General features: G+C 46.3%; 1 long non-coding RNA gene across 1 annotated transcript; it reads left to right on the top strand.

Annotated features, from left to right (window-relative positions):
* Nucleotides 1-151,955: 151,955 nt before the first annotated feature.
* On the top strand, nucleotides 151,956-153,821 carry LOC311246809. Its single transcript, XR_014620818.1, has 3 exons — nucleotides 151,956-152,179; nucleotides 153,163-153,300; nucleotides 153,395-153,821. It is a non-coding gene; the product is annotated as an uncharacterized lncRNA (long non-coding RNA).
* The last annotated feature ends 134,537 nt before the right edge of the window (nucleotides 153,822-288,358 follow it).

Raw genomic sequence — 288,358 nt, 5'->3', positions numbered from 1 at the left:
GGCCTAATTGTAACTGCGCATGATTTATACTCCAATGATATGATGTGATATGACGCAGTGACATCTCCTCCATTTTCCTTCCTCGAGTTCAAATCCCATCCGTGCCTATGTGCCACGTCATAGGCTAATTTGATAGCCAAAGAGTTTAGCCGCATGGCACTTGTACTTCTTACCGTGTATGCTGAAAACAGCTGCCTTCGTGTAGTGGCTCTGTGGCGCAATGGATAGCGCGTTGGACTTCTAGGCAATGAGAAGAAGCTATTCAAAGGTTGTGGGTTCGAGTCCCACCAGAGTCGACACCAAATCTAGCTGTTGCCTCCCGTTTCTTAACAATCAAAACAAGTTAGAGCTATCTTGTTTTTCAAAATCTGCTGACACATTCAACAGACAAAGACACCGAATGCAATGTTTACTACGAGAAGCCCTATCCCTGATGGTCTAGTGGTTAGGATTCGGCGCTCTCACCGCCGCGGCCCGGGTTCGATTCCCGGTCAGGGAAAGCTTTAGTTAAAAGCACAATCCACGCCTTCATGACGACGGCTTCTGATGCTCAAAATCCACTCATTTGTGTAAAAACACAGACAACTGCAAAAGCAACGAAAGCATTCTACTCCCAATTGTCAGTGTTTTTGAAGACGAAAGACAAGGCTTGCTTTGAACAATTGGGATGCAGCACAACCTAGGTTGCCGAATAATGCGTGCATGGTGATTGCACGGTGCTGTTTTTGGGGCCCCAATCGAATGGAGATGCGGCCTAATTGTAACTGCGCATGATTTATACTCCAATGATATGATGTGATATGACGCAGTGACATCTCCTCCATTTTCCTTCCTCGAGTTCAAATCCCATCCGTGCCTATGTGCCACGTCATAGGCTAATTTGATAGCCAAAGAGTTTAGCCGCATGGCACTTGTACTTCTTACCGTGTATGCTGAAAACAGCTGCCTTCGTGTAGTGGCTCTGTGGCGCAATGGATAGCGCGTTGGACTTCTAGGCAATGAGAAGAAGCTATTCAAAGGTTGTGAGTTCGAGTCCCACCAGAGTCGACACCAAATCTAGCTGTTGCCTCCCGTTTCTTAACAATCAAAACAAGTTAGAGCTATCTTGTTTTTCAAAATCTGCTGACACATTCAACAGACAAAGACACCGAATGCAATGTTTACTACGAGAAGCCCTATCCCTGATGGTCTAGTGGTTAGGATTCGGCGCTCTCACCGCCGCGGCCCGGGTTCGATTCCCGGTCAGGGAAAGCTTTAGTTAAAAGCACAATCCACGCCTTCATGACGACGGCTTCTGATGCTCAAAATCCACTCATTTGTGTAAAAACACAGACAACTGCAAAAGCAACGAAAGCATTCTACTCCCAATTGTCAGTGTTTTTGAAGACGAAAGACGAGGCTTGCTTTGAACAATTGGGATGCAGCACAACCTAGGTTGCCGAATAATGCGTGCATGGTGATTGCACGGTGCTGTTTTTGGGGCCCCAATCGAATGGAGATGCGGCCTAATTGTAACTGCGCATGATTTATACTCCAATGATATGATGTGATATGACGCAGTGACATCTCCTCCATTTTCCTTCCTCGAGTTCAAATCCCATCCGTGCCTATGTGCCACGTCATAGGCTAATTTGATAGCCAAAGAGTTTAGCCGCATGGCACTTGTACTTCTTACCGTGTATGCTGAAAACAGCTGCCTTCGTGTAGTGGCTCTGTGGCGCAATGGATAGCGCGTTGGACTTCTAGGCAATGAGAAGAAGCTATTCAAAGGTTGTGGGTTCGAGTCCCACCAGAGTCGACACCAAATCTAGCTGTTGCCTCCCGTTTCTTAACAATCAAAACAAGTTAGAGCTATCTTGTTTTTCAAAATCTGCTGACACATTCAACAGACAAAGACACCGAATGCAATGTTTACTACGAGAAGCCCTATCCCTGATGGTCTAGTGGTTAGGATTCGGCGCTCTCACCGCCGCGGCCCGGGTTCGATTCCCGGTCAGGGAAAGCTTTAGTTAAAAGCACAATCCACGCCTTCATGACGACGGCTTCTGATGCTCAAAATCCACTCATTTGTGTAAAAACACAGACAACTGCAAAAGCAACGAAAGCATTCTACTCCCAATTGTCAGTGTTTTTGAAGACGAAAGACGAGGCTTGCTTTGAACAATTGGGATGCAGCACAACCTAGGTTGCCGAATAATGCGTGCATGGTGATTGCACGGTGCTGTTTTTGGGGCCCCAATCGAATGGAGATGCGGCCTAATTGTAACTGCGCATGATTTATACTCCAATGATATGATGTGATATGACGCAGTGACATCTCCTCCATTTTCCTTCCTCGAGTTCAAATCCCATCCGTGCCTATGTGCCACGTCATAGGCTAATTTGATAGCCAAAGAGTTTAGCCGCATGGCACTTGTACTTCTTACCGTGTATGCTGAAAACAGCTGCCTTCGTGTAGTGGCTCTGTGGCGCAATGGATAGCGCGTTGGACTTCTAGGCAATGAGAAGAAGCTATTCAAAGGTTGTGGGTTCGAGTCCCACCAGAGTCGACACCAAATCTAGCTGTTGCCTCCCGTTTCTTAACAATCAAAACAAGTTAGAGCTATCTTGTTTTTCAAAATCTGCTGACACATTCAACAGACAAAGACACCGAATGCAATGTTTACTACGAGAAGCCCTATCCCTGATGGTCTAGTGGTTAGGATTCGGCGCTCTCACCGCCGCGGCCCGGGTTCGATTCCCGGTCAGGGAAAGCTTTAGTTAAAAGCACAATCCACGCCTTCATGACGACGGCTTCTGATGCTCAAAATCCACTCATTTGTGTAAAAACACAGACAACTGCAAAAGCAACGAAAGCATTCTACTCCCAATTGTCAGTGTTTTTGAAGACGAAAGACGAGGCTTGCTTTGAACAATTGGGATGCAGCACAACCTAGGTTGCCGAATAATGCGTGCATGGTGATTGCACGGTGCTGTTTTTGGGGCCCCAATCGAATGGAGATGCGGCCTAATTGTAACTGCGCATGATTTATACTCCAATGATATGATGTGATATGACGCAGTGACATCTCCTCCATTTTCCTTCCTCGAGTTCAAATCCCATCCGTGCCTATGTGCCACGTCATAGGCTAATTTGATAGCCAAAGAGTTTAGCCGCATGGCACTTGTACTTCTTACCGTGTATGCTGAAAACAGCTGCCTTCGTGTAGTGGCTCTGTGGCGCAATGGATAGCGCGTTGGACTTCTAGGCAATGAGAAGAAGCTATTCAAAGGTTGTGGGTTCGAGTCCCACCAGAGTCGACACCAAATCTAGCTGTTGCCTCCCGTTTCTTAACAATCAAAACAAGTTAGAGCTATCTTGTTTTTCAAAATCTGCTGACACATTCAACAGACAAAGACACCGAATGCAATGTTTACTACGAGAAGCCCTATCCCTGATGGTCTAGTGGTTAGGATTCGGCGCTCTCACCGCCGCGGCCCGGGTTCGATTCCCGGTCAGGGAAAGCTTTAGTTAAAAGCACAATCCACGCCTTCATGACGACGGCTTCTGATGCTCAAAATCCACTCATTTGTGTAAAAACACAGACAACTGCAAAAGCAACGAAAGCATTCTACTCCCAATTGTCAGTGTTTTTGAAGACGAAAGACGAGGCTTGCTTTGAACAATTGGGATGCAGCACAACCTAGGTTGCCGAATAATGCGTGCATGGTGATTGCACGGTGCTGTTTTTGGGGCCCCAATCGAATGGAGATGCGGCCTAATTGTAACTGCGCATGATTTATACTCCAATGATATGATGTGATATGACGCAGTGACATCTCCTCCATTTTCCTTCCTCGAGTTCAAATCCCATCCGTGCCTATGTGCCACGTCATAGGCTAATTTGATAGCCAAAGAGTTTAGCCGCATGGCACTTGTACTTCTTACCGTGTATGCTGAAAACAGCTGCCTTCGTGTAGTGGCTCTGTGGCGCAATGGATAGCGCGTTGGACTTCTAGGCAATGAGAAGAAGCTATTCAAAGGTTGTGGGTTCGAGTCCCACCAGAGTCGACACCAAATCTAGCTGTTGCCTCCCGTTTCTTAACAATCAAAACAAGTTAGAGCTATCTTGTTTTTCAAAATCTGCTGACACATTCAACAGACAAAGACACCGAATGCAATGTTTACTACGAGAAGCCCTATCCCTGATGGTCTAGTGGTTAGGATTCGGCGCTCTCACCGCCGCGGCCCGGGTTCGATTCCCGGTCAGGGAAAGCTTTAGTTAAAAGCACAATCCACGCCTTCATGACGACGGCTTCTGATGCTCAAAATCCACTCATTTGTGTAAAAACACAGACAACTGCAAAAGCAACGAAAGCATTCTACTCCCAATTGTCAGTGTTTTTGAAGACGAAAGACAAGGCTTGCTTTGAACAATTGGGATGCAGCACAACCTAGGTTGCCGAATAATGCGTGCATGGTGATTGCACGGTGCTGTTTTTGGGGCCCCAATCGAATGGAGATGCGGCCTAATTGTAACTGCGCATGATTTATACTCCAATGATATGATGTGATATGACGCAGTGACATCTCCTCCATTTTCCTTCCTCGAGTTCAAATCCCATCCGTGCCTATGTGCCACGTCATAGGCTAATTTGATAGCCAAAGAGTTTAGCCGCATGGCACTTGTACTTCTTACCGTGTATGCTGAAAACAGCTGCCTTCGTGTAGTGGCTCTGTGGCGCAATGGATAGCGCGTTGGACTTCTAGGCAATGAGAAGAAGCTATTCAAAGGTTGTGGGTTCGAGTCCCACCAGAGTCGAAACCAAATCTAGCTGTTGCCTCCCGTTTCTTAACAATCAAAACAAGTTAGAGCTATCTTGTTTTTCAAAATCTGCTGACACATTCAACAGACAAAGACACCGAATGCAATGTTTACTACGAGAAGCCCTATCCCTGATGGTCTAGTGGTTAGGATTCGGCGCTCTCACCGCCGCGGCCCGGGTTCGATTCCCGGTCAGGGAAAGCTTTAGTTAAAAGCACAATCCACGCCTTCATGACGACGGCTTCTGATGCTCAAAATCCACTCATTTGTGTAAAAACACAGACAACTGCAAAAGCAACGAAAGCATTCTACTCCCAATTGTCAGTGTTTTTGAAGACGAAAGACAAGGCTTGCTTTGAACAATTGGGATGCAGCACAACCTAGGTTGCCGAATAATGCGTGCATGGTGATTGCACGGTGCTGTTTTTGGGGCCCCAATCGAATGGAGATGCGGCCTAATTGTAACTGCGCATGATTTATACTCCAATGATATGATGTGATATGACGCAGTGACATCTCCTCCATTTTCCTTCCTCGAGTTCAAATCCCATCCGTGCCTATGTGCCACGTCATAGGCTAATTTGATAGCCAAAGAGTTTAGCCGCATGGCACTTGTACTTCTTACCGTGTATGCTGAAAACAGCTGCCTTCGTGTAGTGGCTCTGTGGCGCAATGGATAGCGCGTTGGACTTCTAGGCAATGAGAAGAAGCTATTCAAAGGTTGTGGGTTCGAGTCCCACCAGAGTCGACACCAAATCTAGCTGTTGCCTCCCGTTTCTTAACAATCAAAACAAGTTAGAGCTATCTTGTTTTTCAAAATCTGCTGACACATTCAACAGACAAAGACACCGAATGCAATGTTTACTACGAGAAGCCCTATCCCTGATGGTCTAGTGGTTAGGATTCGGCGCTCTCACCGCCGCGGCCCGGGTTCGATTCCCGGTCAGGGAAAGCTTTAGTTAAAAGCACAATCCACGCCTTCATGACGACGGCTTCTGATGCTCAAAATCCACTCATTTGTGTAAAAACACAGACAACTGCAAAAGCAACGAAAGCATTCTACTCCCAATTGTCAGTGTTTTTGAAGACGAAAGACGAGGCTTGCTTTGAACAATTGGGATGCAGCACAACCTAGGTTGCCGAATAATGCGTGCATGGTGATTGCACGGTGCTGTTTTTGGGGCCCCAATCGAATGGAGATGCGGCCTAATTGTAACTGCGCATGATTTATACTCCAATGATATGATGTGATATGACGCAGTGACATCTCCTCCATTTTCCTTCCTCGAGTTCAAATCCCATCCGTGCCTATGTGCCACGTCATAGGCTAATTTGATAGCCAAAGAGTTTAGCCGCATGGCACTTGTACTTCTTACCGTGTATGCTGAAAACAGCTGCCTTCGTGTAGTGGCTCTGTGGCGCAATGGATAGCGCGTTGGACTTCTAGGCAATGAGAAGAAGCTATTCAAAGGTTGTGGGTTCGAGTCCCACCAGAGTCGACACCAAATCTAGCTGTTGCCTCCCGTTTCTTAACAATCAAAACAAGTTAGAGCTATCTTGTTTTTCAAAATCTGCTGACACATTCAACAGACAAAGACACCGAATGCAATGTTTACTACGAGAAGCCCTATCCCTGATGGTCTAGTGGTTAGGATTCGGCGCTCTCACCGCCGCGGCCCGGGTTCGATTCCCGGTCAGGGAAAGCTTTAGTTAAAAGCACAATCCACGCCTTCATGACGACGGCTTCTGATGCTCAAAATCCACTCATTTGTGTAAAAACACAGACAACTGCAAAAGCAACGAAAGCATTCTACTCCCAATTGTCAGTGTTTTTGAAGACGAAAGACGAGGCTTGCTTTGAACAATTGGGATGCAGCACAACCTAGGTTGCCGAATAATGCGTGCATGGTGATTGCACGGTGCTGTTTTTGGGGCCCCAATCGAATGGAGATGCGGCCTAATTGTAACTGCGCATGATTTATACTCCAATGATATGATGTGATATGACGCAGTGACATCTCCTCCATTTTCCTTCCTCGAGTTCAAATCCCATCCGTGCCTATGTGCCACGTCATAGGCTAATTTGATAGCCAAAGAGTTTAGCCGCATGGCACTTGTACTTCTTACCGTGTATGCTGAAAACAGCTGCCTTCGTGTAGTGGCTCTGTGGCGCAATGGATAGCGCGTTGGACTTCTAGGCAATGAGAAGAAGCTATTCAAAGGTTGTGGGTTCGAGTCCCACCAGAGTCGACACCAAATCTAGCTGTTGCCTCCCGTTTCTTAACAATCAAAACAAGTTAGAGCTATCTTGTTTTTCAAAATCTGCTGACACATTCAACAGACAAAGACACCGAATGCAATGTTTACTACGAGAAGCCCTATCCCTGATGGTCTAGTGGTTAGGATTCGGCGCTCTCACCGCCGCGGCCCGGGTTCGATTCCCGGTCAGGGAAAGCTTTAGTTAAAAGCACAATCCACGCCTTCATGACGACGGCTTCTGATGCTCAAAATCCACTCATTTGTGTAAAAACACAGACAACTGCAAAAGCAACGAAAGCATTCTACTCCCAATTGTCAGTGTTTTTGAAGACGAAAGACAAGGCTTGCTTTGAACAATTGGGATGCAGCACAACCTAGGTTGCCGAATAATGCGTGCATGGTGATTGCACGGTGCTGTTTTTGGGGCCCCAATCGAATGGAGATGCGGCCTAATTGTAACTGCGCATGATTTATACTCCAATGATATGATGTGATATGACGCAGTGACATCTCCTCCATTTTCCTTCCTCGAGTTCAAATCCCATCCGTGCCTATGTGCCACGTCATAGGCTAATTTGATAGCCAAAGAGTTTAGCCGCATGGCACTTGTACTTCTTACCGTGTATGCTGAAAACAGCTGCCTTCGTGTAGTGGCTCTGTGGCGCAATGGATAGCGCGTTGGACTTCTAGGCAATGAGAAGAAGCTATTCAAAGGTTGTGGGTTCGAGTCCCACCAGAGTCGACACCAAATCTAGCTGTTGCCTCCCGTTTCTTAACAATCAAAACAAGTTAGAGCTATCTTGTTTTTCAAAATCTGCTGACACATTCAACAGACAAAGACACCGAATGCAATGTTTACTACGAGAAGCCCTATCCCTGATGGTCTAGTGGTTAGGATTCGGCGCTCTCACCGCCGCGGCCCGGGTTCGATTCCCGGTCAGGGAAAGCTTTAGTTAAAAGCACAATCCACGCCTTCATGACGACGGCTTCTGATGCTCAAAATCCACTCATTTGTGTAAAAACACAGACAACTGCAAAAGCAACGAAAGCATTCTACTCCCAATTGTCAGTGTTCTTGAAGACGAAAGACAAGGCTTGCTTTGAACAATTGGGATGCAGCACAACCTAGGTTGCCGAATAATGCGTGCATGGTGATTGCACGGTGCTGTTTTTGGGGCCCCAATCGAATGGAGATGCGGCCTAATTGTAACTGCGCATGATTTATACTCCAATGATATGATGTGATATGACGCAGTGACATCTCCTCCATTTTCCTTCCTCGAGTTCAAATCCCATCCGTGCCTATGTGCCACGTCATAGGCTAATTTGATAGCCAAAGAGTTTAGCCGCATGGCACTTGTACTTCTTACCGTGTATGCTGAAAACAGCTGCCTTCGTGTAGTGGCTCTGTGGCGCAATGGATAGCGCGTTGGACTTCTAGGCAATGAGAAGAAGCTATTCAAAGGTTGTGGGTTCGAGTCCCACCAGAGTCGACACCAAATCTAGCTGTTGCCTCCCGTTTCTTAACAATCAAAACAAGTTAGAGCTATCTTGTTTTTCAAAATCTGCTGACACATTCAACAGACAAAGACACCGAATGCAATGTTTACTACGAGAAGCCCTATCCCTGATGGTCTAGTGGTTAGGATTCGGCGCTCTCACCGCCGCGGCCCGGGTTCGATTCCCGGTCAGGGAAAGCTTTAGTTAAAAGCACAATCCACGCCTTCATGACGACGGCTTCTGATGCTCAAAATCCACTCATTTGTGTAAAAACACAGACAACTGCAAAAGCAACGAAAGCATTCTACTCCCAATTGTCAGTGTTTTTGAAGACGAAAGACGACGCTTGCTTTGAACAATTGGGATGCAGCACAACCTAGGTTGCCGAATAATGCGTGCATGGTGATTGCACGGTGCTGTTTTTGGGGCCCCAATCGAATGGAGATGCGGCCTAATTGTAACTGCGCATGATTTATACTCCAATGATATGATGTGATATGACGCAGTGACATCTCCTCCATTTTCCTTCCTCGAGTTCAAATCCCATCCGTGCCTATGTGCCACGTCATAGGCTAATTTGATAGCCAAAGAGTTTAGCCGCATGGCACTTGTACTTCTTACCGTGTATGCTGAAAACAGCTGCCTTCGTGTAGTGGCTCTGTGGCGCAATGGATAGCGCGTTGGACTTCTAGGCAATGAGAAGAAGCTATTCAAAGGTTGTGAGTTCGAGTCCCACCAGAGTCGACACCAAATCTAGCTGTTGCCTCCCGTTTCTTAACAATCAAAACAAGTTAGAGCTATCTTGTTTTTCAAAATCTGCTGACACATTCAACAGACAAAGACACCGAATGCAATGTTTACTACGAGAAGCCCTATCCCTGATGGTCTAGTGGTTAGGATTCGGCGCTCTCACCGCCGCGGCCCGGGTTCGATTCCCGGTCAGGGAAAGCTTTAGTTAAAAGCACAATCCACGCCTTCATGACGACGGCTTCTGATGCTCAAAATCCACTCATTTGTGTAAAAACACAGACAACTGCAAAAGCAACGAAAGCATTCTACTCCCAATTGTCAGTGTTTTTGAAGACGAAAGACGAGGCTTGCTTTGAACAATTGGGATGCAGCACAACCTAGGTTGCCGAATAATGCGTGCATGGTGATTGCACGGTGCTGTTTTTGGGGCCCCAATCGAATGGAGATGCGGCCTAATTGTAACTGCGCATGATTTATACTCCAATGATATGATGTGATATGACGCAGTGACATCTCCTCCATTTTCCTTCCTCGAGTTCAAATCCCATCCGTGCCTATGTGCCACGTCATAGGCTAATTTGATAGCCAAAGAGTTTAGCCGCATGGCACTTGTACTTCTTACCGTGTATGCTGAAAACAGCTGCCTTCGTGTAGTGGCTCTGTGGCGCAATGGATAGCGCGTTGGACTTCTAGGCAATGAGAAGAAGCTATTCAAAGGTAGTGGGTTCGAGTCCCACCAGAGTAGACACCAAATCTAGCTGTTGCCTCCCGTTTCTTAACAATCAAAACAAGTTAGAGCTATCTTGTTTTTCAAAATCTGCTGACACATTCAACAGACAAAGACACCGAATGCAATGTTTACTACGAGAAGCCCTATCCCTGATGGTCTAGTGGTTAGGATTCGGCGCTCTCACCGCCGCGGCCCGGGTTCGATTCCCGGTCAGGGAAAGCTTTAGTTAAAAGCACAATCCACGCCTTCATGACGACGGCTTCTGATGCTCAAAATCCACTCATTTGTGTAAAAACACAGACAACTGCAAAAGCAACGAAAGCATTCTACTCCCAATTGTCAGTGTTTTTGAAGACGAAAGACAAGGCTTGCTTTGAACAATTGGGATGCAGCACAACCTAGGTTGCCGAATAATGCGTGCATGGTGATTGCACGGTGCTGTTTTTGGGGCCCCAATCGAATGGAGATGCGGCCTAATTGTAACTGCGCATGATTTATACTCCAATGATATGATGTGATATGACGCAGTGACATCTCCTCCATTTTCCTTCCTCGAGTTCAAATCCCATCCGTGCCTATGTGCCACGTCATAGGCTAATTTGATAGCCAAAGAGTTTAGCCGCATGGCACTTGTACTTCTTACCGTGTATGCTGAAAACAGCTGCCTTCGTGTAGTGGCTCTGTGGCGCAATGGATAGCGCGTTGGACTTCTAGGCAATGAGAAGAAGCTATTCAAAGGTAGTGGGTTCGAGTCCCACCAGAGTAGACACCAAATCTAGCTGTTGCCTCCCGTTTCTTAACAATCAAAACAAGTTAGAGCTATCTTGTTTTTCAAAATCTGCTGACACATTCAACAGACAAAGACACCGAATGCAATGTTTACTACGAGAAGCCCTATCCCTGATGGTCTAGTGGTTAGGATTCGGCGCTCTCACCGCCGCGGCCCGGGTTCGATTCCCGGTCAGGGAAAGCTTTAGTTAAAAGCACAATCCACGCCTTCATGACGACGGCTTCTGATGCTCAAAATCCACTCATTTGTGTAAAAACACAGACAACTGCAAAAGCAACGAAAGCATTCTACTCCCAATTGTCAGTGTTTTTGAAGACGAAAGACGAGGCTTGCTTTGAACAATTGGGATGCAGCACAACCTAGGTTGCCGAATAATGCGTGCATGGTGATTGCACGGTGCTGTTTTTGGGGCCCCAATCGAATGGAGATGCGGCCTAATTGTAACTGCGCATGATTTATACTCCAATGATATGATGTGATATGACGCAGTGACATCTCCTCCATTTTCCTTCCTCGAGTTCAAATCCCATCCGTGCCTATGTGCCACGTCATAGGCTAATTTGATAGCCAAAGAGTTTAGCCGCATGGCACTTGTACTTCTTACCGTGTATGCTGAAAACAGCTGCCTTCGTGTAGTGGCTCTGTGGCGCAATGGATAGCGCGTTGGACTTCTAGGCAATGAGAAGAAGCTATTCAAAGGTTGTGAGTTCGAGTCCCACCAGAGTCGACACCAAATCTAGCTGTTGCCTCCCGTTTCTTAACAATCAAAACAAGTTAGAGCTATCTTGTTTTTCAAAATCTGCTGACACATTCAACAGACAAAGACACCGAATGCAATGTTTACTACGAGAAGCCCTATCCCTGATGGTCTAGTGGTTAGGATTCGGCGCTCTCACCGCCGCGGCCCGGGTTCGATTCCCGGTCAGGGAAAGCTTTAGTTAAAAGCACAATCCACGCCTTCATGACGACGGCTTCTGATGCTCAAAATCCACTCATTTGTGTAAAAACACAGACAACTGCAAAAGCAACGAAAGCATTCTACTCCCAATTGTCAGTGTTTTTGAAGACGAAAGACGAGGCTTGCTTTGAACAATTGGGATGCAGCACAACCTAGGTTGCCGAATAATGCGTGCATGGTGATTGCACGGTGCTGTTTTTGGGGCCCCAATCGAATGGAGATGCGGCCTAATTGTAACTGCGCATGATTTATACTCCAATGATATGATGTGATATGACGCAGTGACATCTCCTCCATTTTCCTTCCTCGAGTTCAAATCCCATCCGTGCCTATGTGCCACGTCATAGGCTAATTTGATAGCCAAAGAGTTTAGCCGCATGGCACTTGTACTTCTTACCGTGTATGCTGAAAACAGCTGCCTTCGTGTAGTGGCTCTGTGGCGCAATGGATAGCGCGTTGGACTTCTAGGCAATGAGAAGAAGCTATTCAAAGGTAGTGGGTTCGAGTCCCACCAGAGTAGACACCAAATCTAGCTGTTGCCTCCCGTTTCTTAACAATCAAAACAAGTTAGAGCTATCTTGTTTTTCAAAATCTGCTGACACATTCAACAGACAAAGACACCGAATGCAATGTTTACTACGAGAAGCCCTATCCCTGATGGTCTAGTGGTTAGGATTCGGCGCTCTCACCGCCGCGGCCCGGGTTCGATTCCCGGTCAGGGAAAGCTTTAGTTAAAAGCACAATCCACGCCTTCATGACGACGGCTTCTGATGCTCAAAATCCACTCATTTGTGTAAAAACACAGACAACTGCAAAAGCAACGAAAGCATTCTACTCCCAATTGTCAGTGTTTTTGAAGACGAAAGACAAGGCTTGCTTTGAACAATTGGGATGCAGCACAACCTAGGTTGCCGAATAATGCGTGCATGGTGATTGCACGGTGCTGTTTTTGGGGCCCCAATCGAATGGAGATGCGGCCTAATTGTAACTGCGCATGATTTATACTCCAATGATATGATGTGATATGACGCAGTGACATCTCCTCCATTTTCCTTCCTCGAGTTCAAATCCCATCCGTGCCTATGTGCCACGTCATAGGCTAATTTGATAGCCAAAGAGTTTAGCCGCATGGCACTTGTACTTCTTACCGTGTATGCTGAAAACAGCTGCCTTCGTGTAGTGGCTCTGTGGCGCAATGGATAGCGCGTTGGACTTCTAGGCAATGAGAAGAAGCTATTCAAAGGTAGTGGGTTCGAGTCCCACCAGAGTAGACACCAAATCTAGCTGTTGCCTCCCGTTTCTTAACAATCAAAACAAGTTAGAGCTATCTTGTTTTTCAAAATCTGCTGACACATTCAACAGACAAAGACACCGAATGCAATGTTTACTACGAGAAGCCCTATCCCTGATGGTCTAGTGGTTAGGATTCGGCGCTCTCACCGCCGCGGCCCGGGTTCGATTCCCGGTCAGGGAAAGCTTTAGTTAAAAGCACAATCCACGCCTTCATGACGACGGCTTCTGATGCTCAAAATCCACTCATTTGTGTAAAAACACAGACAACTGCAAAAGCAACGAAAGCATTCTACTCCCAATTGTCAGTGTTTTTGAAGACGAAAGACAAGGCTTGCTTTGAACAATTGGGATGCAGCACAACCTAGGTTGCCGAATAATGCGTGCATGGTGATTGCACGGTGCTGTTTTTGGGGCCCCAATCGAATGGAGATGCGGCCTAATTGTAACTGCGCATGATTTATACTCCAATGATATGATGTGATATGACGCAGTGACATCTCCTCCATTTTCCTTCCTCGAGTTCAAATCCCATCCGTGCCTATGTGCCACGTCATAGGCTAATTTGATAGCCAAAGAGTTTAGCCGCATGGCACTTGTACTTCTTACCGTGTATGCTGAAAACAGCTGCCTTCGTGTAGTGGCTCTGTGGCGCAATGGATAGCGCGTTGGACTTCTAGGCAATGAGAAGAAGCTATTCAAAGGTTGTGGGTTCGAGTCCCACCAGAGTCGACACCAAATCTAGCTGTTGCCTCCCGTTTCTTAACAATCAAAACAAGTTAGAGCTATCTTGTTTTTCAAAATCTGCTGACACATTCAACAGACAAAGACACCGAATGCAATGTTTACTACGAGAAGCCCTATCCCTGATGGTCTAGTGGTTAGGATTCGGCGCTCTCACCGCCGCGGCCCGGGTTCGATTCCCGGTCAGGGAAAGCTTTAGTTAAAAGCACAATCCACGCCTTCATGACGACGGCTTCTGATGCTCAAAATCCACTCATTTGTGTAAAAACACAGACAACTGCAAAAGCAACGAAAGCATTCTACTCCCAATTGTCAGTGTTTTTGAAGACGAAAGACAAGGCTTGCTTTGAACAATTGGGATGCAGCACAACCTAGGTTGCCGAATAATGCGTGCATGGTGATTGCACGGTGCTGTTTTTGGGGCCCCAATCGAATGGAGATGCGGCCTAATTGTAACTGCGCATGATTTATACTCCAATGATATGATGTGATATGACGCAGTGACATCTCCTCCATTTTCCTTCCTCGAGTTCAAATCCCATCCGTGCCTATGTGCCACGTCATAGGCTAATTTGATAGCCAAAGAGTTTAGCCGCATGGCACTTGTACTTCTTACCGTGTATGCTGAAAACAGCTGCCTTCGTGTAGTGGCTCTGTGGCGCAATGGATAGCGCGTTGGACTTCTAGGCAATGAGAAGAAGCTATTCAAAGGTTGTGGGTTCGAGTCCCACCAGAGTCGACACCAAATCTAGCTGTTGCCTCCCGTTTCTTAACAATCAAAACAAGTTAGAGCTATCTTGTTTTTCAAAATCTGCTGACACATTCAACAGACAAAGACACCGAATGCAATGTTTACTACGAGAAGCCCTATCCCTGATGGTCTAGTGGTTAGGATTCGGCGCTCTCACCGCCGCGGCCCGGGTTCGATTCCCGGTCAGGGAAAGCTTTAGTTAAAAGCACAATCCACGCCTTCATGACGACGGCTTCTGATGCTCAAAATCCACTCATTTGTGTAAAAACACAGACAACTGCAAAAGCAACGAAAGCATTCTACTCCCAATTGTCAGTGTTTTTGAAGACGAAAGACGAGGCTTGCTTTGAACAATTGGGATGCAGCACAACCTAGGTTGCCGAATAATGCGTGCATGGTGATTGCACGGTGCTGTTTTTGGGGCCCCAATCGAATGGAGATGCGGCCTAATTGTAACTGCGCATGATTTATACTCCAATGATATGATGTGATATGACGCAGTGACATCTCCTCCATTTTCCTTCCTCGAGTTCAAATCCCATCCGTGCCTATGTGCCACGTCATAGGCTAATTTGATAGCCAAAGAGTTTAGCCGCATGGCACTTGTACTTCTTACCGTGTATGCTGAAAACAGCTGCCTTCGTGTAGTGGCTCTGTGGCGCAATGGATAGCGCGTTGGACTTCTAGGCAATGAGAAGAAGCTATTCAAAGGTTGTGGGTTCGAGTCCCACCAGAGTCGACACCAAATCTAGCTGTTGCCTCCCGTTTCTTAACAATCAAAACAAGTTAGAGCTATCTTGTTTTTCAAAATCTGCTGACACATTCAACAGACAAAGACACCGAATGCAATGTTTACTACGAGAAGCCCTATCCCTGATGGTCTAGTGGTTAGGATTCGGCGCTCTCACCGCCGCGGCCCGGGTTCGATTCCCGGTCAGGGAAAGCTTTAGTTAAAAGCACAATCCACGCCTTCATGACGACGGCTTCTGATGCTCAAAATCCACTCATTTGTGTAAAAACACAGACAACTGCAAAAGCAACGAAAGCATTCTACTCCCAATTGTCAGTGTTTTTGAAGACGAAAGACGAGGCTTGCTTTGAACAATTGGGATGCAGCACAACCTAGGTTGCCGAATAATGCGTGCATGGTGATTGCACGGTGCTGTTTTTGGGGCCCCAATCGAATGGAGATGCGGCCTAATTGTAACTGCGCATGATTTATACTCCAATGATATGATGTGATATGACGCAGTGACATCTCCTCCATTTTCCTTCCTCGAGTTCAAATCCCATCCGTGCCTATGTGCCACGTCATAGGCTAATTTGATAGCCAAAGAGTTTAGCCGCATGGCACTTGTACTTCTTACCGTGTATGCTGAAAACAGCTGCCTTCGTGTAGTGGCTCTGTGGCGCAATGGATAGCGCGTTGGACTTCTAGGCAATGAGAAGAAGCTATTCAAAGGTTGTGGGTTCGAGTCCCACCAGAGTCGACACCAAATCTAGCTGTTGCCTCCCGTTTCTTAACAATCAAAACAAGTTAGAGCTATCTTGTTTTTCAAAATCTGCTGACACATTCAACAGACAAAGACACCGAATGCAATGTTTACTACGAGAAGCCCTATCCCTGATGGTCTAGTGGTTAGGATTCGGCGCTCTCACCGCCGCGGCCCGGGTTCGATTCCCGGTCAGGGAAAGCTTTAGTTAAAAGCACAATCCACGCCTTCATGACGACGGCTTCTGATGCTCAAAATCCACTCATTTGTGTAAAAACACAGACAACTGCAAAAGCAACGAAAGCATTCTACTCCCAATTGTCAGTGTTTTTGAAGACGAAAGACGAGGCTTGCTTTGAACAATTGGGATGCAGCACAACCTAGGTTGCCGAATAATGCGTGCATGGTGATTGCACGGTGCTGTTTTTGGGGCCCCAATCGAATGGAGATGCGGCCTAATTGTAACTGCGCATGATTTATACTCCAATGATATGATGTGATATGACGCAGTGACATCTCCTCCATTTTCCTTCCTCGAGTTCAAATCCCATCCGTGCCTATGTGCCACGTCATAGGCTAATTTGATAGCCAAAGAGTTTAGCCGCATGGCACTTGTACTTCTTACCGTGTATGCTGAAAACAGCTGCCTTCGTGTAGTGGCTCTGTGGCGCAATGGATAGCGCGTTGGACTTCTAGGCAATGAGAAGAAGCTATTCAAAGGTTGTGGGTTCGAGTCCCACCAGAGTCGACACCAAATCTAGCTGTTGCCTCCCGTTTCTTAACAATCAAAACAAGTTAGAGCTATCTTGTTTTTCAAAATCTGCTGACACATTCAACAGACAAAGACACCGAATGCAATGTTTACTACGAGAAGCCCTATCCCTGATGGTCTAGTGGTTAGGATTCGGCGCTCTCACCGCCGCGGCCCGGGTTCGATTCCCGGTCAGGGAAAGCTTTAGTTAAAAGCACAATCCACGCCTTCATGACGACGGCTTCTGATGCTCAAAATCCACTCATTTGTGTAAAAACACAGACAACTGCAAAAGCAACGAAAGCATTCTACTCCCAATTGTCAGTGTTTTTGAAGACGAAAGACAAGGCTTGCTTTGAACAATTGGGATGCAGCACAACCTAGGTTGCCGAATAATGCGTGCATGGTGATTGCACGGTGCTGTTTTTGGGGCCCCAATCGAATGGAGATGCGGCCTAATTGTAACTGCGCATGATTTATACTCCAATGATATGATGTGATATGACGCAGTGACATCTCCTCCATTTTCCTTCCTCGAGTTCAAATCCCATCCGTGCCTATGTGCCACGTCATAGGCTAATTTGATAGCCAAAGAGTTTAGCCGCATGGCACTTGTACTTCTTACCGTGTATGCTGAAAACAGCTGCCTTCGTGTAGTGGCTCTGTGGCGCAATGGATAGCGCGTTGGACTTCTAGGCAATGAGAAGAAGCTATTCAAAGGTTGTGGGTTCGAGTCCCACCAGAGTCGACACCAAATCTAGCTGTTGCCTCCCGTTTCTTAACAATCAAAACAAGTTAGAGCTATCTTGTTTTTCAAAATCTGCTGACACATTCAACAGACAAAGACACCGAATGCAATGTTTACTACGAGAAGCCCTATCCCTGATGGTCTAGTGGTTAGGATTCGGCGCTCTCACCGCCGCGGCCCGGGTTCGATTGCCGGTCAGGGAAAGCTTTAGTTAAAAGCACAATCCACGCCTTCATGACGACGGCTTCTGATGCTCAAAATCCACTCATTTGTGTAAAAACACAGACAACTGCAAAAGCAACGAAAGCATTCTACTCCCAATTGTCAGTGTTTTTGAAGACGAAAGACGAGGCTTGCTTTGAACAATTGGGATGCAGCACAACCTAGGTTGCCGAATAATGCGTGCATGGTGATTGCACGGTGCTGTTTTTGGGGCCCCAATCGAATGGAGATGCGGCCTAATTGTAACTGCGCATGATTTATACTCCAATGATATGATGTGATATGACGCAGTGACATCTCCTCCATTTTCCTTCCTCGAGTTCAAATCCCATCCGTGCCTATGTGCCACGTCATAGGCTAATTTGATAGCCAAAGAGTTTAGCCGCATGGCACTTGTACTTCTTACCGTGTATGCTGAAAACAGCTGCCTTCGTGTAGTGGCTCTGTGGCGCAATGGATAGCGCGTTGGACTTCTAGGCAATGAGAAGAAGCTATTCAAAGGTTGTGGGTTCGAGTCCCACCAGAGTCGACACCAAATCTAGCTGTTGCCTCCCGTTTCTTAACAATCAAAACAAGTTAGAGCTATCTTGTTTTTCAAAATCTGCTGACACATTCAACAGACAAAGACACCGAATGCAATGTTTACTACGAGAAGCCCTATCCCTGATGGTCTAGTGGTTAGGATTCGGCGCTCTCACCGCCGCGGCCCGGGTTCGATTCCCGGTCAGGGAAAGCTTTAGTTAAAAGCACAATCCACGCCTTCATGACGACGGCTTCTGATGCTCAAAATCCACTCATTTGTGTAAAAACACAGACAACTGCAAAAGCAACGAAAGCATTCTACTCCCAATTGTCAGTGTTTTTGAAGACGAAAGACAAGGCTTGCTTTGAACAATTGGGATGCAGCACAACCTAGGTTGCCGAATAATGCGTGCATGGTGATTGCACGGTGCTGTTTTTGGGGCCCCAATCGAATGGAGATGCGGCCTAATTGTAACTGCGCATGATTTATACTCCAATGATATGATGTGATATGACGCAGTGACATCTCCTCCATTTTCCTTCCTCGAGTTCAAATCCCATCCGTGCCTATGTGCCACGTCATAGGCTAATTTGATAGCCAAAGAGTTTAGCCGCATGGCACTTGTACTTCTTACCGTGTATGCTGAAAACAGCTGCCTTCGTGTAGTGGCTCTGTGGCGCAATGGATAGCGCGTTGGACTTCTAGGCAATGAGAAGAAGCTATTCAAAGGTTGTGGGTTCGAGTCCCACCAGAGTCGACACCAAATCTAGCTGTTGCCTCCCGTTTCTTAACAATCAAAACAAGTTAGAGCTATCTTGTTTTTCAAAATCTGCTGACACATTCAACAGACAAAGACACCGAATGCAATGTTTACTACGAGAAGCCCTATCCCTGATGGTCTAGTGGTTAGGATTCGGCGCTCTCACCGCCGCGGCCCGGGTTCGATTCCCGGTCAGGGAAAGCTTTAGTTAAAAGCACAATCCACGCCTTCATGACGACGGCTTCTGATGCTCAAAATCCACTCATTTGTGTAAAAACACAGACAACTGCAAAAGCAACGAAAGCATTCTACTCCCAATTGTCAGTGTTTTTGAAGACGAAAGACAAGGCTTGCTTTGAACAATTGGGATGCAGCACAACCTAGGTTGCCGAATAATGCGTGCATGGTGATTGCACGGTGCTGTTTTTGGGGCCCCAATCGAATGGAGATGCGGCCTAATTGTAACTGCGCATGATTTATACTCCAATGATATGATGTGATATGACGCAGTGACATCTCCTCCATTTTCCTTCCTCGAGTTCAAATCCCATCCGTGCCTATGTGCCACGTCATAGGCTAATTTGATAGCCAAAGAGTTTAGCCGCATGGCACTTGTACTTCTTACCGTGTATGCTGAAAACAGCTGCCTTCGTGTAGTGGCTCTGTGGCGCAATGGATAGCGCGTTGGACTTCTAGGCAATGAGAAGAAGCTATTCAAAGGTTGTGGGTTCGAGTCCCACCAGAGTCGACACCAAATCTAGCTGTTGCCTCCCGTTTCTTAACAATCAAAACAAGTTAGAGCTATCTTGTTTTTCAAAATCTGCTGACACATTCAACAGACAAAGACACCGAATGCAATGTTTACTACGAGAAGCCCTATCCCTGATGGTCTAGTGGTTAGGATTCGGCGCTCTCACCGCCGCGGCCCGGGTTCGATTCCCGGTCAGGGAAAGCTTTAGTTAAAAGCACAATCCACGCCTTCATGACGACGGCTTCTGATGCTCAAAATCCACTCATTTGTGTAAAAACACAGACAACTGCAAAAGCAACGAAAGCATTCTACTCCCAATTGTCAGTGTTTTTGAAGACGAAAGACAAGGCTTGCTTTGAACAATTGGGATGCAGCACAACCTAGGTTGCCGAATAATGCGTGCATGGTGATTGCACGGTGCTGTTTTTGGGGCCCCAATCGAATGGAGATGCGGCCTAATTGTAACTGCGCATGATTTATACTCCAATGATATGATGTGATATGACGCAGTGACATCTCCTCCATTTTCCTTCCTCGAGTTCAAATCCCATCCGTGCCTATGTGCCACGTCATAGGCTAATTTGATAGCCAAAGAGTTTAGCCGCATGGCACTTGTACTTCTTACCGTGTATGCTGAAAACAGCTGCCTTCGTGTAGTGGCTCTGTGGCGCAATGGATAGCGCGTTGGACTTCTAGGCAATGAGAAGAAGCTATTCAAAGGTTGTGGGTTCGAGTCCCACCAGAGTCGACACCAAATCTAGCTGTTGCCTCCCGTTTCTTAACAATCAAAACAAGTTAGAGCTATCTTGTTTTTCAAAATCTGCTGACACATTCAACAGACAAAGACACCGAATGCAATGTTTACTACGAGAAGCCCTATCCCTGATGGTCTAGTGGTTAGGATTCGGCGCTCTCACCGCCGCGGCCCGGGTTCGATTCCCGGTCAGGGAAAGCTTTAGTTAAAAGCACAATCCACGCCTTCATGACGACGGCTTCTGATGCTCAAAATCCACTCATTTGTGTAAAAACACAGACAACTGCAAAAGCAACGAAAGCATTCTACTCCCAATTGTCAGTGTTTTTGAAGACGAAAGACGAGGCTTGCTTTGAACAATTGGGATGCAGCACAACCTAGGTTGCCGAATAATGCGTGCATGGTGATTGCACGGTGCTGTTTTTGGGGCCCCAATCGAATGGAGATGCGGCCTAATTGTAACTGCGCATGATTTATACTCCAATGATATGATGTGATATGACGCAGTGACATCTCCTCCATTTTCCTTCCTCGAGTTCAAATCCCATCCGTGCCTATGTGCCACGTCATAGGCTAATTTGATAGCCAAAGAGTTTAGCCGCATGGCACTTGTACTTCTTACCGTGTATGCTGAAAACAGCTGCCTTCGTGTAGTGGCTCTGTGGCGCAATGGATAGCGCGTTGGACTTCTAGGCAATGAGAAGAAGCTATTCAAAGGTTGTGGGTTCGAGTCCCACCAGAGTCGACACCAAATCTAGCTGTTGCCTCCCGTTTCTTAACAATCAAAACAAGTTAGAGCTATCTTGTTTTTCAAAATCTGCTGACACATTCAACAGACAAAGACACCGAATGCAATGTTTACTACGAGAAGCCCTATCCCTGATGGTCTAGTGGTTAGGATTCGGCGCTCTCACCGCCGCGGCCCGGGTTCGATTCCCGGTCAGGGAAAGCTTTAGTTAAAAGCACAATCCACGCCTTCATGACGACGGCTTCTGATGCTCAAAATCCACTCATTTGTGTAAAAACACAGACAACTGCAAAAGCAACGAAAGCATTCTACTCCCAATTGTCAGTGTTTTTGAAGACGAAAGACGAGGCTTGCTTTGAACAATTGGGATGCAGCACAACCTAGGTTGCCGAATAATGCGTGCATGGTGATTGCACGGTGCTGTTTTTGGGGCCCCAATCGAATGGAGATGCGGCCTAATTGTAACTGCGCATGATTTATACTCCAATGATATGATGTGATATGACGCAGTGACATCTCCTCCATTTTCCTTCCTCGAGTTCAAATCCCATCCGTGCCTATGTGCCACGTCATAGGCTAATTTGATAGCCAAAGAGTTTAGCCGCATGGCACTTGTACTTCTTACCGTGTATGCTGAAAACAGCTGCCTTCGTGTAGTGGCTCTGTGGCGCAATGGATAGCGCGTTGGACTTCTAGGCAATGAGAAGAAGCTATTCAAAGGTTGTGGGTTCGAGTCCCACCAGAGTCGACACCAAATCTAGCTGTTGCCTCCCGTTTCTTAACAATCAAAACAAGTTAGAGCTATCTTGTTTTTCAAAATCTGCTGACACATTCAACAGACAAAGACACCGAATGCAATGTTTACTACGAGAAGCCCTATCCCTGATGGTCTAGTGGTTAGGATTCGGCGCTCTCACCGCCGCGGCCCGGGTTCGATTCCCGGTCAGGGAAAGCTTTAGTTAAAAGCACAATCCACGCCTTCATGACGACGGCTTCTGATGCTCAAAATCCACTCATTTGTGTAAAAACACAGACAACTGCAAAAGCAACGAAAGCATTCTACTCCCAATTGTCAGTGTTTTTGAAGACGAAAGACGAGGCTTGCTTTGAACAATTGGGATGCAGCACAACCTAGGTTGCCGAATAATGCGTGCATGGTGATTGCACGGTGCTGTTTTTGGGGCCCCAATCGAATGGAGATGCGGCCTAATTGTAACTGCGCATGATTTATACTCCAATGATATGATGTGATATGACGCAGTGACATCTCCTCCATTTTCCTTCCTCGAGTTCAAATCCCATCCGTGCCTATGTGCCACGTCATAGGCTAATTTGATAGCCAAAGAGTTTAGCCGCATGGCACTTGTACTTCTTACCGTGTATGCTGAAAACAGCTGCCTTCGTGTAGTGGCTCTGTGGCGCAATGGATAGCGCGTTGGACTTCTAGGCAATGAGAAGAAGCTATTCAAAGGTTGTGGGTTCGAGTCCCACCAGAGTCGACACCAAATCTAGCTGTTGCCTCCCGTTTCTTAACAATCAAAACAAGTTAGAGCTATCTTGTTTTTCAAAATCTGCTGACACATTCAACAGACAAAGACACCGAATGCAATGTTTACTACGAGAAGCCCTATCCCTGATGGTCTAGTGGTTAGGATTCGGCGCTCTCACCGCCGCGGCCCGGGTTCGATTCCCGGTCAGGGAAAGCTTTAGTTAAAAGCACAATCCACGCCTTCATGACGACGGCTTCTGATGCTCAAAATCCACTCATTTGTGTAAAAACACAGACAACTGCAAAAGCAACGAAAGCATTCTACTCCCAATTGTCAGTGTTTTTGAAGACGAAAGACAAGGCTTGCTTTGAACAATTGGGATGCAGCACAACCTAGGTTGCCGAATAATGCGTGCATGGTGATTGCACGGTGCTGTTTTTGGGGCCCCAATCGAATGGAGATGCGGCCTAATTGTAACTGCGCATGATTTATACTCCAATGATATGATGTGATATGACGCAGTGACATCTCCTCCATTTTCCTTCCTCGAGTTCAAATCCCATCCGTGCCTATGTGCCACGTCATAGGCTAATTTGATAGCCAAAGAGTTTAGCCGCATGGCACTTGTACTTCTTACCGTGTATGCTGAAAACAGCTGCCTTCGTGTAGTGGCTCTGTGGCGCAATGGATAGCGCGTTGGACTTCTAGGCAATGAGAAGAAGCTATTCAAAGGTTGTGGGTTCGAGTCCCACCAGAGTCGACACCAAATCTAGCTGTTGCCTCCCGTTTCTTAACAATCAAAACAAGTTAGAGCTATCTTGTTTTTCAAAATCTGCTGACACATTCAACAGACAAAGACACCGAATGCAATGTTTACTACGAGAAGCCCTATCCCTGATGGTCTAGTGGTTAGGATTCGGCGCTCTCACCGCCGCGGCCCGGGTTCGATTCCCGGTCAGGGAAAGCTTTAGTTAAAAGCACAATCCACGCCTTCATGACGACGGCTTCTGATGCTCAAAATCCACTCATTTGTGTAAAAACACAGACAACTGCAAAAGCAACGAAAGCATTCTACTCCCAATTGTCAGTGTTTTTGAAGACGAAAGACGAGGCTTGCTTTGAACAATTGGGATGCAGCACAACCTAGGTTGCCGAATAATGCGTGCATGGTGATTGCACGGTGCTGTTTTTGGGGCCCCAATCGAATGGAGATGCGGCCTAATTGTAACTGCGCATGATTTATACTCCAATGATATGATGTGATATGACGCAGTGACATCTCCTCCATTTTCCTTCCTCGAGTTCAAATCCCATCCGTGCCTATGTGCCACGTCATAGGCTAATTTGATAGCCAAAGAGTTTAGCCGCATGGCACTTGTACTTCTTACCGTGTATGCTGAAAACAGCTGCCTTCGTGTAGTGGCTCTGTGGCGCAATGGATAGCGCGTTGGACTTCTAGGCAATGAGAAGAAGCTATTCAAAGGTTGTGGGTTCGAGTCCCACCAGAGTCGACACCAAATCTAGCTGTTGCCTCCCGTTTCTTAACAATCAAAACAAGTTAGAGCTATCTTGTTTTTCAAAATCTGCTGACACATTCAACAGACAAAGACACCGAATGCAATGTTTACTACGAGAAGCCCTATCCCTGATGGTCTAGTGGTTAGGATTCGGCGCTCTCACCGCCGCGGCCCGGGTTCGATTCCCGGTCAGGGAAAGCTTTAGTTAAAAGCACAATCCACGCCTTCATGACGACGGCTTCTGATGCTCAAAATCCACTCATTTGTGTAAAAACACAGACAACTGCAAAAGCAACGAAAGCATTCTACTCCCAATTGTCAGTGTTTTTGAAGACGAAAGACAAGGCTTGCTTTGAACAATTGGGATGCAGCACAACCTAGGTTGCCGAATAATGCGTGCATGGTGATTGCACGGTGCTGTTTTTGGGGCCCCAATCGAATGGAGATGCGGCCTAATTGTAACTGCGCATGATTTATACTCCAATGATATGATGTGATATGACGCAGTGACATCTCCTCCATTTTCCTTCCTCGAGTTCAAATCCCATCCGTGCCTATGTGCCACGTCATAGGCTAATTTGATAGCCAAAGAGTTTAGCCGCATGGCACTTGTACTTCTTACCGTGTATGCTGAAAACAGCTGCCTTCGTGTAGTGGCTCTGTGGCGCAATGGATAGCGCGTTGGACTTCTAGGCAATGAGAAGAAGCTATTCAAAGGTTGTGGGTTCGAGTCCCACCAGAGTCGACACCAAATCTAGCTGTTGCCTCCCGTTTCTTAACAATCAAAACAAGTTAGAGCTATCTTGTTTTTCAAAATCTGCTGACACATTCAACAGACAAAGACACCGAATGCAATGTTTACTACGAGAAGCCCTATCCCTGATGGTCTAGTGGTTAGGATTCGGCGCTCTCACCGCCGCGGCCCGGGTTCGATTCCCGGTCAGGGAAAGCTTTAGTTAAAAGCACAATCCACGCCTTCATGACGACGGCTTCTGATGCTCAAAATCCACTCATTTGTGTAAAAACACAGACAACTGCAAAAGCAACGAAAGCATTCTACTCCCAATTGTCAGTGTTTTTGAAGACGAAAGACGAGGCTTGCTTTGAACAATTGGGATGCAGCACAACCTAGGTTGCCGAATAATGCGTGCATGGTGATTGCACGGTGCTGTTTTTGGGGCCCCAATCGAATGGAGATGCGGCCTAATTGTAACTGCGCATGATTTATACTCCAATGATATGATGTGATATGACGCAGTGACATCTCCTCCATTTTCCTTCCTCGAGTTCAAATCCCATCCGTGCCTATGTGCCACGTCATAGGCTAATTTGATAGCCAAAGAGTTTAGCCGCATGGCACTTGTACTTCTTACCGTGTATGCTGAAAACAGCTGCCTTCGTGTAGTGGCTCTGTGGCGCAATGGATAGCGCGTTGGACTTCTAGGCAATGAGAAGAAGCTATTCAAAGGTTGTGGGTTCGAGTCCCACCAGAGTCGACACCAAATCTAGCTGTTGCCTCCCGTTTCTTAACAATCAAAACAAGTTAGAGCTATCTTGTTTTTCAAAATCTGCTGACACATTCAACAGACAAAGACACCGAATGCAATGTTTACTACGAGAAGCCCTATCCCTGATGGTCTAGTGGTTAGGATTCGGCGCTCTCACCGCCGCGGCCCGGGTTCGATTCCCGGTCAGGGAAAGCTTTAGTTAAAAGCACAATCCACGCCTTCATGACGACGGCTTCTGATGCTCAAAATCCACTCATTTGTGTAAAAACACAGACAACTGCAAAAGCAACGAAAGCATTCTACTCCCAATTGTCAGTGTTTTTGAAGACGAAAGACGAGGCTTGCTTTGAACAATTGGGATGCAGCACAACCTAGGTTGCCGAATAATGCGTGCATGGTGATTGCACGGTGCTGTTTTTGGGGCCCCAATCGAATGGAGATGCGGCCTAATTGTAACTGCGCATGATTTATACTCCAATGATATGATGTGATATGACGCAGTGACATCTCCTCCATTTTCCTTCCTCGAGTTCAAATCCCATCCGTGCCTATGTGCCACGTCATAGGCTAATTTGATAGCCAAAGAGTTTAGCCGCATGGCACTTGTACTTCTTACCGTGTATGCTGAAAACAGCTGCCTTCGTGTAGTGGCTCTGTGGCGCAATGGATAGCGCGTTGGACTTCTAGGCAATGAGAAGAAGCTATTCAAAGGTTGTGGGTTCGAGTCCCACCAGAGTCGACACCAAATCTAGCTGTTGCCTCCCGTTTCTTAACAATCAAAACAAGTTAGAGCTATCTTGTTTTTCAAAATCTGCGGACACATTCAACAGACAAAGACACCGAATGCAATGTTTACTACGAGAAGCCCTATCCCTGATGGTCTAGTGGTTAGGATTCGGCGCTCTCACCGCCGCGGCCCGGGTTCGATTCCCGGTCAGGGAAAGCTTTAGTTAAAAGCACAATCCACGCCTTCATGACGACGGCTTCTGATGCTCAAAATCCACTCATTTGTGTAAAAACACAGACAACTGCAAAAGCAACGAAAGCATTCTACTCCCAATTGTCAGTGTTTTTGAAGACGAAAGACGAGGCTTGCTTTGAACAATTGGGATGCAGCACAACCTAGGTTGCCGAATAATGCGTGCATGGTGATTGCACGGTGCTGTTTTTGGGGCCCCAATCGAATGGAGATGCGGCCTAATTGTAACTGCGCATGATTTATACTCCAATGATATGATGTGATATGACGCAGTGACATCTCCTCCATTTTCCTTCCTCGAGTTCAAATCCCATCCGTGCCTATGTGCCACGTCATAGGCTAATTTGATAGCCAAAGAGTTTAGCCGCATGGCACTTGTACTTCTTACCGTGTATGCTGAAAACAGCTGCCTTCGTGTAGTGGCTCTGTGGCGCAATGGATAGCGCGTTGGACTTCTAGGCAATGAGAAGAAGCTATTCAAAGGTTGTGGGTTCGAGTCCCACCAGAGTCGACACCAAATCTAGCTGTTGCCTCCCGTTTCTTAACAATCAAAACAAGTTAGAGCTATCTTGTTTTTCAAAATCTGCTGACACATTCAACAGACAAAGACACCGAATGCAATGTTTACTACGAGAAGCCCTATCCCTGATGGTCTAGTGGTTAGGATTCGGCGCTCTCACCGCCGCGGCCCGGGTTCGATTCCCGGTCAGGGAAAGCTTTAGTTAAAAGCACAATCCACGCCTTCATGACGACGGCTTCTGATGCTCAAAATCCACTCATTTGTGTAAAAACACAGACAACTGCAAAAGCAACGAAAGCATTCTACTCCCAATTGTCAGTGTTTTTGAAGACGAAAGACGAGGCTTGCTTTGAACAATTGGGATGCAGCACAACCTAGGTTGCCGAATAATGCGTGCATGGTGATTGCACGGTGCTGTTTTTGGGGCCCCAATCGAATGGAGATGCGGCCTAATTGTAACTGCGCATGATTTATACTCCAATGATATGATGTGATATGACGCAGTGACATCTCCTCCATTTTCCTTCCTCGAGTTCAAATCCCATCCGTGCCTATGTGCCACGTCATAGGCTAATTTGATAGCCAAAGAGTTTAGCCGCATGGCACTTGTACTTCTTACGTGTATGCTGAAAACAGCTGCCTTCGTGTAGTGGCTCTGTGGCGCAATGGATAGCGCGTTGGACTTCTAGGCAATGAGAAGAAGCTATTCAAAGGTTGTGGGTTCGAGTCCCACCAGAGTCGACACCAAATCTAGCTGTTGCCTCCCGTTTCTTAACAATCAAAACAAGTTAGAGCTATCTTGTTTTTCAAAATCTGCTGACACATTCAACAGACAAAGACACCGAATGCAATGTTTACTACGAGAAGCCCTATCCCTGATGGTCTAGTGGTTAGGATTCGGCGCTCTCACCGCCGCGGCCCGGGTTCGATTCCCGGTCAGGGAAAGCTTTAGTTAAAAGCACAATCCACGCCTTCATGACGACGGCTTCTGATGCTCAAAATCCACTCATTTGTGTAAAAACACAGACAACTGCAAAAGCAACGAAAGCATTCTACTCCCAATTGTCAGTGTTTTTGAAGACGAAAGACGAGGCTTGCTTTGAACAATTGGGATGCAGCACAACCTAGGTTGCCGAATAATGCGTGCATGGTGATTGCACGGTGCTGTTTTTGGGGCCCCAATCGAATGGAGATGCGGCCTAATTGTAACTGCGCATGATTTATACTCCAATGATATGATGTGATATGACGCAGTGACATCTCCTCCATTTTCCTTCCTCGAGTTCAAATCCCATCCGTGCCTATGTGCCACGTCATAGGCTAATTTGATAGCCAAAGAGTTTAGCCGCATGGCACTTGTACTTCTTACCGTGTATGCTGAAAACAGCTGCCTTCGTGTAGTGGCTCTGTGGCGCAATGGATAGCGCGTTGGACTTCTAGGCAATGAGAAGAAGCTATTCAAAGGTTGTGGGTTCGAGTCCCACCAGAGTCGACACCAAATCTAGCTGTTGCCTCCCGTTTCTTAACAATCAAAACAAGTTAGAGCTATCTTGTTTTTCAAAATCTGCGGACACATTCAACAGACAAAGACACCGAATGCAATGTTTACTACGAGAAGCCCTATCCCTGATGGTCTAGTGGTTAGGATTCGGCGCTCTCACCGCCGCGGCCCGGGTTCGATTCCCGGTCAGGGAAAGCTTTAGTTAAAAGCACAATCCACGCCTTCATGACGACGGCTTCTGATGCTCAAAATCCACTCATTTGTGTAAAAACACAGACAACTGCAAAAGCAACGAAAGCATTCTACTCCCAATTGTCAGTGTTTTTGAAGACGAAAGACAAGGCTTGCTTTGAACAATTGGGATGCAGCACAACCTAGGTTGCCGAATAATGCGTGCATGGTGATTGCACGGTGCTGTTTTTGGGGCCCCAATCGAATGGAGATGCGGCCTAATTGTAACTGCGCATGATTTATACTCCAATGATATGATGTGATATGACGCAGTGACATCTCCTCCATTTTCCTTCCTCGAGTTCAAATCCCATCCGTGCCTATGTGCCACGTCATAGGCTAATTTGATAGCCAAAGAGTTTAGCCGCATGGCACTTGTACTTCTTACCGTGTATGCTGAAAACAGCTGCCTTCGTGTAGTGGCTCTGTGGCGCAATGGATAGCGCGTTGGACTTCTAGGCAATGAGAAGAAGCTATTCAAAGGTTGTGGGTTCGAGTCCCACCAGAGTCGACACCAAATCTAGCTGTTGCCTCCCGTTTCTTAACAATCAAAACAAGTTAGAGCTATCTTGTTTTTCAAAATCTGCTGACACATTCAACAGACAAAGACACCGAATGCAATGTTTACTACGAGAAGCCCTATCCCTGATGGTCTAGTGGTTAGGATTCGGCGCTCTCACCGCCGCGGCCCGGGTTCGATTCCCGGTCAGGGAAAGCTTTAGTTAAAAGCACAATCCACGCCTTCATGACGACGGCTTCTGATGCTCAAAATCCACTCATTTGTGTAAAAACACAGACAACTGCAAAAGCAACGAAAGCATTCTACTCCCAATTGTCAGTGTTTTTGAAGACGAAAGACAAGGCTTGCTTTGAACAATTGGGATGCAGCACAACCTAGGTTGCCGAATAATGCGTGCATGGTGATTGCACGGTGCTGTTTTTGGGGCCCCAATCGAATGGAGATGCGGCCTAATTGTAACTGCGCATGATTTATACTCCAATGATATGATGTGATATGACGCAGTGACATCTCCTCCATTTTCCTTCCTCGAGTTCAAATCCCATCCGTGCCTATGTGCCACGTCATAGGCTAATTTGATAGCCAAAGAGTTTAGCCGCATGGCACTTGTACTTCTTACCGTGTATGCTGAAAACAGCTGCCTTCGTGTAGTGGCTCTGTGGCGCAATGGATAGCGCGTTGGACTTCTAGGCAATGAGAAGAAGCTATTCAAAGGTTGTGGGTTCGAGTCCCACCAGAGTCGACACCAAATCTAGCTGTTGCCTCCCGTTTCTTAACAATCAAAACAAGTTAGAGCTATCTTGTTTTTCAAAATCTGCTGACACATTCAACAGACAAAGACACCGAATGCAATGTTTACTACGAGAAGCCCTATCCCTGATGGTCTAGTGGTTAGGATTCGGCGCTCTCACCGCCGCGGCCCGGGTTCGATTCCCGGTCAGGGAAAGCTTTAGTTAAAAGCACAATCCACGCCTTCATGACGACGGCTTCTGATGCTCAAAATCCACTCATTTGTGTAAAAACACAGACAACTGCAAAAGCAACGAAAGCATTCTACTCCCAATTGTCAGTGTTTTTGAAGACGAAAGACGAGGCTTGCTTTGAACAATTGGGATGCAGCACAACCTAGGTTGCCGAATAATGCGTGCATGGTGATTGCACGGTGCTGTTTTTGGGGCCCCAATCGAATGGAGATGCGGCCTAATTGTAACTGCGCATGATTTATACTCCAATGATATGATGTGATATGACGCAGTGACATCTCCTCCATTTTCCTTCCTCGAGTTCAAATCCCATCCGTGCCTATGTGCCACGTCATAGGCTAATTTGATAGCCAAAGAGTTTAGCCGCATGGCACTTGTACTTCTTACCGTGTATGCTGAAAACAGCTGCCTTCGTGTAGTGGCTCTGTGGCGCAATGGATAGCGCGTTGGACTTCTAGGCAATGAGAAGAAGCTATTCAAAGGTTGTGGGTTCGAGTCCCACCAGAGTCGACACCAAATCTAGCTGTTGCCTCCCGTTTCTTAACAATCAAAACAAGTTAGAGCTATCTTGTTTTTCAAAATCTGCGGACACATTCAACAGACAAAGACACCGAATGCAATGTTTACTACGAGAAGCCCTATCCCTGATGGTCTAGTGGTTAGGATTCGGCGCTCTCACCGCCGCGGCCCGGGTTCGATTCCCGGTCAGGGAAAGCTTTAGTTAAAAGCACAATCCACGCCTTCATGACGACGGCTTCTGATGCTCAAAATCCACTCATTTGTGTAAAAACACAGACAACTGCAAAAGCAACGAAAGCATTCTACTCCCAATTGTCAGTGTTTTTGAAGACGAAAGACGAGGCTTGCTTTGAACAATTGGGATGCAGCACAACCTAGGTTGCCGAATAATGCGTGCATGGTGATTGCACGGTGCTGTTTTTGGGGCCCCAATCGAATGGAGATGCGGCCTAATTGTAACTGCGCATGATTTATACTCCAATGATATGATGTGATATGACGCAGTGACATCTCCTCCATTTTCCTTCCTCGAGTTCAAATCCCATCCGTGCCTATGTGCCACGTCATAGGCTAATTTGATAGCCAAAGAGTTTAGCCGCATGGCACTTGTACTTCTTACCGTGTATGCTGAAAACAGCTGCCTTCGTGTAGTGGCTCTGTGGCGCAATGGATAGCGCGTTGGACTTCTAGGCAATGAGAAGAAGCTATTCAAAGGTTGTGGGTTCGAGTCCCACCAGAGTCGACACCAAATCTAGCTGTTGCCTCCCGTTTCTTAACAATCAAAACAAGTTAGAGCTATCTTGTTTTTCAAAATCTGCTGACACATTCAACAGACAAAGACACCGAATGCAATGTTTACTACGAGAAGCCCTATCCCTGATGGTCTAGTGGTTAGGATTCGGCGCTCTCACCGCCGCGGCCCGGGTTCGATTCCCGGTCAGGGAAAGCTTTAGTTAAAAGCACAATCCACGCCTTCATGACGACGGCTTCTGATGCTCAAAATCCACTAATTTGTGTAAAAACACAGACAACTGCAAAAGCAACGAAAGCATTCTACTCCCAATTGTCAGTGTTTTTGAAGACGAAAGACGAGGCTTGCTTTGAACAATTGGGATGCAGCACAACCTAGGTTGCCGAATAATGCGTGCATGGTGATTGCACGGTGCTGTTTTTGGGGCCCCAATCGAATGGAGATGCGGCCTAATTGTAACTGCGCATGATTTATACTCCAATGATATGATGTGATATGACGCAGTGACATCTCCTCCATTTTCCTTCCTCGAGTTCAAATCCCATCCGTGCCTATGTGCCACGTCATAGGCTAATTTGATAGCCAAAGAGTTTAGCCGCATGGCACTTGTACTTCTTACCGTGTATGCTGAAAACAGCTGCCTTCGTGTAGTGGCTCTGTGGCGCAATGGATAGCGCGTTGGACTTCTAGGCAATGAGAAGAAGCTATTCAAAGGTTGTGGGTTCGAGTCCCACCAGAGTCGACACCAAATCTAGCTGTTGCCTCCCGTTTCTTAACAATCAAAACAAGTTAGAGCTATCTTGTTTTTCAAAATCTGCTGACACATTCAACAGACAAAGACACCGAATGCAATGTTTACTACGAGAAGCCCTATCCCTGATGGTCTAGTGGTTAGGATTCGGCGCTCTCACCGCCGCGGCCCGGGTTCGATTCCCGGTCAGGGAAAGCTTTAGTTAAAAGCACAATCCACGCCTTCATGACGACGGCTTCTGATGCTCAAAATCCACTCATTTGTGTAAAAACACAGACAACTGCAAAAGCAACGAAAGCATTCTACTCCCAATTGTCAGTGTTTTTGAAGACGAAAGACGAGGCTTGCTTTGAACAATTGGGATGCAGCACAACCTAGGTTGCCGAATAATGCGTGCATGGTGATTGCACGGTGCTGTTTTTGGGGCCCCAATCGAATGGAGATGCGGCCTAATTGTAACTGCGCGTGATTTATACTCCAATGATATGATGTGATATGACGCAGTGACATCTCCTCCATTTTCCTTCCTCGAGTTCAAATCCCATCCGTGCCTATGTGCCACGTCATAGGCTAATTTGATAGCCAAAGAGTTTAGCCGCATGGCACTTGTACTTCTTACCGTGTATGCTGAAAACAGCTGCCTTCGTGTAGTGGCTCTGTGGCGCAATGGATAGCGCGTTGGACTTCTAGGCAATGAGAAGAAGCTATTCAAAGGTTGTGGGTTCGAGTCCCACCAGAGTCGACACCAAATCTAGCTGTTGCCTCCCGTTTCTTAACAATCAAAACAAGTTAGAGCTATCTTGTTTTTCAAAATCTGCTGACACATTCAACAGACAAAGACACCGAATGCAATGTTTACTACGAGAAGCCCTATCCCTGATGGTCTAGTGGTTAGGATTCGGCGCTCTCACCGCCGCGGCCCGGGTTCGATTCCCGGTCAGGGAAAGCTTTAGTTAAAAGCACAATCCACGCCTTCATGACGACGGCTTCTGATGCTCAAAATCCACTCATTTGTGTAAAAACACAGACAACTGCAAAAGCAACGAAAGCATTCTACTCCCAATTGTCAGTGTTTTTGAAGACGAAAGACGAGGCTTGCTTTGAACAATTGGGATGCAGCACAACCTAGGTTGCCGAATAATGCGTGCATGGTGATTGCACGGTGCTGTTTTTGGGGCCCCAATCGAATGGAGATGCGGCCTAATTGTAACTGCGCATGATTTATACTCCAATGATATGATGTGATATGACGCAGTGACATCTCCTCCATTTTCCTTCCTCGAGTTCAAATCCCATCCGTGCCTATGTGCCACGTCATAGGCTAATTTGATAGCCAAAGAGTTTAGCCGCATGGCACTTGTACTTCTTACCGTGTATGCTGAAAACAGCTGCCTTCGTGTAGTGGCTCTGTGGCGCAATGGATAGCGCGTTGGACTTCTAGGCAATGAGAAGAAGCTATTCAAAGGTTGTGGGTTCGAGTCCCACCAGAGTCGACACCAAATCTAGCTGTTGCCTCCCGTTTCTTAACAATCAAAACAAGTTAGAGCTATCTTGTTTTTCAAAATCTGCTGACACATTCAACAGACAAAGACACCGAATGCAATGTTTACTACGAGAAGCCCTATCCCTGATGGTCTAGTGGTTAGGATTCGGCGCTCTCACCGCCGCGGCCCGGGTTCGATTCCCGGTCAGGGAAAGCTTTAGTTAAAAGCACAATCCACGCCTTCATGACGACGGCTTCTGATGCTCAAAATCCACTCATTTGTGTAAAAACACAGACAACTGCAAAAGCAACGAAAGCATTCTACTCCCAATTGTCAGTGTTTTTGAAGACGAAAGACGAGGCTTGCTTTGAACAATTGGGATGCAGCACAACCTAGGTTGCCGAATAATGCGTGCATGGTGATTGCACGGTGCTGTTTTTGGGGCCCCAATCGAATGGAGATGCGGCCTAATTGTAACTGCGCATGATTTATACTCCAATGATATGATGTGATATGACGCAGTGACATCTCCTCCATTTTCCTTCCTCGAGTTCAAATCCCATCCGTGCCTATGTGCCACGTCATAGGCTAATTTGATAGCCAAAGAGTTTAGCCGCATGGCACTTGTACTTCTTACCGTGTATGCTGAAAACAGCTGCCTTCGTGTAGTGGCTCTGTGGCGCAATGGATAGCGCGTTGGACTTCTAGGCAATGAGAAGAAGCTATTCAAAGGTTGTGGGTTCGAGTCCCACCAGAGTCGACACCAAATCTAGCTGTTGCCTCCCGTTTCTTAACAATCAAAACAAGTTAGAGCTATCTTGTTTTTCAAAATCTGCGGACACATTCAACAGACAAAGACACCGAATGCAATGTTTACTACGAGAAGCCCTATCCCTGATGGTCTAGTGGTTAGGATTCGGCGCTCTCACCGCCGCGGCCCGGGTTCGATTCCCGGTCAGGGAAAGCTTTAGTTAAAAGCACAATCCACGCCTTCATGACGACGGCTTCTGATGCTCAAAATCCACTCATTTGTGTAAAAACACAGACAACTGCAAAAGCAACGAAAGCATTCTACTCCCAATTGTCAGTGTTTTTGAAGACGAAAGACAAGGCTTGCTTTGAACAATTGGGATGCAGCACAACCTAGGTTGCCGAATAATGCGTGCATGGTGATTGCACGGTGCTGTTTTTGGGGCCCCAATCGAATGGAGATGCGGCCTAATTGTAACTGCGCATGATTTATACTCCAATGATATGATGTGATATGACGCAGTGACATCTCCTCCATTTTCCTTCCTCGAGTTCAAATCCCATCCGTGCCTATGTGCCACGTCATAGGCTAATTTGATAGCCAAAGAGTTTAGCCGCATGGCACTTGTACTTCTTACCGTGTATGCTGAAAACAGCTGCCTTCGTGTAGTGGCTCTGTGGCGCAATGGATAGCGCGTTGGACTTCTAGGCAATGAGAAGAAGCTATTCAAAGGTTGTGGGTTCGAGTCCCACCAGAGTCGACACCAAATCTAGCTGTTGCCTCCCGTTTCTTAACAATCAAAACAAGTTAGAGCTATCTTGTTTTTCAAAATCTGCTGACACATTCAACAGACAAAGACACCGAATGCAATGTTTACTACGAGAAGCCCTATCCCTGATGGTCTAGTGGTTAGGATTCGGCGCTCTCACCGCCGCGGCCCGGGTTCGATTCCCGGTCAGGGAAAGCTTTAGTTAAAAGCACAATCCACGCCTTCATGACGACGGCTTCTGATGCTCAAAATCCACTCATTTGTGTAAAAACACAGACAACTGCAAAAGCAACGAAAGCATTCTACTCCCAATTGTCAGTGTTTTTGAAGACGAAAGACGAGGCTTGCTTTGAACAATTGGGATGCAGCACAACCTAGGTTGCCGAATAATGCGTGCATGGTGATTGCACGGTGCTGTTTTTGGGGCCCCAATCGAATGGAGATGCGGCCTAATTGTAACTGCGCATGATTTATACTCCAATGATATGATGTGATATGACGCAGTGACATCTCCTCCATTTTCCTTCCTCGAGTTCAAATCCCATCCGTGCCTATGTGCCACGTCATAGGCTAATTTGATAGCCAAAGAGTTTAGCCGCATGGCACTTGTACTTCTTACCGTGTATGCTGAAAACAGCTGCCTTCGTGTAGTGGCTCTGTGGCGCAATGGATAGCGCGTTGGACTTCTAGGCAATGAGAAGAAGCTATTCAAAGGTTGTGGGTTCGAGTCCCACCAGAGTCGACACCAAATCTAGCTGTTGCCTCCCGTTTCTTAACAATCAAAACAAGTTAGAGCTATCTTGTTTTTCAAAATCTGCGGACACATTCAACAGACAAAGACACCGAATGCAATGTTTACTACGAGAAGCCCTATCCCTGATGGTCTAGTGGTTAGGATTCGGCGCTCTCACCGCCGCGGCCCGGGTTCGATTCCCGGTCAGGGAAAGCTTTAGTTAAAAGCACAATCCACGCCTTCATGACGACGGCTTCTGATGCTCAAAATCCACTCATTTGTGTAAAAACACAGACAACTGCAAAAGCAACGAAAGCATTCTACTCCCAATTGTCAGTGTTTTTGAAGACGAAAGACGAGGCTTGCTTTGAACAATTGGGATGCAGCACAACCTAGGTTGCCGAATAATGCGTGCATGGTGATTGCACGGTGCTGTTTTTGGGGCCCCAATCGAATGGAGATGCGGCCTAATTGTAACTGCGCATGATTTATACTCCAATGATATGATGTGATATGACGCAGTGACATCTCCTCCATTTTCCTTCCTCGAGTTCAAATCCCATCCGTGCCTATGTGCCACGTCATAGGCTAATTTGATAGCCAAAGAGTTTAGCCGCATGGCACTTGTACTTCTTACCGTGTATGCTGAAAACAGCTGCCTTCGTGTAGTGGCTCTGTGGCGCAATGGATAGCGCGTTGGACTTCTAGGCAATGAGAAGAAGCTATTCAAAGGTTGTGGGTTCGAGTCCCACCAGAGTCGACACCAAATCTAGCTGTTGCCTCCCGTTTCTTAACAATCAAAACAAGTTAGAGCTATCTTGTTTTTCAAAATCTGCTGACACATTCAACAGACAAAGACACCGAATGCAATGTTTACTACGAGAAGCCCTATCCCTGATGGTCTAGTGGTTAGGATTCGGCGCTCTCACCGCCGCGGCCCGGGTTCGATTCCCGGTCAGGGAAAGCTTTAGTTAAAAGCACAATCCACGCCTTCATGACGACGGCTTCTGATGCTCAAAATCCACTAATTTGTGTAAAAACACAGACAACTGCAAAAGCAACGAAAGCATTCTACTCCCAATTGTCAGTGTTTTTGAAGACGAAAGACGAGGCTTGCTTTGAACAATTGGGATGCAGCACAACCTAGGTTGCCGAATAATGCGTGCATGGTGATTGCACGGTGCTGTTTTTGGGGCCCCAATCGAATGGAGATGCGGCCTAATTGTAACTGCGCATGATTTATACTCCAATGATATGATGTGATATGACGCAGTGACATCTCCTCCATTTTCCTTCCTCGAGTTCAAATCCCATCCGTGCCTATGTGCCACGTCATAGGCTAATTTGATAGCCAAAGAGTTTAGCCGCATGGCACTTGTACTTCTTACCGTGTATGCTGAAAACAGCTGCCTTCGTGTAGTGGCTCTGTGGCGCAATGGATAGCGCGTTGGACTTCTAGGCAATGAGAAGAAGCTATTCAAAGGTAGTGGGTTCGAGTCCCACCAGAGTCGACACCAAATCTAGCTGTTGCCTCCCGTTTCTTAACAATCAAAACAAGTTAGAGCTATCTTGTTTTTCAAAATCTGCTGACACATTCAACAGACAAAGACACCGAATGCAATGTTTACTACGAGAAGCCCTATCCCTGATGGACTAGTGGTTAGGATTCGGCGCTCTCACCGCCGCGGCCCGGGTTCGATTCCCGGTCAGGGAAAGCTTTAGTTAAAAGCACAATCCACGCCTTCATGACGACGGCTTCTGATGCTCAAAATCCACTCATTTGTGTAAAAACACAGACAACTGCAAAAGCAACGAAAGCATTCTACTCCCAATTGTCAGTGTTTTTGAAGACGAAAGACAAGGCTTGCTTTGAACAATTGGGATGCAGCACAACCTAGGTTGCCGAATAATGCGTGCATGGTGATTGCACGGTGCTGTTTTTGGGGCCCCAATCGAATGGAGATGCGGCCTAATTGTAACTGCGCATGATTTATACTCCAATGATATGATGTGATATGACGCAGTGACATCTCCTCCATTTTCCTTCCTCGAGTTCAAATCCCATCCGTGCCTATGTGCCACGTCATAGGCTAATTTGATAGCCAAAGAGTTTAGCCGCATGGCACTTGTACTTCTTACCGTGTATGCTGAAAACAGCTGCCTTCGTGTAGTGGCTCTGTGGCGCAATGGATAGCGCGTTGGACTTCTAGGCAATGAGAAGAAGCTATTCAAAGGTTGTGGGTTCGAGTCCCACCAGAGTCGACACCAAATCTAGCTGTTGCCTCCCGTTTCTTAACAATCAAAACAAGTTAGAGCTATCTTGTTTTTCAAAATCTGCTGACACATTCAACAGACAAAGACACCGAATGCAATGTTTACTACGAGAAGCCCTATCCCTGATGGTCTAGTGGTTAGGATTCGGCGCTCTCACCGCCGCGGCCCGGGTTCGATTCCCGGTCAGGGAAAGCTTTAGTTAAAAGCACAATCCACGCCTTCATGACGACGGCTTCTGATGCTCAAAATCCACTCATTTGTGTAAAAACACAGACAACTGCAAAAGCAACCAAAGCATTCTACTCCCAATTGTCAGTGTTTTTGAAGACGAAAGACAAGGCTTGCTTTGAACAATTGGGATGCAGCACAACCTAGGTTGCCGAATAATGCGTGCATGGTGATTGCACGGTGCTGTTTTTGGGGCCCCAATCGAATGGAGATGCGGCCTAATTGTAACTGCGCATGATTTATACTCCAATGATATGATGTGATATGACGCAGTGACATCTCCTCCATTTTCCTTCCTCGAGTTCAAATCCCATCCGTGCCTATGTGCCACGTCATAGGCTAATTTGATAGCCAAAGAGTTTAGCCGCATGGCACTTGTACTTCTTACCGTGTATGCTGAAAACAGCTGCCTTCGTGTAGTGGCTCTGTGGCGCAATGGATAGCGCGTTGGACTTCTAGGCAATGAGAAGAAGCTATTCAAAGGTAGTGGGTTCGAGTCCCACCAGAGTAGACACCAAATCTAGCTGTTGCCTCCCGTTTCTTAACAATCAAAACAAGTTAGAGCTATCTTGTTTTTCAAAATCTGCTGACACATTCAACAGACAAAGACACCGAATGCAATGTTTACTACGAGAAGCCCTATCCCTGATGGTCTAGTGGTTAGGATTCGGCGCTCTCACCGCCGCGGCCCGGGTTCGATTCCCGGTCAGGGAAAGCTTTAGTTAAAAGCACAATCCACGCCTTCATGACGACGGCTTCTGATGCTCAAAATCCACTCATTTGTGTAAAAACACAGACAACTGCAAAAGCAACGAAAGCATTCTACTCCCAATTGTCAGTGTTTTTGAAGACGAAAGACGAGGCTTGCTTTGAACAATTGGGATGCAGCACAACCTAGGTTGCCGAATAATGCGTGCATGGTGATTGCACGGTGCTGTTTTTGGGGCCCCAATCGAATGGAGATGCGGCCTAATTGTAACTGCGCATGATTTATACTCCAATGATATGATGTGATATGACGCAGTGACATCTCCTCCATTTTCCTTCCTCGAGTTCAAATCCCATCCGTGCCTATGTGCCACGTCATAGGCTAATTTGATAGCCAAAGAGTTTAGCCGCATGGCACTTGTACTTCTTACCGTGTATGCTGAAAACAGCTGCCTTCGTGTAGTGGCTCTGTGGCGCAATGGATAGCGCGTTGGACTTCTAGGCAATGAGAAGAAGCTATTCAAAGGTTGTGGGTTCGAGTCCCACCAGAGTCGACACCAAATCTAGCTGTTGCCTCCCGTTTCTTAACAATCAAAACAAGTTAGAGCTATCTTGTTTTTCAAAATCTGCGGACACATTCAACAGACAAAGACACCGAATGCAATGTTTACTACGAGAAGCCCTATCCCTGATGGTCTAGTGGTTAGGATTCGGCGCTCTCACCGCCGCGGCCCGGGTTCGATTCCCGGTCAGGGAAAGCTTTAGTTAAAAGCACAATCCACGCCTTCATGACGACGGCTTCTGATGCTCAAAATCCACTCATTTGTGTAAAAACACAGACAACTGCAAAAGCAACGAAAGCATTCTACTCCCAATTGTCAGTGTTTTTGAAGACGAAAGACAAGGCTTGCTTTGAACAATTGGGATGCAGCACAACCTAGGTTGCCGAATAATGCGTGCATGGTGATTGCACGGTGCTGTTTTTGGGGCCCCAATCGAATGGAGATGCGGCCTAATTGTAACTGCGCATGATTTATACTCCAATGATATGATGTGATATGACGCAGTGACATCTCCTCCATTTTCCTTCCTCGAGTTCAAATCCCATCCGTGCCTATGTGCCACGTCATAGGCTAATTTGATAGCCAAAGAGTTTAGCCGCATGGCACTTGTACTTCTTACCGTGAATGCTGAAAACAGCTGCCTTCGTGTAGTGGCTCTGTGGCGCAATGGATAGCGCGTTGGACTTCTAGGCAATGAGAAGAAGCTATTCAAAGGTTGTGGGTTCGAGTCCCACCAGAGTCGACACCAAATCTAGCTGTTGCCTCCCGTTTCTTAACAATCAAAACAAGTTAGAGCTATCTTGTTTTTCAAAATCTGCTGACACATTCAACAGACAAAGACACCGAATGCAATGTTTACTACAAGAAGCCCTATCCCTGATGGTCTAGTGGTTAGGATTCGGCGCTCTCACCGCCGCGGCCCGGGTTCGATTCCCGGTCAGGGAAAGCTTTAGTTAAAAGCACAATCCACGCCTTCATGACGACGGCTTCTGATGCTCAAAATCCACTCATTTGTGTAAAAACACAGACAACTGCAAAAGCAACGAAAGCATTCTACTCCCAATTGTCAGTGTTTTTGAAGACGAAAGACAAGGCTTGCTTTGAACAATTGGGATGCAGCACAACCTAGGTTGCCGAATAATGCGTGCATGGTGATTGCACGGTGCTGTTTTTGGGGCCCCAATCGAATGGAGATGCGGCCTAATTGTAACTGCGCATGATTTATACTCCAATGATATGATGTGATATGACGCAGTGACATCTCCTCCATTTTCCTTCCTCGAGTTCAAATCCCATCCGTGCCTATGTGCCACGTCATAGGCTAATTTGATAGCCAAAGAGTTTAGCCGCATGGCACTTGTACTTCTTACCGTGTATGCTGAAAACAGCTGCCTTCGTGTAGTGGCTCTGTGGCGCAATGGATAGCGCGTTGGACTTCTAGGCAATGAGAAGAAGCTATTCAAAGGTTGTGGGTTCGAGTCCCACCAGAGTCGACACCAAATCTAGCTGTTGCCTCCCGTTTCTTAACAATCAAAACAAGTTAGAGCTATCTTGTTTTTCAAAATCTGCTGACACATTCAACAGACAAAGACACCGAATGCAATGTTTACTACGAGAAGCCCTATCCCTGATGGTCTAGTGGTTAGGATTCGGCGCTCTCACCGCCGCGGCCCGGGGTCGATTCCCGGTCAGGGAAAGCTTTAGTTAAAAGCACAATCCACGCCTTCATGACGACGGCTTCTGATGCTCAAAATCCACTCATTTGTGTAAAAACACAGACAACTGCAAAAGCAACGAAAGCATTCTACTCCCAATTGTCAGTGTTTTTGAAGACGAAAGACGAGGCTTGCTTTGAACAATTGGGATGCAGCACAACCTAGGTTGCTGAATAATGCGTGCATGGTGATTGCACGGTGCTGTTTTTGGGGCCCCAATCGAATGGAGATGCGGCCTAATTGTAACTGCGCATGATTTATACTCCAATGATATGATGTGATATGACGCAGTGACATCTCCTCCATTTTCCTTCCTCGAGTTCAAATCCCATCCGTGCCTATGTGCCACGTCATAGGCTAATTTGATAGCCAAAGAGTTTAGCCGCATGGCACTTGTACTTCTTACCGTGTATGCTGAAAACAGCTGCCTTCGTGTAGTGGCTCTGTGGCGCAATGGATAGCGCGTTGGACTTCTAGGCAATGAGAAGAAGCTATTCAAAGGTTGTGGGTTCGAGTCCCACCAGAGTCGACACCAAATCTAGCTGTTGCCTCCCGTTTCTTAACAATCAAAACAAGTTAGAGCTATCTTGTTTTTCAAAATCTGCTGACACATTCAACAGACAAAGACACCGAATGCAATGTTTACTACGAGAAGCCCTATCCCTGATGGTCTAGTGGTTAGGATTCGGCGCTCTCACCGCCGCGGCCCGGGTTCGATTCCCGGTCAGGGAAAGCTTTAGTTAAAAGCACAATCCACGCCTTCATGACGACGGCTTCTGATGCTCAAAATCCACTCATTTGTGTAAAAACACAGACAACTGCAAAAGCAACGAAAGCATTCTACTCCCAATTGTCAGTGTTTTTGAAGACGAAAGACGAGGCTTGCTTTGAACAATTGGGATGCAGCACAACCTAGGTTGCCGAATAATGCGTGCATGGTGATTGCACGGTGCTGTTTTTGGGGCCCCAATCGAATGGAGATGCGGCCTAATTGTAACTGCGCATGATTTATACTCCAATGATATGATGTGATATGACGCAGTGACATCTCCTCCATTTTCCTTCCTCGAGTTCAAATCCCATCCGTGCCTATGTGCCACGTCATAGGCTAATTTGATAGCCAAAGAGTTTAGCCGCATGGCACTTGTACTTCTTACCGTGTATGCTGAAAACAGCTGCCTTCGTGTAGTGGCTCTGTGGCGCAATGGATAGCGCGTTGGACTTCTAGGCAATGAGAAGAAGCTATTCAAAGGTTGTGAGTTCGAGTCCCACCAGAGTCGACACCAAATCTAGCTGTTGCCTCCCGTTTCTTAACAATCAAAACAAGTTAGAGCTATCTTGTTTTTCAAAATCTGCTGACACATTCAACAGACAAAGACACCGAATGCAATGTTTACTACGAGAAGCCCTATCCCTGATGGTCTAGTGGTTAGGATTCGGCGCTCTCACCGCCGCGGCCCGGGTTCGATTCCCGGTCAGGGAAAGCTTTAGTTAAAAGCACAATCCACGCCTTCATGACGACGGCTTCTGATGCTCAAAATCCACTCATTTGTGTAAAAACACAGACAACTGCAAAAGCAACGAAAGCATTCTACTCCCAATTGTCAGTGTTTTTGAAGACGAAAGACGAGGCTTGCTTTGAACAATTGGGATGCAGCACAACCTAGGTTGCCGAATAATGCGTGCATGGTGATTGCACGGTGCTGTTTTTGGGGCCCCAATCGAATGGAGATGCGGCCTAATTGTAACTGCGCATGATTTATACTCCAATGATATGATGTGATATGACGCAGTGACATCTCCTCCATTTTCCTTCCTCGAGTTCAAATCCCATCCGTGCCTATGTGCCACGTCATAGGCTAATTTGATAGCCAAAGAGTTTAGCCGCATGGCACTTGTACTTCTTACCGTGTATGCTGAAAACAGCTGCCTTCGTGTAGTGGCTCTGTGGCGCAATGGATAGCGCGTTGGACTTCTAGGCAATGAGAAGAAGCTATTCAAAGGTAGTGGGTTCGAGTCCCACCAGAGTAGACACCAAATCTAGCTGTTGCCTCCCGTTTCTTAACAATCAAAACAAGTTAGAGCTATCTTGTTTTTCAAAATCTGCTGACACATTCAACAGACAAAGACACCGAATGCAATGTTTACTACGAGAAGCCCTATCCCTGATGGACTAGTGGTTAGGATTCGGCGCTCTCACCGCCGCGGCCCGGGTTCGATTCCCGGTCAGGGAAAGCTTTAGTTAAAAGCACAATCCACGCCTTCATGACGACGGCTTCTGATGCTCAAAATCCACTCATTTGTGTAAAAACACAGACAACTGCAAAAGCAACGAAAGCATTCTACTCCCAATTGTCAGTGTTTTTGAAGACGAAAGACAAGGCTTGCTTTGAACAATTGGGATGCAGCACAACCTAGGTTGCCGAATAATGCGTGCATGGTGATTGCACGGTGCTGTTTTTGGGGCCCCAATCGAATGGAGATGCGGCCTAATTGTAACTGCGCATGATTTATACTCCAATGATATGATGTGATATGACGCAGTGACATCTCCTCCATTTTCCTTCCTCGAGTTCAAATCCCATCCGTGCCTATGTGCCACGTCATAGGCTAATTTGATAGCCAAAGAGTTTAGCCGCATGGCACTTGTACTTCTTACCGTGTATGCTGAAAACAGCTGCCTTCGTGTAGTGGCTCTGTGGCGCAATGGATAGCGCGTTGGACTTCTAGGCAATGAGAAGAAGCTATTCAAAGGTTGTGGGTTCGAGTCCCACCAGAGTCGACACCAAATCTAGCTGTTGCCTCCCGTTTCTTAACAATCAAAACAAGTTAGAGCTATCTTGTTTTTCAAAATCTGCTGACACATTCAACAGACAAAGACACCGAATGCAATGTTTACTACGAGAAGCCCTATCCCTGATGGTCTAGTGGTTAGGATTCGGCGCTCTCACCGCCGCGGCCCGGGTTCGATTCCCGGTCAGGGAAAGCTTTAGTTAAAAGCACAATCCACGCCTTCATGACGACGGCTTCTGATGCTCAAAATCCACTCATTTGTGTAAAAACACAGACAACTGCAAAAGCAACCAAAGCATTCTACTCCCAATTGTCAGTGTTTTTGAAGACGAAAGACAAGGCTTGCTTTGAACAATTGGGATGCAGCACAACCTAGGTTGCCGAATAATGCGTGCATGGTGATTGCACGGTGCTGTTTTTGGGGCCCCAATCGAATGGAGATGCGGCCTAATTGTAACTGCGCATGATTTATACTCCAATGATATGATGTGATATGACGCAGTGACATCTCCTCCATTTTCCTTCCTCGAGTTCAAATCCCATCCGTGCCTATGTGCCACGTCATAGGCTAATTTGATAGCCAAAGAGTTTAGCCGCATGGCACTTGTACTTCTTACCGTGTATGCTGAAAACAGCTGCCTTCGTGTAGTGGCTCTGTGGCGCAATGGATAGCGCGTTGGACTTCTAGGCAATGAGAAGAAGCTATTCAAAGGTAGTGGGTTCGAGTCCCACCAGAGTAGACACCAAATCTAGCTGTTGCCTCCCGTTTCTTAACAATCAAAACAAGTTAGAGCTATCTTGTTTTTCAAAATCTGCTGACACATTCAACAGACAAAGACACCGAATGCAATGTTTACTACGAGAAGCCCTATCCCTGATGGTCTAGTGGTTAGGATTCGGCGCTCTCACCGCCGCGGCCCGGGTTCGATTCCCGGTCAGGGAAAGCTTTAGTTAAAAGCACAATCCACGCCTTCATGACGACGGCTTCTGATGCTCAAAATCCACTCATTTGTGTAAAAACACAGACAACTGCAAAAGCAACGAAAGCATTCTACTCCCAATTGTCAGTGTTTTTGAAGACGAAAGACAAGGCTTGCTTTGAACAATTGGGATGCAGCACAACCTAGGTTGCCGAATAATGCGTGCATGGTGATTGCACGGTGCTGTTTTTGGGGCCCCAATCGAATGGAGATGCGGCCTAATTGTAACTGCGCATGATTTATACTCCAATGATATGATGTGATATGACGCAGTGACATCTCCTCCATTTTCCTTCCTCGAGTTCAAATCCCATCCGTGCCTATGTGCCACGTCATAGGCTAATTTGATAGCCAAAGAGTTTAGCCGCATGGCACTTGTACTTCTTACCGTGTATGCTGAAAACAGCTGCCTTCGTGTAGTGGCTCTGTGGCGCAATGGATAGCGCGTTGGACTTCTAGGCAATGAGAAGAAGCTATTCAAAGGTTGTGGGTTCGAGTCCCACCAGAGTCGACACCAAATCTAGCTGTTGCCTCCCGTTTCTTAACAATCAAAACAAGTTAGAGCTATCTTGTTTTTCAAAATCTGCTGACACATTCAACAGACAAAGACACCGAATGCAATGTTTACTACGAGAAGCCCTATCCCTGATGGTCTAGTGGTTAGGATTCGGCGCTCTCACCGCCGCGGCCCGGGTTCGATTCCCGGTCAGGGAAAGCTTTAGTTAAAAGCACAATCCACGCCTTCATGACGACGGCTTCTGATGCTCAAAATCCACTCATTTGTGTAAAAACACAGACAACTGCAAAAGCAACCAAAGCATTCTACTCCCAATTGTCAGTGTTTTTGAAGACGAAAGACAAGGCTTGCTTTGAACAATTGGGATGCAGCACAACCTAGGTTGCCGAATAATGCGTGCATGGTGATTGCACGGTGCTGTTTTTGGGGCCCCAATCGAATGGAGATGCGGCCTAATTGTAACTGCGCATGATTTATACTCCAATGATATGATGTGATATGACGCAGTGACATCTCCTCCATTTTCCTTCCTCGAGTTCAAATCCCATCCGTGCCTATGTGCCACGTCATAGGCTAATTTGATAGCCAAAGAGTTTAGCCGCATGGCACTTGTACTTCTTACCGTGTATGCTGAAAACAGCTGCCTTCGTGTAGTGGCTCTGTGGCGCAATGGATAGCGCGTTGGACTTCTAGGCAATGAGAAGAAGCTATTCAAAGGTTGTGGGTTCGAGTCCCACCAGAGTCGACACCAAATCTAGCTGTTGCCTCCCGTTTCTTAACAATCAAAACAAGTTAGAGCTATCTTGTTTTTCAAAATCTGCTGACACATTCAACAGACAAAGACACCGAATGCAATGTTTACTACGAGAAGCCCTATCCCTGATGGTCTAGTGGTTAGGATTCGGCGCTCTCACCGCCGCGGCCCGGGTTCGATTCCCGGTCAGGGAAAGCTTTAGTTAAAAGCACAATCCACGCCTTCATGACGACGGCTTCTGATGCTCAAAATCCACTCATTTGTGTAAAAACACAGACAACTGCAAAAGCAACGAAAGCATTCTACTCCCAATTGTCAGTGTTTTTGAAGACGAAAGACGAGGCTTGCTTTGAACAATTGGGATGCAGCACAACCTAGGTTGCCGAATAATGCGTGCATGGTGATTGCACGGTGCTGTTTTTGGGGCCCCAATCGAATGGAGATGCGGCCTAATTGTAACTGCGCATGATTTATACTCCAATGATATGATGTGATATGACGCAGTGACATCTCCTCCATTTTCCTTCCTCGAGTTCAAATCCCATCCGTGCCTATGTGCCACGTCATAGGCTAATTTGATAGCCAAAGAGTTTAGCCGCATGGCACTTGTACTTCTTACCGTGTATGCTGAAAACAGCTGCCTTCGTGTAGTGGCTCTGTGGCGCAATGGATAGCGCGTTGGACTTCTAGGCAATGAGAAGAAGCTATTCAAAGGTTGTGGGTTCGAGTCCCACCAGAGTCGACACCAAATCTAGCTGTTGCCTCCCGTTTCTTAACAATCAAAACAAGTTAGAGCTATCTTGTTTTTCAAAATCTGCTGACACATTCAACAGACAAAGACACCGAATGCAATGTTTACTACGAGAAGCCCTATCCCTGATGGTCTAGTGGTTAGGATTCGGCGCTCTCACCGCCGCGGCCCGGGTTCGATTCCCGGTCAGGGAAAGCTTTAGTTAAAAGCACAATCCACGCCTTCATGACGACGGCTTCTGATGCTCAAAATCCACTCATTTGTGTAAAAACACAGACAACTGCAAAAGCAACGAAAGCATTCTACTCCCAATTGTCAGTGTTTTTGAAGACGAAAGACGAGGCTTGCTTTGAACAATTGGGATGCAGCACAACCTAGGTTGCCGAATAATGCGTGCATGGTGATTGCACGGTGCTGTTTTTGGGGCCCCAATCGAATGGAGATGCGGCCTAATTGTAACTGCGCATGATTTATACTCCAATGATATGATGTGATATGACGCAGTGACATCTCCTCCATTTTCCTTCCTCGAGTTCAAATCCCATCCGTGCCTATGTGCCACGTCATAGGCTAATTTGATAGCCAAAGAGTTTAGCCGCATGGCACTTGTACTTCTTACCGTGTATGCTGAAAACAGCTGCCTTCGTGTAGTGGCTCTGTGGCGCAATGGATAGCGCGTTGGACTTCTAGGCAATGAGAAGAAGCTATTCAAAGGTTGTGGGTTCGAGTCCCACCAGAGTCGACACCAAATCTAGCTGTTGCCTCCCGTTTCTTAACAATCAAAACAAGTTAGAGCTATCTTGTTTTTCAAAATCTGCTGACACATTCAACAGACAAAGACACCGAATGCAATGTTTACTACGAGAAGCCCTATCCCTGATGGTCTAGTGGTTAGGATTCGGCGCTCTCACCGCCGCGGCCCGGGTTCGATTCCCGGTCAGGGAAAGCTTTAGTTAAAAGCACAATCCACGCCTTCATGACGACGGCTTCTGATGCTCAAAATCCACTCATTTGTGTAAAAACACAGACAACTGCAAAAGCAACGAAAGCATTCTACTCCCAATTGTCAGTGTTTTTGAAGACGAAAGACGAGGCTTGCTTTGAACAATTGGGATGCAGCACAACCTAGGTTGCCGAATAATGCGTGCATGGTGATTGCACGGTGCTGTTTTTGGGGCCCCAATCGAATGGAGATGCGGCCTAATTGTAACTGCGCATGATTTATACTCCAATGATATGATGTGATATGACGCAGTGACATCTCCTCCATTTTCCTTCCTCGAGTTCAAATCCCATCCGTGCCTATGTGCCACGTCATAGGCTAATTTGATAGCCAAAGAGTTTAGCCGCATGGCACTTGTACTTCTTACCGTGTATGCTGAAAACAGCTGCCTTCGTGTAGTGGCTCTGTGGCGCAATGGATAGCGCGTTGGACTTCTAGGCAATGAGAAGAAGCTATTCAAAGGTAGTGGGTTCGAGTCCCACCAGAGTCGACACCAAATCTAGCTGTTGCCTCCCGTTTCTTAACAATCAAAACAAGTTAGAGCTATCTTGTTTTTCAAAATCTGCTGACACATTCAACAGACAAAGACACCGAATGCAATGTTTACTACGAGAAGCCCTATCCCTGATGGTCTAGTGGTTAGGATTCGGCGCTCTCACCGCCGCGGCCCGGGGTCGATTCCCGGTCAGGGAAAGCTTTAGTTAAAAGCACAATCCACGCCTTCATGACGACGGCTTCTGATGCTCAAAATCCACTCATTTGTGTAAAAACACAGACAACTGCAAAAGCAACGAAAGCATTCTACTCCCAATTGTCAGTGTTTTTGAAGACGAAAGACGAGGCTTGCTTTGAACAATTGGGATGCAGCACAACCTAGGTTGCTGAATAATGCGTGCATGGTGATTGCACGGTGCTGTTTTTGGGGCCCCAATCGAATGGAGATGCGGCCTAATTGTAACTGCGCATGATTTATACTCCAATGATATGATGTGATATGACGCAGTGACATCTCCTCCATTTTCCTTCCTTGAGTTCAAATCCCATCCGTGCCTATGTGCCACGTCATAGGCTAATTTGATAGCCAAAGAGTTTAGCCGCATGGCACTTGTACTTCTTACCGTGTATGCTGAAAACAGCTGCCTTCGTGTAGTGGCTCTGTGGTGCAATGGATAGCGCGTTGGACTTCTAGGCAATGAGAAGAAGCTATTCAAAGGTAGTGGGTTCGAGTCCCACCAGAGTCGACACCAAATCTAGCTGTTGCCTCCCGTTTCTTAACAATCAAAACAAGTTAGAGCTATCTTGTTTTTCAAAATCTGCTGACACATTCAACAGACAAAGACACCGAATGCAATGTTTACTACGAGAAGCCCTATCCCTGATGGTCTAGTGGTTAGGATTCGGCGCTCTCACCGCCGCGGCCCGGGGTCGATTCCCGGTCAGGGAAAGCTTTAGTTAAAAGCACAATCCACGCCTTCATGACGACGGCTTCTGATGCTCAAAATCCACTCATTTGTGTAAAAACACAGACAACTGCAAAAGCAACGAAAGCATTCTACTCCCAATTGTCAGTGTTTTTGAAGACGAAAGACGAGGCTTGCTTTGAACAATTGGGATGCAGCACAACCTAGGTTGCTGAATAATGCGTGCATGGTGATTGCACGGTGCTGTTTTTGGGGCCCCAATCGAATGGAGATGCGGCCTAATTGTAACTGCGCATGATTTATACTCCAATGATATGATGTGATATGACGCAGTGACATCTCCTCCATTTTCCTTCCTTGAGTTCAAATCCCATCCGTGCCTATGTGCCACGTCATAGGCTAATTTGATAGCCAAAGAGTTTAGCCGCATGGCACTTGTACTTCTTACCGTGTATGCTGAAAACAGCTGCCTTCGTGTAGTGGCTCTGTGGCGCAATGGATAGCGCGTTGGACTTCTAGGCAATGAGAAGAAGCTATTCAAAGGTTGTGGGTTCGAGTCCCACCAGAGTCGACACCAAATCTAGCTGTTGCCTCCCGTTTCTTAACAATCAAAACAAGTTAGAGCTATCTTGTTTTTCAAAATCTGCTGACACATTCAACAGACAAAGACACCGAATGCAATGTTTACTACGAGAAGCCCTATCCCTGATGGTCTAGTGGTTAGGATTCGGCGCTCTCACCGCCGCGGCCCGGGTTCGATTCCCGGTCAGGGAAAGCTTTAGTTAAAAGCACAATCCACGCCTTCATGACGACGGCTTCTGATGCTCAAAATCCACTCATTTGTGTAAAAACACAGACAACTGCAAAAGCAACGAAAGCATTCTACTCCCAATTGTCAGTGTTTTTGAAGACGAAAGACGAGGCTTGCTTTGAACAATTGGGATGCAGCACAACCTAGGTTGCCGAATAATGCGTGCATGGTGATTGCACGGTGCTGTTTTTGGGGCCCCAATCGAATGGAGATGCGGCCTAATTGTAACTGCGCATGATTTATACTCCAATGATATGATGTGATATGACGCAGTGACATCTCCTCCATTTTCCTTCCTCGAGTTCAAATCCCATCCGTGCCTATGTGCCACGTCATAGGCTAATTTGATAGCCAAAGAGTTTAGCCCCATGGCACTTGTACTTCTTACCGTGTATGCTGAAAACAGCTGCCTTCGTGTAGTGGCTCTGTGGCGCAATGGATAGCGCGTTGGACTTCTAGGCAATGAGAAGAAGCTATTCAAAGGTTGTGGGTTCGAGTCCCACCAGAGTCGACACCAAATCTAGCTGTTGCCTCCCGTTTCTTAACAATCAAAACAAGTTAGAGCTATCTTGTTTTTCAAAATCTGCTGACACATTCAACAGACAAAGACACCGAATGCAATGTTTACTACGAGAAGCCCTATCCCTGATGGTCTAGTGGTTAGGATTCGGCGCTCTCACCGCCGCGGCCCGGGTTCGATTCCCGGTCAGGGAAAGCTTTAGTTAAAAGCACAATCCACGCCTTCATGACGACGGCTTCTGATGCTCAAAATCCACTCATTTGTGTAAAAACACAGACAACTGCAAAAGCAACGAAAGCATTCTACTCCCAATTGTCAGTGTTTTTGAAGACGAAAGACGAGGCTTGCTTTGAACAATTGGGATGCAGCACAACCTAGGTTGCCGAATAATGCGTGCATGGTGATTGCACGGTGCTGTTTTTGGGGCCCCAATCGAATGGAGATGCGGCCTAATTGTAACTGCGCATGATTTATACTCCAATGATATGATGTGATATGACGCAGTGACATCTCCTCCATTTTCCTTCCTCGAGTTCAAATCCCATCCGTGCCTATGTGCCACGTCATAGGCTAATTTGATAGCCAAAGAGTTTAGCCGCATGGCACTTGTACTTCTTACCGTGTATGCTGAAAACAGCTGCCTTCGTGTAGTGGCTCTGTGGCGCAATGGATAGCGCGTTGGACTTCTAGGCAATGAGAAGAAGCTATTCAAAGGTAGTGGGTTCGAGTCCCACCAGAGTCGACACCAAATCTAGCTGTTGCCTCCCGTTTCTTAACAATCAAAACAAGTTAGAGCTATCTTGTTTTTCAAAATCTGCTGACACATTCAACAGACAAAGACACCGAATGCAATGTTTACTACGAGAAGCCCTATCCCTGATGGTCTAGTGGTTAGGATTCGGCGCTCTCACCGCCGCGGCCCGGGGTCGATTCCCGGTCAGGGAAAGCTTTAGTTAAAAGCACAATCCACGCCTTCATGACGACGGCTTCTGATGCTCAAAATCCACTCATTTGTGTAAAAACACAGACAACTGCAAAAGCAACGAAAGCATTCTACTCCCAATTGTCAGTGTTTTTGAAGACGAAAGACGAGGCTTGCTTTGAACAATTGGGATGCAGCACAACCTAGGTTGCCGAATAATGCGTGCATGGTGATTGCACGGTGCTGTTTTTGGGGCCCCAATCGAATGGAGATGCGGCCTAATTGTAACTGCGCATGATTTATACTCCAATGATATGATGTGATATGACGCAGTGACATCTCCTCCATTTTCCTTCCTCGAGTTCAAATCCCATCCGTGCCTATGTGCCACGTCATAGGCTAATTTGATAGCCAAAGAGTTTAGCCGCATGGCACTTGTACTTCTTACCGTGTATGCTGAAAACAGCTGCCTTCGTGTAGTGGCTCTGTGGCGCAATGGATAGCGCGTTGGACTTCTAGGCAATGAGAAGAAGCTATTCAAAGGTAGTGGGTTCGAGTCCCACCAGAGTCGACACCAAATCTAGCTGTTGCCTCCCGTTTCTTAACAATCAAAACAAGTTAGAGCTATCTTGTTTTTCAAAATCTGCTGACACATTCAACAGACAAAGACACCGAATGCAATGTTTACTACGAGAAGCCCTATCCCTGATGGTCTAGTGGTTAGGATTCGGCGCTCTCACCGCCGCGGCCCGGGGTCGATTCCCGGTCAGGGAAAGCTTTAGTTAAAAGCACAATCCACGCCTTCATGACGACGGCTTCTGATGCTCAAAATCCACTCATTTGTGTAAAAACACAGACAACTGCAAAAGCAACGAAAGCATTCTACTCCCAATTGTCAGTGTTTTTGAAGACGAAAGACGAGGCTTGCTTTGAACAATTGGGATGCAGCACAACCTAGGTTGCTGAATAATGCGTGCATGGTGATTGCACGGTGCTGTTTTTGGGGCCCCAATCGAATGGAGATGCGGCCTAATTGTAACTGCGCATGATTTATACTCCAATGATATGATGTGATATGACGCAGTGACATCTCCTCCATTTTCCTTCCTCGAGTTCAAATCCCATCCGTGCCTATGTGCCACGTCATAGGCTAATTTGATAGCCAAAGAGTTTAGCCGCATGGCACTTGTACTTCTTACCGTGTATGCTGAAAACAGCTGCCTTCGTGTAGTGGCTCTGTGGCGCAATGGATAGCGCGTTGGACTTCTAGGCAATGAGAAGAAGCTATTCAAAGGTTGTGGGTTCGAGTCCCACCAGAGTCGACACCAAATCTAGCTGTTGCCTCCCGTTTCTTAACAATCAAAACAAGTTAGAGCTATCTTGTTTTTCAAAATCTGCTGACACATTCAACAGACAAAGACACCGAATGCAATGTTTACTACGAGAAGCCCTATCCCTGATGGTCTAGTGGTTAGGATTCGGCGCTCTCACCGCCGCGGCCCGGGTTCGATTCCCGGTCAGGGAAAGCTTTAGTTAAAAGCACAATCCACGCCTTCATGACGACGGCTTCTGATGCTCAAAATCCACTCATTTGTGTAAAAACACAGACAACTGCAAAAGCAACGAAAGCATTCTACTCCCAATTGTCAGTGTTTTTGAAGACGAAAGACGAGGCTTGCTTTGAACAATTGGGATGCAGCACAACCTAGGTTGCCGAATAATGCGTGCATGGTGATTGCACGGTGCTGTTTTTGGGGCCCCAATCGAATGGAGATGCGGCCTAATTGTAACTGCGCATGATTTATACTCCAATGATATGATGTGATATGACGCAGTGACATCTCCTCCATTTTCCTTCCTCGAGTTCAAATCCCATCCGTGCCTATGTGCCACGTCATAGGCTAATTTGATAGCCAAAGAGTTTAGCCCCATGGCACTTGTACTTCTTACCGTGTATGCTGAAAACAGCTGCCTTCGTGTAGTGGCTCTGTGGCGCAATGGATAGCGCGTTGGACTTCTAGGCAATGAGAAGAAGCTATTCAAAGGTTGTGGGTTTCGCGTCCCACCAGAGTCGACACCAAATCTAGCTGTTGCCTCCCGTTTCTTAACAATCAAAACAAGTTAGAGCTATCTTGTTTTTCAAAATCTGCTGACACATTCAACAGACAAAGACACCGAATGCAATGTTTACTATGAGAAGCCCTATCCCTGATGGTCTAGTGGTTAGGATTCGGCGCTCTCACCGCCGCGGCCCGGGTTCGATTCCCGGTCAGGGAAAGCTTTAGTTAAAAGCACAATCCACGCCTTCATGACGACGGCTTCTGATGCTCAAAATCCACTCATTTGTGTAAAAACACAGACAACTGCAAAAGCAACGAAAGCATTCTACTCCCAATTGTCAGTGTTTTTGAAGACGAAAGACGAGGCTTGCTTTGAACAATTGGGATGCAGCACAACCTAGGTTACCGAATAATGCGTGCATGGTGATTGCACGGTGCTGTTTTTGGGGCCCCAATCGAATGGAGATGCGGCCTAATTGTAACTGCGCATGATTTATACTCCAATGATATGATGTGATATGACGCAGTGACATCTCCTCCATTTTCCTTCCTCGAGTTCAAATCCCATCCGTGCCTATGTGCCACGTCATAGGCTAATTTGATAGCCAAAGAGTTTAGCCGCATGGCACTTGTACTTCTTACCGTGTATGCTGAAAACAGCTGCCTTCGTGTAGTGGCTCTGTGGCGCAATGGATAGCGCGTTGGACTTCTAGGCAATGAGAAGAAGCTATTCAAAGGTTGTGGGTTCGAGTCCCACCAGAGTCGACACCAAATCTAGCTGTTGCCTCCCGTTTCTTAACAATCAAAACAAGTTAGAGCTATCTTGTTTTTCAAAATCTGCTGACACATTCAACAGACAAAGACACCGAATGCAATGTTTACTACGAGAAGCCCTATCCCTGATGGTCTAGTGGTTAGGATTCGGCGCTCTCACCGCCGCGGCCCGGGTTCGATTCCCGGTCAGGGAAAGCTTTAGTTAAAAGCACAATCCACGCCTTCATGACGACGGCTTCTGATGCTCAAAATCCACTCATTTGTGTAAAAACACAGACAACTGCAAAAGCAACGAAAGCATTCTACTCCCAATTGTCAGTGTTTTTGAAGACGAAAGACGAGGCTTGCTTTGAACAATTGGGATGCAGCACAACCTAGGTTGCCGAATAATGCGTGCATGGTGATTGCACGGTGCTGTTTTTGGGGCCCCAATCGAATGGAGATGCGGCCTAATTGTAACTGCGCATGATTTATACTCCAATGATATGATGTGATATGACGCAGTGACATCTCCTCCATTTTCCTTCCTCGAGTTCAAATCCCATCCGTGCCTATGTGCCACGTCATAGGCTAATTTGATAGCCAAAGAGTTTAGCCGCATGGCACTTGTACTTCTTACCGTGTATGCTGAAAACAGCTGCCTTCGTGTAGTGGCTCTGTGGCGCAATGGATAGCGCGTTGGACTTCTAGGCAATGAGAAGAAGCTATTCAAAGGTTGTGGGTTCGAGTCCCACCAGAGTCGACACCAAATCTAGCTGTTGCCTCCCGTTTCTTAACAATCAAAACAAGTTAGAGCTATCTTGTTTTTCAAAATCTGCTGACACATTCAACAGACAAAGACACCGAATGCAATGTTTACTACGAGAAGCCCTATCCCTGATGGTCTAGTGGTTAGGATTCGGCGCTCTCACCGCCGCGGCCCGGGTTCGATTCCCGGTCAGGGAAAGCTTTAGTTAAAAGCACAATCCACGCCTTCATGACGACGGCTTCTGATGCTCAAAATCCACTCATTTGTGTAAAAACACAGACAACTGCAAAAGCAACGAAAGCATTCTACTCCCAATTGTCAGTGTTTTTGAAGACGAAAGACGAGGCTTGCTTTGAACAATTGGGATGCAGCACAACCTAGGTTGCCGAATAATGCGTGCATGGTGATTGCACGGTGCTGTTTTTGGGGCCCCAATCGAATGGAGATGCGGCCTAATTGTAACTGCGCATGATTTATACTCCAATGATATGATGTGATATGACGCAGTGACATCTCCTCCATTTTCCTTCCTCGAGTTCAAATCCCATCCGTGCCTATGTGCCACGTCATAGGCTAATTTGATAGCCAAAGAGTTTAGCCGCATGGCACTTGTACTTCTTACCGTGTATGCTGAAAACAGCTGCCTTCGTGTAGTGGCTCTGTGGCGCAATGGATAGCGCGTTGGACTTCTAGGCAATGAGAAGAAGCTATTCAAAGGTTGTGGGTTCGAGTCCCACCAGAGTCGACACCAAATCTAGCTGTTGCCTCCCGTTTCTTAACAATCAAAACAAGTTAGAGCTATCTTGTTTTTCAAAATCTGCTGACACATTCAACAGACAAAGACACCGAATGCAATGTTTACTACGAGAAGCCCTATCCCTGATGGTCTAGTGGTTAGGATTCGGCGCTCTCACCGCCGCGGCCCGGGTTCGATTCCCGGTCAGGGAAAGCTTTAGTTAAAAGCACAATCCACGCCTTCATGACGACGGCTTCTGATGCTCAAAATCCACTCATTTGTGTAAAAACACAGACAACTGCAAAAGCAACGAAAGCATTCTACTCCCAATTGTCAGTGTTTTTGAAGACGAAAGACGAGGCTTGCTTTGAACAATTGGGATGCAGCACAACCTAGGTTGCCGAATAATGCGTGCATGGTGATTGCACGGTGCTGTTTTTGGGGCCCCAATCGAATGGAGATGCGGCCTAATTGTAACTGCGCATGATTTATACTCCAATGATATGATGTGATATGACGCAGTGACATCTCCTCCATTTTCCTTCCTCGAGTTCAAATCCCATCCGTGCCTATGTGCCACGTCATAGGCTAATTTGATAGCCAAAGAGTTTAGCCGCATGGCACTTGTACTTCTTACCGTGTATGCTGAAAACAGCTGCCTTCGTGTAGTGGCTCTGTGGCGCAATGGATAGCGCGTTGGACTTCTAGGCAATGAGAAGAAGCTATTCAAAGGTAGTGGGTTCGAGTCCCACCAGAGTCGACACCAAATCTAGCTGTTGCCTCCCGTTTCTTAACAATCAAAACAAGTTAGAGCTATCTTGTTTTTCAAAATCTGCTGACACATTCAACAGACAAAGACACCGAATGCAATGTTTACTACGAGAAGCCCTATCCCTGATGGTCTAGTGGTTAGGATTCGGCGCTCTCACCGCCGCGGCCCGGGGTCGATTCCCGGTCAGGGAAAGCTTTAGTTAAAAGCACAATCCACGCCTTCATGACGACGGCTTCTGATGCTCAAAATCCACTCATTTGTGTAAAAACACAGACAACTGCAAAAGCAACGAAAGCATTCTACTCCCAATTGTCAGTGTTTTTGAAGACGAAAGACGAGGCTTGCTTTGAACAATTGGGATGCAGCACAACCTAGGTTGCTGAATAATGCGTGCATGGTGATTGCACGGTGCTGTTTTTGGGGCCCCAATCGAATGGAGATGCGGCCTAATTGTAACTGCGCATGATTTATACTCCAATGATATGATGTGATATGACGCAGTGACATCTCCTCCATTTTCCTTCCTTGAGTTCAAATCCCATCCGTGCCTATGTGCCACGTCATAGGCTAATTTGATAGCCAAAGAGTTTAGCCGCATGGCACTTGTACTTCTTACCGTGTATGCTGAAAACAGCTGCCTTCGTGTAGTGGCTCTGTGGCGCAATGGATAGCGCGTTGGACTTCTAGGCAATGAGAAGAAGCTATTCAAAGGTTGTGGGTTCGAGTCCCACCAGAGTCGACACCAAATCTAGCTGTTGCCTCCCGTTTCTTAACAATCAAAACAAGTTAGAGCTATCTTGTTTTTCAAAATCTGCTGACACATTCAACAGACAAAGACACCGAATGCAATGTTTACTACGAGAAGCCCTATCCCTGATGGTCTAGTGGTTAGGATTCGGCGCTCTCACCGCCGCGGCCCGGGTTCGATTCCCGGTCAGGGAAAGCTTTAGTTAAAAGCACAATCCACGCCTTCATGACGACGGCTTCTGATGCTCAAAATCCACTCATTTGTGTAAAAACACAGACAACTGCAAAAGCAACGAAAGCATTCTACTCCCAATTGTCAGTGTTTTTGAAGACGAAAGACGAGGCTTGCTTTGAACAATTGGGATGCAGCACAACCTAGGTTGCCGAATAATGCGTGCATGGTGATTGCACGGTGCTGTTTTTGGGGCCCCAATCGAATGGAGATGCGGCCTAATTGTAACTGCGCATGATTTATACTCCAATGATATGATGTGATATGACGCAGTGACATCTCCTCCATTTTCCTTCCTCGAGTTCAAATCCCATCCGTGCCTATGTGCCACGTCATAGGCTAATTTGATAGCCAAAGAGTTTAGCCCCATGGCACTTGTACTTCTTACCGTGTATGCTGAAAACAGCTGCCTTCGTGTAGTGGCTCTGTGGCGCAATGGATAGCGCGTTGGACTTCTAGGCAATGAGAAGAAGCTATTCAAAGGTTGTGGGTTCGAGTCCCACCAGAGTCGACACCAAATCTAGCTGTTGCCTCCCGTTTCTTAACAATCAAAACAAGTTAGAGCTATCTTGTTTTTCAAAATCTGCTGACACATTCAACAGACAAAGACACCGAATGCAATGTTTACTACGAGAAGCCCTATCCCTGATGGTCTAGTGGTTAGGATTCGGCGCTCTCACCGCCGCGGCCCGGGTTCGATTCCCGGTCAGGGAAAGCTTTAGTTAAAAGCACAATCCACGCCTTCATGACGACGGCTTCTGATGCTCAAAATCCACTCATTTGTGTAAAAACACAGACAACTGCAAAAGCAACGAAAGCATTCTACTCCCAATTGTCAGTGTTTTTGAAGACGAAAGACGAGGCTTGCTTTGAACAATTGGGATGCAGCACAACCTAGGTTGCCGAATAATGCGTGCATGGTGATTGCACGGTGCTGTTTTTGGGGCCCCAATCGAATGGAGATGCGGCCTAATTGTAACTGCGCATGATTTATACTCCAATGATATGATGTGATATGACGCAGTGACATCTCCTCCATTTTCCTTCCTCGAGTTCAAATCCCATCCGTGCCTATGTGCCACGTCATAGGCTAATTTGATAGCCAAAGAGTTTAGCCGCATGGCACTTGTACTTCTTACCGTGTATGCTGAAAACAGCTGCCTTCGTGTAGTGGCTCTGTGGCGCAATGGATAGCGCGTTGGACTTCTAGGCAATGAGAAGAAGCTATTCAAAGGTAGTGGGTTCGAGTCCCACCAGAGTCGACACCAAATCTAGCTGTTGCCTCCCGTTTCTTAACAATCAAAACAAGTTAGAGCTATCTTGTTTTTCAAAATCTGCTGACACATTCAACAGACAAAGACACCGAATGCAATGTTTACTACGAGAAGCCCTATCCCTGATGGTCTAGTGGTTAGGATTCGGCGCTCTCACCGCCGCGGCCCGGGGTCGATTCCCGGTCAGGGAAAGCTTTAGTTAAAAGCACAATCCACGCCTTCATGACGACGGCTTCTGATGCTCAAAATCCACTCATTTGTGTAAAAACACAGACAACTGCAAAAGCAACGAAAGCATTCTACTCCCAATTGTCAGTGTTTTTGAAGACGAAAGACGAGGCTTGCTTTGAACAATTGGGATGCAGCACAACCTAGGTTGCCGAATAATGCGTGCATGGTGATTGCACGGTGCTGTTTTTGGGGCCCCAATCGAATGGAGATGCGGCCTAATTGTAACTGCGCATGATTTATACTCCAATGATATGATGTGATATGACGCAGTGACATCTCCTCCATTTTCCTTCCTCGAGTTCAAATCCCATCCGTGCCTATGTGCCACGTCATAGGCTAATTTGATAGCCAAAGAGTTTAGCCGCATGGCACTTGTACTTCTTACCGTGTATGCTGAAAACAGCTGCCTTCGTGTAGTGGCTCTGTGGCGCAATGGATAGCGCGTTGGACTTCTAGGCAATGAGAAGAAGCTATTCAAAGGTAGTGGGTTCGAGTCCCACCAGAGTCGACACCAAATCTAGCTGTTGCCTCCCGTTTCTTAACAATCAAAACAAGTTAGAGCTATCTTGTTTTTCAAAATCTGCTGACACATTCAACAGACAAAGACACCGAATGCAATGTTTACTACGAGAAGCCCTATCCCTGATGGTCTAGTGGTTAGGATTCGGCGCTCTCACCGCCGCGGCCCGGGGTCGATTCCCGGTCAGGGAAAGCTTTAGTTAAAAGCACAATCCACGCCTTCATGACGACGGCTTCTGATGCTCAAAATCCACTCATTTGTGTAAAAACACAGACAACTGCAAAAGCAACGAAAGCATTCTACTCCCAATTGTCAGTGTTTTTGAAGACGAAAGACGAGGCTTGCTTTGAACAATTGGGATGCAGCACAACCTAGGTTGCTGAATAATGCGTGCATGGTGATTGCACGGTGCTGTTTTTGGGGCCCCAATCGAATGGAGATGCGGCCTAATTGTAACTGCGCATGATTTATACTCCAATGATATGATGTGATATGACGCAGTGACATCTCCTCCATTTTCCTTCCTCGAGTTCAAATCCCATCCGTGCCTATGTGCCACGTCATAGGCTAATTTGATAGCCAAAGAGTTTAGCCGCATGGCACTTGTACTTCTTACCGTGTATGCTGAAAACAGCTGCCTTCGTGTAGTGGCTCTGTGGCGCAATGGATAGCGCGTTGGACTTCTAGGCAATGAGAAGAAGCTATTCAAAGGTTGTGGGTTCGAGTCCCACCAGAGTCGACACCAAATCTAGCTGTTGCCTCCCGTTTCTTAACAATCAAAACAAGTTAGAGCTATCTTGTTTTTCAAAATCTGCTGACACATTCAACAGACAAAGACACCGAATGCAATGTTTACTACGAGAAGCCCTATCCCTGATGGTCTAGTGGTTAGGATTCGGCGCTCTCACCGCCGCGGCCCGGGTTCGATTCCCGGTCAGGGAAAGCTTTAGTTAAAAGCACAATCCACGCCTTCATGACGACGGCTTCTGATGCTCAAAATCCACTCATTTGTGTAAAAACACAGACAACTGCAAAAGCAACGAAAGCATTCTACTCCCAATTGTCAGTGTTTTTGAAGACGAAAGACGAGGCTTGCTTTGAACAATTGGGATGCAGCACAACCTAGGTTGCCGAATAATGCGTGCATGGTGATTGCACGGTGCTGTTTTTGGGGCCCCAATCGAATGGAGATGCGGCCTAATTGTAACTGCGCATGATTTATACTCCAATGATATGATGTGATATGACGCAGTGACATCTCCTCCATTTTCCTTCCTCGAGTTCAAATCCCATCCGTGCCTATGTGCCACGTCATAGGCTAATTTGATAGCCAAAGAGTTTAGCCCCATGGCACTTGTACTTCTTACCGTGTATGCTGAAAACAGCTGCCTTCGTGTAGTGGCTCTGTGGCGCAATGGATAGCGCGTTGGACTTCTAGGCAATGAGAAGAAGCTATTCAAAGGTTGTGGGTTTCGCGTCCCACCAGAGTCGACACCAAATCTAGCTGTTGCCTCCCGTTTCTTAACAATCAAAACAAGTTAGAGCTATCTTGTTTTTCAAAATCTGCTGACACATTCAACAGACAAAGACACCGAATGCAATGTTTACTACGAGAAGCCCTATCCCTGATGGTCTAGTGGTTAGGATTCGGCGCTCTCACCGCCGCGGCCCGGGTTCGATTCCCGGTCAGGGAAAGCTTTAGTTAAAAGCACAATCCACGCCTTCATGACGACGGCTTCTGATGCTCAAAATCCACTCATTTGTGTAAAAACACAGACAACTGCAAAAGCAACGAAAGCATTCTACTCCCAATTGTCAGTGTTTTTGAAGACGAAAGACGAGGCTTGCTTTGAACAATTGGGATGCAGCACAACCTAGGTTACCGAATAATGCGTGCATGGTGATTGCACGGTGCTGTTTTTGGGGCCCCAATCGAATGGAGATGCGGCCTAATTGTAACTGCGCATGATTTATACTCCAATGATATGATGTGATATGACGCAGTGACATCTCCTCCATTTTCCTTCCTCGAGTTCAAATCCCATCCGTGCCTATGTGCCACGTCATAGGCTAATTTGATAGCCAAAGAGTTTAGCCGCATGGCACTTGTACTTCTTACCGTGTATGCTGAAAACAGCTGCCTTCGTGTAGTGGCTCTGTGGCGCAATGGATAGCGCGTTGGACTTCTAGGCAATGAGAAGAAGCTATTCAAAGGTTGTGGGTTCGAGTCCCACCAGAGTCGACACCAAATCTAGCTGTTGCCTCCCGTTTCTTAACAATCAAAACAAGTTAGAGCTATCTTGTTTTTCAAAATCTGCTGACACATTCAACAGACAAAGACACCGAATGCAATGTTTACTACGAGAAGCCCTATCCCTGATGGTCTAGTGGTTAGGATTCGGCGCTCTCACCGCCGCGGCCCGGGTTCGATTCCCGGTCAGGGAAAGCTTTAGTTAAAAGCACAATCCACGCCTTCATGACGACGGCTTCTGATGCTCAAAATCCACTCATTTGTGTAAAAACACAGACAACTGCAAAAGCAACGAAAGCATTCTACTCCCAATTGTCAGTGTTTTTGAAGACGAAAGACGAGGCTTGCTTTGAACAATTGGGATGCAGCACAACCTAGGTTGCCGAATAATGCGTGCATGGTGATTGCACGGTGCTGTTTTTGGGGCCCCAATCGAATGGAGATGCGGCCTAATTGTAACTGCGCATGATTTATACTCCAATGATATGATGTGATATGACGCAGTGACATCTCCTCCATTTTCCTTCCTCGAGTTCAAATCCCATCCGTGCCTATGTGCCACGTCATAGGCTAATTTGATAGCCAAAGAGTTTAGCCGCATGGCACTTGTACTTCTTACCGTGTATGCTGAAAACAGCTGCCTTCGTGTAGTGGCTCTGTGGCGCAATGGATAGCGCGTTGGACTTCTAGGCAATGAGAAGAAGCTATTCAAAGGTTGTGGGTTCGAGTCCCACCAGAGTCGACACCAAATCTAGCTGTTGCCTCCCGTTTCTTAACAATCAAAACAAGTTAGAGCTATCTTGTTTTTCAAAATCTGCTGACACATTCAACAGACAAAGACACCGAATGCAATGTTTACTACGAGAAGCCCTATCCCTGATGGTCTAGTGGTTAGGATTCGGCGCTCTCACCGCCGCGGCCCGGGTTCGATTCCCGGTCAGGGAAAGCTTTAGTTAAAAGCACAATCCACGCCTTCATGACGACGGCTTCTGATGCTCAAAATCCACTCATTTGTGTAAAAACACAGACAACTGCAAAAGCAACGAAAGCATTCTACTCCCAATTGTCAGTGTTTTTGAAGACGAAAGACGAGGCTTGCTTTGAACAATTGGGATGCAGCACAACCTAGGTTGCCGAATAATGCGTGCATGGTGATTGCACGGTGCTGTTTTTGGGGCCCCAATCGAATGGAGATGCGGCCTAATTGTAACTGCGCATGATTTATACTCCAATGATATGATGTGATATGACGCAGTGACATCTCCTCCATTTTCCTTCCTCGAGTTCAAATCCCATCCGTGCCTATGTGCCACGTCATAGGCTAATTTGATAGCCAAAGAGTTTAGCCGCATGGCACTTGTACTTCTTACCGTGTATGCTGAAAACAGCTGCCTTCGTGTAGTGGCTCTGTGGCGCAATGGATAGCGCGTTGGACTTCTAGGCAATGAGAAGAAGCTATTCAAAGGTTGTGGGTTCGAGTCCCACCAGAGTCGACACCAAATCTAGCTGTTGCCTCCCGTTTCTTAACAATCAAAACAAGTTAGAGCTATCTTGTTTTTCAAAATCTGCTGACACATTCAACAGACAAAGACACCGAATGCAATGTTTACTACGAGAAGCCCTATCCCTGATGGTCTAGTGGTTAGGATTCGGCGCTCTCACCGCCGCGGCCCGGGTTCGATTCCCGGTCAGGGAAAGCTTTAGTTAAAAGCACAATCCACGCCTTCATGACGACGGCTTCTGATGCTCAAAATCCACTCATTTGTGTAAAAACACAGACAACTGCAAAAGCAACGAAAGCATTCTACTCCCAATTGTCAGTGTTTTTGAAGACGAAAGACAAGGCTTGCTTTGAACAATTGGGATGCAGCACAACCTAGGTTGCCGAATAATGCGTGCATGGTGATTGCACGGTGCTGTTTTTGGGGCCCCAATCGAATGGAGATGCGGCCTAATTGTAACTGCGCATGATTTATACTCCAATGATATGATGTGATATGACGCAGTGACATCTCCTCCATTTTCCTTCCTCGAGTTCAAATCCCATCCGTGCCTATGTGCCACGTCATAGGCTAATTTGATAGCCAAAGAGTTTAGCCGCATGGCACTTGTACTTCTTACCGTGTATGCTGAAAACAGCTGCCTTCGTGTAGTGGCTCTGTGGCGCAATGGATAGCGCGTTGGACTTCTAGGCAATGAGAAGAAGCTATTCAAAGGTTGTGGGTTCGAGTCCCACCAGAGTCGACACCAAATCTAGCTGTTGCCTCCCGTTTCTTAACAATCAAAACAAGTTAGAGCTATCTTGTTTTTCAAAATCTGCTGACACATTCAACAGACAAAGACACCGAATGCAATGTTTACTACGAGAAGCCCTATCCCTGATGGTCTAGTGGTTAGGATTCGGCGCTCTCACCGCCGCGGCCCGGGTTCGATTCCCGGTCAGGGAAAGCTTTAGTTAAAAGCACAATCCACGCCTTCATGACGACGGCTTCTGATGCTCAAAATCCACTCATTTGTGTAAAAACACAGACAACTGCAAAAGCAACGAAAGCATTCTACTCCCAATTGTCAGTGTTTTTGAAGACGAAAGACAAGGCTTGCTTTGAACAATTGGGATGCAGCACAACCTAGGTTGCCGAATAATGCGTGCATGGTGATTGCACGGTGCTGTTTTTGGGGCCCCAATCGAATGGAGATGCGGCCTAATTGTAACTGTGCATGATTTATACTCCAATGATATGATGTGATATGACGCAGTGACATCTCCTCCATTTTCCTTCCTCGAGTTCAAATCCCATCCGTGCCTATGTGCCACGTCATAGGCTAATTTGATAGCCAAAGAGTTTAGCCGCATGGCACTTGTACTTCTTACCGTGTATGCTGAAAACAGCTGCCTTCGTGTAGTGGCTCTGTGGCGCAATGGATAGCGCGTTGGACTTCTAGGCAATGAGAAGAAGCTATTCAAAGGTTGTGGGTTCGAGTCCCACCAGAGTCGACACCAAATCTAGCTGTTGCCTCCCGTTTCTTAACAATCAAAACAAGTTAGAGCTATCTTGTTTTTCAAAATCTGCTGACACATTCAACAGACAAAGACACCGAATGCAATGTTTACTACGAGAAGCCCTATCCCTGATGGTCTAGTGGTTAGGATTCGGCGCTCTCACCGCCGCGGCCCGGGTTCGATTCCCGGTCAGGGAAAGCTTTAGTTAAAAGCACAATCCACGCCTTCATGACGACGGCTTCTGATGCTCAAAATCCACTCATTTGTGTAAAAACACAGACAACTGCAAAAGCAACGAAAGCATTCTACTCCCAATTGTCAGTGTTTTTGAAGACGAAAGACGAGGCTTGCTTTGAACAATTGGGATGCAGCACAACCTAGGTTGCCGAATAATGCGTGCATGGTGATTGCACGGTGCTGTTTTTGGGGCCCCAATCGAATGGAGATGCGGCCTAATTGTAACTGCGCATGATTTATACTCCAATGATATGATGTGATATGACGCAGTGACATCTCCTCCATTTTCCTTCCTCGAGTTCAAATCCCATCCGTGCCTATGTGCCACGTCATAGGCTAATTTGATAGCCAAAGAGTTTAGCCGCATGGCACTTGTACTTCTTACCGTGTATGCTGAAAACAGCTGCCTTCGTGTAGTGGCTCTGTGGCGCAATGGATAGCGCGTTGGACTTCTAGGCAATGAGAAGAAGCTATTCAAAGGTTGTGGGTTCGAGTCCCACCAGAGTCGACACCAAATCTAGCTGTTGCCTCCCGTTTCTTAACAATCAAAACAAGTTAGAGCTATCTTGTTTTTCAAAATCTGCTGACACATTCAACAGACAAAGACACCGAATGCAATGTTTACTACGAGAAGCCCTATCCCTGATGGTCTAGTGGTTAGGATTCGGCGCTCTCACCGCCGCGGCCCGGGTTCGATTCCCGGTCAGGGAAAGCTTTAGTTAAAAGCACAATCCACGCCTTCATGACGACGGCTTCTGATGCTCAAAATCCACTCATTTGTGTAAAAACACAGACAACTGCAAAAGCAACGAAAGCATTCTACTCCCAATTGTCAGTGTTTTTGAAGACGAAAGACGAGGCTTGCTTTGAACAATTGGGATGCAGCACAACCTAGGTTGCCGAATAATGCGTGCATGGTGATTGCACGGTGCTGTTTTTGGGGCCCCAATCGAATGGAGATGCGGCCTAATTGTAACTGCGCATGATTTATACTCCAATGATATGATGTGATATGACGCAGTGACATCTCCTCCATTTTCCTTCCTCGAGTTCAAATCCCATCCGTGCCTATGTGCCACGTCATAGGCTAATTTGATAGCCAAAGAGTTTAGCCGCATGGCACTTGTACTTCTTACCGTGTATGCTGAAAACAGCTGCCTTCGTGTAGTGGCTCTGTGGCGCAATGGATAGCGCGTTGGACTTCTAGGCAATGAGAAGAAGCTATTCAAAGGTTGTGGGTTCGAGTCCCACCAGAGTCGACACCAAATCTAGCTGTTGCCTCCCGTTTCTTAACAATCAAAACAAGTTAGAGCTATCTTGTTTTTCAAAATCTGCTGACACATTCAACAGACAAAGACACCGAATGCAATGTTTACTACGAGAAGCCCTATCCCTGATGGTCTAGTGGTTAGGATTCGGCGCTCTCACCGCCGCGGCCCGGGTTCGATTCCCGGTCAGGGAAAGCTTTAGTTAAAAGCACAATCCACGCCTTCATGACGACGGCTTCTGATGCTCAAAATCCACTCATTTGTGTAAAAACACAGACAACTGCAAAAGCAACGAAAGCATTCTACTCCCAATTGTCAGTGTTTTTGAAGACGAAAGACAAGGCTTGCTTTGAACAATTGGGATGCAGCACAACCTAGGTTGCCGAATAATGCGTGCATGGTGATTGCACGGTGCTGTTTTTGGGGCCCCAATCGAATGGAGATGCGGCCTAATTGTAACTGCGCATGATTTATACTCCAATGATATGATGTGATATGACGCAGTGACATCTCCTCCATTTTCCTTCCTCGAGTTCAAATCCCATCCGTGCCTATGTGCCACGTCATAGGCTAATTTGATAGCCAAAGAGTTTAGCCGCATGGCACTTGTACTTCTTACCGTGTATGCTGAAAACAGCTGCCTTCGTGTAGTGGCTCTGTGGCGCAATGGATAGCGCGTTGGACTTCTAGGCAATGAGAAGAAGCTATTCAAAGGTTGTGGGTTCGAGTCCCACCAGAGTCGACACCAAATCTAGCTGTTGCCTCCCGTTTCTTAACAATCAAAACAAGTTAGAGCTATCTTGTTTTTCAAAATCTGCTGACACATTCAACAGACAAAGACACCGAATGCAATGTTTACTACGAGAAGCCCTATCCCTGATGGTCTAGTGGTTAGGATTCGGCGCTCTCACCGCCGCGGCCCGGGTTCGATTCCCGGTCAGGGAAAGCTTTAGTTAAAAGCACAATCCACGCCTTCATGACGACGGCTTCTGATGCTCAAAATCCACTAATTTGTGTAAAAACACAGACAACTGCAAAAGCAACGAAAGCATTCTACTCCCAATTGTCAGTGTTTTTGAAGACGAAAGACAAGGCTTGCTTTGAACAATTGGGATGCAGCACAACCTAGGTTGCCGAATAATGCGTGCATGGTGATTGCACGGTGCTGTTTTTGGGGCCCCAATCGAATGGAGATGCGGCCTAATTGTAACTGCGCATGATTTATACTCCAATGATATGATGTGATATGACGCAGTGACATCTCCTCCATTTTCCTTCCTCGAGTTCAAATCCCATCCGTGCCTATGTGCCACGTCATAGGCTAATTTGATAGCCAAAGAGTTTAGCCGCATGGCACTTGTACTTCTTACCGTGTATGCTGAAAACAGCTGCCTTCGTGTAGTGGCTCTGTGGCGCAATGGATAGCGCGTTGGACTTCTAGGCAATGAGAAGAAGCTATTCAAAGGTTGTGGGTTCGAGTCCCACCAGAGTCGACACCAAATCTAGCTGTTGCCTCCCGTTTCTTAACAATCAAAACAAGTTAGAGCTATCTTGTTTTTCAAAATCTGCTGACACATTCAACAGACAAAGACACCGAATGCAATGTTTACTACGAGAAGCCCTATCCCTGATGGTCTAGTGGTTAGGATTCGGCGCTCTCACCGCCGCGGCCCGGGTTCGATTCCCGGTCAGGGAAAGCTTTAGTTAAAAGCACAATCCACGCCTTCATGACGACGGCTTCTGATGCTCAAAATCCACTCATTTGTGTAAAAACACAGACAACTGCAAAAGCAACGAAAGCATTCTACTCCCAATTGTCAGTGTTTTTGAAGACGAAAGACAAGGCTTGCTTTGAACAATTGGGATGCAGCACAACCTAGGTTGCCGAATAATGCGTGCATGGTGATTGCACGGTGCTGTTTTTGGGGCCCCAATCGAATGGAGATGCGGCCTAATTGTAACTGCGCATGATTTATACTCCAATGATATGATGTGATATGACGCAGTGACATCTCCTCCATTTTCCTTCCTCGAGTTCAAATCCCATCCGTGCCTATGTGCCACGTCATAGGCTAATTTGATAGCCAAAGAGTTTAGCCGCATGGCACTTGTACTTCTTACCGTGTATGCTGAAAACAGCTGCCTTCGTGTAGTGGCTCTGTGGCGCAATGGATAGCGCGTTGGACTTCTAGGCAATGAGAAGAAGCTATTCAAAGGTTGTGGGTTCGAGTCCCACCAGAGTCGACACCAAATCTAGCTGTTGCCTCCCGTTTCTTAACAATCAAAACAAGTTAGAGCTATCTTGTTTTTCAAAATCTGCTGACACATTCAACAGACAAAGACACCGAATGCAATGTTTACTACGAGAAGCCCTATCCCTGATGGTCTAGTGGTTAGGATTCGGCGCTCTCACCGCCGCGGCCCGGGTTCGATTCCCGGTCAGGGAAAGCTTTAGTTAAAAGCACAATCCACGCCTTCATGACGACGGCTTCTGATGCTCAAAATCCACTCATTTGTGTAAAAACACAGACAACTGCAAAAGCAACGAAAGCATTCTACTCCCAATTGTCAGTGTTTTTGAAGACGAAAGACGAGGCTTGCTTTGAACAATTGGGATGCAGCACAACCTAGGTTGCCGAATAATGCGTGCATGGTGATTGCACGGTGCTGTTTTTGGGGCCCCAATCGAATGGAGATGCGGCCTAATTGTAACTGCGCATGATTTATACTCCAATGATATGATGTGATATGACGCAGTGACATCTCCTCCATTTTCCTTCCTCGAGTTCAAATCCCATCCGTGCCTATGTGCCACGTCATAGGCTAATTTGATAGCCAAAGAGTTTAGCCGCATGGCACTTGTACTTCTTACCGTGTATGCTGAAAACAGCTGCCTTCGTGTAGTGGCTCTGTGGCGCAATGGATAGCGCGTTGGACTTCTAGGCAATGAGAAGAAGCTATTCAAAGGTTGTGGGTTCGAGTCCCACCAGAGTCGACACCAAATCTAGCTGTTGCCTCCCGTTTCTTAACAATCAAAACAAGTTAGAGCTATCTTGTTTTTCAAAATCTGCTGACACATTCAACAGACAAAGACACCGAATGCAATGTTTACTACGAGAAGCCCTATCCCTGATGGTCTAGTGGTTAGGATTCGGCGCTCTCACCGCCGCGGCCCGGGTTCGATTCCCGGTCAGGGAAAGCTTTAGTTAAAAGCACAATCCACGCCTTCATGACGACGGCTTCTGATGCTCAAAATCCACTCATTTGTGTAAAAACACAGACAACTGCAAAAGCAACGAAAGCATTCTACTCCCAATTGTCAGTGTTTTTGAAGACGAAAGACGAGGCTTGCTTTGAACAATTGGGATGCAGCACAACCTAGGTTGCCGAATAATGCGTGCATGGTGATTGCACGGTGCTGTTTTTGGGGCCCCAATCGAATGGAGATGCGGCCTAATTGTAACTGCGCATGATTTATACTCCAATGATATGATGTGATATGACGCAGTGACATCTCCTCCATTTTCCTTCCTCGAGTTCAAATCCCATCCGTGCCTATGTGCCACGTCATAGGCTAATTTGATAGCCAAAGAGTTTAGCCGCATGGCACTTGTACTTCTTACCGTGTATGCTGAAAACAGCTGCCTTCGTGTAGTGGCTCTGTGGCGCAATGGATAGCGCGTTGGACTTCTAGGCAATGAGAAGAAGCTATTCAAAGGTTGTGGGTTCGAGTCCCACCAGAGTCGACACCAAATCTAGCTGTTGCCTCCCGTTTCTTAACAATCAAAACAAGTTAGAGCTATCTTGTTTTTCAAAATCTGCTGACACATTCAACAGACAAAGACACCGAATGCAATGTTTACTACGAGAAGCCCTATCCCTGATGGTCTAGTGGTTAGGATTCGGCGCTCTCACCGCCGCGGCCCGGGTTCGATTCCCGGTCAGGGAAAGCTTTAGTTAAAAGCACAATCCACGCCTTCATGACGACGGCTTCTGATGCTCAAAATCCACTCATTTGTGTAAAAACACAGACAACTGCAAAAGCAACGAAAGCATTCTACTCCCAATTGTCAGTGTTTTTGAAGACGAAAGACGAGGCTTGCTTTGAACAATTGGGATGCAGCACAACCTAGGTTGCCGAATAATGCGTGCATGGTGATTGCACGGTGCTGTTTTTGGGGCCCCAATCGAATGGAGATGCGGCCTAATTGTAACTGCGCATGATTTATACTCCAATGATATGATGTGATATGACGCAGTGACATCTCCTCCATTTTCCTTCCTCGAGTTCAAATCCCATCCGTGCCTATGTGCCACGTCATAGGCTAATTTGATAGCCAAAGAGTTTAGCCGCATGGCACTTGTACTTCTTACCGTGTATGCTGAAAACAGCTGCCTTCGTGTAGTGGCTCTGTGGCGCAATGGATAGCGCGTTGGACTTCTAGGCAATGAGAAGAAGCTATTCAAAGGTTGTGGGTTCGAGTCCCACCAGAGTCGACACCAAATCTAGCTGTTGCCTCCCGTTTCTTAACAATCAAAACAAGTTAGAGCTATCTTGTTTTTCAAAATCTGCTGACACATTCAACAGACAAAGACACCGAATGCAATGTTTACTACGAGAAGCCCTATCCCTGATGGTCTAGTGGTTAGGATTCGGCGCTCTCACCGCCGCGGCCCGGGTTCGATTCCCGGTCACGGAAAGCTTTAGTTAAAAGCACAATCCACGCCTTCATGACGACGGCTTCTGATGCTCAAAATCCACTCATTTGTGTAAAAACACAGACAACTGCAAAAGCAACGAAAGCATTCTACTCCCAATTGTCAGTGTTTTTGAAGACGAAAGACGAGGCTTGCTTTGAACAATTGGGATGCAGCACAACCTAGGTTGCCGAATAATGCGTGCATGGTGATTGCACGGTGCTGTTTTTGGGGCCCCAATCGAATGGAGATGCGGCCTAATTGTAACTGCGCATGATTTATACTCCAATGATATGATGTGATATGACGCAGTGACATCTCCTCCATTTTCCTTCCTCGAGTTCAAATCCCATCCGTGCCTATGTGCCACGTCATAGGCTAATTTGATAGCCAAAGAGTTTAGCCGCATGGCACTTGTACTTCTTACCGTGTATGCTGAAAACAGCTGCCTTCGTGTAGTGGCTCTGTGGCGCAATGGATAGCGCGTTGGACTTCTAGGCAATGAGAAGAAGCTATTCAAAGGTTGTGGGTTCGAGTCCCACCAGAGTCGACACCAAATCTAGCTGTTGCCTCCCGTTTCTTAACAATCAAAACAAGTTAGAGCTATCTTGTTTTTCAAAATCTGCTGACACATTCAACAGACAAAGACACCGAATGCAATGTTTACTACGAGAAGCCCTATCCCTGATGGTCTAGTGGTTAGGATTCGGCGCTCTCACCGCCGCGGCCCGGGTTCGATTCCCGGTCACGGAAAGCTTTAGTTAAAAGCACAATCCACGCCTTCATGACGACGGCTTCTGATGCTCAAAATCCACTCATTTGTGTAAAAACACAGACAACTGCAAAAGCAACGAAAGCATTCTACTCCCAATTGTCAGTGTTTTTGAAGACGAAAGACGAGGCTTGCTTTGAACAATTGGGATGCAGCACAACCTAGGTTGCCGAATAATGCGTGCATGGTGATTGCACGGTGCTGTTTTTGGGGCCCCAATCGAATGGAGATGCGGCCTAATTGTAACTGCGCATGATTTATACTCCAATGATATGATGTGATATGACGCAGTGACATCTCCTCCATTTTCCTTCCTCGAGTTCAAATCCCATCCGTGCCTATGTGCCACGTCATAGGCTAATTTGATAGCCAAAGAGTTTAGCCGCATGGCACTTGTACTTCTTACCGTGTATGCTGAAAACAGCTGCCTTCGTGTAGTGGCTCTGTGGCGCAATGGATAGCGCGTTGGACTTCTAGGCAATGAGAAGAAGCTATTCAAAGGTTGTGGGTTCGAGTCCCACCAGAGTCGACACCAAATCTAGCTGTTGCCTCCCGTTTCTTAACAATCAAAACAAGTTAGAGCTATCTTGTTTTTCAAAATCTGCTGACACATTCAACAGACAAAGACACCGAATGCAATGTTTACTACGAGAAGCCCTATCCCTGATGGTCTAGTGGTTAGGATTCGGCGCTCTCACCGCCGCGGCCCGGGTTCGATTCCCGGTCAGGGAAAGCTTTAGTTAAAAGCACAATCCACGCCTTCATGACGACGGCTTCTGATGCTCAAAATCCACTCATTTGTGTAAAAACACAGACAACTGCAAAAGCAACGAAAGCATTCTACTCCCAATTGTCAGTGTTTTTGAAGACGAAAGACGAGGCTTGCTTTGAACAATTGGGATGCAGCACAACCTAGGTTGCCGAATAATGCGTGCATGGTGATTGCACGGTGCTGTTTTTGGGGCCCCAATCGAATGGAGATGCGGCCTAATTGTAACTGCGCATGATTTATACTCCAATGATATGATGTGATATGACGCAGTGACATCTCCTCCATTTTCCTTCCTCGAGTTCAAATCCCATCCGTGCCTATGTGCCACGTCATAGGCTAATTTGATAGCCAAAGAGTTTAGCCGCATGGCACTTGTACTTCTTACCGTGTATGCTGAAAACAGCTGCCTTCGTGTAGTGGCTCTGTGGCGCAATGGATAGCGCGTTGGACTTCTAGGCAATGAGAAGAAGCTATTCAAAGGTTGTGGGTTCGAGTCCCACCAGAGTCGACACCAAATCTAGCTGTTGCCTCCCGTTTCTTAACAATCAAAACAAGTTAGAGCTATCTTGTTTTTCAAAATCTGCTGACACATTCAACAGACAAAGACACCGAATGCAATGTTTACTACGAGAAGCCCTATCCCTGATGGTCTAGTGGTTAGGATTCGGCGCTCTCACCGCCGCGGCCCGGGTTCGATTCCCGGTCAGGGAAAGCTTTAGTTAAAAGCACAATCCACGCCTTCATGACGACGGCTTCTGATGCTCAAAATCCACTCATTTGTGTAAAAACACAGACAACTGCAAAAGCAACGAAAGCATTCTACTCCCAATTGTCAGTGTTTTTGAAGACGAAAGACGAGGCTTGCTTTGAACAATTGGGATGCAGCACAACCTAGGTTGCCGAATAATGCGTGCATGGTGATTGCACGGTGCTGTTTTTGGGGCCCCAATCGAATGGAGATGCGGCCTAATTGTAACTGCGCATGATTTATACTCCAATGATATGATGTGATATGACGCAGTGACATCTCCTCCATTTTCCTTCCTCGAGTTCAAATCCCATCCGTGCCTATGTGCCACGTCATAGGCTAATTTGATAGCCAAAGAGTTTAGCCGCATGGCACTTGTACTTCTTACCGTGTATGCTGAAAACAGCTGCCTTCGTGTAGTGGCTCTGTGGCGCAATGGATAGCGCGTTGGACTTCTAGGCAATGAGAAGAAGCTATTCAAAGGTTGTGGGTTCGAGTCCCACCAGAGTCGACACCAAATCTAGCTGTTGCCTCCCGTTTCTTAACAATCAAAACAAGTTAGAGCTATCTTGTTTTTCAAAATCTGCTGACACATTCAACAGACAAAGACACCGAATGCAATGTTTACTACGAGAAGCCCTATCCCTGATGGTCTAGTGGTTAGGATTCGGCGCTCTCACCGCCGCGGCCCGGGTTCGATTCCCGGTCACGGAAAGCTTTAGTTAAAAGCACAATCCACGCCTTCATGACGACGGCTTCTGATGCTCAAAATCCACTCATTTGTGTAAAAACACAGACAACTGCAAAAGCAACGAAAGCATTCTACTCCCAATTGTCAGTGTTTTTGAAGACGAAAGACGAGGCTTGCTTTGAACAATTGGGATGCAGCACAACCTAGGTTGCCGAATAATGCGTGCATGGTGATTGCACGGTGCTGTTTTTGGGGCCCCAATCGAATGGAGATGCGGCCTAATTGTAACTGCGCATGATTTATACTCCAATGATATGATGTGATATGACGCAGTGACATCTCCTCCATTTTCCTTCCTCGAGTTCAAATCCCATCCGTGCCTATGTGCCACGTCATAGGCTAATTTGATAGCCAAAGAGTTTAGCCGCATGGCACTTGTACTTCTTACCGTGTATGCTGAAAACAGCTGCCTTCGTGTAGTGGCTCTGTGGCGCAATGGATAGCGCGTTGGACTTCTAGGCAATGAGAAGAAGCTATTCAAAGGTTGTGGGTTCGAGTCCCACCAGAGTCGACACCAAATCTAGCTGTTGCCTCCCGTTTCTTAACAATCAAAACAAGTTAGAGCTATCTTGTTTTTCAAAATCTGCTGACACATTCAACAGACAAAGACACCGAATGCAATGTTTACTACGAGAAGCCCTATCCCTGATGGTCTAGTGGTTAGGATTCGGCGCTCTCACCGCCGCGGCCCGGGTTCGATTCCCGGTCACGGAAAGCTTTAGTTAAAAGCACAATCCACGCCTTCATGACGACGGCTTCTGATGCTCAAAATCCACTCATTTGTGTAAAAACACAGACAACTGCAAAAGCAACGAAAGCATTCTACTCCCAATTGTCAGTGTTTTTGAAGACGAAAGACGAGGCTTGCTTTGAACAATTGGGATGCAGCACAACCTAGGTTGCCGAATAATGCGTGCATGGTGATTGCACGGTGCTGTTTTTGGGGCCCCAATCGAATGGAGATGCGGCCTAATTGTAACTGCGCATGATTTATACTCCAATGATATGATGTGATATGACGCAGTGACATCTCCTCCATTTTCCTTCCTCGAGTTCAAATCCCATCCGTGCCTATGTGCCACGTCATAGGCTAATTTGATAGCCAAAGAGTTTAGCCGCATGGCACTTGTACTTCTTACCGTGTATGCTGAAAACAGCTGCCTTCGTGTAGTGGCTCTGTGGCGCAATGGATAGCGCGTTGGACTTCTAGGCAATGAGAAGAAGCTATTCAAAGGTTGTGGGTTCGAGTCCCACCAGAGTCGACACCAAATCTAGCTGTTGCCTCCCGTTTCTTAACAATCAAAACAAGTTAGAGCTATCTTGTTTTTCAAAATCTGCTGACACATTCAACAGACAAAGACACCGAATGCAATGTTTACTACGAGAAGCCCTATCCCTGATGGTCTAGTGGTTAGGATTCGGCGCTCTCACCGCCGCGGCCCGGGTTCGATTCCCGGTCAGGGAAAGCTTTAGTTAAAAGCACAATCCACGCCTTCATGACGACGGCTTCTGATGCTCAAAATCCACTCATTTGTGTAAAAACACAGACAACTGCAAAAGCAACGAAAGCATTCTACTCCCAATTGTCAGTGTTTTTGAAGACGAAAGACGAGGCTTGCTTTGAACAATTGGGATGCAGCACAACCTAGGTTGCCGAATAATGCGTGCATGGTGATTGCACGGTGCTGTTTTTGGGGCCCCAATCGAATGGAGATGCGGCCTAATTGTAACTGCGCATGATTTATACTCCAATGATATGATGTGATATGACGCAGTGACATCTCCTCCATTTTCCTTCCTCGAGTTCAAATCCCATCCGTGCCTATGTGCCACGTCATAGGCTAATTTGATAGCCAAAGAGTTTAGCCGCATGGCACTTGTACTTCTTACCGTGTATGCTGAAAACAGCTGCCTTCGTGTAGTGGCTCTGTGGCGCAATGGATAGCGCGTTGGACTTCTAGGCAATGAGAAGAAGCTATTCAAAGGTTGTGGGTTCGAGTCCCACCAGAGTCGACACCAAATCTAGCTGTTGCCTCCCGTTTCTTAACAATCAAAACAAGTTAGAGCTATCTTGTTTTTCAAAATCTGCTGACACATTCAACAGACAAAGACACCGAATGCAATGTTTACTACGAGAAGCCCTATCCCTGATGGTCTAGTGGTTAGGATTCGGCGCTCTCACCGCCGCGGCCCGGGTTCGATTCCCGGTCAGGGAAAGCTTTAGTTAAAAGCACAATCCACGCCTTCATGACGACGGCTTCTGATGCTCAAAATCCACTCATTTGTGTAAAAACACAGACAACTGCAAAAGCAACGAAAGCATTCTACTCCCAATTGTCAGTGTTTTTGAAGACGAAAGACGAGGCTTGCTTTGAACAATTGGGATGCAGCACAACCTAGGTTGCCGAATAATGCGTGCATGGTGATTGCACGGTGCTGTTTTTGGGGCCCCAATCGAATGGAGATGCGGCCTAATTGTAACTGCGCATGATTTATACTCCAATGATATGATGTGATATGACGCAGTGACATCTCCTCCATTTTCCTTCCTCGAGTTCAAATCCCATCCGTGCCTATGTGCCACGTCATAGGCTAATTTGATAGCCAAAGAGTTTAGCCGCATGGCACTTGTACTTCTTACCGTGTATGCTGAAAACAGCTGCCTTCGTGTAGTGGCTCTGTGGCGCAATGGATAGCGCGTTGGACTTCTAGGCAATGAGAAGAAGCTATTCAAAGGTTGTGGGTTCGAGTCCCACCAGAGTCGACACCAAATCTAGCTGTTGCCTCCCGTTTCTTAACAATCAAAACAAGTTAGAGCTATCTTGTTTTTCAAAATCTGCTGACACATTCAACAGACAAAGACACCGAATGCAATGTTTACTACGAGAAGCTGACACATTCAACAGACAAAGACACCGAATGCAATGTTTACTACGAGAAGCCCTATCCCTGATGGTCTAGTGGTTAGGATTCGGTGCTCTCACCGCCGCGGCCCGGGTTCGATTCCCGGTCAGGGAAAGCTTTAGTTAAAAGCACAATCCACGCCTTCATGACGACGGCTTCTGATGCTCAAAATCCACTCATTTGTGTAAAAACACAGACAACTGCAAAAGCAACGAAAGCATTCTACTCCCAATTGTCAGTGTTTTTGAAGACGAAAGACGAGGCTTGCTTTGAACAATTGGGATGCAGCACAACCTAGGTTGCCGAATAATGCGTGCATGGTGATTGCACGGTGCTGTTTTTGGGGCCCCAATCGAATGGAGATGCGGCCTAATTGTAACTGCGCATGATTTATACTCCAATGATATGATGTGATATGACGCAGTGACATCTCCTCCATTTTCCTTCCTCGAGTTCAAATCCCATCCGTGCCTATGTGCCACGTCATAGGCTAATTTGATAGCCAAAGAGTTTAGCCGCATGGCACTTGTACTTCTTACCGTGTATGCTGAAAACAGCTGCCTTCGTGTAGTGGCTCTGTGGCGCAATGGATAGCGAGTTGGACTTCTAGGCAATGAGAAGAAGCTATTCAAAGGTTGTGGGTTCGAGTCCCACCAGAGTCGACACCAAATCTAGCTGTTGCCTCCCGTTTCTTAACAATCAAAACAAGTTAGAGCTATCTTGTTTTTCAAAATCTGCTGACACATTCAACAGACAAAGACACCGAATGCAATGTTTACTACGAGAAGCCCTATCCCTGATGGTCTAGTGGTTAGGATTCGGCGCTCTCACCGCCGCGGCCCGGGTTCGATTCCCGGTCAAGGGAAAGCTTTAGTTAAAAGCACAATCCACGCCTTCATGACGACGGCTTCTGATGCTCAAAATCCACTCATTTGTGTAAAAACACAGACAACTGCAAAAGCAACGAAAGCATTCTACTCCCAATTGTCAGTGTTTTTGAAGACGAAAGACAAGGCTTGCTTTGAACAATTGGGATGCAGCACAACCTAGGTTGCCGAATAATGCGTGCATGGTGATTGCACGGTGCTGTTTTTGGGGCCCCAATCGAATGGAGATGCGGCCTAATTGTAACTGCGCATGATTTATACTCCAATGATATGATGTGATATGACGCAGTGACATCTCCTCCATTTTCCTTCCTCGAGTTCAAATCCCATCCGTGCCTATGTGCCACGTCATAGGCTAATTTGATAGCCAAAGAGTTTAGCCGCATGGCACTTGTACTTCTTACCGTGTATGCTGAAAACAGCTGCCTTCGTGTAGTGGCTCTGTGGCGCAATGGATAGCGCGTTGGACTTCTAGGCAATGAGAAGAAGCTATTCAAAGGTTGTGGGTTCGAGTCCCACCAGAGTCGACACCAAATCTAGCTGTTGCCTCCCGTTTCTTAACAATCAAAACAAGTTAGAGCTATCTTGTTTTTCAAAATCTGCTGACACATTCAACAGACAAAGACACCGAATGCAATGTTTACTACGAGAAGCCCTATCCCTGATGGTCTAGTGGTTAGGATTCGGCGCTCTCACCGCCGCGGCCCGGGTTCGATTCCCGGTCAGGGAAAGCTTTAGTTAAAAGCACAATCCACGCCTTCATGACGACGGCTTCTGATGCTCAAAATCCACTCATTTGTGTAAAAACACAGACAACTGCAAAAGCAACGAAAGCATTCTACTCCCAATTGTCAGTGTTTTTGAAGACGAAAGACGAGGCTTGCTTTGAACAATTGGGATGCAGCACAACCTAGGTTGCCGAATAATGCGTGCATGGTGATTGCACGGTGCTGTTTTTGGGGCCCCAATCGAATGGAGATGCGGCCTAATTGTAACTGCGCATGATTTATACTCCAATGATATGATGTGATATGACGCAGTGACATCTCCTCCATTTTCCTTCCTCGAGTTCAAATCCCATCCGTGCCTATGTGCCACGTCATAGGCTAATTTGATAGCCAAAGAGTTTAGCCGCATGGCACTTGTACTTCTTACCGTGTATGCTGAAAACAGCTGCCTTCGTGTAGTGGCTCTGTGGCGCAATGGATAGCGCGTTGGACTTCTAGGCAATGAGAAGAAGCTATTCAAAGGTTGTGGGTTCGAGTCCCACCAGAGTCGACACCAAATCTAGCTGTTGCCTCCCGTTTCTTAACAATCAAAACAAGTTAGAGCTATCTTGTTTTTCAAAATCTGCTGACACATTCAACTGACAAAGACACCGAATGCAATGTTTACTACGAGAAGCCCTATCCCTGATGGTCTAGTGGTTAGGATTCGGCGCTCTCACCGCCGCGGCCCGGGTTTGATTCCCGGTCAGGGAAAGCTTTAGTTAAAAGCACAATCCACGCCTTCATGACGACGGCTTCTGATGCTCAAAATCCACTCATTTGTGTAAAAACACAGACAACTGCAAAAGCAACGAAAGCATTCTACTCCCAATTGTCAGTGTTTTTGAAGACGAAAGACGAGGCTTGCTTTGAACAATTGGGATGCAGCACAACCTAGGTTGCCGAATAATGCGTGCATGGTGATTGCACGGTGCTGTTTTTGGGGCCCCAATCGAATGGAGATGCGGCCTAATTGTAACTGCGCATGATTTATACTCCAATGATATGATGTGATATGACGCAGTGACATCTCCTCCATTTTCCTTCCTCGAGTTCAAATCCCATCCGTGCCTATGTGCCACGTCATAGGCTAATTTGATAGCCAAAGAGTTTAGCCGCATGGCACTTGTACTTCTTACCGTGTATGCTGAAAACAGCTGCCTTCGTGTAGTGGCTCTGTGGCGCAATGGATAGCGCGTTGGACTTCTAGGCAATGAGAAGAAGCTATTCAAAGGTTGTGGGTTCGAGTCCCACCAGAGTCGACACCAAATCTAGCTGTTGCCTCCCGTTTCTTAACAATCAAAACAAGTTAGAGCTATCTTGTTTTTCAAAATCTGCTGACACATTCAACAGACAAAGACACCGAATGCAATGTTTACTACGAGAAGCCCTATCCCTGATGGTCTAGTGGTTAGGATTCGGCGCTCTCACCGCCGCGGCCCGGGTTCGATTCCCGGTCAGGGAAAGCTTTAGTTAAAAGCACAATCCACGCCTTCATGACGACGGCTTCTGATGCTCAAAATCCACTCATTTGTGTAAAAACACAGACAACTGCAAAAGCAACGAAAGCATTCTACTCCCAATTGTCAGTGTTTTTGAAGACGAAAGACGAGGCTTGCTTTGAACAATTGGGATGCAGCACAACCTAGGTTGCCGAATAATGCGTGCATGGTGATTGCACGGTGCTGTTTTTGGGGCCCCAATCGAATGGAGATGCGGCCTAATTGTAACTGCGCATGATTTATACTCCAATGATATGATGTGATATGACGCAGTGACATCTCCTCCATTTTCCTTCCTCGAGTTCAAATCCCATCCGTGCCTATGTGCCACGTCATAGGCTAATTTGATAGCCAAAGAGTTTAGCCGCATGGCACTTGTACTTCTTACCGTGTATGCTGAAAACAGCTGCCTTCGTGTAGTGGCTCTGTGGCGCAATGGATAGCGAGTTGGACTTCTAGGCAATGAGAAGAAGCTATTCAAAGGTTGTGGGTTCGAGTCCCACCAGAGTCGACACCAAATCTAGCTGTTGCCTCCCGTTTCTTAACAATCAAAACAAGTTAGAGCTATCTTGTTTTTCAAAATCTGCTGACACATTCAACAGACAAAGACACCGAATGCAATGTTTACTACGAGAAGCTGACACATTCAACAGACAAAGACACCGAATGCAATGTTTACTACGAGAAGCCCTATCCCTGATGGTCTAGTGGTTAGGATTCGGTGCTCTCACCGCCGCGGCCCGGGTTCGATTCCCGGTCAGGGAAAGCTTTAGTTAAAAGCACAATCCACGCCTTCATGACGACGGCTTCTGATGCTCAAAATCCACTCATTTGTGTAAAAACACAGACAACTGCAAAAGCAACGAAAGCATTCTACTCCCAATTGTCAGTGTTTTTGAAGACGAAAGACGAGGCTTGCTTTGAACAATTGGGATGCAGCACAACCTAGGTTGCCGAATAATGCGTGCATGGTGATTGCACGGTGCTGTTTTTGGGGCCCCAATCGAATGGAGATGCGGCCTAATTGTAACTGCGCATGATTTATACTCCAATGATATGATGTGATATGACGCAGTGACATCTCCTCCATTTTCCTTCCTCGAGTTCAAATCCCATCCGTGCCTATGTGCCACGTCATAGGCTAATTTGATAGCCAAAGAGTTTAGCCGCATGGCACTTGTACTTCTTACCGTGTATGCTGAAAACAGCTGCCTTCGTGTAGTGGCTCTGTGGCGCAATGGATAGCGAGTTGGACTTCTAGGCAATGAGAAGAAGCTATTCAAAGGTTGTGGGTTCGAGTCCCACCAGAGTCGACACCAAATCTAGCTGTTGCCTCCCGTTTCTTAACAATCAAAACAAGTTAGAGCTATCTTGTTTTTCAAAATCTGCTGACACATTCAACAGACAAAGACACCGAATGCAATGTTTACTACGAGAAGCCCTATCCCTGATGGTCTAGTGGTTAGGATTCGGCGCTCTCACCGCCGCGGCCCGGGTTCGATTCCCGGTCAAGGGAAAGCTTTAGTTAAAAGCACAATCCACGCCTTCATGACGACGGCTTCTGATGCTCAAAATCCACTCATTTGTGTAAAAACACAGACAACTGCAAAAGCAACGAAAGCATTCTACTCCCAATTGTCAGTGTTTTTGAAGACGAAAGACAAGGCTTGCTTTGAACAATTGGGATGCAGCACAACCTAGGTTGCCGAATAATGCGTGCATGGTGATTGCACGGTGCTGTTTTTGGGGCCCCAATCGAATGGAGATGCGGCCTAATTGTAACTGCGCATGATTTATACTCCAATGATATGATGTGATATGACGCAGTGACATCTCCTCCATTTTCCTTCCTCGAGTTCAAATCCCATCCGTGCCTATGTGCCACGTCATAGGCTAATTTGATAGCCAAAGAGTTTAGCCGCATGGCACTTGTACTTCTTACCGTGTATGCTGAAAACAGCTGCCTTCGTGTAGTGGCTCTGTGGCGCAATGGATAGCGCGTTGGACTTCTAGGCAATGAGAAGAAGCTATTCAAAGGTTGTGGGTTCGAGTCCCACCAGAGTCGACACCAAATCTAGCTGTTGCCTCCCGTTTCTTAACAATCAAAACAAGTTAGAGCTATCTTGTTTTTCAAAATCTGCTGACACATTCAACAGACAAAGACACCGAATGCAATGTTTACTACGAGAAGCCCTATCCCTGATGGTCTAGTGGTTAGGATTCGGCGCTCTCACCGCCGCGGCCCGGGTTCGATTCCCGGTCAGGGAAAGCTTTAGTTAAAAGCACAATCCACGCCTTCATGACGACGGCTTCTGATGCTCAAAATCCACTCATTTGTGTAAAAACACAGACAACTGCAAAAGCAACGAAAGCATTCTACTCCCAATTGTCAGTGTTTTTGAAGACGAAAGACGAGGCTTGCTTTGAACAATTGGGATGCAGCACAACCTAGGTTGCCGAATAATGCGTGCATGGTGATTGCACGGTGCTGTTTTTGGGGCCCCAATCGAATGGAGATGCGGCCTAATTGTAACTGCGCATGATTTATACTCCAATGATATGATGTGATATGACGCAGTGACATCTCCTCCATTTTCCTTCCTCGAGTTCAAATCCCATCCGTGCCTATGTGCCACGTCATAGGCTAATTTGATAGCCAAAGAGTTTAGCCGCATGGCACTTGTACTTCTTACCGTGTATGCTGAAAACAGCTGCCTTCGTGTAGTGGCTCTGTGGCGCAATGGATAGCGCGTTGGACTTCTAGGCAATGAGAAGAAGCTATTCAAAGGTTGTGGGTTCGAGTCCCACCAGAGTCGACACCAAATCTAGCTGTTGCCTCCCGTTTCTTAACAATCAAAACAAGTTAGAGCTATCTTGTTTTTCAAAATCTGCTGACACATTCAACTGACAAAGACACCGAATGCAATGTTTACTACGAGAAGCCCTATCCCTGATGGTCTAGTGGTTAGGATTCGGCGCTCTCACCGCCGCGGCCCGGGTTTGATTCCCGGTCAGGGAAAGCTTTAGTTAAAAGCACAATCCACGCCTTCATGACGACGGCTTCTGATGCTCAAAATCCACTCATTTGTGTAAAAACACAGACAACTGCAAAAGCAACGAAAGCATTCTACTCCCAATTGTCAGTGTTTTTGAAGACGAAAGACGAGGCTTGCTTTGAACAATTGGGATGCAGCACAACCTAGGTTGCCGAATAATGCGTGCATGGTGATTGCACGGTGCTGTTTTTGGGGCCCCAATCGAATGGAGATGCGGCCTAATTGTAACTGCGCATGATTTATACTCCAATGATATGATGTGATATGACGCAGTGACATCTCCTCCATTTTCCTTCCTCGAGTTCAAATCCCATCCGTGCCTATGTGCCACGTCATAGGCTAATTTGATAGCCAAAGAGTTTAGCCGCATGGCACTTGTACTTCTTACCGTGTATGCTGAAAACAGCTGCCTTCGTGTAGTGGCTCTGTGGCGCAATGGATAGCGCGTTGGACTTCTAGGCAATGAGAAGAAGCTATTCAAAGGTTGTGGGTTCGAGTCCCACCAGAGTCGACACCAAATCTAGCTGTTGCCTCCCGTTTCTTAACAATCAAAACAAGTTAGAGCTATCTTGTTTTTCAAAATCTGCTGACACATTCAACAGACAAAGACACCGAATGCAATGTTTACTACGAGAAGCCCTATCCCTGATGGTCTAGTGGTTAGGATTCGGCGCTCTCACCGCCGCGGCCCGGGTTCGATTCCCGGTCAGGGAAAGCTTTAGTTAAAAGCACAATCCACGCCTTCATGACGACGGCTTCTGATGCTCAAAATCCACTCATTTGTGTAAAAACACAGACAACTGCAAAAGCAACGAAAGCATTCTACTCCCAATTGTCAGTGTTTTTGAAGACGAAAGACGAGGCTTGCTTTGAACAATTGGGATGCAGCACAACCTAGGTTGCCGAATAATGCGTGCATGGTGATTGCACGGTGCTGTTTTTGGGGCCCCAATCGAATGGAGATGCGGCCTAATTGTAACTGCGCATGATTTATACTCCAATGATATGATGTGATATGACGCAGTGACATCTCCTCCATTTTCCTTCCTCGAGTTCAAATCCCATCCGTGCCTATGTGCCACGTCATAGGCTAATTTGATAGCCAAAGAGTTTAGCCGCATGGCACTTGTACTTCTTACCGTGTATGCTGAAAACAGCTGCCTTCGTGTAGTGGCTCTGTGGCGCAATGGATAGCGAGTTGGACTTCTAGGCAATGAGAAGAAGCTATTCAAAGGTTGTGGGTTCGAGTCCCACCAGAGTCGACACCAAATCTAGCTGTTGCCTCCCGTTTCTTAACAATCAAAACAAGTTAGAGCTATCTTGTTTTTCAAAATCTGCTGACACATTCAACAGACAAAGACACCGAATGCAATGTTTACTACGAGAAGCTGACACATTCAACAGACAAAGACACCGAATGCAATGTTTACTACGAGAAGCCCTATCCCTGATGGTCTAGTGGTTAGGATTCGGTGCTCTCACCGCCGCGGCCCGGGTTCGATTCCCGGTCAGGGAAAGCTTTAGTTAAAAGCACAATCCACGCCTTCATGACGACGGCTTCTGATGCTCAAAATCCACTCATTTGTGTAAAAACACAGACAACTGCAAAAGCAACGAAAGCATTCTACTCCCAATTGTCAGTGTTTTTGAAGACGAAAGACGAGGCTTGCTTTGAACAATTGGGATGCAGCACAACCTAGGTTGCCGAATAATGCGTGCATGGTGATTGCACGGTGCTGTTTTTGGGGCCCCAATCGAATGGAGATGCGGCCTAATTGTAACTGCGCATGATTTATACTCCAATGATATGATGTGATATGACGCAGTGACATCTCCTCCATTTTCCTTCCTCGAGTTCAAATCCCATCCGTGCCTATGTGCCACGTCATAGGCTAATTTGATAGCCAAAGAGTTTAGCCGCATGGCACTTGTACTTCTTACCGTGTATGCTGAAAACAGCTGCCTTCGTGTAGTGGCTCTGTGGCGCAATGGATAGCGAGTTGGACTTCTAGGCAATGAGAAGAAGCTATTCAAAGGTTGTGGGTTCGAGTCCCACCAGAGTCGACACCAAATCTAGCTGTTGCCTCCCGTTTCTTAACAATCAAAACAAGTTAGAGCTATCTTGTTTTTCAAAATCTGCTGACACATTCAACAGACAAAGACACCGAATGCAATGTTTACTACGAGAAGCCCTATCCCTGATGGTCTAGTGGTTAGGATTCGGCGCTCTCACCGCCGCGGCCCGGGTTCGATTCCCGGTCAAGGGAAAGCTTTAGTTAAAAGCACAATCCACGCCTTCATGACGACGGCTTCTGATGCTCAAAATCCACTCATTTGTGTAAAAACACAGACAACTGCAAAAGCAACGAAAGCATTCTACTCCCAATTGTCAGTGTTTTTGAAGACGAAAGACAAGGCTTGCTTTGAACAATTGGGATGCAGCACAACCTAGGTTGCCGAATAATGCGTGCATGGTGATTGCACGGTGCTGTTTTTGGGGCCCCAATCGAATGGAGATGCGGCCTAATTGTAACTGCGCATGATTTATACTCCAATGATATGATGTGATATGACGCAGTGACATCTCCTCCATTTTCCTTCCTCGAGTTCAAATCCCATCCGTGCCTATGTGCCACGTCATAGGCTAATTTGATAGCCAAAGAGTTTAGCCGCATGGCACTTGTACTTCTTACCGTGTATGCTGAAAACAGCTGCCTTCGTGTAGTGGCTCTGTGGCGCAATGGATAGCGCGTTGGACTTCTAGGCAATGAGAAGAAGCTATTCAAAGGTTGTGGGTTCGAGTCCCACCAGAGTCGACACCAAATCTAGCTGTTGCCTCCCGTTTCTTAACAATCAAAACAAGTTAGAGCTATCTTGTTTTTCAAAATCTGCTGACACATTCAACAGACAAAGACACCGAATGCAATGTTTACTACGAGAAGCCCTATCCCTGATGGTCTAGTGGTTAGGATTCGGCGCTCTCACCGCCGCGGCCCGGGTTCGATTCCCGGTCAGGGAAAGCTTTAGTTAAAAGCACAATCCACGCCTTCATGACGACGGCTTCTGATGCTCAAAATCCACTCATTTGTGTAAAAACACAGACAACTGCAAAAGCAACGAAAGCATTCTACTCCCAATTGTCAGTGTTTTTGAAGACGAAAGACGAGGCTTGCTTTGAACAATTGGGATGCAGCACAACCTAGGTTGCCGAATAATGCGTGCATGGTGATTGCACGGTGCTGTTTTTGGGGCCCCAATCGAATGGAGATGCGGCCTAATTGTAACTGCGCATGATTTATACTCCAATGATATGATGTGATATGACGCAGTGACATCTCCTCCATTTTCCTTCCTCGAGTTCAAATCCCATCCGTGCCTATGTGCCACGTCATAGGCTAATTTGATAGCCAAAGAGTTTAGCCGCATGGCACTTGTACTTCTTACCGTGTATGCTGAAAACAGCTGCCTTCGTGTAGTGGCTCTGTGGCGCAATGGATAGCGCGTTGGACTTCTAGGCAATGAGAAGAAGCTATTCAAAGGTTGTGGGTTCGAGTCCCACCAGAGTCGACACCAAATCTAGCTGTTGCCTCCCGTTTCTTAACAATCAAAACAAGTTAGAGCTATCTTGTTTTTCAAAATCTGCTGACACATTCAACTGACAAAGACACCGAATGCAATGTTTACTACGAGAAGCCCTATCCCTGATGGTCTAGTGGTTAGGATTCGGCGCTCTCACCGCCGCGGCCCGGGTTTGATTCCCGGTCAGGGAAAGCTTTAGTTAAAAGCACAATCCACGCCTTCATGACGACGGCTTCTGATGCTCAAAATCCACTCATTTGTGTAAAAACACAGACAACTGCAAAAGCAACGAAAGCATTCTACTCCCAATTGTCAGTGTTTTTGAAGACGAAAGACGAGGCTTGCTTTGAACAATTGGGATGCAGCACAACCTAGGTTGCCGAATAATGCGTGCATGGTGATTGCACGGTGCTGTTTTTGGGGCCCCAATCGAATGGAGATGCGGCCTAATTGTAACTGCGCATGATTTATACTCCAATGATATGATGTGATATGACGCAGTGACATCTCCTCCATTTTCCTTCCTCGAGTTCAAATCCCATCCGTGCCTATGTGCCACGTCATAGGCTAATTTGATAGCCAAAGAGTTTAGCCGCATGGCACTTGTACTTCTTACCGTGTATGCTGAAAACAGCTGCCTTCGTGTAGTGGCTCTGTGGCGCAATGGATAGCGCGTTGGACTTCTAGGCAATGAGAAGAAGCTATTCAAAGGTTGTGGGTTCGAGTCCCACCAGAGTCGACACCAAATCTAGCTGTTGCCTCCCGTTTCTTAACAATCAAAACAAGTTAGAGCTATCTTGTTTTTCAAAATCTGCTGACACATTCAACAGACAAAGACACCGAATGCAATGTTTACTACGAGAAGCCCTATCCCTGATGGTCTAGTGGTTAGGATTCGGCGCTCTCACCGCCGCGGCCCGGGTTCGATTCCCGGTCAGGGAAAGCTTTAGTTAAAAGCACAATCCACGCCTTCATGACGACGGCTTCTGATGCTCAAAATCCACTCATTTGTGTAAAAACACAGACAACTGCAAAAGCAACGAAAGCATTCTACTCCCAATTGTCAGTGTTTTTGAAGACGAAAGACGAGGCTTGCTTTGAACAATTGGGATGCAGCACAACCTAGGTTGCCGAATAATGCGTGCATGGTGATTGCACGGTGCTGTTTTTGGGGCCCCAATCGAATGGAGATGCGGCCTAATTGTAACTGCGCATGATTTATACTCCAATGATATGATGTGATATGACGCAGTGACATCTCCTCCATTTTCCTTCCTCGAGTTCAAATCCCATCCGTGCCTATGTGCCACGTCATAGGCTAATTTGATAGCCAAAGAGTTTAGCCGCATGGCACTTGTACTTCTTACCGTGTATGCTGAAAACAGCTGCCTTCGTGTAGTGGCTCTGTGGCGCAATGGATAGCGAGTTGGACTTCTAGGCAATGAGAAGAAGCTATTCAAAGGTTGTGGGTTCGAGTCCCACCAGAGTCGACACCAAATCTAGCTGTTGCCTCCCGTTTCTTAACAATCAAAACAAGTTAGAGCTATCTTGTTTTTCAAAATCTGCTGACACATTCAACAGACAAAGACACCGAATGCAATGTTTACTACGAGAAGCCCTATCCCTGATGGTCTAGTGGTTAGGATTCGGCGCTCTCACCGCCGCGGCCCGGGTTCGATTCCCGGTCAGGGAAAGCTTTAGTTAAAAGCACAATCCACGCCTTCATGACGACGGCTTCTGATGCTCAAAATCCACTCATTTGTGTAAAAACACAGACAACTGCAAAAGCAACGAAAGCATTCTACTCCCAATTGTCAGTGTTTTTGAAGACGAAAGACAAGGCTTGCTTTGAACAATTGGGATGCAGCACAACCTAGGTTGCCGAATAATGCGTGCATGGTGATTGCACGGTGCTGTTTTTGGGGCCCCAATCGAATGGAGATGCGGCCTAATTGTAACTGCGCATGATTTATACTCCAATGATATGATGTGATATGACGCAGTGACATCTCCTCCATTTTCCTTCCTCGAGTTCAAATCCCATCCGTGCCTATGTGCCACGTCATAGGCTAATTTGATAGCCAAAGAGTTTAGCCGCATGGCACTTGTACTTCTTACCGTGTATGCTGAAAACAGCTGCCTTCGTGTAGTGGCTCTGTGGCGCAATGGATAGCGAGTTGGACTTCTAGGCAATGAGAAGAAGCTATTCAAAGGTTGTGGGTTCGAGTCCCACCAGAGTCGACACCAAATCTAGCTGTTGCCTCCCGTTTCTTAACAATCAAAACAAGTTAGAGCTATCTTGTTTTTCAAAATCTGCTGACACATTCAACAGACAAAGACACCGAATGCAATGTTTACTACGAGAAGCCCTATCCCTGATGGTCTAGTGGTTAGGATTCGGCGCTCTCACCGCCGCGGCCCGGGTTCGATTCCCGGTCAGGGAAAGCTTTAGTTAAAAGCACAATCCACGCCTTCATGACGACGGCTTCTGATGCTCAAAATCCACTCATTTGTGTAAAAACACAGACAACTGCAAAAGCAACGAAAGCATTCTACTCCCAATTGTCAGTGTTTTTGAAGACGAAAGACAAGGCTTGCTTTGAACAATTGGGATGCAGCACAACCTAGGTTGCCGAATAATGCGTGCATGGTGATTGCACGGTGCTGTTTTTGGGGCCCCAATCGAATGGAGATGCGGCCTAATTGTAACTGCGCATGATTTATACTCCAATGATATGATGTGATATGACGCAGTGACATCTCCTCCATTTTCCTTCCTCGAGTTCAAATCCCATCCGTGCCTATGTGCCACGTCATAGGCTAATTTGATAGCCAAAGAGTTTAGCCGCATGGCACTTGTACTTCTTACCGTGTATGCTGAAAACAGCTGCCTTCGTGTAGTGGCTCTGTGGCGCAATGGATAGCGCGTTGGACTTCTAGGCAATGAGAAGAAGCTATTCAAAGGTTGTGGGTTCGAGTCCCACCAGAGTCGACACCAAATCTAGCTGTTGCCTCCCGTTTCTTAACAATCAAAACAAGTTAGAGCTATCTTGTTTTTCAAAATCTGCTGACACATTCAACAGACAAAGACACCGAATGCAATGTTTACTACGAGAAGCCCTATCCCTGATGGTCTAGTGGTTAGGATTCGGCGCTCTCACCGCCGCGGCCCGGGTTCGATTCCCGGTCAGGGAAAGCTTTAGTTAAAAGCACAATCCACGCCTTCATGACGACGGCTTCTGATGCTCAAAATCCACTCATTTGTGTAAAAACACAGACAACTGCAAAAGCAACGAAAGCATTCTACTCCCAATTGTCAGTGTTTTTGAAGACGAAAGACGAGGCTTGCTTTGAACAATTGGGATGCAGCACAACCTAGGTTGCCGAATAATGCGTGCATGGTGATTGCACGGTGCTGTTTTTGGGGCCCCAATCGAATGGAGATGCGGCCTAATTGTAACTGCGCATGATTTATACTCCAATGATATGATGTGATATGACGCAGTGACATCTCCTCCATTTTCCTTCCTCGAGTTCAAATCCCATCCGTGCCTATGTGCCACGTCATAGGCTAATTTGATAGCCAAAGAGTTTAGCCGCATGGCACTTGTACTTCTTACCGTGTATGCTGAAAACAGCTGCCTTCGTGTAGTGGCTCTGTGGCGCAATGGATAGCGAGTTGGACTTCTAGGCAATGAGAAGAAGCTATTCAAAGGTTGTGGGTTCGAGTCCCACCAGAGTCGACACCAAATCTAGCTGTTGCCTCCCGTTTCTTAACAATCAAAACAAGTTAGAGCTATCTTGTTTTTCAAAATCTGCTGACACATTCAACAGACAAAGACACCGAATGCAATGTTTACTACGAGAAGCCCTATCCCTGATGGTCTAGTGGTTAGGATTCGGCGCTCTCACCGCCGCGGCCCGGGTTCGATTCCCGGTCAGGGAAAGCTTTAGTTAAAAGCACAATCCACGCCTTCATGACGACGGCTTCTGATGCTCAAAATCCACTCATTTGTGTAAAAACACAGACAACTGCAAAAGCAACGAAAGCATTCTACTCCCAATTGTCAGTGTTTTTGAAGACGAAAGACAAGGCTTGCTTTGAACAATTGGGATGCAGCACAACCTAGGTTGCCGAATAATGCGTGCATGGTGATTGCACGGTGCTGTTTTTGGGGCCCCAATCGAATGGAGATGCGGCCTAATTGTAACTGCGCATGATTTATACTCCAATGATATGATGTGATATGACGCAGTGACATCTCCTCCATTTTCCTTCCTCGAGTTCAAATCCCATCCGTGCCTATGTGCCACGTCATAGGCTAATTTGATAGCCAAAGAGTTTAGCCGCATGGCACTTGTACTTCTTACCGTGTATGCTGAAAACAGCTGCCTTCGTGTAGTGGCTCTGTGGCGCAATGGATAGCGAGTTGGACTTCTAGGCAATGAGAAGAAGCTATTCAAAGGTTGTGGGTTCGAGTCCCACCAGAGTCGACACCAAATCTAGCTGTTGCCTCCCGTTTCTTAACAATCAAAACAAGTTAGAGCTATCTTGTTTTTCAAAATCTGCTGACACATTCAACAGACAAAGACACCGAATGCAATGTTTACTACGAGAAGCCCTATCCCTGATGGTCTAGTGGTTAGGATTCGGCGCTCTCACCGCCGCGGCCCGGGTTCGATTCCCGGTCAGGGAAAGCTTTAGTTAAAAGCACAATCCACGCCTTCATGACGACGGCTTCTGATGCTCAAAATCCACTCATTTGTGTAAAAACACAGACAACTGCAAAAGCAACGAAAGCATTCTACTCCCAATTGTCAGTGTTTTTGAAGACGAAAGACAAGGCTTGCTTTGAACAATTGGGATGCAGCACAACCTAGGTTGCCGAATAATGCGTGCATGGTGATTGCACGGTGCTGTTTTTGGGGCCCCAATCGAATGGAGATGCGGCCTAATTGTAACTGCGCATGATTTATACTCCAATGATATGATGTGATATGACGCAGTGACATCTCCTCCATTTTCCTTCCTCGAGTTCAAATCCCATCCGTGCCTATGTGCCACGTCATAGGCTAATTTGATAGCCAAAGAGTTTAGCCGCATGGCACTTGTACTTCTTACCGTGTATGCTGAAAACAGCTGCCTTCGTGTAGTGGCTCTGTGGCGCAATGGATAGCGCGTTGGACTTCTAGGCAATGAGAAGAAGCTATTCAAAGGTTGTGGGTTCGAGTCCCACCAGAGTCGACACCAAATCTAGCTGTTGCCTCCCGTTTCTTAACAATCAAAACAAGTTAGAGCTATCTTGTTTTTCAAAATCTGCTGACACATTCAACAGACAAAGACACCGAATGCAATGTTTACTACGAGAAGCCCTATCCCTGATGGTCTAGTGGTTAGGATTCGGCGCTCTCACCGCCGCGGCCCGGGTTCGATTCCCGGTCAGGGAAAGCTTTAGTTAAAAGCACAATCCACGCCTTCATGACGACGGCTTCTGATGCTCAAAATCCACTCATTTGTGTAAAAACACAGACAACTGCAAAAGCAACGAAAGCATTCTACTCCCAATTGTCAGTGTTTTTGAAGACGAAAGACAAGGCTTGCTTTGAACAATTGGGATGCAGCACAACCTAGGTTGCCGAATAATGCGTGCATGGTGATTGCACGGTGCTGTTTTTGGGGCCCCAATCGAATGGAGATGCGGCCTAATTGTAACTGCGCATGATTTATACTCCAATGATATGATGTGATATGACGCAGTGACATCTCCTCCATTTTCCTTCCTCGAGTTCAAATCCCATCCGTGCCTATGTGCCACGTCATAGGCTAATTTGATAGCCAAAGAGTTTAGCCGCATGGCACTTGTACTTCTTACCGTGTATGCTGAAAACAGCTGCCTTCGTGTAGTGGCTCTGTGGCGCAATGGATAGCGCGTTGGACTTCTAGGCAATGAGAAGAAGCTATTCAAAGGTTGTGGGTTCGAGTCCCACCAGAGTCGACACCAAATCTAGCTGTTGCCTCCCGTTTCTTAACAATCAAAACAAGTTAGAGCTATCTTGTTTTTCAAAATCTGCTGACACATTCAACAGACAAAGACACCGAATGCAATGTTTACTACGAGAAGCCCTATCCCTGATGGTCTAGTGGTTAGGATTCGGCGCTCTCACCGCCGCGGCCCGGGTTCGATTCCCGGTCAGGGAAAGCTTTAGTTAAAAGCACAATCCACGCCTTCATGACGACGGCTTCTGATGCTCAAAATCCACTCATTTGTGTAAAAACACAGACAACTGCAAAAGCAACGAAAGCATTCTACTCCCAATTGTCAGTGTTTTTGAAGACGAAAGACAAGGCTTGCTTTGAACAATTGGGATGCAGCACAACCTAGGTTGCCGAATAATGCGTGCATGGTGATTGCACGGTGCTGTTTTTGGGGCCCCAATCGAATGGAGATGCGGCCTAATTGTAACTGCGCATGATTTATACTCCAATGATATGATGTGATATGACGCAGTGACATCTCCTCCATTTTCCTTCCTCGAGTTCAAATCCCATCCGTGCCTATGTGCCACGTCATAGGCTAATTTGATAGCCAAAGAGTTTAGCCGCATGGCACTTGTACTTCTTACCGTGTATGCTGAAAACAGCTGCCTTCGTGTAGTGGCTCTGTGGCGCAATGGATAGCGCGTTGGACTTCTAGGCAATGAGAAGAAGCTATTCAAAGGTTGTGGGTTCGAGTCCCACCAGAGTCGACACCAAATCTAGCTGTTGCCTCCCGTTTCTTAACAATCAAAACAAGTTAGAGCTATCTTGTTTTTCAAAATCTGCTGACACATTCAACAGACAAAGACACCGAATGCAATGTTTACTACGAGAAGCCCTATCCCTGATGGTCTAGTGGTTAGGATTCGGCGCTCTCACCGCCGCGGCCCGGGTTCGATTCCCGGTCAGGGAAAGCTTTAGTTAAAAGCACAATCCACGCCTTCATGACGACGGCTTCTGATGCTCAAAATCCACTCATTTGTGTAAAAACACAGACAACTGCAAAAGCAACGAAAGCATTCTACTCCCAATTGTCAGTGTTTTTGAAGACGAAAGACAAGGCTTGCTTTGAACAATTGGGATGCAGCACAACCTAGGTTGCCGAATAATGCGTGCATGGTGATTGCACGGTGCTGTTTTTGGGGCCCCAATCGAATGGAGATGCGGCCTAATTGTAACTGCGCATGATTTATACTCCAATGATATGATGTGATATGACGCAGTGACATCTCCTCCATTTTCCTTCCTCGAGTTCGAATCCCATCCGTGCCTATGTGCCACGTCATAGGCTAATTTGATAGCCAAAGAGTTTAGCCGCATGGCACTTGTACTTCTTACCGTGTATGCTGAAAACAGCTGCCTTCGTGTAGTGGCTCTGTGGCGCAATGGATAGCGCGTTGGACTTCTAGGCAATGAGAAGAAGCTATTCAAAGGTTGTGGGTTCGAGTCCCACCAGAGTCGACACCAAATCTAGCTGTTGCCTCCCGTTTCTTAACAATCAAAACAAGTTAGAGCTATCTTGTTTTTCAAAATCTGCTGACACATTCAACAGACAAAGACACCGAATGCAATGTTTACTACGAGAAGCCCTATCCCTGATGGTCTAGTGGTTAGGATTCGGCGCTCTCACCGCCGCGGCCCGGGTTCGATTCCCGGTCAGGGAAAGCTTTAGTTAAAAGCACAATCCACGCCTTCATGACGACGGCTTCTGATGCTCAAAATCCACTCATTTGTGTAAAAACACAGACAACTGCAAAAGCAACGAAAGCATTCTACTCCCAATTGTCAGTGTTTTTGAAGACGAAAGACAAGGCTTGCTTTGAACAATTGGGATGCAGCACAACCTAGGTTGCCGAATAATGCGTGCATGGTGATTGCACGGTGCTGTTTTTGGGGCCCCAATCGAATGGAGATGCGGCCTAATTGTAACTGCGCATGATTTATACTCCAATGATATGATGTGATATGACGCAGTGACATCTCCTCCATTTTCCTTCCTCGAGTTCAAATCCCATCCGTGCCTATGTGCCACGTCATAGGCTAATTTGATAGCCAAAGAGTTTAGCCGCATGGCACTTGTACTTCTTACCGTGTATGCTGAAAACAGCTGCCTTCGTGTAGTGGCTCTGTGGCGCAATGGATAGCGCGTTGGACTTCTAGGCAATGAGAAGAAGCTATTCAAAGGTTGTGGGTTCGAGTCCCCCCAGAGTCGACACCAAAACTAGCTGTTGCCTCCCGTTTCTTAACAATCAAAACAAGTTAGAGCTATCTTGTTTTTCAAAATCTGCTGACACATTCAACAGACAAAGACACCGAATGCAATGTTTACTACGAGAAGCCCTATCCCTGATGGTCTAGTGGTTAGGATTCGGCGCTCTCACCGCCGCGGCCCGGGTTCGATTCCCGGTCAGGGAAAGCTTTAGTTAAAAGCACAATCCACGCCTTCATGACGACGGCTTCTGATGCTCAAAATCCACTCATTTGTGTAAAAACACAGACAACTGCAAAAGCAACGAAAGCATTCTACTCCCAATTGTCAGTGTTTTTGAAGACGAAAGACAAGGCTTGCTTTGAACAATTGGGATGCAGCACAACCTAGGTTGCCGAATAATGCGTGCATGGTGATTGCACGGTGCTGTTTTTGGGGCCCCAATCGAATGGAGATGCGGCCTAATTGTAACTGCGCATGATTTATACTCCAATGATATGATGTGATATGACGCAGTGACATCTCCTCCATTTTCCTTCCTCGAGTTCAAATCCCATCCGTGCCTATGTGCCACGTCATAGGCTAATTTGATAGCCAAAGAGTTTAGCCGCATGGCACTTGTACTTCTTACCGTGTATGCTGAAAACAGCTGCCTTCGTGTAGTGGCTCTGTGGCGCAATGGATAGCGCGTTGGACTTCTAGGCAATGAGAAGAAGCTATTCAAAGGTTGTGGGTTCGAGTCCCACCAGAGTCGACACCAAATCCAGCTGTTGCCTCCCGTTTCTTAACAATCAAAACAAGTTAGAGCTATCTTGTTTTTCAAAATCTGCTGACACATTCAACAGACAAAGACACCGAATGCAATGTTTACTACGAGAAGCCCTATCCCTGATGGTCTAGTGGTTAGGATTCGGCGCTCTCACCGCCGCGGCCCGGGTTCGATTCCCGGTCAGGGAAAGCTTTAGTTAAAAGCACAATCCACGCCTTCATGACGACGGCTTCTGATGCTCAAAATCCACTCATTTGTGTAAAAACACAGACAACTGCAAAAGCAACGAAAGCATTCTACTCCCAATTGTCATGGTGTTTGCACGGTGCTGTTTTTGGGGCCCCAATCGAATGGAGATGCGGCCTAATTGTAACTGCGCATGATTTATACTCCAATGATATGATGTGATATGACGCAGTGACATCTCCTCCATTTTCCTTCCTCGAGTTCAAATCCCATCCGTGCCTATGTGCCACGTCATAGGCTAATTTGATAGCCAAAGAGTTTAGCCGCATGGCACTTGTACTTCTTACCGTGTATGCTGAAAACAGCTGCCTTCGTGTAGTGGCTCTGTGGCGCAATGGATAGCGCGTTGGACTTCTAGGCAATGAGAAGAAGCTATTCAAAGGTTGTGGGTTCGAGTCCCACCAGAGTCGACACCAAATCTAGCTGTTGCCTCCCGTTTCTTAACAATCAAAACAAGTTAGAGCTATCTTGTTTTTCAAAATCTGCTGACACATTCAACAGACAAAGACACCGAATGCAATGTTTACTACGAGAAGCCCTATCCCTGATGGTCTAGTGGTTAGGATTCGGCGCTCTCACCGCCGCGGCCCGGGTTCGATTCCCGGTCAGGGAAAGCTTTAGTTAAAAGCACAATCCACGCCTTCATGACGACGGCTTCTGATGCTCAAAATCCACTCATTTGTGTAAAAACACAGACAACTGCAAAAGCAACGAAAGCATTCTACTCCCAATTGTCAGTGTTTTTGAAGACGAAAGACAAGGCTTGCTTTGAACAATTGGGATGCAGCACAACCTAGGTTGCCGAATAATGCGTGCATGGTGATTGCACGGTGCTGTTTTTGGGGCCCCAATCGAATGGAGATGCGGCCTAATTGTAACTGCGCATGATTTATACTCCAATGATATGATGTGATATGACGCAGTGACATCTCCTCCATTTTCCTTCCTCGAGTTCAAATCCCATCCGTGCCTATGTGCCACGTCATAGGCTAATTTGATAGCCAAAGAGTTTAGCCGCATGGCACTTGTACTTCTTACCGTGTATGCTGAAAACAGCTGCCTTCGTGTAGTGGCTCTGTGGCGCAATGGATAGCGCGTTGGACTTCTAGGCAATGAGAAGAAGCTATTCAAAGGTTGTGGGTTCGAGTCCCACCAGAGTCGACACCAAATCCAGCTGTTGCCTCCCGTTTCTTAACAATCAAAACAAGTTAGAGCTATCTTGTTTTTCAAAATCTGCTGACACATTCAACAGACAAAGACACCGAATGCAATGTTTACTACGAGAAGCCCTATCCCTGATGGTCTAGTGGTTAGGATTCGGCGCTCTCACCGCCGCGGCCCGGGTTCGATTCCCGGTCAGGGAAAGCTTTAGTTAAAAGCACAATCCACGCCTTCATGACGACGGCTTCTGATGCTCAAAATCCACTCATTTGTGTAAAAACACAGACAACTGCAAAAGCAACGAAAGCATTCTACTCCCAATTGTCATGGTGTTTGCACGGTGCTGTTTTTGGGGCCCCAATCGAATGGAGATGCGGCCTAATTGTAACTGCGCATGATTTATACTCCAATGATATGATGTGATATGACGCAGTGACATCTCCTCCATTTTCCTTCCTCGAGTTCAAATCCCATCCGTGCCTATGTGCCACGTCATAGGCTAATTTGATAGCCAAAGAGTTTAGCCGCATGGCACTTGTACTTCTTACCGTGTATGCTGAAAACAGCTGCCTTCGTGTAGTGGCTCTGTGGCGCAATGGATAGCGCGTTGGACTTCTAGGCAATGAGAAGAAGCTATTCAAAGGTTGTGGGTTCGAGTCCCACCAGAGTCGACACCAAATCTAGCTGTTGCCTCCCGTTTCTTAACAATCAAAACAAGTTAGAGCTATCTTGTTTTTCAAAATCTGCTGACACATTCAACAGACAAAGACACCGAATGCAATGTTTACTACGAGAAGCCCTATCCCTGATGGTCTAGTGGTTAGGATTCGGCGCTCTCACCGCCGCGGCCCGGGTTCGATTCCCGGTCAGGGAAAGCTTTAGTTAAAAGCACAATCCACGCCTTCATGACGACGGCTTCTGATGCTCAAAATCCACTCATTTGTGTAAAAACACAGACAACTGCAAAAGCAACGAAAGCATTCTACTCCCAATTGTCAGTGTTTTTGAAGACGAAAGACAAGGCTTGCTTTGAACAATTGGGATGCAGCACAACCTAGGTTGCCGAATAATGCGTGCATGGTGATTGCACGGTGCTGTTTTTGGGGCCCCAATCGAATGGAGATGCGGCCTAATTGTAACTGCGCATGATTTATACTCCAATGATATGATGTGATATGACGCAGTGACATCTCCTCCATTTTCCTTCCTCGAGTTCAAATCCCATCCGTGCCTATGTGCCACGTCATAGGCTAATTTGATAGCCAAAGAGTTTAGCCGCATGGCACTTGTACTTCTTACCGTGTATGCTGAAAACAGCTGCCTTCGTGTAGTGGCTCTGTGGCGCAATGGATAGCGCGTTGGACTTCTAGGCAATGAGAAGAAGCTATTCAAAGGTTGTGGGTTCGAGTCCCCCCAGAGTCGACACCAAAACTAGCTGTTGCCTCCCGTTTCTTAACAATCAAAACAAGTTAGAGCTATCTTGTTTTTCAAAATCTGCTGACACATTCAACAGACAAAGACACCGAATGCAATGTTTACTACGAGAAGCCCTATCCCTGATGGTCTAGTGGTTAGGATTCGGCGCTCTCACCGCCGCGGCCCGGGTTCGATTCCCGGTCAGGGAAAGCTTTAGTTAAAAGCACAATCCACGCCTTCATGACGACGGCTTCTGATGCTCAAAATCCACTCATTTGTGTAAAAACACAGACAACTGCAAAAGCAACGAAAGCATTCTACTCCCAATTGTCAGTGTTTTTGAAGACGAAAGACAAGGCTTGCTTTGAACAATTGGGATGCAGCACAACCTAGGTTGCCGAATAATGCGTGCATGGTGATTGCACGGTGCTGTTTTTGGGGCCCCAATCGAATGGAGATGCGGCCTAATTGTAACTGCGCATGATTTATACTCCAATGATATGATGTGATATGACGCAGTGACATCTCCTCCATTTTCCTTCCTCGAGTTCAAATCCCATCCGTGCCTATGTGCCACGTCATAGGCTAATTTGATAGCCAAAGAGTTTAGCCGCATGGCACTTGTACTTCTTACCGTGTATGCTGAAAACAGCTGCCTTCGTGTAGTGGCTCTGTGGCGCAATGGATAGCGCGTTGGACTTCTAGGCAATGAGAAGAAGCTATTCAAAGGTTGTGGGTTCGAGTCCCACCAGAGTCGACACCAAATCTAGCTGTTGCCTCCCGTTTCTTAACAATCAAAACAAGTTAGAGCTATCTTGTTTTTCAAAATCTGCTGACACATTCAACAGACAAAGACACCGAATGCAATGTTTACTACGAGAAGCCCTATCCCTGATGGTCTAGTGGTTAGGATTCGGCGCTCTCACCGCCGCGGCCCGGGTTCGATTCCCGGTCAGGGAAAGCTTTAGTTAAAAGCACAATCCACGCCTTCATGACGACGGCTTCTGATGCTCAAAATCCACTCATTTGTGTAAAAACACAGACAACTGCAAAAGCAACGAAAGCATTCTACTCCCAATTGTCAGTGTTTTTGAAGACGAAAGACAAGGCTTGCTTTGAACAATTGGGATGCAGCACAACCTAGGTTGCCGAATAATGCGTGCATGGTGATTGCACGGTGCTGTTTTTGGGGCCCCAATCGAATGGAGATGCGGCCTAATTGTAACTGCGCATGATTTATACTCCAATGATATGATGTGATATGACGCAGTGACATCTCCTCCATTTTCCTTCCTCGAGTTCAAATCCCATCCGTGCCTATGTGCCACGTCATAGGCTAATTTGATAGCCAAAGAGTTTAGCCGCATGGCACTTGTACTTCTTACCGTGTATGCTGAAAACAGCTGCCTTCGTGTAGTGGCTCTGTGGCGCAATGGATAGCGCGTTGGACTTCTAGGCAATGAGAAGAAGCTATTCAAAGGTTGTGGGTTCGAGTCCCCCCAGAGTCGACACCAAAACTAGCTGTTGCCTCCCGTTTCTTAACAATCAAAACAAGTTAGAGCTATCTTGTTTTTCAAAATCTGCTGACACATTCAACAGACAAAGACACCGAATGCAATGTTTACTACGAGAAGCCCTATCCCTGATGGTCTAGTGGTTAGGATTCGGCGCTCTCACCGCCGCGGCCCGGGTTCGATTCCCGGTCAGGGAAAGCTTTAGTTAAAAGCACAATCCACGCCTTCATGACGACGGCTTCTGATGCTCAAAATCCACTCATTTGTGTAAAAACACAGACAACTGCAAAAGCAACGAAAGCATTCTACTCCCAATTGTCAGTGTTTTTGAAGACGAAAGACAAGGCTTGCTTTGAACAATTGGGATGCAGCACAACCTAGGTTGCCGAATAATGCGTGCATGGTGATTGCACGGTGCTGTTTTTGGGGCCCCAATCGAATGGAGATGCGGCCTAATTGTAACTGCGCATGATTTATACTCCAATGATATGATGTGATATGACGCAGTGACATCTCCTCCATTTTCCTTCCTCGAGTTCAAATCCCATCCGTGCCTATGTGCCACGTCATAGGCTAATTTGATAGCCAAAGAGTTTAGCCGCATGGCACTTGTACTTCTTACCGTGTATGCTGAAAACAGCTGCCTTCGTGTAGTGGCTCTGTGGCGCAATGGATAGCGCGTTGGACTTCTAGGCAATGAGAAGAAGCTATTCAAAGGTTGTGGGTTCGAGTCCCACCAGAGTCGACACCAAATCTAGCTGTTGCCTCCCGTTTCTTAACAATCAAAACAAGTTAGAGCTATCTTGTTTTTCAAAATCTGCTGACACATTCAACAGACAAAGACACCGAATGCAATGTTTACTACGAGAAGCCCTATCCCTGATGGTCTAGTGGTTAGGATTCGGCGCTCTCACCGCCGCGGCCCGGGTTCGATTCCCGGTCAGGGAAAGCTTTAGTTAAAAGCACAATCCACGCCTTCATGACGACGGCTTCTGATGCTCAAAATCCACTCATTTGTGTAAAAACACAGACAACTGCAAAAGCAACGAAAGCATTCTACTCCCAATTGTCAGTGTTTTTGAAGACGAAAGACAAGGCTTGCTTTGAACAATTGGGATGCAGCACAACCTAGGTTGCCGAATAATGCGTGCATGGTGATTGCACGGTGCTGTTTTTGGGGCCCCAATCGAATGGAGATGCGGCCTAATTGTAACTGCGCATGATTTATACTCCAATGATATGATGTGATATGACGCAGTGACATCTCCTCCATTTTCCTTCCTCGAGTTCAAATCCCATCCGTGCCTATGTGCCACGTCATAGGCTAATTTGATAGCCAAAGAGTTTAGCCGCATGGCACTTGTACTTCTTACCGTGTATGCTGAAAACAGCTGCCTTCGTGTAGTGGCTCTGTGGCGCAATGGATAGCGCGTTGGACTTCTAGGCAATGAGAAGAAGCTATTCAAAGGTTGTGGGTTCGAGTCCCACCAGAGTCGACACCAAATCTAGCTGTTGCCTCCCGTTTCTTAACAATCAAAACAAGTTAGAGCTATCTTGTTTTTCAAAATCTGCTGACACATTCAACAGACAAAGACACCGAATGCAATGTTTACTACGAGAAGCCCTATCCCTGATGGTCTAGTGGTTAGGATTCGGCGCTCTCACCGCCGCGGCCCGGGTTCGATTCCCGGTCAGGGAAAGCTTTAGTTAAAAGCACAATCCACGCCTTCATGACGACGGCTTCTGATGCTCAAAATCCACTCATTTGTGTAAAAACACAGACAACTGCAAAAGCAACGAAAGCATTCTACTCCCAATTGTCAGTGTTTTTGAAGACGAAAGACAAGGCTTGCTTTGAACAATTGGGATGCAGCACAACCTAGGTTGCCGAATAATGCGTGCATGGTGATTGCACGGTGCTGTTTTTGGGGCCCCAATCGAATGGAGATGCGGCCTAATTGTAACTGCGCATGATTTATACTCCAATGATATGATGTGATATGACGCAGTGACATCTCCTCCATTTTCCTTCCTCGAGTTCAAATCCCATCCGTGCCTATGTGCCACGTCATAGGCTAATTTGATAGCCAAAGAGTTTAGCCGCATGGCACTTGTACTTCTTACCGTGTATGCTGAAAACAGCTGCCTTCGTGTAGTGGCTCTGTGGCGCAATGGATAGCGCGTTGGACTTCTAGGCAATGAGAAGAAGCTATTCAAAGGTTGTGGGTTCGAGTCCCCCCAGAGTCGACACCAAAACTAGCTGTTGCCTCCCGTTTCTTAACAATCAAAACAAGTTAGAGCTATCTTGTTTTTCAAAATCTGCTGACACATTCAACAGACAAAGACACCGAATGCAATGTTTACTACGAGAAGCCCTATCCCTGATGGTCTAGTGGTTAGGATTCGGCGCTCTCACCGCCGCGGCCCGGGTTCGATTCCCGGTCAGGGAAAGCTTTAGTTAAAAGCACAATCCACGCCTTCATGACGACGGCTTCTGATGCTCAAAATCCACTCATTTGTGTAAAAACACAGACAACTGCAAAAGCAACGAAAGCATTCTACTCCCAATTGTCAGTGTTTTTGAAGACGAAAGACAAGGCTTGCTTTGAACAATTGGGATGCAGCACAACCTAGGTTGCCGAATAATGCGTGCATGGTGATTGCACGGTGCTGTTTTTGGGGCCCCAATCGAATGGAGATGCGGCCTAATTGTAACTGCGCATGATTTATACTCCAATGATATGATGTGATATGACGCAGTGACATCTCCTCCATTTTCCTTCCTCGAGTTCAAATCCCATCCGTGCCTATGTGCCACGTCATAGGCTAATTTGATAGCCAAAGAGTTTAGCCGCATGGCACTTGTACTTCTTACCGTGTATGCTGAAAACAGCTGCCTTCGTGTAGTGGCTCTGTGGCGCAATGGATAGCGCGTTGGACTTCTAGGCAATGAGAAGAAGCTATTCAAAGGTTGTGGGTTCGAGTCCCACCAGAGTCGACACCAAATCCAGCTGTTGCCTCCCGTTTCTTAACAATCAAAACAAGTTAGAGCTATCTTGTTTTTCAAAATCTGCTGACACATTCAACAGACAAAGACACCGAATGCAATGTTTACTACGAGAAGCCCTATCCCTGATGGTCTAGTGGTTAGGATTCGGCGCTCTCACCGCCGCGGCCCGGGTTCGATTCCCGGTCAGGGAAAGCTTTAGTTAAAAGCACAATCCACGCCTTCATGACGACGGCTTCTGATGCTCAAAATCCACTCATTTGTGTAAAAACACAGACAACTGCAAAAGCAACGAAAGCATTCTACTCCCAATTGTCAGTGTTTTTGAAGACGAAAGACAAGGCTTGCTTTGAACAATTGGGATGCAGCACAACCTAGGTTGCCGAATAATGCGTGCATGGTGATTGCACGGTGCTGTTTTTGGGGCCCCAATCGAATGGAGATGCGGCCTAATTGTAACTGCGCATGATTTATACTCCAATGATATGATGTGATATGACGCAGTGACATCTCCTCCATTTTCCTTCCTCGAGTTCAAATCCCATCCGTGCCTATGTGCCACGTCATAGGCTAATTTGATAGCCAAAGAGTTTAGCCGCATGGCACTTGTACTTCTTACCGTGTATGCTGAAAACAGCTGCCTTCGTGTAGTGGCTCTGTGGCGCAATGGATAGCGCGTTGGACTTCTAGGCAATGAGAAGAAGCTATTCAAAGGTTGTGGGTTCGAGTCCCACCAGAGTCGACACCAAATCTAGCTGTTGCCTCCCGTTTCTTAACAATCAAAACAAGTTAGAGCTATCTTGTTTTTCAAAATCTGCTGACACATTCAACAGACAAAGACACCGAATGCAATGTTTACTACGAGAAGCCCTATCCCTGATGGTCTAGTGGTTAGGATTCGGCGCTCTCACCGCCGCGGCCCGGGTTCGATTCCCGGTCAGGGAAAGCTTTAGTTAAAAGCACAATCCACGCCTTCATGACGACGGCTTCTGATGCTCAAAATCCACTCATTTGTGTAAAAACACAGACAACTGCAAAAGCAACGAAAGCATTCTACTCCCAATTGTCAGTGTTTTTGAAGACGAAAGACAAGGCTTGCTTTGAACAATTGGGATGCAGCACAACCTAGGTTGCCGAATAATGCGTGCATGGTGATTGCACGGTGCTGTTTTTGGGGCCCCAATCGAATGGAGATGCGGCCTAATTGTAACTGCGCATGATTTATACTCCAATGATATGATGTGATATGACGCAGTGACATCTCCTCCATTTTCCTTCCTCGAGTTCAAATCCCATCCGTGCCTATGTGCCACGTCATAGGCTAATTTGATAGCCAAAGAGTTTAGCCGCATGGCACTTGTACTTCTTACCGTGTATGCTGAAAACAGCTGCCTTCGTGTAGTGGCTCTGTGGCGCAATGGATAGCGCGTTGGACTTCTAGGCAATGAGAAGAAGCTATTCAAAGGTTGTGGGTTCGAGTCCCCCCAGAGTCGACACCAAAACTAGCTGTTGCCTCCCGTTTCTTAACAATCAAAACAAGTTAGAGCTATCTTGTTTTTCAAAATCTGCTGACACATTCAACAGACAAAGACACCGAATGCAATGTTTACTACGAGAAGCCCTATCCCTGATGGTCTAGTGGTTAGGATTCGGCGCTCTCACCGCCGCGGCCCGGGTTCGATTCCCGGTCAGGGAAAGCTTTAGTTAAAAGCACAATCCACGCCTTCATGACGACGGCTTCTGATGCTCAAAATCCACTCATTTGTGTAAAAACACAGACAACTGCAAAAGCAACGAAAGCATTCTACTCCCAATTGTCAGTGTTTTTGAAGACGAAAGACAAGGCTTGCTTTGAACAATTGGGATGCAGCACAACCTAGGTTGCCGAATAATGCGTGCATGGTGATTGCACGGTGCTGTTTTTGGGGCCCCAATCGAATGGAGATGCGGCCTAATTGTAACTGCGCATGATTTATACTCCAATGATATGATGTGATATGACGCAGTGACATCTCCTCCATTTTCCTTCCTCGAGTTCAAATCCCATCCGTGCCTATGTGCCACGTCATAGGCTAATTTGATAGCCAAAGAGTTTAGCCGCATGGCACTTGTACTTCTTACCGTGTATGCTGAAAACAGCTGCCTTCGTGTAGTGGCTCTGTGGCGCAATGGATAGCGCGTTGGACTTCTAGGCAATGAGAAGAAGCTATTCAAAGGTTGTGGGTTCGAGTCCCCCCAGAGTCGACACCAAAACTAGCTGTTGCCTCCCGTTTCTTAACAATCAAAACAAGTTAGAGCTATCTTGTTTTTCAAAATCTGCTGACACATTCAACAGACAAAGACACCGAATGCAATGTTTACTACGAGAAGCCCTATCCCTGATGGTCTAGTGGTTAGGATTCGGCGCTCTCACCGCCGCGGCCCGGGTTCGATTCCCGGTCAGGGAAAGCTTTAGTTAAAAGCACAATCCACGCCTTCATGACGACGGCTTCTGATGCTCAAAATCCACTCATTTGTGTAAAAACACAGACAACTGCAAAAGCAACGAAAGCATTCTACTCCCAATTGTCAGTGTTTTTGAAGACGAAAGACAAGGCTTGCTTTGAACAATTGGGATGCAGCACAACCTAGGTTGCCGAATAATGCGTGCATGGTGATTGCACGGTGCTGTTTTTGGGGCCCCAATCGAATGGAGATGCGGCCTAATTGTAACTGCGCATGATTTATACTCCAATGATATGATGTGATATGACGCAGTGACATCTCCTCCATTTTCCTTCCTCGAGTTCAAATCCCATCCGTGCCTATGTGCCACGTCATAGGCTAATTTGATAGCCAAAGAGTTTAGCCGCATGGCACTTGTACTTCTTACCGTGTATGCTGAAAACAGCTGCCTTCGTGTAGTGGCTCTGTGGCGCAATGGATAGCGCGTTGGACTTCTAGGCAATGAGAAGAAGCTATTCAAAGGTTGTGGGTTCGAGTCCCACCAGAGTCGACACCAAATCTAGCTGTTGCCTCCCGTTTCTTAACAATCAAAACAAGTTAGAGCTATCTTGTTTTTCAAAATCTGCTGACACATTCAACAGACAAAGACACCGAATGCAATGTTTACTACGAGAAGCCCTATCCCTGATGGTCTAGTGGTTAGGATTCGGCGCTCTCACCGCCGCGGCCCGGGTTCGATTCCCGGTCAGGGAAAGCTTTAGTTAAAAGCACAATCCACGCCTTCATGACGACGGCTTCTGATGCTCAAAATCCACTCATTTGTGTAAAAACACAGACAACTGCAAAAGCAACGAAAGCATTCTACTCCCAATTGTCAGTGTTTTTGAAGACGAAAGACAAGGCTTGCTTTGAACAATTGGGATGCAGCACAACCTAGGTTGCCGAATAATGCGTGCATGGTGATTGCACGGTGCTGTTTTTGGGGCCCCAATCGAATGGAGATGCGGCCTAATTGTAACTGCGCATGATTTATACTCCAATGATATGATGTGATATGACGCAGTGACATCTCCTCCATTTTCCTTCCTCGAGTTCAAATCCCATCCGTGCCTATGTGCCACGTCATAGGCTAATTTGATAGCCAAAGAGTTTAGCCGCATGGCACTTGTACTTCTTACCGTGTATGCTGAAAACAGCTGCCTTCGTGTAGTGGCTCTGTGGCGCAATGGATAGCGCGTTGGACTTCTAGGCAATGAGAAGAAGCTATTCAAAGGTTGTGGGTTCGAGTCCCACCAGAGTCGACACCAAATCCAGCTGTTGCCTCCCGTTTCTTAACAATCAAAACAAGTTAGAGCTATCTTGTTTTTCAAAATCTGCTGACACATTCAACAGACAAAGACACCGAATGCAATGTTTACTACGAGAAGCCCTATCCCTGATGGTCTAGTGGTTAGGATTCGGCGCTCTCACCGCCGCGGCCCGGGTTCGATTCCCGGTCAGGGAAAGCTTTAGTTAAAAGCACAATCCACGCCTTCATGACGACGGCTTCTGATGCTCAAAATCCACTCATTTGTGTAAAAACACAGACAACTGCAAAAGCAACGAAAGCATTCTACTCCCAATTGTCAGTGTTTTTGAAGACGAAAGACAAGGCTTGCTTTGAACAATTGGGATGCAGCACAACCTAGGTTGCCGAATAATGCGTGCATGGTGATTGCACGGTGCTGTTTTTGGGGCCCCAATCGAATGGAGATGCGGCCTAATTGTAACTGCGCATGATTTATACTCCAATGATATGATGTGATATGACGCAGTGACATCTCCTCCATTTTCCTTCCTCGAGTTCAAATCCCATCCGTGCCTATGTGCCACGTCATAGGCTAATTTGATAGCCAAAGAGTTTAGCCGCATGGCACTTGTACTTCTTACCGTGTATGCTGAAAACAGCTGCCTTCGTGTAGTGGCTCTGTGGCGCAATGGATAGCGCGTTGGACTTCTAGGCAATGAGAAGAAGCTATTCAAAGGTTGTGGGTTCGAGTCCCACCAGAGTCGACACCAAATCTAGCTGTTGCCTCCCGTTTCTTAACAATCAAAACAAGTTAGAGCTATCTTGTTTTTCAAAATCTGCTGACACATTCAACAGACAAAGACACCGAATGCAATGTTTACTACGAGAAGCCCTATCCCTGATGGTCTAGTGGTTAGGATTCGGCGCTCTCACCGCCGCGGCCCGGGTTCGATTCCCGGTCAGGGAAAGCTTTAGTTAAAAGCACAATCCACGCCTTCATGACGACGGCTTCTGATGCTCAAAATCCACTCATTTGTGTAAAAACACAGACAACTGCAAAAGCAACGAAAGCATTCTACTCCCAATTGTCAGTGTTTTTGAAGACGAAAGACAAGGCTTGCTTTGAACAATTGGGATGCAGCACAACCTAGGTTGCCGAATAATGCGTGCATGGTGATTGCACGGTGCTGTTTTTGGGGCCCCAATCGAATGGAGATGCGGCCTAATTGTAACTGCGCATGATTTATACTCCAATGATATGATGTGATATGACGCAGTGACATCTCCTCCATTTTCCTTCCTCGAGTTCAAATCCCATCCGTGCCTATGTGCCACGTCATAGGCTAATTTGATAGCCAAAGAGTTTAGCCGCATGGCACTTGTACTTCTTACCGTGTATGCTGAAAACAGCTGCCTTCGTGTAGTGGCTCTGTGGCGCAATGGATAGCGCGTTGGACTTCTAGGCAATGAGAAGAAGCTATTCAAAGGTTGTGGGTTCGAGTCCCCCCAGAGTCGACACCAAAACTAGCTGTTGCCTCCCGTTTCTTAACAATCAAAACAAGTTAGAGCTATCTTGTTTTTCAAAATCTGCTGACACATTCAACAGACAAAGACACCGAATGCAATGTTTACTACGAGAAGCCCTATCCCTGATGGTCTAGTGGTTAGGATTCGGCGCTCTCACCGCCGCGGCCCGGGTTCGATTCCCGGTCAGGGAAAGCTTTAGTTAAAAGCACAATCCACGCCTTCATGACGACGGCTTCTGATGCTCAAAATCCACTCATTTGTGTAAAAACACAGACAACTGCAAAAGCAACGAAAGCATTCTACTCCCAATTGTCAGTGTTTTTGAAGACGAAAGACAAGGCTTGCTTTGAACAATTGGGATGCAGCACAACCTAGGTTGCCGAATAATGCGTGCATGGTGATTGCACGGTGCTGTTTTTGGGGCCCCAATCGAATGGAGATGCGGCCTAATTGTAACTGCGCATGATTTATACTCCAATGATATGATGTGATATGACGCAGTGACATCTCCTCCATTTTCCTTCCTCGAGTTCAAATCCCATCCGTGCCTATGTGCCACGTCATAGGCTAATTTGATAGCCAAAGAGTTTAGCCGCATGGCACTTGTACTTCTTACCGTGTATGCTGAAAACAGCTGCCTTCGTGTAGTGGCTCTGTGGCGCAATGGATAGCGCGTTGGACTTCTAGGCAATGAGAAGAAGCTATTCAAAGGTTGTGGGTTCGAGTCCCCCCAGAGTCGACACCAAAACTAGCTGTTGCCTCCCGTTTCTTAACAATCAAAACAAGTTAGAGCTATCTTGTTTTTCAAAATCTGCTGACACATTCAACAGACAAAGACACCGAATGCAATGTTTACTACGAGAAGCCCTATCCCTGATGGTCTAGTGGTTAGGATTCGGCGCTCTCACCGCCGCGGCCCGGGTTCGATTCCCGGTCAGGGAAAGCTTTAGTTAAAAGCACAATCCACGCCTTCATGACGACGGCTTCTGATGCTCAAAATCCACTCATTTGTGTAAAAACACAGACAACTGCAAAAGCAACGAAAGCATTCTACTCCCAATTGTCAGTGTTTTTGAAGACGAAAGACAAGGCTTGCTTTGAACAATTGGGATGCAGCACAACCTAGGTTGCCGAATAATGCGTGCATGGTGATTGCACGGTGCTGTTTTTGGGGCCCCAATCGAATGGAGATGCGGCCTAATTGTAACTGCGCATGATTTATACTCCAATGATATGATGTGATATGACGCAGTGACATCTCCTCCATTTTCCTTCCTCGAGTTCAAATCCCATCCGTGCCTATGTGCCACGTCATAGGCTAATTTGATAGCCAAAGAGTTTAGCCGCATGGCACTTGTACTTCTTACCGTGTATGCTGAAAACAGCTGCCTTCGTGTAGTGGCTCTGTGGCGCAATGGATAGCGCGTTGGACTTCTAGGCAATGAGAAGAAGCTATTCAAAGGTTGTGGGTTCGAGTCCCCCCAGAGTCGACACCAAAACTAGCTGTTGCCTCCCGTTTCTTAACAATCAAAACAAGTTAGAGCTATCTTGTTTTTCAAAATCTGCTGACACATTCAACAGACAAAGACACCGAATGCAATGTTTACTACGAGAAGCCCTATCCCTGATGGTCTAGTGGTTAGGATTCGGCGCTCTCACCGCCGCGGCCCGGGTTCGATTCCCGGTCAGGGAAAGCTTTAGTTAAAAGCACAATCCACGCCTTCATGACGACGGCTTCTGATGCTCAAAATCCACTCATTTGTGTAAAAAACACAGACAACTGCAAAAGCAACGAAAGCATTCTACTCCCAATTGTCAGTGTTTTTGAAGACGAAAGACAAGGCTTGCTTTGAACAATTGGGATGCAGCACAACCTAGGTTGCCGAATAATGCGTGCATGGTGATTGCACGGTGCTGTTTTTGGGGCCCCAATCGAATGGAGATGCGGCCTAATTGTAACTGCGCATGATTTATACTCCAATGATATGATGTGATATGACGCAGTGACATCTCCTCCATTTTCCTTCCTCGAGTTCAAATCCCATCCGTGCCTATGTGCCACGTCATAGGCTAATTTGATAGCCAAAGAGTTTAGCCGCATGGCACTTGTACTTCTTACCGTGTATGCTGAAAACAGCTGCCTTCGTGTAGTGGCTCTGTGGCGCAATGGATAGCGCGTTGGACTTCTAGGCAATGAGAAGAAGCTATTCAAAGGTTGTGGGTTCGAGTCCCCCCAGAGTCGACACCAAAACTAGCTGTTGCCTCCCGTTTCTTAACAATCAAAACAAGTTAGAGCTATCTTGTTTTTCAAAATCTGCTGACACATTCAACAGACAAAGACACCGAATGCAATGTTTACTACGAGAAGCCCTATCCCTGATGGTCTAGTGGTTAGGATTCGGCGCTCTCACCGCCGCGGCCCGGGTTCGATTCCCGGTCAGGGAAAGCTTTAGTTAAAAGCACAATCCACGCCTTCATGACGACGGCTTCTGATGCTCAAAATCCACTCATTTGTGTAAAAACACAGACAACTGCAAAAGCAACGAAAGCATTCTACTCCCAATTGTCAGTGTTTTTGAAGACGAAAGACAAGGCTTGCTTTGAACAATTGGGATGCAGCACAACCTAGGTTGCCGAATAATGCGTGCATGGTGATTGCACGGTGCTGTTTTTGGGGCCCCAATCGAATGGAGATGCGGCCTAATTGTAACTGCGCATGATTTATACTCCAATGATATGATGTGATATGACGCAGTGACATCTCCTCCATTTTCCTTCCTCGAGTTCAAATCCCATCCGTGCCTATGTGCCACGTCATAGGCTAATTTGATAGCCAAAGAGTTTAGCCGCATGGCACTTGTACTTCTTACCGTGTATGCTGAAAACAGCTGCCTTCGTGTAGTGGCTCTGTGGCGCAATGGATAGCGCGTTGGACTTCTAGGCAATGAGAAGAAGCTATTCAAAGGTTGTGGGTTCGAGTCCCCCCAGAGTCGACACCAAAACTAGCTGTTGCCTCCCGTTTCTTAACAATCAAAACAAGTTAGAGCTATCTTGTTTTTCAAAATCTGCTGACACATTCAACAGACAAAGACACCGAATGCAATGTTTACTACGAGAAGCCCTATCCCTGATGGTCTAGTGGTTAGGATTCGGCGCTCTCACCGCCGCGGCCCGGGTTCGATTCCCGGTCAGGGAAAGCTTTAGTTAAAAGCACAATCCACGCCTTCATGACGACGGCTTCTGATGCTCAAAATCCACTCATTTGTGTAAAAACACAGACAACTGCAAAAGCAACGAAAGCATTCTACTCCCAATTGTCAGTGTTTTTGAAGACGAAAGACAAGGCTTGCTTTGAACAATTGGGATGCAGCACAACCTAGGTTGCCGAATAATGCGTGCATGGTGATTGCACGGTGCTGTTTTTGGGGCCCCAATCGAATGGAGATGCGGCCTAATTGTAACTGCGCATGATTTATACTCCAATGATATGATGTGATATGACGCAGTGACATCTCCTCCATTTTCCTTCCTCGAGTTCAAATCCCATCCGTGCCTATGTGCCACGTCATAGGCTAATTTGATAGCCAAAGAGTTTAGCCGCATGGCACTTGTACTTCTTACCGTGTATGCTGAAAACAGCTGCCTTCGTGTAGTGGCTCTGTGGCGCAATGGATAGCGCGTTGGACTTCTAGGCAATGAGAAGAAGCTATTCAAAGGTTGTGGGTTCGAGTCCCCCCAGAGTCGACACCAAAACTAGCTGTTGCCTCCCGTTTCTTAACAATCAAAACAAGTTAGAGCTATCTTGTTTTTCAAAATCTGCTGACACATTCAACAGACAAAGACACCGAATGCAATGTTTACTACGAGAAGCCCTATCGCTGATGGTCTAGTGGTTAGGATTCGGCGCTCTCACCGCCGCGGCCCGGGTTCGATTCCCGGTCAGGGAAAGCTTTAGTTAAAAGCACAATCCACGCCTTCATGACGACGGCTTCTGATGCTCAAAATCCACTCATTTGTGTAAAAAACACAGACAACTGCAAAAGCAACGAAAGCATTCTACTCCCAATTGTCAGTGTTTTTGAAGACGAAAGTCAAGGCTTGCTTTGAACAATTGGGATGCAGCACAACCTAGGTTGCCGAATAATGCGTGCATGGTGATTGCACGGTGCTGTTTTTGGGGCCCCAATCGAATGGAGATGCGGCCTAATTGTAACTGCGCATGATTTATACTCCAATGATATGATGTGATATGACGCAGTGACATCTCCTCCATTTTCCTTCCTCGAGTTCAAATCCCATCCGTGCCTATGTGCCACGTCATAGGCTAATTTGATAGCCAAAGAGTTTAGCCGCATGGCACTTGTACTTCTTACCGTGTATGCTGAAAACAGCTGCCTTCGTGTAGTGGCTCTGTGGCGCAATGGATAGCGCGTTGGACTTCTAGGCAATGAGAAGAAGCTATTCAAAGGTTGTGGGTTCGAGTCCCCCCAGAGTCGACACCAAAACTAGCTGTTGCCTCCCGTTTCTTAACAATCAAAACAAGTTAGAGCTATCTTGTTTTTCAAAATCTGCTGACACATTCAACAGACAAAGACACCGAATGCAATGTTTACTACGAGAAGCCCTATCCCTGATGGTCTAGTGGTTAGGATTCGGCGCTCTCACCGCCGCGGCCCGGGTTCGATTCCCGGTCAGGGAAAGCTTTAGTTAAAAGCACAATCCACGCCTTCATGACGACGGCTTCTGATGCTCAAAATCCACTCATTTGTGTAAAAACACAGACAACTGCAAAAGCAACGAAAGCATTCTACTCCCAATTGTCAGTGTTTTTGAAGACGAAAGACAAGGCTTGCTTTGAACAATTGGGATGCAGCACAACCTAGGTTGCCGAATAATGCGTGCATGGTGATTGCACGGTGCTGTTTTTGGGGCCCCAATCGAATGGAGATGCGGCCTAATTGTAACTGCGCATGATTTATACTCCAATGATATGATGTGATATGACGCAGTGACATCTCCTCCATTTTCCTTCCTCGAGTTCAAATCCCATCCGTGCCTATGTGCCACGTCATAGGCTAATTTGATAGCCAAAGAGTTTAGCCGCATGGCACTTGTACTTCTTACCGTGTATGCTGAAAACAGCTGCCTTCGTGTAGTGGCTCTGTGGCGCAATGGATAGCGCGTTGGACTTCTAGGCAATGAGAAGAAGCTATTCAAAGGTTGTGGGTTCGAGTCCCCCCAGAGTCGACACCAAAACTAGCTGTTGCCTCCCGTTTCTTAACAATCAAAACAAGTTAGAGCTATCTTGTTTTTCAAAATCTGCTGACACATTCAACAGACAAAGACACCGAATGCAATGTTTACTACGAGAAGCCCTATCCCTGATGGTCTAGTGGTTAGGATTCGGCGCTCTCACCGCCGCGGCCCGGGTTCGATTCCCGGTCAGGGAAAGCTTTAGTTAAAAGCACAATCCACGCCTTCATGACGACGGCTTCTGATGCTCAAAATCCACTCATTTGTGTAAAAACACAGACAACTGCAAAAGCAACGAAAGCATTCTACTCCCAATTGTCAGTGTTTTTGAAGACGAAAGACAAGGCTTGCTTTGAACAATTGGGATGCAGCACAACCTAGGTTGCCGAATAATGCGTGCATGGTGATTGCACGGTGCTGTTTTTGGGGCCCCAATCGAATGGAGATGCGGCCTAATTGTAACTGCGCATGATTTATACTCCAATGATATGATGTGATATGACGCAGTGACATCTCCTCCATTTTCCTTCCTCGAGTTCAAATCCCATCCGTGCCTATGTGCCACGTCATAGGCTAATTTGATAGCCAAAGAGTTTAGCCGCATGGCACTTGTACTTCTTACCGTGTATGCTGAAAACAGCTGCCTTCGTGTAGTGGCTCTGTGGCGCAATGGATAGCGCGTTGGACTTCTAGGCAATGAGAAGAAGCTATTCAAAGGTTGTGGGTTCGAGTCCCCCCAGAGTCGACACCAAAACTAGCTGTTGCCTCCCGTTTCTTAACAATCAAAACAAGTTATAGCTATCTTGTTTTTCAAAATCTGCTGACACATTCAACAGACAAAGACACCGAATGCAATGTTTACTACGAGAAGCCCTATCCCTGATGGTCTAGTGGTTAGGATTCGGCGCTCTCACCGCCGCGGCCCGGGTTCGATTCCCGGTCAGGGAAAGCTTTAGTTAAAAGCACAATCCACGCCTTCATGACGACGGCTTCTGATGCTCAAAATCCACTCATTTGTGTAAAAACACAGACAACTGCAAAAGCAACGAAAGCATTCTACTCCCAATTGTCAGTGTTTTTGAAGACGAAAGACAAGGCTTGCTTTGAACAATTGGGATGCAGCACAACCTAGGTTGCCGAATAATGCGTGCATGGTGATTGCACGGTGCTGTTTTTGGGGCCCCAATCGAATGGAGATGCGGCCTAATTGTAACTGCGCATGATTTATACTCCAATGATATGATGTGATATGACGCAGTGACATCTCCTCCATTTTCCTTCCTCGAGTTCAAATCCCATCCGTGCCTATGTGCCACGTCATAGGCTAATTTGATAGCCAAAGAGTTTAGCCGCATGGCACTTGTACTTCTTACCGTGTATGCTGAAAACAGCTGCCTTCGTGTAGTGGCTCTGTGGCGCGATGGATAGCGCGTTGGACTTCTAGGCAATGAGAAGAAGCTATTCAAAGGTTGTGGGTTCGAGTCCCCCCAGAGTCGACACCAAATCTAGCTGTTGCCTCCCGTTTCTTAACAATCAAAACAAGTTAGAGCTATCTTGTTTTTCAAAATCTGCTGACACATTCAACAGACAAAGACACCGAATGCAATGTTTACTACGAGAAGCCCTATCCCTGATGGTCTAGTGGTTAGGATTCGGCGCTCTCACCGCCGCGGCCCGGGTTCGATTCCCGGTCAGGGAAAGCTTTAGTTAAAAGCACAATCCACGCCTTCATGACGACGGCTTCTGATGCTCAAAATCCACTCATTTGTGTAAAAACACAGACAACTGCAAAAGCAACGAAAGCATTCTACTCCCAATTGTCAGTGTTTTTGAAGACGAAAGACAAGGCTTGCTTTGAACAATTGGGATGCAGCACAACCTAGGTTGCCGAATAATGCGTGCATGGTGATTGCACGGTGCTGTTTTTGGGGCCCCAATCGAATGGAGATGCGGCCTAATTGTAACTGCGCATGATTTATACTCCAATGATATGATGTGATATGACGCAGTGACATCTCCTCCATTTTCCTTCCTCGAGTTCAAATCCCATCCGTGCCTATGTGCCACGTCATAGGCTAATTTGATAGCCAAAGAGTTTAGCCGCATGGCACTTGTACTTCTTACCGTGTATGCTGAAAACAGCTGCCTTCGTGTAGTGGCTCTGTGGCGCAATGGATAGCGCGTTGGACTTCTAGGCAATGAGAAGAAGCTATTCAAAGGTTGTGGGTTCGAGTCCCCCCAGAGTCGACACCAAAACTAGCTGTTGCCTCCCGTTTCTTAACAATCAAAACAAGTTAGAGCTATCTTGTTTTTCAAAATCTGCTGACACATTCAACAGACAAAGACACCGAATGCAATGTTTACTACGAGAAGCCCTATCCCTGATGGTCTAGTGGTTAGGATTCGGCGCTCTCACCGCCGCGGCCCGGGTTCGATTCCCGGTCAGGGAAAGCTTTAGTTAAAAGCACAATCCACGCCTTCATGACGACGGCTTCTGATGCTCAAAATCCACTCATTTGTGTAAAAACACAGACAACTGCAAAAGCAACGAAAGCATTCTACTCCCAATTGTCAGTGTTTTTGAAGACGAAAGACAAGGCTTGCTTTGAACAATTGGGATGCAGCACAACCTAGGTTGCCGAATAATGCGTGCATGGTGATTGCACGGTGCTGTTTTTGGGGCCCCAATCGAATGGAGATGCGGCCTAATTGTAACTGCGCATGATTTATACTCCAATGATATGATGTGATATGACGCAGTGACATCTCCTCCATTTTCCTTCCTCGAGTTCAAATCCCATCCGTGCCTATGTGCCACGTCATAGGCTAATTTGATAGCCAAAGAGTTTAGCCGCATGGCACTTGTACTTCTTACCGTGTATGCTGAAAACAGCTGCCTTCGTGTAGTGGCTCTGTGGCGCAATGGATAGCGCGTTGGACTTCTAGGCAATGAGAAGAAGCTATTCAAAGGTTGTGGGTTCGAGTCCCACCAGAGTCGACACCAAATCCAGCTGTTGCCTCCCGTTTCTTAACAATCAAAACAAGTTAGAGCTATCTTGTTTTTCAAAATCTGCTGACACATTCAACAGACAAAGACACCGAATGCAATGTTTACTACGAGAAGCCCTATCCCTGATGGTCTAGTGGTTAGGATTCGGCGCTCTCACCGCCGCGGCCCGGGTTCGATTCCCGGTCAGGGAAAGCTTTAGTTAAAAGCACAATCCACGCCTTCATGACGACGGCTTCTGATGCTCAAAATCCACTCATTTGTGTAAAAACACAGACAACTGCAAAAGCAACGAAAGCATTCTACTCCCAATTGTCAGTGTTTTTGAAGACGAAAGACAAGGCTTGCTTTGAACAATTGGGATGCAGCACAACCTAGGTTGCCGAATAATGCGTGCATGGTGATTGCACGGTGCTGTTTTTGGGGCCCCAATCGAATGGAGATGCGGCCTAATTGTAACTGCGCATGATTTATACTCCAATGATATGATGTGATATGACGCAGTGACATCTCCTCCATTTTCCTTCCTCGAGTTCAAATCCCATCCGTGCCTATGTGCCACGTCATAGGCTAATTTGATAGCCAAAGAGTTTAGCCGCATGGCACTTGTACTTCTTACCGTGTATGCTGAAAACAGCTGCCTTCGTGTAGTGGCTCTGTGGCGCAATGGATAGCGCGTTGGACTTCTAGGCAATGAGAAGAAGCTATTCAAAGGTTGTGGGTTCGAGTCCCACCAGAGTCGACACCAAATCTAGCTGTTGCCTCCCGTTTCTTAACAATCAAAACAAGTTAGAGCTATCTTGTTTTTCAAAATCTGCTGACACATTCAACAGACAAAGACACCGAATGCAATGTTTACTACGAGAAGCCCTATCCCTGATGGTCTAGTGGTTAGGATTCGGCGCTCTCACCGCCGCGGCCCGGGTTCGATTCCCGGTCAGGGAAAGCTTTAGTTAAAAGCACAATCCACGCCTTCATGACGACGGCTTCTGATGCTCAAAATCCACTCATTTGTGTAAAAACACAGACAACTGCAAAAGCAACGAAAGCATTCTACTCCCAATTGTCAGTGTTTTTGAAGACGAAAGACAAGGCTTGCTTTGAACAATTGGGATGCAGCACAACCTAGGTTGCCGAATAATGCGTGCATGGTGATTGCACGGTGCTGTTTTTGGGGCCCCAATCGAATGGAGATGCGGCCTAATTGTAACTGCGCATGATTTATACTCCAATGATATGATGTGATATGACGCAGTGACATCTCCTCCATTTTCCTTCCTCGAGTTCAAATCCCATCCGTGCCTATGTGCCACGTCATAGGCTAATTTGATAGCCAAAGAGTTTAGCCGCATGGCACTTGTACTTCTTACCGTGTATGCTGAAAACAGCTGCCTTCGTGTAGTGGCTCTGTGGCGCAATGGATAGCGCGTTGGACTTCTAGGCAATGAGAAGAAGCTATTCAAAGGTTGTGGGTTCGAGTCCCACCAGAGTCGACACCAAATCTAGCTGTTGCCTCCCGTTTCTTAACAATCAAAACAAGTTAGAGCTATCTTGTTTTTCAAAATCTGCTGACACATTCAACAGACAAAGACACCGAATGCAATGTTTACTACGAGAAGCCCTATCCCTGATGGTCTAGTGGTTAGGATTCGGCGCTCTCACCGCCGCGGCCCGGGTTCGATTCCCGGTCAGGGAAAGCTTTAGTTAAAAGCACAATCCACGCCTTCATGACGACGGCTTCTGATGCTCAAAATCCACTCATTTGTGTAAAAACACAGACAACTGCAAAAGCAACGAAAGCATTCTACTCCCAATTGTCAGTGTTTTTGAAGACGAAAGACAAGGCTTGCTTTGAACAATTGGGATGCAGCACAACCTAGGTTGCCGAATAATGCGTGCATGGTGATTGCACGGTGCTGTTTTTGGGGCCCCAATCGAATGGAGATGCGGCCTAATTGTAACTGCGCATGATTTATACTCCAATGATATGATGTGATATGACGCAGTGACATCTCCTCCATTTTCCTTCCTCGAGTTCAAATCCCATCCGTGCCTATGTGCCACGTCATAGGCTAATTTGATAGCCAAAGAGTTTAGCCGCATGGCACTTGTACTTCTTACCGTGTATGCTGAAAACAGCTGCCTTCGTGTAGTGGCTCTGTGGCGCAATGGATAGCGCGTTGGACTTCTAGGCAATGAGAAGAAGCTATTCAAAGGTTGTGGGTTCGAGTCCCACCAGAGTCGACACCAAATCTAGCTGTTGCCTCCCGTTTCTTAACAATCAAAACAAGTTAGAGCTATCTTGTTTTTCAAAATCTGCTGACACATTCAACAGACAAAGACACCGAATGCAATGTTTACTACGAGAAGCCCTATCCCTGATGGTCTAGTGGTTAGGATTCGGAGCTCTCACCGCCGCGGCCCGGGTTCGATTCCCGGTCAGGGAAAGCTTTAGTTAAAAGCACAATCCACGCCTTCATGACGACGGCTTCTGATGCTCAAAATCCACTCATTTGTGTAAAAACACAGACAACTGCAAAAGCAACGAAAGCATTCTACTCCCAATTGTCAGTGTTTTTGAAGACGAAAGACAAGGCTTGCTTTGAACAATTGGGATGCAGCACAACCTAGGTTGCAGAATAATGCGTGCATGGTGATTGCACGGTGCTGTTTTTGGGGCCCCAATCGAATGGAGATGCGGCCTAATTGTAACTGCGCATGATTTATACTCCAATGATATGATGTGATATGACGCAGTGACATCTCCTCCATTTTCCTTCCTCGAGTTCAAATCCCATCCGTGCCTATGTGCCACGTCATAGGCTAATTTGATAGCCAAAGAGTTTAGCCGCATGGCACTTGTACTTCTTACCGTGTATGCTGAAAACAGCTGCCTTCCTGTAGTGCAGGGGTCTCAAACTCAATTTACCTGGGGGCCGCTGGAGGTAGAGTCTGGGTGAGGCTGGGCCGCATCAAATATTCCACAAAAAAAGGGTTTCAAGTATTCAAAAAAAAGTACAACTGATCCAATCTTCTCAATCTTTAGCAATAACATTTCAGAACAGTTCTTCAGAACATGAACGGTTCTTCAGGCGTCTCAGTGGTCAGTGGACTCATCCACAGCTATGGAAATGCACTGTGCATTTTTTTTATTCTATCACAAAGCTGTGAGAACACTATTATTATCTTTTTATTAATATGGTTTTATTATTATCCTAAAGTAAGTTAATGTAGATGACACAAAAGTATAATTGCCTGTATTATAAAAAAATAGGTAAAAACCATATTATGCGTTTTCATCAATAAATAAATGCCCCAAATTTTTTTATAGATTGGGGGCCCACAAATTGATTCTTTCATGGGGCCCAGAATCTCCAGCTACGCCCCTGGCGGGACGCAAGGCTGCCTAGGCTGAATGCATATTTTCCCCTTTGAATTGCAGTCGACTTTCCTTTTACTGACCATCTTTGAAAATGCCATATTTTTCTGCTGGCTGCCTGCTGGCGAAAATAGGCTAATAGCTACATTTATCTCACAGAGATAAAACTGGGAGCGAGTTTACTGTCGACAATCAATCAATCAATCAATCAATCAATCAATGCGCTTTCAACTCTGCTCCGATTTGAACTGAAAGAGAGAGACGACGTCCAGTCCGTGAAGACCCGCCCTACTCCCCTACTCTGCCTCTGATTCGCAGACTGTGGGTGAGGGGGAAAAACGCTGACGGGACGCGTATGTGATTGGACCAGACCCGTACACACAGACAGACAGACATGCAGAGCATGAGGAGTGCTCGCAGAGGAGAGAGATAGCGAGGATGCATTTGCTTCCACTTTACTTGGTATCACTCCGGAATCACGTTTCAACCAAGTCACTAACATAACGTTGCTGACATGAGCCTGCGCTATGATAGCCTACAAGTGATAAAATAAATAAAACGTCCAACTCTCGCGCAACGACTCGGCAAACAGTTGCGCGCGGGCCGCATTAACACTAAACGTTGATGTCCAGTAGGGGGCCGCAAAATATCATCCCGCGGGCCGCAATTGGCCCGCGGGCCGCGAGTTTGAGACCCCTGGTGTAGTGGCTCTGTGGCGCAATGGATAGCGCGTTGGACTTCTAGGCAATGAGAAGAAGCTATTCAAAGGTTGTGGGTTCGAGTCCCACCAGAGTCGACACCAAATCTAGCTGTTGCCTCCCGTTTCTTAACAATCAAAACAAGTTAGAGCTATCTTGTTTTTCAAAATCTGCTGACACATTCAACAGACAAAGACACCGAATGCAATGTTTACTACGAGAAGCCCTATCCCTGATGGTCTAGTGGTTAGGATTCGGCGCTCTCACCGCCGCGGCCCGGGTTCGATTCCCGGTCAGGGAAAGCTTTAGTTAAAAGCACAATCCACGCCTTCATGACGACGGCTTCTGATGCTCAAAATCCACTCATTTGTGTAAAAACTCAGACAACTGCAAAAGCAACGAAAGCATTCTACTCCCAATTGTCAGTGTTTTTGAAGACGAAAGACAAGGCTTGCTTTGAACAATTGGGATGCAGCACAACCTAGGTTGCCGAATAATGCGTGCATGGTGATTGCACGGTGCTGTTTTTGGGGCCCCAATCGAATGGAGATGCGGCCTAATTGTAACTGCGCATGATTTATACTCCAATGATATGATGTGATATGACGCAGTGACATCTCCTCCATTTTCCTTCCTCGAGTTCAAATCCCATCCGTGCCTATGTGCCACGTCATAGGCTAATTTGATAGCCAAAGAGTTTAGCCGCATGGCACTTGTACTTCTTACCGTGTATGCTGAAAACAGCTGCCTTCGTGTAGTGGCTCTGTGGCGCAATGGATAGCGCGTTGGACTTCTAGGCAATGAGAAGAAGCTATTCAAAGGTTGTGGGTTCGAGTCCCACCAGAGTCGACACCAAATCTAGCTGTTGCCTCCCGTTTCTTAACAATCAAAACAAGTTAGAGCTATCTTGTTTTTCAAAATCTGCTGACACATTCAACAGACAAAGACACCGAATGCAATGTTTACTACGAGAAGCCCTATCCCTGATGGTCTAGTGGTTAGGATTCGGCGCTCTCACCGCCGCGGCCCGGGTTCGATTCCCGGTCAGGGAAAGCTTTAGTTAAAAGCACAATCCACGCCTTCATGACGACGGCTTCTGATGCTCAAAATCCACTCATTTGTGTAAAAACACAGACAACTGCAAAAGCAACGAAAGCATTCTACTCCCAATTGTCAGTGTTTTTGAAGACGAAAGACAAGGCTTGCTTTGAACAATTGGGATGCAGCACAACCTAGGTTGCCGAATAATGCGTGCATGGTGATTGCACGGTGCTGTTTTTGGGGCCCCAATCGAATGGAGATGCGGCCTAATTGTAACTGCGCATGATTTATACTCCAATGATATGATGTGATATGACGCAGTGACATCTCCTCCATTTTCCTTCCTCGAGTTCAAATCCCATCCGTGCCTATGTGCCACGTCATAGGCTAATTTGATAGCCAAAGAGTTTAGCCGCATGGCACTTGTACTTCTTACCGTGTATGCTGAAAACAGCTGCCTTCGTGTAGTGGCTCTGTGGCGCAATGGATAGCGCGTTGGACTTCTAGGCAATGAGAAGAAGCTATTCAAAGGTTGTGGGTTCGAGTCCCACCAGAGTCGACACCAAATCTAGCTGTTGCCTCCCGTTTCTTAACAATCAAAACAAGTTAGAGCTATCTTGTTTTTCAAAATCTGCTGACACATTCAACAGACAAAGACACCGAATGCAATGTTTACTACGAGAAGCCCTATCCCTGATGGTCTAGTGGTTAGGATTCGGCGCTCTCACCGCCGCGGCCCGGGTTCGATTCCCGGTCAGGGAAAGCTTTAGTTAAAAGCACAATCCACGCCTTCATGACGACGGCTTCTGATGCTCAAAATCCACTCATTTGTGTAAAAACACAGACAACTGCAAAAGCAACGAAAGCATTCTACTCCCAATTGTCAGTGTTTTTGAAGACGAAAGACAAGGCTTGCTTTGAACAATTGGGATGCAGCACAACCTAGGTTGCCGAATAATGCGTGCATGGTGATTGCACGGTGCTGTTTTTGGGGCCCCAATCGAATGGAGATGCGGCCTAATTGTAACTGCGCATGATTTATACTCCAATGATATGATGTGATATGACGCAGTGACATCTCCTCCATTTTCCTTCCTCGAGTTCAAATCCCATCCGTGCCTATGTGCCACGTCATAGGCTAATTTGATAGCCAAAGAGTTTAGCCGCATGGCACTTGTACTTCTTACCGTGTATGCTGAAAACAGCTGCCTTCGTGTAGTGGCTCTGTGGCGCAATGGATAGCGCGTTGGACTTCTAGGCAATGAGAAGAAGCTATTCAAAGGTTGTGGGTTCGAGTCCCACCAGAGTCGACACCAAATCTAGCTGTTGCCTCCCGTTTCTTAACAATCAAAACAAGTTAGAGCTATCTTGTTTTTCAAAATCTGCTGACACATTCAACAGACAAAGACACCGAATGCAATGTTTACTACGAGAAGCCCTATCCCTGATGGTCTAGTGGTTAGGATTCGGCGCTCTCACCGCCGCGGCCCGGGTTCGATTCCCGGTCAGGGAAAGCTTTAGTTAAAAGCACAATCCACGCCTTCATGACGACGGCTTCTGATGCTCAAAATCCACTCATTTGTGTAAAAACACAGACAACTGCAAAAGCAACGAAAGCATTCTACTCCCAATTGTCAGTGTTTTTGAAGACGAAAGACAAGGCTTGCTTTGAACAATTGGGATGCAGCACAACCTAGGTTGCCGAATAATGCGTGCATGGTGATTGCACGGTGCTGTTTTTGGGGCCCCAATCGAATGGAGATGCGGCCTAATTGTAACTGCGCATGATTTATACTCCAATGATATGATGTGATATGACGCAGTGACATCTCCTCCATTTTCCTTCCTCGAGTTCAAATCCCATCCGTGCCTATGTGCCACGTCATAGGCTAATTTGATAGCCAAAGAGTTTAGCCGCATGGCACTTGTACTTCTTACCGTGTATGCTGAAAACAGCTGCCTTCGTGTAGTGGCTCTGTGGCGCAATGGATAGCGCGTTGGACTTCTAGGCAATGAGAAGAAGCTATTCAAAGGTTGTGGGTTCGAGTCCCACCAGAGTCGACACCAAATCTAGCTGTTGCCTCCCGTTTCTTAACAATCAAAACAAGTTAGAGCTATCTTGTTTTTCAAAATCTGCTGACACATTCAACAGACAAAGACACCGAATGCAATGTTTACTACGAGAAGCCCTATCCCTGATGGTCTAGTGGTTAGGATTCGGAGCTCTCACCGCCGCGGCCCGGGTTCGATTCCCGGTCAGGGAAAGCTTTAGTTAAAAGCACAATCCACGCCTTCATGACGACGGCTTCTGATGCTCAAAATCCACTCATTTGTGTAAAAACACAGACAACTGCAAAAGCAACGAAAGCATTCTACTCCCAATTGTCAGTGTTTTTGAAGACGAAAGACAAGGCTTGCTTTGAACAATTGGGATGCAGCACAACCTAGGTTGCAGAATAATGCGTGCATGGTGATTGCACGGTGCTGTTTTTGGGGCCCCAATCGAATGGAGATGCGGCCTAATTGTAACTGCGCATGATTTATACTCCAATGATATGATGTGATATGACGCAGTGACATCTCCTCCATTTTCCTTCCTCGAGTTCAAATCCCATCCGTGCCTATGTGCCACGTCATAGGCTAATTTGATAGCCAAAGAGTTTAGCCGCATGGCACTTGTACTTCTTACCGTGTATGCTGAAAACAGCTGCCTTCCTGTAGTGCAGGGGTCTCAAACTCAATTTACCTGGGGGCCGCTGGAGGTAGAGTCTGGGTGAGGCTGGGCCGCATCAAATATTCCACAAAAAAAGGGTTTCAAGTATTCAAAAAAAAGTACAACTGATCCAATCTTCTCAATCTTTAGCAATAACATTTCAGAACAGTTCTTCAGAACATGAACGGTTCTTCAGGCGTCTCAGTGGTCAGTGGACTCATCCACAGCTATGGAAATGCACTGTGCATTTTTTTTATTCTATCACAAAGCTGTGAGAACACTATTATTATCTTTTTATTAATATGGTTTTATTATTATCCTAAAGTAAGTTAATGTAGATGACACAAAAGTATAATTGCCTGTATTATAAAAAAATAGGTAAAAACCATATTATGCGTTTTCATCAATAAATAAATGCCCCAAATTTTTTTATAGATTGGGGGCCCACAAATTGATTCTTTCATGGGGCCCAGAATCTCCAGCTACGCCCCTGGCGGGACGCAAGGCTGCCTAGGCTGAATGCATATTTTCCCCTTTGAATTGCAGTCGACTTTCCTTTTACTGACCATCTTTGAAAATGCCATATTTTTCTGCTGGCTGCCTGCTGGCGAAAATAGGCTAATAGCTACATTTATCTCACAGAGATAAAACTGGGAGCGAGTTTACTGTCGACAATCAATCAATCAATCAATCAATCAATCAATGCGCTTTCAACTCTGCTCCGATTTGAACTGAAAGAGAGAGACGACGTCCAGTCCGTGAAGACCCGCCCTACTCCCCTACTCTGCCTCTGATTCGCAGACTGTGGGTGAGGGGGAAAAACGCTGACGGGACGCGTATGTGATTGGACCAGACCCGTACACACAGACAGACAGACATGCAGAGCATGAGGAGTGCTCGCAGAGGAGAGAGATAGCGAGGATGCATTTGCTTCCACTTTACTTGGTATCACTCCGGAATCACGTTTCAACCAAGTCACTAACATAACGTTGCTGACATGAGCCTGCGCTATGATAGCCTACAAGTGATAAAATAAATAAAACGTCCAACTCTCGCGCAACGACTCGGCAAACAGTTGCGCGCGGGCCGCATTAACACTAAACGTTGATGTCCAGTAGGGGGCCGCAAAATATCATCCCGCGGGCCGCAATTGGCCCGCGGGCCGCGAGTTTGAGACCCCTGGTGTAGTGGCTCTGTGGCGCAATGGATAGCGCGTTGGACTTCTAGGCAATGAGAAGAAGCTATTCAAAGGTTGTGGGTTCGAGTCCCACCAGAGTCGACACCAAATCTAGCTGTTGCCTCCCGTTTCTTAACAATCAAAACAAGTTAGAGCTATCTTGTTTTTCAAAATCTGCTGACACATTCAACAGACAAAGACACCGAATGCAATGTTTACTACGAGAAGCCCTATCCCTGATGGTCTAGTGGTTAGGATTCGGCGCTCTCACCGCCGCGGCCCGGGTTCGATTCCCGGTCAGGGAAAGCTTTAGTTAAAAGCACAATCCACGCCTTCATGACGACGGCTTCTGATGCTCAAAATCCACTCATTTGTGTAAAAACTCAGACAACTGCAAAAGCAACGAAAGCATTCTACTCCCAATTGTCAGTGTTTTTGAAGACGAAAGACAAGGCTTGCTTTGAACAATTGGGATGCAGCACAACCTAGGTTGCCGAATAATGCGTGCATGGTGATTGCACGGTGCTGTTTTTGGGGCCCCAATCGAATGGAGATGCGGCCTAATTGTAACTGCGCATGATTTATACTCCAATGATATGATGTGATATGACGCAGTGACATCTCCTCCATTTTCCTTCCTCGAGTTCAAATCCCATCCGTGCCTATGTGCCACGTCATAGGCTAATTTGATAGCCAAAGAGTTTAGCCGCATGGCACTTGTACTTCTTACCGTGTATGCTGAAAACAGCTGCCTTCGTGTAGTGGCTCTGTGGCGCAATGGATAGCGCGTTGGACTTCTAGGCAATGAGAAGAAGCTATTCAAAGGTTGTGGGTTCGAGTCCCACCAGAGTCGACACCAAATCTAGCTGTTGCCTCCCGTTTCTTAACAATCAAAACAAGTTAGAGCTATCTTGTTTTTCAAAATCTGCTGACACATTCAACAGACAAAGACACCGAATGCAATGTTTACTACGAGAAGCCCTATCCCTGATGGTCTAGTGGTTAGGATTCGGCGCTCTCACCGCCGCGGCCCGGGTTCGATTCCCGGTCAGGGAAAGCTTTAGTTAAAAGCACAATCCACGCCTTCATGACGACGGCTTCTGATGCTCAAAATCCACTCATTTGTGTAAAAACACAGACAACTGCAAAAGCAACGAAAGCATTCTACTCCCAATTGTCAGTGTTTTTGAAGACGAAAGACAAGGCTTGCTTTGAACAATTGGGATGCAGCACAACCTAGGTTGCCGAATAATGCGTGCATGGTGATTGCACGGTGCTGTTTTTGGGGCCCCAATCGAATGGAGATGCGGCCTAATTGTAACTGCGCATGATTTATACTCCAATGATATGATGTGATATGACGCAGTGACATCTCCTCCATTTTCCTTCCTCGAGTTCAAATCCCATCCGTGCCTATGTGCCACGTCATAGGCTAATTTGATAGCCAAAGAGTTTAGCCGCATGGCACTTGTACTTCTTACCGTGTATGCTGAAAACAGCTGCCTTCGTGTAGTGGCTCTGTGGCGCAATGGATAGCGCGTTGGACTTCTAGGCAATGAGAAGAAGCTATTCAAAGGTTGTGGGTTCGAGTCCCACCAGAGTCGACACCAAATCTAGCTGTTGCCTCCCGTTTCTTAACAATCAAAACAAGTTAGAGCTATCTTGTTTTTCAAAATCTGCTGACACATTCAACAGACAAAGACACCGAATGCAATGTTTACTACGAGAAGCCCTATCCCTGATGGTCTAGTGGTTAGGATTCGGAGCTCTCACCGCCGCGGCCCGGGTTCGATTCCCGGTCAGGGAAAGCTTTAGTTAAAAGCACAATCCACGCCTTCATGACGACGGCTTCTGATGCTCAAAATCCACTCATTTGTGTAAAAACACAGACAACTGCAAAAGCAACGAAAGCATTCTACTCCCAATTGTCAGTGTTTTTGAAGACGAAAGACAAGGCTTGCTTTGAACAATTGGGATGCAGCACAACCTAGGTTGCAGAATAATGCGTGCATGGTGATTGCACGGTGCTGTTTTTGGGGCCCCAATCGAATGGAGATGCGGCCTAATTGTAACTGCGCATGATTTATACTCCAATGATATGATGTGATATGACGCAGTGACATCTCCTCCATTTTCCTTCCTCGAGTTCAAATCCCATCCGTGCCTATGTGCCACGTCATAGGCTAATTTGATAGCCAAAGAGTTTAGCCGCATGGCACTTGTACTTCTTACCGTGTATGCTGAAAACAGCTGCCTTCGTGTAGTGGCTCTGTGGCGCAATGGATAGCGCGTTGGACTTCTAGGCAATGAGAAGAAGCTATTCAAAGGTTGTGGGTTCGAGTCCCACCAGAGTCGACACCAAATCTAGCTGTTGCCTCCCGTTTCTTAACAATCAAAACAAGTTGGAGCTATCTTGTTTTTCAAAATCTGCTGACACATTCAACAGACAAAGACACCGAATGCAATGTTTACTACGAGAAGCCCTATCCCTGATGGTCTAGTGGTTAGGATTCGGCGCTCTCACCGCCGCGGCCCGGGTTCGATTCCCGGTCAGGGAAAGCTTTAGTTAAAAGCACAATCCACGCCTTCATGACGACGGCTTCTGATGCTCAAAATCCACTCATTTGTGTAAAAACACAGACAACTGCAAAAGCAACGAAAGCATTCTACTCCCAATTGTCAGTGTTTTTGAAGACGAAAGACGAGGCTTGCTTTGAACAATTGGGATGCAGCACAACCTAGGTTGCCGAATAATGCGTGCATGGTGATTGCACGGTGCTGTTTTTGGGGCCCCAATCGAATGGAGATGCGGCCTAATTGTAACTGCGCATGATTTATACTCCAATGATATGATGTGATATGACGCAGTGACATCTCCTCCATTTTCCTTCCTCGAGTTCAAATCCCATCCGTGCCTATGTGCCACGTCATAGGCTAATTTGATAGCCAAAGAGTTTAGCCGCATGGCACTTGTACTTCTTACCGTGTATGCTGAAAACAGCTGCCTTCGTGTAGTGGCTCTGTGGCGCAATGGATAGCGCGTTGGACTTCTAGGCAATGAGAAGAAGCTATTCAAAGGTTGTGGGTTCGAGTCCCACCAGAGTCGACACCAAATCTAGCTGTTGCCTCCCGTTTCTTAACAATCAAAACAAGTTGGAGCTATCTTGTTTTTCAAAATCTGCTGACACATTCAACAGACAAAGACACCGAATGCAATGTTTACTACGAGAAGCCCTATCCCTGATGGTCTAGTGGTTAGGATTCGGCGCTCTCACCGCCGCGGCCCGGGTTCGATTCCCGGTCAGGGAAAGCTTTAGTTAAAAGCACAATCCACGCCTTCATGACGACGGCTTCTGATGCTCAAAATCCACTCATTTGTGTAAAAACACAGACAACTGCAAAAGCAACGAAAGCATTCTACTCCCAATTGTCAGTGTTTTTGAAGACGAAAGACGAGGCTTGCTTTGAACAATTGGGATGCAGCACAACCTAGGTTGCCGAATAATGCGTGCATGGTGATTGCACGGTGCTGTTTTTGGGGCCCCAATCGAATGGAGATGCGGCCTAATTGTAACTGCGCATGATTTATACTCCAATGATATGATGTGATATGACGCAGTGACATCTCCTCCATTTTCCTTCCTCGAGTTCAAATCCCATCCGTGCCTATGTGCCACGTCATAGGCTAATTTGATAGCCAAAGAGTTTAGCCGCATGGCACTTGTACTTCTTACCGTGTATGCTGAAAACAGCTGCCTTCGTGTAGTGGCTCTGTGGCGCAATGGATAGCGCGTTGGACTTCTAGGCAATGAGAAGAAGCTATTCAAAGGTTGTGGGTTCGAGTCCCACCAGAGTCGACACCAAATCTAGCTGTTGCCTCCCGTTTCTTAACAATCAAAACAAGTTGGAGCTATCTTGTTTTTCAAAATCTGCTGACACATTCAACAGACAAAGACACCGAATGCAATGTTTACTACGAGAAGCCCTATCCCTGATGGTCTAGTGGTTAGGATTCGGCGCTCTCACCGCCGCGGCCCGGGTTCGATTCCCGGTCAGGGAAAGCTTTAGTTAAAAGCACAATCCACGCCTTCATGACGACGGCTTCTGATGCTCAAAATCCACTCATTTGTGTAAAAACACAGACAACTGCAAAAGCAACGAAAGCATTCTACTCCCAATTGTCAGTGTTTTTGAAGACGAAAGACAAGGCTTGCTTTGAACAATTGGGATGCAGCACAACCTAGGTTGCCGAATAATGCGTGCATGGTGATTGCACGGTGCTGTTTTTGGGGCCCCAATCGAATGGAGATGCGGCCTAATTGTAACTGCGCATGATTTATACTCCAATGATATGATGTGATATGACGCAGTGACATCTCCTCCATTTTCCTTCCTCGAGTTCAAATCCCATCCGTGCCTATGTGCCACGTCATAGGCTAATTTGATAGCCAAAGAGTTTAGCCGCATGGCACTTGTACTTCTTACCGTGTATGCTGAAAACAGCTGCCTTCGTGTAGTGGCTCTGTGGCGCAATGGATAGCGCGTTGGACTTCTAGGCAATGAGAAGAAGCTATTCAAAGGTTGTGGGTTCGAGTCCCACCAGAGTCAACACCAAATCAAGCTGTTGCCTCCCGTTTCTTAACAATCAAAACAAGTTAGAGCTATCTTCTTTTTCAAAATCTGCTGACACATTCAACAGACAAAGACACCGAATGCAATGTTTACTACGAGAAGCCCTATCCCTGATGGTCTAGTGGTTAGGATTCGGCGCTCTCACCGCCGCGGCCCGGGTTCGATTCCCGGTCAGGGAAAGCTTTAGTTAAAAGCACAATCCACGCCTTCATGACGACGGCTTCTGATGCTCAAAATCCACTCATTTGTGTAAAAACACAGACAACTGCAAAAGCAACGAAAGCATTCTACTCCCAATTGTCAGTGTTTTTGAAGACGAAAGACGAGGCTTGCTTTGAACAATTGGGATGCAGCACAACCTAGGTTGCCGAATAATGCGTGCATGGTGATTGCACGGTGCTGTTTTTGGGGCCCCAATCGAATGGAGATGCGGCCTAATTGTAACTGCGCATGATTTATACTCCAATGATATGATGTGATATGACGCAGTGACATCTCCTCCATTTTCCTTCCTCGAGTTCAAATCCCATCCGTGCCTATGTGCCACGTCATAGGCTAATTTGATAGCCAAAGAGTTTAGCCGCATGGCACTTGTACTTCTTACCGTGTATGCTGAAAACAGCTGCCTTCGTGTAGTGGCTCTGTGGCGCAATGGATAGCGCGTTGGACTTCTAGGCAATGAGAAGAAGCTATTCAAAGGTTGTGGGTTCGAGTCCCACCAGAGTCGACACCAAATCTAGCTGTTGCCTCCCGTTTCTTAACAATCAAAACAAGTTGGAGCTATCTTGTTTTTCAAAATCTGCTGACACATTCAACAGACAAAGACACCGAATGCAATGTTTACTACGAGAAGCCCTATCCCTGATGGTCTAGTGGTTAGGATTCGGCGCTCTCACCGCCGCGGCCCGGGTTCGATTCCCGGTCAGGGAAAGCTTTAGTTAAAAGCACAATCCACGCCTTCATGACGACGGCTTCTGATGCTCAAAATCCACTCATTTGTGTAAAAACACAGACAACTGCAAAAGCAACGAAAGCATTCTACTCCCAATTGTCAGTGTTTTTGAAGACGAAAGACAAGGCTTGCTTTGAACAATTGGGATGCAGCACAACCTAGGTTGCCGAATAATGCGTGCATGGTGATTGCACGGTGCTGTTTTTGGGGCCCCAATCGAATGGAGATGCGGCCTAATTGTAACTGCGCATGATTTATACTCCAATGATATGATGTGATATGACGCAGTGACATCTCCTCCATTTTCCTTCCTCGAGTTCAAATCCCATCCGTGCCTATGTGCCACGTCATAGGCTAATTTGATAGCCAAAGAGTTTAGCCGCATGGCACTTGTACTTCTTACCGTGTATGCTGAAAACAGCTGCCTTCGTGTAGTGGCTCTGTGGCGCAAAGGATAGCGTGTTGGACTTCTAGGCAATGAGAAGAAGCTATTCAAAGGTTGTGGGTTCGAGTCCCACCAGAGTCGACACCAAATCTAGCTGTTGCCTCCCGTTTCTTAACAATCAAAACAAGTTAGAGCTATCTTGTTTTTCAAAATCTGCTGACACATTCAACAGACAAAGACACCGAATGCAATGTTTACTACGAGAAGCCCTATCCCTGATGGTCTAGTGGTTAGGATTCGGCGCTCTCACCGCCGCGGCCCGGGTTCGATTCCCGATCAGGGAAAGCTTTAGTTAAAAGCACAATCCACGCCTTCATGACGACGGCTTCTGATGCTCAAAATCCACTCATTTGTGTAAAAACACAGACAACTGCAAAAGCAACGAAAGCATTCTACTCCCAATTGTCAGTGTTTTTGAAGACGAAAGACGAGGCTTGCTTTGAACAATTGGGATGCAGCACAACCTAGGTTGCCGAATAATGCGTGCATGGTGATTGCACGGTGCTGTTTTTGGGGCCCCAATCGAATGGAGATGCGGCCTAATTGTAACTGCGCATGATTTATACTCCAATGATATGATGTGATATGACGCAGTGACATCTCCTCCATTTTCCTTCCTCGAGTTCAAATCCCATCCGTGCCTATGTGCCACGTCATAGGCTAATTTGATAGCCAAAGAGTTTAGCCGCATGGCACTTGTACTTCTTACCGTGTATGCTGAAAACAGCTGCCTTCGTGTAGTGGCTCTGTGGCGCAATGGATAGCGCGTTGGACTTCTAGGCAATGAGAAGAAGCTATTCAAAGGTTGTGGGTTCGAGTCCCACCAGAGTCGACACCAAATCTAGCTGTTGCCTCCCGTTTCTTAACAATCAAAACAAGTTGGAGCTATCTTGTTTTTCAAAATCTGCTGACACATTCAACAGACAAAGACACCGAATGCAATGTTTACTACGAGAAGCCCTATCCCTGATGGTCTAGTGGTTAGGATTCGGCGCTCTCACCGCCGCGGCCCGGGTTCGATTCCCGGTCAGGGAAAGCTTTAGTTAAAAGCACAATCCACGCCTTCATGACGACGGCTTCTGATGCTCAAAATCCACTCATTTGTGTAAAAACACAGACAACTGCAAAAGCAACGAAAGCATTCTACTCCCAATTGTCAGTGTTTTTGAAGACGAAAGACGAGGCTTGCTTTGAACAATTGGGATGCAGCACAACCTAGGTTGCCGAATAATGCGTGCATGGTGATTGCACGGTGCTGTTTTTGGGGCCCCAATCGAATGGAGATGCGGCCTAATTGTAACTGCGCATGATTTATACTCCAATGATATGATGTGATATGACGCAGTGACATCTCCTCCATTTTCCTTCCTCGAGTTCAAATCCCATCCGTGCCTATGTGCCACGTCATAGGCTAATTTGATAGCCAAAGAGTTTAGCCGCATGGCACTTGTACTTCTTACCGTGTATGCTGAAAACAGCTGCCTTCGTGTAGTGGCTCTGTGGCGCAATGGATAGCGCGTTGGACTTCTAGGCAATGAGAAGAAGCTATTCAAAGGTTGTGGGTTCGAGTCCCACCAGAGTCGACACCAAATCTAGCTGTTGCCTCCCGTTTCTTAACAATCAAAACAAGTTGGAGCTATCTTGTTTTTCAAAATCTGCTGACACATTCAACAGACAAAGACACCGAATGCAATGTTTACTACGAGAAGCCCTATCCCTGATGGTCTAGTGGTTAGGATTCGGCGCTCTCACCGCCGCGGCCCGGGTTCGATTCCCGGTCAGGGAAAGCTTTAGTTAAAAGCACAATCCACGCCTTCATGACGACGGCTTCTGATGCTCAAAATCCACTCATTTGTGTAAAAACACAGACAACTGCAAAAGCAACGAAAGCATTCTACTCCCAATTGTCAGTGTTTTTGAAGACGAAAGACAAGGCTTGCTTTGAACAATTGGGATGCAGCACAACCTAGGTTGCCGAATAATGCGTGCATGGTGATTGCACGGTGCTGTTTTTGGGGCCCCAATCGAATGGAGATGCGGCCTAATTGTAACTGCGCATGATTTATACTCCAATGATATGATGTGATATGACGCAGTGACATCTCCTCCATTTTCCTTCCTCGAGTTCAAATCCCATCCGTGCCTATGTGCCACGTCATAGGCTAATTTGATAGCCAAAGAGTTTAGCCGCATGGCACTTGTACTTCTTACCGTGTATGCTGAAAACAGCTGCCTTCGTGTAGTGGCTCTGTGGCGCAATGGATAGCGCGTTGGACTTCTAGGCAATGAGAAGAAGCTATTCAAAGGTTGTGGGTTCGAGTCCCACCAGAGTCAACACCAAATCAAGCTGTTGCCTCCCGTTTCTTAACAATCAAAACAAGTTAGAGCTATCTTCTTTTTCAAAATCTGCTGACACATTCAACAGACAAAGACACCGAATGCAATGTTTACTACGAGAAGCCCTATCCCTGATGGTCTAGTGGTTAGGATTCGGCGCTCTCACCGCCGCGGCCCGGGTTCGATTCCCGGTCAGGGAAAGCTTTAGTTAAAAGCACAATCCACGCCTTCATGACGACGGCTTCTGATGCTCAAAATCCACTCATTTGTGTAAAAACACAGACAACTGCAAAAGCAACGAAAGCATTCTACTCCCAATTGTCAGTGTTTTTGAAGACGAAAGACGAGGCTTGCTTTGAACAATTGGGATGCAGCACAACCTAGGTTGCCGAATAATGCGTGCATGGTGATTGCACGGTGCTGTTTTTGGGGCCCCAATCGAATGGAGATGCGGCCTAATTGTAACTGCGCATGATTTATACTCCAATGATATGATGTGATATGACGCAGTGACATCTCCTCCATTTTCCTTCCTCGAGTTCAAATCCCATCCGTGCCTATGTGCCACGTCATAGGCTAATTTGATAGCCAAAGAGTTTAGCCGCATGGCACTTGTACTTCTTACCGTGTATGCTGAAAACAGCTGCCTTCGTGTAGTGGCTCTGTGGCGCAATGGATAGCGCGTTGGACTTCTAGGCAATGAGAAGAAGCTATTCAAAGGTTGTGGGTTCGAGTCCCACCAGAGTCGACACCAAATCTAGCTGTTGCCTCCCGTTTCTTAACAATCAAAACAAGTTGGAGCTATCTTGTTTTTCAAAATCTGCTGACACATTCAACAGACAAAGACACCGAATGCAATGTTTACTACGAGAAGCCCTATCCCTGATGGTCTAGTGGTTAGGATTCGGCGCTCTCACCGCCGCGGCCCGGGTTCGATTCCCGGTCAGGGAAAGCTTTAGTTAAAAGCACAATCCACGCCTTCATGACGACGGCTTCTGATGCTCAAAATCCACTCATTTGTGTAAAAACACAGACAACTGCAAAAGCAACGAAAGCATTCTACTCCCAATTGTCAGTGTTTTTGAAGACGAAAGACAAGGCTTGCTTTGAACAATTGGGATGCAGCACAACCTAGGTTGCCGAATAATGCGTGCATGGTGATTGCACGGTGCTGTTTTTGGGGCCCCAATCGAATGGAGATGCGGCCTAATTGTAACTGCGCATGATTTATACTCCAATGATATGATGTGATATGACGCAGTGACATCTCCTCCATTTTCCTTCCTCGAGTTCAAATCCCATCCGTGCCTATGTGCCACGTCATAGGCTAATTTGATAGCCAAAGAGTTTAGCCGCATGGCACTTGTACTTCTTACCGTGTATGCTGAAAACAGCTGCCTTCGTGTAGTGGCTCTGTGGCGCAAAGGATAGCGTGTTGGACTTCTAGGCAATGAGAAGAAGCTATTCAAAGGTTGTGGGTTCGAGTCCCACCAGAGTCGACACCAAATCTAGCTGTTGCCTCCCGTTTCTTAACAATCAAAACAAGTTAGAGCTATCTTGTTTTTCAAAATCTGCTGACACATTCAACAGACAAAGACACCGAATGCAATGTTTACTACGAGAAGCCCTATCCCTGATGGTCTAGTGGTTAGGATTCGGCGCTCTCACCGCCGCGGCCCGGGTTCGATTCCCGATCAGGGAAAGCTTTAGTTAAAAGCACAATCCACGCCTTCATGACGACGGCTTCTGATGCTCAAAATCCACTCATTTGTGTAAAAACACAGACAACTGCAAAAGCAACGAAAGCATTCTACTCCCAATTGTCAGTGTTTTTGAAGACGAAAGACGAGGCTTGCTTTGAACAATTGGGATGCAGCACAACCTAGGTTGCCGAATAATGCGTGCATGGTGATTGCACGGTGCTGTTTTTGGGGCCCCAATCGAATGGAGATGCGGCCTAATTGTAACTGCGCATGATTTATACTCCAATGATATGATGTGATATGACGCAGTGACATCTCCTCCATTTTCCTTCCTCGAGTTCAAATCCCATCCGTGCCTATGTGCCACGTCATAGGCTAATTTGATAGCCAAAGAGTTTAGCCGCATGGCACTTGTACTTCTTACCGTGTATGCTGAAAACAGCTGCCTTCGTGTAGTGGCTCTGTGGCGCAATGGATAGCGCGTTGGACTTCTAGGCAATGAGAAGAAGCTATTCAAAGGTTGTGGGTTCGAGTCCCACCAGAGTCGACACCAAATCTAGCTGTTGCCTCCCGTTTCTTAACAATCAAAACAAGTTGGAGCTATCTTGTTTTTCAAAATCTGCTGACACATTCAACAGACAAAGACACCGAATGCAATGTTTACTACGAGAAGCCCTATCCCTGATGGTCTAGTGGTTAGGATTCGGCGCTCTCACCGCCGCGGCCCGGGTTCGATTCCCGGTCAGGGAAAGCTTTAGTTAAAAGCACAATCCACGCCTTCATGACGACGGCTTCTGATGCTCAAAATCCACTCATTTGTGTAAAAACACAGACAACTGCAAAAGCAACGAAAGCATTCTACTCCCAATTGTCAGTGTTTTTGAAGACGAAAGACGAGGCTTGCTTTGAACAATTGGGATGCAGCACAACCTAGGTTGCCGAATAATGCGTGCATGGTGATTGCACGGTGCTGTTTTTGGGGCCCCAATCGAATGGAGATGCGGCCTAATTGTAACTGCGCATGATTTATACTCCAATGATATGATGTGATATGACGCAGTGACATCTCCTCCATTTTCCTTCCTCGAGTTCAAATCCCATCCGTGCCTATGTGCCACGTCATAGGCTAATTTGATAGCCAAAGAGTTTAGCCGCATGGCACTTGTACTTCTTACCGTGTATGCTGAAAACAGCTGCCTTCGTGTAGTGGCTCTGTGGCGCAATGGATAGCGCGTTGGACTTCTAGGCAATGAGAAGAAGCTATTCAAAGGTTGTGGGTTCGAGTCCCACCAGAGTCGACACCAAATCTAGCTGTTGCCTCCCGTTTCTTAACAATCAAAACAAGTTGGAGCTATCTTGTTTTTCAAAATCTGCTGACACATTCAACAGACAAAGACACCGAATGCAATGTTTACTACGAGAAGCCCTATCCCTGATGGTCTAGTGGTTAGGATTCGGCGCTCTCACCGCCGCGGCCCGGGTTCGATTCCCGGTCAGGGAAAGCTTTAGTTAAAAGCACAATCCACGCCTTCATGACGACGGCTTCTGATGCTCAAAATCCACTCATTTGTGTAAAAACACAGACAACTGCAAAAGCAACGAAAGCATTCTACTCCCAATTGTCAGTGTTTTTGAAGACGAAAGACAAGGCTTGCTTTGAACAATTGGGATGCAGCACAACCTAGGTTGCCGAATAATGCGTGCATGGTGATTGCACGGTGCTGTTTTTGGGGCCCCAATCGAATGGAGATGCGGCCTAATTGTAACTGCGCATGATTTATACTCCAATGATATGATGTGATATGACGCAGTGACATCTCCTCCATTTTCCTTCCTCGAGTTCAAATCCCATCCGTGCCTATGTGCCACGTCATAGGCTAATTTGATAGCCAAAGAGTTTAGCCGCATGGCACTTGTACTTCTTACCGTGTATGCTGAAAACAGCTGCCTTCGTGTAGTGGCTCTGTGGCGCAATGGATAGCGCGTTGGACTTCTAGGCAATGAGAAGAAGCTATTCAAAGGTTGTGGGTTCGAGTCCCACCAGAGTCGACACCAAATCTAGCTGTTGCCTCCCGTTTCTTAACAATCAAAACAAGTTAGAGCTATCTTGTTTTTCAAAATCTGCTGACACATTCAACAGACAAAGACACCGAATGCAATGTTTACTACGAGAAGCCCTATCCCTGATGGTCTAGTGGTTAGGATTCGGCGCTCTCACCGCCGCGGCCCGGGTTCGATTCCCGGTCAGGGAAAGCTTTAGTTAAAAGCACAATCCACGCCTTCATGACGACGGCTTCTGATGCTCAAAATCCACTCATTTGTGTAAAAACACAGACAACTGCAAAAGCAACGAAAGCATTCTACTCCCAATTGTCAGTGTTTTTGAAGACGAAAGACAAGGCTTGCTTTGAACAATTGGGATGCAGCACAACCTAGGTTGCCGAATAATGCGTGCATGGTGATTGCACGGTGCTGTTTTTGGGGCCCCAATCGAATGGAGATGCGGCCTAATTGTAACTGCGCATGATTTATACTCCAATGATATGATGTGATATGACGCAGTGACATCTCCTCCATTTTCCTTCCTCGAGTTCAAATCCCATCCGTGCCTATGTGCCACGTCATAGGCTAATTTGATAGCCAAAGAGTTTAGCCGCATGGCACTTGTACTTCTTACCGTGTATGCTGAAAACAGCTGCCTTCGTGTAGTGGCTCTGTGGCGCAATGGATAGCGCGTTGGACTTCTAGGCAATGAGAAGAAGCTATTCAAAGGTTGTGGGTTCGAGTCCCACCAGAGTCGACACCAAATCTAGCTGTTGCCTCCCGTTTCTTAACAATCAAAACAAGTTAGAGCTATCTTGTTTTTCAAAATCTGCTGATACATTCAACAGACAAAGACACCGAATGCAATGTTTACTACGAGAATCCCTATCCCTGATGGTCAAGTGGTTAGGATTCGGCGCTCTCACCGCCGCGGCCCGGGTTCGATTCCCGGTCAGGGAAAGCTTTAGTTAAAAGCACAATCCACGCCTTCATGACGACGGCTTCTGATGCTCAAAATCCACTCATTTGTGTAAAAACACAGACAACTGCAAAAGCAACGAAAGCATTCTACTCCCAATTGTCAGTGTTTTTGAAGACGAAAGACGAGGCTTGCTTTGAACAATTGGGATGCAGCACAACCTAGGTTGCCGAATAATGCGTGCATGGTGATTGCACGGTGCTGTTTTTGGGGCCCCAATCGAATGGAGATGCGGCCTAATTGTAACTGCGCATGATTTATACTCCAATGATATGATGTGATATGACGCAGTGACATCTCCTCCATTTTCCTTCCTCGAGTTCAAATCCCATCCGTGCCTATGTGCCACGTCATAGGCTAATTTGATAGCCAAAGAGTTTAGCCGCATGGCACTTGTACTTCTTACCGTGTATGCTGAAAACAGCTGCCTTCGTGTAGTGGCTCTGTGGCGCGATGGATAGCGCGTTGGACTTCTAGGCAATGAGAAGAAGCTATTCAAAGGTTGTGGGTTCGAGTCCCCCCAGAGTCGACACCAAATCTAGCTGTTGCCTCCCGTTTCTTAACAATCAAAACAAGTTAGAGCTATCTTGTTTTTCAAAATCTGCTGACACATTCAACAGACAAAGACACCGAATGCAATGTTTACTACGAGAAGCCCTATCCCTGATGGTCTAGTGGTTAGGATTCGGCGCTCTCACCGCCGCGGCCCGGGTTCGATTCCCGGTCAGGGAAAGCTTTAGTTAAAAGCACAATCCACGCCTTCATGACGACGGCTTCTGATGCTCAAAATCCACTCATTTGTGTAAAAACACAGACAACTGCAAAAGCAACGAAAGCATTCTACTCCCAATTGTCAGTGTTTTTGAAGACGAAAGACAAGGCTTGCTTTGAACAATTGGGATGCAGCACAACCTAGGTTGCCGAATAATGCGTGCATGGTGATTGCACGGTGCTGTTTTTGGGGCCCCAATCGAATGGAGATGCGGCCTAATTGTAACTGCGCATGATTTATACTCCAATGATATGATGTGATATGACGCAGTGACATCTCCTCCATTTTCCTTCCTCGAGTTCAAATCCCATCCGTGCCTATGTGCCACGTCATAGGCTAATTTGATAGCCAAAGAGTTTAGCCGCATGGCACTTGTACTTCTTACCGTGTATGCTGAAAACAGCTGCCTTCGTGTAGTGGCTCTGTGGCGCAATGGATAGCGCGTTGGACTTCTAGGCAATGAGAAGAAGCTATTCAAAGGTTGTGGGTTCGAGTCCCACCAGAGTCAACACCAAATCAAGCTGTTGCCTCCCGTTTCTTAACAATCAAAACAAGTTAGAGCTATCTTCTTTTTCAAAATCTGCTGACACATTCAACAGACAAAGACACCGAATGCAATGTTTACTACGAGAAGCCCTATCCCTGATGGTCTAGTGGTTAGGATTCGGCGCTCTCACCGCCGCGGCCCGGGTTCGATTCCCGGTCAGGGAAAGCTTTAGTTAAAAGCACAATCCACGCCTTCATGACGACGGCTTCTGATGCTCAAAATCCACTCATTTGTGTAAAAACACAGACAACTGCAAAAGCAACGAAAGCATTCTACTCCCAATTGTCAGTGTTTTTGAAGACGAAAGACGAGGCTTGCTTTGAACAATTGGGATGCAGCACAACCTAGGTTGCCGAATAATGCGTGCATGGTGATTGCACGGTGCTGTTTTTGGGGCCCCAATCGAATGGAGATGCGGCCTAATTGTAACTGCGCATGATTTATACTCCAATGATATGATGTGATATGACGCAGTGACATCTCCTCCATTTTCCTTCCTCGAGTTCAAATCCCATCCGTGCCTATGTGCCACGTCATAGGCTAATTTGATAGCCAAAGAGTTTAGCCGCATGGCACTTGTACTTCTTACCGTGTATGCTGAAAACAGCTGCCTTCGTGTAGTGGCTCTGTGGCGCAATGGATAGCGCGTTGGACTTCTAGGCAATGAGAAGAAGCTATTCAAAGGTTGTGGGTTCGAGTCCCACCAGAGTCGACACCAAATCTAGCTGTTGCCTCCCGTTTCTTAACAATCAAAACAAGTTGGAGCTATCTTGTTTTTCAAAATCTGCTGACACATTCAACAGACAAAGACACCGAATGCAATGTTTACTACGAGAAGCCCTATCCCTGATGGTCTAGTGGTTAGGATTCGGCGCTCTCACCGCCGCGGCCCGGGTTCGATTCCCGGTCAGGGAAAGCTTTAGTTAAAAGCACAATCCACGCCTTCATGACGACGGCTTCTGATGCTCAAAATCCACTCATTTGTGTAAAAACACAGACAACTGCAAAAGCAACGAAAGCATTCTACTCCCAATTGTCAGTGTTTTTGAAGACGAAAGACGAGGCTTGCTTTGAACAATTGGGATGCAGCACAACCTAGGTTGCCGAATAATGCGTGCATGGTGATTGCACGGTGCTGTTTTTGGGGCCCCAATCGAATGGAGATGCGGCCTAATTGTAACTGCGCATGATTTATACTCCAATGATATGATGTGATATGACGCAGTGACATCTCCTCCATTTTCCTTCCTCGAGTTCAAATCCCATCCGTGCCTATGTGCCACGTCATAGGCTAATTTGATAGCCAAAGAGTTTAGCCGCATGGCACTTGTACTTCTTACCGTGTATGCTGAAAACAGCTGCCTTCGTGTAGTGGCTCTGTGGCGCAATGGATAGCGCGTTGGACTTCTAGGCAATGAGAAGAAGCTATTCAAAGGTTGTGGGTTCGAGTCCCACCAGAGTCGACACCAAATCTAGCTGTTGCCTCCCGTTTCTTAACAATCAAAACAAGTTGGAGCTATCTTGTTTTTCAAAATCTGCTGACACATTCAACAGACAAAGACACCGAATGCAATGTTTACTACGAGAAGCCCTATCCCTGATGGTCTAGTGGTTAGGATTCGGCGCTCTCACCGCCGCGGCCCGGGTTCGATTCCCGGTCAGGGAAAGCTTTAGTTAAAAGCACAATCCACGCCTTCATGACGACGGCTTCTGATGCTCAAAATCCACTCATTTGTGTAAAAACACAGACAACTGCAAAAGCAACGAAAGCATTCTACTCCCAATTGTCAGTGTTTTTGAAGACGAAAGACAAGGCTTGCTTTGAACAATTGGGATGCAGCACAACCTAGGTTGCCGAATAATGCGTGCATGGTGATTGCACGGTGCTGTTTTTGGGGCCCCAATCGAATGGAGATGCGGCCTAATTGTAACTGCGCATGATTTATACTCCAATGATATGATGTGATATGACGCAGTGACATCTCCTCCATTTTCCTTCCTCGAGTTCAAATCCCATCCGTGCCTATGTGCCACGTCATAGGCTAATTTGATAGCCAAAGAGTTTAGCCGCATGGCACTTGTACTTCTTACCGTGTATGCTGAAAACAGCTGCCTTCGTGTAGTGGCTCTGTGGCGCAATGGATAGCGCGTTGGACTTCTAGGCAATGAGAAGAAGCTATTCAAAGGTTGTGGGTTCGAGTCCCACCAGAGTCAACACCAAATCAAGCTGTTGCCTCCCGTTTCTTAACAATCAAAACAAGTTAGAGCTATCTTCTTTTTCAAAATCTGCTGACACATTCAACAGACAAAGACACCGAATGCAATGTTTACTACGAGAAGCCCTATCCCTGATGGTCTAGTGGTTAGGATTCGGCGCTCTCACCGCCGCGGCCCGGGTTCGATTCCCGGTCAGGGAAAGCTTTAGTTAAAAGCACAATCCACGCCTTCATGACGACGGCTTCTGATGCTCAAAATCCACTCATTTGTGTAAAAACACAGACAACTGCAAAAGCAACGAAAGCATTCTACTCCCAATTGTCAGTGTTTTTGAAGACGAAAGACGAGGCTTGCTTTGAACAATTGGGATGCAGCACAACCTAGGTTGCCGAATAATGCGTGCATGGTGATTGCACGGTGCTGTTTTTGGGGCCCCAATCGAATGGAGATGCGGCCTAATTGTAACTGCGCATGATTTATACTCCAATGATATGATGTGATATGACGCAGTGACATCTCCTCCATTTTCCTTCCTCGAGTTCAAATCCCATCCGTGCCTATGTGCCACGTCATAGGCTAATTTGATAGCCAAAGAGTTTAGCCGCATGGCACTTGTACTTCTTACCGTGTATGCTGAAAACAGCTGCCTTCGTGTAGTGGCTCTGTGGCGCAATGGATAGCGCGTTGGACTTCTAGGCAATGAGAAGAAGCTATTCAAAGGTTGTGGGTTCGAGTCCCACCAGAGTCGACACCAAATCTAGCTGTTGCCTCCCGTTTCTTAACAATCAAAACAAGTTGGAGCTATCTTGTTTTTCAAAATCTGCTGACACATTCAACAGACAAAGACACCGAATGCAATGTTTACTACGAGAAGCCCTATCCCTGATGGTCTAGTGGTTAGGATTCGGCGCTCTCACCGCCGCGGCCCGGGTTCGATTCCCGGTCAGGGAAAGCTTTAGTTAAAAGCACAATCCACGCCTTCATGACGACGGCTTCTGATGCTCAAAATCCACTCATTTGTGTAAAAACACAGACAACTGCAAAAGCAACGAAAGCATTCTACTCCCAATTGTCAGTGTTTTTGAAGACGAAAGACGAGGCTTGCTTTGAACAATTGGGATGCAGCACAACCTAGGTTGCCGAATAATGCGTGCATGGTGATTGCACGGTGCTGTTTTTGGGGCCCCAATCGAATGGAGATGCGGCCTAATTGTAACTGCGCATGATTTATACTCCAATGATATGATGTGATATGACGCAGTGACATCTCCTCCATTTTCCTTCCTCGAGTTCAAATCCCATCCGTGCCTATGTGCCACGTCATAGGCTAATTTGATAGCCAAAGAGTTTAGCCGCATGGCACTTGTACTTCTTACCGTGTATGCTGAAAACAGCTGCCTTCGTGTAGTGGCTCTGTGGCGCAATGGATAGCGCGTTGGACTTCTAGGCAATGAGAAGAAGCTATTCAAAGGTTGTGGGTTCGAGTCCCACCAGAGTCGACACCAAATCTAGCTGTTGCCTCCCGTTTCTTAACAATCAAAACAAGTTGGAGCTATCTTGTTTTTCAAAATCTGCTGACACATTCAACAGACAAAGACACCGAATGCAATGTTTACTACGAGAAGCCCTATCCCTGATGGTCTAGTGGTTAGGATTCGGCGCTCTCACCGCCGCGGCCCGGGTTCGATTCCCGGTCAGGGAAAGCTTTAGTTAAAAGCACAATCCACGCCTTCATGACGACGGCTTCTGATGCTCAAAATCCACTCATTTGTGTAAAAACACAGACAACTGCAAAAGCAACGAAAGCATTCTACTCCCAATTGTCAGTGTTTTTGAAGACGAAAGACAAGGCTTGCTTTGAACAATTGGGATGCAGCACAACCTAGGTTGCCGAATAATGCGTGCATGGTGATTGCACGGTGCTGTTTTTGGGGCCCCAATCGAATGGAGATGCGGCCTAATTGTAACTGCGCATGATTTATACTCCAATGATATGATGTGATATGACGCAGTGACATCTCCTCCATTTTCCTTCCTCGAGTTCAAATCCCATCCGTGCCTATGTGCCACGTCATAGGCTAATTTGATAGCCAAAGAGTTTAGCCGCATGGCACTTGTACTTCTTACCGTGTATGCTGAAAACAGCTGCCTTCGTGTAGTGGCTCTGTGGCGCAATGGATAGCGCGTTGGACTTCTAGGCAATGAGAAGAAGCTATTCAAAGGTTGTGGGTTCGAGTCCCACCAGAGTCAACACCAAATCAAGCTGTTGCCTCCCGTTTCTTAACAATCAAAACAAGTTAGAGCTATCTTCTTTTTCAAAATCTGCTGACACATTCAACAGACAAAGACACCGAATGCAATGTTTACTACGAGAAGCCCTATCCCTGATGGTCTAGTGGTTAGGATTCGGCGCTCTCACCGCCGCGGCCCGGGTTCGATTCCCGGTCAGGGAAAGCTTTAGTTAAAAGCACAATCCACGCCTTCATGACGACGGCTTCTGATGCTCAAAATCCACTCATTTGTGTAAAAACACAGACAACTGCAAAAGCAACGAAAGCATTCTACTCCCAATTGTCAGTGTTTTTGAAGACGAAAGACGAGGCTTGCTTTGAACAATTGGGATGCAGCACAACCTAGGTTGCCGAATAATGCGTGCATGGTGATTGCACGGTGCTGTTTTTGGGGCCCCAATCGAATGGAGATGCGGCCTAATTGTAACTGCGCATGATTTATACTCCAATGATATGATGTGATATGACGCAGTGACATCTCCTCCATTTTCCTTCCTCGAGTTCAAATCCCATCCGTGCCTATGTGCCACGTCATAGGCTAATTTGATAGCCAAAGAGTTTAGCCGCATGGCACTTGTACTTCTTACCGTGTATGCTGAAAACAGCTGCCTTCGTGTAGTGGCTCTGTGGCGCAATGGATAGCGCGTTGGACTTCTAGGCAATGAGAAGAAGCTATTCAAAGGTTGTGGGTTCGAGTCCCACCAGAGTCGACACCAAATCTAGCTGTTGCCTCCCGTTTCTTAACAATCAAAACAAGTTGGAGCTATCTTGTTTTTCAAAATCTGCTGACACATTCAACAGACAAAGACACCGAATGCAATGTTTACTACGAGAAGCCCTATCCCTGATGGTCTAGTGGTTAGGATTCGGCGCTCTCACCGCCGCGGCCCGGGTTCGATTCCCGGTCAGGGAAAGCTTTAGTTAAAAGCACAATCCACGCCTTCATGACGACGGCTTCTGATGCTCAAAATCCACTCATTTGTGTAAAAACACAGACAACTGCAAAAGCAACGAAAGCATTCTACTCCCAATTGTCAGTGTTTTTGAAGACGAAAGACAAGGCTTGCTTTGAACAATTGGGATGCAGCACAACCTAGGTTGCCGAATAATGCGTGCATGGTGATTGCACGGTGCTGTTTTTGGGGCCCCAATCGAATGGAGATGCGGCCTAATTGTAACTGCGCATGATTTATACTCCAATGATATGATGTGATATGACGCAGTGACATCTCCTCCATTTTCCTTCCTCGAGTTCAAATCCCATCCGTGCCTATGTGCCACGTCATAGGCTAATTTGATAGCCAAAGAGTTTAGCCGCATGGCACTTGTACTTCTTACCGTGTATGCTGAAAACAGCTGCCTTCGTGTAGTGGCTCTGTGGCGCAATGGATAGCGCGTTGGACTTCTAGGCAATGAGAAGAAGCTATTCAAAGGTTGTGGGTTCGAGTCCCACCAGAGTCAACACCAAATCAAGCTGTTGCCTCCCGTTTCTTAACAATCAAAACAAGTTAGAGCTATCTTCTTTTTCAAAATCTGCTGACACATTCAACAGACAAAGACACCGAATGCAATGTTTACTACGAGAAGCCCTATCCCTGATGGTCTAGTGGTTAGGATTCGGCGCTCTCACCGCCGCGGCCCGGGTTCGATTCCCGGTCAGGGAAAGCTTTAGTTAAAAGCACAATCCACGCCTTCATGACGACGGCTTCTGATGCTCAAAATCCACTCATTTGTGTAAAAACACAGACAACTGCAAAAGCAACGAAAGCATTCTACTCCCAATTGTCAGTGTTTTTGAAGACGAAAGACGAGGCTTGCTTTGAACAATTGGGATGCAGCACAACCTAGGTTGCCGAATAATGCGTGCATGGTGATTGCACGGTGCTGTTTTTGGGGCCCCAATCGAATGGAGATGCGGCCTAATTGTAACTGCGCATGATTTATACTCCAATGATATGATGTGATATGACGCAGTGACATCTCCTCCATTTTCCTTCCTCGAGTTCAAATCCCATCCGTGCCTATGTGCCACGTCATAGGCTAATTTGATAGCCAAAGAGTTTAGCCGCATGGCACTTGTACTTCTTACCGTGTATGCTGAAAACAGCTGCCTTCGTGTAGTGGCTCTGTGGCGCAATGGATAGCGCGTTGGACTTCTAGGCAATGAGAAGAAGCTATTCAAAGGTTGTGGGTTCGAGTCCCACCAGAGTCGACACCAAATCTAGCTGTTGCCTCCCGTTTCTTAACAATCAAAACAAGTTGGAGCTATCTTGTTTTTCAAAATCTGCTGACACATTCAACAGACAAAGACACCGAATGCAATGTTTACTACGAGAAGCCCTATCCCTGATGGTCTAGTGGTTAGGATTCGGCGCTCTCACCGCCGCGGCCCGGGTTCGATTCCCGGTCAGGGAAAGCTTTAGTTAAAAGCACAATCCACGCCTTCATGACGACGGCTTCTGATGCTCAAAATCCACTCATTTGTGTAAAAACACAGACAACTGCAAAAGCAACGAAAGCATTCTACTCCCAATTGTCAGTGTTTTTGAAGACGAAAGACGAGGCTTGCTTTGAACAATTGGGATGCAGCACAACCTAGGTTGCCGAATAATGCGTGCATGGTGATTGCACGGTGCTGTTTTTGGGGCCCCAATCGAATGGAGATGCGGCCTAATTGTAACTGCGCATGATTTATACTCCAATGATATGATGTGATATGACGCAGTGACATCTCCTCCATTTTCCTTCCTCGAGTTCAAATCCCATCCGTGCCTATGTGCCACGTCATAGGCTAATTTGATAGCCAAAGAGTTTAGCCGCATGGCACTTGTACTTCTTACCGTGTATGCTGAAAACAGCTGCCTTCGTGTAGTGGCTCTGTGGCGCAATGGATAGCGCGTTGGACTTCTAGGCAATGAGAAGAAGCTATTCAAAGGTTGTGGGTTCGAGTCCCACCAGAGTCGACACCAAATCTAGCTGTTGCCTCCCGTTTCTTAACAATCAAAACAAGTTGGAGCTATCTTGTTTTTCAAAATCTGCTGACACATTCAACAGACAAAGACACCGAATGCAATGTTTACTACGAGAAGCCCTATCCCTGATGGTCTAGTGGTTAGGATTCGGCGCTCTCACCGCCGCGGCCCGGGTTCGATTCCCGGTCAGGGAAAGCTTTAGTTAAAAGCACAATCCACGCCTTCATGACGACGGCTTCTGATGCTCAAAATCCACTCATTTGTGTAAAAACACAGACAACTGCAAAAGCAACGAAAGCATTCTACTCCCAATTGTCAGTGTTTTTGAAGACGAAAGACAAGGCTTGCTTTGAACAATTGGGATGCAGCACAACCTAGGTTGCCGAATAATGCGTGCATGGTGATTGCACGGTGCTGTTTTTGGGGCCCCAATCGAATGGAGATGCGGCCTAATTGTAACTGCGCATGATTTATACTCCAATGATATGATGTGATATGACGCAGTGACATCTCCTCCATTTTCCTTCCTCGAGTTCAAATCCCATCCGTGCCTATGTGCCACGTCATAGGCTAATTTGATAGCCAAAGAGTTTAGCCGCATGGCACTTGTACTTCTTACCGTGTATGCTGAAAACAGCTGCCTTCGTGTAGTGGCTCTGTGGCGCAATGGATAGCGCGTTGGACTTCTAGGCAATGAGAAGAAGCTATTCAAAGGTTGTGGGTTCGAGTCCCACCAGAGTCGACACCAAATCTAGCTGTTGCCTCCCGTTTCTTAACAATCAAAACAAGTTAGAGCTATCTTGTTTTTCAAAATCTGCTGACACATTCAACAGACAAAGACACCGAATGCAATGTTTACTACGAGAAGCCCTATCCCTGATGGTCTAGTGGTTAGGATTCGGCGCTCTCACCGCCGCGGCCCGGGTTCGATTCCCGGTCAGGGAAAGCTTTAGTTAAAAGCACAATCCACGCCTTCATGACGACGGCTTCTGATGCTCAAAATCCACTCATTTGTGTAAAAACACAGACAACTGCAAAAGCAACGAAAGCATTCTACTCCCAATTGTCAGTGTTTTTGAAGACGAAAGACGAGGCTTGCTTTGAACAATTGGGATGCAGCACAACCTAGGTTGCCGAATAATGCGTGCATGGTGATTGCACGGTGCTGTTTTTGGGGCCCCAATCGAATGGAGATGCGGCCTAATTGTAACTGCGCATGATTTATACTCCAATGATATGATGTGATATGACGCAGTGACATCTCCTCCATTTTCCTTCCTCGAGTTCAAATCCCATCCGTGCCTATGTGCCACGTCATAGGCTAATTTGATAGCCAAAGAGTTTAGCCGCATGGCACTTGTACTTCTTACCGTGTATGCTGAAAACAGCTGCCTTCGTGTAGTGGCTCTGTGGCGCAATGGATAGCGCGTTGGACTTCTAGGCAATGAGAAGAAGCTATTCAAAGGTTGTGGGTTCGAGTCCCACCAGAGTCGACACCAAATCTAGCTGTTGCCTCCCGTTTCTTAACAATCAAAACAAGTTAGAGCTATCTTGTTTTTCAAAATCTGCTGACACATTCAACAGACAAAGACACCGAATGCAATGTTTACTACGAGAAGCCCTATCCCTGATGGTCTAGTGGTTAGTATTCGGCGCTCTCACCGCCGCGGCCCGGGTTCGATTCCCGGTCAGGGAAAGCTTTAGTTAAAAGCACAATCCACGCCTTCATGACGACGGCTTCTGATGCTCAAAATCCACTCATTTGTGTAAAAACACAGACAACTGCAAAAGCAACGAAAGCATTCTACTCCCAATTGTCAGTGTTTTTGAAGACGAAAGACGAGGCTTGCTTTGAACAATTGGGATGCAGCACAACCTAGGTTGCCGAATAATGCGTGCATGGTGATTGCACGGTGCTGTTTTTGGGGCCCCAATCGAATGGAGATGCGGCCTAATTGTAACTGCGCATGATTTATACTCCAATGATATGATGTGATATGACGCAGTGACATCTCCTCCATTTTCCTTCCTCGAGTTCAAATCCCATCCGTGCCTATGTGCCACGTCATAGGCTAATTTGATAGCCAAAGAGTTTAGCCGCATGGCACTTGTACTTCTTACCGTGTATGCTGAAAACAGCTGCCTTCGTGTAGTGGCTCTGTGGCGCAATGGATAGCGCGTTGGACTTCTAGGCAATGAGAAGAAGCTATTCAAAGGTTGTGGGTTCGAGTCCCACCAGAGTCGACACCAAATCTAGCTGTTGCCTCCCGTTTCTTAACAATCAAAACAAGTTAGAGCTATCTTGTTTTTCAAAATCTGCTGACACATTCAACAGACAAAGACACCGAATGCAATGTTTACTACGAGAAGCCCTATCCCTGATGGTCTAGTGGTTAGGATTCGGCGCTCTCACCGCCGCGGCCCGGGTTCGATTCCCGGTCAGGGAAAGCTTTAGTTAAAAGCACAATCCACGCCTTCATGACGACGGCTTCTGATGCTCAAAATCCACTAATTTGTGTAAAAACACAGACAACTGCAAAAGCAACGAAAGCATTCTACTCCCAATTGTCAGTGTTTTTGAAGACGAAAGACGAGGCTTGCTTTGAACAATTGGGATGCAGCACAACCTAGGTTGCCGAATAATGCGTGCATGGTGATTGCACGGTGCTGTTTTTGGGGCCCCAATCGAATGGAGATGCGGCCTAATTGTAACTGCGCATGATTTATACTCCAATGATATGATGTGATATGACGCAGTGACATCTCCTCCATTTTCCTTCCTCGAGTTCAAATCCCATCCGTGCCTATGTGCCACGTCATAGGCTAATTTGATAGCCAAAGAGTTTAGCCGCATGGCACTTGTACTTCTTACCATGTATGCTGAAAACAGCTGCCTTCGTGTAGTGGCTCTGTGGCGCAATGGATAGCGCGTTGGACTTCTAGGCAATGAGAAGAAGCTATTCAAAGGTTGTGGGTTCGAGTCCCACCAGAGTCGACACCAAATCTAGCTGTTGCCTCCCGTTTCTTAACAATCAAAACAAGTTAGAGCTATCTTGTTTTTCAAAATCTGCTGACACATTCAACAGACAAAGACACCGAATGCAATGTTTACTACGAGAAGCCCTATCCCTGATGGTCTAGTGGTTAGGATTCGGCGCTCTCACCGCCGCGGCCCGGGTTCGATTCCCGGTCAGGGAAAGCTTTAGTTAAAAGCACAATCCACGCCTTCATGACGACGGCTTCTGATGCTCAAAATCCACTCATTTGTGTAAAAACACAGACAACTGCAAAAGCAACGAAAGCATTCTACTCCCAATTGTCAGTGTTTTTGAAGACGAAAGACGAGGCTTGCTTTGAACAATTGGGATGCAGCACAACCTACAGTTACAGCATTGCAAATTGAGGTCCCTCCTACCGCCGTTTCAACGCCCTCTGCCGCCCGTTAACGGCTCTTGTCAAATGGTTTTATTAGGGTGGGTGCGGTTTCTGTTTTGTGCCGCCAGGAGGCGCAAAGTCAAAGTCAAGTTGGAATTATATCCTTCCTTCGAGACAACCGAACTTGCTATGCCTCCTAAATGTGAATCGGAAATACAAAAATACCGGCTACAGCAAAGACCTATGGCTATTCCAAATGGCACGTAAACCCCATTGTTTTAGTGGTTTGTCCACTAATGTCCATTATTGAGGACCAAGTACGTGCCCTTAATCGGCAGCGTGTGCCGGGAACAGTGCAGGAGTTGACGACCAAATCGACCAGGGTAAATACTGGCTGGTGTTCGGGTCACCGGAGACGCTGTGGGGAATGAACGTTGGATTAAGTGGTAAGTTAAATGATCTGATCTTCACTGTTTTATCTGCCGCTTACGTGACGTGACAGGGGCTACTGTTTCATATGATCTAACGAGTGGTGGTCACTGCTGTTTTCAAGTCCAATTGATCGCCAAATGCGAGGGGAGCACACAAACAAGAACAACTCCGTTATAATCCCATACAAAGAGCAAATTGACTGGCTTAATGCACAAAGAAAACAACACATTTCGAGTAGTCTTCCCTTGTACACATACTGTAAACAGTACTGTATATTCTCGAAGTCAACTTCCTTTGACTGGGTAGAGCAGACGGGAGAGTCGACCAAAGCAGACCCTGGTCCCCCAAGTCAAATTCTACGTATGTCTGCTCTACCCATTTCATAACAGGTGAGAATAAGGAACACATATTTATATAGTAAATTAAGTTGTATTGGCTGTGAGGCTGTAAACAGCAGATGTTAGCTGCTAGCTGATTGATTGATTAGCTAGCAGTCTCTGCTAGCTACTTCCCCATAATAGTCCATTCTCAGTGTAGCCTACATGCCTTTTTCATTTTTATATGTTACTAGTATACTATTTATCAATCACATTCAGTGTTGTTGTCCTTGCTCTAAGGACTTGTTATTGAATAGTCGTATTGCTTGTAATATACATGTCATATGTATATACTCTCTGTCAGGATCTATGGGGTAACAGTACTGTATATTTGCATATCATATTATGTCACAAATGTAACAGTACTATATACCTGTATGTCATGTATGTCCCTATGCCATAAATGTCATGATGTCATGTATGTTGAGTATGTCACAAATGTCACTATGAATTGAAAATGGGGGACCCTGATGTAAACAAGACGAAAGTCTCTCTGGTCTGCATCCCCTTAACAATTGTGTGTATTGAGCCGTACTGTATTGTATCCATTCTGCAATCTGTTAATAACGTTTTCATTCATTCATTCATTCATTCATTCATTCATTCATTCATTCATTCAGGTGCAAAGGTCAATGACCAAACACACCCAGACTACATTCCATCTGTATTCCCTTCAACATCACAGTCTACACCATCTACGTCAACGAACATCAGTCGCCATGAGCGGCGTGCAAAAAGGAACTCCTCTTCATACCATCGTAAGTGATATCATCTAGTTTTCAGTTATGTGCCAAAATCAATGGGTTCCTAAATTGCAGTTTCTTATTAGTATGGTTTTTATTTCATTTAAAGTGACTCCCCACAAGAGGACTAAACGTTGCAGCCAAGACATCCAAGTTGAGGCAGCAGCCCAAGTTGAGGAAGCAGCCACACCTCCCATCACTGAGCAGTCTCTGTTTGACGAGATGCAGTCTCTCAGAGAGGAGAGGGATGCAGCCAAGGAGGATGGTGACCAACAGAGAACCAAGGTCGAGTCAAGCTCCTTGACCGCTTCATCTGTGGACATCAATTGGCAGGCCTACAATTTCAACATGCACAACAATGCATGTAAAAAATGCTTATTTTTTTTATATACAAAAATACAAAAGTGCTATTTCAAGTTTCAACATGCACAACAATGCATAACATATGCATAACAGCAGCATTGGCAGACCTACATTTTCTCCAAGAAGGAAGCCATAACATAAAACTTCAAAAGGGCTAAAAACTAAATTACAAACATCACAAAACAAACTGGTCAGACTACTGCTTGACCTTACTCCTAGAACGCACCTCACCCCTGCCCACTTTGACAATATAGGATGGCTTAGAGTAGACGACAGAGTACAGCAACTTAGTTAGGGTTAGACTTCTTTTTCTTTTTTCTGCACTCCGGGCAATACCATGTCTTGCTTTTCGGTAGCCTTTTGAGGTTTAGACACCTGGGATGGAACCAGTCATCACAGGTGTCACAGCCAACCATGCTCTCTGATTCTGTTGTTTTACACAAGCAGTAGACTGGAGTGCTTGTGCTGCTGGCCGCCTGTTGCTCCTGTTGGGTGGGTAACACTGGTAAATTTGTGGCAACATTCTTTTTATTATTTATTTTTTATTTAAAAAATATTATTTTGTATAACTCACCCTGCCATACAGTCACAGTGACCTGCAACCACCTTTCCCGTGCCATCTAAGGCCACCCAAGGATGATGTGGATCATCATTCACTCTGTAGGATGGTCTGACATCTGCCCGCAACAAGGTGCACCTTGTCAGTTTCCGGTGGAACACGGTTTCTACCCAACCAGAGACAAAGAAGCGGTATGCCTCTAAAGACTTATAGTTCTCCATGGCTTCTGATGAGAATACACCTGAAATAATAATGTAACTCTGGCCTGATCAATATTCTTCAGTTTTTTATCTTATCTTATCTCCTATCGGTACTGTTGTCATTATATATATGAATTGAAAATGGGGGACCCTGATGTAAACAAGACGAAAGTCTTCCTCTGGTCTGCATCCCCTTAACAATTGTGTGTATTGAGCTGTACTGTATTGTACCCATTTTGCAATCTGTTAATACAATTTCCATTCAATTACTGTATCTATGGAGGACAAACATGTCATGTCCAAATGTCATATCTAGCTACAGGCTATTCAATGGCACATTTTCATATTATTCCTTGCACAGGGCTTAATATTTCTCTTTTCTAACAGAGAATTGAAATAAAATATCCCTATAGGCCGTAAAGTGAATGCTGTATCGTTTCACCCCTTTTTTTAAGTTTTAAATAGACAATAATAAAAATAGTAGATGTAAACAAGACGAAAGTCTTTCTCTGGTCAGTATTGTACCCATTGTAGTGGAATATACTATGGAATATATTACATTGGATGCCATTTTGTCACAGGAAAGATTAGCCTCTAGGATGGAACTGTGACCGTACTGTGACTGTGACCGACACCTCCCTGCCCCCTCTCCTTGATGAGGTGTTAATAGGTGGGTAGGTGGGGTGGGGGGCTGTACATTGATGGTGGGGGGGGGGGGGTGTCTCAACACTGTTTTTTTCAAGTCAGGTCAAGTCAGCTTTATTTGAACTCTGCAGAGGAAGGATGAACTTTGCAATGTACAAACGTCTTTCTCTGGTCTGCATCCCCTTAACAATTGTGTGTATTGACTGTAGTTTACCCATTCTGCAATGGTAATAAAATTCTCATTGTAAAAAAATAAGTTGTATCTATTCTATTCTACTATTTTATTGCACTGCACTATTTTACTCTGTCTATTTTATCTTACTATTTTTTAGATTGCTGGACAGTAGTCCAGATGTGACAAAACGAGTGATTGTATGACTTGCTTGGTACAGTAGCTGTGTCTGTTAAAAAATAGGCATTCCGTCTAATAATTGAAATACTTCTGCTCATTTTTGTTACAGTATTGTAGTGGCCATACTGGTTGTTTACATCAGGGTCCCCCATTTTCAATTCATCGTAACATATATGACATACACGACATACAGATAGACAGTACTTTACTGTTACATTTGCACTCTCAAAATTAGATTAGATTCAAATGTACAGCACACCATATACTGCTATAGTGGAATATACTATTCATAAATCATATACCATAATGTATACCATCTTGTTGCGCGCTCCTGGCCACCGCAAGTGAAAGAGATACAGACAAATAGCTAGCTAGTCTATTGATAGTTATGTACAGTACATTCATCACAAAACACTCTATATTTTTTTATAGTTTTATTCACATTGCAGAATGGGTACACTAGTCAATACACACAATTGTTAAGGGGATGCAGACCAGAGAAAATACGTTTGTCTTGTGTTGTGTCCTACTGTTACACAGTGTCTGAAGCATGCAGTTACAGATACCTGTATCACTGTACATATTAATACTATATCTATATCTGTACATATCTCTTACTAGTTACGCTGCTGGCCAGTATGACTTACTACCATAGTGTCTTTATACCTGTATCACTGTACATATTAATACTATATTTATATCTGTACATATCTCTTACCTACTCTTACTAGTTACGCTGCTGGCCAGTATGACTTACTACCACAGGCGTGGCGGCTTTGAGTGGCGACGGCGACAGCGTCAAGCTTATGGTAACCCCTTCATCAGCTGCTGCAGGCGTGGCGGCTTCGAACGGAGACGGAGAACCTTCATCTCTTTCAGATGTGAATAGCTGGCGGTGAAAAGCCCGAGCAGTGACAGAGGGTTCGACTAGCCTTGGTCTGTTTAGTTGGTTGCGTAGCTGTCTAAGCTGTGTGGCGTGCAGCTGTTCTGTAGCCTCATGTCGTCTCTCCAGCGTAGCACGACCTTGCTCTGTGGCCTGAAGTTGTGTATGCAGTATGGCCAAGTCTTTCTCTGTCGCCTCATGCCGTTTCTCCAGCGTAGCACGACCTTGCTCTGTGGCCTGATGTTGTGTACGCAGTATGGCCAAGTCTTTCTCTGTCGCCTCATGCCGTTTCTCCAGCGTAGCACGACCTTGCTCTGTGGCCTGATGTTGTGTACGCAGTATGGCCAAGTCTTTCTCCGTCGCCTCCAGCTTGGCAAAGTATGTTTTGACTATCGTCATGACGATTTCATTACACCACTCCGTCATGGTTTTGTCTGCATCTGCTGGTGTTGGTCCAACGACATTGGACTGTGGTGTCAACACGATTGAAACTGCAGCCTGCACAGGGGAAAAAAAGGGATGCAAAATAAATTATTATTATTATATATAGTAGTAGTGGAATGGCGAGGATTGCAAAGCAGGTTAGATTGATTGGCATAGGGACATATAGGTATTTAGTACTGATACATTTGTGACATAAACGGTATTCCAATATACAGTACTGTTACTGTGTGTTGGGTCTTGGGATGCAGACCAGAGAGACTTTCGTCTTGTTTACATCAGGGTCCCCCATTTTCAATTCATGCAATTCATGCGATAACATTAGAGACAACAATACACTAGTCTAACCATAGCCAAATATGCGCAAATGTTCTACGTTATATGCGTAAATGTCCGATGTCTCAATGTAATAATGTCCGATGTAATACTTACAGCTTTTTTCTTAACCATCCGAATCTTGCTCTTTGGCGGCTGCTTTTCTTTTATTGGCGCTGCCATCACGCACGGCCTATCAACTGTAGATATCTTCGTTTGTTTACTGTAAAAAGTCGTCATTGCATCTGCGACTCAGTAAGAATACTATACTGTAGTGATTACACTGAAAAAAAGTGTATCGCTGTGAAATAAAATGTATTCAGCTGCTTGTCGCCCATTGGCCCAAGCTCACCAACCAACCAACGTACATTGGAAGAGGGTGGGCAATAATATGCAAATAAAAAACTGCATCCAAATATCACAGTTTTCTCCTAATTATAAAATATATATGTGCGAATTGTATGTGTTTCTTTTAAAAACAGGTGGTTTACATAAAATATTTTATTTATTTATAATTTAAAGCAAACAAATAACCCTGTTCAGGAAAGGGACATCATACCTTTCTGAAAAAGTAATTTTCATCTTAATACTGTACCCCCAGTAATCTGTATGCGACTGTACTGTACCAACACCCCCAGATAGACCATTGTCACATTTCCATATGAATTCCCCAAGACCTCAGCTACTCACCTCTGCTCCCCCCCAAACCTACAGTATTAACACCTTATCAAGGAGAGGGGGACAAAAGCGTTTTCTGCTTAGCTACAGTAGTCACAGTTTGTTGTAAGCTAATATGCTAACTGAACACAACATCAGAATCATAGGTATTATCAACAACTGTTACAACAGGATAGGAACATCTAAGAAACCATCTAAAAAAACACTGACAACCTTTATGGTTTCAAACAACATACTTTAACAGTAAGAGGTTTGTTCTTTTAACATGCCTACATCTTCTCCATGAGGGAGCATACTTGTTTCCAGACAGAGGCATTGACAAATACAAAATACTGTCATCTTGATAGTTTTTAATAATAATGTAATCATACTGTGAGATATCTGTTTAAATAATCTAGTGTGTTCGGCCACACACAACCGGGGATTTGCTACGCTGCAACCGCGGTCTTTAAAACCGGTGGCCAGGGTGGAGTTGTGCGGTTTTGCAGTTGCGTGTGGGCATAGCAACCGAGGTTATCCGAGGTTATTCCCAGTGTTTACGGCTGACGCAATTATTGTCCATGTTTACGGCAGACTGTCGCAAGACTGCGAAAGACAGCTAATGCATTTGGCTTGTCGAGACAGGTGGTCTCAAAAATAATCCGGCAGGTATCTCGGGCAATAACAATACACGTGGGCCCCCAATATATTCGTTTGCCTCGCACGGTTTCCGAAGTCCAAGAACTGACCACAGCCTTCGAAAGAGCCCATGTCATGCCACAATGCATCGGTGCGGTCGATTGTACACACATTGACATACGACAGCCGCTTAACAACTCCATGGATTACGTGAACAGGTGAGACAACCTTTCACTTTATATTGTATGACAGCTTTGTGTACAATACCATTGGATTAATTGATAAATCTGGTGTGTGCTGTGTGTGCCCATTAGGTGTGCTTGATTAATCAACTTATTAATCCAATAGTATAGGACAGGAAGCAAAGATAGTGAGTAACATGTGTAACGAAACAGGTGCTTCCCTTCTTTCTCCCCCCATCCCTCTGCAAATTTTTTAAACTGTACATTTGAGTAAAAATAGGTGCCTTAACAGTTATATTATGTTTTATTGCATGTATTTTTTTTTACCATGCATATCTTGTCATCTTATTTTTTCAATGCCTATTGTATTATATATTATTGTATTTTGCAATAATAGGATTGCTGTTGTAGAATTCTGACATTGTTTTCCTTTGTGTGTGTGTGTGCCTTTTTGATTTTGAACAGGAAGAAACGATATTCTCTCAATGTCCAGGCTGCCTGTGACTACAAGTACTCCTTCATTGATGTGGACGTGAAGTGGCCAGGTTGCTTACATGACGCTCGTATCTGGGCCAATTCAACGCTGGCGTCGCATCTAAAGAACGGGGTTATCCCTTCCTGTCCCAAAAAAATCCTGGACCTCAGCAAGACCGGGACAACCAGCCTGCCGCTGACCGCAACTTCAGAGCAGACTGCGTCTCAGCAGAAGGAAAGAGGGTCAGGAGGGTCCTTACTGAATTCATGGATCCGTGAAAGAGGCTGCGAGTTCTCCTGTTCTCCTTGCAAAAGGGGAGCCGCAAGACAGTTGTGCTGACCTTCCAAGGTCTACAAAAGTTGTATTGTGTAACATGACAAATAAATATCTTGAATCTTGAACCTAGTCACCTAATCATATTGAATTGAAATTTTAGAATGTAGGCATTACTGCTGTCTAATATTAAGGCACCTATTTTTACTCATGTACAAACGAGTAAAGAAATGCAATATGTATATTGCCACACAATACTGTCTGGCTTTGCAGACATCTACACCACAAAACAATGCATGCCCACGGCCACACCCACGTGCCTGCCCCCACTACTACAAGCACCCACATCCAATTTACATTACACAAATTATCATACTAAAGGATACATGCATCCACTATGTACCCTATACCTGAATATTCAAATCTTGTGTCTGCCAGAATCACACTGCCTACTTGAAAAGTGGCCATTGAACTTGACTGCTCATTATAGTACAATCTACGTTTAGAATGTAGGCATTACTGCTGTCTAATATTAAGGCACCTATTTTTACTCATGTACAAACGAGTAAAGAAATGCAATATGTATATTGCCACACAATACTGTCTGGCTTTGCAGACATCTACACCACAAAACAATGCATGCCCACGGCCACACCCACGTGCCTGCCCCCACTACTACAAGCACCCACATCCAATTTACATTACACAAATTATCATACTAAAGGATACATGCATCCACTATGTACCCTATACCTGAATATTCAAATCTTGTGTCTGCCAGAATCACACTGCCTACTTGAAAAGTGGCCATTGAACTTGACTGCTCATTATAGTACAATCTACGTTTAGAATGTAGGCATTACTGCTGTCTAATATTAAGGCACCTATTTTTACTCATGTACAAACGAGTAAAGAAATGCAATATGTATATTGCCACACAATACAGTCTGACTTTTTCAGGCCAGATACCTGGGCTTTGTATATCGGCCAGTACAGTATAGATTTGGACCGTCATTTGACAAATTATCTCCATTAGAGTGTGCAGAAAATAGTAATAAGTCGGTGCAAATCTTTCCAATGTGAGGTATCAAGAGGTTTATTTGTTAAAATAAAAATAGATAAGACATGATATAAAAAGACATGCTAGGTTCCTATTATTGCAAAATACAATAATATATAATACAATAGGCATTGAAAAAATAATAGATGACAAGATATGCATGGTAAAAAAAAAAGACATGCTAGGTTCCTGAGAAACTGGTTCTTATGTACACTACTATGCAATATACAATTTACAGTGTTAACTCTTTGTCTATTATAGTGTGCAAAATACAATAAAATAGAATACAGGCATTGAAAAAATAAGATGACAAGATATGCATGGTAAAAAAAAAGACATGCAATATAATATAACTGTTAAGGCACCTATTTTTACTCAAAATGTACAGTTAAAAAATGTATAGGGGGGGGGGGACACTGTCCCCACTAATACTTGTCTACGCCACGAAGCCCCGCCTCAAACCCGTGAATGGCCCGTCTGCATCAGACCAATCAGATCAATCCACTACTGTACTACTGTATATATAAAGTGTTATACTGTAGTTTGTACAGTGTGTTGTGTTGCTGCCCAAAATGACTAAAATTTGCAAACAACACTCGAGAGATGTGCGCAGACTTCGATCTCAAGGCATGTCGACCAAACAAATTCGGCAACACCTTGCATCGGTCGGAATCCATGTTACACAGAACACAGTTTGGACGCATTACAAAAGGAAAGAACCGCGACCTCGAGCGCCTCCTAAATTGTCTGAGTAAGTACATGTAGAATGTAAAACGTTAGGTTGGCAATAGTTTAGCGATAGGTTAAAAGTGCATTTATATCATTTTAAGTTTTTATTTTCCACTCGTGTTTTGAGCTACAAAAGGTAACGTTTTTGACAAATATTGAAACGCAGCTACAACAGATTGCAGAAATGGGTACAATACAGTACAGCTCAATACACACAATTGTTAAGGGGATTTCTTGTTTACATCAGGGTCCCCCATTTTCAATTCATCAGGACATATGACATACATGACATACAGATAGCCAGTACTGCTACATCTATACATTTATGACATACCAGATTTGCAAATACAGTATATACATTTGACGTAGAAACTGTACATTGGAGGAGGTTGGGTGGGGGGGGGGGGGTTGGGTACACTGGGATATTGATGCAAACAAATGTTGCAGGGACTTATTATAAACATCATATTGGCGTGACTGTATGCATCAATTAATGTCCTATTTTTTTTCTTTCTCTATAGCAATGTCATGGTTGCTATTGACAAGATGACCAAGGCACGCGATTGCATGGTTGCAAGACAAGTCCAGAAACAGCTGGATGACGTGTTTGGGGTCCGTGTCGGACTGAGTGCGATACGGGGAGCGCGTAGACGTCTTGGCTGGAAATATGGCCAGACAAAATTCTGGCCAATGATTCGGGAAAAGAATAAAGAATTGCGACTTGCACAAGCTCACCTATGGCGTGACACATTTGAAACGTGGCATGACGTCATTTTCACAGACGAAAGCACTGTGTCACTCGAACATTTTGCTAGACAGTGCTTTTCCAAGAAAGGCCATCGAATGGGTAAACCAGCCCCGAAACACCCCTTGAAACTCCATGTTTGGGGCGCGATTTCCAGAGAGGGCCGGGGCCCTCTGGTAATTTTTGATGGGATCATGGACAGAGTGTTTTTTGAGGACGCAATAATCAAGGCAGTTGTCAGCCCCTGGATACGTTCAACTTTTGGGACACGCCACAGATTCTTCCAAGACAATGACCCAAAACACACAGCCGCACGACATTGCATTGAAGCAGAGGGAATTAATTGGGTCAAAACACCCGCCGAGTCTCCAGACCTGAATCCCATTGAAATCGTTTGGCACATGTTAAAAGATTTCATTCGCAGAGAGGCCAAACCTCACACAAAGGAGGAATTGGAGGCTGCCATCAAATTTTTTTGGACAAATAAACTCACAATAGCCATATGCAACAACCTCATAACTGGTTTGATAAAGGTTTTGCCATTAATTATAGCAAATAATGGAGGTCAAAGCGGAAAATAGAATCATCATCAAGTCATACTGGCCAGCAGCGTAACTAGTAAGAGTAGGTAAGAGATATGTACAGATATAGATATAGTATTAATATGTACAGTGATACAGGTATAAAGACACTATGGTAGTAAGTCATACTGGCCAGCAGCGTAACTAGTAAGAGTAGGTAAGAGATATGTACAGATATAGATATAGTATTAATATGTACAGTGATACAGGTATAAAGACACTATGGTAGTAAGTCATACTGGCCAGCAGCGTAACTAGTAAGAGTAGGTAAGAGATATGTACAGATATAGATATAGTATTAATATGTACAGTGATACAGGTATAAAGACACTATGGTAGTAAGTCATACTGGCCAGCAGCGTAACTAGTAAGAGTAGGTAAGAGATATGTACAGATATAGATATAGTATTAATATGTACAGTGATACAGGTATCTGTAACTGCATGCTTCAGACACTGTGTAACAGTAGGACACAACACAAGACAAACGTATTTTCTCTGGTCTGCATCCCCTTAACAATTGTGTGTATTGACTTGTGTACCCATTCTGCAATGTGAATAAAACTATAAAAAAATATAGTGTTTTGTGATGAATGTACTGTACATAACTATCAATAGACTAGCTAGCTATTTGTCTGTATCTCTTTCACTGTAATTTTTTTTTATCTATTCTATTCTACTATTTTATTGCACTGCACTGCACTATTCTATTTTACTCTGACTACTGTAGGTTCAGTGATGAGCCGGTGCAGGTCTTTGATGCCCCTGTTAATCAAAATCAAATTTTCCACTCCTGTAGCTGATGGAGTGGAAAATAGTCTCCAGTTTGACAGGTATCTGCAACATAAAAAGAAAATAGCCATTAGAGAAGAGAACTGGGTATGGAAAATGATATAGATATAAAGAAGACACTATGGTACTGTAGTAAGTCATACTGGCCAGCAGCGTAACTAGTAAGAGTAGGTAAGGGATGTACAGATATAGATATAGTATCTACAGATATGTAAATGTCATTAACAGATTGCAGAATGAGTACAATACAGTACAGCTCAATACACACAATTGTTAAGGGGATGCACAGACCAGAGAAAGACTTTAGTCTTGTTTACATCAGGGTCCCCCATTTTCGTTAACGTTAACTAATATTACGCAGCCAGTGTTGAAAAGCCTTGAGGTCGCATTAGATTTTCGAGAGACCATAACGTTAACTTGACAGCAATCTGGATACAGCTTTATTTGAGCAGTTGCTACTGTAACGTTACCTTAGTTGACTACATAACTGTAGTAAACAAACTAACGTTAAACCGAAGTTAGCTTACCAGTAAATTCAGTACAGCGACAGGAAACCCGGGCCAGTTACATTTCCCCCAACCAGAGCCTAACTAGAGCCACATTCTGCGAATCAGAGGCAGAGTAGGGCGGGTCTTCGGTGCCAGCACGTTGGGTTGTCTCGTAAAGAATAATACTGCACTGTATCTGAGTTTCTAGATGATTGTCCATAAAAAACGCACGTTAATCGAAAATACCACACCATTACTGTACCAATGACAGTCAAATAATCTACAGAAAAGCATTACATTGCAAAATAATATGTCCAAGACTAGTGTCGCATGCACACACACACACACACAGATTGTAGAATAGCTCCCACTCTCCACCATGTAACTCGACTCCCCCTACTGGTTGAACCAGGCAGAGCAGCTTAAAAAGACGTCATCTAGCGTCATCTAGCTTGCTACCGGCGGTAGACGCCTCGTTTTCCAGTCCCACATCTGTAGGTTGCCGAATAATGCGTGCATGGTGATTGCACGGTGCTGTTTTTGGGGCCCCAATCGAATGGAGATGCGGCCTAATTGTAACTGCGCATGATTTATACTCCAATGATATGATGTGATATGACGCAGTGACATCTCCTCCATTTTCCTTCCTCGAGTTCAAATCCCATCCGTGCCTATGTGCCACGTCATAGGCTAATTTGATAGCCAAAGAGTTTAGCCGCATGGCACTTGTACTTCTTACCGTGTATGCTGAAAACAGCTGCCTTCGTGTAGTGGCTCTGTGGCGCAATGGATAGCGCGTTGGACTTCTAGGCAATGAGAAGAAGCTATTCAAAGGTTGTGGGTTCGAGTCCCACCAGAGTCGACACCAAATCTAGCTGTTGCCTCCCGTTTCTTAACAATCAAAACAAGTTAGAGCTATCTTGTTTTTCAAAATCTGCTGACACATTCAACAGACAAAGACACCGAATGCAATGTTTACTACGAGAAGCCCTATCCCTGATGGTCTAGTGGTTAGGATTCGGCGCTCTCACCGCCGCGGCCCGGGTTCGATTCCCGGTCAGGGAAAGCTTTAGTTAAAAGCACAATCCACGCCTTCATGACGACGGCTTCTGATGCTCAAAATCCACTCATTTGTGTAAAAACACAGACAACTGCAAAAGCAACGAAAGTATTCTACTCCCAATTGTCAGTGTTTTTGAAGACGAAAGACAAGGCTTGCTTTGAACAATTGGGATGCAGCACAACCTAGGTTGCCGAATAATGCGTGCATGGTGATTGCACGGTGCTGTTTTTGGGGCCCCAATCGAATGGAGATGCGGCCTAATTGTAACTGCGCATGATTTATACTCCAATGATATGATGTGATATGACGCAGTGACATCTCCTCCATTTTCCTTCCTCGAGTTCAAATCCCATCCGTGCCTATGTGCCACGTCATAGGCTAATTTGATAGCCAAAGAGTTTAGCCGCATGGCACTTGTACTTCTTACCGTGTATGCTGAAAACAGCTGCCTTCGTGTAGTGGCTCTGTGGCGCAATGGATAGCGCGTTGGACTTCTAGGCAATGAGAAGAAGCTATTCAAAGGTTGTGGGTTCGAGTCCCACCAGAGTCGACACCAAATCTAGCTGTTGCCTCCCGTTTCTTAACAATCAAAACAAGTTAGAGCTATCTTGTTTTTCAAAATCTGCTGACACATTCAACAGACAAAGACACCGAATGCAATGTTTACTACGAGAAGCCCTATCCCTGATGGTCTAGTGGTTAGGATTCGGCGCTCTCACCGCCGCGGCCCGGGTTCGATTCCCGGTCAGGGAAAGCTTTAGTTAAAAGCACAATCCACGCCTTCATGACGACGGCTTCTGATGCTCAAAATCCACTAATTTGTGTAAAAACACAGACAACTGCAAAAGCAACGAAAGCATTCTACTCCCAATTGTCAGTGTTTTTGAAGACGAAAGACGAGGCTTGCTTTGAACAATTGGGATGCAGCACAACCTAGGTTGCCGAATAATGCGTGCATGGTGATTGCACGGTGCTGTTTTTGGGGCCCCAATCGAATGGAGATGCGGCCTAATTGTAACTGCGCATGATTTATACTCCAATGATATGATGTGATATGACGCAGTGACATCTCCTCCATTTTCCTTCCTCGAGTTCAAATCCCATCCGTGCCTATGTGCCACGTCATAGGCTAATTTGATAGCCAAAGAGTTTAGCCGCATGGCACTTGTACTTCTTACCATGTATGCTGAAAACAGCTGCCTTCGTGTAGTGGCTCTGTGGTGCAATGGATAGCGCGTTGGACTTCTAGGCAATGAGAAGAAGCTATTCAAAGGTTGTGGGTTCGAGTCCCACCAGAGTCGACACCAAATCTAGCTGTTGCCTCCCGTTTCTTAACAATCAAAACAAGTTAGAGCTATCTTGTTTTTCAAAATCTGCTGACACATTCAACAGACAAAGACACCGAATGCAATGTTTACTACGAGAAGCCCTATCCCTGATGGTCTAGTGGTTAGGATTCGGCGCTCTCACCGCCGCGGCCCGGGTTCGATTCCCGGTCAGGGAAAGCTTTAGTTAAAAGCACAATCCACGCCTTCATGACGACGGCTTCTGATGCTCAAAATCCACTCATTTGTGTAAAAACACAGACAACTGCAAAAGCAACGAAAGCATTCTACTCCCAATTGTCAGTGTTTTTGAAGACGAAAGACAAGGCTTGCTTTGAACAATTGGGATGCAGCACAACCTAGGTTGCCGAATAATGCGTGCATGGTGATTGCACAGTGCTGTTTTTGGGGCCCCAATCGAATGGAGATGCGGCCTAATTGTAACTGCGCATGATTTATACTCCAATGATATGATGTGATATGACGCAGTGACATCTCCTCCATTTTCCTTCCTCGAGTTCAAATCCCATCCGTGCCTATGTGCCACGTCATAGGCTAATTTGATAGCCAAAGAGTTTAGCCGCATGGCACTTGTACTTCTTACCGTGTATGCTGAAAACAGCTGCCTTCGTGTAGTGGCTCTGTGGCGCAATGGATAGCGCGTTGGACTTCTAGGCAATGAGAAGAAGCTATTCAAAGGTTGTGGGTTCGAGTCCCACCAGAGTCGACACCAAATCTAGCTGTTGCCTCCCGTTTCTTAACAATCAAAACAAGTTAGAGCTATCTTGTTTTTCAAAATCTGCTGACACATTCAACAGACAAAGACACCGAATGCAATGTTTACTACGAGAAGCCCTATCCCTGATGGTCTAGTGGTTAGGATTCGGCGCTCTCACCGCCGCGGCCCGGGTTCGATTCCCGGTCAGGGAAAGCTTTAGTTAAAAGCACAATCCACGCCTTCATGACGACGGCTTCTGATGCTCAAAATCCACTCATTTGTGTAAAAACACAGACAACTGCAAAAGCAACGAAAGCATTCTACTCCCAATTGTCAGCGTTTTTGAAGACGAAAGACGAGGCTTGCTTTGAACAATTGGGATGCAGCACAACCTAGGTTGCCGAATAATGCGTGCATGGTGATTGCACGGTGCTGTTTTTGGGGCCCCAATCGAATGGAGATGCGGCCTAATTGTAACTGCGCATGATTTATACTCCAATGATATGATGTGATATGACGCAGTGACATCTCCTCCATTTTCCTTCCTCGAGTTCAAATCCCATCCGTGCCTATGTGCCACGTCATAGGCTAATTTGATAGCCAAAGAGTTTAGCCGCATGGCACTTGTACTTCTTACCGTGTATGCTGAAAACAGCTGCCTTCGTGTAGTGGCTCTGTGGCGCAATGGATAGCGCGTTGGACTTCTAGGCAATGAGAAGAAGCTATTCAAAGGTTGTGGGTTCGAGTCCCACCAGAGTCGACACCAAATCTAGCTGTTGCCTCCCGTTTCTTAACAATCAAAACAAGTTAGAGCTATCTTGTTTTTCAAAATCTGCTGACACATTCAACAGACAAAGACACCGAATGCAATGTTTACTACGAGAAGCCCTATCCCTGATGGTCTAGTGGTTAGGATTCGGCGCTCTCACCGCCGCGGCCCGGGTTCGATTCCCGGTCAGGGAAAGCTTTAGTTAAAAGCACAATCCACGCCTTCATGACGACGGCTTCTGATGCTCAAAATCCACTAATTTGTGTAAAAACACAGACAACTGCAAAAGCAACGAAAGCATTCTACTCCCAATTGTCAGTGTTTTTGAAGACGAAAGACGAGGCTTGCTTTGAACAATTGGGATGCAGCACAACCTAGGTTGCCGAATAATGCGTGCATGGTGATTGCACGGTGCTGTTTTTGGGGCCCCAATCGAATGGAGATGCGGCCTAATTGTAACTGCGCATGATTTATACTCCAATGATATGATGTGATATGACGCAGTGACATCTCCTCCATTTTCCTTCCTCGAGTTCAAATCCCATCCGTGCCTATGTGCCACGTCATAGGCTAATTTGATAGCCAAAGAGTTTAGCCGCATGGCACTTGTACTTCTTACCATGTATGCTGAAAACAGCTGCCTTCGTGTAGTGGCTCTGTGGTGCAATGGATAGCGCGTTGGACTTCTAGGCAATGAGAAGAAGCTATTCAAAGGTTGTGGGTTCGAGTCCCACCAGAGTCGACACCAAATCTAGCTGTTGCCTCCCGTTTCTTAACAATCAAAACAAGTTAGAGCTATCTTGTTTTTCAAAATCTGCTGACACATTCAACAGACAAAGACACCGAATGCAATGTTTACTACGAGAAGCCCTATCCCTGATGGTCTAGTGGTTAGGATTCGGCGCTCTCACCGCCGCGGCCCGGGTTCGATTCCCGGTCAGGGAAAGCTTTAGTTAAAAGCACAATCCACGCCTTCATGACGACGGCTTCTGATGCTCAAAATCCACTCATTTGTGTAAAAACACAGACAACTGCAAAAGCAACGAAAGCATTCTACTCCCAATTGTCAGTGTTTTTGAAGACGAAAGACGAGGCTTGCTTTGAACAATTGGGATGCAGCACAACCTAGGTTGCCGAATAATGCGTGCATGGTGATTGCACGGTGCTGTTTTTGGGGCCCCAATCGAATGGAGATGCGGCCTAATTGTAACTGCGCATGATTTATACTCCAATGATATGATGTGATATGACGCAGTGACATCTCCTCCATTTTCCTTCCTCGAGTTCAAATCCCATCCGTGCCTATGTGCCACGTCATAGGCTAATTTGATAGCCAAAGAGTTTAGCCGCATGGCACTTGTACTTCTTACCGTGTATGCTGAAAACAGCTGCCTTCGTGTAGTGGCTCTGTGGCGCAATGGATAGCGCGTTGGACTTCTAGGCAATGAGAAGAAGCTATTCAAAGGTTGTGGGTTCGAGTCCCACCAGAGTCGACACCAAATCTAGCTGTTGCCTCCCGTTTCTTAACAATCAAAACAAGTTGGAGCTATCTTGTTTTTCAAAATCTGCTGACACATTCAACAGACAAAGACACCGAATGCAATGTTTACTACGAGAAGCCCTATCCCTGATGGTCTAGTGGTTAGGATTCGGCGCTCTCACCGCCGCGGCCCGGGTTCGATTCCCGGTCAGGGAAAGCTTTAGTTAAAAGCACAATCCACGCCTTCATGACGACGGCTTCTGATGCTCAAAATCCACTCATTTGTGTAAAAACACAGACAACTGCAAAAGCAACGAAAGCATTCTACTCCCAATTGTCAGTGTTTTTGAAGACGAAAGACAAGGCTTGCTTTGAACAATTGGGATGCAGCACAACCTAGGTTGCCGAATAATGCGTGCATGGTGATTGCACGGTGCTGTTTTTGGGGCCCCAATCGAATGGAGATGCGGCCTAATTGTAACTGCGCATGATTTATACTCCAATGATATGATGTGATATGACGCAGTGACATCTCCTCCATTTTCCTTCCTCGAGTTCAAATCCCATCCGTGCCTATGTGCCACGTCATAGGCTAATTTGATAGCCAAAGAGTTTAGCCGCATGGCACTTGTACTTCTTACCGTGTATGCTGAAAACAGCTGCCTTCGTGTAGTGGCTCTGTGGCGCAATGGATAGCGCGTTGGACTTCTAGGCAATGAGAAGAAGCTATTCAAAGGTTGTGGGTTCGAGTCCCACCAGAGTCGACACCAAATCTAGCTGTTGCCTCCCGTTTCTTAACAATCAAAACAAGTTAGAGCTATCTTGTTTTTCAAAATCTGCTGACACATTCAACAGACAAAGACACCGAATGCAATGTTTACTACGAGAAGCCCTATCCCTGATGGTCTAGTGGTTAGGATTCGGCGCTCTCACCGCCGCGGCCCGGGTTCGATTCCCGGTCAGGGAAAGCTTTAGTTAAAAGCACAATCCACGCCTTCATGACGACGGCTTCTGATGCTCAAAATCCACTCATTTGTGTAAAAACACAGACAACTGCAAAAGCAACGAAAGCATTCTACTCCCAATTGTCAGTGTTTTTGAAGACGAAAGACGAGGCTTGCTTTGAACAATTGGGATGCAGCACAACCTAGGTTGCCGAATAATGCGTGCATGGTGATTGCACGGTGCTGTTTTTGGGGCCCCAATCGAATGGAGATGCGGCCTAATTGTAACTGCGCATGATTTATACTCCAATGATATGATGTGATATGACGCAGTGACATCTCCTCCATTTTCCTTCCTCGAGTTCAAATCCCATCCGTGCCTATGTGCCACGTCATAGGCTAATTTGATAGCCAAAGAGTTTAGCCGCATGGCACTTGTACTTCTTACCGTGTATGCTGAAAACAGCTGCCTTCGTGTAGTGGCTCTGTGGCGCAATGGATAGCGCGTTGGACTTCTAGGCAATGAGAAGAAGCTATTCAAAGGTTGTGGGTTCGAGTCCCACCAGAGTCGACACCAAATCTAGCTGTTGCCTCCCGTTTCTTAACAATCAAAACAAGTTAGAGCTATCTTGTTTTTCAAAATCTGCTGACACATTCAACAGACAAAGACACCGAATGCAATGTTTACTACGAGAAGCCCTATCCCTGATGGTCTAGTGGTTAGTATTCGGCGCTCTCACCGCCGCGGCCCGGGTTCGATTCCCGGTCAGGGAAAGCTTTAGTTAAAAGCACAATCCACGCCTTCATGACGACGGCTTCTGATGCTCAAAATCCACTCATTTGTGTAAAAACACAGACAACTGCAAAAGCAACGAAAGCATTCTACTCCCAATTGTCAGTGTTTTTGAAGACGAAAGACGAGGCTTGCTTTGAACAATTGGGATGCAGCACAACCTAGGTTGCCGAATAATGCGTGCATGGTGATTGCACGGTGCTGTTTTTGGGGCCCCAATCGAATGGAGATGCGGCCTAATTGTAACTGCGCATGATTTATACTCCAATGATATGATGTGATATGACGCAGTGACATCTCCTCCATTTTCCTTCCTCGAGTTCAAATCCCATCCGTGCCTATGTGCCACGTCATAGGCTAATTTGATAGCCAAAGAGTTTAGCCGCATGGCACTTGTACTTCTTACCGTGTATGCTGAAAACAGCTGCCTTCGTGTAGTGGCTCTGTGGCGCAATGGATAGCGCGTTGGACTTCTAGGCAATGAGAAGAAGCTATTCAAAGGTTGTGGGTTCGAGTCCCACCAGAGTCGACACCAAATCTAGCTGTTGCCTCCCGTTTCTTAACAATCAAAACAAGTTAGAGCTATCTTGTTTTTCAAAATCTGCTGACACATTCAACAGACAAAGACACCGAATGCAATGTTTACTACGAGAAGCCCTATCCCTGATGGTCTAGTGGTTAGGATTCGGCGCTCTCACCGCCGCGGCCCGGGTTCGATTCCCGGTCAGGGAAAGCTTTAGTTAAAAGCACAATCCACGCCTTCATGACGACGGCTTCTGATGCTCAAAATCCACTAATTTGTGTAAAAACACAGACAACTGCAAAAGCAACGAAAGCATTCTACTCCCAATTGTCAGTGTTTTTGAAGACGAAAGACGAGGCTTGCTTTGAACAATTGGGATGCAGCACAACCTAGGTTGCCGAATAATGCGTGCATGGTGATTGCACGGTGCTGTTTTTGGGGCCCCAATCGAATGGAGATGCGGCCTAATTGTAACTGCGCATGATTTATACTCCAATGATATGATGTGATATGACGCAGTGACATCTCCTCCATTTTCCTTCCTCGAGTTCAAATCCCATCCGTGCCTATGTGCCACGTCATAGGCTAATTTGATAGCCAAAGAGTTTAGCCGCATGGCACTTGTACTTCTTACCATGTATGCTGAAAACAGCTGCCTTCGTGTAGTGGCTCTGTGGCGCAATGGATAGCGCGTTGGACTTCTAGGCAATGAGAAGAAGCTATTCAAAGGTTGTGGGTTCGAGTCCCACCAGAGTCGACACCAAATCTAGCTGTTGCCTCCCGTTTCTTAACAATCAAAACAAGTTAGAGCTATCTTGTTTTTCAAAATCTGCTGACACATTCAACAGACAAAGACACCGAATGCAATGTTTACTACGAGAAGCCCTATCCCTGATGGTCTAGTGGTTAGGATTCGGCGCTCTCACCGCCGCGGCCCGGGTTCGATTCCCGGTCAGGGAAAGCTTTAGTTAAAAGCACAATCCACGCCTTCATGACGACGGCTTCTGATGCTCAAAATCCACTCATTTGTGTAAAAACACAGACAACTGCAAAAGCAACGAAAGCATTCTACTCCCAATTGTCAGTGTTTTTGAAGACGAAAGACGAGGCTTGCTTTGAACAATTGGGATGCAGCACAACCTAGGTTGCCGAATAATGCGTGCATGGTGATTGCACGGTGCTGTTTTTGGGGCCCCAATCGAATGGAGATGCGGCCTAATTGTAACTGCGCATGATTTATACTCCAATGATATGATGTGATATGACGCAGTGACATCTCCTCCATTTTCCTTCCTCGAGTTCAAATCCCATCCGTGCCTATGTGCCACGTCATAGGCTAATTTGATAGCCAAAGAGTTTAGCCGCATGGCACTTGTACTTCTTACCGTGTATGCTGAAAACAGCTGCCTTCGTGTAGTGGCTCTGTGGCGCAATGGATAGCGCGTTGGACTTCTAGGCAATGAGAAGAAGCTATTCAAAGGTTGTGGGTTCGAGTCCCACCAGAGTCGACACCAAATCTAGCTGTTGCCTCCCGTTTCTTAACAATCAAAACAAGTTAGAGCTATCTTGTTTTTCAAAATCTGCTGACACATTCAACAGACAAAGACACCGAATGCAATGTTTACTACGAGAAGCCCTATCCCTGATGGTCTAGTGGTTAGGATTCGGCGCTCTCACCGCCGCGGCCCGGGTTCGATTCCCGGTCAGGGAAAGCTTTAGTTAAAAGCACAATCCACGCCTTCATGACGACGGCTTCTGATGCTCAAAATCCACTCATTTGTGTAAAAACACAGACAACTGCAAAAGCAACGAAAGCATTCTACTCCCAATTGTCAGTGTTTTTGAAGACGAAAGACAAGGCTTGCTTTGAACAATTGGGATGCAGCACAACCTAGGTTGCCGAATAATGCGTGCATGGTGATTGCACGGTGCTGTTTTTGGGGCCCCAATCGAATGGAGATGCGGCCTAATTGTAACTGCGCATGATTTATACTCCAATGATATGATGTGATATGACGCAGTGACATCTCCTCCATTTTCCTTCCTCGAGTTCAAATCCCATCCGTGCCTATGTGCCACGTCATAGGCTAATTTGATAGCCAAAGAGTTTAGCCGCATGGCACTTGTACTTCTTACCGTGTATGCTGAAAACAGCTGCCTTCGTGTAGTGGCTCTGTGGCGCAATGGATAGCGCGTTGGACTTCTAGGCAATGAGAAGAAGCTATTCAAAGGTTGTGGGTTCGAGTCCCACCAGAGTCGACACCAAATCTAGCTGTTGCCTCCCGTTTCTTAACAATCAAAACAAGTTAGAGCTATCTTGTTTTTCAAAATCTGCTGACACATTCAACAGACAAAGACACCGAATGCAATGTTTACTACGAGAAGCCCTATCCCTGATGGTCTAGTGGTTAGGATTCGGCGCTCTCACCGCCGCGGCCCGGGTTCGATTCCCGGTCAGGGAAAGCTTTAGTTAAAAGCACAATCCACGCCTTCATGACGACGGCTTCTGATGCTCAAAATCCACTAATTTGTGTAAAAACACAGACAACTGCAAAAGCAACGAAAGCATTCTACTCCCAATTGTCAGTGTTTTTGAAGACGAAAGACGAGGCTTGCTTTGAACAATTGGGATGCAGCACAACCTAGGTTGCCGAATAATGCGTGCATGGTGATTGCACGGTGCTGTTTTTGGGGCCCCAATCGAATGGAGATGCGGCCTAATTGTAACTGCGCATGATTTATACTCCAATGATATGATGTGATATGACGCAGTGACATCTCCTCCATTTTCCTTCCTCGAGTTCAAATCCCATCCGTGCCTATGTGCCACGTCATAGGCTAATTTGATAGCCAAAGAGTTTAGCCGCATGGCACTTGTACTTCTTACCATGTATGCTGAAAACAGCTGCCTTCGTGTAGTGGCTCTGTGGTGCAATGGATAGCGCGTTGGACTTCTAGGCAATGAGAAGAAGCTATTCAAAGGTTGTGGGTTCGAGTCCCACCAGAGTCGACACCAAATCTAGCTGTTGCCTCCCGTTTCTTAACAATCAAAACAAGTTAGAGCTATCTTGTTTTTCAAAATCTGCTGACACATTCAACAGACAAAGACACCGAATGCAATGTTTACTACGAGAAGCCCTATCCCTGATGGTCTAGTGGTTAGGATTCGGCGCTCTCACCGCCGCGGCCCGGGTTCGATTCCCGGTCAGGGAAAGCTTTAGTTAAAAGCACAATCCACGCCTTCATGACGACGGCTTCTGATGCTCAAAATCCACTCATTTGTGTAAAAACACAGACAACTGCAAAAGCAACGAAAGCATTCTACTCCCAATTGTCAGTGTTTTTGAAGACGAAAGACAAGGCTTGCTTTGAACAATTGGGATGCAGCACAACCTAGGTTGCCGAATAATGCGTGCATGGTGATTGCACAGTGCTGTTTTTGGGGCCCCAATCGAATGGAGATGCGGCCTAATTGTAACTGCGCATGATTTATACTCCAATGATATGATGTGATATGACGCAGTGACATCTCCTCCATTTTCCTTCCTCGAGTTCAAATCCCATCCGTGCCTATGTGCCACGTCATAGGCTAATTTGATAGCCAAAGAGTTTAGCCGCATGGCACTTGTACTTCTTACCGTGTATGCTGAAAACAGCTGCCTTCGTGTAGTGGCTCTGTGGCGCAATGGATAGCGCGTTGGACTTCTAGGCAATGAGAAGAAGCTATTCAAAGGTTGTGGGTTCGAGTCCCACCAGAGTCGACACCAAATCTAGCTGTTGCCTCCCGTTTCTTAACAATCAAAACAAGTTAGAGCTATCTTGTTTTTCAAAATCTGCTGACACATTCAACAGACAAAGACACCGAATGCAATGTTTACTACGAGAAGCCCTATCCCTGATGGTCTAGTGGTTAGGATTCGGCGCTCTCACCGCCGCGGCCCGGGTTCGATTCCCGGTCAGGGAAAGCTTTAGTTAAAAGCACAATCCACGCCTTCATGACGACGGCTTCTGATGCTCAAAATCCACTCATTTGTGTAAAAACACAGACAACTGCAAAAGCAACGAAAGCATTCTACTCCCAATTGTCAGCGTTTTTGAAGACGAAAGACGAGGCTTGCTTTGAACAATTGGGATGCAGCACAACCTAGGTTGCCGAATAATGCGTGCATGGTGATTGCACGGTGCTGTTTTTGGGGCCCCAATCGAATGGAGATGCGGCCTAATTGTAACTGCGCATGATTTATACTCCAATGATATGATGTGATATGACGCAGTGACATCTCCTCCATTTTCCTTCCTCGAGTTCAAATCCCATCCGTGCCTATGTGCCACGTCATAGGCTAATTTGATAGCCAAAGAGTTTAGCCGCATGGCACTTGTACTTCTTACCGTGTATGCTGAAAACAGCTGCCTTCGTGTAGTGGCTCTGTGGCGCAATGGATAGCGCGTTGGACTTCTAGGCAATGAGAAGAAGCTATTCAAAGGTTGTGGGTTCGAGTCCCACCAGAGTCGACACCAAATCTAGCTGTTGCCTCCCGTTTCTTAACAATCAAAACAAGTTAGAGCTATCTTGTTTTTCAAAATCTGCTGACACATTCAACAGACAAAGACACCGAATGCAATGTTTACTACGAGAAGCCCTATCCCTGATGGTCTAGTGGTTAGGATTCGGCGCTCTCACCGCCGCGGCCCGGGTTCGATTCCCGGTCAGGGAAAGCTTTAGTTAAAAGCACAATCCACGCCTTCATGACGACGGCTTCTGATGCTCAAAATCCACTAATTTGTGTAAAAACACAGACAACTGCAAAAGCAACGAAAGCATTCTACTCCCAATTGTCAGTGTTTTTGAAGACGAAAGACGAGGCTTGCTTTGAACAATTGGGATGCAGCACAACCTAGGTTGCCGAATAATGCGTGCATGGTGATTGCACGGTGCTGTTTTTGGGGCCCCAATCGAATGGAGATGCGGCCTAATTGTAACTGCGCATGATTTATACTCCAATGATATGATGTGATATGACGCAGTGACATCTCCTCCATTTTCCTTCCTCGAGTTCAAATCCCATCCGTGCCTATGTGCCACGTCATAGGCTAATTTGATAGCCAAAGAGTTTAGCCGCATGGCACTTGTACTTCTTACCATGTATGCTGAAAACAGCTGCCTTCGTGTAGTGGCTCTGTGGTGCAATGGATAGCGCGTTGGACTTCTAGGCAATGAGAAGAAGCTATTCAAAGGTTGTGGGTTCGAGTCCCACCAGAGTCGACACCAAATCTAGCTGTTGCCTCCCGTTTCTTAACAATCAAAACAAGTTAGAGCTATCTTGTTTTTCAAAATCTGCTGACACATTCAACAGACAAAGACACCGAATGCAATGTTTACTACGAGAAGCCCTAACCCTGATGGTCTAGTGGTTAGGATTCGGCGCTCTCACCGCCGCGGCCCGGGTTCGATTCCCGGTCAGGGAAAGCTTTAGTTAAAAGCACAATCCACGCCTTCATGACGACGGCTTCTGATGCTCAAAATCCACTCATTTGTGTAAAAACACAGACAACTGCAAAAGCAACGAAAGCATTCTACTCCCAATTGTCAGTGTTTTTGAAGACGAAAGACAAGGCTTGCTTTGAACAATTGGGATGCAGCACAACCTAGGTTGCCGAATAATGCGTGCATGGTGATTGCACGGTGCTGTTTTTGGGGCCCCAATCGAATGGAGATGCGGCCTAATTGTAACTGCGCATGATTTATACTCCAATGATATGATGTGATATGACGCAGTGACATCTCCTCCATTTTCCTTCCTCGAGTTCAAATCCCATCCGTGCCTATGTGCCACGTCATAGGCTAATTTGATAGCCAAAGAGTTTAGCCGCATGGCACTTGTACTTCTTACCGTGTATGCTGAAAACAGCTGCCTTCGTGTAGTGGCTCTGTGGCGCAATGGATAGCGCGTTGGACTTCTAGGCAATGAGAAGAAGCTATTCAAAGGTTGTGGGTTCGAGTCCCACCAGAGTCGACACCAAATCTAGCTGTTGCCTCCCGTTTCTTAACAATCAAAACAAGTTAGAGCTATCTTGTTTTTCAAAATCTGCTGACACATTCAACAGACAAAGACACCGAATGCAATGTTTACTACGAGAAGCCCTATCCCTGATGGTCTAGTGGTTAGGATTCGGCGCTCTCACCGCCGCGGCCCGGGTTCGATTCCCGGTCAGGGAAAGCTTTAGTTAAAAGCACAATCCACGCCTTCATGACGACGGCTTCTGATGCTCAAAATCCACTCATTTGTGTAAAAACACAGACAACTGCAAAAGCAACGAAAGCATTCTACTCCCAATTGTCAGCGTTTTTGAAGACGAAAGACGAGGCTTGCTTTGAACAATTGGGATGCAGCACAACCTAGGTTGCCGAATAATGCGTGCATGGTGATTGCACGGTGCTGTTTTTGGGGCCCCAATCGAATGGAGATGCGGCCTAATTGTAACTGCGCATGATTTATACTCCAATGATATGATGTGATATGACGCAGTGACATCTCCTCCATTTTCCTTCCTCGAGTTCAAATCCCATCCGTGCCTATGTGCCACGTCATAGGCTAATTTGATAGCCAAAGAGTTTAGCCGCATGGCACTTGTACTTCTTACCGTGTATGCTGAAAACAGCTGCCTTCGTGTAGTGGCTCTGTGGCGCAATGGATAGCGCGTTGGACTTCTAGGCAATGAGAAGAAGCTATTCAAAGGTTGTGGGTTCGAGTCCCACCAGAGTCGACACCAAATCTAGCTGTTGCCTCCCGTTTCTTAACAATCAAAACAAGTTAGAGCTATCTTGTTTTTCAAAATCTGCTGACACATTCAACAGACAAAGACACCGAATGCAATGTTTACTACGAGAAGCCCTATCCCTGATGGTCTAGTGGTTAGGATTCGGCGCTCTCACCGCCGCGGCCCGGGTTCGATTCCCGGTCAGGGAAAGCTTTAGTTAAAAGCACAATCCACGCCTTCATGACGACGGCTTCTGATGCTCAAAATCCACTCATTTGTGTAAAAACACAGACAACTGCAAAAGCAACGAAAGCATTCTACTCCCAATTGTCAGTGTTTTTGAAGACGAAAGACAAGGCTTGCTTTGAACAATTGGGATGCAGCACAACCTAGGTTGCCGAATAATGCGTGCATGGTGATTGCACGGTGCTGTTTTTGGGGCCCCAATCGAATGGAGATGCGGCCTAATTGTAACTGCGCATGATTTATACTCCAATGATATGATGTGATATGACGCAGTGACATCTCCTCCATTTTCCTTCCTCGAGTTCAAATCCCATCCGTGCCTATGTGCCACGTCATAGGCTAATTTGATAGCCAAAGAGTTTAGCCGCATGGCACTTGTACTTCTTACCGTGTATGCTGAAAACAGCTGCCTTCGTGTAGTGGCTCTGTGGCGCAATGGATAGCGCGTTGGACTTCTAGGCAATGAGAAGAAGCTATTCAAAGGTTGTGGGTTCGAGTCCCACCAGAGTCGACACCAAATCTAGCTGTTGCCTCCCGTTTCTTAACAATCAAAACAAGTTAGAGCTATCTTGTTTTTCAAAATCTGCTGACACATTCAACAGACAAAGACACCGAATGCAATGTTTACTACGAGAAGCCCTATCCCTGATGGTCTAGTGGTTAGGATTCGGCGCTCTCACCGCCGCGGCCCGGGTTCGATTCCCGGTCAGGGAAAGCTTTAGTTAAAAGCACAATCCACGCCTTCATGACGACGGCTTCTGATGCTCAAAATCCACTCATTTGTGTAAAAACACAGACAACTGCAAAAGCAACGAAAGCATTCTACTCCCAATTGTCAGTGTTTTTGAAGACGAAAGACAAGGCTTGCTTTGAACAATTGGGATGCAGCACAACCTAGGTTGCCGAATAATGCGTGCATGGTGATTGCACGGTGCTGTTTTTGGGGCCCCAATCGAATGGAGATGCGGCCTAATTGTAACTGCGCATGATTTATACTCCAATGATATGATGTGATATGACGCAGTGACATCTCCTCCATTTTCCTTCCTCGAGTTCAAATCCCATCCGTGCCTATGTGCCACGTCATAGGCTAATTTGATAGCCAAAGAGTTTAGCCGCATGGCACTTGTACTTCTTACCGTGTATGCTGAAAACAGCTGCCTTCGTGTAGTGGCTCTGTGGCGCAATGGATAGCGCGTTGGACTTCTAGGCAATGAGAAGAAGCTATTCAAAGGTTGTGGGTTCGAGTCCCCCCAGAGTCGACACCAAAACTAGCTGTTGCCTCCCGTTTCTTAACAATCAAAACAAGTTAGAGCTATCTTGTTTTTCAAAATCTGCTGACACATTCAACAGACAAAGACACCGAATGCAATGTTTACTACGAGAAGCCCTATCCCTGATGGTCTAGTGGTTAGGATTCGGCGCTCTCACCGCCGCGGCCCGGGTTCGATTCCCGGTCAGGGAAAGCTTTAGTTAAAAGCACAATCCACGCCTTCATGACGACGGCTTCTGATGCTCAAAATCCACTCATTTGTGTAAAAACACAGACAACTGCAAAAGCAACGAAAGCATTCTACTCCCAATTGTCAGTGTTTTTGAAGACGAAAGACAAGGCTTGCTTTGAACAATTGGGATGCAGCACAACCTAGGTTGCCGAATAATGCGTGCATGGTGATTGCACGGTGCTGTTTTTGGGGCCCCAATCGAATGGAGATGCGGCCTAATTGTAACTGCGCATGATTTATACTCCAATGATATGATGTGATATGACGCAGTGACATCTCCTCCATTTTCCTTCCTCGAGTTCAAATCCCATCCGTGCCTATGTGCCACGTCATAGGCTAATTTGATAGCCAAAGAGTTTAGCCGCATGGCACTTGTACTTCTTACCGTGTATGCTGAAAACAGCTGCCTTCGTGTAGTGGCTCTGTGGCGCAATGGATAGCGCGTTGGACTTCTAGGCAATGAGAAGAAGCTATTCAAAGGTTGTGGGTTCGAGTCCCACCAGAGTCGACACCAAATCTAGCTGTTGCCTCCCGTTTCTTAACAATCAAAACAAGTTAGAGCTATCTTGTTTTTCAAAATCTGCTGATACATTCAACAGACAAAGACACCGAATGCAATGTTTACTACGAGAATCCCTATCCCTGATGGTCAAGTGGTTAGGATTCGGCGCTCTCACCGCCGCGGCCCGGGTTCGATTCCCGGTCAGGGAAAGCTTTAGTTAAAAGCACAATCCACGCCTTCATGACGACGGCTTCTGATGCTCAAAATCCACTCATTTGTGTAAAAACACAGACAACTGCAAAAGCAACGAAAGCATTCTACTCCCAATTGTCAGTGTTTTTGAAGACGAAAGACGAGGCTTGCTTTGAACAATTGGGATGCAGCACAACCTAGGTTGCCGAATAATGCGTGCATGGTGATTGCACGGTGCTGTTTTTGGGGCCCCAATCGAATGGAGATGCGGCCTAATTGTAACTGCGCATGATTTATACTCCAATGATATGATGTGATATGACGCAGTGACATCTCCTCCATTTTCCTTCCTCGAGTTCAAATCCCATCCGTGCCTATGTGCCACGTCATAGGCTAATTTGATAGCCAAAGAGTTTAGCCGCATGGCACTTGTACTTCTTACCGTGTATGCTGAAAACAGCTGCCTTCGTGTAGTGGCTCTGTGGCGCAATGGATAGCGCGTTGGACTTCTAGGCAATGAGAAGAAGCTATTCAAAGGTTGTGGGTTCGAGTCCCCCCAGAGTCGACACCAAAACTAGCTGTTGCCTCCCGTTTCTTAACAATCAAAACAAGTTAGAGCTATCTTGTTTTTCAAAATCTGCTGACACATTCAACAGACAAAGACACCGAATGCAATGTTTACTACGAGAAGCCCTATCCCTGATGGTCTAGTGGTTAGGATTCGGCGCTCTCACCGCCGCGGCCCGGGTTCGATTCCCGGTCAGGGAAAGCTTTAGTTAAAAGCACAATCCACGCCTTCATGACGACGGCTTCTGATGCTCAAAATCCACTAATTTGTGTAAAAACACAGACAACTGCAAAAGCAACGAAAGCATTCTACTCCCAATTGTCAGTGTTTTTGAAGACGAAAGACAAGGCTTGCTTTGAACAATTGGGATGCAGCACAACCTAGGTTGCCGAATAATGCGTGCATGGTGATTGCACGGTGCTGTTTTTGGGGCCCCAATCGAATGGAGATGCGGCCTAATTGTAACTGCGCATGATTTATACTCCAATGATATGATGTGATATGACGCAGTGACATCTCCTCCATTTTCCTTCCTCGAGTTCAAATCCCATCCGTGCCTATGTGCCACGTCATAGGCTAATTTGATAGCCAAAGAGTTTAGCCGCATGGCACTTGTACTTCTTACCGTGTATGCTGAAAACAGCTGCCTTCGTGTAGTGGCTCTGTGGCGCAATGGATAGCGCGTTGGACTTCTAGGCAATGAGAAGAAGCTATTCAAAGGTTGTGGGTTCGAGTCCCACCAGAGTCGACACCAAATCTAGCTGTTGCCTCCCGTTTCTTAACAATCAAAACAAGTTAGAGCTATCTTGTTTTTCAAAATCTGCTGATACATTCAACAGACAAAGACACCGAATGCAATGTTTACTACGAGAATCCCTATCCCTGATGGTCAAGTGGTTAGGATTCGGCGCTCTCACCGCCGCGGCCCGGGTTCGATTCCCGGTCAGGGAAAGCTTTAGTTAAAAGCACAATCCACGCCTTCATGACGACGGCTTCTGATGCTCAAAATCCACTCATTTGTGTAAAAACACAGACAACTGCAAAAGCAACGAAAGCATTCTACTCCCAATTGTCAGTGTTTTTGAAGACGAAAGACGAGGCTTGCTTTGAACAATTGGGATGCAGCACAACCTAGGTTGCCGAATAATGCGTGCATGGTGATTGCACGGTGCTGTTTTTGGGGCCCCAATCGAATGGAGATGCGGCCTAATTGTAACTGCGCATGATTTATACTCCAATGATATGATGTGATATGACGCAGTGACATCTCCTCCATTTTCCTTCCTCGAGTTCAAATCCCATCCGTGCCTATGTGCCACGTCATAGGCTAATTTGATAGCCAAAGAGTTTAGCCGCATGGCACTTGTACTTCTTACCGTGTATGCTGAAAACAGCTGCCTTCGTGTAGTGGCTCTGTGGCGCGATGGATAGCGCGTTGGACTTCTAGGCAATGAGAAGAAGCTATTCAAAGGTTGTGGGTTCGAGTCCCCCCAGAGTCGACACCAAATCTAGCTGTTGCCTCCCGTTTCTTAACAATCAAAACAAGTTAGAGCTATCTTGTTTTTCAAAATCTGCTGACACATTCAACAGACAAAGACACCGAATGCAATGTTTACTACGAGAAGCCCTATCCCTGATGGTCTAGTGGTTAGGATTCGGCGCTCTCACCGCCGCGGCCCGGGTTCGATTCCCGGTCAGGGAAAGCTTTAGTTAAAAGCACAATCCACGCCTTCATGACGACGGCTTCTGATGCTCAAAATCCACTCATTTGTGTAAAAACACAGACAACTGCAAAAGCAACGAAAGCATTCTACTCCCAATTGTCAGTGTTTTTGAAGACGAAAGACAAGGCTTGCTTTGAACAATTGGGATGCAGCACAACCTAGGTTGCCGAATAATGCGTGCATGGTGATTGCACGGTGCTGTTTTTGGGGCCCCAATCGAATGGAGATGCGGCCTAATTGTAACTGCGCATGATTTATACTCCAATGATATGATGTGATATGACGCAGTGACATCTCCTCCATTTTCCTTCCTCGAGTTCAAATCCCATCCGTGCCTATGTGCCACGTCATAGGCTAATTTGATAGCCAAAGAGTTTAGCCGCATGGCACTTGTACTTCTTACCGTGTATGCTGAAAACAGCTGCCTTCGTGTAGTGGCTCTGTGGCGCAATGGATAGCGCGTTGGACTTCTAGGCAATGAGAAGAAGCTATTCAAAGGTTGTGGGTTCGAGTCCCACCAGAGTCAACACCAAATCAAGCTGTTGCCTCCCGTTTCTTAACAATCAAAACAAGTTAGAGCTATCTTCTTTTTCAAAATCTGCTGACACATTCAACAGACAAAGACACCGAATGCAATGTTTACTACGAGAAGCCCTATCCCTGATGGTCTAGTGGTTAGGATTCGGCGCTCTCACCGCCGCGGCCCGGGTTCGATTCCCGGTCAGGGAAAGCTTTAGTTAAAAGCACAATCCACGCCTTCATGACGACGGCTTCTGATGCTCAAAATCCACTCATTTGTGTAAAAACACAGACAACTGCAAAAGCAACGAAAGCATTCTACTCCCAATTGTCAGTGTTTTTGAAGACGAAAGACGAGGCTTGCTTTGAACAATTGGGATGCAGCACAACCTAGGTTGCCGAATAATGCGTGCATGGTGATTGCACGGTGCTGTTTTTGGGGCCCCAATCGAATGGAGATGCGGCCTAATTGTAACTGCGCATGATTTATACTCCAATGATATGATGTGATATGACGCAGTGACATCTCCTCCATTTTCCTTCCTCGAGTTCAAATCCCATCCGTGCCTATGTGCCACGTCATAGGCTAATTTGATAGCCAAAGAGTTTAGCCGCATGGCACTTGTACTTCTTACCGTGTATGCTGAAAACAGCTGCCTTCGTGTAGTGGCTCTGTGGCGCAATGGATAGCGCGTTGGACTTCTAGGCAATGAGAAGAAGCTATTCAAAGGTTGTGGGTTCGAGTCCCACCAGAGTCGACACCAAATCTAGCTGTTGCCTCCCGTTTCTTAACAATCAAAACAAGTTAGAGCTATCTTGTTTTTCAAAATCTGCTGATACATTCAACAGACAAAGACACCGAATGCAATGTTTACTACGAGAATCCCTATCCCTGATGGTCAAGTGGTTAGGATTCGGCGCTCTCACCGCCGCGGCCCGGGTTCGATTCCCGGTCAGGGAAAGCTTTAGTTAAAAGCACAATCCACGCCTTCATGACGACGGCTTCTGATGCTCAAAATCCACTCATTTGTGTAAAAACACAGACAACTGCAAAAGCAACGAAAGCATTCTACTCCCAATTGTCAGTGTTTTTGAAGACGAAAGACGAGGCTTGCTTTGAACAATTGGGATGCAGCACAACCTAGGTTGCCGAATAATGCGTGCATGGTGATTGCACGGTGCTGTTTTTGGGGCCCCAATCGAATGGAGATGCGGCCTAATTGTAACTGCGCATGATTTATACTCCAATGATATGATGTGATATGACGCAGTGACATCTCCTCCATTTTCCTTCCTCGAGTTCAAATCCCATCCGTGCCTATGTGCCACGTCATAGGCTAATTTGATAGCCAAAGAGTTTAGCCGCATGGCACTTGTACTTCTTACCGTGTATGCTGAAAACAGCTGCCTTCGTGTAGTGGCTCTGTGGCGCGATGGATAGCGCGTTGGACTTCTAGGCAATGAGAAGAAGCTATTCAAAGGTTGTGGGTTCGAGTCCCCCCAGAGTCGACACCAAATCTAGCTGTTGCCTCCCGTTTCTTAACAATCAAAACAAGTTAGAGCTATCTTGTTTTTCAAAATCTGCTGACACATTCAACAGACAAAGACACCGAATGCAATGTTTACTACGAGAAGCCCTATCCCTGATGGTCTAGTGGTTAGGATTCGGCGCTCTCACCGCCGCGGCCCGGGTTCGATTCCCGGTCAGGGAAAGCTTTAGTTAAAAGCACAATCCACGCCTTCATGACGACGGCTTCTGATGCTCAAAATCCACTCATTTGTGTAAAAACACAGACAACTGCAAAAGCAACGAAAGCATTCTACTCCCAATTGTCAGTGTTTTTGAAGACGAAAGACAAGGCTTGCTTTGAACAATTGGGATGCAGCACAACCTAGGTTGCCGAATAATGCGTGCATGGTGATTGCACGGTGCTGTTTTTGGGGCCCCAATCGAATGGAGATGCGGCCTAATTGTAACTGCGCATGATTTATACTCCAATGATATGATGTGATATGACGCAGTGACATCTCCTCCATTTTCCTTCCTCGAGTTCAAATCCCATCCGTGCCTATGTGCCACGTCATAGGCTAATTTGATAGCCAAAGAGTTTAGCCGCATGGCACTTGTACTTCTTACCGTGTATGCTGAAAACAGCTGCCTTCGTGTAGTGGCTCTGTGGCGCAATGGATAGCGCGTTGGACTTCTAGGCAATGAGAAGAAGCTATTCAAAGGTTGTGGGTTCGAGTCCCACCAGAGTCAACACCAAATCAAGCTGTTGCCTCCCGTTTCTTAACAATCAAAACAAGTTAGAGCTATCTTCTTTTTCAAAATCTGCTGACACATTCAACAGACAAAGACACCGAATGCAATGTTTACTACGAGAAGCCCTATCCCTGATGGTCTAGTGGTTAGGATTCGGCGCTCTCACCGCCGCGGCCCGGGTTCGATTCCCGGTCAGGGAAAGCTTTAGTTAAAAGCACAATCCACGCCTTCATGACGACGGCTTCTGATGCTCAAAATCCACTCATTTGTGTAAAAACACAGACAACTGCAAAAGCAACGAAAGCATTCTACTCCCAATTGTCAGTGTTTTTGAAGACGAAAGACGAGGCTTGCTTTGAACAATTGGGATGCAGCACAACCTAGGTTGCCGAATAATGCGTGCATGGTGATTGCACGGTGCTGTTTTTGGGGCCCCAATCGAATGGAGATGCGGCCTAATTGTAACTGCGCATGATTTATACTCCAATGATATGATGTGATATGACGCAGTGACATCTCCTCCATTTTCCTTCCTCGAGTTCAAATCCCATCCGTGCCTATGTGCCACGTCATAGGCTAATTTGATAGCCAAAGAGTTTAGCCGCATGGCACTTGTACTTCTTACCGTGTATGCTGAAAACAGCTGCCTTCGTGTAGTGGCTCTGTGGCGCAATGGATAGCGCGTTGGACTTCTAGGCAATGAGAAGAAGCTATTCAAAGGTTGTGGGTTCGAGTCCCACCAGAGTCGACACCAAATCTAGCTGTTGCCTCCCGTTTCTTAACAATCAAAACAAGTTGGAGCTATCTTGTTTTTCAAAATCTGCTGACACATTCAACAGACAAAGACACCGAATGCAATGTTTACTACGAGAAGCCCTATCCCTGATGGTCTAGTGGTTAGGATTCGGCGCTCTCACCGCCGCGGCCCGGGTTCGATTCCCGGTCAGGGAAAGCTTTAGTTAAAAGCACAATCCACGCCTTCATGACGACGGCTTCTGATGCTCAAAATCCACTCATTTGTGTAAAAACACAGACAACTGCAAAAGCAACGAAAGCATTCTACTCCCAATTGTCAGTGTTTTTGAAGACGAAAGACAAGGCTTGCTTTGAACAATTGGGATGCAGCACAACCTAGGTTGCCGAATAATGCGTGCATGGTGATTGCACGGTGCTGTTTTTGGGGCCCCAATCGAATGGAGATGCGGCCTAATTGTAACTGCGCATGATTTATACTCCAATGATATGATGTGATATGACGCAGTGACATCTCCTCCATTTTCCTTCCTCGAGTTCAAATCCCATCCGTGCCTATGTGCCACGTCATAGGCTAATTTGATAGCCAAAGAGTTTAGCCGCATGGCACTTGTACTTCTTACCGTGTATGCTGAAAACAGCTGCCTTCGTGTAGTGGCTCTGTGGCGCAAAGGATAGCGTGTTGGACTTCTAGGCAATGAGAAGAAGCTATTCAAAGGTTGTGGGTTCGAGTCCCACCAGAGTCGACACCAAATCTAGCTGTTGCCTCCCGTTTCTTAACAATCAAAACAAGTTAGAGCTATCTTGTTTTTCAAAATCTGCTGACACATTCAACAGACAAAGACACCGAATGCAATGTTTACTACGAGAAGCCCTATCCCTGATGGTCTAGTGGTTAGGATTCGGCGCTCTCACCGCCGCGGCCCGGGTTCGATTCCCGGTCAGGGAAAGCTTTAGTTAAAAGCACAATCCACGCCTTCATGACGACGGCTTCTGATGCTCAAAATCCACTCATTTGTGTAAAAACACAGACAACTGCAAAAGCAACGAAAGCATTCTACTCCCAATTGTCAGTGTTTTTGAAGACGAAAGACGAGGCTTGCTTTGAACAATTGGGATGCAGCACAACCTAGGTTGCCGAATAATGCGTGCATGGTGATTGCACGGTGCTGTTTTTGGGGCCCCAATCGAATGGAGATGCGGCCTAATTGTAACTGCGCATGATTTATACTCCAATGATATGATGTGATATGACGCAGTGACATCTCCTCCATTTTCCTTCCTCGAGTTCAAATCCCATCCGTGCCTATGTGCCACGTCATAGGCTAATTTGATAGCCAAAGAGTTTAGCCGCATGGCACTTGTACTTCTTACCGTGTATGCTGAAAACAGCTGCCTTCGTGTAGTGGCTCTGTGGCGCAATGGATAGCGCGTTGGACTTCTAGGCAATGAGAAGAAGCTATTCAAAGGTTGTGGGTTCGAGTCCCACCAGAGTCGACACCAAATCTAGCTGTTGCCTCCCGTTTCTTAACAATCAAAACAAGTTAGAGCTATCTTGTTTTTCAAAATCTGCTGACACATTCAACAGACAAAGACACCGAATGCAATGTTTACTACGAGAAGCCCTATCCCTGATGGTCTAGTGGTTAGGATTCGGCGCTCTCACCGCCGCGGCCCGGGTTCGATTCCCGGTCAGGGAAAGCTTTAGTTAAAAGCACAATCCACGCCTTCATGACGACGGCTTCTGATGCTCAAAATCCACTCATTTGTGTAAAAACACAGACAACTGCAAAAGCAACGAAAGCATTCTACTCCCAATTGTCAGTGTTTTTGAAGACGAAAGACAAGGCTTGCTTTGAACAATTGGGATGCAGCACAACCTAGGTTGCCGAATAATGCGTGCATGGTGATTGCACGGTGCTGTTTTTGGGGCCCCAATCGAATGGAGATGCGGCCTAATTGTAACTGCGCATGATTTATACTCCAATGATATGATGTGATATGACGCAGTGACATCTCCTCCATTTTCCTTCCTCGAGTTCAAATCCCATCCGTGCCTATGTGCCACGTCATAGGCTAATTTGATAGCCAAAGAGTTTAGCCGCATGGCACTTGTACTTCTTACCGTGTATGCTGAAAACAGCTGCCTTCGTGTAGTGGCTCTGTGGCGCAATGGATAGCGCGTTGGACTTCTAGGCAATGAGAAGAAGCTATTCAAAGGTTGTGGGTTCGAGTCCCACCAGAGTCGACACCAAATCTAGCTGTTGCCTCCCGTTTCTTAACAATCAAAACAAGTTAGAGCTATCTTGTTTTTCAAAATCTGCTGACACATTCAACAGACAAAGACACCGAATGCAATGTTTACTACGAGAAGCCCTATCCCTGATGGTCTAGTGGTTAGGATTCGGCGCTCTCACCGCCGCGGCCCGGGTTCGATTCCCGGTCAGGGAAAGCTTTAGTTAAAAGCACAATCCACGCCTTCATGACGACGGCTTCTGATGCTCAAAATCCACTCATTTGTGTAAAAACACAGACAACTGCAAAAGCAACGAAAGCATTCTACTCCCAATTGTCAGTGTTTTTGAAGACGAAAGACAAGGCTTGCTTTGAACAATTGGGATGCAGCACAACCTAGGTTGCCGAATAATGCGTGCATGGTGATTGCACGGTGCTGTTTTTGGGGCCCCAATCGAATGGAGATGCGGCCTAATTGGAACTGCGCATGATTTATACTCCAATGATATGATGTGATATGACGCAGTGACATCTCCTCCATTTTCCTTCCTCGAGTTCAAATCCCATCCGTGCCTATGTGCCACGTCATAGGCTAATTTGATAGCCAAAGAGTTTAGCCGCATGGCACTTGTACTTCTTACCGTGTATGCTGAAAACAGCTGCCTTCGTGTAGTGGCTCTGTGGCGCAATGGATAGCGCGTTGGACTTCTAGGCAATGAGAAGAAGCTATTCAAAGGTTGTGGGTTCGAGTCCCACCAGAGTCGACACCAAATCTAGCTGTTGCCTCCCGTTTCTTAACAATCAAAACAAGTTAGAGCTATCTTGTTTTTCAAAATCTGCTGACACATTCAACAGACAAAGACACCGAATGCAATGTTTACTACGAGAAGCCCTATCCCTGATGGTCTAGTGGTTAGGATTCGGCGCTCTCACCGCCGCGGCCCGGGTTCGATTCCCGGTCAGGGAAAGCTTTAGTTAAAAGCACAATCCACGCCTTCATGACGACGGCTTCTGATGCTCAAAATCCACTCATTTGTGTAAAAACACAGACAACTGCAAAAGCAACGAAAGCATTCTACTCCCAATTGTCAGTGTTTTTGAAGACGAAAGACGAGGCTTGCTTTGAACAATTGGGATGCAGCACAACCTAGGTTGCCGAATAATGCGTGCATGGTGATTGCACGGTGCTGTTTTTGGGGCCCCAATCGAATGGAGATGCGGCCTAATTGTAACTGCGCATGATTTATACTCCAATGATATGATGTGATATGACGCAGTGACATCTCCTCCATTTTCCTTCCTCGAGTTCAAATCCCATCCGTGCCTATGTGCCACGTCATAGGCTAATTTGATAGCCAAAGAGTTTAGCCGCATGGCACTTGTACTTCTTACCGTGTATGCTGAAAACAGCTGCCTTCGTGTAGTGGCTCTGTGGCGCAATGGATAGCGCGTTGGACTTCTAGGCAATGAGAAGAAGCTATTCAAAGGTTGTGGGTTCAAGTCCCCCCAGAGTCGACACCAAAACTAGCTGTTGCCTCCCGTTTCTTAACAATCAAAACAAGTTAGAGCTATCTTGTTTTTCAAAATCTGCTGACACATTCAACAGACAAAGACACCGAATGCAATGTTTACTACGAGAAGCCCTATCCCTGATGGTCTAGTGGTTAGGATTCGGCGCTCTCACCGCCGCGGCCCGGGTTCGATTCCCGGTCAGGGAAAGCTTTAGTTAAAAGCACAATCCACGCCTTCATGACGACGGCTTCTGATGCTCAAAATCCACTCATTTGTGTAAAAACACAGACAACTGCAAAAGCAACGAAAGCATTCTACTCCCAATTGTCAGTGTTTTTGAAGACGAAAGACAAGGCTTGCTTTGAACAATTGGGATGCAGCACAACCTAGGTTGCCGAATAATGCGTGCATGGTGATTGCACGGTGCTGTTTTTGGGGCCCCAATCGAATGGAGATGCGGCCTAATTGGAACTGCGCATGATTTATACTCCAATGATATGATGTGATATGACGCAGTGACATCTCCTCCATTTTCCTTCCTCGAGTTCAAATCCCATCCGTGCCTATGTGCCACGTCATAGGCTAATTTGATAGCCAAAGAGTTTAGCCGCATGGCACTTGTACTTCTTACCGTGTATGCTGAAAACAGCTGCCTTCGTGTAGTGGCTCTGTGGCGCAAAGGATAGCGTGTTGGACTTCTAGGCAATGAGAAGAAGCTATTCAAAGGTTGTGGGTTCGAGTCCCACCAGAGTCGACACCAAATCTAGCTGTTGCCTCCCGTTTCTTAACAATCAAAACAAGTTAGAGCTATCTTGTTTTTCAAAATCTGCTGACACATTCAACAGACAAAGACACCGAATGCAATGTTTACTACGAGAAGCCCTATCCCTGATGGTCTAGTGGTTAGGATTCGGCGCTCTCACCGCCGCGGCCCGGGTTCGATTCCCGGTCAGGGAAAGCTTTAGTTAAAAGCACAATCCACGCCTTCATGACGACGGCTTCTGATGCTCAAAATCCACTCATTTGTGTAAAAACACAGACAACTGCAAAAGCAACGAAAGCATTCTACTCCCAATTGTCAGTGTTTTTGAAGACGAAAGACGAGGCTTGCTTTGAACAATTGGGATGCAGCACAACCTAGGTTGCCGAATAATGCGTGCATGGTGATTGCACGGTGCTGTTTTTGGGGCCCCAATCGAATGGAGATGCGGCCTAATTGTAACTGCGCATGATTTATACTCCAATGATATGATGTGATATGACGCAGTGACATCTCCTCCATTTTCCTTCCTCGAGTTCAAATCCCATCCGTGCCTATGTGCCACGTCATAGGCTAATTTGATAGCCAAAGAGTTTAGCCGCATGGCACTTGTACTTCTTACCGTGTATGCTGAAAACAGCTGCCTTCGTGTAGTGGCTCTGTGGCGCAATGGATAGCGCGTTGGACTTCTAGGCAATGAGAAGAAGCTATTCAAAGGTTGTGGGTTCGAGTCCCACCAGAGTCGACACCAAATCTAGCTGTTGCCTCCCGTTTCTTAACAATCAAAACAAGTTAGAGCTATCTTGTTTTTCAAAATCTGCTGACACATTCAACAGACAAAGACACCGAATGCAATGTTTACTACGAGAAGCCCTATCCCTGATGGTCTAGTGGTTAGGATTCGGCGCTCTCACCGCCGCGGCCCGGGTTCGATTCCCGGTCAGGGAAAGCTTTAGTTAAAAGCACAATCCACGCCTTCATGACGACGGCTTCTGATGCTCAAAATCCACTCATTTGTGTAAAAACACAGACAACTGCAAAAGCAACGAAAGCATTCTACTCCCAATTGTCAGTGTTTTTGAAGACGAAAGACAAGGCTTGCTTTGAACAATTGGGATGCAGCACAACCTAGGTTGCCGAATAATGCGTGCATGGTGATTGCACGGTGCTGTTTTTGGGGCCCCAATCGAATGGAGATGCGGCCTAATTGTAACTGCGCATGATTTATACTCCAATGATATGATGTGATATGACGCAGTGACATCTCCTCCATTTTCCTTCCTCGAGTTCAAATCCCATCCGTGCCTATGTGCCACGTCATAGGCTAATTTGATAGCCAAAGAGTTTAGCCGCATGGCACTTGTACTTCTTACCGTGTATGCTGAAAACAGCTGCCTTCGTGTAGTGGCTCTGTGGCGCAATGGATAGCGCGTTGGACTTCTAGGCAATGAGAAGAAGCTATTCAAAGGTTGTGGGTTCGAGTCCCACCAGAGTCGACACCAAATCTAGCTGTTGCCTCCCGTTTCTTAACAATCAAAACAAGTTAGAGCTATCTTGTTTTTCAAAATCTGCTGACACATTCAACAGACAAAGACACCGAATGCAATGTTTACTACGAGAAGCCCTATCCCTGATGGTCTAGTGGTTAGGATTCGGCGCTCTCACCGCCGCGGCCCGGGTTCGATTCCCGGTCAGGGAAAGCTTTAGTTAAAAGCACAATCCACGCCTTCATGACGACGGCTTCTGATGCTCAAAATCCACTCATTTGTGTAAAAACACAGACAACTGCAAAAGCAACGAAAGCATTCTACTCCCAATTGTCAGTGTTTTTGAAGACGAAAGACAAGGCTTGCTTTGAACAATTGGGATGCAGCACAACCTAGGTTGCCGAATAATGCGTGCATGGTGATTGCACGGTGCTGTTTTTGGGGCCCCAATCGAATGGAGATGCGGCCTAATTGGAACTGCGCATGATTTATACTCCAATGATATGATGTGATATGACGCAGTGACATCTCCTCCATTTTCCTTCCTCGAGTTCAAATCCCATCCGTGCCTATGTGCCACGTCATAGGCTAATTTGATAGCCAAAGAGTTTAGCCGCATGGCACTTGTACTTCTTACCGTGTATGCTGAAAACAGCTGCCTTCGTGTAGTGGCTCTGTGGCGCAATGGATAGCGCGTTGGACTTCTAGGCAATGAGAAGAAGCTATTCAAAGGTTGTGGGTTCGAGTCCCACCAGAGTCGACACCAAATCTAGCTGTTGCCTCCCGTTTCTTAACAATCAAAACAAGTTAGAGCTATCTTGTTTTTCAAAATCTGCTGACACATTCAACAGACAAAGACACCGAATGCAATGTTTACTACGAGAAGCCCTATCCCTGATGGTCTAGTGGTTAGGATTCGGCGCTCTCACCGCCGCGGCCCGGGTTCGATTCCCGGTCAGGGAAAGCTTTAGTTAAAAGCACAATCCACGCCTTCATGACGACGGCTTCTGATGCTCAAAATCCACTCATTTGTGTAAAAACACAGACAACTGCAAAAGCAACGAAAGCATTCTACTCCCAATTGTCAGTGTTTTTGAAGACGAAAGACAAGGCTTGCTTTGAACAATTGGGATGCAGCACAACCTAGGTTGCCGAATAATGCGTGCATGGTGATTGCACAGTGCTGTTTTTGGGGCCCCAATCGAATGGAGATGCGGCCTAATTGTAACTGCGCATGATTTATACTCCAATGATATGATGTGATATGACGCAGTGACATCTCCTCCATTTTCCTTCCTCGAGTTCAAATCCCATCCGTGCCTATGTGCCACGTCATAGGCTAATTTGATAGCCAAAGAGTTTAGCCGCATGGCACTTGTACTTCTTACCGTGTATGCTGAAAACAGCTGCCTTCGTGTAGTGGCTCTGTGGCGCAATGGATAGCGCGTTGGACTTCTAGGCAATGAGAAGAAGCTATTCAAAGGTTGTGGGTTCGAGTCCCCCCAGAGTCGACACCAAAACTAGCTGTTGCCTCCCGTTTCTTAACAATCAAAACAAGTTAGAGCTATCTTGTTTTTCAAAATCTGCTGACACATTCAACAGACAAAGACACCGAATGCAATGTTTACTACGAGAAGCCCTATCCCTGATGGTCTAGTGGTTAGGATTCGGCGCTCTCACCGCCGCGGCCCGGGTTCGATTCCCGGTCAGGGAAAGCTTTAGTTAAAAGCACAATCCACGCCTTCATGACGACGGCTTCTGATGCTCAAAATCCACTCATTTGTGTAAAAACACAGACAACTGCAAAAGCAACGAAAGCATTCTACTCCCAATTGTCAGTGTTTTTGAAGACGAAAGACAAGGCTTGCTTTGAACAATTGGGATGCAGCACAACCTAGGTTGCCGAATAATGCGTGCATGGTGATTGCACGGTGCTGTTTTTGGGGCCCCAATCGAATGGAGATGCGGCCTAATTGTAACTGCGCATGATTTATACTCCAATGATATGATGTGATATGACGCAGTGACATCTCCTCCATTTTCCTTCCTCGAGTTCAAATCCCATCCGTGCCTATGTGCCACGTCATAGGCTAATTTGATAGCCAAAGAGTTTAGCCGCATGGCACTTGTACTTCTTACCGTGTATGCTGAAAACAGCTGCCTTCGTGTAGTGGCTCTGTGGCGCAATGGATAGCGCGTTGGACTTCTAGGCAATGAGAAGAAGCTATTCAAAGGTTGTGGGTTCGAGTCCCACCAGAGTCGACACCAAATCTAGCTGTTGCCTCCCGTTTCTTAACAATCAAAACAAGTTAGAGCTATCTTGTTTTTCAAAATCTGCTGATACATTCAACAGACAAAGACACCGAATGCAATGTTTACTACGAGAATCCCTATCCCTGATGGTCAAGTGGTTAGGATTCGGCGCTCTCACCGCCGCGGCCCGGGTTCGATTCCCGGTCAGGGAAAGCTTTAGTTAAAAGCACAATCCACGCCTTCATGACGACGGCTTCTGATGCTCAAAATCCACTCATTTGTGTAAAAACACAGACAACTGCAAAAGCAACGAAAGCATTCTACTCCCAATTGTCAGTGTTTTTGAAGACGAAAGACGAGGCTTGCTTTGAACAATTGGGATGCAGCACAACCTAGGTTGCCGAATAATGCGTGCATGGTGATTGCACGGTGCTGTTTTTGGGGCCCCAATCGAATGGAGATGCGGCCTAATTGTAACTGCGCATGATTTATACTCCAATGATATGATGTGATATGACGCAGTGACATCTCCTCCATTTTCCTTCCTCGAGTTCAAATCCCATCCGTGCCTATGTGCCACGTCATAGGCTAATTTGATAGCCAAAGAGTTTAGCCGCATGGCACTTGTACTTCTTACCGTGTATGCTGAAAACAGCTGCCTTCGTGTAGTGGCTCTGTGGCGCGATGGATAGCGCGTTGGACTTCTAGGCAATGAGAAGAAGCTATTCAAAGGTTGTGCGTTCGAGTCCCCCCAGAGTCGACACCAAATCTAGCTGTTGCCTCCCGTTTCTTAACAATCAAAACAAGTTAGAGCTATCTTGTTTTTCAAAATCTGCTGACACATTCAACAGACAAAGACACCGAATGCAATGTTTACTACGAGAAGCCCTATCCCTGATGGTCTAGTGGTTAGGATTCGGCGCTCTCACCGCCGCGGCCCGGGTTCGATTCCCGGTCAGGGAAAGCTTTAGTTAAAAGCACAATCCACGCCTTCATGACGACGGCTTCTGATGCTCAAAATCCACTCATTTGTGTAAAAACACAGACAACTGCAAAAGCAACGAAAGCATTCTACTCCCAATTGTCAGTGTTTTTGAAGACGAAAGACAAGGCTTGCTTTGAACAATTGGGATGCAGCACAACCTAGGTTGCCGAATAATGCGTGCATGGTGATTGCACGGTGCTGTTTTTGGGGCCCCAATCGAATGGAGATGCGGCCTAATTGTAACTGCGCATGATTTATACTCCAATGAGATGATGTGATATGACGCAGTGACATCTCCTCCATTTTCCTTCCTCGAGTTCAAATCCCATCCGTGCCTATGTGCCACGTCATAGGCTAATTTGATAGCCAAAGAGTTTAGCCGCATGGCACTTGTACTTCTTACCGTGTATGCTGAAAACAGCTGCCTTCGTGTAGTGGCTCTGTGGCGCAATGGATAGCGCGTTGGACTTCTAGGCAATGAGAAGAAGCTATTCAAAGGTTGTGGGTTCGAGTCCCACCAGAGTCAACACCAAATCAAGCTGTTGCCTCCCGTTTCTTAACAATCAAAACAAGTTAGAGCTATCTTCTTTTTCAAAATCTGCTGACACATTCAACAGACAAAGACACCGAATGCAATGTTTACTACGAGAAGCCCTATCCCTGATGGTCTAGTGGTTAGGATTCGGCGCTCTCACCGCCGCGGCCCGGGTTCGATTCCCGGTCAGGGAAAGCTTTAGTTAAAAGCACAATCCACGCCTTCATGACGACGGCTTCTGATGCTCAAAATCCACTCATTTGTGTAAAAACACAGACAACTGCAAAAGCAACGAAAGCATTCTACTCCCAATTGTCAGTGTTTTTGAAGACGAAAGACGAGGCTTGCTTTGAACAATTGGGATGCAGCACAACCTAGGTTGCCGAATAATGCGTGCATGGTGATTGCACGGTGCTGTTTTTGGGGCCCCAATCGAATGGAGATGCGGCCTAATTGGAACTGCGCATGATTTATACTCCAATGATATGATGTGATATGACGCAGTGACATCTCCTCCATTTTCCTTCCTCGAGTTCAAATCCCATCCGTGCCTATGTGCCACGTCATAGGCTAATTTGATAGCCAAAGAGTTTAGCCGCATGGCACTTGTACTTCTTACCGTGTATGCTGAAAACAGCTGCCTTCGTGTAGTGGCTCTGTGGCGCAATGGATAGCGTGTTGGACTTCTAGGCAATGAGAAGAAGCTATTCAAAGGTTGTGGGTTCGAGTCCCACCAGAGTCGACACCAAATCTAGCTGTTGCCTCCCGTTTCTTAACAATCAAAACAAGTTGGAGCTATCTTGTTTTTCAAAATCTGCTGACACATTCAACAGACAAAGACACCGAATGCAATGTTTACTACGAGAAGCCCTATCCCTGATGGTCTAGTGGTTAGGATTCGGCGCTCTCACCGCCGCGGCCCGGGTTCGATTCCCGGTCAGGGAAAGCTTTAGTTAAAAGCACAATCCACGCCTTCATGACGACGGCTTCTGATGCTCAAAATCCACTCATTTGTGTAAAAACACAGACAACTGCAAAAGCAACGAAAGCATTCTACTCCCAATTGTCAGTGTTTTTGAAGACGAAAGACAAGGCTTGCTTTGAACAATTGGGATGCAGCACAACCTAGGTTGCCGAATAATGCGTGCATGGTGATTGCACGGTGCTGTTTTTGGGGCCCCAATCGAATGGAGATGCGGCCTAATTGTAACTGCGCATGATTTATACTCCAATGATATGATGTGATATGACGCAGTGACATCTCCTCCATTTTCCTTCCTCGAGTTCAAATCCCATCCGTGCCTATGTGCCACGTCATAGGCTAATTTGATAGCCAAAGAGTTTAGCCGCATGGCACTTGTACTTCTTACCGTGTATGCTGAAAACAGCTGCCTTCGTGTAGTGGCTCTGTGGCGCAATGGATAGCGCGTTGGACTTCTAGGCAATGAGAAGAAGCTATTCAAAGGTTGTGGGTTCGAGTCCCACCAGAGTCGACACCAAATCTAGCTGTTGCCTCCCGTTTCTTAACAATCAAAACAAGTTAGAGCTATCTTGTTTTTCAAAATCTGCTGACACATTCAACAGACAAAGACACCGAATGCAATGTTTACTACGAGAAGCCCTATCCCTGATGGTCTAGTGGTTAGGATTCGGCGCTCTCACCGCCGCGGCCCGGGTTCGATTCCCGGTCAGGGAAAGCTTTAGTTAAAAGCACAATCCACGCCTTCATGACGACGGCTTCTGATGCTCAAAATCCACTCATTTGTGTAAAAACACAGACAACTGCAAAAGCAACGAAAGCATTCTACTCCCAATTGTCAGTGTTTTTGAAGACGAAAGACGAGGCTTGCTTTGAACAATTGGGATGCAGCACAACCTAGGTTGCCGAATAATGCGTGCATGGTGATTGCACGGTGCTGTTTTTGGGGCCCCAATCGAATGGAGATGCGGCCTAATTGTAACTGCGCATGATTTATACTCCAATGAGATGATGTGATATGACGCAGTGACATCTCCTCCATTTTCCTTCCTCGAGTTCAAATCCCATCCGTGCCTATGTGCCACGTCATAGGCTAATTTGATAGCCAAAGAGTTTAGCCGCATGGCACTTGTACTTCTTACCGTGTATGCTGAAAACAGCTGCCTTCGTGTAGTGGCTCTGTGGCGCAATGGATAGCGCGTTGGACTTCTAGGCAATGAGAAGAAGCTATTCAAAGGTTGTGGGTTCGAGTCCCACCAGAGTCGACACCAAATCAAGCTGTTGCCTCCCGTTTCTTAACAATCAAAACAAGTTAGAGCTATCTTCTTTTTCAAAATCTGCTGACACATTCAACAGACAAAGACACCGAATGCAATGTTTACTACGAGAAGCCCTATCCCTGATGGTCTAGTGGTTAGGATTCGGCGCTCTCACCGCCGCGGCCCGGGTTCGATTCCCGGTCAGGGAAAGCTTTAGTTAAAAGCACAATCCACGCCTTCATGACGACGGCTTCTGATGCTCAAAATCCACTCATTTGTGTAAAAACACAGACAACTGCAAAAGCAACGAAAGCATTCTACTCCCAATTGTCAGTGTTTTTGAAGACGAAAGACGAGGCTTGCTTTGAACAATTGGGATGCAGCACAACCTAGGTTGCCGAATAATGCGTGCATGGTGATTGCACGGTGCTGTTTTTGGGGCCCCAATCGAATGGAGATGCGGCCTAATTGGAACTGCGCATGATTTATACTCCAATGATATGATGTGATATGACGCAGTGACATCTCCTCCATTTTCCTTCCTCGAGTTCAAATCCCATCCGTGCCTATGTGCCACGTCATAGGCTAATTTGATAGCCAAAGAGTTTAGCCGCATGGCACTTGTACTTCTTACCGTGTATGCTGAAAACAGCTGCCTTCGTGTAGTGGCTCTGTGGCGCAATGGATAGCGTGTTGGACTTCTAGGCAATGAGAAGAAGCTATTCAAAGGTTGTGGGTTCGAGTCCCACCAGAGTCGACACCAAATCTAGCTGTTGCCTCCCGTTTCTTAACAATCAAAACAAGTTGGAGCTATCTTGTTTTTCAAAATCTGCTGACACATTCAACAGACAAAGACACCGAATGCAATGTTTACTACGAGAAGCCCTATCCCTGATGGTCTAGTGGTTAGGATTCGGCGCTCTCACCGCCGCGGCCCGGGTTCGATTCCCGGTCAGGGAAAGCTTTAGTTAAAAGCACAATCCACGCCTTCATGACGACGGCTTCTGATGCTCAAAATCCACTCATTTGTGTAAAAACACAGACAACTGCAAAAGCAACGAAAGCATTCTACTCCCAATTGTCAGTGTTTTTGAAGACGAAAGACGAGGCTTGCTTTGAACAATTGGGATGCAGCACAACCTAGGTTGCCGAATAATGCGTGCATGGTGATTGCACGGTGCTGTTTTTGGGGCCCCAATCGAATGGAGATGCGGCCTAATTGTAACTGCGCATGATTTATACTCCAATGATATGATGTGATATGACGCAGTGACATCTCCTCCATTTTCCTTCCTCGAGTTCAAATCCCATCCGTGCCTATGTGCCACGTCATAGGCTAATTTGATAGCCAAAGAGTTTAGCCGCATGGCACTTGTACTTCTTACCGTGTATGCTGAAAACAGCTGCCTTCGTGTAGTGGCTCTGTGGCGCAATGGATAGCGCGTTGGACTTCTAGGCAATGAGAAGAAGCTATTCAAAGGTTGTGGGTTCGAGTCCCACCAGAGTCGACACCAAATCTAGCTGTTGCCTCCCGTTTCTTAACAATCAAAACAAGTTAGATCTATCTTGTTTTTCAAAATCTGCTGACACATTCAACAGACAAAGACACCGAATGCAATGTTTACTACGAGAAGCCCTATCCCTGATGGTCTAGTGGTTAGGATTCGGCGCTCTCACCGCCGCGGCCCGGGTTCGATTCCCGGTCAGGGAAAGCTTTAGTTAAAAGCACAATCCACGCCTTCATGACGACGGCTTCTGATGCTCAAAATCCACTCATTTGTGTAAAAACACAGACAACTGCAAAAGCAACGAAAGCATTCTACTCCCAATTGTCAGTGTTTTTGAAGACGAAAGACGAGGCTTGCTTTGAACAATTGGGATGCAGCACAACCTAGGTTGCCGAATAATGCGTGCATGGTGATTGCACGGTGCTGTTTTTGGGGCCCCAATCGAATGGAGATGCGGCCTAATTGTAACTGCGCATGATTTATACTCCAATGATATGATGTGATATGACGCAGTGACATCTCCTCCATTTTCCTTCCTCGAGTTCAAATCCCATCCGTGCCTATGTGCCACGTCATAGGCTAATTTGATAGCCAAAGAGTTTAGCCGCATGGCACTTGTACTTCTTACCGTGTATGCTGAAAACAGCTGCCTTCGTGTAGTGGCTCTGTGGCGCAATGGATAGCGCGTTGGACTTCTAGGCAATGAGAAGAAGCTATTCAAAGGTTGTGGGTTCGAGTCCCACCAGAGTCGACACCAAATCTAGCTGTTGCCTCCCGTTTCTTAACAATCAAAACAAGTTAGAGCTATCTTGTTTTTCAAAATCTGCTGACACATTCAACAGACAAAGACACCGAATGCAATGTTTACTACAAGAAGCCCTATCCCTGATGGTCTAGTGGTTAGGATTCGGCGCTCTCACCGCCGCGGCCCGGGTTCGATTCCCGGTCAGGGAAAGCTTTAGTTAAAAGCACAATCCACGCCTTCATGACGACGGCTTCTGATGCTCAAAATCCACTAATTTGTGTAAAAACACAGACAACTGCAAAAGCAACGAAAGCATTCTACTCCCAATTGTCAGTGTTTTTGAAGACGAAAGACAAGGCTTGCTTTGAACAATTGGGATGCAGCACAACCTAGGTTGCCGAATAATGCGTGCATGGTGATTGCACGGTGCTGTTTTTGGGGCCCCAATCGAATGGAGATGCGGCCTAATTGTAACTGCGCATGATTTATACTCCAATGATATGATGTGATATGACGCAGTGACATCTCCTCCATTTTCCTTCCTCGAGTTCAAATCCCATCCGTGCCTATGTGCCACGTCATAGGCTAATTTGATAGCCAAAGAGTTTAGCCGCATGGCACTTGTACTTCTTACCGTGTATGCTGAAAACAGCTGCCTTCGTGTAGTGGCTCTGTGGCGCAATGGATAGCGCGTTGGACTTCTAGGCAATGAGAAGAAGCTATTCAAAGGTTGTGGGTTCGAGTCCCACCAGAGTCGACACCAAATCTAGCTGTTGCCTCCCGTTTCTTAACAATCAAAACAAGTTAGAGCTATCTTGTTTTTCAAAATCTGCTGACACATTCAACAGACAAAGACACCGAATGCAATGTTTACTACGAGAAGCCCTATCCCTGATGGTCTAGTGGTTAGGATTCGGCGCTCTCACCGCCGCGGCCCGGGTTCGATTCCCGGTCAGGGAAAGCTTTAGTTAAAAGCACAATCCACGCCTTCATGACGACGGCTTCTGATGCTCAAAATCCACTAATTTGTGTAAAAACACAGACAACTGCAAAAGCAACGAAAGCATTCTACTCCCAATTGTCAGTGTTTTTGAAGACGAAAGACGAGGCTTGCTTTGAACAATTGGGATGCAGCACAACCTAGGTTGCCGAATAATGCGTGCATGGTGATTGCACGGTGCTGTTTTTGGGGCCCCAATCGAATGGAGATGCGGCCTAATTGTAACTGCGCATGATTTATACTCCAATGATATGATGTGATATGACGCAGTGACATCTCCTCCATTTTCCTTCCTCGAGTTCAAATCCCATCCGTGCCTATGTGCCACGTCATAGGCTAATTTGATAGCCAAAGAGTTTAGCCGCATGGCACTTGTACTTCTTACCATGTATGCTGAAAACAGCTGCCTTCGTGTAGTGGCTCTGTGGTGCAATGGATAGCGCGTTGGACTTCTAGGCAATGAGAAGAAGCTATTCAAAGGTTGTGGGTTCGAGTCCCACCAGAGTCGACACCAAATCTAGCTGTTGCCTCCCGTTTCTTAACAATCAAAACAAGTTAGAGCTATCTTGTTTTTCAAAATCTGCTGACACATTCAACAGACAAAGACACCGAATGCAATGTTTACTACGAGAAGCCCTATCCCTGATGGTCTAGTGGTTAGGATTCGGCGCTCTCACCGCCGCGGCCCGGGTTCGATTCCCGGTCAGGGAAAGCTTTAGTTAAAAGCACAATCCACGCCTTCATGACGACGGCTTCTGATGCTCAAAATCCACTCATTTGTGTAAAAACACAGACAACTGCAAAAGCAACGAAAGCATTCTACTCCCAATTGTCAGTGTTTTTGAAGACGAAAGACAAGGCTTGCTTTGAACAATTGGGATGCAGCACAACCTAGGTTGCCGAATAATGCGTGCATGGTGATTGCACGGTGCTGTTTTTGGGGCCCCAATCGAATGGAGATGCGGCCTAATTGTAACTGCGCATGATTTATACTCCAATGATATGATGTGATATGACGCAGTGACATCTCCTCCATTTTCCTTCCTCGAGTTCAAATCCCATCCGTGCCTATGTGCCACGTCATAGGCTAATTTGATAGCCAAAGAGTTTAGCCGCATGGCACTTGTACTTCTTACCGTGTATGCTGAAAACAGCTGCCTTCGTGTAGTGGCTCTGTGGCGCAATGGATAGCGCGTTGGACTTCTAGGCAATGAGAAGAAGCTATTCAAAGGTTGTGGGTTCGAGTCCCACCAGAGTCGACACCAAATCTAGCTGTTGCCTCCCGTTTCTTAACAATCAAAACAAGTTAGAGCTATCTTGTTTTTCAAAATCTGCTGACACATTCAACAGACAAAGACACCGAATGCAATGTTTACTACGAGAAGCCCTATCCCTGATGGTCTAGTGGTTAGGATTCGGCGCTCTCACCGCCGCGGCCCGGGTTCGATTCCCGGTCAGGGAAAGCTTTAGTTAAAAGCACAATCCACGCCTTCATGACGACGGCTTCTGATGCTCAAAATCCACTAATTTGTGTAAAAACACAAACAACTGCAAAAGCAACGAAAGCATTCTACTCCCAATTGTCAGTGTTTTTGAAGACGAAAGACGAGGCTTGCTTTGAACAATTGGGATGCAGCACAACCTAGGTTGCCGAATAATGCGTGCATGGTGATTGCACGGTGCTGTTTTTGGGGCCCCAATCGAATGGAGATGCGGCCTAATTGTAACTGCGCATGATTTATACTCCAATGATATGATGTGATATGACGCAGTGACATCTCCTCCATTTTCCTTCCTCGAGTTCAAATCCCATCCGTGCCTATGTGCCACGTCATAGGCTAATTTGATAGCCAAAGAGTTTAGCCGCATGGCACTTGTACTTCTTACCGTGTATGCTGAAAACAGCTGCCTTCGTGTAGTGGCTCTGTGGCGCAATGGATAGCGCGTTGGACTTCTAGGCAATGAGAAGAAGCTATTCAAAGGTTGTGGGTTCGAGTCCCACCAGAGTCGACACCAAATCTAGCTGTTGCCTCCCGTTTCTTAACAATCAAAACAAGTTAGAGCTATCTTGTTTTTCAAAATCTGCTGACACATTCAACAGACAAAGACACCGAATGCATTGTTTACTACGAGAAGCCCTATCCCTGATGGTCTAGTGGTTAGGATTCGGCGCTCTCACCGCCGCGGCCCGGGTTCGATTCCCGGTCAGGGAAAGCTTTAGTTAAAAGCACAATCCACGCCTTCATGACGACGGCTTCTGATGCTCAAAATCCACTAATTTGTGTAAAAACACAAACAACTGCAAAAGCAACGAAAGCATTCTACTCCCAATTGTCAGTGTTTTTGAAGACGAAAGACGAGGCTTGCTTTGAACAATTGGGATGCAGCACAACCTAGGTTGCCGAATAATGCGTGCATGGTGATTGCACGGTGCTGTTTTTGGGGCCCCAATCGAATGGAGATGCGGCCTAATTGTAACTGCGCATGATTTATACTCCAATGATATGATGTGATATGACGCAGTGACATCTCCTCCATTTTCCTTCCTCGAGTTCAAATCCCATCCGTGCCTATGTGCCACGTCATAGGCTAATTTGATAGCCAAAGAGTTTAGCCGCATGGCACTTGTACTTCTTACCATGTATGCTGAAAACAGCTGCCTTCGTGTAGTGGCTCTGTGGCGCAATGGATAGCGCGTTGGACTTCTAGGCAATGAGAAGAAGCTATTCAAAGGTTGTGGGTTCGAGTCCCACCAGAGTCGACACCAAATCTAGCTGTTGCCTCCCGTTTCTTAACAATCAAAACAAGTTAGAGCTATCTTCTTTTTCAAAATCTGCTGACACATTCAACAGACAAAGACACCGAATGCAATGTTTACTACGAGAAGCCCTATCCCTGATGGTCTAGTGGTTAGGATTCGGCGCTCTCACCGCCGCGGCCCGGGTTCGATTCCCGGTCAGGGAAAGCTTTAGTTAAAAGCACAATCCACGCCTTCATGACGACGGCTTCTGATGCTCAAAATCCACTCATTTGTGTAAAAACACAGACAACTGCAAAAGCAACGAAAGCATTCTACTCCCAATTGTCAGTGTTTTTGAAGACGAAAGACAAGGCTTGCTTTGAACAATTGGGATGCAGCACAACCTAGGTTGCCGAATAATGCGTGCATGGTGATTGCACGGTGCTGTTTTTGGGGCCCCAATCGAATGGAGATGCGGCCTAATTGTAACTGCGCATGATTTATACTCCAATGATATGATGTGATATGACGCAGTGACATCTCCTCCATTTTCCTTCCTCGAGTTCAAATCCCATCCGTGCCTATGTGCCACGTCATAGGCTAATTTGATAGCCAAAGAGTTTAGCCGCATGGCACTTGTACTTCTTACCGTGTATGCTGAAAACAGCTGCCTTCGTGTAGTGGCTCTGTGGCGCAATGGATAGCGCGTTGGACTTCTAGGCAATGAGAAGAAGCTATTCAAAGGTTGTGGGTTCGAGTCCCACCAGAGTCGACACCAAATCTAGCTGTTGCCTCCCGTTTCTTAACAATCAAAACAAGTTAGAGCTATCTTGTTTTTCAAAATCTGCTGACACATTCAACAGACAAAGACACCGAATGCAATGTTTACTACGAGAAGCCCTATCCCTGATGGTCTAGTGGTTAGGATTCGGCGCTCTCACCGCCGCGGCCCGGGTTCGATTCCCGGTCAGGGAAAGCTTTAGTTAAAAGCACAATCCACGCCTTCATGACGACGGCTTCTGATGCTCAAAATCCACTAATTTGTGTAAAAACACAGACAACTGCAAAAGCAACGAAAGCATTCTACTCCCAATTGTCAGTGTTTTTGAAGACGAAAGACGAGGCTTGCTTTGAACAATTGGGATGCAGCACAACCTAGGTTGCCGAATAATGCGTGCATGGTGATTGCACGGTGCTGTTTTTGGGGCCCCAATCGAATGGAGATGCGGCCTAATTGTAACTGCGCATGATTTATACTCCAATGATATGATGTGATATGACGCAGTGACATCTCCTCCATTTTCCTTCCTCGAGTTCAAATCCCATCCGTGCCTATGTGCCACGTCATAGGCTAATTTGATAGCCAAAGAGTTTAGCCGCATGGCACTTGTACTTCTTACCGTGTATGCTGAAAACAGCTGCCTTCGTGTAGTGGCTCTGTGGCGCAATGGATAGCGCGTTGGACTTCTAGGCAATGAGAAGAAGCTATTCAAAGGTTGTGGGTTCGAGTCCCACCAGAGTCGACACCAAATCTAGCTGTTGCCTCCCGTTTCTTAACAATCAAAACAAGTTAGAGCTATCTTGTTTTTCAAAATCTGCTGACACATTCAACAGACAAAGACACCGAATGCATTGTTTACTACGAGAAGCCCTATCCCTGATGGTCTAGTGGTTAGGATTCGGCGCTCTCACCGCCGCGGCCCGGGTTCGATTCCCGGTCAGGGAAAGCTTTAGTTAAAAGCACAATCCACGCCTTCATGACGACGGCTTCTGATGCTCAAAATCCACTAATTTGTGTAAAAACACAAACAACTGCAAAAGCAACGAAAGCATTCTACTCCCAATTGTCAGTGTTTTTGAAGACGAAAGACGAGGCTTGCTTTGAACAATTGGGATGCAGCACAACCTAGGTTGCCGAATAATGCGTGCATGGTGATTGCACGGTGCTGTTTTTGGGGCCCCAATCGAATGGAGATGCGGCCTAATTGTAACTGCGCATGATTTATACTCCAATGATATGATGTGATATGACGCAGTGACATCTCCTCCATTTTCCTTCCTCGAGTTCAAATCCCATCCGTGCCTATGTGCCACGTCATAGGCTAATTTGATAGCCAAAGAGTTTAGCCGCATGGCACTTGTACTTCTTACCATGTATGCTGAAAACAGCTGCCTTCGTGTAGTGGCTCTGTGGCGCAATGGATAGCGCGTTGGACTTCTAGGCAATGAGAAGAAGCTATTCAAAGGTTGTGGGTTTGAGTCCCACCAGAGTCGACACCAAATCTAGCTGTTGCCTCCCGTTTCTTAACAATCAAAACAAGTTAGAGCTATCTTGTTTTTCAAAATCTGCTGACACATTCAACAGACAAAGACACCGAATGCAATGTTTACTACGAGAAGCCCTATCCCTGATGGTCTAGTGGTTAGGATTCGGCGCTCTCACCGCCGCGGCCCGGGTTCGATTCCCGGTCAGGGAAAGCTTTAGTTAAAAGCACAATCCACGCCTTCATGACGACGGCTTCTGATGCTCAAAATCCACTCATTTGTGTAAAAACACAGACAACTGCAAAAGCAACGAAAGCATTCTACTCCCAATTGTCAGTGTTTTTGAAGACGAAAGACAAGGCTTGCTTTGAACAATTGGGATGCAGCACAACCTAGGTTGCCGAATAATGCGTGCATGGTGATTGCACGGTGCTGTTTTTGGGGCCCCAATCGAATGGAGATGCGGCCTAATTGTAACTGCGCATGATTTATACTCCAATGATATGATGTGATATGACGCAGTGACATCTCCTCCATTTTCCTTCCTCGAGTTCAAATCCCATCCGTGCCTATGTGCCACGTCATAGGCTAATTTGATAGCCAAAGAGTTTAGCCGCATGGCACTTGTACTTCTTACCGTGTATGCTGAAAACAGCTGCCTTCGTGTAGTGGCTCTGTGGCGCAATGGATAGCGCGTTGGACTTCTAGGCAATGAGAAGAAGCTATTCAAAGGTTGTGGGTTCGAGTCCCACCAGAGTCGACACCAAATCTAGCTGTTGCCTCCCGTTTCTTAACAATCAAAACAAGTTAGAGCTATCTTGTTTTTCAAAATCTGCTGACACATTCAACAGACAAAGACACCGAATGCAATGTTTACTACGAGAAGCCCTATCCCTGATGGTCTAGTGGTTAGGATTCGGCGCTCTCACCGCCGCGGCCCGGGTTCGATTCCCGGTCAGGGAAAGCTTTAGTTAAAAGCACAATCCACGCCTTCATGACGACGGCTTCTGATGCTCAAAATCCACTAATTTGTGTAAAAACACAAACAACTGCAAAAGCAACGAAAGCATTCTACTCCCAATTGTCAGTGTTTTTGAAGACGAAAGACGAGGCTTGCTTTGAACAATTGGGATGCAGCACAACCTAGGTTGCCGAATAATGCGTGCATGGTGATTGCACGGTGCTGTTTTTGGGGCCCCAATCGAATGGAGATGCGGCCTAATTGTAACTGCGCATGATTTATACTCCAATGATATGATGTGATATGACGCAGTGACATCTCCTCCATTTTCCTTCCTCGAGTTCAAATCCCATCCGTGCCTATGTGCCACGTCATAGGCTAATTTGATAGCCAAAGAGTTTAGCCGCATGGCACTTGTACTTCTTACCGTGTATGCTGAAAACAGCTGCCTTCGTGTAGTGGCTCTGTGGCGCAATGGATAGCGCGTTGGACTTCTAGGCAATGAGAAGAAGCTATTCAAAGGTTGTGGGTTCGAGTCCCACCAGAGTCGACACCAAATCTAGCTGTTGCCTCCCGTTTCTTAACAATCAAAACAAGTTAGAGCTATCTTGTTTTTCAAAATCTGCTGACACATTCAACAGACAAAGACACCGAATGCATTGTTTACTACGAGAAGCCCTATCCCTGATGGTCTAGTGGTTAGGATTCGGCGCTCTCACCGCCGCGGCCCGGGTTCGATTCCCGGTCAGGGAAAGCTTTAGTTAAAAGCACAATCCACGCCTTCATGACGACGGCTTCTGATGCTCAAAATCCACTAATTTGTGTAAAAACACAAACAACTGCAAAAGCAACGAAAGCATTCTACTCCCAATTGTCAGTGTTTTTGAAGACGAAAGACGAGGCTTGCTTTGAACAATTGGGATGCAGCACAACCTAGGTTGCCGAATAATGCGTGCATGGTGATTGCACGGTGCTGTTTTTGGGGCCCCAATCGAATGGAGATGCGGCCTAATTGTAACTGCGCATGATTTATACTCCAATGATATGATGTGATATGACGCAGTGACATCTCCTCCATTTTCCTTCCTCGAGTTCAAATCCCATCCGTGCCTATGTGCCACGTCATAGGCTAATTTGATAGCCAAAGAGTTTAGCCGCATGGCACTTGTACTTCTTACCATGTATGCTGAAAACAGCTGCCTTCGTGTAGTGGCTCTGTGGCGCAATGGATAGCGCGTTGGACTTCTAGGCAATGAGAAGAAGCTATTCAAAGGTTGTGGGTTCGAGTCCCACCAGAGTCGACACCAAATCTAGCTGTTGCCTCCCGTTTCTTAACAATCAAAACAAGTTAGAGCTATCTTCTTTTTCAAAATCTGCTGACACATTCAACAGACAAAGACACCGAATGCAATGTTTACTACGAGAAGCCCTATCCCTGATGGTCTAGTGGTTAGGATTCGGCGCTCTCACCGCCGCGGCCCGGGTTCGATTCCCGGTCAGGGAAAGCTTTAGTTAAAAGCACAATCCACGCCTTCATGACGACGGCTTCTGATGCTCAAAATCCACTCATTTGTGTAAAAACACAGACAACTGCAAAAGCAACGAAAGCATTCTACTCCCAATTGTCAGTGTTTTTGAAGACGAAAGACAAGGCTTGCTTTGAACAATTGGGATGCAGCACAACCTAGGTTGCCGAATAATGCGTGCATGGTGATTGCACGGTGCTGTTTTTGGGGCCCCAATCGAATGGAGATGCGGCCTAATTGTAACTGCGCATGATTTATACTCCAATGATATGATGTGATATGACGCAGTGACATCTCCTCCATTTTCCTTCCTCGAGTTCAAATCCCATCCGTGCCTATGTGCCACGTCATAGGCTAATTTGATAGCCAAAGAGTTTAGCCGCATGGCACTTGTACTTCTTACCGTGTATGCTGAAAACAGCTGCCTTCGTGTAGTGGCTCTGTGGCGCAATGGATAGCGCGTTGGACTTCTAGGCAATGAGAAGAAGCTATTCAAAGGTTGTGGGTTCGAGTCCCACCAGAGTCGACACCAAATCTAGCTGTTGCCTCCCGTTTCTTAACAATCAAAACAAGTTAGAGCTATCTTGTTTTTCAAAATCTGCTGACACATTCAACAGACAAAGACACCGAATGCAATGTTTACTACGAGAAGCCCTATCCCTGATGGTCTAGTGGTTAGGATTCGGCGCTCTCACCGCCGCGGCCCGGGTTCGATTCCCGGTCAGGGAAAGCTTTAGTTAAAAGCACAATCCACGCCTTCATGACGACGGCTTCTGATGCTCAAAATCCACTAATTTGTGTAAAAACACAGACAACTGCAAAAGCAACGAAAGCATTCTACTCCCAATTGTCAGTGTTTTTGAAGACGAAAGACGAGGCTTGCTTTGAACAATTGGGATGCAGCACAACCTAGGTTGCCGAATAATGCGTGCATGGTGATTGCACGGTGCTGTTTTTGGGGCCCCAATCGAATGGAGATGCGGCCTAATTGTAACTGCGCATGATTTATACTCCAATGATATGATGTGATATGACGCAGTGACATCTCCTCCATTTTCCTTCCTCGAGTTCAAATCCCATCCGTGCCTATGTGCCACGTCATAGGCTAATTTGATAGCCAAAGAGTTTAGCCGCATGGCACTTGTACTTCTTACCGTGTATGCTGAAAACAGCTGCCTTCGTGTAGTGGCTCTGTGGCGCAATGGATAGCGCGTTGGACTTCTAGGCAATGAGAAGAAGCTATTCAAAGGTTGTGGGTTCGAGTCCCACCAGAGTCGACACCAAATCTAGCTGTTGCCTCCCGTTTCTTAACAATCAAAACAAGTTAGAGCTATCTTGTTTTTCAAAATCTGCTGACACATTCAACAGACAAAGACACCGAATGCATTGTTTACTACGAGAAGCCCTATCCCTGATGGTCTAGTGGTTAGGATTCGGCGCTCTCACCGCCGCGGCCCGGGTTCGATTCCCGGTCAGGGAAAGCTTTAGTTAAAAGCACAATCCACGCCTTCATGACGACGGCTTCTGATGCTCAAAATCCACTAATTTGTGTAAAAACACAAACAACTGCAAAAGCAACGAAAGCATTCTACTCCCAATTGTCAGTGTTTTTGAAGACGAAAGACGAGGCTTGCTTTGAACAATTGGGATGCAGCACAACCTAGGTTGCCGAATAATGCGTGCATGGTGATTGCACGGTGCTGTTTTTGGGGCCCCAATCGAATGGAGATGCGGCCTAATTGTAACTGCGCATGATTTATACTCCAATGATATGATGTGATATGACGCAGTGACATCTCCTCCATTTTCCTTCCTCGAGTTCAAATCCCATCCGTGCCTATGTGCCACGTCATAGGCTAATTTGATAGCCAAAGAGTTTAGCCGCATGGCACTTGTACTTCTTACCATGTATGCTGAAAACAGCTGCCTTCGTGTAGTGGCTCTGTGGCGCAATGGATAGCGCGTTGGACTTCTAGGCAATGAGAAGAAGCTATTCAAAGGTTGTGGGTTCGAGTCCCACCAGAGTCGACACCAAATCTAGCTGTTGCCTCCCGTTTCTTAACAATCAAAACAAGTTAGAGCTATCTTCTTTTTCAAAATCTGCTGACACATTCAACAGACAAAGACACCGAATGCAATGTTTACTACGAGAAGCCCTATCCCTGATGGTCTAGTGGTTAGGATTCGGCGCTCTCACCGCCGCGGCCCGGGTTCGATTCCCGGTCAGGGAAAGCTTTAGTTAAAAGCACAATCCACGCCTTCATGACGACGGCTTCTGATGCTCAAAATCCACTCATTTGTGTAAAAACACAGACAACTGCAAAAGCAACGAAAGCATTCTACTCCCAATTGTCAGTGTTTTTGAAGACGAAAGACAAGGCTTGCTTTGAACAATTGGGATGCAGCACAACCTAGGTTGCCGAATAATGCGTGCATGGTGATTGCACGGTGCTGTTTTTGGGGCCCCAATCGAATGGAGATGCGGCCTAATTGTAACTGCGCATGATTTATACTCCAATGATATGATGTGATATGACGCAGTGACATCTCCTCCATTTTCCTTCCTCGAGTTCAAATCCCATCCGTGCCTATGTGCCACGTCATAGGCTAATTTGATAGCCAAAGAGTTTAGCCGCATGGCACTTGTACTTCTTACCGTGTATGCTGAAAACAGCTGCCTTCGTGTAGTGGCTCTGTGGCGCAATGGATAGCGCGTTGGACTTCTAGGCAATGAGAAGAAGCTATTCAAAGGTTGTGGGTTCGAGTCCCACCAGAGTCGACACCAAATCTAGCTGTTGCCTCCCGTTTCTTAACAATCAAAACAAGTTAGAGCTATCTTGTTTTTCAAAATCTGCTGACACATTCAACAGACAAAGACACCGAATGCAATGTTTACTACGAGAAGCCCTATCCCTGATGGTCTAGTGGTTAGGATTCGGCGCTCTCACCGCCGCGGCCCGGGTTCGATTCCCGGTCAGGGAAAGCTTTAGTTAAAAGCACAATCCACGCCTTCATGACGACGGCTTCTGATGCTCAAAATCCACTAATTTGTGTAAAAACACAGACAACTGCAAAAGCAACGAAAGCATTCTACTCCCAATTGTCAGTGTTTTTGAAGACGAAAGACAAGGCTTGCTTTGAACAATTGGGATGCAGCACAACCTAGGTTGCCGAATAATGCGTGCATGGTGATTGCACGGTGCTGTTTTTGGGGCCCCAATCGAATGGAGATGCGGCCTAATTGTAACTGCGCATGATTTATACTCCAATGATATGATGTGATATGACGCAGTGACATCTCCTCCATTTTCCTTCCTCGAGTTCAAATCCCATCCGTGCCTATGTGCCACGTCATAGGCTAATTTGATAGCCAAAGAGTTTAGCCGCATGGCACTTGTACTTCTTACCGTGTATGCTGAAAACAGCTGCCTTCGTGTAGTGGCTCTGTGGCGCAATGGATAGCGCGTTGGACTTCTAGGCAATGAGAAGAAGCTATTCAAAGGTTGTGGGTTCGAGTCCCACCAGAGTCGACACCAAATCTAGCTGTTGCCTCCCGTTTCTTAACAATCAAAACAAGTTAGAGCTATCTTGTTTTTCAAAATCTGCTGACACATTCAACAGACAAAGACACCGAATGCAATGTTTACTACGAGAAGCCCTATCCCTGATGGTCTAGTGGTTAGGATTCGGCGCTCTCACCGCCGCGGCCCGGGTTCGATTCCCGGTCAGGGAAAGCTTTAGTTAAAAGCACAATCCACGCCTTCATGACGACGGCTTCTGATGCTCAAAATCCACTAATTTGTGTAAAAACACAGACAACTGCAAAAGCAACGAAAGCATTCTACTCCCAATTGTCAGTGTTTTTGAAGACGAAAGACGAGGCTTGCTTTGAACAATTGGGATGCAGCACAACCTAGGTTGCCGAATAATGCGTGCATGGTGATTGCACGGTGCTGTTTTTGGGGCCCCAATCGAATGGAGATGCGGCCTAATTGTAACTGCGCATGATTTATACTCCAATGATATGATGTGATATGACGCAGTGACATCTCCTCCATTTTCCTTCCTCGAGTTCAAATCCCATCCGTGCCTATGTGCCACGTCATAGGCTAATTTGATAGCCAAAGAGTTTAGCCGCATGGCACTTGTACTTCTTACCATGTATGCTGAAAACAGCTGCCTTCGTGTAGTGGCTCTGTGGTGCAATGGATAGCGCGTTGGACTTCTAGGCAATGAGAAGAAGCTATTCAAAGGTTGTGGGTTCGAGTCCCACCAGAGTCGACACCAAATCTAGCTGTTGCCTCCCGTTTCTTAACAATCAAAACAAGTTAGAGCTATCTTGTTTTTCAAAATCTGCTGACACATTCAACAGACAAAGACACCGAATGCAATGTTTACTACGAGAAGCCCTATCCCTGATGGTCTAGTGGTTAGGATTCGGCGCTCTCACCGCCGCGGCCCGGGTTCGATTCCCGGTCAGGGAAAGCTTTAGTTAAAAGCACAATCCACGCCTTCATGACGACGGCTTCTGATGCTCAAAATCCACTCATTTGTGTAAAAACACAGACAACTGCAAAAGCAACGAAAGCATTCTACTCCCAATTGTCAGTGTTTTTGAAGACGAAAGACAAGGCTTGCTTTGAACAATTGGGATGCAGCACAACCTAGGTTGCCGAATAATGCGTGCATGGTGATTGCACGGTGCTGTTTTTGGGGCCCCAATCGAATGGAGATGCGGCCTAATTGTAACTGCGCATGATTTATACTCCAATGATATGATGTGATATGACGCAGTGACATCTCCTCCATTTTCCTTCCTCGAGTTCAAATCCCATCCGTGCCTATGTGCCACGTCATAGGCTAATTTGATAGCCAAAGAGTTTAGCCGCATGGCACTTGTACTTCTTACCGTGTATGCTGAAAACAGCTGCCTTCGTGTAGTGGCTCTGTGGCGCAATGGATAGCGCGTTGGACTTCTAGGCAATGAGAAGAAGCTATTCAAAGGTTGTGGGTTCGAGTCCCACCAGAGTCGACACCAAATCTAGCTGTTGCCTCCCGTTTCTTAACAATCAAAACAAGTTAGAGCTATCTTGTTTTTCAAAATCTGCTGACACATTCAACAGACAAAGACACCGAATGCAATGTTTACTACGAGAAGCCCTATCCCTGATGGTCTAGTGGTTAGGATTCGGCGCTCTCACCGCCGCGGCCCGGGTTCGATTCCCGGTCAGGGAAAGCTTTAGTTAAAAGCACAATCCACGCCTTCATGACGACGGCTTCTGATGCTCAAAATCCACTCATTTGTGTAAAAACACAGACAACTGCAAAAGCAACGAAAGCATTCTACTCCCAATTGTCAGTGTTTTTGAAGACGAAAGACGAGGCTTGCTTTGAACAATTGGGATGCAGCACAACCTAGGTTGCCGAATAATGCGTGCATGGTGATTGCACGGTGCTGTTTTTGGGGCCCCAATCGAATGGAGATGCGGCCTAATTGTAACTGCGCATGATTTATACTCCAATGATATGATGTGATATGACGCAGTGACATCTCCTCCATTTTCCTTCCTCGAGTTCAAATCCCATCCGTGCCTATGTGCCACGTCATAGGCTAATTTGATAGCCAAAGAGTTTAGCCGCATGGCACTTGTACTTCTTACCGTGTATGCTGAAAACAGCTGCCATCGTGTAGTGGCTCTGTGGCGCAATGGATAGCGCGTTGGACTTCTAGGCAATGAGAAGAAGCTATTCAAAGGTTGTGGGTTCGAGTCCCACCAGAGTCGACACCAAATCTAGCTGTTGCCTCCCGTTTCTTAACAATCAAAACAAGTTAGAGCTATCTTGTTTTTCAAAATCTGCTGACACATTCAACAGACAAAGACACCGAATGCAATGTTTACTACGAGAAGCCCTATCCCTGATGGTCTAGTGGTTAGGATTCGGCGCTCTCACCGCCGCGGCCCGGGTTCGATTCCCGGTCAGGGAAAGCTTTAGTTAAAAGCACAATCCACGCCTTCATGACGACGGCTTCTGATGCTCAAAATCCACTCATTTGTGTAAAAACACAGACAACTGCAAAAGCAACGAAAGCATTCTACTCCCAATTGTCAGTGTTTTTGAAGACGAAAGACAAGGCTTGCTTTGAACAATTGGGATGCAGCACAACCTAGGTTGCCGAATAATGCGTGCATGGTGATTGCACGGTGCTGTTTTTGGGGCCCCAATCGAATGGAGATGCGGCCTAATTGTAACTGCGCATGATTTATACTCCAATGATATGATGTGATATGACGCAGTGACATCTCCTCCATTTTCCTTCCTCGAGTTCAAATCCCATCCGTGCCTATGTGCCACGTCATAGGCTAATTTGATAGCCAAAGAGTTTAGCCGCATGGCACTTGTACTTCTTACCGTGTATGCTGAAAACAGCTGCCTTCGTGTAGTGGCTCTGTGGCGCAATGGATAGCGCGTTGGACTTCTAGGCAATGAGAAGAAGCTATTCAAAGGTTGTGGGTTCGAGTCCCACCAGAGTCGACACCAAATCTAGCTGTTGCCTCCCGTTTCTTAACAATCAAAACAAGTTAGAGCTATCTTGTTTTTCAAAATCTGCTGACACATTCAACAGACAAAGACACCGAATGCAATGTTTACTACGAGAAGCCCTATCCCTGATGGTCTAGTGGTTAGGATTCGGCGCTCTCACCGCCGCGGCCCGGGTTCGATTCCCGGTCAGGGAAAGCTTTAGTTAAAAGCACAATCCACGCCTTCATGACGACGGCTTCTGATGCTCAAAATCCACTCATTTGTGTAAAAACACAGACAACTGCAAAAGCAACGAAAGCATTCTACTCCCAATTGTCAGTGTTTTTGAAGACGAAAGACAAGGCTTGCTTTGAACAATTGGGATGCAGCACAACCTAGGTTGCCGAATAATGCGTGCATGGTGATTGCACGGTGCTGTTTTTGGGGCCCCAATCGAATGGAGATGCGGCCTAATTGTAACTGCGCATGATTTATACTCCAATGATATGATGTGATATGACGCAGTGACATCTCCTCCATTTTCCTTCCTCGAGTTCAAATCCCATCCGTGCCTATGTGCCACGTCATAGGCTAATTTGATAGCCAAAGAGTTTAGCCGCATGGCACTTGTACTTCTTACCGTGTATGCTGAAAACAGCTGCCTTCGTGTAGTGGCTCTGTGGCGCAATGGATAGCGCGTTGGACTTCTAGGCAATGAGAAGAAGCTATTCAAAGGTTGTGGGTTCGAGTCCCACCAGAGTCGACACCAAATCTAGCTGTTGCCTCCCGTTTCTTAACAATCAAAACAAGTTAGAGCTATCTTGTTTTTCAAAATCTGCTGACACATTCAACAGACAAAGACACCGAATGCAATGTTTACTACGAGAAGCCCTATCCCTGATGGTCTAGTGGTTAGGATTCGGCGCTCTCACCGCCGCGGCCCGGGTTCGATTCCCGGTCAGGGAAAGCTTTAGTTAAAAGCACAATCCACGCCTTCATGACGACGGCTTCTGATGCTCAAAATCCACTCATTTGTGTAAAAACACAGACAACTGCAAAAGCAACGAAAGCATTCTACTCCCAATTGTCAGTGTTTTTGAAGACGAAAGACAAGGCTTGCTTTGAACAATTGGGATGCAGCACAACCTAGGTTGCCGAAAAATTCACTCATCTCCTCCATTTTCCTTCCTCGAGTTCAAATCCCATCCGTGCCTATGTGCCACGTCATAGGCTAATTTGATAGCCAAAGAGTTTAGCCGCATGGCACTTGTACTTCTTACCGTGTATGCTGAAAACAGCTGCCTTCGTGTAGTGGCTCTGTGGCGCAATGGATAGCGCGTTGGACTTCTAGGCAATGAGAAGAAGCTATTTAAAGGTTGTGGGTTCGAGTCCCACCAGAGTCGACACCAAATCTAGCTGTTGCCTCCCGTTTCTTAACAATCAAAACAAGTTAGAGCTATCTTGTTTTTCAAAATCTGCTGACACATTCAACAGACAAAGACACCGAATGCAATGTTTACTACGAGAAGCCCTATCCCTGATGGTCTAGTGGTTAGGATTCGGCGCTCTCACCGCCGCGGCCCGGGTTCGATTCCCGGTCAGGGAAAGCTTTAGTTAAAAGCACAATCCACGCCTTCATGACGACGGCTTCTGATGCTCAAAATCCACTAATTTGTGTAAAAACACAGACAACTGCAAAAGCAACGAAAGCATTCTACTCCCAATTGTCAGTGTTTTTGAAGACGAAAGACAAGGCTTGCTTTGAACAATTGGGATGCAGCACAACCTAGGTTGCCGAATAATGCGTGCATGGTGATTGCACGGTGCTGTTTTTGGGGCCCCAATCGAATGGAGATGCGGCCTAATTGTAACTGCGCATGATTTATACTCCAATGATATGATGTGATATGACGCAGTGACATCTCCTCCATTTTCCTTCCTCGAGTTCAAATCCCATCCGTGCCTATGTGCCACGTCATAGGCTAATTTGATAGCCAAATAGTTTAGCCGCATGGCACTTGTACTTCTTACCGTGTATGCTGAAAACAGCTGCCTTCGTGTAGTGGCTCTGTGGCGCAATGGATAGCGCGTTGGACTTCTAGGCAATGAGAAGAAGCTATTCAAAGGTTGTGGGTTCGAGTCCCACCAGAGTCGACACCAAATCTAGCTGTTGCCTCCCGTTTCTTAACAATCAAAACAAGTTAGAGCTATCTTGTTTTTCAAAATCTGCTGACACATTCAACAGACAAAGACACCGAATGCAATGTTTACTACGAGAAGCCCTATCCCTGATGGTCTAGTGGTTAGGATTCGGCGCTCTCACCGCCGCGGCCCGGGTTCGATTCCCGGTCAGGGAAAGCTTTAGTTAAAAGCACAATCCACGCCTTCATGACGACGGCTTCTGATGCTCAAAATCCACTCATTTGTGTAAAAACACAGACAACTGCAAAAGCAACGAAAGCATTCTACTCCCAATTGTCAGTGTTTTTGAAGACGAAAGACGAGGCTTGCTTTGAACAATTGGGATGCAGCACAACCTAGGTTGCCGAATAATGCGTGCATGGTGATTGCACGGTGCTGTTTTTGGGGCCCCAATCGAATGGAGATGCGGCCTAATTGTAACTGCGCATGATTTATACTCCAATGATATGATGTGATATGACGCAGTGACATCTCCTCCATTTTCCTTCCTCGAGTTCAAATCCCATCCGTGCCTATGTGCCACGTCATAGGCTAATTTGATAGCCAAATAGTTTAGCCGCATGGCACTTGTACTTCTTACCGTGTATGCTGAAAACAGCTGCCTTCGTGTAGTGGCTCTGTGGCGCAATGGATAGCGCGTTGGACTTCTAGGCAATGAGAAGAAGCTATTCAAAGGTTGTGGGTTCGAGTCCCACCAGAGTCGACACCAAATCTAGCTGTTGCCTCCCGTTTCTTAACAATCAAAACAAGTTAGAGCTATCTTGTTTTTCAAAATCTGCTGACACATTCAACAGACAAAGACACCGAATGCAATGTTTACTACGAGAAGCCCTATCCCTGATGGTCTAGTGGTTAGGATTCGGCGCTCTCACCGCCGCGGCCCGGGTTCGATTCCCGGTCAGGGAAAGCTTTAGTTAAAAGCACAATCCACGCCTTCATGACGACGGCTTCTGATGCTCAAAATCCACTCATTTGTGTAAAAACACAGACAACTGCAAAAGCAACGAAAGCATTCTACTCCCAATTGTCAGTGTTTTTGAAGACGAAAGACAAGGCTTGCTTTGAACAATTGGGATGCAGCACAACCTAGGTTGCCGAATAATGCGTGCATGGTGATTGCACGGTGCTGTTTTTGGGGCCCCAATCGAATGGAGATGCGGCCTAATTGTAACTGCGCATGATTTATACTCCAATGATATGATGTGATATGACGCAGTGACATCTCCTCCATTTTCCTTCCTCGAGTTCAAATCCCATCCGTGCCTATGTGCCACGTCATAGGCTAATTTGATAGCCAAATAGTTTAGCCGCATGGCACTTGTACTTCTTACCGTGTATGCTGAAAACAGCTGCCTTCGTGTAGTGGCTCTGTGGCGCAATGGATAGCGCGTTGGACTTCTAGGCAATGAGAAGAAGCTATTCAAAGGTTGTGGGTTCGAGTTCCACCAGAGTCTACACCAAATCTAGCTGTTGCCTCCCGTTTCTTAACAATCAAAACAAGTTAGAGCTATCTTGTTTTTCAAAATCTGCTGACACATTCAACAGACAAAGACACCGAATGCAATGTTTACTACGAGAAGCCCTATCCCTGATGGTCTAGTGGTTAGGATTCGGCGCTCTCACCGCCGCGGCCCGGGTTCGATTCCCGGTCAGGGAAAGCTTTAGTTAAAAGCACAATCCACGCCTTCATGACGACGGCTTCTGATGCTCAAAATCCACTAATTTGTGTAAAAACACAGACAACTGCAAAAGCAACGAAAGCATTCTACTCCCAATTGTCAGTGTTTTTGAAGACGAAAGACAAGGCTTGCTTTGAACAATTGGGATGCAGCACAACCTAGGTTGCCGAATAATGCGTGCATGGTGATTGCACGGTGCTGTTTTTGGGGCCCCAATCGAATGGAGATGCGGCCTAATTGTAACTGCGCATGATTTATACTCCAATGATATGATGTGATATGACGCAGTGACATCTCCTCCATTTTCCTTCCTCGAGTTCAAATCCCATCCGTGCCTATGTGCCACGTCATAGGCTAATTTGATAGCCAAATAGTTTAGCCGCATGGCACTTGTACTTCTTACCGTGTATGCTGAAAACAGCTGCCTTCGTGTAGTGGCTCTGTGGCGCAATGGATAGCGCGTTGGACTTCTAGGCAATGAGAAGAAGCTATTCAAAGGTTGTGGGTTCGAGTCCCACCAGAGTCGACACCAAATCTAGCTGTTGCCTCCCGTTTCTTAACAATCAAAACAAGTTAGAGCTATCTTGTTTTTCAAAATCTGCTGACACATTCAACAGACAAAGACACCGAATGCAATGTTTACTACGAGAAGCCCTATCCCTGATGGTCTAGTGGTTAGGATTCGGCGCTCTCACCGCCGCGGCCCGGGTTCGATTCCCGGTCAGGGAAAGCTTTAGTTAAAAGCACAATCCACGCCTTCATGACGACGGCTTCTGATGCTCAAAATCCACTCATTTGTGTAAAAACACAGACAACTGCAAAAGCAACGAAAGCATTCTACTCCCAATTGTCAGTGTTTTTGAAGACGAAAGACAAGGCTTGCTTTGAACAATTGGGATGCAGCACAACCTAGGTTGCCGAATAATGCGTGCATGGTGATTGCACGGTGCTGTTTTTGGGGCCCCAATCGAATGGAGATGCGGCCTAATTGTAACTGCGCATGATTTATACTCCAATGATATGATGTGATATGACGCAGTGACATCTCCTCCATTTTCCTTCCTCGAGTTCAAATCCCATCCGTGCCTATGTGCCACGTCATAGGCTAATTTGATAGCCAAAGAGTTTAGCCGCATGGCACTTGTACTTCTTACCGTGTATGCTGAAAACAGCTGCCTTCCTGTAGTGCAGGGGTCTCAAACTCAATTTACCTGGGGGCCGCTGGAGGTAGAGTCTGGGTGAGGCTGGGCCGCATCAAATATTCCACAAAAAAAGGGTTTCAAGTATTCAAAAAAAAAGTACAACTGATCCAATCTTCTCAATCTTTAGCAATAACATTTCAGAACAGTTCTTCAGAACATGAACGGTTCTTCAGGCTTCTCAGTGGTCAGTGGACTCATCCACAGCTATGGAAATGCACTGTGCATTTTTTTTATTCTATCACAAAGCTGTGAGAACACTATTATTATCTTTTTATTAATATGGTTTTATTATTATCCTAAAGTAAGTTAATGTAGATGACACAAAAGTATAATTGCCTGTATTATAAAAAAATAGGTAAAAACCATATTATGCGTTTTCATCAATAAATAAATGCCCCAAATTTTTTTATAGATTGGGGGCCCACAAATTGATTCTTTCATGGGGCCCAGAATCTCCAGCTACGCCCCTGGCTGGGACGCAAGGCTGCCTAGGCTGAATGCATATTTTCCCCTTTGAATTGCAGTCGACTTTCCTTTTACTGACCATCTTTGAAAATGCCATATTTTTCTGCTGGCTGCCTGCTGGCGAAAATAGGCTAATAGCTACATTTATCTCACAGAGATAAAACTGAGAGCGAGTTTACTGTCGACAATCAATCAATCAATCAATCAATCAATCAATGCGCTTTCAACTCTGCTCCGATTTGAACTGAAAGAGAGAGACGACGTCCAGTCCGTGAAGACCCGCCCTACTCCCCTACTCTGCCTCTGATTCGCAGACTGTGGGTGAGGGGGAAAAACGCTGACGGGACGCGTATGTGATTGGACCAGACCCGTACACACAGACAGACAGACATGCAGAGCATGAGGAGTGCTCGCAGAGGAGAGAGATAGCGAGGATGCATTTGCTTCCACTTTACTTGGTATCACTCCGGAATCACGTTTCAACCAAGTCACTAACATAACGTTGCTGACATGAGCCTGCGCTATGATAGCCTACAAGTGATAAAATAAATAAAACGTCCAACTCTCGCGCAACGACTCGGCAAACAGTTGCGCGCGGGCCGCATTAACACTAAACGTTGATGTCCAGTAGGGGGCCGCAAAATATCATCCCGCGGGCCGCAATTGGCCCGCGGGCCGCGAGTTTGAGACCCCTGGTGTAGTGGCTCTGTGGCGCAATGGATAGCGCGTTGGACTTCTAGGCAATGAGAAGAAGCTATTCAAAGGTTGTGGGTTCGAGTCCCACCAGAGTCGACACCAAATCTAGCTGTTGCCTCCCGTTTCTTAACAATCAAAACAAGTTAGAGCTATCTTGTTTTTCAAAATCTGCTGGCACATTCAACAGACAAAGACACCGAATGCAATGTTTACTACGAGAAGCCCTATCCCTGATGGTCTAGTGGTTAGGATTCGGCGCTCTCACCGCCGCGGCCCGGGTTCGATTCCCGGTCAGGGAAAGCTTTAGTTAAAAGCACAATCCACGCCTTCATGACGACGGCTTCTGATGCTCAAAATCCACTCATTTGTGTAAAAACACAGACAACTGCAAAAGCAACGAAAGCATTCTACTCCCAATTGTCAGTGTTTTTGAAGACGAAAGACAAGGCTTGCTTTGAACAATTGGGATGCAGCACAACCTAGGTTGCCGAATAATGCGTGCATGGTGATTGCACGGTGCTGTTTTTGGGGCCCCAATCGAATGGAGATGCGGCCTAATTGTAACTGCGCATGATTTATACTCCAATGATATGATGTGATATGACGCAGTGACATCTCCTCCATTTTCCTTCCTCGAGTTCAAATCCCATCCGTGCCTATGTGCCACGTCATAGGCTAATTTGATAGCCAAAGAGTTTAGCCGCATGGCACTTGTACTTCTTACCGTGTATGCTGAAAACAGCTGCCTTCGTGTAGTGGCTCTGTGGCGCAATGGATAGCGCGTTGGACTTCTAGGCAATGAGAAGAAGCTATTCAAAGGTTGTGGGTTCGAATCCCACCAGAGTCGACACCAAATCTAGCTGTTGCCTCCCGTTTCTTAACAATCAAAACAAGTTAGAGCTATCTTGTTTTTCAAAATCTGCTGACACATTCAACAGACAAAGACACCGAATGCAATGTTTACTATGAGAAGCCCTATCCCTGATGGTCTAGTGGTTAGGATTCGGCGCTCTCACCGCCGCGGCCCGGGTTCGATTCCCGGTCAGGGAAAGCTTTAGTTAAAAGCACAATCCACGCCTTCATAACGACGGCTTCTGATGCTCAAAATCCACTCATTTGTGTAAAAACACAGACAACTGCAAAAGCAACGAAAGCATTCTACTCCCAATTGTCAGTGTTTTTGAAGACGAAAGACAAGGCTTGCTTTGAACAATTGGGATGCAGCACAACCTAGGTTGCCGAATAATGCGTGCATGGTGATTGCACGGTGCTGTTTTTGGGGCCCCAATCGAATGGAGATGCGGCCTAATTGTAACTGCGCATGATTTATACTCCAATGATATGATGTGATATGACGCAGTGACATCTCCTCCATTTTCCTTCCTCGAGTTCAAATCCCATCCGTGCCTATGTGCCACGTCATAGGCTAATTTGATAGCCAAAGAGTTTAGCCGCATGGCACTTGTACTTCTTACCGTGTATGCTGAAAACAGCTGCCTTCGTGTAGTGGCTCTGTGGCGCAATGCATAGCGCGTTGGACTTCTAGGCAATGAGAAGAAGCTATTCAAAGGTTGTGGGTTCGAGTCCCACCAGAGTCGACACCAAATCTAGCTGTTGCCTCCCGTTTCTTAACAATCAAAACAAGTTAGAGCTATCTTGTTTTTCAAAATCTGCTGACACATTCAACAGACAAAGACACCGAATGCAATGTTTACTACGAGAAGCCCTATCCCTGATGGTCTAGTGGTTAGGATTCGGCGCTCTCACCGCCGCGGCCCGGGTTCGATTCCCGGTCAGGGAAAGCTTTAGTTAAAAGCACAATCCACGCCTTCATGACGACGGCTTCTGATGCTCAAAATCCACTCATTTGTGTAAAAACACAGACAACTGCAAAAGCAACGAAAGCATTCTACTCCCAATTGTCAGTGTTTTTGAAGACGAAAGACAAGGCTTGCTTTGAACAATTGGGATGCAGCACAACCTAGGTTGCGGAATAATGCGTGCATGGTGATTGCACGGTGCTGTTTTTGGGGCCCCAATCGAATGGAGATGCGGCCTAATTGTAACTGCGCATGATTTATACTCCAATGATATGATGTGATATGACGCAGTGACATCTCCTCCATTTTCCTTCCTCGAGTTCAAATCCCATCCGTGCCTATGTGCCACGTCATAGGCTAATTTGATAGCCAAAGAGTTTAGCCGCATGGCACTTGTACTTCTTACCGTGTATGCTGAAAACAGCTGCCTTCGTGTAGTGGCTCTGTGGCGCAATGGATAGCGCGTTGGACTTCTAGGCAATGAGAAGAAGCTATTCAAAGGTTGTGGGTTCGAGTTCCACCAGAGTCGACACCAAATCTAGCTGTTGCCTCCCGTTTCTTAACAATCAAAACAAGTTAGAGCTATCTTGTTTTTCAAAATCTGCTGACACATTCAACAGACAAAGACACCGAATGCAATGTTTACTACGAGAAGCCCTATCCCTGATGGTCTAGTGGTTAGGATTCGGCGCTCTCACCGCCGCGGCCCGGGTTCGATTCCCGGTCAGGGAAAGCTTTAGTTAAAAGCACAATCCACGCCTTCATGACGACGGCTTCTGATGCTCAAAATCCACTCATTTGTGTAAAAACACAGACAACTGCAAAAGCAACGAAAGCATTCTACTCCCAATTGTCAGTGTTTTTGAAGACGAAAGACAAGGCTTGCTTTGAACAATTGGGATGCAGCACAACCTAGGTTGCCGAATAATGCGTGCATGGTGATTGCACGGTGCTGTTTTTGGGGCCCCAATCGAATGGAGATGCGGCCTAATTGTAACTGCGCATGATTTATACTCCAATGATATGATGTGATATGACGCAGTGACATCTCCTCCATTTTCCTTCCTCGAGTTCAAATCCCATCCGTGCCTATGTGCCACGTCATAGGCTAATTTGATAGCCAAAGAGTTTAGCCGCATGGCACTTGTACTTCTTACCGTGTATGCTGAAAACAGCTGCCTTCGTGTAGTGGCTCTGTGGCGCAATGGATAGCGCGTTGGACTTCTAGGCAATGAGAAGAAGCTATTCAAAGGTTGTGGGTTCGAGTTCCACCAGAGTCGACACCAAATCTAGCTGTTGCCTCCCGTTTCTTAACAATCAAAACAAGTTAGAGCTATCTTGTTTTTCAAAATCTGCTGACACATTCAACAGACAAAGACACCGAATGCAATGTTTACTACGAGAAGCCCTATCCCTGATGGTCTAGTGGTTAGGATTCGGCGCTCTCACCGCCGCGGCCCGGGTTCGATTCCCGGTCAGGGAAAGCTTTAGTTAAAAGCACAATCCACGCCTTCATGACGACGGCTTCTGATGCTCAAAATCCACTCATTTGTGTAAAAACACAGACAACTGCAAAAGCAACGAAAGCATTCTACTCCCAATTGTCAGTGTTTTTGAAGACGAAAGACAAGGCTTGCTTTGAACAATTGGGATGCAGCACAACCTAGGTTGCCGAATAATGCGTGCATGGTGATTGCACGGTGCTGTTTTTGGGGCCCCAATCGAATGGAGATGCGGCCTAATTGTAACTGCGCATGATTTATACTCCAATGATATGATGTGATATGACGCAGTGACATCTCCTCCATTTTCCTTCCTCGAGTTCAAATCCCATCCGTGCCTATGTGCCACGTCATAGGCTAATTTGATAGCCAAAGAGTTTAGCCGCATGGCACTTGTACTTCTTACCGTGTATGCTGAAAACAGCTGCCTTCGTGTAGTGGCTCTGTGGCGCAATGGATAGCGCGTTGGACTTCTAGGCAATGAGAAGAAGCTATTCAAAGGTTGTGGGTTCGAGTCCCACCAGAGTCGACACCAAATCTAGCTGTTGCCTCCCGTTTCTTAACAATCAAAACAAGTTAGAGCTATCTTGTTTTTCAAAATCTGCTGACACATTCAACAGACAAAGACACCGAATGCAATGTTTACTACGAGAAGCCCTATCCCTGATGGTCTAGTGGTTAGGATTCGGCGCTCTCACCGCCGCGGCCCGGGTTCGATTCCCGGTCAGGGAAAGCTTTAGTTAAAAGCACAATCCACGCCTTCATGACGACGGCTTCTGATGCTCAAAATCCACTCATTTGTGTAAAAACACAGACAACTGCAAAAGCAACGAAAGCATTCTACTCCCAATTGTCAGTGTTTTTGAAGACGAAAGACAAGGCTTGCTTTGAACAATTGGGATGCAGCACAACCTAGGTTGCGGAATAATGCGTGCATGGTGATTGCACGGTGCTGTTTTTGGGGCCCCAATCGAATGGAGATGCGGCCTAATTGTAACTGCGCATGATTTATACTCCAATGATATGATGTGATATGACGCAGTGACATCTCCTCCATTTTCCTTCCTCGAGTTCAAATCCCATCCGTGCCTATGTGCCACGTCATAGGCTAATTTGATAGCCAAAGAGTTTAGCCGCATGGCACTTGTACTTCTTACCGTGTATGCTGAAAACAGCTGCCTTCGTGTAGTGGCTCTGTGGCGCAATGGATAGCGCGTTGGACTTCTAGGCAATGAGAAGAAGCTATTCAAAGGTTGTGGGTTCGAGTTCCACCAGAGTCGACACCAAATCTAGCTGTTGCCTCCCGTTTCTTAACAATCAAAACAAGTTAGAGCTATCTTGTTTTTCAAAATCTGCTGACACATTCAACAGACAAAGACACCGAATGCAATGTTTACTACGAGAAGCCCTATCCCTGATGGTCTAGTGGTTAGGATTCGGCGCTCTCACCGCCGCGGCCCGGGTTCGATTCCCGGTCAGGGAAAGCTTTAGTTAAAAGCACAATCCACGCCTTCATGACGACGGCTTCTGATGCTCAAAATCCACTCATTTGTGTAAAAACACAGACAACTGCAAAAGCAACGAAAGCATTCTACTCCCAATTGTCAGTGTTTTTGAAGACGAAAGACAAGGCTTGCTTTGAACAATTGGGATGCAGCACAACCTAGGTTGCCGAATAATGCGTGCATGGTGATTGCACGGTGCTGTTTTTGGGGCCCCAATCGAATGGAGATGCGGCCTAATTGTAACTGCGCATGATTTATACTCCAATGATATGATGTGATATGACGCAGTGACATCTCCTCCATTTTCCTTCCTCGAGTTCAAATCCCATCCGTGCCTATGTGCCACGTCATAGGCTAATTTGATAGCCAAAGAGTTTAGCCGCATGGCACTTGTACTTCTTACCGTGTATGCTGAAAACAGCTGCCTTCGTGTAGTGGCTCTGTGGCGCAATGGATAGCGCGTTGGACTTCTAGGCAATGAGAAGAAGCTATTCAAAGGTTGTGGGTTCGAGTCCCACCAGAGTCGACACCAAATCTAGCTGTTGCCTCCCGTTTCTTAACAATCAAAACAAGTTAGAGCTATCTTGTTTTTCAAAATCTGCTGACACATTCAACAGACAAAGACACCGAATGCATTGTTTACTACGAGAAGCCCTATCCCTGATGGTCTAGTGGTTAGGATTCGGCACTCTCACCGCCGCGGCCCGGGTTCGATTCCCGGTCAGGGAAAGCTTTAGTTAAAAGCACAATCCACGCCTTCATGACGACGGCTTCTGATGCTCAAAATCCACTAATTTGTGTAAAAACACAGACAACTGCAAAAGCAACGAAAGCATTCTACTCCCAATTGTCAGTGTTTTTGAAGACGAAAGACAAGGCTTGCTTTGAACAATTGGGATGCAGCACAACCTAGGTTGCCGAATAATGCGTGCATGGTGATTGCACGGTGCTGTTTTTGGGGCCCCAATCGAATGGAGATGCGGCCTAATTGTAACTGCGCATGATTTATACTCCAATGATATGATGTGATATGACGCAGTGACATCTCCTCCATTTTCCTTCCTCGAGTTCAAATCCCATCCGTGCCTATGTGCCACGTCATAGGCTAATTTGATAGCCAAAGAGTTTAGCCGCATGGCACTTGTACTTCTTACCGTGTATGCTGAAAACAGCTGCCTTCGTGTAGTGGCTCTGTGGCGCAATGGATAGCGCGTTGGACTTCTAGGCAATGAGAAGAAGCTATTCAAAGGTTGTGGGTTCGAGTCCCACCAGAGTCGACACCAAATCTAGCTGTTGCCTCCCGTTTCTTAACAATCAAAACAAGTTAGAGCTATCTTGTTTTTCAAAATCTGCTGACACATTCAACAGACAAAGACACCGAATGCATTGTTTACTACGAGAAGCCCTATCCCTGATGGTCTAGTGGTTAGGATTCGGCGCTCTCACCGCCGCGGCCCGGGTTCGATTCCCGGTCAGGGAAAGCTTTAGTTAAAAGCACAATCCACGCCTTCATGACGACGGCTTCTGATGCTCAAAATCCACTCATTTGTGTAAAAACACAGACAACTGCAAAAGCAACGAAAGCATTCTACTCCCAATTGTCAGTGTTTTTGAAGACGAAAGACAAGGCTTGCTTTGAACAATTGGGATGCAGCACAACCTAGGTTGCGGAATAATGCGTGCATGGTGATTGCACGGTGCTGTTTTTGGGGCCCCAATCGAATGGAGATGCGGCCTAATTGTAACTGCGCATGATTTATACTCCAATGATATGATGTGATATGACGCAGTGACATCTCCTCCATTTTCCTTCCTCGAGTTCAAATCCCATCCGTGCCTATGTGCCACGTCATAGGCTAATTTGATAGCCAAAGAGTTTAGCCGCATGGCACTTGTACTTCTTACCGTGTATGCTGAAAACAGCTGCCTTCGTGTAGTGGCTCTGTGGCGCAATGGATAGCGCGTTGGACTTCTAGGCAATGAGAAGAAGCTATTCAAAGGTTGTGGGTTCGAGTTCCACCAGAGTCGACACCAAATCTAGCTGTTGCCTCCCGTTTCTTAACAATCAAAACAAGTTAGAGCTATCTTGTTTTTCAAAATCTGCTGACACATTCAACAGACAAAGACACCGAATGCAATGTTTACTACGAGAAGCCCTATCCCTGATGGTCTAGTGGTTAGGATTCGGCGCTCTCACCGCCGCGGCCCGGGTTCGATTCCCGGTCAGGGAAAGCTTTAGTTAAAAGCACAATCCACGCCTTCATGACGACGGCTTCTGATGCTCAAAATCCACTCATTTGTGTAAAAACACAGACAACTGCAAAAGCAACGAAAGCATTCTACTCCCAATTGTCAGTGTTTTTGAAGACGAAAGACAAGGCTTGCTTTGAACAATTGGGATGCAGCACAACCTAGGTTGCCGAATAATGCGTGCATGGTGATTGCACGGTGCTGTTTTTGGGGCCCCAATCGAATGGAGATGCGGCCTAATTGTAACTGCGCATGATTTATACTCCAATGATATGATGTGATATGACGCAGTGACATCTCCTCCATTTTCCTTCCTCGAGTTCAAATCCCATCCGTGCCTATGTGCCACGTCATAGGCTAATTTGATAGCCAAAGAGTTTAGCCGCATGGCACTTGTACTTCTTACCGTGTATGCTGAAAACAGCTGCCTTCGTGTAGTGGCTCTGTGGCGCAATGGATAGCGCGTTGGACTTCTAGGCAATGAGAAGAAGCTATTCAAAGGTTGTGGGTTCGAGTCCCACCAGAGTCGACACCAAATCTAGCTGTTGCCTCCCGTTTCTTAACAATCAAAACAAGTTAGAGCTATCTTGTTTTTCAAAATCTGCTGACACATTCAACAGACAAAGACACCGAATGCAATGTTTACTACGAGAAGCCCTATCCCTGATGGTCTAGTGGTTAGGATTCGGCGCTCTCACCGCCGCGGCCCGGGTTCGATTCCCGGTCAGGGAAAGCTTTAGTTAAAAGCACAATCCACGCCTTCATGACGACGGCTTCTGATGCTCAAAATCCACTCATTTGTGTAAAAACACAGACAACTGCAAAAGCAACGAAAGCATTCTACTCCCAATTGTCAGTGTTTTTGAAGACGAAAGACAAGGCTTGCTTTGAACAATTGGGATGCAGCACAACCTAGGTTGCCGAATAATGCGTGCATGGTGATTGCACGGTGCTGTTTTTGGGGCCCCAATCGAATGGAGATGCGGCCTAATTGTAACTGCGCATGATTTATACTCCAATGATATGATGTGATATGACGCAGTGACATCTCCTCCATTTTCCTTCCTCGAGTTCAAATCCCATCCGTGCCTATGTGCCACGTCATAGGCTAATTTGATAGCCAAAGAGTTTAGCCGCATGGCACTTGTACTTCTTACCGTGTATGCTGAAAACAGCTGCCTTCGTGTAGTGGCTCTGTGGCGCAATGGATAGCGCGTTGGACTTCTAGGCAATGAGAAGAAGCTATTCAAAGGTTGTGGGTTCGAGTCCCACCAGAGTCGACACCAAATCTAGCTGTTGCCTCCCGTTTCTTAACAATCAAAACAAGTTAGAGCTATCTTGTTTTTCAAAATCTGCTGACACATTCAACAGACAAAGACACCGAATGCATTGTTTACTACGAGAAGCCCTATCCCTGATGGTCTAGTGGTTAGGATTCGGCACTCTCACCGCCGCGGCCCGGGTTCGATTCCCGGTCAGGGAAAGCTTTAGTTAAAAGCACAATCCACGCCTTCATGACGACGGCTTCTGATGCTCAAAATCCACTAATTTGTGTAAAAACACAGACAACTGCAAAAGCAACGAAAGCATTCTACTCCCAATTGTCAGTGTTTTTGAAGACGAAAGACAAGGCTTGCTTTGAACAATTGGGATGCAGCACAACCTAGGTTGCCGAATAATGCGTGCATGGTGATTGCACGGTGCTGTTTTTGGGGCCCCAATCGAATGGAGATGCGGCCTAATTGTAACTGCGCATGATTTATACTCCAATGATATGATGTGATATGACGCAGTGACATCTCCTCCATTTTCCTTCCTCGAGTTCAAATCCCATCCGTGCCTATGTGCCACGTCATAGGCTAATTTGATAGCCAAAGAGTTTAGCCGCATGGCACTTGTACTTCTTACCGTGTATGCTGAAAACAGCTGCCTTCGTGTAGTGGCTCTGTGGCGCAATGGATAGCGCGTTGGACTTCTAGGCAATGAGAAGAAGCTATTCAAAGGTTGTGGGTTCGAGTCCCACCAGAGTCGACACCAAATCTAGCTGTTGCCTCCCGTTTCTTAACAATCAAAACAAGTTAGAGCTATCTTGTTTTTCAAAATCTGCTGACACATTCAACAGACAAAGACACCGAATGCATTGTTTACTACGAGAAGCCCTATCCCTGATGGTCTAGTGGTTAGGATTCGGCACTCTCACCGCCGCGGCCCGGGTTCGATTCCCGGTCAGGGAAAGCTTTAGTTAAAAGCACAATCCACGCCTTCATGACGACGGCTTCTGATGCTCAAAATCCACTAATTTGTGTAAAAACACAGACAACTGCAAAAGCAACGAAAGCATTCTACTCCCAATTGTCAGTGTTTTTGAAGACGAAAGACAAGGCTTGCTTTGAACAATTGGGATGCAGCACAACCTAGGTTGCCGAATAATGCGTGCATGGTGATTGCACGGTGCTGTTTTTGGGGCCCCAATCGAATGGAGATGCGGCCTAATTGTAACTGCGCATGATTTATACTCCAATGATATGATGTGATATGACGCAGTGACATCTCCTCCATTTTCCTTCCTCGAGTTCAAATCCCATCCGTGCCTATGTGCCACGTCATAGGCTAATTTGATAGCCAAAGAGTTTAGCCGCATGGCACTTGTACTTCTTACCGTGTATGCTGAAAACAGCTGCCTTCGTGTAGTGGCTCTGTGGCGCAATGGATAGCGCGTTGGACTTCTAGGCAATGAGAAGAAGCTATTCAAAGGTTGTGGGTTCGAGTCCCACCAGAGTCGACACCAAATCTAGCTGTTGCCTCCCGTTTCTTAACAATCAAAACAAGTTAGAGCTATCTTGTTTTTCAAAATCTGCTGACACATTCAACAGACAAAGACACCGAATGCAATGTTTACTACGAGAAGCCCTATCCCTGATGGTCTAGTGGTTAGGATTCGGCGCTCTCACCGCCGCGGCCCGGGTTCGATTCCCGGTCAGGGAAAGCTTTAGTTAAAAGCACAATCCACGCCTTCATGACGACAGCTTCTGATGCTCAAAATCCACTCATTTGTGTAAAAACACAGACAACTGCAAAAGCAACGAAAGCATTCTACTCCCAATTGTCAGTGTTTTTGAAGACGAAAGACAAGGCTTGCTTTGAACAATTGGGATGCAGCACAACCTAGGTTGCCGAATAATGCGTGCATGGTGATTGCACGGTGCTGTTTTTGGGGCCCCAATCGAATGGAGATGCGGCCTAATTGTAACTGCGCATGATTTATACTCCAATGATATGATGTGATATGACGCAGTGACATCTCCTCCATTTTCCTTCCTCGAGTTCAAATCCCATCCGTGCCTATGTGCCACGTCATAGGCTAATTTGATAGCCAAAGAGTTTAGCCGCATGGCACTTGTACTTCTTACCGTGTATGCTGAAAACAGCTGCCTTCGTGTAGTGGCTCTGTGGCGCAATGGATAGCGCGTTGGACTTCTAGGCGATGAGAAGAAGCTATTCAAAGGTTGTGGGTTTGAGTCCCACCAGAGTCGACACCAAATCTAGCTGTTGCCTCCCGTTTCTTAACAATCAAAACAAGTTAGAGCTATCTTGTTTTTCAAAATCTGCTGACACATTCAACAGACAAAGACACCGAATGCAATGTTTACTACGAGAAGCCCTTATCCCTGATGGTCTAGTGGTTAGGATTCGGCGCTCTCACCGCCGTGGCCCGGGTTCGATTCCCGGTCAGGGAAAGCTTTAGTTAAAAGCACAATCCACGCCTTCATGACGACGGCTTCTGATGCTCAAAATCCACTCATTTGTGTAAAAACACAGACAACTGCAAAAGCAACGAAAGCATTCTACTCCCAATTGTCAGTGTTTTTGAAGACGAAAGACAAGGCTTGCTTTGAACAATTGGGATGCAGCACAACCTAGGTTGCCGAATAATGCGTGCATGGTGATTGCACGGTGCTGTTTTTGGGGCCCCAATCGAATGGAGATGCGGCCTAATTGTAACTGCGCATGATTTATACTCCAATGATATGATGTGATATGACGCAGTGACATCTCCTCCATTTTCCTCCAATTGTCAGTGTTTTTGAAGATGAAAGACAAGGCTTGCTTTGAACAATTGGGATGCAGCACAACCTAGGTTGCAGAATAAATCTTAAAGGGGACATATTATGGAGAGTGAGTGTTACCTGGACTTGCAAGGACTACCTTTGCATCACAAGGTTTCTGCTAGTATCATGTCTGCTTGGTGGCAAAGAGCAGAAGACTACTGCCTGTACAGCTACATTTGTGTAATGTCACACTGCATGATCAATATGCACCATTTCAATGATACCTTCATCCTAAAACCCATGGCGCTGTGGCTTAGTTGGCTAAAGTGTCTGTCTAGTAAACAGGAGATCCTCGGCTCAAATCCCAGCAGTGCCTTTAAAGCCATCCTCCTTTTTCACCCGAGAAGTTGACTCAGCACGGGGAGAACATACAAGCTCCACACAGAAAGGCCTGGGAGTTCCCCTGGGTACCTGGCATCGCGGAAACCTGGACCCCAAGCGGGAATCGAACCCTGGACCTTCTTGCTGTGAGGGGACAGTGTTAACCACTACACCACTGTGCCGCAGTTACAAGTACAAATGATGCTCAACTGCGTGGCGTCCATTGAGTTAACGTGTGTTGTCGGGCCTTACAAATAAATTGTATTTGATTTGAGTAGTACTGATTTATGAAGAAACACACTCCTCAATGTCAGTTTCAGTATTTAATAAAAGACAAAGATGAAGACACCCTGAAACAGACAAGACAACACACTCAGCTGACAATGTGTAACATGAATACATAATAACACTATGGTAACACATAAATATATATATCTGTATAATGCATATAATATAATATATATAATATGTATGAACAGCAATAGTGCAATAAGCATCTCACATGAATGAGTGAACGAACGTCTCTGCCGCAGGCGAGTGAGGGAATGAGGACTAAGATGGCCGCTCAGTAATAACAGCGCAGAATAAGGCATGTCCGGTTGGGTGCTGGTAAGACGCTGCCCCCTAGTGGCCGGCGATAAACTCTTCATCCCCCCCAGACCGGAAAGCTAAGGGTAGGAATAACTTAACGGTCTAAATCCTGTATCCAGCTGCCGGACTCGGGCTCGTAACGTGCAGGCGGCCTCCTCACGCGGCCCGGCCGAGTAGGCGGGGGCAGCGCCGGTGGCGACCGTGGCACCGGAAGCGGCGCGCCCAGGAAGGCACCGGCAGGAGCGGTGAGGTCAGAGGCCGCCTCATCAGCAGGCGCCGTAGGGAAGGCGCCCATAGCCGAGTCGCGGGGCTCATCAGCCGGCTGCTGAGTAAACCCCTGGGGCATCGCGGGCAGGGGCTGACGGGTGGGGGCCGGGGTGGGGACAACGGGTGGGGGCAGACGTCCCATTTCAGTAGGTGGCGGCGACGGCACAGCCGACTGCTGATGGGCGCAGGGTGTGGCCGGTGTGTAGGCGCGGAGGAAACGCCGGTTGCGCAATGTTAGGCGTCCCGAACCGTCGACCCTGACCCGATACTGGTCGTGGCCCAGTGACTCCACCACCACCCCTGACCTGTCCCATTTGTGAGGGCTCGGGCCCTGCTGGTTCTGGAGGAATCCTCTCTCGCCGAGTGCCAACGGGCGGAGCGGTCTTGAGTGAGTCCCCAGAGACTCGGTGGTACGGGACATACGGGTCCGAAGGGCGTCCTCCTTTGCCGCCCATGCCTCGCGCCACAGCAGGCGGATATGTGGGTTCGAGAACTTCTCGAGGCGGTTCACGAAGGAGAGCGAGCCTCGAAGGGGGGGCCGAAGATGATCTGCGCTGGCGAGAGGTTGCAGTCGGGGTCAGGTGTGTTTCTCAACTGCAGCATCGCGCGCAGGAAGCGGTCCTGATCAAGGCTGCCCGACGGGCCGGTGTTGGACATCAGGAGGCGCTTGGCAGCCTTCACCGCCACTTCTGCCCTCCCGTTCGACTGTGGAAAGCTGACGGAGGATATACGGTGCTTGACGTGCCATAGGCGGAGGAAGTCCTCAGTGTGGCTCGCCTTGAATTCCGGACCGCCGTCGCTTGAGAGCTCCTCCGGTACGCCGAAGGTGGCGAAGAACGAACGGAGGTGTTGGACCAGGCCCGCTGAGCCTGCCAGGGCAGTACCAGCCGTAGAGCTCAGGACCTCTACCCAGCCCGAGAGCCGGTCCCCAACAACTAGGTAGTGGCGGCCCCCATAGTCGAAGAAGTCCGCAAACACCGCCTCGAACGGAGTGGATGGGGGTGATGATGGCAGGGGGGGTGTAGCCGCCTGTGACGGAGCATTGCGGTTGCAGTCTGCACACCCGTCCCTGGTGGCTTGAATGTCCCCTGACATCCCGGGCCAGTAGACTATCGCTCGGGCATGCTGCCCCATCGCTGAAGTCCCCTGGTGGGCGGCGTGGAGATGCCGAAGGACTCTCTCACGGAGGGATGGGGGAACCACAACGCGGTCCTGATAGAGCAGGACGCCGTCCTGTGCGTAGACGGACTCACAGACCGATGACAGGCTCGCCAGGGCGGGGTCGTTGACGTCAATTCCACCCTCCTGCTCGATGAGGCGGAGGAGGTGGCCAAGGCCCTCGTCAGCCGCTGTCTCTTGTGCGAGGAGGGGCCAAGAGACGGCACCGAGCTCTCGTGCATCGTCACGAATGGAGGCCATGAGTGCTGATTCCACGGCGTCAGGCTCGCTCGGCAGCCACAGTGAGATGCCGTTCGTCGAGCCCGAGGGGGAAGGGTGCCTTGAAGTGGCGTCAGCGGCATAGTTGCTCTTGCCAGGCAGATGCACAATGTCAAAGCGCCATGGGAGGGTGCGCTGCTTGAGTCTAAATAGACGCAAGTTCGTAATCTCATCCAGCGTGCGGTCGCCAAAGATCTTCACCAGCGGCTTGTGGTCGGTGACCACGACGAGGTTGTCGGACCCCTGCGTGAAGTACCGCGTCTGTTCCAGACCCCAGGCCACGGCCAGGGCCTCTCCTTCGACAGCCGCATAACGCTGCTCCGCAGGGGACAGGAAACGCGACCCCGTGAGGGTGATCCTCCATCCTCCTGGACAGCAGTCCGGTATGCCCGAGGCACAGTGACAGTGCTGCTGGAGCAGGAAGTAGCCAATGCCGAGCTTGGACCAGTCAGGGCAGAGGCAGGTACGCTTCTGCATGTCGTAGATCTCCACGCCCTCACGGATGGCCCCAATTATGGCCTGCTTGGATGTCTGGAACGCCTCCTCCAGAGCGGGGGACCATAGGAACACACAACGTGGGCTGAGGAATGGCTTGAATGGAGCCATCGTCTCACGCAGCTGGGCATAGTTAGCCACCTGGTTAACAAGGCCGAACCAGCTCCTGATATCCGTCGTGGAGCCCGGTGTAGGGAAGTCCCGGATGGCGTCCAAGTATTTCAGGAGTGGTTCGATGGTGGACTCCGACACCCTGAAGCCAGCGAAATCGACGCACCTCTCCGCGAATTGAAGCTTATCCGGGTTCAACACGATGCCCGACCGGCCGACACGCGTGAGGAAGTCGATGGTCCTCCACCAGTGTTGCTCCAGGTCAGTGTCATAGTGGATGGTGTCATCCACACAGCGTTCCTTGCGCTCATAGTCTGAGAGGACGGCGTCGAACCGGCGGTTGTAGCCATCCCCTGACGACAGGAAGCCCTGTGGTGCCCTGGTGTAGCGCCAACGGCCGAAGGGTGTGATGAAGGTAGTGAGGTGGCGATCCGACTCACGCAGGGGGACGCTGTGGTAGCCGTTCCAGGCATCCGTGACGGTCTTCCAGGTGCCCTTCGGGACGCGCCGTGCGAGGTGGAACGGAGACTCGGTGGCGAAGGTTTCACGTTGGCAGAACTTGTTGAGGGGGAGAGGTCCACGGTTCTGCGGGGGGGAACCGTCGTGCTTCCGAGTGACTACCATACGATGGCACCACGCGACAGGCTCGCCGTATGGCACACGTTCAATGACCCCAAGGGCCTCGTCCCGCAGGAGGTCATCGTGGACCCTCCGCTGCCAGTGTAGAGGCACGTTGGCCGCGGTGTGGCATGCCTTGGGCGTAGCTGCGGGGTCCACGTGCATCTCGATAGGCGGTCCTTCCATGCATGGCAGTGCCCGATGAGGGCAGGTGTTGAACATCGACGAGGCATATCTCTCGAGTAGCCAACCTTTCATCCGGCCGTTGTTCTCTGGCGTACAGGGGAACGGCAGTGCCGCGGGGCGCGCAGGGGGGACCGTGCGCTGGGGGCATGAGCACTGTGCGTCCTGGGGGTCACCTGGCCCTATGCAGCCACCGTTGGTTGACCTCGTAGCATTGACGGACAACGGCTGGTCTGGCGTGTCAGCCATGTCAGGGTCGCGCCTGTCCCTGGGCCCCCTTGTAACGTCGTCCGATGGGAAGCTCATAGGCAATAGCCCGGACTGAGCTGCTCACGTATACCATGGAACGGCAGGACGTAACGCGCCCCCCGCTGCAGGTCGTCGAGAGCCTAGCGAAGAACGCTCCATCGATGGCTATGGGGGATCGATTGGCGGCTGACAGGCTGAGGCTGACGGGTCGCAGGTCGTCCTGCGTGAAACCGCAGGACAGGAACTCCTCCAGAGACCAAAGGTCCGACTGCGCGCCAGTGTCTGCGACGGCCGATATCCGAGCCCCGTTGGCTGGGCCCCAGTTGCTGGTGCCATCCCTCAGTCCGACTGGCATGTCCACCGAGATGGTGATCAGTGCTCGGGGGTGGTCTCTCAGCCTGGCTCGTTTCCATTCGCCCTTGGAGAAGATGTGGTGCTCGAGTCTGATAGGTGCAGGCCTGTTGACACAGCCATGCGACGTAGGGGCGTGGCGTCGGCGATGGCTCCTGCAACGTCGGCCAGGGCGGGCTCCAGCTTGCACCGATGAGACCTGGGAGATCAGCTCCGACCCCACAGCGGCCTGTTGACCGTCGGATGGTGGTTGTTGACGCCTCTGTTGTCGGCGGGCCCTGTAGCAGCCGATGCACACCTGGTGAGGCTTAGGATTCCACCCACGAGGCCCCACCGTGAAAATGTTAAAGATGCTCTTGCACTCCGGGCATGACGCTCGTTTAGCCCCGTCCGCAGGGTTCGGGGCGGGGCTCGTCTGTGGAGTCGTCTTAAGGCGCCGGAACGACGACATGGCTGACAGGGAGGACGACGGGAGAGCGTTACGGGCCATCTCTTTGTTCTCGACGAGCGCGATCACCTCGTTAACTGGCTTAACCAGGATGTCAGTCGTCCCCAGCGTCTCGCGGCGTATGTCCGAGTCATAAATGCCATTGAGCAGGACATTGCGGATAATGTGGTCGGTGAAGTCGACGTTCGCACCACACACGCATGCCGCACTATATGCGCATGTCTCTGCTTTGCCCCGCACTCTGGCAGCGAGTGCGCGGAATGTCTCGTCTCGTTCCTGTCGTAGCTGAAGTAGCTCGGTGCGCAGGACACATGTAGCGACCGGGATGACAGCCAGAGAGCGCATGACGGCGATCAGGTCCTGCAAAGGTCCGGTAGCAGCGCCGGGGGCGGCTTTCAGCAGGCTGTCTCCAAGCACAGGCCCGGCGCACTGAAACAATTGGACGGGGGCCTGGGCATCCTCTATGCCTGAGCCGGTGCAGAATACGTCCCAACGTCGGATGAACACATTCCATTCCTCTATTGACACTCTGTACTGGGCTCTGTTAAGGAAGAACAGGACACACTCACTGAGAAACATTGCTTTATACTGAAAACTAGGGTAAGCCATTTTAAGTTTATTAGTGAATCTTAAAAGTGAGGAACCAGCTGACTTGATTAAAGGGGCGTGTTTAAAACGGCCATTTTGTTTAGTTAAGTGCCCCCATTAAGGGACTGTTTCCTGTTTACTAGTAGCATCTGATTTGCTGAGTGAAGCATTAAGAGCCTGCCCTGTTTAAAAGCAGAGGTCCACACTGTGTTGAAATCACTCTGTACTGGGCTCTGTTAAGGAAGGACAGGACACACTCACTGAGAAACATTGCTTTATACTGAAAACTAGGGTAAGCCATTTTAAGTTTATTAGTGAATCTTAAAAGTGAGGAACCAGCTGACTTGATAAAGGGGCGTGTTTAAAACGGCCATTTTGTTTAGTTAAGTGCCCCCATTAAGGGACTGTTTCCTGTTTACTAGTAGCATCTGATTTGCTGAGTGAGGCATTAAGAGCCTGCCCTGTTTAAAAGCAGAGGTCCACACTGTGTTGAAATCACTCTGTACTGGGCTCTGTTAAGGAAGGACAGGACACACTCACTGAGAAACATTGCTTTATACTGAAAACTAGGGTAAGCCATTTTAAGTTTATTAGTGAATCTTAAAAGTGAGGAACCAGCTGACTTGATAAAGGGGCGTGTTTAAAACGGCCATTTTGTTTAGTTAAGTGCCCCCATTAAGGGACTGTTTCCTGTTTACTAGTAGCATCTGATTTGCTGAGTGAGGCATTAAGAGCCTGCCCTGTTTAAAAGCAGAGGTCCACACTGTGTTGAAATCACTCTGTACTGGGCTCTGTTAAGGAAGGACAGGACACACTCACTGAGAAACATTGCTTTATACTGAAAACTAGGGTAAGCCATTTTAAGTTTATTAGTGAATCTTAAAAGTGAGGAACCAGCTGACTTGATTAAAGGGGCGTGTTTAAAACGGCCATTTTGTTTAGTTAAGTGCCCCCATTAAGGGCCAGGTGTTAAGACAGCACTAATTAGTGATAGTGATTTAAAGGCTTGCTGGTGTAGCGTCAGCGAAGCGTCGAGAAACGAAGAGGGACAAAGAGGAGGAGTTTTCCTGGAGTTCATCGCCGAGGGATCCACCGATCCACCCAGTGCTAAGTACACCATAATCCTATATTTCCCTCCCACACTGCTATTTCTCTACTTCCTCCCTGCCACCCTTGACAATACAATGTGTCTCATACCTATATCCACAATCTGCTCCTCCAGAACTGACTCTACCCATCCACGCCAGTTTGCTAGCAACCCGGCTAATCTCTCCTACCCTCCTACAGCCACTAATACACCTGTCACAGTACGGGGAGGCTTATGGAATTGTCAATCAGCAGTCAAGAAAGCTGACTTCATTACTGCCTACGCCCATAGTCTAAATCTGCAGCTCCTGGCTCTAACTGAGACCTGGATAACCCCCAATAACTCATCAACACCTGCAGCATTATCTACAAACTATAACTTCACTCACACACCTCGACCTTCCAGACGGGGTGGAGGCACTGCCCTCATGACATCTCCTTCATGGGCTACAAACGTAACACCACTCCCAGAACTGTCACTCTCCTCTCTCGAATATCATGCAGTATCTGTCTCTAATCCTTTCAATCTCACCATTGTTACACTCTACCGCCCTCCAGGTACACTCGATCACTTCACAGATGAGCTGGACATGCTTCTTAGCTCCTTACCGGAAGATGATACCCCTCTCCTTCTACTGGGCGACTTCAACCTGCCTGACTCATCTCAGTCAGTCATAGTAGTCTCCCTCCTACAATCGTTTGACCTGACTCCCACTGCCATGCCTCCCACCCACAAAGCAGGCAACTCCTTGGATCTCATATTTTCCCGTAACTCCAGCATCATTAACACCACGGTAACTCCCCTACATGTATCTGACCATTCCTTCATATCCTTCTCACTAACTCTCATGCTTAACCGAAAGGTCTTCACCCCAACTCAAACAGTCTCACTCAGACGCAACCTGCCCTCCCTATCCCCCTCCACCCTCTCCTCTGACATACTATCCGCTCTACCTTTGAGTGACACCTTCTCTGCTCTCTCCACAGAGATGGCAACCTCCACCCTCCTTTCAGCCCTTGCAACCTCCTTCGACAAGCTCTGTCCCCTCGTTGAGAAACCTGCCCGCCGTTCCCCACCCAGTCCATGGCTGACAGATCCAGTGAGAGAACAAAGACAGGTCCTGAGAGCAGCTGAAAGGAAGTATAGAAAGTCACGCCTCACTGCTGACATCGACACATATCACAACCTCAAGTTTCAAGTTTCAAGTTTCTTTAATAGTTGTCATACAGAAGTACAGAATACTTTTGTACAAAATGCTTCTTACTGTTGCGCTCCAGAGACTGTGCATGACAAGATAAGTATGAAATAAAAACATAGTAAAAATTAGAAGTAAAAAAAGAGGTCACAGTGTTCAGTTTAGACATATGTACAATGTTCGTAGACGTAGTTACCATACAATATACAATACTGTGCAGTGTACTAATATACAATACTATATAGTGCAAGGCATAAATGGACGAGGTGCAGTTTAGGTACAATTCACAGTAGGTGTACGAGTTGTAGTGCAAATCCTTTATCAATAAATATAAAGTGTAAGTGTGTTTGTGTGATCTAAAGTGTGGAGAGTGGGTGCTGCAGTGTGTTGTTTGTTTGAGTGAGTGTGTGCGTGTGGGTGTGTGTGCTGTGTGCATTTGATGGTTGTTGCATAGTGATTATTGTTCGTTTAGCGATTATTTTCGTTTAGCAGCCTGATGGCCTGGGGATAGAACCTCTTGTTAACATTCTCCAAAACCATCACTAATGCCAAAGCTTCTTTCTTCCACCATAGGATCGAGGCCTCTGCCAAGAATCTTCGCAAACTGCATGCTACCATGTCCTCCCTCCTCACTCCCCCCCCACCCCCCCCTCCCTCATCTTTCTCTGCCGAAGACTTTGCGATCTTCTTTGAGGAAAAAGTGGAGAACATCCGCAGCTCCTTCTCCCAACCCCCACCCATTCCAAATGCTGAATCGAGAACCTCATCCTTCACTCTGTCATCTTTCTCTCCCATTACAGAAGCAGAGACCCTGACACTGGTAACGTCAAACCGTCCGACTACTTGCCAGCTGGACCAGCTACCCTCCCCACTCCTCCAGACCATAGCACCAGACATCCTCCCATTCCTAACTGCAACCATCAACTCCTCACTCAACTCAGGGGTGGTCCCCACCTCCCTAAAACAAGCCAGAGTCACGCCGCTCATAAAAAAACCAACCCTGAACCCTACCGTCATAGGCAACTACCGTCCTGTCTCTCTTCTCTCCTTCCTTTCTAAAACACTTGAACGTGCTGTATCCAACCAACTTACTACTTATCTCTTACAGAATGACCTCCTAGACCCTAATCAGTCAGGCTTCAGGACTGGTCACTCCACAGAGACAGCCCTCATTGCGGTCACAGAGGCACTTCACTTAGCAAAAGCGAAAGGCCTCTCCTCTGTCCTGATTCTCCTAGATCTATCTGCAGCCTTCGACACAGTCAACCACCAGATCCTCCTTGCGGCCCTCGCAGGAATGGGAGTGGCTGGCTCTGCACTGACATGGCTGTCATCATACCTCAATGACCGCTCCTACCAAGTGTCATGGAGAGGGACCCTGTCGGCCACCCGCCCCCTGCGGACGGGTGTCCCCCAGGGCTCGGTTTTAGGACCCCTTCTCTTCTCCCTCTACACTAAATCACTGGGTAACATTATCACGTCTCATGGCTTCTCCTACCATTGTTATGCCGACGATACTCAACTCTTCCTCTCCTTCCCTCCCTCAGATATCCACGTCTCTGTGCGGATCTCGGCCTGTCTGTCCGACATCTCAGCCTGGATGACGTCCAACCACCTCAAACTGAACCTAAGCAAAACAGAATTGCTCCACCTGCCGGCCAAATCCTCCCCCCTAACCGACCTTTCAATCACAGTCGAGAATGCAGCTGTGACTGCGTCCCCGACTGCCAAGAACCTTGGTGTTGTCCTCGACGACCAGTTGAACTTCTCTGCTCATATCGCAGCGACGACCAGAACCTGCCGATTCCTCCTGAGCAACGTCAGAAGGATACGCCCCTTCCTGACAAAAGAAGCCACCCAACTCCTCGTCCAATCAACAGTTATCTCCCGCCTCGACTACTGCAATGCACTGCTCGCTGGCCTCCCGGCCACTGCCACTAAGCCTCTTCAACTCATTCAGAACGCAGCGGCCCGCCTGATCTCAAACCTACCGAAGTCGGCCCATGTCACCCCACTTCTTAGGGACCTGCACTGGCTCCCCATTGCTGCACGAATCCGCTTCAAGGCCCTCGACCTAGCATACCGTGCGGCAAAGGGAACCGCTCCCGCCTACCTCCGGTCAATGGTCTCTAACTACACACCCTCAAGACCCCTACGCTCTGCATCTTCTGGCCGCCTCAGACCTACTCCTATCCAAGCTCCGGGAGGGTCATCAAAGAGAAGTCGCCTATTCTCAGTCCTTGCCCCACAATGGTGGAATGAACTACCCACCCCAGTTAGGACAGCCGAATCACGTCCAATCTTTCGCGGTCGACTAAAGACGCACTTCTTCAACCATTATCTGAATTAAAAAAAAAAAAAAAAAAAAATCTAACCCTAACTAACCGTACTGTCATGCACTTGTCCTAATAAACTAACCTACACTGTAGCACTCAACACTTTGATGAACATTGTTGCTCAGCTGATAGAGTTGTGCCCTTCCTGATGGCTTGTCGTACAGAACTTGTAAGTCGCTTTGGATAAAAGCGTCAGCTAAATGACTAAATGTAAATGTAAATGTATGACACGCCCACGTCAACCCTGGGCCGATCGGGTCTCGGGGCGCGAGGGGCTGGGGCCTGGGCCGGCGCGGCCATGACAGGCGCTGCGTGCTGATGGGCAAGTCCATGATTGTTCAACATAGCAATGGCGAGTGCTTCGGACACGTCGCCTGATGTGAACTCACAGGCGGGGACAGAGCATCCAACGACGACCATGGTGTCTTCATGAAGAAACACACTCCTCAATGTCAGTTTCAGTATTTAATAAAAGACAAAGATGAAGACACCCTGAAACAGACAAGACAACACACTCAGCTGATGAACAGCAATAGTGCAATAAGCATCTCACATGAATGAGTGAACGAACATCTCTGCCGCAGGCGAGTGAGGGAATGAGGACTAAGATGGTCGCTCAGTAATAACAGCGCAGATCAAGGCATGTCCGGTTGGGTGCTGGTAAGACGCTGCCCCCTAGTGGGCGGCGATAAACTCTTCAATTTATATGATCTATATCCAGTTTAATCACACATTGTATATGACTATTGCACTTTGGTTAGATGCCAAACTTATTTTCATTGCACTGTACTTGTGCTAAATGATGACAATACATTTGAATCTAATCTAATCTAATCCCTAGACACAAATTCTAATGCCAGGTGTGAACTTATGTATTTAGAGCCGTCCACTTGTTGATTGGATCACCCAAATAGGATCTTAATGCCAGGAGGAAACAGTTCAGTTCCATTTCTGCAGCCCTGTCTTGGTGTATGACTACATTTCTACCACTGGGAGGCAGTGTATGCCAACACAACATATTAATGTCTCTTTACACACTCATGCCATTACCTAAGACTCGAGACATCAGCATATCAGTTGTTATTAAACGTTTAGACAAAAACATTGTTTGTTTTGTGTTACAATAAGATAAATAAAAACACATGTAGATGGTTGATTATTTGATAGCGTAAAAACCGAGGCAAGGTTTAATTTCCTAGATTGAAAATGGCATTGAAATGACAGAAAATAACTGGAAATAGCACAGCTGTTGAAAAGCATCGTCTTCCTCTACTGGTCTCCAGTATTTCAACGTGATGGCTGTAGCAAGATAACAGTAGCAATGGTTTGTGTGGAGTGGTGCTGAACATCTCTCTTTTACATATGATGAGATAAGATGAGATAGAATATTCCCCTTGGATACTATGAATAATACATAGTGTGTTATTTTGTTTAGAAGGCATCAAGTAATGTAACCAGAGAATAAGTAAGGGATAATGTATAGCTACGAGGTCATTGTCGCAAAATAATTGACCGAGAGATGACAGGAGAGGGGAGGAGAGGAGAAGAGTGGAGAGGAGAGGAAAAGAGAGGGGAGGGGAGGGAGGGGAAGAGATGACAGGAGAGGGGAGGAGAGGAGAGGAGTGGAGAGGGGAGAAGATGAAAGGAGAGGGGAGGAGAGGAGAGGGGAGGATTGGAGAGGGGAAGAGAGGAAAGGAGAGGGGAGGAGAGGAGAAGAGTGGAGAGGGGAGGAGAGGAGAGGAGAAGAGATGACAGGAGAGGGGTGGAGAGGAGAGGAGTGGAGTGGAGAGGGGAGGAGAGGAGAGGAGAGGAGAGGAGAGGAGTTGAGAGGGGAGGAGAGGAAAGGAGAGGGGAGGGGAGGGAGGGGAAGAGATGACAGGAGAGGGGAGGAGAGGAGAAGAGTGGAGAGGGGAGGAGAGGAAAGGAGAGGGGAGGAGAGGGAGGGGAAGAGATGACAGGAGAGGGGAGGAGAGGAGAATAGTGGAGAGGGGAGGAGAGGAAAGGAGAGGGGAGGGGAGGGGAGGGGATGGGTGGAGAGGGGAGGGGTGGGGAAGAGATGAGAGGAGAGGGGAGGAGAGGAAAGGAAAGGAGAGGGGAGGGGAGGGAGGGGAAGAGATGACAGGAGAGGGGAGGAGAGGAGAATGGTGGAGAGGGGAGGAGAGGAAAGGAGAGGAGAGGGAGGGGAAGAGATGACAGCAGAGGGGAGGAGAGGAGAAGAGTGGAGAGGGGAGGAGAGGAAAGGAGAGGGGAGATGACAGGAGAGGGGAGGAGAGGAGAGGGTCAAATCCAGGAAGGTACCATCTCTTTCATCACTTTTGTTAAAATGTCCTATATATTCAAAACTGCCACGGTGCTCTGTCTTGTCATTATATAGACTGCCTCTGGTGTTTTGTAAATGCCTTCTAATTAGGGACCTGCACTGGCTTCCAATCGCCGCATGAAAAGCGTCAGCTAAATGACAAAATGTAAAGGTAATGTACAGCATGGTGAGTCATGTGTATTTCAGTTTTAAATATAGCAAAAGTCTTCCTATCTTATCAATGTCAGCTAGTCAAGTGGTAAAGTAAAGGTATCTCAAAGCGCTCTCACATTCCAAAGTTTATCGGTTCAAATCCCGGCAGGTACTATTTCTTTCATGTATTTTCTTAATTATTTTAAATATAGGAGACCTCTACACTACCCAGCCACACTAGTGTTTAGACCTCTACACTACCCAGCCTCTCTAGTGTTTAGACCTCTACACTACCCAGCCTCTCTTGTGTTTAGACCTCTACACTACCCAGCCTCTCTAGTGTTTAGACCTCTACACTACCCAGTGTTTAGACCTCTTCACTACCCAGCCTCTCTAGTGTTTAGACCTCTACACTACCCAGCCTCTCTAGTGTTTAGACCTCTACACTACCCAGCCTCTCTAGTGTTTAGACCTCTACACTACCCAGCCTCTCTAGTGTTTAGACCTCTACACTACCAAGCCACTCTAGTGTTTAGACCTCTACACTACCCAGCCTCTCTAGTGTTTAGACCTCTACACTACCCAGCCTCTCTAGTGTTTAGACCTCTACACTACCCAGCCTCTCTAGTGTTTAGACCTCTACACTACCCAGCCTCTCTAGTGTTTAGACCTCTACACTACCCAGTGTTTAGACCTCTACACTACCCAGCCTCTCTAGTGTTTAGACCTCTACACTACCCAGCCTCTAGTGTTTAGACCTCTACACTACCCAGCCTATCTAGTGTTTAGACCTCTACACTACCCAGCCTCTCTAGTGTTTAGACCTCTACACTACCCAGCCTCTAGTGTTTAGACCTCTACACTACCCAGCCTCTCTAGTGTTTAGACCTCTACACTACCCAGCCTCTCTTGTGTTTAGACCTCTACACTACCCAGCCTCTCTAGTGTTTAGACCTCTACACTACCCAGCCTCTCTAGTGTTTAGACCTCTACACTACCCAGCCTCTCTAGTGTTTAGACCTCTACACTACCCAGCCTATCTAGTGTTTAGACCTCTACACTACCCAGCCTCTCTAGTGTTTAGACCTCTACACTACCCAGCCTCTAGTGTTTAGACCTCTACACTACCCAGCCTCTCTAGTGTTTAGACCTCTACACTACCCAGCCTCTCTAGTGTTTAGACCTCTACACTACCCAGCCTCTCTAGTGTTTAGACCTCTACACTACCCAGCCTCTAGTGTTTAGACCTCTACACTACCCAGCCTCTCTAGTGTTTAGACCTCTACACTACCCAGCCTCTCTAGTGTTTAGACCTCTACACTACCCAGCCTCTAGTGTTTAGACCTCTACACTACCCAGCCTCTCTAGTGTTTAGACCTCTACACTACCCAGTCTCTCTAGTGTTTAGACCTCTACACTACCCAGCCTCTCTAGTGTTTAGACCTCTACACTACCCAGCCTCTAGTGTTTAGACCTCTACACTACCCAGCCTCTAGTGTTTAGACCTCTACACTACCCAGCCTCTAGTGTTTAGACCTCTACACTACCCAGCCTCTCTAGTGTTTAGACCTCTACACTACCCAGCCTCTCTAGTGTTTAGACCTCTACACTACCCAGCCTCTCTAGTGTTTAGACCTCTACACTACCCAGCCTCTAGTGTTTAGACCTCTACACTACCCAGCCTCTAGTGTTTAGACCTCTACACTACCCAGCCTCTAGTGTTTAGACCTCTACACTACCCAGTGTTTAGACCTCTACACTACCCAGCCTCTCTAGTGTTTAGACCTCTACACTACCCAGCATCTCTAGTGTTTAGACCTCTACACTACCCAGCCTCTCTAGTGTTTAGACCTCTACACTACCCAGCCTCTCTAGTGTTTAGACCTCTACACTACCCAGCCACTAGTGTTTAGACCTCTACACTACCCAGCCTCTCTAGTGTTTAGACCTCTACACTACCCAGCCTCTCTAGTGTTTAGACCTCTACACTACCCAGCCTCTCTAGTGTTTAGACCTCTACACTACCCAGCCTATCTAGTGTTTAGACCTCTACACTACCCAGCCACTCTAGTGTTTAGACCTCTACACTACCCAGCCACCTCTAGTGTTTAGACCTCTACACTACCCAGCCTCTCTAGTGTTTAGACCTCTACACTACCCAGCCTCTCTAGTGTTTAGACCTCTACACTACCCAGCCTATCTAGTGTTTAGACCTCTACACTACCCAGCCTCTCTAGTGTTTAGACCTCTACACTACCCAGCCTATCTAGTGTTTAGACCTCTACACTACCCAGCCACTCTAGTGTTTAGACCTCTACACTACCCAGCCACCTCTAGTGTTTAGACCTCTACACTACCCAGCCTCTCTAGTGTTTAGACCTCTACACTACCCAGCCTCTCTAGTGTTTAGACCTCTTCACTACCCAGCCTCTCTAGTGTTTAGACCTCTACACTACCCAGCCACTCTAGTGTTTAGACCTCTACACTACCCAGCCTCTCTAGTGTTTAGACCTCTACACTACCCAGCCTCTAGTGTTTAGACCTCTACACTACCCAGCCTCTCTAGTGCTAGACCTCTACACTACCCAGCCTCTCTAGTGTTTAGACCTCTACACTACCCAGCCTCTCTAGTGTTTAGACCTCTACACTACCCAGCCTCTCTAGTGTTTAGACCTCTACACTACCCAGCCTCTCTAGTGTATAGACCTCTACACTACCCAGCCTCTAGTGTTTAGACCTCTACACTACCCAGCCTCTCTAGTGTTTAGACCTCTACACTACCCAGCCTCTCTAGTGTTTAGACCTCTACACTACCCAGCCTCTCTAGTGTTTAGACCTCTACACTACCCAGCCTATCTAGTGTTTAGACCTCTACACTACCCAGCCTCTAGTGTTTAGACCTCTACACTACCCAGCCTCTCCAGTGTTTAGACCTCTACACTACCCAGCCTCTCTAGTGTTTAGACCTCTACACTACCCAGCCTCTCTAGTGTTTAGACCTCTACACTACCCAGCCTCTCTAGTGTTTAGACCTCTACACTACCCAGCCGCCCCTAGTGTTTAGACCTCTACACTACCCAGCCTCTAGTGTTTAGACCTCTACACTACCCAGCCTCTCTAGTGTTTAGACCTCTACACTACCCAGTCTCTCTAGTGCTTAGACCTCTACACTACCCAGCCTCTCTAGTGTTTAGACCTCTACACTACCCAGCCTCTCTAGTGTTTAGACCTCTACACTACCCAGCCACTCTAGTGTTTAGACCTCTACACTACCCAGCCTCTAGTGTTTAGACCTCTACACTACCCAGCCTCTCTAGTGTTTAGACCTCTACACTACCCAGCCTCTAGTGTTTAGACCTCTACACTACCCAGCCTCTCTAGTGTTTAGACCTCTACACTACCCAGCCTCTCTAGTGTTTAGACCTCTACACTACCCAGCCTCTCTAGTGTTTAGACCTCTACACTACCCAGCCTCTCTAGTGTTTAGACCTCTACACTACCCAGCCTCTCTAGTGTTTAGACCTCTACACTACCCAGCCTCTCTAGTGTTTAGACCTCTACACTACCCAGCCTCTCTAGTGTTTAGACCTCTACACTACCCAGCCTCTCTAGTGTTTAGACCTCTACACTACCCAGCCTCTCTAGTGTTTAGACCTCTACACTACCCAGCCTCTCTAGTGTTTAGACCTCTACACTACCCAGCCTCTAGTGTTTAGACCTCTACACTACCCAGCCTCTAGTGTTTAGACCTCTACACTACCCAGCCTCTAGTGTTTAGACCTCTACACTACCCAGCCTCTCTAGTGCTTAGACCTCTACACTACCCAGCCTCTCTAGTGTTTAGACCTCTACACTACCCAGCCTCTCTAGTGTTTAGACCTCTACACTACCCAGCCTCTCTAGTGTTTAGACCTCTACACTACCCAGCCTCTAGTGTTTAGACCTCTACACTACCCAGCCTCTAGTGTTTAGACCTCTACACTACCCAGCCTCTCTAGTGTTTAGACCTCTACACTACCCAGCCACTCTAGTGCTAGACCTCTACACTACCCAGCCGCATCTAGACTCGTCTTTCTGTATTCGCAGCCGGTAGATTGGAAAATAAATACTGCTGTGATGCTTACATGTGGCGCAGGTTGTTCTGCCGTGATAGTGTCTGTAGATTCCCAGACAGTCCACAGTACAGTAGATAATATATATGGATCTCAGGTTAAAGCTCATATCCAGGCAATAGAAGCAGTAGGCATTAGGGCAGGTAGAGTCCATTCAGGCACCTGCGATAAGAAGGCATGTGGTGTCTTTACAGTATAATATAATCTTTATGTTGTTTTAAAGCCTCTCCCAGGGTGGGCTGACCCCACCCAGACCCCCACAGCAAGCCTTCTGGACCACAGGTTAGTCAAACATTATATATTAATAATTCACTTAAATATAGAATTTAAGGATTCTAGCTTTTGAAAAGCACATGCTATTTAATAGTTAATTGTAAACAGGGACCTCTAGACAAAAGAGCCCCACTTAGTATCACACTTTCTTTAAATCTTTTGTTTTGGTCTGATGTGTGGATTGGAGTTTAGTAACCTATTACAGATTCGAAGAGACATTACTTCCTCCTTTGTGGCGATCACATGTGAATGAGTACAGGTCAGACATTCCAAGCTGTGAAGTCTTTATTAAAAAAAAAATGTCAGATGAACTGACCGCATTGACTTGTTGTTACGTGAGTTATTGTTTGATCATAGTGGTGAGTGCCTTTCTACAGACAGACGTTATTAGACATACATGGAAAGACCACTAGGGGTCACTACTGCTCACTTTTCTGTCAGCCTGTCATACTGATTTCCTCTGGGTCAGGACCACAAACACACACACAACCTCTTCTCTTCTCTATTCTCTTCTCCCTTCTCTTATCTTCTCTTCTCATTTCATCTATCCTCTTCTCTTTTTTCTTTTGAGTTTAATGTTGCTTTGTGGTGGAATTTCCCTTTAATGTCCTCCGTTCAGAGCAGACATTTTAAACATACATCATAAGGGAGACGTCCAGCGTCTAATTTATGCAGACCAAAAATATTATCTTTGATTCTTTTCTCTATATGAAGCGTGAGAGGACTGACGGCTGATCCAAGACTCTCGGGAGAGGGAGAGGAGGTTTTCTTCCTTCTCCTGTCGTTTTCAAAGCTTCTTCTTGTTTTCTCTCCGTCTTTGTTTCTGTTGGCGGCTCCTCTGTACATCTTTCCTTTCTCACAACGACGACCAGTGTCCATGAAGGAGGAGGGCTTGCTTCATGGGCCGTTCGGAGACAAGTGAGCAGAAACACATCTCAGAATGTCCTGAATCATGGATGGAGATGTATTGGGTTACATTTAACCTCTGAATACTACAATGTAACTTGAATTTATTAAGAGATACTGTAAAAAAAAAATATATATATATATCTATTTGTAGTAAATACTTAATGGTGCTATAGATAACATTCAGCCACTAGATATCACACTAGAGAACCATCATGTAATTTATCCAATCAGGTGCATTCCACGTGCAGGGAGGGGATACATGTAAACAACAACATTAATTTTGGACCTGCAAAGATTTTTTAAATGATAATATCTTTGGAGGAAAAGCAATACTTTAATTCCTCACCTTTCTTAAATGATAACTCTACATTTTTATTTTTTTTATTTTTATTTTTTTTACATTTCTACATTCTATTTTTGTCTAGCACAGTCTCTGGAGCGTAACAGAAAGAAGCATTTTGTATAAAAGTATTCTGTACTTCTGTATGACTGACAACTAATAAAGAAACTTGAAACTTGAAACTTGAACTTAAAAGCAGTATCTATAGCACCTTTAAGATTACTTGAGTATTAGGCTACTACAGAATTATTATTATTTTTTTATTTCAAATCTACTCAAGTACAGATGTAGAATATTCCTGTAATGTGTTTATTTTTCAGGATGTATACATACACATTTGCATATTGGAAGCCCCATCCCAAATATACCCAGACTCTCTAGAGGCTAATGAAGGGGCTGGCTTGGTCAAAGCCTTTCCAAGTTTCAAGTTTGTTGATTTACGATGAAATGCTTGTTTCTGTATGAGCCCCTGAGAGTGTGCTTCATACAGTAAAAAAAGTAAGTAAAAAAAGTAATTAAGAAGTAGGTAAAAATTAAGTAAGGAATGTTCAATATACATATATAGGGGTGGAACAGTACGCATTCGAACCGTACACCGTTTGATACGACCTCCACGGTTCGGGGCATGTGTGTATTGTTCGGTTATAAGCTAGGCTAACATTACGTTAGCCGCAAGCTAATGCCGCAAGCTAACTAGGAGCTAGTGGAGTCACTTTGCTGTGTTCCATTAGTTCCATTAGTGGGGAAGGGGGGGGGGGTATATTGACGAGGCTTGACAACAGAGGTTCAAAGATAACTTCACATTTATTGGCTGTTGGTTTATAGTATATCATCAGGGCTTCTCCTTCCAACGCAGTGTTACTGTTGACTATTTACTTCCTCGTGTGACGTCACTTCAAATACGGCTACCAGGACACTCAAATAGCAAAAGCGAGTCGAGTCGATTAGGTACCATGCAGTGAAAAGTGGCATAAGAGAATACTTCACAATGTTTCATGCAATTAAAAGGTAAACATATTATTTAGTACACATGATTTATTTATTTTAAATAACACAGTGACTTTTCCTTTTTGATAAGAAAGTCTAGTGCTGGTTGAGCATATTCATACTTTATGTTGATGGCCATAGAATAGAAAAGGTTTAATTATTTTGTTTCTTTGCACTAAGTTAATACTTTTACAAATGTTGCCTATATTTTTCAGTCAGTTTGGTCTTTGTGTGCCAAACATTATTAAAGGTAAAACAAATTATTTACCAGATAAATGAGAAGCATGTTAAATCAGCGATGCCTCCCCTCTCTCTCCTAGCTCTAACCGTCACTGTAACCCTAACTATAACCCTAACCCTAGCTCTAACCGTCACTGTAACCCTAACTATAACCCTAACCCTAGCTCTAACCGTCACTGTAACTCTAACAATAACCCTAACCCTAGCTCTAACCGTCACTGTAACCCTAACTATAACCCTAACCCTAGCTCTAACCGTCACTGTAACCCTAACTATAACCCTAACCCTAGCTCTAACCGTCACTGTAACCCTAACTATAACCCTAACCCTAGCTCTAACCGTCACTGTAACCCTAACTATAACCCTAACCCTAGCTCTAACCGTCACTGTAACCCTAACTATAACCCTAACCCTAGCTCTAACCATCACTGTAACCCTAACTATAACCCTAACCCTAGCTCTAACCGTCACTGTAACCCTAACTATAACCCTAACCCTAGCTCTAACCGTCACTGTCAAAATAATGTGCCTGATGTCAAACTGCCTCGTTCTTTCAGTTTTTGCACGACCACGTCCTCGAGAATAACTGAAAAGTTGGATTATTCTTAGGCTATATATCTTATGCTGATGTATATGGTATTTTTGGAGTGTTTGTGGAGTGTTGTAAAAAAAATTAAAAACAACGTATATCGAACCGAACCGAAAACCGAGACACCAAAACCATGATACGAACCGAACCGTAGATTTTGTGAACCGTTCCACCCCGAATATATACAATACAGAGTAAAATGGGTAACAGTGAGGTGCAATGCAGAAATGAGGTACAAAACTTAGGTTAGGGTGCAAATGAGGTATGAATGTAGTGCAAATCTCTTTAATAATAAATACATATAATTTAGTGTTAGTGTCTAAAGTGAGTAAAGTGGGTGTTTAGGTGAGTGCTTGTTTAAAGTGAGTGTGTGCGTGTGGATGTGTGTGCTGTGAGTGTAGATAGTTAGGTTGTTACATAGTGTTATTGTTCGTTGAGCATCCTGATGGCCTGGGGATAGAAGCTCCTTCTGAGTCTCTCTGTACTGGCCATGAGACTCCGGTAGCGCTTGCCTGACCGCAGCAGTTCAAAGAGGAAGATGTTTGGGTGACTAGAGTCCTTGGTTATTCTCTTAGAATTGGCCCTGCAACGCTTGTTGTAAATGCCCTGGAGAGTGGGAAGTCCACCTCCAATTGTGCGTTCGGCTGAATGGGCCACTCTCTGTAGTCTGCTGCGGTCTTGTGCGGTGCTATTCTCAAACCAGGAGGTGATGTTACCAGTCAGGATGCTCTCTGTCGTGCACGAGTAGAAGTTCTTAAGGATCTTCTGACTCACTTTGAACTTCCTTAGGCGCCTGATGAAGTAGAGGCGCTGTCGTGCCTTCTTCACTACACTGTCAATGTGTGTGACTACTGCACATTGAAGTGACTAGCCCAATCACCTCAAAATCAAACATACTCTAACTTTATGTTCCCAAATTGGCGTCTGTGTGGAGGTGGGGTGGGGGCATGTGTGTGCGCGTGCCCTCATGAGTTCTAATTAACATAATATGTCTGCCAGACTCTTGTATCCTCAGTGGAATAATCCTACATTCAGTCTGTATGTGTTCCGGCTTCTCTGTCTCTCAGAGGAGAGGACATGCTGTCTTATCCATCTATCTCACCCATGGCAGTACAGTGGTGTCTGCAGTCTCTCTCTCTCTCTCTCTCTCTCTCTCTCTCTCTCTCTCTCTCTCTCTCTCTCTCTCTCTCTCTCTCTCTCTCTCTCTCTCTCTCTCTCTCTCTCTCTCTCTCTCTCTCTCTCTCTCTCTCTCTCTCTCTCCCTCTCTCTCCCTCTCTCTCTCTCTCTCTCTCTCTCTGATGCGTGTGTGTGTACAGTGTGTGTGTGTCCGTGTGCACCCAGCTATAGCCGTGTGTGTGTGTGTAAGTGTAAGTGTAGCCATGCCCATGCATGTTCATGCATCCGCGTGTGTCCCTTCCTACGCACTTCCACACACACACAGATGCGTGTTGGTGCGAGTGCACGTGGGCGTGTACACTAAATGTATGATATTGATTTATGGCCTCCTACAATAACGTTCACATGAGAGGAGGAAATAAAAGCAGATGGAATCGTACGTCTAGTAAATGCATCCAGTATGGTGGCTGGCTGCCTCCAAACCCTCCCTTCTGTCCGAGGGGTGAGTCTGACACAGGAGCAGGCTGAGCACTGACATGTACAGGAGCAGGCTGAGCACTGACATGTACAGGAGCAGGCTGAGCACTGACATGTACAGGAGCAGGCTGAGCCAGTGGCGGCCCGTGGGTGCTTCGCCACTAGGGGCGCTATACCAAACATTTTGCAAACATGTACAGTACCACGCAACAGACTCATGGCAAGACGTGAGCGATTCGACTCACGCTCACGGCAATGAATCGGCTCTTATGAACGAGTCGCTCAGCTGTTACTACAACAACACACAACCAGTCAAATAAAGTATAGTCTAGACTCGAATTCACAACTTGAAACACAATATATAAATAGAAAAGTTAGAAACAAAACTCGCTCCGTCTCCAAACACAGGCAGATCTCTCCCTCTCTCCTTCTCTCTCTCACACACAGCACGACGTGGAATCGATTCGTTACACAATCAGACCTATTATATACCAAGAATAACTTCAGTATGAGTACAGGGCTGTACACATATTTTGCATATTGTTAAACGAGCCAAGGCTAGCTATTAAACTATCGATATGAATCGAAAATCTGGGACCCTGATGTAAACAAGACAAACGTCTTTCTCTGGTCTGCATCCCCTTAACAATTGTGTGTATTGAGCCGTACTGTATTGTACCCATTCTGCAATCTGTTAATAAAGTTCTCATTCATTCATTCATTCAAACATAGACGATATTGAACAAGCCATAATCCACGTATTTTCAATCCAAACGCGAGAGAGAGAGAGAGAGAGAGAGACTCACTGTTTAGTTGACACGTCCAGGGCAGGAGGGCTTGCCTTGATAAAGTAGTGTATCACTGTTGATGTATTCCAGACCACTGTCCACTGTGTCCAGACTGCATCCGCCATATAGCTTGTTAGCCAAGTGTTAGCTTGTTAGCAGCACCACACAACAGTCACAAGTACTTCATTCCTTTGTCCATTTCCGCTCGAACAGACTGCAAACTACCTGGCGTTCTATCGCCATGCTCTAAGACAAACTCTAACCTTAACCAACTTTGAAAGAGTGCCTAAGCTTAACAGTCTAAAGAACTTGCAGTCACGGCACGCTCTAAGACAAACAACCTAGGACCAACCTAGGAACCAACCTAGCTGGAATAAGCTAGAATTGGAACATTAGAAATTGGATTCGGCCAATCAGAGATCGTCTCTGTGAAATTCTGCTACGGAAAAAAATAATGGCGTCGGCCAATCAGAGAGCGTCTCCGCGAAATGCGGCTACAGAAATTCTTGACGCTACTGGCTAGACCGCTTCAAATCGCGCCCGGATTCCAACATAATAGTCATATTTCAACGCACAACGCGTTATGCACTGATTGGCTGTGACGGATACAGCGATCAAACTGTGACGCGCACTCAGAGCGCTATCGCGTCTAGCCCGGGCCGCGAAATACGAAAAAATTAAAAAAATTAAAAAAACGTGATATCACTTCCTGCTCAGGAAAACAAGTGTTTTTTATTTGAGATAATAACGTTATATTGTGCATTGGAAATACAAACACTTAAAATGAGTAAATATTATTCATTTTAAACATGTTTATATTATTTATAGGGCTATAAAACAAAAAACTAAAAAGTTTTATTTTCTTCTTCTCTGATTTAACAGCAGGTGGGTCGGCGCCCTTGCGCCCCTAGTGGCAGAGCCGCCACTGGGCTGAGCACTGACATGTACAGGAGCAGCGTCACTTCATGAGAAACATACGGCTCCCACTCACTCTCTCCTCACAGGTTCTTCAGTCCGAACCGTAAGAGGACCATTTTGGCCTTTATGGCGTCTCAAACCTTTTTGTTTTGTAAATGTTTGCATAGAACTTAGCAAAAATAAACAGTTTTGGTGAACTGGTAGTGCTATATAGGTGTTTTATTAATGGTATGATGATGATGATGAGGATGATGATGATGATGATGATGATGATGATGATGATGATGATGATGATGATGATGATGATGATGATGATGATGATGATGATGATGATGATGATGATGATGATAATAAAATTTGTATAGCACCTTGCATACAAGAATTCTTCACAACATTAAATCACTCTTCCTCCTGTGGACCGGTGCCTTTGAATTGCCCTTCGACGTCGCTCCTGGTGAGTCTTAAATAAGACTATTTCCCCTGAACATTTATCCTCGTTAGTCCTGGACTCTGGGCTTTCGTCCGCCTTCGTGTGTTTCCCTAAAACCTTTAAGAAGTGTTTGATTTCTATGTTACTGGACTCTGCCTTGTGCTATTGACATTTTCCCTTAAAGGGGACGTTGCTATTTTTTCCCTCAATTTTCTGGATGCTGCTTTTTTCTCCAATGCTATTTTGTCCTTAAAGGAACAGTGTTGCACATTTCTGTTGTACAAATAAATACGCCCTTTGTTTTTGGCTAACTCTGATTTACCTGTCTGTGTCGTGCTGTTGGGGTCGCATACAAACCATAACAGTAATTAAATGTTCTAATAAATATGCATGATCAAGTTCAATAACCTGTGCTATTTTTTGATATTCCTTATTTCCACATTGAAATTACGTGATACATTAAGTGTGGGGTCGCCAAAAAGATTCCTAAATAAAATGGGGTCGTGGTATAAAAAAGTTTGAGAACCCCTGACCTAGACAATGACCATAAAATAGACATAAAACTATAGCACCACAAAAGTACTAAAACAGTATATTACCTTGTAGCCTACCCCTCTGAGGGGGTCCACATCTCAGAGGACCTGACATGGACAACACACATAGACTCAGTCGTAAAGAAGGTGAAGCAGCGCCTCTACCACCTGAGACAGTTAAGGAAGTTCAGAGTATCTGGGAAGATACTCCAGTCCTTCTACTCCGGAGCTGTAGAGAGCATCCTGACTGGAAACATCACTGCCTGGTATGGAAACAGCACGGCACAGGACAAGAAGGCCCTACAGAGAGTGGTGCGCTCAGCAGAGCGTACTACGGGTATTGCACTACCACCCCTGCAGGACTTATACAACAAGAGGTGCAAATCCAGAGCCTGCAGGATAATGAAAGACCCTCACCACCCCAACAGCCTGTTCAAGCTGCTGCGGTCAGGCAAACGCCTGCGAACACCAGCAACTAGGACAGAGAGAATTCGGCTCAGCTTCTTCCCCCAGGCCATCAGAGTCTTGAACACTGAACTCTACACACACAGATATCCACGTCTCTGAGCAGATCTCGGCCTGTCTGTCCGACATCTCCGCCTGGATGACGACCAACCACCTCAAACTGAACCTAAGCAAAACAGAATTGCTCCACCTGCCGGCCAAATGTAAATGTAAGCACACATGAGCACACACACAACACACATACTGTATACGCTCACACACTAACAGTCACTTTAGCACAAACACACACACACACACAACACACATACTGTATACGCTCACACACTAACAGTCACTTTACAAAATTAAAAGGTCACTTTACTTTATAAAAAATAAAAATAAAGAACGGGAGTGGTTGTATAGCAATAGATGGATATAGCAAGATAGCATGAGGATAAGGATATAGTATGTTCTGTATATTGTATAGTATAGTATTGTATAGTAGTCAGGGGTGTAAAGTACTTGAGTAATTGTACTTTGTTACAATACTTAAGTACTGTTTTGGGGGATTTGTACTTTACTCGAGTATTATTAGGTTTGTATACTTTGTACTTTTACTCCATTACACTTCAGAGAAAAAAAACATACTTTTTACTCCTTACATTTAAAATGCAGACCTACAAAGTACAAAGTACAAATCTCACAGGTCCAACCATTTTAATTTGTATATTTTAATTTATATCGTTTATCTGGCCGAACTAACGTTAACGTTATTAATCCTGCGACCGCAGGTAAACAGCCAATCAAATCCCCATCAATGGAAAATGAACCCGCCCATACCCATGCTGATTGGTCCTTGTGCAACACTAGAAAACAGGGATCTTTGATTAAACACCTGCTATCAGAAGAATAGACAGTCAGATCCGCATTATGCTGTGGTTAATATTGTGATATTATTCAGGGTACTCCAGTATTCTGTCTTTAATATTGTGATATTATTCAGGGTACTCCAGTATTCTGTCTTTAATATTGTGATATTATTCAGGATAATCCAGTATGCTGTGGTTAATATTGTGATATTATTGAGGATACACCATTCTGTTTTTAATATTGTGATATTATTCATGCTGTGATGTGAATGCCGTCCATGTTAGTTTACCTTCAAATTTTTTTTTACTTTAACTTTTTAGTACTTAAGTACATTTAAAAGTAGGCATTTTTTACTTTTACTCAAGTGTGTTTTTAGCCAGATACTTTGACTTTTACTTGAGTCAGATTTTGAGACGGTACCCATACTTTCACTTAAGTATAATTTCTGGGTACTTTTTACGCCCCTGATAGTAGTGTATATAAGACCCAGTGCCTCATCTGTACTTGTATTATTGCATAATCGCTGCGGGCATGACCACCCGCATTTCACTGTATGCCCTGTATGCCGTGACAAATAAAACTCTTGACTTGACTTGAACCGCTTTTTGACATTATGCTGTAGGGAGATAATTGTTTGTGGGGATCGAAGGCAAATCTTTTAATGTTTTTTCTTTTCTTTTTTTTGATATGCAGGTTATTAAGAGGAGGCCTGAGGATAGAAGCTTCTTCTGAGTCTCTCTGTGCTTGCCATGAGACTCCGGTATCGCTTGCCTGACCGCAGCAGTTCAAAGAGGCAGTTGTTTGGGTGGCTGGAGTCTTTGATAATTCTCTTAGCCTTACCCCTGCAGCGCTTGTTGTAAATGTACTGGAGAGTGGGAAGCCCACCTCCAATTGTGCGTTCAGCTGAACGGGCCACTCTCTGTAGTCTGCTGCGGTCTTGTGCGGTGCTATTCCCAAACCAGGAGGTGATGTTACCAGTCAGGATGCTCTCTATTGTGCATGAGTAGAAGTTCTTGAGGATCTTCTGACTCACTTTAAACTTCCTTAGGCACCTGAGGAAGTAGAGGCGTTGCAGTTCCTTCTTCACAACACTGTCAATGTGTGTGGTCCATGTCAAGTCCTCGGGTATGTGGACTGCAAGGTACTTGAAACTGTTCACTCTCTCAACCGGTGCCCCGTCGATGCTGAGGGGGCTGTAGTCCCTGACCCCCGACGTCCTGAAGTCCACAATCATCTATTTTGTTTTGCTGACGTTCAGGGAGAGGCAGTTAATTTCTGATGTGTTTACTGTTTTTAGATAATTCTAGCTAAACAAATAGAAATCTAATTCAACATTTTATCAAGTACCTACCGGTATATTAAAGATATAATCTATAATGCCACCAAACAGTGACCTATAGACAAAAGAGTCCTTCTTGGTACTGCACTTTTTGGTCTGATGTGTGGGTTGGATTTGAGTGGGGATAAGGGAGGGGTTACTATTGCTGACCAAACCTTCACAGTAATTCACAGTATAATAAGTTATTATACTATGTATTTATTTTTTTATTTTTTTATTTCCATAATTATGTCACGATGATGATGGTAGTAGCCATAAATGAAGCCAAAACCATGATGTTACTGTTGGCATCATGGTTGAAATTGGATTATACCATAGTATAATTTAAATACAAAAGTGGTACCATGGCAATATCATGGTAAATTACTTATACAATTTGTTACCATGGCTAAACTTAAATGTTACCGACCATGGGACTCGGTCAGCTCATGTATCGATTATGCTACTGGCAAGTATTTCATACCACTTCAAATCAGAACCATTTAACTATAAAGTAAGGAATCTGTTAAGGATTAGTGTTGGCGATAGGCAACAACGAGACACGGAGCCAGGGGTGAAGTCAAAAATATAATGCTTTACTTTAGCACAAAAAAAAGGATAGCACAGCAATGGCTGGCAGAGGGCAAACAACAAAACAGGAACCAAAAAAACACAGCAGAGTAGGGAAAGGCAAAAACGAATCTACAAATGAAACACTAACAAAACGAGACAAACTGTACACGAAAACAAAGAAGGTAACCCAAACTGAAAACTAGACTTACTGACATAGGGAGACAAGGAACGAATGACAGAGCAAGGATGAGGGTAACAGCAAGGACAGGATCATCAGGAAACATGAACATCAACAATGGACCGACAAGGAGTACAGGAAAACAGACAGCATATATAGACAGACTAATCAACAACATGAGGGTGATTGGGAACGAGACACACCTGGGAATGGAACAGACTGAACACACTGGGGTAAAAAACTAAAGACAACACAAGGCCAAACACACTGGGGAACACACTAGAATAAACACTTAACAAAAGCACCGGAGCACAGTGGGTAACAAATACAAAGGAAGGGATAGGGAAGAAAACACATAAATACAGACATCTTAATGACATACAAGTGAAGGAGGAGTAGTGACAATAAATGTCCAGCACGGGGAGGTAGCAGTCTGTGAAAAGGAGGGGGCTGTCCATGAGTCCTTGGATGGACAGGAGGGGAGGAACAGGATCTCTGTGTGCGTGTGTGTGTGTGTGTGTGTGTGTGTGTGTGTGTGTGTGTGTGTGTGTGTGTGTGTGTGTGTGTGTGTGTGTGTGTGTGTGTGTGTGTGTGTGTGTGTGTGTGTGTGTGTGTGTGTGTGTGTGTGTGTGTGTGTGTGTGTGTGTGTGTGTGTGTGTGTGTGTGTGTCTGTGTCTGTGTCTGTGTGCGCAAGTCTGAACCGTTCAACTTCATGCTTGTATTGCTGAGGACCCAGTGGAGTGCAGCGTCGGATTTCATACCGTTTGGCCAGACGGTAGTCCTCTTTGTTCCAACATGGCTGCCTGCAACCATCAATGACCTGTTTTGAGAGAAAGTGTCTAATTTCAGTGCAGTGGTAGAGTAGGTAAAACACAAGTAAACTACGACACCAAAATATACAGTTTTTGTTGATATATTTCTCAAATATTGATATATTGACATATTTCTCAAATATCAACACATAGCAACCATTATTTTGCACATAGCAACTGTTGTTTCCCAACAGGAAGGACAAATGGACATTGTAGACATTCCATTATCGGCCTCTATTGTTTTCAGACGGGCCCGCTACAGATGAAACTGGCTCCCTGGCCATGGTTGTATGGCTGCAGCCAAACGCTGACAGGATACAGATTCAGAGAGAGAGAATCATATGGATCATATTGTTGTTATGAGCTATGGAAAGGCTCCAATAGCTGCTTCTACTGCTCCAGGACCAGCCAACTTCATATAGCTGGAAACCACATCTCTGTCCCCTGTAGATAAAAAAAAAATATGTGTGTGTGTGTGTGTATGGAACACCTAACATGTTTACCTTATTGCTAAATATATTGCTTTAACAGATAACAAACAGGGATGAAGATTACATCATGGTTAAGACAATTATCACAGATTGTGATATTCTTCCGTGTTCACTAGAAGCATGTGTACGACCCACTGTTGTGGTATTCACAACATTGTAAGTGGAAAATCATTAGCCTCAGTGGCTTCAAGACACATTGCCCAGTTGCCGAGCAACGGTGTCCTCACGACCCACTTGAAGTCGAGACCACAAACTCACAAGTTCCATTTGAAGGCAGCATTGAACCGGAAATGTTTTAGTTTGCAAGGTTTTAGTAAAAATGCCTGTGTTTGTGAAGTACTTTGATTGATTGATTGATTGATTGACTTTATTAACAGATTGCAGAATGGGTACAGTGCAGTACAGCTCAATGCAAACAGTTGTTAAGGGGATGCAGACAAGAGAAAGACTTTCGTCTTGTTTACATCAGGGTCCCCCATTTTCAATTAATCATAACATATATGACATACAGATAGACAGTACTGCTACATCTATACATTTATGACATACCAGATTTGCAAATACAGTACTGTTTGTGGTAGAAAAAGAGTCTAGAAAAGAGAGTATATACATTTGATGTAGAAACTGTACATTGGAGGAGGTTGGGTGGATGGGGTGGGCGGGGGGTTGGGTGGGCGAAGGGTTATGACTGTACATTGGAGGTAGTTGGGTGGGTGGGGTGGGGGGGGGGCGGTTGGGTAGGACGGGTGGGTGGGGGACACTGTACAACTGTACAAGCAAAACTGTACATTGGAATATTGACAAAACCACACTTGGTCATTTACTGTACATTGGAGGGGGTTGGGTTAGGACATTTACAGGGGCCAGTTTCGAATTGCAGTCTCCCGTAGGTGTTCTTTGAAAGTGGTTTTGAAAGTGGGTAGTGATTCACATTCCTTTACAGCTTTGGGTAGGGCATTCCATATTGTTGTGGCATAATTGCGAAACTTGTTTAGTCCCTTGTTTGAGCCGAATCTGGGTTTAACATGATTTGTGGAGCTCCCTCTGGTGTTGTGATCGTGGTATTCACTGACCTTTGGGAAGTATTTTGGCATGTACATGGGCACCCCGGTCGTATAGTGTATCTTGTAGACCAGGCCCATTGCAAGTTGCTGTACTCTGTCATCTACTCTAAGCCATCCTAGGTTGTCAAAGTGGGCAGAAGTGAGGTGGGTTCTAGGAGTAAGGTCAAGCAGTAGTCTGACCAGTTAGTTTTGAGATGTTTGTAATTTTGTTTTCAGCGCCTTTGAGGTGCTTTGGTACCATGAGGTGCAAGCATAGTCATAGTACCCTTGAATGAGTGCTCCTGCCAGAGTCTTCAGGGTATTCTTGTTTACCAGAGAGGAGATCCGGTACAAGAATCGAGTTTGTTGGTTGACTTTTTTTATTACATTGGATGCCATTTTGTCACAGGAAAGATTTGCCTCTAGGATGGAACCTAGGTATGTAATTTCATATTTCCTTGGGACAATATTGTCACCCACTGTAACTGAGAAGCCGTCGGTCTTGCTGAGTTTGTTATTTGAACCGAAGAGAATGGACTCTGTTTTGCCCAGGTGTAATGATAGTTTGTTATCAGCGAGCCATATGCAGATTTTGCCTAGTTCCGAGCTGAGGGTTTTTTCAACCTGTAACTTGTTCTTGTCAGAGACCAGCAGGGCTGAGTCGTCCGCGAACAGGAACAAGTTGCAGTCACAAGCTGACGACATGTCATTTGCATGAATTAGGAACAGTAGTGGTCCTAGTATGCTTCCTTGTGGAACACCACAGCTCACTGGGAGGGGGGGGGGATAGGGTACCGTTTACCTCCACCATCTGTTCTCTCCCCTCCAGGTAGGATTGCATCCAGCTCACTGATAGACTATCAAAACCAATTGCTTTTAGCTTGTCAATCAGAATGGTGTGATTGACAGTGTCGAAGGCCTTTTGTAAGTCCAGCACGACCATGCCGCAGTATTTGCCCGCATCCACCTCTTGTTTGATGTGGTCGTTTAAATAGAGAAGGCATGTGTCAGTGGAGTGGGATGTTCTGAAGCCCGATTGGAATTCGTAATATTTTTCGACCTGTTCGTATACAATTTTTTCCATGACTTTTCGAGATGGAGGTAAGGATAGAAACAGGGCGGTAGTTGCCTGGGTCTAATTTGCTGCCCTTTTTGTGCAGGGGTGTTACTCTCGCAATTTTTAAGTCCTTGGGGACGTGTCCCTGTTTTATGGAGAGGTCTATTATGTGTGTGATGACTGGGGTGATGGCGGCTGCTGAGTCTCTGAGGAATTTGGAGGGGATGTTGTCATGGCCAGTGGCCATGTTCGGTTGGAGGGGGCTCAGTTTTTTGAGTACCTCATCTGTTGTTACCATTTCCACTTTGAAGTCGTCTTTGTGGACCCCTAGGTTCTTGTAGTATGCTACTATGTGTTCTACCCCATAATGCCCTGAGTGGGAGGGTAGTTTGTTTACTAGTGTTGTGGCTATGTTTGTGAAGATTTTTTTAAGTAATTGGCTACATCCAGCTTGTCTGTGATGAGCATGTTGTCCGTCTTTATGTTTATGTTTGAGAATCAGGTTTTAAGTTTTTAACTGCAGTCTAGTTGATTATTGAGTCATTTCCAAAGTTCACATGGTTTGTTTTTGTTTTCCTCAGTTTTGTCATTGATGAAATTGTTTTTTGCAGTTTTGATCATGGAGTTTACATAATTTCTATGTATGTTTCTTTCCAGTTTGAGTCACGTGGGCTTGGAGTTCACTGCTCATGCTTTTGGTAAGCTTTGACTGACTTTTACGAAACTTTTACGAAACTAATTTTTTGTCTCTGGTTTTCATAGCGGTCAGTATTTCAGTGTGCATCCACAGCTCAGCGCGATTTTTTTACCCTGGTGGTTCTTAGGGGGGCCATGTTGTTTAGTATTGTTGAAAATTTGGTTTTGAAGCCAAGCCAGGTTTCTTCAATCAGTGTACCATTGAGTTCATCTGACCAGTCCAGGCTCTTCAGTTCAAGGTTAAAGGCCTCGCTAGAGTAGGTTTTGAGGTCTCTAGATGTGACTGTTTTGTGACAGCCAGCCTTTTGTTGGATAGGTTATCCTGCACAAGTTGTGAGAGAGTTTGTTAACGGATGTTTTGATATAGCTTTGCTGTTCTTAAACCAAATCTCTATTAACTTCAATTCATCAAGTATTTCTACCATCGTTCACCGTGGAGACATGCGAGAAGAAAAGAAAATCTTCATGAATCCAAATGATAATTTTTGGGTGAAGTGCTCCTTTAGGTATGCTACTACTTTTAGGCTACTTAGTCATTTTCAGGACAGGTACTTATACTCCAACGTCGGTAATTGTTGTAACAATACTTCAGTAATATACTTATTTCAGCATTCCAGCTCTTTACAAACACTCATGAACGTACAAATGCGGACACACACAGGCACTTGTATACTTGTACTACGCACACATGCATACATACTGTCAGGCACATGCACATGCACACACACACAAACACACACACACACAATTATTGCTGATATGAATCACCCTCTCCACTTGCAGAAGAGGTGAGGGAGGGGAAAATATTTTTCGGAGATTCTGTTGCTAAATAATGTGTGTAGATTTACAGCGTGTTGTCCACCGTGGGGAGCCACATGGAGCCCTGCGTAGTGAAGCCCTCTCTGCCGTGTTTATTTTCATTCTGACTCTACTAACACGTTGCCACGGTGATTTAGGGAGGCTAAGAGCTGTTCTGGAACATGACCAGCTAGCTCTGTGCTGTGTGTGTGTGTGTGTGTGTGTGTGTGTGTGTGTGTGTGTGTGTGTGTGTGTGTGTGTGTGTGTGTGTGTGTGTGTGTGTGTGTGTGTGCGTGCGTGCGTGCGTGCGTGCGTGCGTGCGTGCGTGCGTGCGTGCGTGCGTGCGTGCGTGCGTGTGTGTGTGCGTGCGTGCGTGTGTGCGTGCGTGTCTGTGTGTGTGTGCGTGCGTGTGTGTTGGTTAAGGCACACAATCTCTAGTCTGTCCTTTACTATTATTATGTTGTGTTATAATTAATCAAATTCAAATAATAAATTGTCTTTACAAATGTTAAGCGATTGCCATGCCCGGAAGTAGTTAATTTCCACCGAGAGGTGAGTGTGCAGGAAGGCAGTCGTTCAGTCAGTCAGTCAAACGTTACACCAGCCAGCCAAGAATCCATGCAGTGTACGTGGGGTAAATTCATAATCTCACACATCTGGAGAATCCATGCAGTGTACGTGGGGTAAATTCATAATCTCACACATCTGATGGCAGCCATGTTTCACTGTGCTGTCAATCTCTGGACCTACAGGTTTGATTCAGCACACAGGGTTAGGGACTAGAGTAGTCTAGTCTACCAGCTAATGGTTAACTGGGTAAGAGGGAGGCAGGCTACCTAGTTAATGTTACCTAGCTACCCGCTTGGTTATAAGTAGCATTGGGAGGGTCCTACTAATCACCACAAAGTACCACAAAATACCCCAGTATACCACAAAATACCACAAAGTACTACAAAATACCACAAAGTACCACAAAATAGCACAACATACCCCAAAGTGCCTGGAAATATTATTCAAGCATTTAGTCGGGAGAACAGGTGTGTATATTGGACAGTAATCAGAAACGACCCCCCCCCCCCCTTTCATGCATTCATGATGAAACATAATACCTATTATCAGGGCCGCCTGGGAGAAATGCGAGGCCCTGTGCGAGATTTAAATGCGAGCCCCCCCCCCCCCCCCCCCCCAAAAGGTAAAAAAAAAATAAAAAAAATGTATATATATATATATATATATATATATATATTTTGTTTTTTAATACAGTCAACATATTCGTAAATAATAGCGCTGCCCGAGGCTGGGCATGATACAGTCAACATATAGCAAGAGAGAGCGAGAGAGAGCTCCCGTTCTACAGTCAATATACAGTGTACAGAGAGAGAGACACATTGGAAAGAAATTGAAATGCTATTTGGCCCTAAACAGAGAGTACACAGTGGCAGATTACCTGAGCACTGTGACTGAAGATCCTTGACTAGGTACAGACTCAGCGAGCACAGCCTAGCCATCGAGAAAGGCCGCCATAGGCAGACTGTGTGTGTTAGAAAGAGAGAGAGAGAGAGAGAGAGAGAGAGAGCATGTGTGTTAGAGAGAGAGCATGTATGAGAGAGATAAGCAAAGATGACCCCCTAAAGGATATTCAACTTTTAATGAAAGAACAAAACAGAAGGAAAAGATAACTTCACAAAGGCAACATGAATATACATAGATCCAAAAGGACAAAGATCAACACTTAAATCCAAAGAGAAGAGGGTCTATACCAGAAAAAACAAAGCAGCAAGGAGCCAATGGCCGACAGCTAAAGGCTAGCCAGGTAGGCTACTGACACCAGGCCACACACAGCTTTGGCCAACGGCCCAATGCTACCCAAGCTACACAAATGACCAAGACAATGAATTCACACACAGCACATGTCGTATCTCCAAATGTTGTGAAGTAACATATGTTTTGCCTGGAAAAAAACATCATTATTAACAAAACATTCGGGAGGGGAAGGAAGGAAGAGTGGGGTAATGTCATGACATTTTCATTAATCTTACCTGCACCAAGGAACGCAGGGCGAAAGGCCGCAACACAGGTCTCCACGTTGACGAAAGGCCTCTCGCTGTCGGGACAAAAATAAGCTATGGCCAGAGCCTTGTCATGGTGCAGGCCCGACTACATCTACGGCTAATGTCAATGGTCGTAGCACAAGCTAACAGCTAACTCAAGGCTAACTGATAGCATCAAACGAACGTTCCCAGCCGAGCGCAGCCGGCAGCTAACGTCGTAGCTAAACAGCTAACTGGCTAACAGTTAGCTCAACCAGGCTATCGCTAACCATTAGCTAACGCAGAAGCAAGCTATGCGGCTACATACAGGTGCTGACACCAGGCCACACACCGTTAGCTACTAGTAGTACTACAACAGCTAGTTGGCCATTTAGCTCCAGAGAGAGAGAGAGAGAGAGATGTCCACGGCGGGAATAGAGTTAATAGAATAGGTTAAAAACTCACCAAACGTCCAAGAGGATGGAGACAACCGCGTGGAGTTGACGAAGTTCATCTGCCAAACGACCATCCTCTTCATCTTGGCTGCATGCGTTGTCTCTAGGTTAGCTAATGCTAGTTAGCCTTTAGCTAAGCTAGCTACTAGCCGACATCATCATGGCTATATCCCGACTGCATCATGACAAGGCCTCCGGCCATTTTTGTCCCGCCAGCGAGAGGCCTTTCGTCAACGTTCCTTGGTGACCGACCGACTGATATTGATAATGACCGACCTCTTCGTCTTGGCTGGCATAACTAAGCATAATAGTCAAAAGCTGCACGCGCAAAATAGTCAAACGCAGCTGACTCACGCCGGTGTACTACACATGATGTAACTTAACCACTCCCTTCGTTGAAACCAATAGTATGTATGCTGCAGAGCCCCAGAGCTCCAATAGTGAGTCACTGCAGACCCAGGAACAAGTCAGACACATTCTACAAACGTGTCTAATGTGAAATATATAAGCATATAAGCAAAACTAGATTTTAGGTCTGTGATGAAAAAGGGCCTCGCGGGAAGGGGTTGCCTCGCAAAAAAAAAAAAAAAAAAAAATTATTTATTTTTTTGCAAGGCCCCCCTTCCCGCGAGGCCCTGTGCGACCGTACTGCTCGCACACCCCCTGAGGCGGCCCTGCATATAGATTTGATTTGGGAATAGTAGCGTGTCCAGGCAAGAAACGGCAACGCTTATAGTAGGATTCACATATGAGCCTATAAGACAGCCTTTCGGGAATGACCCCAGACCGCTCTAAAACCATACTTATATTCACCACGGTATAACATGGGAACGTATGGATGGAAACATTTATAATTGTTCACATATTGAACGATAGATAGGTGATGTCAAATGGGCCATAGTATTGTATCCATAGCTATAATATAGAATTCAGTTATAGCTCTACAAACAAGGTGACGCACTCGTATCTTTTAAAGCGTGGCCTTGCTACAACGGGCCCCGTCTAATAGCTGGCGCTCAATGAGTTAAGTTAAGCTTAAGAGTAAATTAATAGGCGAGTCATCTCTCGACCAGCAACACGTCAATCATATCGCTGAACCGGCACCAAGCAACTAATCAGGCAGTCGCCCCCAATTAATCGGTAAGTTGGTCTGAGAGTCTGTCAGCCAGCCATCCAACCAGTCAGCTATATCAGGTCACATCATGTGGGTTAAGATTCTTTTACCTTCCGGAAATCTGATTAAGCATGTACGGGAGAGAGAGAGAGAGAGAGAGAGAGAGAGAGAGAGAGAGAGAGAGAGAGAGAGAGAGGGGGGGGGGGGGGAGAGAGAGAGAGAGAGAGAGAGAGAGAGAGAGAGAGAGAGAGAGAGAGAGAGAGAGAGAGAGAAATATACTGGAGCATGCATGCAGATGTGTGGGTGTGTGCATGTGTGTGAGGATAGACACGTGTGTTTGTGTGTGTCAGAAAGGGTAGATGTGTGTGTGTGTGTGTGTGTGTGTGTGTGTGTGCGTGCGTGCGTGCGTGCGTGCGTGCGTGCGTGCGTGCGTGCGTGCGTGCGTGTGTGTGTGTATGTGTGTGTGGTTGTGTGTGTGCGTGTGCGTGTCCGCCTGCCTATCCAGGCCAATCCCAGGGTTATTTTCTGTAATACCTCTAGTTTCATTTCAGGGCTTGGTCGTGGTCCAGGTGGTTGTTTTAATGCGGACCAGATGGGAGGCGCAGCGGACCATTTTTCCAACGCTACGGTCCGACCCGGCCGAGCCTGGGCTAATAAAAGCAGAGAGATTTTCACAGTTCCGCAGGACAAAACCCTGGCGTTGTAATTCTCCAGGGGCGGACGGAGAGCGAGCGAGACCGCAATGTTATACTTTGTTTTTATTAAAGGGTCTGATTGACAGGTCGGAGAGAACTTTCCAGCATTAAAGCCCGGGTCTTATTGTAGAGGATGGAGAGCTGAGGCCTGGCGCTCAGGCTCACCACTACTGCTGCAATCCTTCTCTCCCCCCCCCCCCCTCTCTCTCCCTCTCTCTCTCCCTCCCCTTCCTCTCTACCTTTCTCTCTCTCTCTCTCTCTCTCCTATCTCTCCCCCTCTTTCTCTCCCTCTCTATCTCTCTCCCCTTCCTCTCTACCTTTCTCTCTCCTCCTCTCTCCCCCTCTATCTCTATCTCTCTTTCTGTGTTTGTCTAGCTGAGATATTGAAGATGACGGGAGATATGTTCCTTAGTCCTCTTTTCTCCTCTCCTCCTCCTCGTCCCCTCATCTCCTTTCCTCCTCATCTCCTCATCTCCTCATCTCCTCTCCTCATCCCCTCATCTCCTCCTCCTCTCCTCCTCCTCTTTTCTCCTCTCCTCCTCGTCTCCTCCTCTCCTCATCTCCTCTCCTCATCCCCTCATCTCCTCCTCCTCTCCTCCTCCTCTTTTCTCCTCTCCTCCTCATCTCCTCTCCTCATCTCCTCTCCTCATCAACTCTCCTCCTCCTCGTCTCCTCATCTCCTCTCCTCCTCATCTCCTCTCCTCCTCATCTCATCTCCTCATCTCCTCTCATCTCCTCTCCTCATCTCCTCTCCTCCTCATCTCATCTCCTCATCTCCTCTCCTCCTCCTCATCTCCTCCTCCTCCTCATCTCATCTCCTCTCCTCCTCTCCTCATCTCCTCTCCTCCTCATCTCCTCTCCTCATCTCCTCTCCTCCTCCTCCTCATCTCCTCTCCTCCTCTCCTCATCTCCTCTCCTCATCTCCTCTCCTCATCTCCTCTCCTCCTCATCTCATCTCCTCATCTCCTCTCCTCCTCCTCCTCTCCTCCTCTCCTCATCTCCTCTCCTCATCTCCTCATCTCCTCATCTCCTCTCCTCCTCTCCTCCTCTCCTCATCTCCTCTCCTCCTCCTCATCTCCTCTCCTCATCTCCTCTCCTCATCTCCTCTCCTCCTCCTCGTCTCCTCTCCTCCTCCTCCTCTCCTCCTCTCCTCATCTCCTCTCCTCATCTCCTCTCCTCCTCCTCGTCTCCTCATCTCCTCTCATCATCTCCTCTCCTCCTCCTCGTCTCCTCTCCTCCTCCTCCTCATCTCCTCTCCTCCTCCTCGTCTCCTCTCCTCCTCCTCCTCATCTCCTCTCCTCATCTCCTCTCCTCCTCATCTCATCTCCTCATCTCCTCTCCTCCTCCTCCTCATCTCCTCTCCTCCTCCTCCTCCTCATCTCCTCTCCTCATCTCCTCTCCTCCTCATCTCATCTCCTCATCTCCTCTCCTCATCTCCTCTCCTCATCTCCTCTCCTCCTCATCTCATCTCCTCATCTCCTCTCCTCATCTCCTCTCCTCCTCCTCCTCTCCTCCTCCTCCTCTCCTCATCTCCTCATCTCCTCTCCTTATGTTGTGGCAGCATCAGGGGGACAATGACGACGACTTCGTAACCTAGTTACTTTCAAGTAATCAGTAAAGTAACTCGATTACTTTTTAAAGGAGTAATCAGTAATCAGATTCTTTTTTACAAGTAATCTGTGGCATCACTGCTCTCTGAGCTAATCACATGACTTTAAGACGACAGGCTGCTCCTGTCACCCTGACCACCTGGGGGTCTCTGTCACGCTGACCACCTGGGGGTCCCTGTCACCCTGACCACCTGGGGGTCCTCTCTGTCACCCTGACCACCTGGGGGTCCCTGTCACCCTGACCACCTGGGGGTCTCTGTCACCCTGACCACCTGGGGGTCTCTGTCACCCTGACCACCTGGGGGTCTCTGTCACCCTGACCACCTGGGGGTCTCTGTCACCCTGACCACCTGGGGGTCCCTGTCACCCTGACCACCTGGGGGTCTCTGTCACCCTGACCACCTGGGGGTCCTCTCTGCTGATCCTGTTTGAGCTTCTGTTCACATGTTAATGTTAACCTGATGATTTAATTAGTATTAATCTTCAGGACACGTTCTGGCGTCTGTTGGTCCTAAATGTAGGGAGACTGTCTCCCATATACAAGCAATTAGCTGTTTCTAACTAGTTCTTAACCAACGGCCATATGAATATTAAAATCATACGTCACGACAATCACCAACATTTCCTACAAAAAAAGGTGACATTTGAAAGATGGCGTTGAGCTGGTCAAGTTGAATTACAATGAACCTCGAAGAGTGAATTCCTTGGAGCGCTGGTGCCCTTTCAACAACATGTGTGACTGCAACGCATAATTCAACCGTGGTTTGTTAGAATTGGTTTATCTGTGTTCAAGGTCGCCGAACATTTGTTTCCCCCCCCAAGAAAATACCCCAGGTGCTGTGTGCAAAATAAACATTACGCCTCGTTCATTCCAGGTTCATACGTCTGGTATCACGAGAAGGCTGACCCAGCCGGTCCCACCACCAGGAGGCCGTAGTGTAGCAGAAGGCTGACCCAGCTGCTCTCACCACCAGGAGGCCGTAGTGTAGCAGAAGGCTGACCCAGCTGGTCCCACCACCAGGAGGCCGTAGTGTAGCAGAAGGCTGACCCAGCTGGTCTCACCACCAGGAGGCCGTAGTGTAGCAGAAGGCTGACCCAGCTGCTCTCACCACCAGGAGGCCGTAGTGTAGCAGAAGGCTGACCCAGCTGGTCCCACCACCAGGAGGCCGTAGTGTAGCAGAAGGCTGACCCAGCTGGTCCCACCACCAGGAGGCCGTAGTGTAGCAGAAGGCTGACCCAGCTGGTCCCACCACCAGGAGGCCGTAGTGTAGCAGAAGGCTGACCCAGCCGGTCCCACCACCAGGAGGCCGTAGTGTAGCAGAAGGCTGACCCAGCTGGTCCCACCACCAGGAGGCCGTAGTGTAGCAGAAGGCTGACCCAGCTGGTCTCACCACCAGGAGGCCGTAGTGTAGCAGAAGGCTGACCCAGCTGGTCCCACCACCAGGAGGCCGTAGTGTAGCAGAAGGCTGACCCAGCTGGTCCCACCACCAGGAGGCCGTAGTGTAGCAGAAGGCTGACCCAGCTGGTCCCACCACCAGGAGGCCGTAGTGTAGCAGAAGGCTGACCCAGCTGGTCCCACCACCAGGAGGCCGTAGTGTAGCAGAAGGCTGACCCAGCTGGTCTCACCACCAGGAGGCCGTAGTGTAGCAGAAGGCTGACCCAGCTGGAGGTGAGAGACATAGTCAACCGTTCCACCTGAGAAATAAAGGGCTGCCGCACCACATCAAACTTTCCACTTGATCCCCGCAATGTGTATTTGATCTTTTCCACTTTTAAACAATACATAACATCACAAATCCACCTGAGGGAGGACCATCATTTTTCCAGTTCAGAAGAACGAGACGCCTTGCTAGAAGGGAGGAGTAAGCAAATGGCAATACAGTTCAGCTGTGCTTCTGGTAGATCAGAATCCCCCGAGAGAGAACACCAACAAGTCCCAGAAAATGACATGGTTAACCCTTTCACTGCCACACGACAGCTAATGATGCTAATGATGAAGCATCGCCGTCGGTTGTGTGATAGTAAAGGGCTAACCTTCTGTATTGTCACAGTGAAAGGGTTAACCGGCTGTCGTGTGGCAGTGAAAGGGTTCATGTATCCGACCTGCAAGCTAGCTCCTCTGAGTAGAGCTCAAATATGGAGGACCAGAAAGCTGCTAGGCTAGCACACGACCAAAATGTGTGATACAGATGTCAAAACATTTATATTTTTTGTATCCACTTTTTCTCCTTATTTTCTATTTTTCTCCCATCCCAATTTCGAGTTTCCAATTCTCCCCTCCCCTGTCTTGAACGTTGCTTGACTAAGCATTCTATCCTCCCATTGGTAGGGAGGATAGAAGCCTTGCATCACGTGTCCCCTCCGATACACGAGGAGGCAGCCTGTCGCATCTTTTCACCTGCCAGCGCGGACTCTCAGTGGCGAGGTGTAACGTGTGGGAGGCTCACGCTGCCCCCGCCACTTCCTGTCTCTGCTGTGCAGGCGTCCCCCAACCGACCTGTAGGAGTCGCTGTCCATAACGTCCAAATCCCCACCCATCGACTTCCACCCGCTACCTCTGCCAATGAGTTAGTATGACCAGGGACGTGCACAGGACTTTAGAGGGGCAGGTGCTCAAAGGCTGAAAAGGGCACTGGGCCTGTGCTATTTTTGGGGGCCCTTTTTGCGCGGGGAGGGGCCTTTTTATGCTTTTTGGGGGGTTTTGGTGATCAAATATTGAATATTGAACTATAATAATCAGTGCAGGAGCTCACTTATCCTTGAAAGACACTTTTATCACTGACTTAAAAGGCCCATACATCTCCATAAATGTTCAGGGCGGAGGGAATAAGTGCTTACCCTACAGACCCCAAGTCTGTTAGGACAGCAGACTCGGTTGGCACTGCTCAAAACTTACCTTTTTAAAATAGCTTTTAAATGAATTATTATCTTTATTTCATTGTCTTATTTTTCTTTATTTCTATACATTTTACTTAAATATTTTATTATAATTTGTATCATTGTTTTATGTAGTTTTTTTATCATTTTATTTGTTCTTTTTTAATGTCAACATATTATTTATATTATTCAACTCAAACATGTTCCGGTGTGATGGCACAGTATGATGTCATAATAGACCATTCTAGAACATTTGAGATGTCACAGTATGTTGTAATCAAACATTCTAGAACATTTGTGATGTCACAGTATGATGTCATAATAGAACATTCTAGAACATTTGTGATGTCACAGTATGTTGTCATAATCAAACATTCTAGAACATTTGTGATGTCACAGTATGATGGCATAATCAAACATTCTAGAACATTTGTGATGTCACAGTATGATGTCATAATCAAACATTCTAGAACATTTGTGATGTCACAGTATGATGTCATAATAGAACATTCTAGAACATTTGTGTACAGTAATATTCAACAATTCTCTCAGAAGATCGCAGATCTCAGAAGACCAAGTGAAGATATCGCTTGTTTTTTCCGGCTACTTGTCTGTAAGCTTGAATATATTCTGTAGATACAATTTAAAATCCCCACATGGAAAAGGAAACAATGTCCTGTACAATCCTTAATGAGCTGCCTCTGGAGGGAAGGCTCTGTGATGTGGTTATTAAAGTCAACAGCACTGAGTTTAATGCCCACAAGGCCCTCCTGTGTGACTGCAGCGACTATTTCAGGTAAGTTTAGCTTGGTTCAGGTTAGCTTGGTTCAGGTTAGTAAACAGATACCATACTGTACTTTTACTGTAAACAGATACTATACTGTAATTCTACTGTACACATACTATACTGTACATCTACTGCAAACAGATACTATACTGTACTTATACTGTAAACCGATACTATACTGTACTTCTACTGTAAACATATACTATACTGTACTTATAATGTAAAAAGATAATATACTGTACTTCTACTGTAAACATATACTGTACTTCTACTATAAACCGATACTATACTGTGCTTCTACTGTAAACAGATACTATACTGTATGTCTACTGTACAAATATAATATACTGTACTTCTACTGTAAACAGATAATATACTGTACTTCTACTGTAAACATATATTATACTGTACTTCTACTGTAAAAATATACTATACTGTACTTATACTGTAAACAGATAGTATACTGTACTTCTAATGTAAAAAATATACTATACTGTACTTCGACTGTAAACAGATACTATGCTGTACTTCTACTGTAAACAGATACTATACTGCACTTCTACTGTAAACATATACTATACTGCACTTCTACTGTAAACATATACTATACTGTACTTCTACTGTAAACAGATACTATACTGTACTTCTACTGTAAACATATACTATACTGTACCTCTACTGTAAAAATATACTATATTTCTACTGTGCTAAGACCCTATACTTCTACAGTGAAAATATATTACTACTAGGGCTGTCCCCGACTAAGGATTTGGATAGTCGACTATGATTGGCCAAAATGTGCCGTTAGTCGACTATAAGTCGACTATAATTTTTTTTAAAGTATAATATATATATATATTTTTGTATCATTCCATTTGGGCTGTGGGGGGTGCTTAATGTCTGAAGGAGTCGACTGAAGGCTTCTTGTCCTCTGCAAAAGCATGCAATTGGTCCACTGATGGATACATGTTGATATTTGTCTAGTCTAGTGCCTCTGTGCCTGTTTTCTTAGGCAGTTGGCCTCTGGTATGCGTGCCATTAGCGTTAGCCACGCTTCTAAGAGGTTGGCAGTCGACTACGGCTCCTTTCGACCGATTAGTCGACTATTCAGCCCTAATTAGTACACAGGACAGAATGTTGCTTACTGTTTACTCATCAGATACCTCTGTACTCTGCGTCCCACAGAGCCCTCTTCACTCACTGGAGCGACTCAGAGAAAGCAGTCTACACTATCCCTGGGGTGTCCCCCGGTATGATGCAGCTCATCATAGAGTACTCCTACACACGCTTTGTGCTGGTGACAGCAGAGAACGTGGTAGAGCTTCTGGTGGCTGCAGACCAGCTTCTCGTCACTGGCATAGTAGGAGCATGCTGTGACTTCCTAGAAGGCCAGCTGTCTCTGGAAAACTGTGTCGGCATCTGGATGTTCGTGGACATCTACTGCTGCCCTGACCTGAGGCGCAAGGCCCATCTCTTCATCGTGTGCCACTTTGAGGAGATGTTGCACGTCTCACAGGAGTTTGTGGAGCTGTCCCCGCAGCAACTGGTGGACATCATCGAGAGGGATGACCTGAACGTGAAGAGCGAGGAGACGGTGTTCGAGGCCGTCCTCCGTTGGATCGACCACTCCCGTGAGGAGCGTAAAACACACATCCCTTTGCTGCTGCCCAAGGTAACCAATTGTATTACGGATACACAAACATGGTTGCTAGTGCCTGAGCCACATTTATTTTTAATTGTATTTTTATTATTTTACTTTTTCTTGTTTGTCTGTCTCTTGTCAAGTTCATCAGGGTTCGAATTATCATCTGAGAGCTATGGGGGCCCCCTGAATTATTTTTTTTCTATTTTTTTCCTGGAATTGTGGCTGTTTTCGAAGTCATATTTAGAGGAATATCTCATTAGGATTAGTCTAATACTAAGTAATAATGACATCACACAACAGTCTAATCATTAGACTATTGTGTGATGTCATTATTCAGTCTCATTCTTAACCATCAATATTTGTTCATTTTCTTACTCACCTCTGATATATAATGCCATATTTACTTATTTGCATTTTGCATCTGATAAAATACAACAATTTAATTTGAAAAATGAGACCAAATTAACAAAAACAAAATAATCTAATGGAAAATAAATAGTTGTAGGGCACATAAATCAGCATTTATCAGGATACAGTAAGTAACATTATCATCTGATAATAAAATGAACATAAAATAAATACTTGTATAAATCTAAATAAATAATGTTTTTTTCATCTCTGTGGCAATGTGCTCTATGATCTGTGCACAAGAATGATGGGATCGGTGAGCCGGCCCGGCTGTGGCGCCGTTCAACTCATTAAGTGTCATAAGGGGGTTCAGTTTGGTGAACGGCAACCTTTCTTTAGCGACAGTATATGCTGATCTGAATGAACTGGCTGTCTCCTTGAGCAAAGCAGATGTGATTTCGCTCACTTTTTTTGGAAGCACTTCCTTCTGGTTTTGACTTTCTATTTCTATAGCTTGCTTATGAGCAATGCTATCACTGTGCAAGTATATTTTCTTCCTCAACGTCTTGCTCTGAGAGCTAGTCACATTCATCCACTGCTCTGCCAAATGGGCTCCAAATGATTTATTTAACAATGTCTTGGCGTTTTTACATGGAAGGCAGCCAATGCATCCCTCCTTGGCAAATAACCAGCTATATTTATTTATCCAAAAGTTCCACTGACTCGGACCCCAGCATTGTGGTGGATGAGTAGCAGCACAGTCCAGGTCTAGTGGTCTAACCGGCGCGGTAACAATAACAGGTGCACAGAGCTAACACTAGTACTAGCACTAGCAGTGTCAACTTCAGTGACAGTAGCGCTGCTAGCTGCTGCACTAACAGCGTCAGACTTTGGCCTTTTTATAAAACCAAAGCTGCATGTGGCGTACTGTTTAGTGTTTATGTTTTCAGTTGAAGGACACGGATCTGTTTACAGCAGCTGCTTGCTGCTTCTTCTTCACTAGGTTGGAGTAGCGTTAAACTTATGGGCGACGCTCATGGGCGACGCATAGTGGCTTGGAGGTGAAATGCAGCCTATTCCACAACATTAATTACGCGGTTATTTTAAAAACTGAAAAGAAAAATATGATCTATTAATAATTTATTTAGGTAAAATAAATAATACTAATTCGTACATTAAAAAAAAAGATTATATAATTTTTTTGAGAGACCCCATTGGCCCCCTCATAATTCGAACACTCAAGGTCATTATGATTCATGTTACTGTTATTATTGTTGTCGTCGCTGTTGTCATTATTATTATTATTATTATTATTATTATTATTATTATTATTATTATTATTATTATTATTATTATTATTATTATTATTATTATTATTATTATTATTATTATTATTATTATTATTATTATTATTATTATTGTACTGTTTTGTTCTGTTTTATGTATGAAAATAAAATAAAATAAAAACATTTATAAAAAATTAAAATAATTGTATTACTGTGCATTACATTAAAACAACACTAGGTTCCCTAGTACAGTGGTTGTCAAACATTTCGGTCCAAACTGTTCCCTAGCAACAGAAACCGTCTACAACCAATGTCTAAGTTGTACCCTTTGTCTGCTTGTCTCTTCCCAGGTTCGCATGGGCTTGATGAGGCCTGACTACTTGCTGAACAACATCCAGAACAACCCTGTGGTGAGGGACAGCCACGACTGCAGGCCCCTCATCCTCAGCGTCCTGAACCCCCCTGGCTCCGACGGGCTCCCAAACCCCCTGACGCGCCCACGCCTGCCCCAGGAGGTCCTATTGGCCATCGGAGGCCGGAGTGACGGCATCCCGACCATGGAGGCTTACAATATCCGAGCCGGTGGATGGATGGACGTGAGCGTTGGGGGGGAGAGTTCCCGGGCCGGCCACGGCACTGCTTATCTCCATGGTCTGGTCTACTGCGTCGGTGGCATGGACGGCAGAAATACTCTCAACAGTGTGCGCAGGTTCAACCCTGTCACTCGCAGCTGGCTGCAGGCGGCTCCCATGCACTCACGCCGCTGGCACCTCAGCGTGGCCGCGTTGGACGGCTGTATCTACGCCATGGGAGGGTTAGATGGACACGGGGATCTGAACACCGCCGAGCGCTACGAGCCTGAAACCGACCAGTGGACAGTGATCTCACCCATGCTGGAGCACAGGAGCCAAGCCGGGGCAGCAGCCCTCCAGGGCAAGGTGGGTGGAACTGAGGGACACAGGGTGCTAGATGAACACAAGGAACGTTAGATCAGAAATCATAAATGTCTTTATTGCCAAGTAAGCTTGCACATAGAAAATATGTGTCTGGGTCCTTTGGTGCATCAACATTAACAGACAATTAAAGTAGAATGAAATCAAATGGAATATATAAACTAAATTAGAATATTCTTTCTTATTACAGGTTTACATCTGTGGTGGCTGGTCGCAGCTCACAGCTGAGTGCTACAGCCCAGACACTGACCAGTGGACTCTGATCGCCCCCATGAGCAGCAGGCGTTGGGGACTGGGAGTCGCTGCATACGGAGGACAACTCTATGCGGTAGGTGCACACAGAGACAAATGCTTTATACTAGATATTTCTATAGATATGTATCATTTGACTTGCAATGCTGCTGTGATGCCCTCATTTCCCTAAGTGGATTAATAACGTGTCTCCCTGCCTGCCTGCCTGCCTGCCTTAACCACATACTAAAACATTCCTCTCATGTGTCCTGTCCTCAGGTGGGAGGGAGAGACGGTAGAAACAACCTGCGTAGCGCAGAGGCCTACAGCCCCTTGACTGACTCCTGGAGCGCCCTGCCCGACATGATCACCCCCCGCAAAAGCTTTGGCATCGCGGTGCTGGACGACCTGCTCTTCGTGGTCGGAGGCCTCAATGGCTTCACAGCCATCACCCTCATCTCCAACGTGGAGCGCTACGACCAGAGCAGCGACAGGTGGACTGCAGCAGAGGACATGAAGATCCAGTGCGGTGACATAAGCTGCTGCATAATGCATGGCCTGCCTAACATGAGCCAGTACGCTGCTCCCCGTGGAGGAGGAGGAGGAGGAGGAGGAGGAGGAGGAGGAGGAGGAGGAGGATGAGGAGGAGGAGGAGGAGCAGGAGGATGAAGAGGATGAGGAGGAGGAGGAGCAGGAGGAGGAAGGGGAAGAAGAGGAGGAGGAGCAGGAGGAGGAGGAGGAAGATGTGGAAGTGTAGGAGGAGGAGGAGGAGCATTAGGAGGAGAAGGAGGAGGAGGAGGAAGAGTAGGAGGAGCACGATGAGGCGGAGCAGGAAGAGGAGGAAGAGGAGGAAGAGGAGGAAGAGGAAGATGAGGAAGAGGAGGAGGAGGAGGAAGATGAGGAAGAGGAGGAGGAGGAAGATGAAGAGTAGGTGGAGGAGGAGGAATATCAGGAAGAGGAGGAGGAGGAAGAGGAGGAGGAGGCAGCAGGGGATCCATCTAAGAACCGTAAACATTTATTAGACCAAAAGAAATCCTAAAAAATTTATAAATTACTATCAGGCAAAGGTGGTGCATTTCTTTCTTCTAGTAATTCAGACAATATCGGTTTTTAGTTTGTGTAATGTAATGTAATATCTGTTTTTAGTTTGTGTAATGTAATGTAATATCTGTTTTTAGTTTGTGTAATGTAATGTAATATCTGTTTTTAGTTTGTGAAATATAATGTAATATCTGTTTTTAGTTTGTGTAATGTAATGTAATATCTGTTTTTAGTTTGTGTAATGCACATAATATGGGAACTTTTATCCATATGGTTGAGCCTGTTAGGAATTGCACCCCCAACCCAAGCAGATTGCAGATCACTCTCTCTATATGGAGGTAAAAAAGAAAATATGGTCAAAATAATTGGCATAAAAAGGGCACTTTTTTATGAGGCACAAAAGGGCAGGTGCTTGTGCACCCGTTGGGCTCTATGTGTGCACGTGCCTGCTCGCTGTGCCCTTGAGCAAGGCACCTCAGCTTTAACCGCTCCAGTGTTAGCTGCTATGGGGCCAGTAGTAGAGTGCCTGACCATAGCGTCTTTATACCTGTATCACTGGACATATAAATGCATATTAAATCAAATCAAATTGATTTGTAAAGCCCCAAATCACAAGTTAATGTCCCCATGGGCCGGACAAGTCTTCTTTAAACTATTCAAGAAGAAACATCCCAATAAATCAAGAACAAAAAACCCACCATGAAATCCTAAATAAATGTAAAGTAATAAATGCAACACTCCCAGACATAACCCAGCGAAGGTAAGGAAAAACCTAGCAATAGGAAAAAAGCACCACAGGCGATGTGGAGGAGAGAAACCTTAGAAGGGCCGTTCAAAGGGGGATCCCCCTTGGATGTCGGTGATTGTAGGAGCCAAATCCTATGATGATAAATTGTATCTTTATTGCCCCCTTAGAAATATAGTTTATTATGGTATTCGTGCTTTGTGTTATTAATATATGTCAATGAATTCCAAGATGGAGACTTACCTGGTCAACTCCCCTTTTTTCCCATGTTTCCCCTAACCACTCCTATAACATGGCAGGTCATTTAGAGTTCATGCAGGCCCAGGTGGAGCGGTACCATATAGTTTTTGACTGCACTCAATTCGCATTTGATTGACAGTTTACGTTCATTTACATAACCCTTTTTGTTTGTTTTATAGTGGTAGGCAGCTATTGGGGCTGTTGTGACTTGCATCCCAATAAATCCTGTTTGTTTTGAAAGTACATCGGATCAGCGTCATCTTTTCTTTTGGATTGCAATTCAGAGCGTGTCGGACTAACAACGCATTACCTGGAGCCTCAAGGCAACTGTGGTTCGTAGGATTGCCTTCACATTGTCAAAAACTACCGCTGACAAAGCCGACGGACAACTTCTAAGCGCAACAAGGAAGGAGGTAACGTAAAGAGTGGATGTTTGTTTCGGAGCCAAGCCGTTGCGTCTGAACCGTGGAGTGAATGTGATGAACATAAACGGCGCGGCCGTCTTTATTGTTTGAAGGTGTCTTGTGCTGGTGAAGAGGAAAATATAATACGGACTCTGTCTCTGTGTGGCTGACAGCGATACAGACTCTGTCTCTGTGTGGCTGACAGCGATACGGACTCTGTCTCTGTGTGGCTGACAGCGATACAGACTCTGTCTCTGTGTGGCTGACAGCGATACGGACTCTGTCTCTGTGTGGCTGACAGCGATACGGACTCTGTCTCTGTGTGGCTGACAGCGATACGGACTCTGTCTCTGTGTGGTTGACAGCGGGTCGGTGTGTGCGTTTGAGAGTGGATGACGTCACGCGCAGTATTTGCCAAGTGCGCTGTTTCCCACGCCCTAGCTGCTTCATTCATAAAACACTGTTCTGTTTTAAATGCATACAACGCCGCTGCTCATCTGAATTAAGAGGTTTTCGTTAGCTGCCCACATTATGGCGGAAATGGAGAGTGGTATTTTTGAGGATCCTTTACAAAAATTAAAAGGATCAAGAAGTGCAAAACTGGGTGCACTTACTAAAAAAAGGAATGAAATCACCGAACTTATGGGAAATCATGGAAATGTTGGTTCACACAAAAATCACAGATTTCTCCAAGTTGTGTGGCGAGTTACATGAACTCAATACAGCTGTAAAGGGTTTGCTAACCAAAATATCTATAGAGGAAACAGAAGAGGACCAAGCAGAATGGTACGAGCCTAAAGCAGCATCACTGCATGAATTTGCTGCCCATGTTCAAACATGGACTGAAGCGGCACAACCACATGTTGAATGTGACAAAGGTGAAGAAGAGATCCACCCAAGGGACAGCGTTTCAAACACCTCTTCAAGGCGTTCAAGGAGGTCATCAAAAGGTAGTAAGCACTCTGATTACTACTCTACATCCTCAACCCGACTCAAACTACAAGCTGAGAAGGCAGTTTTATTGATCAAAGCAGAAGCATTAATAAAGAAACAAGCACTGGACAAGGAGGAGGCTGAACTAAAGCGGAGGAGCGACAAGTAGGAGGCTGAACTAAAGGGGAGGAGCCGTAAGGAGGAGGCTGAACTAAAGGGGAGGAGCCGTAAGGAGGAGGCTGAACTAAAGGCCAAAAGGGAGCAGTTGGAACTGCAAACTGAAATACAAGCCACCAGTGCTAAACTGAATGTTTTCACAGAATATGAGAACATTCATGAGATGGACAATAGACCAGGTGATGGAATGAACGACTATTTCGATGAAAGGGAAAGGTCTAAGGAAGCCTCACAAAAGGTTATTCAGGAGGCAATGACGCCCACCTCCACTGACGTCATCACAACATTACCCATCACAAATTCACATGTGTATGATGTGGAATTCCAGCCTCTTACTCCATCTGCTCAGCTTGCACAGTTGAACAGACACAGCAGCCTGTTACCAGAAAGTGTTCAAACTGTATATCACCCTGTTCACCCAAGACCAAGCAACATAGGAGGGGAGCCTGTTGTAAGATGAAAGGAAACGTCACAACAGCCCCAAATTGGAATGTCTGCTTTAAGGGTCAGCCATGGAGGATCTGCGAAACAGCATGAAAATGGAGCCGTCAGACATGATGGTGCTGTCACTCTAGAATGATACAGGGAAGCACCCGACATGGGCAGGATCGTCGATGTCATGCAACATCAGAATAGTATAACCGAAGTACTGGTGAAACAGCAAAGGCTATCATCCTTACCACCTCTCAGCATACCCACGTTTAAAGGATCCATTAGAATACAGGTTCTTTATATGTGCATTCGAGCATGGTATTGAGGATAGAACTGAAAACTGCAAGGACAGACTGTATTTCCTGGAGCAGTTTACCATGGGGCAACCCCAAGAAGTGGTACGGAGCTGCCAACATATGGACGCTTCAAGAGGATACACGGAGGCCAAAAGGCTCCTAAAGAAATATTATGGCAACGAGTACCAGATTGCAACAGCTCACATTGATAAAGCCCTCAACTGGCCAGCAGTCAAAGCTGAAGATGCTGAAGCCCTACAAGCATATTCAGTCTTTCTAACTGGATGCTGTAAAACGATGGACAGCATTGAGTACATGGAGGAGATGGATAATCCAACCACCATGAGAGGCATTCTCTCTAAATTGCCATACAAAATGAAAGAGAGGTGGAGAGGCTTGGCATGTGACCTACAAGAGAAAAGTGGACGGAGAGCTAGATTTAATGATCTAGTTAATTTAATTGATCACCAAGCTAGAATCATGTCACATCCTTTGTTTGGGAACCTAAAGGAAACACCCACCTCTTCAGGAAGAACATCAGGACCACTTCCATATCAGCAAAGTACACCAAGGGAGCGAAAGAGTGGTTTTACTACCAGTGTCTCACCCGTTAAAAAGAGTTACTGGAAGGCCCTCACCAGCCGCCCTCAAGCCATGTCTGTTCTGTCAGGGAGAGCACAGTTTGGACCTTTGCAGAGAACTGGACAAGAAGCCACAAAAGGAAAAGTTGGATTTCTTGAAAAGCAAAGGAGTGTGCTTTGGCTGTCTGTCATATGGACACATGAGCAAGGGATGCACACAGAAAGTGACTTGTCGAGTGTATTCACTTAGGCACCCTACCATACTCCACATGCATAAACAGGTCGACGGTGGTAAAGAAAATAAAAATAGGGAACCGACTGTTACCAGTGCATTTATAACTGGAGATGGCGAGACCCACACAGGGGCCGGGGAGCCTGACTGCATGTTATCCATAGTGCCAGTGAGGGTGAAAATGAAGAAAGGTAATCGCATGATACAAACTTATGCCTTTCTGGACTCAGGAAGCACCGGCACCTTTTGTACAGAAGCTCTTCTCCGAGACCTCAAGGTTTCAGGAAGAAGTACAGACATCCTTCTCAAAACCATGAATAAAGAGGAAGTCGTCAGTACCTCTGTGGTCTCTGGAATGGAGGTATGTGGCATGGACGACAACACACTAGTGGAACACCCCGGTGGTTTCACGCAGAAGAAAATACCTGTGACCAAAGACCATATTCCCACTCAGGAATACGTGGATCAGTGGCCATAGATATTTGCAGCAGGTACATCTCTGTCACATTGATGCTGACATTGGCCTGTTAATCGGAACCAATGTACCAAAGGCCATGGAACCATGGATGGTTATCAACAGCCAGAGAGATGGTCCATACACCGTTAAAAAATGTTGGGTTGGACCGTCAATGGACCCCTAAAAAAAGGTTCTGTCTCCCCCTGTGGACAGTCGACTATAATGGCACACAGAATTTCGGTTGTACAGCTAGATGAGATTCTGCAGCAACAAATCAAGTATGATTTCCCTGAACGACAGAGGGAGGAGCAGCTTGAAATGTCTAGAGAGGACCACGTCTTCATAGAGCGTGTCTCCCAGTCAGCTAAACTGGTGGATGGCCACTATAACATAGGCCTACCCCTTAGGAAGGAGGATGCTGAATTTCCCAATAATCGCACAACAGCGGGCCCTCGGCCTGAAAAGGAAGCTTAGCAAGTCTCCTCAGTTACATAGGGACTACGTCAAGTTCATGGCCGACATCCTGGATAAAGGCTATGCCATAAAAGTGGAAAAAGGCTCACAGAACAGCAGCAAAAGGACTTGGTATATCCCGCACCATGGAGTTTACCACCCCAAAAAAAAGAAGCTAAGGGTGGTATTTGACTGTGGTGCTTCTTACCAAGGAACCTCACTGAACGCCCAGCTTTTACAAGGCCCAGACTTGACAAACAGTCTCATTGGCGTTTTATCCAGATTCCGGCAGGAACCCGTAGCTTTTATAGCAGACATTGAAGCCATGTTCTACCAGGTTAAAGTCCCAGACAAGGATTCAGACCAGATGAGGTTTCTTTGGTGGCCAAACGGAGATCTGGATGGAGAGCTTGAAGAATACAGGATGGTAGTGCACATCTTTGGAGCCACATCCTCGCCAAGCTGTGCCAGTTACGCTCTGAAGCAGTGCGCAAAGGACCATAGAGAAGACTTCACACCAGAAGTCATACACACAGTGCTGAGGAATTTTTACGTAGACGACTGTCTAAAGTCAGTGGCAACGGAAGATCAAGCTCTGACGCTTGCTCAAGACCTCACAGCCTTGTGTGCAAAAGGAGGCTTCAAACTAAACAAATGGGTCAGCAACAGTTGCGTTGTTATAGCCTCAATTCCTGAAGAGGAGAGAGCTAAGGAAATAAAAGACCTTGATTTGGATCAGGACGTGTTGCCAGTCGAAAGGGCACTCGGTATCCAGTGGTGCATTGAATCAGACTCACTGCAGTTCAAGATAGCCATCCAAGACAGACCACTTACTAGAAGGGGTATCCTTTCTATGGTTAGTTCCGTCTACGACCCCCTGGGAGTTCTGGCACCCGTCATCCTTCCGGCAAAGCAGTTACTGCAAGAGCTAAGCAGGATGAAGCTTGGGTGGGATGAAAGCATTCCAGTGGTCCTTGCTCAGAAATGGCACCACTGGTTAATTGTTCTACACCATCTATCAGACTACAAGGTCAAGAGATGCATCAAACCCCAGGGTTTTGGAAACGTGGTTTCAGCTCAGCTCCATCACTTTTCCGATGCATGTGAGACCGGTTATGGCACTGTTACCTACCTGTTGTTGGAAAACATTGAACATCAAAACCACTGTTCCTTCATCATGGGTAAGGCCCGGGTCGCACCACTGAAGTCAGTCACTATACCACGAATGGAGCTAATGGCAGCTACAGTAGCCGCTCGTATGGACAAGATGATGCAAGCTGAACTGGAAGTCCCACTTGGTAGCTCCGTATTCTGGACAGATAGCACATCAGTGTTGAAATACATTAAGAATGAAACTACCAGATTTCACACTTTCGTTGCGAATAGAGTCACAGCCATCTGAGCAGCTTCTGAGGTTTCCCAATGGAGACATATAAGTACTGCACTGAATCCTGCCGATTGTGCATCAAGAGGCATCTCAACAAGCATGTTCCTAAAAAATAGAACATGGATCTCAGGGCCAGGCTTCTTAATGCAGCCAGAGATTAACTGGCCAGACATGCCAGATCAAGCCCTTGCTGCAGATGATCCAGAGGTCAAGAGAGCTGTAGTTGTGAATACTACATCTGTAAAGCAGGACATGGAAACTGTTAGCAGGCTCATCTCTCACTATTCTGAGTGGCACAGACTCAAAAAATCAATTGCCTGGATGCTCAAGATCAAAGATACACTAAAACAAAAGTGTGAGAAAAGAGCAATGGTAAAAACAGCCAAAGTGGATGAGAAAAATGAGAAAATAAGGAAAGATGAACTGAAAAATCAGAAGGGAGAATCGACCCAAGGATCACTCTCTGTAAAGGAACTCCAGCAATCAGAAGTGGAAATCATAAAGTTTTGCCAGCAAAGAGCCTTTCCAGAAGAGATTATGGCACTGAGAAGGGGTTCCATGGTGAAAAGTAGCAGCCATCTTCATAAACTGTGTCCAGTTCTTCAGGACGACGTGTTGAGAGTAGGGGGAAGATTAAGCAGGTCAGCCATGCCAGCACAAGCTAAACACCCTGCTATTCTGCCTAAGGACCATCACGTTACCCAACTCATCATCAGGCAGATACATGAGGATACTGGACACGGTGGACGGAATTATCTTCTTTCTCGTCTCAGACAACAGTATTGGGTCCCATGTGCTAATGCAGCCATACGGAAGTTAATAGCTAAGTGTGTCACCTGCAGAGGATTGAGTGGAAGTAAAGGTGAGCAGCACATGGCAGATCTGCCTATGGAGAGTCACCCCAGATGAACCACCTTTCACCAATGTTGGTGTCGATTACTTTGGACCGTTTGAGACCAAGTGTGGTAGAAAAACCGTTAAACGCTATGGAGTCATTTTTACATGTCTAAACATACGAGTGGTGCATCTGGAAGTGGCACATTCATTGGACACACACTCTTGTATAAATGCCATCCGAAGGTTCACTGCTAGGAGAGGTCAAGTCAAGTTCATGCGCTCCGATAATGGAACCAACCTAGTTAGAGCAGAGCGGGAACTTAGAGAGGCCATCCAGGGCCTTGACGAGGTCCACATTAAAGACACTCTGCTTAAAAGGG

The sequence above is a fragment of the Notolepis coatsorum genome, assembly GCF_963971535.1.
Source record: "Notolepis coatsorum genome assembly, contig: SUPER_19_unloc_1, whole genome shotgun sequence".
In the NCBI taxonomy this organism is placed as follows: domain Eukaryota; kingdom Metazoa; phylum Chordata; class Actinopteri; order Aulopiformes; family Paralepididae; genus Notolepis; species Notolepis coatsorum.
The sequence above is the reverse complement of the archived record's forward strand: the minus strand, read 5'-3'. Positions and strand labels throughout refer to the sequence as shown.